The sequence below is a fragment of the Sus scrofa genome, chromosome 7, assembly GCF_054392235.1.
Source record: "Sus scrofa isolate SSC_HxYL_T2T_F1_AM1 chromosome 7, Sscrofa_HxYL_maternal_Yorkshire_Landrace_v2.0, whole genome shotgun sequence".
Classification (NCBI taxonomy): Eukaryota; Metazoa; Chordata; class Mammalia; order Artiodactyla; family Suidae; genus Sus; species Sus scrofa.
Window position 1 is genome coordinate 38,372,927 of NC_139389.1, and position 276,334 is coordinate 38,649,260.

The window sequence follows — 276,334 nt, forward strand, 5'->3', positions numbered from 1 at the left end:
ACCTCATGGTTCCTAGTCAAATTCGTTAACCACTGCGCCACGACGGGAACTCCTGCTGTTTACCTTTTTTTTTTTTTTTTTTAACAGCTGCACCTGCGGGCATTTGGAAGTTTCTGGGCTAGGATAGAATCAGAGCTGCAGCTAAGACCTCTGCCACAGCCACAGAAACCCCAGATCCGAGCCACATCTGTGACCTACACTGCTGCTGGAGGCAACACTGGATCCTTAAACACTAAGAAAGGTCAGGGATCCAAAGGACAGTATATCAGGTTCTTAACCCTGAGCCACAGTGGGAACTCCTGGTGTTCATCTTTGTGTATGTGTGTGTGTGTGTGTGTGTTTACATTTTTAACATGTTCAGCAATTGATGACAATGTCCCATAAACTGGGTTTTGCTGACCTTCTGGTCTTTGACATTTAGATACCTCCAGCAATCTTTGATAACTCCATTTTCTGTCTCTCTCTCTCACACACTCACACACCTGTTCTGCTTGGATTGAACTAAATCAGATTTTACAACTGTCTTTGATCTGGGCATGTACATCTGTGATGTGTACAACTGCAGCAGAATATTGTGGTTTTATTTATTTTAATTAACTAATGAATTAATTTTCATTTATTTTAATGCTTTTCAGATGGTTAGGTCATAAAAACTTTTTCAAACAACGTAATGAGTAGTTTGGGCAAAGGGAGGATTTTCTCATTTGGATGGACACCCAGTGACCTAAAGCACATTTTCTTCAGAGGTGTTCAAATAGCAGACACATCAAGGTGACCTGCAGGGCAGGGGCGGGGAGGCGCTGGGCAGGTGTCTACACTGACCCTGAAAAGGCTGAGCTAGGACCCCGAACATGCCCCTCCCGTGGCTACTGACCCAGGAATCTAGCTAGACCCCTTCCGAGGAGACGAAGCTACAATTTCAGAAGAACCACGCATTTGGGGATGAATTGGATTGAACTTCCTCGGTGCCCGCAGAACCCGTTGCTCCCTGTCCCCTCACAGCCCCTGCCTCATTCTGTCCCTTCTAATATCACAGGCCTCACAACTCCGGAATTAGATTTCTGTTCTGGAAACTTCCTCCCGGCAGAAGGAAGGGTGGAGTGGAAGGAGCCGGCCTAGACACAGGCCCAAACCTTTTGGGGCTCCCTACGCCCTTCAGGATAGCCTTCCAACGCCCTTCCTACAAGGCAGAGGCCACAGGTCCAGCCACTCCCCAACCGCCCCTTTCCAGGCCCCGCCGGGAGGGAGTGGAGGGGACGCGAGGCTCCGCCCACAAGAGAGCGCTCGACGCCGCGGCGGCCATCTTGGACCCGGGCGGCCCGCCCCACTCCCGCCCTCCTCAGCGCGGTCGCGCGGTAACTGACCGCCGGGCTGATGGGCGCCCCCCCATCCCCCAGCGCGAGGACGGGCTGGAGACTAACCGCTCCAGCCCCCACCTCTCCGGCCTGACCTCGAGCCAGTATCCTGGCGGCAAGGGCCAGCTCCCCACCCTTCCCATCTGATGACTCTGGGCAGGTACCTCAGTTTCCTTATCTGTAAAGTGGGAGTTTGAGGGCCCCCGCCGATCACCAGCCGCAAGGCCTGCTGGTTGGGCATGTGTGATCAGTTCTCGGCAGAAAGCCCGGCACGTAGTGTGTCCCATAAATGTTGTCTAGAACTTTAACGGCAGCAGATTGTGGGGTGGCGCTGGGGGTCCTGTGGCCACCACGGCTGCAGGGCCCTCTCCCTGGAACTGCTAGGACTCCGAAAACTTGGGTGGAGGGCCCAGGAGACTGGCAAGACGCCACCAGGGGTCAGGGGAGTGAAAGAGAAGCCCGAGTGCTTTAGGCCTTCCATGTGACCGTTCTGGAAGGGTGTCAGAAAACAGAGTGCCCCGGGCTGGAAAGACTTTGTCGATTTTGGAACATCTAAACGCCCCCATGCTTGTTATTTTTATCCCCCTGGCTCAGTCCCCACAGGGACTCCCGTGCAGCACAGAACTAGAATGAAAAGCCCTGTGTGTGAGCTGTGGGGGACACTGTCCCAGCAGGAGACAAGCGTGACTGGTGGTCCCCTGAAGCGAGGAGGAAGTCAGGCCAGGCCTGTGGGGGTCCCCAGGCAGGTGCAGCCCCTCCATGGGCTCTGCTGCCAGAGCCTAGCAGTTTGGAGACCCATGACTTCTGTGGGGGTGGGAAACTTGCCTGGAACCCAAAGAGATGAGGGGAGTGACTGAGAAGAGGCCAGAGAAGAGGAGAGGGGCCTTCTGGGGGGCTGGAGAAGCTTGCCCAGCCCTCCAGGGGATCCTGGAGGCCCAAGATGAGACTTTATTCTCACTAAACCAGGTGAGAGCCAGCCATGCCCAGGTTCCCCCAAGCCAGTCTGACTGGAGAGAGGGGTAGCCCAGGAGACAAATGATCAAACGGGAGTGGGGGGGTTGCAGTTTATTTTCAGATACACTCAGAGGGTGGGCAGTGGCCAGCCCTCTCCAACTGCACCCCCTCCCTGCATTTAGTATAATCAAGAACTCCTTCCCCGCCACCTCCAAACCCCTGCAGTGCAAGGTAGACAGCCTGCTCCCCACGCCAGGGGCTTAAGCAGGTGTGCAGTGTGGCAGGTGGAGATTGGGGGTCGAGTTCAAGTTCACAGTTCCTCTAGCCACACCCCCGATTACACAGTGCCCTGGCCACAAGGGAGGGTCCCAACCCCAGGGTTCCTAGTGGTGTTCACAGCCCTCAAGATGAGCTCCCTACCCCTTTCCCTGATAGTAACAAACCTAAACCCTGCAGTCTGAGCAAGGCCCGTCCTCAGGACTGCAGCACCCAAGACCCCTGCCTGCTTTAGCTGGGGTGATGGGGACGGGGTAACTTCATTTGTAGTGAATGGGGTGGGAGCAAGTAGGAACAGGTGAGGATAGGGGACGGGGAGGACCTCAAGAGGCAGGCTTGGCAGGAGCTGATGGAGGACTTCAGACAGCTCTGGTCTGCACCCCCGCCCCAGAATCCCTGAGTCCAACTGCAGTGGCAATGTGGGGTGGGGGGGTGGGGGGGAGAGGGGAAGTCCAGCAGCACCTCCCCGCCCCCCACCCTCCACCAGTCCTGTTCCCAGAGAATATGATGTTCAGGAAGGGCCTGGGCTCCAGGCCCAGCTCTCAAGCTCTGACCTTCCCAAAGGGCTGAATCCTGGGGCAGAGCTGCTGCCGCCCCCCCACCCCCCCAGCCATCCTAGCCTTGGGCAGAGTGCTGGGGATGGGCTGTCCTCCCAAGGGTATCAGGAAAAGCTAAAACTCCTTGGGGAGAAGTGGCTCCTGGCCTATCCCCCAAGTTATCAATCTCTCCACGCCCAGCAGATGGGCTAGGGGAGGGGTCACAGCCCCTCTGAGAGGGGCCCATTAGCACCACACAATGATGGGGCACCCCTGCAGCCTGACCGACTCCTTCATGGGGGCCTCCAATGCTGGGGTGCCCACTTGCTAAAGCTCCTGTACTCTTGCGGGGGGACCCCTGCAGGGGAGGAGGGGAGGGGAGAAGGCTGGGCCAAAGTCCATAAAGGGGTCTCAGGACCCCAAAGGGCCCCTCTGGGAGTCATGACCTGAAGAATCTGCGTACCACAAACTGGCCCAGCAAAACCACAGCCAGAACTAGCAGCACGTTCCGGATGGGGCCGTTTCCCAAATCCAGGGCTGCCACCTGCCAGGAGAGATAGAGTGGTCAGAGGGGGGTGGGCAGCAGGGCGGGGCTGGGACTGGGGCTGGGGTGGCTTCAACACCCAGACACTCACCCAGCCACCCCTCTGCGCAATCCACCGGGCGATGCAGTGATGCAGCATGAAGTCGGCCACAAAGCGGGTCACCTGGCCTAGGAAGCCGGTCAGGCCCCTCTGGTAGACGTACAGGGCCAGGCGGTAGCCAAAGCCCAGAAGAGCCACCACTCGGCCCCAGTTGATGCCACTCTCGAACAGGCTGCAGGCAGAGCATGGATACAATCAGCGGGGACCCCCAGAAAGCCCTCCGGCCTGCTTCCCCTCTCACCCCTGGGACCTCATCCCCTCCCCCGGCTGGAAAGCAGAACGGCTGAGCCTGACCTCGATTTGGGAAGAGCCTGTGTCTCTGTGGGAGGAGGAAGCTCAGAGGGCAGGTGAGCAGATGCTGCTGTTGGGGTGCAGCTCCGGGGTTGGGGACATGGAGGGCACAGAGCACAGGGCAGAGCGAGCGGACAGAGGCCGCAGGGAGATTACCTGTGGGCGTTGCTGTGGCCTGGCAGCCCGAGGGACAGCAGAGAGAAAGGATAGAAGAGGAGTTAGGACAGGTCCCAGACTCACAGCAGAGTGGGTGGTGGCTTCTGAGGACACGGGCAGGATGTGTCAGCTCTGAGCACTAATTCTGCAGCTGTTGCCTACTCCTGCCTTCTCTCAGCCTTAAATCTACCTGAGATGAACCTCCTTACCCCAGATGCTAATAACAGCTAATGCCTTTGAGTGTAGACACTCTTCTCAGAAGAGTCCCCCTATCTTATGGACCAGAAAACTACAGGCTAGAAAGTTGCCCAAAGCCAGTAGATGGCACAGCCAAGATGTGATGCAGGCAGTTGGTCCCTTTAGCCACTGCAGATGGCTTGTCCAATGCCAGAGGACAGCATCTGGACACCATTTCTAGGACTAGCAACCTTACCATCTTTTCTTTTTTGGCTTTTTAGAGCCGCACATGGGCATATGGGATTTCCCAGGCTAGGGGTCAAATTGGAGCTGCAGCTGCTGGCCTACACCACTGCTACAGCAACACCAGATCTGAGCCATATCTGCGGCCTACACCACAGCTCACGGCAACACTGGGTCCTTAACCCACTGAGCAAGGCCAGGGATCGAACCTGCGTCCTCATGGATACTAGACGGGTTCGTTACTGCTGAGCCACGACGGGAACTCCAATCTTACCATCTTTGGTATGTCATGGGTCCAAATCAGAAGGACAGCTATGTCCTTCTGGGGAGCTTTGGGGACAGTCCCACCCAAGCCCTCTACAGTCCTGACCTAAGCAGAGCTCACAGGCTGTGAGCTCAAGGGCTGTGACCTTATGCACCAAAGATCAGGCATCTGGGCCCAGACCACACGTGAGTGAGCAGACAGGACAGTGAGCACATATCCTGACAACAAGGAGCGGGTATGCCCCCAGGGGCAGGGCCCAGTGTGTTGGTGATGGCTCTGGCTCGGCAGGGGTGGTGGCCAGAGCTACCTGGAGGCGATCTTGGTGAAGTACTCATAGGCGTTTTCCGCTGTCGGCTGCAGGTGCTGCAGCATGGCCTGGAATTCCGAGTCGTATCGCCGGTTGATGTCATCCCCAATGATGGCGAGCTGGCGGCCTACCTGCCCCATGGTGCTGGAGGAAGGTGAGGCAGCAGGTGAGCTGGCTGGCAGACAGGCAGTCCCAGGCCCTGGGCTCACGGCAAAGGGCTTCTGCCCAAGATGCCTCTGGCCCTGTGCACCCTGGCCTGCTGAGGCCCTGATGGGGTTCTCAGACAGGGAGCCAAGGGCCAGGGACAAGGTCTGAGACGGATGGGGCTGCAAGCCCAGATGAGAAAGGTGCAGCAGTGGGAGAAAGGAAGACCCCCGCCAACCCCCCAGGTCGCTCAGCTCCCAGGGCTGCGTTTGAGCCTCGACCTCTCTAGAGGTGTCCCTGAGGGCCCAGGGGCTGCTGCTCACCTGCTAGGTTCTAGGGGCAGGGTGACCATCTCTGGGTCGGTGGGCGCAGCTGCCCCCTCGGCCTCCTGCTCCTGCTGATGGCGGTGAAAAACGTAGCTGCGGAAAACCTCCTCCGTGTCCCGGGCCACCTGCTCCTCTGAGGATCAAAGCCAAAGCTAGAGTCAGGGAGGGATGCTTTGGGGACGGTTGGTTCACTCTGCCTGTGGACAGAAGTGTCCCCGAGTGGTCTCTAGTTAACCTCTAGAGCTCACGCTGGCCTTTTACTCCTCACAGCCTTGTGCGGTGGGCGATCCCCAGTTTACAGATAGGGAACCCCAAGTGTTTAGGTAACTGGACGAGGTCACACAGCTGGAGCCAGCAGTGCAGCCAGGATGTTACCCCAGCCAACAGGGTCCCTCACTCACGGCTTAGGGAACATGGAGAACAAATGTGAGACTCTAGCCCAGAAATGTCTCATTGGGCAGCAGTGGCAGGGCTGGGACTGAGCCCAGAGTCCAGAGGATGGCCTGTGGTGGGTGGCCCTTGGGCAGAGGGAGGAGGGGCGGCCACCTGATCTCCTCCCGGAGTGGGACAGTCCCTATCCCTGTGAGGGCTGACTTGGTGAGGAGTTCAGCTTAATTTCTCCCACTGCCCCCTCTACCCACTGCCCTGGTGGCACTGGGCCCTCCTGCTCACTCCCTGGCCCTTTCCAGCTGCCATTGCCCCCACCCCACCCCGCCCCTGGGCTTAACCTGGTGTGCACTTGGCTTCTGAGCCCACGGGCAACTGCGCTGGGTGGGAGATGCTTTGCAGCGTATCCCAGGTGAGTATTCAGGGGCAGGCGAGCCTGCTTTAAGTCCTGCCTGGCCTCTCCATCCTCACACATGGCCCTGGCGGTTATGGGATGGGTGAGAGGCAGCAAGATCCTTACCTGATGTGGACGAGGGGTCGGGCTCTCCACAGCCCTGCCTGGGGGGGCCTGGGCCTTGGCCGGACGCCATCTCTCAGGTCCTGGGGAGGGGTGAGAGAGCAGAGATGGGGTCAGAGCTGCCCAGAGGGAGGGCCCACTTCCGGAAGGCCCCCCTGCCCTAAGCACTTGCTGAGTATTTTCCTGGCAGTTCTTCAAGGGAGGCGGGGTTGGGAAAGGCCAGCGGCCAAGATTCCCACCCCGGGGTCAGCCCCGGGAGGGGTGGGTCTCTGGTCGTGTTTCACCCCACTCCTGGGCCCGTGAGGTGAATTTCAGAGGCTGAGGTTCCTTCTGCTGCTCCCTCCCCAGCACACGCCTACGGCAGACTTGCCACCTTCCAGCCAGTGACCCATGAAGGCCAGCCCTGCAGGTCCCACTTCCCCTTGGCCAGTCAGAACACACCTGTTTTCCATGTCAGGCCTGTGAGCCGCAAACCCTCCTGAGTGCCTGTGGTAAACTTCCAGCACGTACAGAGGAGTCCTCCCCAGGGTGCCGGACACAGAGCAAATTGACCTAGCCACAGGGTAAGCACGGTCATACCCACTTTCCAGGTGGGAAGAATGAGGCACAGAGAAGTCAGTGCCAAGGCCACGTGCTAGTCCAGGAGTCCGGTTGGTTGTCTGAGCTTCCAGGAGCCCATCCTCCACTCAACACTCGTTTCGGAACCCCCTGAGCAAGGCCAGGGATCGAACCCGTGTCCTGACGGATAGTAGTCGGGTTCATTAACCGCTAAACCATGACGGGAACTCCTCGGATTTATTTCCCAGTTTATGGACCTCAGAGAGTGTCCTTTCCAAGGCAGCTTCCCCGTTTGCCTGTGCTCTTCCCACTCCCTTCTCACGGGGAGTTGAGAAAACTACATGCACCCCTTGCCCTTGGGTCTCCAGCCCCTACTCTCCTTTTTCACCCAGTTCTGGCTGCTGCCTGGGCTGCTCTGTAAACCCTCTGCAGAGGGAGTATTTCCTGGACATGAGCTGTTTCACTTTCAGTTTGCACCCCTTCACTTCCCTCCACCCCAAAGCTGCCTCCATCACCCAGGCAGAGGTCCCTCCTCCCGCCCCAGGGAGGCCCCTCCCTACCCTGGGCCAGCTCCCTGGGAGGACCAGTCAGTGCACCCTCCCCGCCCACCCCTCCCTCTCAGGCCTGGGGCTACTTTCGAAAGCAGCAGAAAGAAGGGTGGGGACGGTCCGGACCACCTGTGCCTCCCCTCCTCCACCCAGTGCCACCTGGGGAAGACCGACCTTGGCCTGGCATGCACCCATCCCAGCAGCCTCCTCCTGAACAAGGTGCCCTTCTGGCTCCCTTGGTGCCCCCAGGACTGCAGGGCTGGAGGATGCTGACAGCACCCCTGCCACCCTCGGGCTCAGAGCTGGGGAGAAGTTGGCGCCTCAGAGCAGCCCCAAGGCCCCAGGCCTTGCTGATCTGGGTCTACCCCTGCCCCCTCCAAGCACCTGACTTCCTGGTACTCTGAGTTCCCCACTTGTGGGGTCTGCCCAGGGGAGGAGGGTGGCCAGGATGCTTCCCCAGGGGAGGTGCCTGACTCTAGACCGCTCTTAGGTCTCCTGGGGCAGCAGGGAGGCTGTAAGTTCTCCCCGTGCCCTTGACCTTGGCTCTGACCTCCCCCCCCATCCCCCAGACTGCTAAAGAGCCTGGTTCTTTGACACCCGATTCTCGGGCCCCTAGGGCCAGGGTGAGAGGGGAAGCTGCCTGAGGGGTGGCCAGAGGGAGCCCCGGGTGGATCAGGCCCCGAACAGGGCTCGGTGGAGTCCCGGGGGTTGGGGGGAGCCTGAGGCCTTCCCCCCCCAGCCCCCTGCCTCCCTCACCTACCCCCGGCCCGGAGCTCCCAGGCGTGGGGAGCACAGGCGGGACCCTCCCGGCTTACCTGCCCAGACCCTGGCCCAGGCCTGGGTTGGCTCAGCAGGGCGGAGGCCGGTGATCCCAGTGGCCAGTGGCCACTCCCAGGGTAAGGTACCCAGGCTCGGCCTCCAGAGACGGGCGCCAGTGAGTTCCTGGTGTCAGGATGCAGCCTGGGCTGGTCCCAGCGCGGCCTTCGGGACCCGCGAGGCTTTGGCGATCATAGAGGTGCCGGCGGCTCCCGCTCCAATCAGCTCCCTCTAGAGGAAGTTGCTCTGCGGCCGCCGGATGCAGCCGCTGAAGCCTGCAGCACGGGGCTGGGGCTGGGCTCAGGGCGGAGAGCGCGGCTCCCACCCCTGCCGAGTGTCCCCACCCACGGCTTTTCCCACCCGGGTTCCCTGTCCTCCTCCTTGATCTTGCCCCACTTCTGTCCGTCGGTATCAGCAAGAAAGCCAGGCTGGTGAGGTTTGTGAAGCCCTGCTGTGTGCTGGGCACTTTATTTTTTTATTTTTTTTTATTTTTTTTTCGTCTTTTTGCTATTTCTTGGGCCGCTCCCACGGCATATGGAGGTTCCCAGGCTAGGGGTCCAATCGGAGCTGTAGCCACTGGCCTAGGACAGAGCCACAGCAACACGGGATCCAAGCCGCGTCTGCAACCTACACCACAGGTCACGGCAATGCCGGATCCTTAACCTACTGAGCAAGGGCAGGGATCAAACCCACAACCTCATGGTTCCTAGTCGGATTCGTTAACCACTGCGCCACGACGGGAACTCCAGTGCTGGGCACTTTAAACCATCCTCACTGAACAGTCTCAACCACCCTTGGAAGTAGGTGCGGTGACCACATCCATTTTACAGATGAACGAACTGGGACTCGGCTGCTTTAAGGAACCTCCGCCAAGGTCACTGAGCGGGGTTTATAATCAGACATGTAAGTGCCATGGGCATAATAAGATGAAATTGAGATTCCACGGAGTTCCCATTGTGGCTCAGCAGGTTAAGAACCCGACTAGTATCCATGAGTATGTGGGTTTGATCCCTGGCCTTGCTCAGTGGGCTAAGGATCCTGCATTGCTGGGGCTGTGGCATAGGCCAGCAGCTGCAGCTCCGATTCAACCCCTAGCCTGGGAACCTCCATGTGCCACAGGTACGGCCCTAAAAAAAAAAAAAAAAAAAAAAAAAGATTGAAGTTCCACGTACAGTTGAGGCCTGTGTACCAAGCTCCTCGATGGCTGCAGAGGTAGAAACCCTGCAGGTGATAGGCAGGTAGACGTGGACATGCAGAGGGCCGATGAGACTGGTTGTGAAGGGAGGGGTGGGAGGACACACACTCCCACCCTCCTGGACCAGCAGCCACAGCCAGAGGAGGACAGGCTGTGGGGAGAGCTGTGTGCCCCATTCTCAGAGTTGGGGTCCCCACCTCTGCGTCTCCTGGAGCCTCGCCAACCCCCACCCTCGGGGTGCTGCATTGACACCCCCACCCCCACCCCCGGGCACACTCTGCCCCCACCCCCAACCCGCCTTCGCCTTCTAGAACTCTGGGAAGTTTCCAACCCCCTCTGTTCTTAAGCAGTTGGTCCCAGTAGCTGCTGCGGCCCTTCCCTCTTGAGTCAGGTCCCCTTCAGGATGGAGGCCCCAGCCCCAACCCCTCGGGCCCATAATCTGGGCCGCTCGTCCATGTTCCGCCTTTTCCGTAGCCTGGTGGGGGGCAAGGGCAGCCCAGAGAGCTCAGACCAGGCCCTGGTGGGGGGTCAGCCGTGCCCCTTGCAAGAGCAGGACGCCACCCCCCTGATGACTGGCTGTCACGGAGCAGCGGGGCAGAAGGAATCCTGGCCACCTGCCTCGCTGCCCTGTACCCTCGCTGTGGCCCTGCCACGAACTAGTCCCTCGGGGCTGGAGCTAGGGGATGCGGGGGCCCAGACCCCCACCCCTGTGCAGGTCCTGAGGGTGGTGGCCCGGGGTGTAGAAGTAAGGTCAGATCCACGCAGAGGAGGCCAGGAGGCGCTGGGCAGCCTGTCTGAGATGGACGAAAGGGAAGAGGAGGAGGTGGCAGGCGCGGCCTTGGGGGACACGGGGACCTCAGACAGGTGAGAGGTGGGCTCTGGGCAGCAGGGACCTGGGAGCCTCCTGGAAGGCAGAAGGGAGGGTGTGGGCCTGAGCTGGGAGGGTCCGAATGGGAGAAGGACTGGAGAGGTGGGGGTGGGGAAGCAGACTGGGTCCTCCACCAGTGAGGGCTTGGGGATGGAGGTCCCCAAAGGACAGGAGGACAGGCCGGGCCCTGGGAAGGGTGTGTGTAGGGTGAGCAGGGTCCCAGTGCTCCCCAGCTCCTTTATGGGCCCCCTTCCCTGTCTCCCCTCCCCCTTCTTCTGGTTTCCAAGTTCACTTGGACTTGGCGCCCCTCCCTTTACTTTGGGGGAGCATCGTCATCTCTCTGATGGACCCCAGAGGGCTGTGCAGGAGGGGGGAGTAGGCTAAGTGGGGCCTGTGGGAGAACCTTGGGGTGGGGGGTTAGGGGGGCTTCCACCGCATCTCTGGGCTGCACCTGCCACTTCCACCTGACTGTGCTTTGGGATCAGGGGCCGCTTTGCCCAAGCCTTGGAGGTGGATCAAGGATGCCTGCAGAGGGCTGCGGGGCCACTGGAGGTCAGCCCCAAGGCCTTGGCCAGAGAGGAGGAGGAGTGTCTGCTTGACGGTGAGTGTGGCGGCCACAGGCAGGGGAGGTACCAGACATGGACAGAATTGACTCCTCTGGGCACAGGGCCCAGAAGGGCAGGAGCAATCTGAGGGAAGGCCAGAGGAAGGCGGCCTGGGTCTGAGTCCCAGCGCCACTAGGCCAAGCTGTGTGATGGCAGCAAGTCGCTCAGCTTTTCTGTGCCTCAGTTTCCTCATCTGTAAAATGGGACTAGAACTGCTTATTTCAGCAGGCAGCTGCAAGGATCAAATGAGAAGTTCTCTGAGAAGCGCCCAGAACTGTGCCTGGCACACAGCAGGTGTTTGCTTAAGAAAATAGGGAAACCACACCCTCAGCTCAGCCCTCCTCATCCCTCTGTGACCTGGGCCAGGCCTGGGCTGCCTCTCACTTCTGTCCACGTGTCAGTGACCACCACCCCTCCACAGGAGAACTCAGGCTGGCCTCCTCGAAGGTGGGGGCAACGCCATGGAGCCGCCTCCTCAGCTTGTACAAGCAGCTTCAGAAGTCAGCCATGACCAAGGTCTGTGCAGCTGGCTAGGGTGGGGGTGGGGGACCTTCTGAGAGCTGCCATCCTGCCTGCTTTCTGTTTAAGGTCAGGGTGGGGGTGGGGGTGGAGCTGGACTTGGGGACCCCCTCCTCACCTGCTCAGCCCCTGGCACACCCTCAGTTTCCTCTCAAGGAAGGCTCGCCCCAGGAGGACAAAGACATGGAGGAGGAAATGGAGGACGAGGACAGTTCCTTCAAGCTCTGTGTCCCAGGCATCGTCACCCTCCCGTCGCCGCTGCGTAAGGCTTTTAGATCGTCAGATACAGTAGGCAAGAGTGGTGCCCCCAGCCCATCCAAACAGCTCCCAGACGGCCCTCTGTGGCCGCGGCTCGTGGGTGCGATACCGGTTCCTACCACCAGGTGGTAGCAGAGGACCTAAGATGACCACCGGGGCCGGGGGACAGGTGTGCAGCGTCTGGAGGTCCACCTAGGGCTGCCTGGGGTCCTCCTCTCTCAGGGTTTGGGTAGGGAGTGGTGGGGAGTGGGATGGGTTGTGACTAGGGCTGTGGCTCTTTGAGCACCACACTTCCCCAGCTGGGAATCCTGACTCCAGTAGCCACCTCTGTCCGTGGTTCTCTCATCATGCATGCACTGCTGTGACAGTGCCCCAGAAGGCCCCCTGTCCCATTGCAGCGCCCTTGCTGATTATAGCCAGTACTGTGGGCCGGACTCTATTCCAAGCACTCTCCATGAAGTAATGTATTTTAACTTTTAGGTAGGTCCTGTTATGGTCTTCACTTCACTGTAAGGAAAATGGGGTACAGAGAGGCTAAGTAGCTTGTCCAAGAACACACAGCTAGTAAGTGGCAGAGCTGACACAGGAACCCAGGCAGTTTGGGTTGTTCCAGATACATGCTCCCGAATCAGTGGCTGGAAGGGTTGTGGGGGCAGGTGGACAGATGTTACCCACACACCCGGGGAGGCAAGGAAAGAGACTCATGCAGCCAGAGGGAGCCATGGGAAGTGAGTTTCCTGGGGCAGGCAGGGCAGTGGGAAAGTGGAGGTCTGGCTGGAGATGAGGGAGCTGGAGCCATGTCCTCTTCCTTCCCCCACTCCTACCTGCCCCATGCTGAGCTCTCTGCTCTCAGGTTTTGTGGAGTCAGAGTTAAAGAAGCTTCTGGTAGTACAGCGGGAGTCCCGCCTCTGGAAGACAGACAGCCCCGAGGGCTGGGAGCTGCTGGCCCAGCCAGAAGTCACTCTGGAGGAGGCGGGCATTGTGGACAGCCAGGTATTTGGCCCCTCGGAGCCCACAGCCCGCTGAGGGCCCTGGGGAAGTGGGCAGGAGGCCTCCCACCTCCTCAGGCCTCTGGACTGGTTCCTTCTGGGTGGCCCTGGCATGCACAGCTCTCCATCAGTCACTCACTTGGCCTGGGGTCCACGGGTCTGCTTTTAAAGCTTCCCTGCCACCCACTGGCTGTGTGGCCTGTTCCCTCAGCTCCACAATGGGCTTTGTCCAGGTGTCTTCGTGGCTTTCCTGCGCATCTGTCTTAATGTTGCTCTTCTGTTTTCTGTCCGGTTGACGCCTGTGCCCATGCCTGCGAATACACGCAGGTGCTTGGGAGTTCCCCACTGGGTCACCCCAAGGACCTTTCAGCCCACCCTCCTTGACACTGGCCCATCCCAGCTTCTGTTGATGAAAAATGCCTCCGTGTCCTTTGGTAAAATTTCTATTCGTTCTTCAGCTCATCCTATCGTTCAGCGGGCTTTGGCCCCTGCCAGTCTGTGTAGTTCACAAAGGAAGGGGCAAAGTCTTTAGCCAAGTCCCTGCTCTGGCACCAACTTGCCCTGTGACTTCGTTTCTTTCCTTTTTTTTTTTTTTTTAATGGCCGCACCCACGGCATATGGAGGTTCCCAGGCTAGGGGTCCAGTCGGAACTGTAGCCACTAGCCTATGCCACAGCCACAGCCACAGCAACTCGGGATCTGAGCCATGTCTGGGATCCCAGCTCACGGCAATGCCAGATCCTTAACCCACTGAGCGAGGCCAGGGATGGAACCCGAATCCTCATGAATACTAGTCAGGTTCATTACCTCTGAGCCATGACAGGAACTTCCTGTGGTTTGGTTTCTTTACCGGAAAAGGGGATTGTTGGAGGATCAGAAGAGCTGAAGAATGACTGGCAACCTCAAGGACACTCCAGGGTTAGGGGTCACATCCACCCTCTGGGGGTTGCGCACATCAGAAATACTTGCCTACCAGGCACCGGCAGGCAGCCCTCCCATCATCTGCCTGCCGTGTCACAGGGTGGCCACCTCACCCTAAAGCCACGCAGGTTGTGGCTTGGCAGGACTCCTGCTTTTGCCTCTTCCTGCCAAAGGGATCTCTCCCCCCTCCCCCCTCCAAAACAGCCCCCCGACCCCCAGCTGACCTGTCTAGGGCCTCCAGTCCTGGGGTAGCCTGAGAAGCCCTGAGGACCCCCAGGGAGTTTCTGGGTGGCAGGTGGGAGCCAGGTGCAGTCCTGGCTTGGGGACAGAGCAGCCTCAAGAATGTCTTCCTCCTGTGGGTGTTTCGAGGGTCTGGCCTCATCAGCACCTCCACTCTCTCCTTATCTGCCCCCAGGGACACCAAGTGGAGGGGGAAGGAAGCCACCTCCCAGCCTTTGGGGAATGCTGGGGACCTGGGGGCAGGATGCTGAGGCAGCGGAAGCAGCACCCCAGGCTGGAGGGCAGGGTGCGGAGCCCCCTTGGTGCGGCTTCCAGGACAGAGGTGAGGGAGGGGACCCCAGGCTGGAGGGAGAAGGGCACCTCTGTCCCCTGCGGGGGAAGCGGTGCAGGGCAGGTGGGCCCGCAGGGCAGGGACGGGCCACTGTGGGCACCTGGGGAAGGGCCTGGGGAGGTGGCCTTGGGGCGCTTGTCTTGGGGAAGTTGGGAAGGATCTGGAGGCTGAGCTGGGAGGGGGAGCCCAGGGAGGCCAAGGCATCTTCCTTCCTGGCTCTGCCCCCAGCACCTGCTCCTGGACGAGATGGACGAGATGGAAAACTGGCTTCCAGAGTGAAGCTGGGGCTGCCGTGCCTGCCCTACCCCAAACCGCTGCCCTGGGGAATGTCGCCCCTCCTCACAGGGCTGGTCAGAGAGCCCTGGGGCCAAGGGGTCTTAAGATACATGGTGTTCCTGTGTCTGCAGGGTGGGCCTGCACAGCATACTCTCCCCACCTATCAGACCCAGGCCTGGGATGTTCAAATAAAACTGTTTGACTTTGGCCTCCTTGGCTGCCTGTCTGGGCCCCGCCCCCACCCACAACCTGGGGACAAGCTCAGTTCCTGCAGGGTCTCCATCGAGTCTAGTGGCCCAGGTTTGGTGCACCTGGCCTGGGGGCGGGGAGCCTTGCGGCCACAAGACCTGCCCCTCCTGCCTAAGTTCCTCAGAGGGAGGATCCGGGAATTCTCCTTACAGGAAGTCCCTGCCCAGCCAGTACAGGGACAAAGCCAGGAAAGCAGCCCTGGGGCCATGGGAACCTGCCTCAGGCTGGGCTGGGGGCAGGTGAGGGGTCCCTGCCAGGCGCAGTGCCAGGCACCTCTGGGGATCTGGGTGGAGGCATCTGGAGGGCCCAGGTCTGCCCAGGCCCAGAAGCAACCTGGCTTTGTTGGGATCCAGTGGGAGGGTGGGCCCTGCCCAGCTTAGACACCTGGAGGTCCTGCTGGCTCCTGGTAGGACCCTGGTGCCTTTGGTCCCCCGCTGGTCCAGGCCCTGAGTCTCCACACACGTGCGAGAGCTCGCATCGCCTGCCCGACTCCTATCAGCACAACTGCTGTGCACAGAAGCTGGCCTGGCTTCCCCGTGGGGCCCCCTCTGGGTCTAGCCCTTGGCCTGTGGCAGAGCTGAAGTTCAGTGTCAGAGCAGGCAGCCACTCTGAATTATTACTGTGATTGGTCCCAACAGCTCTCGGGTGGGCGGATGGCCTTGCTTGGGGTTGGGGGAGGGAACTCCAGCAACCTGGCCTCCTGCCGCAGCCCTGCCCAGCCTAGTGAGGATGGGGGGTCCCGGCCAGCCGCTGGGGCGGGGGGTGGGGGGAGACCTGGAGAAGGTAGTGATTCACAAGTGGGCTGGGGCTTCTTTTTCTCCTGGGCTTCCCGGTCAACCCCCACCCCTGGAATCCTTGACTCAGGCTCTGAGGTGGAGCTGGTGGAAGGGCCCATCTGGACTGTCCCCTGAGTCAGCCGGGAGCAGCCTTGTGACCATATGACTCACCTGTGCCCTGATTACTTCCTCCCAGAGTCTCAGCTGTTGGGAAGGGGGAGCTGTGGAGGGAGGCCTGTGGGCTCCCTGGTTGCGCATAGACTCCTCTCTGCCTTCCCCCTTCCTAATGGACCCCCAGACCCGCTGCCAGCCACACCTGGGCTGGAGGGGGTCTCCGGGCCGCCCCCTGCCCCGTTGCCTCCTGGGTGGGGCCAGCCAGCAGCTCCTGGGCACCAGCAGGCAGCAAGTGAGCCACTTGGCCGCTCAGAGAGAGCATCTCATCCTCGGACCCCACAAGGTTGGGGCTACCGGGGGTGAGGGGAACTGCTCCTCTCTGCTCCTCTTCCCTTGCTGTCGAGGGAAGCTCATGGCTCCTCCTTGTCCCCCCCACCCCCTATTCCTACAAAACTAGGGGTAGGAAGGTCCAAGGCTGGGGGGCGATGACAGCTGGCTCCTGGACAGCTTTCTGTGGGCCTGGCCTGAAGCTCACAAGTGGCGAAGGCGGGGTGAGGTGGCCCAGGGGGAGGGGAGGCCCAGGGGCAGGGGCAGAGTGCTGGGCGCAGGCTCGCTGCCCACACGGAGACGTGCCGGGTGTTCCTGCAAGGTTTTGAGGGGACCCTGCAGATGCATCTGTGGGTCTGATCTATGACGGGGCAGGGTTTAGAGTTGTCTCCTCCTCCCCTCCAGCTGTGGCTCAAATACTTATTAATCACCTACTCCATCCTGTTCTAGGCCCGGGGAACAGAGCAGGGAACAACATACAAAACCTTCATGGTTCTGAGCATTTGTTACTGCTGCTGTCGCAGACCTGGAGGGACAGGTACTATGAGGAAAAAGGTGAGCCTGAGTCAGGGGTGCTGCTTCAGAAAGATGGGATGAGAAAGGACTCTCTGAGGAGGTCAGGAATTGAGTCAGGAGCTGTGGGGATGTTGGGGAAGGGCTTTCCAGCAGAGGGAACAGCAAGGGCAGATGCCCTGAGGCAGAGCAGGCCTGGGGTGTTTGAGGCACCAGGAGATTGTGGCAGAGCAGAGCCAGGGGGAGGAGGAGTAATAGGGGTGCGATCCGGAGGGAGGGAGATCATGGTCTTTGCTGATCTCGTTTTGGGGGGTTATTTTATCAGACTGAGGAGTGACCTGATGTGGTTTACATTTTAAAGTCTCCCTTGGGAGTCCCCTCTCTGGTACAGCGGGTTAAGAACCTGACTGCGGTGGCTCCGGTTGCTGCAGAGGCATGGATTCAATCCTCAGCCAGGTGCAATGGGTTAAGGATCCAGTGTTGCCACAGTTGCACTCAGATTCAGTCCCTGGCCTAGAACTTCCATATGCCATGGGTGCGGCCATTAAAAAATAATAATAAAAATGTGAGGAGTTCCCATTGTGGCTCAGTGGTTAACGAATCCAACTAGGAACCATGAGGTTTCAGGTTTGGTCCCTGGCCTCCCTCAGTGGGTTAAAGGATCCAGCGTTGCCGTGAGCTATGGTGTAGGTCCAAGACGTGGCTCAGATCCTGGGTGGCTGTGGCTGTGGCTGTGGTGTAGGCCGGCGGCTACAGCTCTGATTAGACCCCTAGCCCGGGAACCTCCATATGCCATGTGTGTGGCCCTCAAAAGACAATAAGTTAAGAAAAAATAAAAGAGCTTCCATTGTGGTGCAGTGGAAATGAATCAGACTAGGAACCATGAGGTTGCAGGTTCAATCCCTGGCCTAGCTCAGTGGCTTAAGGATCTGGCGTTGCCATGAGTTGTGGTGTAGGTCACAGATGCAGCTCAGATCATGTGTTGCTGTGGCTGTGGTGTAGGCCCGCAGCTGTAGCTCTGATTCAACCCCTAGCCTGGGAACCTCCATATGCGGCAGGTGCAGCCCTAAAAAAAGCAAAAATAAAATAAAATGAAAATAAAATAAAAATAGGAGTTCCTGCTGTATCTCAGTGGGTTAAGGTCATGATATCTGTATGAGGATGCAGCCTTGCTGCAAGCAGCAGTGTAGATCACAGATGCAGCTCGGATCTGGTGCTTCTGTGGCTGCGGCATAGACCTCAGCTGCAGCTCTGATTAGACCCCTCACCCAGGAACTTCCACGTGTTGCAGGTTCAGCCTTAAAAAGAAAAAAAAAAAATTTTGTCTCCCTTGGGAGCTCCCTGGTGGCATATTAGGTTAAAGATCTGACATTGTCACTGCAGCAGCTTGGACCACTGCTGTGGCAGGGTTTGATCCCTGGCCTGGGAACTTCTGCATGCTATGGGCGCAACCAAAAAAAAAGTGAAAAATAAAAGTCTCCCTAGGCTTTTGAGTGGGGAAGAGACTGCAGGAGACTGCAGGAGGCTGTGGGGTCCTGCTCTTCGGCCTCACTGGTTGCTGTTATTATTACGAAGGGGGTTTGAGGGTTGGGTGGGGGGTTCTTTACCACTAGAGATCGGCCCCTGGACCCGCAGTGGTCTACCAATCCTCACCCGGAGCCCAGAAGGGTGGGGAAGGTGAACCTCGGGCCTGGAGTCTGGGAGGGCCTGAGGGTCTCCATGACTTCAGCTGAGGAGCGCTTGGCACAGGCAGGGCCTCTGTGTACAGATCGCGGCAAACACGTCCTGGCCAGGACAGCCCCGCCACCCCCACCACCTGAGGGTGGCCGCAGTCTGCCGAGATGAGCACGTGGGCGAATCCCCAAACCTTAGGGTGTTTCCAACTTAGCGCGGAAGGCTTGGGTTGAATCTGTCAGGAGACCGAGGGTGCCTGAATCTACAGTGGGGGGCGTGGAGTAAGAGCAGAGCCCTGCAGGGACACTCAGAGCCCTGTGTCGCTCTGACATAGGTGGGGAGAGCACAGAGGAAGGAGCCAGGAATTTCATGGGAGGAATCCGGAAGGCTTCCAGGAGGCGGCACCATTTGTGACTTTGGCTTGCAGGAGATGGAGGAATTTGACAGGTGATGTAAGGGGAGAGGGCACGCCTGCCGGCGCGGGGTGGGGGGGAGCACTCCGTGGTTCCGGGCAAGTGTCCAGCCTGCACCAGGTCCCCACTAGCCACTTCTGACCCGGCCAGAAACATCGCAGACGGCCCTCTCCTCGGTCTCCTCGCTCAGCCCGCCCGTGTGTGTTCAGTCTTTGGCTCCCCGCGGCCCATCCTCTTACACCTGCACTCTCCGCGCCTTTGCTGGGGCCCAAATCACAGCCTCTCCGAGTGGCCGCACCTCCTCCCGCTCTCCTCCCGCCCCTGCCTCCAGCACGGCTCGACCCTGGAGCCCCCTCTTCTGCTGTCCTCACAGCGCGGGCTCTGGGACTAAGGATGCACACGTCGTCCTGCTTGCCCCGACCACGGGCCGACACGCCTTGAAGGCAGGCCCTGGGGGCGGTGTCCGGCTGGCACAGGGGGGGCTCAGCACCAGGTGCTGGGGGGGAGGGGCTCAGGGGCGGAGCTGCGGAGCGTGGGGAGGCGGGGCCTTGTTGTGTACGGCGGCCCACGCCCACCTGCGGGCTCTTCACCTATCCTGAGGGCCTTGGGCGGGGGCGCTTGGGGCTGTAACGCTGGGGGAGGGGTCTGGTGAAATCCCTGGACCTGGGAGGTGGGGGGGCGGGGCCAATTAGGCGTCTGTCCCCCTCGTCATCGCGAGGGTATGTGAGCCCCGGCTGGGGCGGGCCGCAGACGGGAGTGGAGAGGATCCTGGGGCAGTGGTTCTCAGCGGCTCTGTCTGCCAGGAGATGTGATGTCTGGAGATTGTGGTTTGTGACCGGGGTGGGGGTGGGGGGGTGGATTCTTCTAGCGTCTAGGGGTAGAGACCTCTCTAGGATCAGTCCTTATCTTTATTAAAGGTTATTGGGCAGTTCCCACTGTGGTGCAACGGCATAGACCGTGTCTCTGCAGCGCCAGGACACAGGTTCAATCCCCTGCTGGCAACAGTAGGTTAAGTATCCGGTATTGCAGCTTAGGTTGCAACTGCGGCTTGGATCTGATCCCTGGCCAGGTTAACGCCATATGATGCAGGGCAGCCAAAATAGAAAAAAAAAAAATCTTTGGGAGGATTAAATGAGTTAATATATGTTCAGTGTTCAGAAAAGTGATACGGAGTTCCCGTCGTGGCGCAGTGGTTAACGAATCCAACTAGGAACCATGAGGTTTCGGGTTCGATCCCTGGCCTTGCTCAGTGGGTTAACAATCCGGCGTTGCCGTGAGCTGTGGTGTAGGTTGTAGACGCGGCTCCGATCCCGCGTTGCTGTGGCTCTGGCGTAGGCCGGTGGCTACAGCTCCGATTAGACCCCTAGCCTGGGCACTTCCATATGCCACGGGAGCGGCCCAAGAAATGGCAAAAAGACAAAAAAAAAAAAAAAAAAAAAAAGAGAACTTGTCCGGGGAGCCAACACCGCCAACCCAGCCGTGCCTTTCCATGAGTCCAGCCCCCAGGCAGCAGCTGACAGCCATTCTGGGACAGACCCCCAGTAAGAGCCTCCTAGCCGGGCCCTCCTGAATTCCTGACCCACGAGATCCTGAGCAAAATGAAATGGCCCTTGTTTTGCTCAACTAGATTTTTGATAAAATTTGTTTCTTTTTTTTCTTTTTAGGGCCACATATGGAGGTTCCCAGGCTAGGAGCTGAATCGGAGCTGCAGCTGCTGGCCTACACCACAGCCGCAGAAACACAGGATCTAGCCTTTTCTGTGACCTACACCACAGCTCACAGCAATCCTGGATCCTTAACCCACTGAGTGAGGCCAGGGCTCGAACTTGAATCCTCATGGATACTAGTCAGGTTTGAAACCACCTGAGCCACAAAGAGAATTCTTTTTTTTTGGCCATGCCCCTGGCATGTGGAAGTTTGCAGGCTAGGGACTGAACCCATGCCACAGCAGTGACAATGCTGATCCCTAACCAGCTGAGTAACCAGGGAACTTCAGTTCCCTCTTTTAGGGTCATTTGGAGATTAAAAGAGCAGATGGAGACAGAAGTGTTAGAAACTGCTAATTCTTATTGGCCGTCAGTGGGAACAGTGTGCGCTCTGGGTGTGGTCCCGACTGCAGGTCTGAACAGGTCCTGGAGGCAGCCTCCCAGCTCCCACTTGCAACTCAGGCCCTGAGGGCAGGAAGCTGAAGGAATTTCATTAGTCTGGAACCCCTGAATTTGGATTTTCACTCAGGCAGCGTGCCATATTCCTCTTTTAAAGAACCCTTCCACCTCTGGCACCCAATCCCTGAACCTTCCAGCCCCAACAGCCAGGAAGTCCTCCCTGCTGTCTCTCCTCTTCCCCTCTTGCTGTGCATTTTGTCTGTGGGGATGAAGGGGGAGCTAATGAATGGTGGTGCTGGAATCCAGGCAGGTGCAGCCTGCATGTGGACCCCAGGCTGTGCTGCCCAGAGGGAAGCTGTCCTAGGCACAGAGGCCCTGCACCCCCCAGGATTGAGGGAGCCGGGCCAGGCCCCTCAGGAAGGTGGGAAGGCACTAGGTGGCAGCTGGAGGTGGAAGCAGGAGGCACAAGCTACAGTGGGGGGTCCCAGAGGCACCACTGGGGCAGGGTGTGTGAGGAAAAAGGGGCAGCCCTCTGCCGGGCCTCAGTCCTGAGGAACAAGCCCTGCCACGTTTCCTGTCTGTGACCCTTCTGCAGCGGGAGGCCTAAGCCACACTCTTGGATTTTTACTCAGCTTGCCTGACCTCAAGTCCTACTGCTGTGGCTTATTAGCCATGTGACATCGAGCAGGTCCCTTCATCTCCCCAAGCTTTCTTTATCTGCAGAGGGAGACAGATGCCTAGCTACATGAGCTGCAAGGTCTGCTGGAGGCTGGTTTTCCTACCCAACCATCTTCGCCTCAGCGCCCTGAGTCTCTGGTCTGTCAATGGGGCCAGGACTGAGGGCCGACCAAGCGCAGATGTGGCCACAGCGCCACCTAGGGGCGGGCACCCTGCGGGCGGTGGTATCACTACCTGCTCCCTTTGCCTTGGGGGCCTCTTCTCTGCTCCTCCAGCCCACCTGGGAGTGGTGATGATTGCCAAGAGAGTGCAGAGTGACTGCTAGGCCAGTCCCAGGCTGTGTCTGCTGAGGTTCAGCTTGGTCCAACTCTCGTCTGTCCGGTCTGCTGGGGGGCAGGGGTGGGAACCACAGTGACCCCATCCTGCCTGTATGGGACCCAGCACCCCGCACAGATTCAGTCAGTGTCTGTCAGGGGGCCTGCTGCAGCCCTCCTTGCTGGATGCTAGCCCTGAAGGCCCAAGGGTGGCTTGTTCTCTGAAGACCAGGAGGTCCCCTTCCGGAGGGGCCTGCCCAGCCTCCAGGGCCCAGGCCCGAGGGTTCTCACAGCAACTGGGCTGCCTTGGGAGGCTCTGGTGTCCTGGTGGGAGTGGGGACTGTGCCTGTCTCTTCCTGTGGGTCAGGAGCTCCCTGGGGTAGGGGGAAGAAGGGGCTGATCTCAGCCTTGGAACCCCACCCCCCAGCTCCCCATCTGGCCAGCAGCCTCCCCCACTGCCCCAGGACAAGGGCCCCAGTGTCTGCTCAGCTCCTGGGCAAACAGCAGGCCTTTCTCTCCCTTTCCCCTCCCAGAGCAGAGCGCCTTGACCGTGACCCCTCCCTGCCCCTCTGGGAAGGGCCTGGCACACCCCTCGCTGCAGGACCTCCTCCTTCTGAAAGATCCAGAAACAAAGGCTGGCAAACCCGGTGTAGGAGTGGGTCCTGTCCGGTGTATGAACCCCTACATTTCAGCCATTCTGAGCTGTGGCAGGGCAGCCCAGGCAAGGGCCAGCTCGCCAGGCCTGCGTCCTGCCAGGGTGGGTGTGGGGTATGGCTGGAGGCCAGGGCCCAGTGCAGGTGGACTTGACGGCATCCTGTTCTCTCCTGCCGGACAACGCGCTCCTGCCTGGCCCTGGCCCGGGGATGAGGGGAGGGTTCTCATACTGGTCTCCTTTCTCAGCAGGGTCCTGGCTGAGTCCCTCCTCCAAGCCCACCTCCCTTGCTGGCAGGTGAGGTGCAGAGGCCTGTCCACCTTCTCTCCCAGCGCAGGGACACCTCCAGTCTGGAGAGACAGAGTTATCAGAAGCCTCCCTTTGTTTCGGGGCGCCTGCTGGGGTCCTGACCTGAGCATCAGGATAGGAGCAATTGCAACTGCACAGGCTGAATGGGACCTCTGTCACACCCTCTGCTGTAACCTCTACTCTCCTCAACTCTGACTCAGCCCTGTGGCGGAGGGCACATGTAGCCCAGCCAGCTCCCCAGCACTTCCTCCTCCGGCCGGTGGGTGTCAAGGCTACTCAGTAGCTGATTATTCTATCAGGGAGGGACTGCTTTGTGGAAACCTCACTAAAATCTTGGTCCTCAGAAATATCCCCTCCTTGGTCATCTCAGCAACCAAAATTCCACTATTAGATTCTCATTTCTTTAGATCTATAAGCACTTTATTGAGAACCCTGAGGACTATGCAAACAAAGACAGTTAAAGAATATTTGCTGCTTGAAGAGTTCCCATCACGACTCAGTGGTTAACAAACCGACTAGTATCCATGAGGACACGGGTTCCACCCCTGGTCTCACTCAATGGGTTAAAGATCCAGAGTTGCCATGAGCTGTGGTGTAGGTCACAGACCCGGCTCGGATCCTGCATTGCTGTGGCTGTGGTGTAGACCAGCAGCTACAGCTCTGATTCGACCCTTAGCCTGGGAACTTCCATGTGCTGCGGGTGCGGCCCTAAAAAGACAAAAAACAAACAAACAAAAAAGGAATATTTGCTGCTTGAGCTATAATGTTTTACAAAGTAGTTATATGCTGGATCATCTCCCCTCACCCCTCCAGATCCACTGTCCACTCTTCCCTGCTCGGCGGTGTCCCGGGAAGCTGACCTCTATGGCCTGAATTACCCAGACTCCCTTATCCTCTGAGCCAGTGGGAGGCGCTGGGAAGAGACTGGAGGGCAGGAGAGAGAGGTTGGGTGTTCCGCTGGCTCCCTTTCAGGCCTGGAAGGTAGCATAGCAGCTCTCTGCAGTTCCCAGCTCTAGGGCGCTGCACCGCCCCTGCCTGGGGCCCTAACCCTGCCCTCAGCTCCTCAGGTCCATCCCCTCATCAGCTCCCGTTAAGCACCACCCTCCCCTCCCCTCGGACAGGTACTGCCAGGTGCCCCTCAGGGTCTCTCCAGCGCAGCCGTCGGTTCTTACTTCGCACCGGGAACCCGGAGGTCCAGAGAGGTGGGCGGCGGGCTTCTCGCAGAGCTGGCAGGGGGGCGGGGGGCGGGGCTGGTGGTCCCGCCCCTTTTCTGCTTCCCACCGAGTGTGAGGGTGCCTGGGGAGGGGGTCATGCATGTCAGCCTCAGGGCAAAGGAGGAGGAGAAACTTCAGCCCCCGGGCGGGGCGGGGGGCTTCTCCGAAGTTAGCAGTGGCGGGGGTGGGGGGATCACTCTTTCTTCTGTGACCAATGGCAGTGGGGCAGTAGGTGCTTTGATCCCTTTCTTCACAGGCCAGGACCACGTGTTGGAGTTAACTGGCTGCGTTCCTACCCTGTTTCCTCTTCTGTCCCTTGCATGTGCTAAGTGGTCAGCAAATGTCTGCACTAAATAGATAGGGCATTGATGCCCGGGAGAAGGGGCGGGGGAGGGGCAGGTGGACAGAGCTCGTTCTGTCTCCCGTCGGGCTCCCTTGGGGGGGCGGGGGCACGTATGTGAGTGTGAGTGAGGGCTGGAGGGGCCAGCAGCCTTGGCTGTGGCTAAGCGGTTACTGTGGGCTGGGTGCCCGCCCCGGGCAGCTTATGGCATGGGGAAGGAATTCTGCGGGAGCCCCAGCGGGCAGTGGGTGGGGTGCCTGAGTGACCGGGCTGGGTGGCTGCTGCACTGAGTCAGCCCTTCTGGCCGCCCCCGCCCGGCCCCACCCCACCCCACTGTGAGGGGCAGAGGAAGCCGGGGAGAGCTCCCTGTTATCTGCCCAGACCACAAGATGGCACAGCTAGTTGGGGGGGGGGCAGCGTTCCTGCCCCTCCCAGTCAGAGCCAGGGAGGGCCAGAACTAGCTTACCGAGCAGTCAGGCCAAGGCTGAAATCTGGAAAGTGGCATGACCTCTGTCCACAGGAAGGACCCTGAGGCCCAGAGAGGCTTGTGCCTCTGCAATTCCTAGAAAGTTGACAGTGCACCTGGCCTGTGACAGAGTAATTCCTCTTTCCGAATTCACACTCTGGAGCAGTTTCTCAGCCTTTGGGCAGGTATCCTCAGGCACACACTGTGACCCAGAATACACACACCACACACTCAGGACATGCACACCTTTCACCCTAAAAGTGACCCCCATGACATGTGATGCATGTTATTATCTAATCAATTTGGAGCTTTTTTTGTTTTTTGTTTTTTAGGGCTGGAGGTGCAGCATATGGAAGTTCCCAGGCTCCCTAGTCAAATTGGAGCTGCAGGTGCCAGCCTGTGCCACAGCCATAGCCACGCTGGATCCTAGCAGCATCTGCAACCTACACCAGAGCTTGTGGCAATGCCAGATCCTTAACCCACTGAGCAGGGCCAGGGATGGAATCCGCCTCCTCACGGATACTAGTTGGGTTCGTTTCTGCTGAGCCACAATGAGAACTCCAAGTTGGAGTTTTTAAAAATTATTTGTCTGGTCTTTTTAGGGCCGCACCTGCAGCATACAGAGCTTCCCAGGCAAAGGTTGAATAGGAGCTCTAGCTGCTGGCCTACACCACAGTCACAGCAACACCAGATCCAAGCTGCATCTGCAACCTACACCATAGCTCACTGCAACACTGGATCCTTAACCCACCGAGGGAAGCCAGGGATGGAATCTGAGTCCTCATGGATGCTAGTCAGATTCGTTTCCTCTGAACTTGGGCGTTCCCATCGCTGTGGCTGTGAGGTAGGCTGGCGGCTGTAGCTCCAATTGGACCCCTAGCCTGGGAACTTCCATGTACCATGGGTGCGGCCCTAAAAAGCAAATGAATAAATAATAAATAAACAAAAATGCTGAGCTTGGAGTTCCCAGCTATGGTGCAACAGGATTGGAGGTATCTCTGGAGCGCTGGGACACAGATTCGATCCCTGGCACAACTTAGTGGGTTAAGGATCTGGCGTTGCCACAGCTGCAGCATAGGTCACAACTGCAGCTCGGATCTGATCTGTAGCCTGGGAACTCCATGTGCTGAGGCGCAGGCAAAAAAGAAAAAAATGCTGGTCTTGGAGTTCCCTGGTGGCTCAGTGGATTAAGGATCCACACTGTCACTGCTGTGGCTCAGGTTGCTGCTGTGGCACAGGTTTGACTCCAGGCCTGAGAACTCCTGTATGCCGCCCCCAAAAGTGCTGATCTTTACCCACTAAATTTATTTCAGGATCCACGAATACATCTGAGTTCATACTTTGAACAACATTGTCCTAGAGACATTCCTGTGTCTGCACAAGGAGACAAGAATGTTCACTGCAGCATTGCTGTAACAGCCAAGACCTAGACAGGGCTTTCATGGTTGCTGAGAAGACAGATAAATAAATTGTGATGTGGTCAGGAAGTGGACTGTCACAGCTCTACTCGCACCAAAGGATACAAGCGCTGGGTGATACTGTGGTGTAAAAGGTAGAACCCTGCAGGGTGCTGACATACTTGTTTATGCATATGGCTGTGCGGTTCAAGCATAAAACCCGCAGGAAACCATACCCCCCAAATCAGGTCGGTGGTTATCTCTGGAGGGAGGGGGAGGGGAGTGCAGCTGGGGAGGAGTGCGTGCGGTGCATAAGGAGCTTCAATTGAAATTTGTTTTCATTTTTTAACTGAATGTTCAAGATTTAATTAAAAATGTATATTGGAATCAAGTTTTGCAAAATATTAAGATCTGACAAAATTGGAGGAAAGGTGCAGGACACTCACTATATTTCTTATGTATTATTTTAAATTTAACATTTCTTTTTTTGCTTTTTTTTGTATTTTTGTCTTATGGGGGGGGTCACATCTGAGGCATATGGAGGTTTCCAGCCTAAGGGTCCAGTGGGAGCTGTAGCTGACAGCCTGTGCCAGAGCCACAGCTATGTGGGATCTGAGCCTTGTCTGCGACCTACACCACAGCTCACGGCAACGCCAGATCCTTAACCCACTGAACGAGGCCAGGGATCGAACCCACAACTTCATGGTTCCTAGTTGGATTTGTTTCCACCGCACCACCACAGGAACTCCCCTAACATTATTTCTTAAAATTTTTCATACTACTTTAAAGATTGCTGCTCCAGGACATCAGAGAAGGAGACTTTATTCTACCCCTGGGAATAGAAAAAGGGGGGTGGGGGGGGATCCCGAGCCTAGGTACAGAGGTGGGGAAGTGAGACTGAACACGCTGTCCTTTTTTTTTTTTTTTCCCCTTTTTTAACCTCCCTGTGGTATATGGAAGTTCCCAGGCTAGTGGTTGAATCCAAGCTGGAGCTGCCTCCTTACGTCACAGCCACAGCAAAGTGAGATCTGAGCCACGTCTGTGACCTACACCACAACTCAGGGCAACGGTGGATCCTTAACCCACTGAGCAAGGCCAGGGATCGAACCCGAATTCTCGTGGACACTGTTGGGTTCTTAGCCGGCTGAGCCACAATGGGAATTCCACTCAGAATGTTCTAATCTGAAGGTCGAGGGACAGCCAGCAGCATGTGCTTTGGAGATGGGCCCGACCTCCTCCACCTCCTGGCTGTAAGACCTTGGCTGAGTTATGGAACCATCTTGAGTCCCAGGGGAGGAAGGCTGTGGACCCCTGAATGTGCCTGTGCCAAGGATGGCACATGTCCAGGCTATAGTACAGACACTGACAGGGTGTTTCCAGCCCACTGTCTTTATCATCTCTGTCTGGGGAAGGGGAGAAGGCAGTTGGGCTGAGGCTGGTGGCTTGATTGGAGCCTGGTGCCCAGCAGAGGCCTGGCACAGAGTGGGTCCTTAATAAATGCTTATGGAACGAACGCAGAGGTTTCCCTTCCCTCTGCAGGAAACACCATGGAGGCCTGACCTCTGGGAGCAAGTGAAGCTGTTCAAGTGGCTGGCTTTTCCCAGTTGGGCTCCAGGGGTGGAGAGCTGAGGCTTCAAGGGCAGTGTGAGGCAGTGGAGAGAGAGCCAGGCTGGCAGTCAGGGGCTGGGGGTTGAGGACTGGCCTTCTGGCCCCAGTTGCCCTGAACCTGCTGCCTGACCCTGAGGTCAGCTCTTTTTGGCAGAGTGGCCTGGACGAGGTTTTTCCAAGTGCAATTTGCAACCCATTTGGTACATTTAACAGAACAATTTAGTGGTTCACAATCAGTATTAACAAAACAAAACGAAACATAACACAAATAGAACAGAAAAATATCGGAGTGCAATCACGGGTCATAAGGGTAAGTATTGTTTGTGAAACTATTGTTTGGCTTATATATAGAGAAGGTGGGACTGGCCCGATGTAAAATTTATTTGCTACGGTGCCTCCTGGTGCAAAGATTGTAAAACATTGAGCTCAGCAATGGAGTTCAGAGGTGGCCTCCTCTCCCTCGAGGATTCTGGGGGTCTTTGTGGACGAACCACACTCCAGGGGCTCCTCTCCCTCCCGTGGGTCAGCAGCTGTCTCTGCTCTATGCCTCACCCCTCTCGGGTCTTTCTTTTCCTGCTTCAGTCCTCAGTCCCTACTCCCTTTCTCCCAGGGACCAGCCCCCCTTCCCATGAAGTCAGGGTGGGGGTGGGGGGCGTCGGAGGGATTGAATGGGGGTGGCAGTGGGCACTCTATCCCAGATGCTAAACTAAAAGGACTGGTAAGCAAACACCCGGGAACAGAACATAAAGTGGGCGAGCCCGGCCGTGCGCTGGAGGGCAGGACTTGGTGAGCAAGAGCTTGGCTGAGACACCGCAGCGGGTCACTCCCAGGGGGCCGGCACCGGCCTTGGCAAGGTTGGCGCTCGTGTGTGCTATTAACTAGGAAGGTACTTTCACTCCTGCCACCTCCCCCCTTGGAAAAAAAAAAAAAGGAAAGAAAGACAGAAGGAGCCAAGAGTTCCGGAGCCAACTCCTGGAGAGGGAGCGGCTGAACTGATTCGGAAGCTGGATCTCTTTGTACACAGGAATGCGGAGAGAAAAAACAAAACCCACCCCATTGCTTCACTTCCCCTCCGAGCCCGAGCACTTTCTATTGTGCAATGAAAAGGCTTTTCACGTTGAGAAAAATGAATCCCAATTTGCGCTGCGAAGTAATGAGCGCGCCTCTCCGCTCGAGACGGCTCTCAGCTGGGCGCGGAGACGGCGCAGTGGCCGGAGGGCGACCGCGGCCGGGGCGCTTCGGAACACAGCCCCCGCGCGCGGCTCGTGGTGGAGTCCCCCTTCCCCGGGCGGCGGCGCCGACTCTCAGCGACCCGCGGGCCGACGCGGAGAGTGTGGAAGCTTCGAGGGCGGAGAGCCCCCGCTACAGCTGGGCCTCCCGGGGATGGCGGGTTGGCGAGTCCGGCCGGACACTCGCCAGAGCTGGGACTCTGTCCCGGGAACCCTCGGAGTCTCGCGGGGCGGGCGGCCCGGCCCGGGACCCGCCAGGGGCGCTGGAGGCGGGCGGGCGCACGTGGGTGCCGGCGGGCGGGCCGCGGCGGGGTGCGGGGGGCGGGGTGTGGCTTCCCCGCCTCCCGGGCGAGATTTGCATGTGTGTGTGGCGGCCCCAGACTTCCTGCTCTTTTACGCCGCAGGTACGCGCGGGCCGGCCGGCCGGGCTGGCGGGCGGCGGTGCGCCGAGACGCGGGCACCTCCTCCCCCGGACACCAGCACCGGCTCCCGGGCCGTGCCGCGCCGCCTTCCGCCCCGCGGGCTGCTAGTCCGCCCCGGCCGCGCTGAGCGCCCGGCTCCGAGTTGGGGGCGCGCCGCTCTCGGCCTCCTTGGTCCTCTCGGCCCTCTGCCCCAAGCCTGGCCGCGCGCCCCTGGGCGCCCCTACCGCCTCGGCTCCCCGGAGGGCCGCAGCCATGAGCGAGATGTCCAGTTTCCTCCACATCGGGGACATCGTTTCCCTGTACGCCGAGGGTTCCGTCAATGGCTTCATCAGCACTTTGGGGTGAGTGAGCCGAGTTCAAGGGGGTGCGGGCGGGGAGGGGGCGAGTGGGCTCCCATGCCAGTTGCGTGCGTCCTGCCGCCTCCCTCCGACGGAGGACCTGGGCGTCCCCAACCTCCAGGAGCTGGGGAACGGCTCGCCTCCTTTTAGAGAAAGGAAGTGAGATATTTGCCCAGGTAGGAGTCGGGCGCCCTGCCGGAGCTGGCGGGAGGCGCCCTCTCCGCGAAGCCGCCACTCTCGCGCGCTCGCCTTTCTTCAGAAGGGGCGGGGACGCCGAAACTTCCTCTGCAGGTGGTCCCAGTGCGGGGGGCAGGTGGGTGGCTGGGGCTTCAGCTGAGGAAAGGCATCCGGGCCTGGACGTGACCAGCTCCGGGGTGGGGCGGAGCTGCGGGGGTGGGCGGCTCACCCCGGAGCCCTCTAGTTATAGACCCGTCGCACCTTTGAGGGGACGCAGTTTTTCCTCCCAGGATTTCCCCGTCCTGCCCCCGCCCCCCGCCGCCGCCCCCCGCGCGCCAGGGGTATCTTCCCAGCCCTTCTCTTCCAGACGTCCCAGGTCCCCACGCTGCCACCTCCCCCGCCCGGTCAATTTCCTGCGCAGCTCATCTGGCGCCCCTGGGTCCCTGGTCCCCCGGATCTCTGGAGCACTTTACAAACATTAATTAATTCTGGCCGCCACCCCCCAGGGTCTGGATAAGCAAAGAATCAGCTCAAGTCCCAGGAGAGGGCCAGGCCTGAAGCAGGCACAGGGCCGGGAAACAACTAGAGAGAATGGTTTATCTTCAAGAGGAGCAGTTGAGTGAATGGCTGCGGATGGGAGCTTGTGTGGTTTCTCCCCATCTTCAGCCAGGCCTCAGGGCACCGCCTGCTCCTTTGTCACATTTTCAGTCTGGGACTTGTATTGAATCGTCTCATCTTCCCCACCACACCCAGCCAAGTTTTTAGGATAAACCCATCCCCTTCTGCTGCTCCTACTGGGGATGCAACCAGCTACAAGGAGCCTCGTACAAGGAGGGGGATGGCCTTGGCGCCCTCAGCCCTGGGGTGGCTCCCCAAGCCCAGAGGTGGTGGGGGGTCACCTGGCTCCCTCCCTTGGTGGCTTGTTGGGAGTTTAGCTTTAGGCGGGTAAGGAAGGGAATCCACTAAGATGGATGGTGGATGGGCCGGGCCCACAGGGGCTTCTCACTGGCAATTCCAGCCTAGCTTGCTCCCCTTATCTCTGCACCCTCCGGGCGCTTGGTGCTGGTGGGGCCTCCCCAGCCCCGGGGAGCTGACTTCTGCCTGCCTGCTTTCCCAGAGGAAGGGGGTGAGCCACATCTGGCCAGGTTCTGTGCCCCCCCCATCCCCCAGGGAACCGGCTGTTGCATGAGGGGAGGCACAGAGAAGGAGCAGAGAGTACAGGGCTGTGGGGGGCATGGAGGCTGGTGGTGGAAGCCCCCCTCCTTGGGTCTGAACAGTGCTGGGGCTTTGGGGAATAATCAGCTTCTCTGTTGCCCAGTGCTTGGCTCAGGCCTGAGCCCATAGTGGGGGCTTTTTAAGCATCTGATAGGTCTGACCCAATCAAGGGAAACATTCCGCCTCCCATACAGGCTGCCCCCCCCAAGAATTCCCTTCTGTTACTTCCTAGCAGCTCTGTCCCGCCTTGGCCTTCCTGCCCCAGGAGGGAAGGCCACTTCCGCTGACCAGTTTGATCGGGGGCAGGGCCCAGTGACCTCTGAGAGGCCTTCTGCCCCTGGTGTCCTTCCCTGGGCAGACACCTCCAGCAGCTCCCAACCTTCCTGACACCCCCCCACCCCGAAATCTTTGCTCTTTCTTTCCCACCTCCCCCTCCACACCTGGACACCCGTGGGGGGGGCGCTGGGGGGCACTATATATACTACCGGAATTCCTGGAACCTACCCCAGGCTCTTGCTCTCTGTCTCTTTACCTTTTTTTTTTTTTTTTTTTTTGTCTTATTGCCATTTCTTGGGACGCTCCCGCAGCATATGGAGGTTCCCAGGCTGGGGGTCTAATCGGAGCTGCAGCCACGGGCCAACACCAGAGCCACAGCAACGTGGGATCCGAGCCGTGTCTGTGATCTACACCACAGCTCATGGCAACGCCGGATCGTTAACCCACTGAGCAAGGCCAGGGACCGAACCCGCAACCTCATGGTTCCCAGTCGGATTAGTTAACCACTGCGCCACGATGGGAACTCCTGTCTCTTTACCTTTGCTCCTGTGTTGCCCCCCTGCCCTTCAGCCAGTCTACACCTGGGTAAAACCAACCTACCTCTAAGACCTAGTGCCAGTGGCCTCTTGTGAGATCCAGCCCCCCCCCGGCAGAATTAACCCCTTTCCCCCCTGTGCTTCTGGCTGCTTTCTACAAGTCCCTCTCTTGTGTTACTGGTATTGTTTTCCAGTTAGTTGGAGGGTTTTTTTAGGGGCATCTAATGCTGGGCACTTGGCCAGGGTTAACTAACTAATGGCACCATCCGTCCACTCAGGCACTGTAGTGGGCCCGGGGTGAATATGGGAGCCGTGGTTCCCCCTTCTTCAGAAATTGAGTCAATGAGAGAATGATTTCTAAACACTAAGTCATCCGCTGCTCAAAGTGTAGTCCTTGGTCCTCGGTGTCACAGTGAAGCTTGTTACAGAACATACAAAGTCTCGGAGCTCCCTGGTGGCTCAGTGGGTTAAGGATCTGGCATTGTCGCTGCTGTGGCTCATGTCACTGTTGTCATGTGGGTTCGATCCCTGGCCCGGGAAGTTCTGCATGATTTATGCACAGCCTAAAAGAAAAGAAAATACAGAATCTCAGACCCTTGCCTGTCCTACTGAGTCAGAATCTGCACTTTGATCCCCAGGGGATTTGATGCCTTAAAGAGAAGCCTTGCTCTAAGTGATTCCCTCTCTGCTCTGTCCTCGCTGGCATCTTTCTGCCTCCATCCTCAACTCTGGCCCCTTCACCTTCCCCTGGCTGTTGGTTCCGTGTCTGCGGACCCTGCAGGCTGACTGGACCGAGTTCCCAGGACCCGCCCAGTGGTGGTGTCCAAGAGGTGCCCAGTCAGGGCTGCAGGAAGTGAATTTGACAGTGGGCGGTGGGGCTGGCTCAGCTGGGAGGGGAGGGGGGCGCTGGTAGGGGAGGGGGTCTGGGGCAGCCTTGAGGTTTCAGCCAGGCCCTGCAGAGCCAAGTGGAGGAGGCCAATTAGAGCCGCCTGGATAGTCAGAGCTGCCAGGGAAGATTGCACATTAACTCTGGTTGGGAGCACGGGAGGGGTCTGGGGAGTGGATCCTGGAGCAGGTGGAGACCTTGGCTGGGAAGGGAAGGCAGGCCTACGCCTGTTCCTGGCAGGAGAGGAGGCCAGGGACACTGCCCGGTCCCTCACCTGGGTGGGAGAAGCAGGGGCAGGGTGGCAGTAGGAGGCGAAGGATTTACTACAGCTCCGGCCAGTGGCTGCTGGAAACTGGCCCTGAGTGTGTGGGGCGGGCCCCTCAGGGTCACACCTGGTTCCTTGAAGGTGTCGTTTGCGTGCCCAGAGGGGTGACCCCCAGACCACCAGGAGGAGCTGGGGTATGCAGGTGACCTGGGTCTTGCAGGGGATCTCCCAAGACTGTGAGATGGCCTGTGCCCACACATGGCTGGGCCTCGGAGCACCACCTGGGGGCACTCAGGGCCTCTGGACTGGTGTTACCCAGGGCTGGGTGATTGCAGGGAGTAGGGTCAGAAGGCTCCCCCCCTTGCCTTGGGGTTCCCTGTCCATCTCCCAGCCTGATCTGCTTCCCCAGGAGGGGGGCACTAGAGGTCAGGACCTTTGGCTTGGGAGCACCCCAGGGCATGGCTGTCCTGCTCTGTTACCAACTGGGTAGGTGGTATAGACAAGGCCTACCTTCTCAGAGTGTGTTTCCTCAGCCTGGCTGTCCTCTGATTTGCACCGAGAATTCCCCTACGGGTCTTTAAAAAAATTAAAAAAAAATTCCAGCTCCCACATCCCATGTCAAACCAACTATCGGCATTTCTAGGGCTGGAGTCTGAGGGTTGGGTTTTTAAGCTCCCTAGTGATTTTATTTCATTTTATTTTGTTTTTATTTTTGCAGCCCTTTGGTAGTTCCTGGGCTAGGGTTTGAATCAAAGCTGCAGCAGAGGCCTGCTCCACAGCCATAGCAATGCAGGATCTGAGCCTCATCTGTGACCTATGCTGGATGTAACCCACTGAGTGAGGCCAAGGACTGACCCTCATCTTCACAGAGACAATGTCAGGTCCTTAACCCTCTGAGCCACAATAGGAACTCCTCCTCAGTGATTTTATTTATTTATTTATTTGTCTTTTTCTTTTTTTTTTTGTTTTATTGCCATTTCTTGGGCTGCTTCCGCAGCATATGGAGGTTCCCAGGCTAGGGGTCTAATCAGAGCTGTAGCCACCGGCCTACACCAGAGCCACAGCAACGTGGGATCCAAGCCGTGTCTGCGACCTACACCACAGCTCACGGCAACGCCAGATCCTTAACCCACTGAGCAAGGCCAGGGATCGAACCCGCAACCTCATGGTCCCTAGTCGGATTCGTTAACCACTGCGCCACGACGGGAACTCCTCCCCAGTGATTTTAATGTGTACCTGAGGTGGGGATCCCTTGTGAGAGCCCTCCCAGGCTAATGGGCTGGAAGGAAGCCTACCTGTTGGGTTTACCTGCCCCTTGGTCCAAAGAGCCCCTTTCCAAGCCTTTGTCAGACTTCATTAAGTCACTTAACAAACATTTAATGAGCACCTACTATGTGCCAGGCACTGTTCTAGTCATTGGGGTATCAGTAGTAGTCAAGACAGAGTCCAGCCTATTTCTAGTTTGTTCGGTGGAGAGCTAGAAGGGGTCTGTAAGGGCTCTTTGAGCCTCAAGTCTCAGAGACACATGTTGTTTCAGGAGGAGGTGCTGCCCCTCCTGTGCAGACCCCATTCCCCAAGGATTTCAGACCTGCCCTTGGCTTTCATTTAATCATGATTTCATTGGAATAAGATGTTGGGCTTCCGCTTGTGCTATGCCCCAAGGCAGGGTCTCAGCCTCTGCTAGGCCAATCAATATATCTCATTTTTTTGAAAATCCACATTTTTTCCTGACTGGAAAATAATATAAACGCCATGGAGAAAACTTGAAAACTAAAATAAAAAATTATCTGGGAGTTCCCGTCGTGGAAGCGAATCTGACTAGCATCCATGAGGATGCAGGTTCGATCTCTGGCCTTGCTGAGGATCTGCTGTTGTCGTGAGCTGTGGTATAGGTTGCAGACGCAGCTCAGATCTGGCCTTGCTGTGGCTGTGGTGTAGGACAGTGGCTGCAGCTCTGATTTGACCCCTACCCTGGGAACTTCCATATGCCACAGGTGCAGCCCTAAAAAAAAAAAAGGATCTGGCATTGTCATTGCTGTGGTACAGGTCACTGCTGTGGCTTGGGTTTGATCTCTGGTCTGGGTACTTCCACATGCCACGTGTGCAGCCAGAAAAGAAAATAGCATATCTGTAATACCACTGTGTATTGACATTCTCTATTTGGGCTTTTTAGCCTTTAATGCACACAGGTTAACTGTTACATAGTGTGTGTATCCTGTCCTTTTCCGGGGTACATTAAGCTTTCCCACACCTGCCAGCTCAGCACCCCCGGTGTGGTGCTCTGGTGTCTGCACTCAGCCTGACTCTAAGCTTTCGCCGTTATAAACAGTCTGCACTCAACACCCTCGTCCGTACATGTCCTAACGCTTGTCCAGCGAGCCTCTCAGGATAAATTCCCAGAAGTGCAATCTGAGATCAAAGGGAAGGCGCATCTGTGACCTCACCAGCTCTAAGGAGGTAGAAGGGGGGGACCCTGCGCCCCAGCCCAGCCAGGGGTGCGGGAGGAAGACCCGCCCCACCCTCTAGGTTGGGCGCGGTGGCCGCCACTGGCGCCAAGGGGAGGGGCAGAAGCGAGACAGAGGGGCTGCCTGAGGCAGGAATCTGCCCCAAGGTGGAACCCAGGCCGGCGAGTCCTGGGCTCTGCCCTACATTCCTGACCCCACGTCCCAGGGGGGCGGGTGGGGCAGAGGCTTGGGGTGGGGTGGCGGAGGGCTGATGTGGGGCCTTGCGGGTGGGGTCACAGCAGCTTTCTGCTCTCAACTTAGCAGGGAGGCTTCTGACTTTCACATACCCATACTTCACACCCCTGTAGAGCTGGGGGGGCTCCTTCCTGGAAGTGGGGGCCGAGAGAGGAGGGATGGAGGCCCCGGGGGGAGGGGAGGAGAGGGGAGCTCAGCTCTCCAGGAGTTCATCACAGACTCTGTGAGCTCCAAGCGCCCCAAGCAGGTGACGGTGGTCACTCCCAGGAGTGGCAGCTGTCCCCGGCATCGGTACCTGCAATGGGGACTCCTGGCTAGCAGGGCTAAACAGCTTGCCAGGGCTCACATGGGAGGGGTGCGCCACCAGAGAAAGGGCTGCAGGGCTTTCCTTGGGGACTGGGGGGCAGAAGTGAGGCTGAACATCGTGGGCACAGTGCGCCCAGGGAGCTGGGTGGGAGCGCACAGCAGAGGCGTTTCCACTTGGGGACACAGACCCCTTGCAGGGCGGGTGCGTGGGGAGTAAAATGATGACAGTGCTGTGTAAAGGTCTGTACTTTTTTGGCTGGCAGGTGGGCAGAGCCAGGAGTGACAGTGAACGCAAATCCTGGCCGGGCAGCTGCAGGTGCTTGAGGCAGACACCTGTGCGGATTTGGTTCGCAAATCCCTCTCCCGCCACTCACTGAGCCAGCACCCCTTCCTCTAGCCCCCAGGAGGGTCGTAGCCTAGAAAGGGGAGACAGGGTCTGAGTCTAGACGTGGGTGACAGGTTGACATAGGTCACGGGAGGGGGCACTAAGTCTGTGTCTCGAAGCTGTTGGCAACGCAGACTGCAGCGCATTTACCACTCTGGCCCATGCTGTCTTTGACCCCTTACCATGAGGCGGAGGCACAAATATAATTTATGAAAAGGAGCGAGGACCATTTTAGATTACCATATATCACCACCTAGACTTGATCATTGTTTACATTTTGCTACATTTACTGATTATTTTTTGTTGAAGTATTCATTTTTTCAGCCACACATGCAGAAGTTCCTGGGCCAGGGATCAAACATGCACCACAGCAGTGACCAGAGCCACAGCAATGACACTGCCGGATCATTAACCCATTGAGCTGCCAGGGAACTCCTTTTTTCTTTCTTTCTTTTTTTTAAATTTTTTTTATTTTTAAGGCTCCACCCGAGGCACATGGAAGTTGATCAGAGCCGCAGCTGCTAGCCTACACCACAGCCACAGCCACGCCAGATCTTTTTTTTTTTTTTTTTTGGTCTTTTTGCTATTTCTTGGGCTGCTCCCACGGCATATGAGGCTAGGGGTCGAATCGGAGCTGCAGCCACCAGCCTACGGCCAGAGCCACAGCAACGCGGGATCCGAGCCGCGTCTGCAACCTACACCACAGCTCACGGCAACGCCGGATCGTTAACCCACTGAGAAGGGCAGGGACCGAACCGCAACCTCATGGTCCCTAGTCGGATTCGTTAACCACTGCGCCACGATGGGAACTCCAGCCACGCCAGATCTGATTCACATCTGCAACATACACCACAGCTCACGGCAACGCTGTATCCTTAACCCACTGAGCAAGGCCAGGGATGGAACCCACATCCTCATGGGCACTATGTTGGGCTCTTTACCAGCTGAACCACAACGGGAACTCCTTCCTGAAGTATTTTATGTTAAATTCCATACATTGCATGTTTTCACCTCTAAATACTTCATTTTACATCTCTAAGGGAGTTCCTTCGTGGCCTAGCGGGTTAAGGACCCAGTGTTGTCACTACTGTGGCGCTGTGTGTTTGATCCCCGGCCCAAGAACATCCGCATGATGAAGGCATGAGCACATGCACATGCGCGTGCGCACACACACACACATACGCACGCACACACACCTCTCTAAGAAATAGGCTATGTTCCTGTGTAACTACAGTTATCACACCCCTTAGTAATTTCCTAATAGCGTCCAGTGCCCAATCTGTAGTCAAATACACCCCATTGTTCTCAGTCTGTCCTTGACCACTGGTTTCTTTAAATCACGATCCAGTCAAGGTTCACGTGTTCCACCGGATTCTTATGCCTCCTGCATCTCCTTTGCTCTCAAGCAGTGCCCGTCCCCACCTCTTTCTTTCCCTCCCTGATAAGCACGGAGCCCTGGAGACGGTCTCACTTCCTGGAGGCGGCAGGGCTGCGCCTAGATTGCTCTGCGGTGGTTTCACAGGGGTCTGGAGCCGGGCGGGCTGGGACTCCTGCAGCCTCAGCTGCTCTGTCAGGTTGGACAGGCCGAGAGCCAGGCCCCAGACGGAGAGCAGGAGGGAGGCCTGGGCCGGGCCAGGCCCGTGTGGGAGGCAAAAGTGAGCTGAGTGCCCAGGGTTGCCCCTCTTCTCGGCCTCTTCTCAGCTTCTCCTCCAGCCTCTCCTGTCCCTGTCCCTCTTCTTGGCCTCACAGACACGCCTTCCTGAGTGCCCAGCAGCTCAGCCGAGACTCAGAGTCCACCCATCCTGAAAGCCAGGAATGTGGGCCTGCGGGGTGTGTCGGGGAGCCGTGTCGGGGAGCCTGAAGGCTTGCTCCCAAAGGCTTGCTCACCGCCGGCCAGGGGCCTTTCTTTCTCTCAGGCCAAGTTTCGGCACTTTTGCTGCCTCCATTCGTCACTGGAGAGACTCTCGGGTCCCCTGAGTGTTCGGCTTACCGCCCTTTCTAGACTTAAGCTCTCTGAAAGGATGAGCCATGCTTGTTTCAAATCCCATGTGCCGGTCCCTTTTGTGGCTCAGGGTGGATCCTGGTGAAGAGAGACATGAAGAGGTCAAGTCAATGGACGTTTTTGCAGGGATGCAGAAGTGAATTTTGTTTCTCCAAGGAGCCAGGATCCCCTCCGGTGAACCTGGGTTTCTCCCCATACCCCAGTGGAATGTGACTTTGGGTATTTGGGGAGGAGATGAAGGCTGCCACCCGCCACCCGCCACCCGCCGATCCCAGTGTTCTTACGGTGCCTGCTTTGGGAGCGGCCTTCCATAGGTTTGGCCTAGATCTGTGGGGTGGTGGCGGTGCCCTGGGCTGGGGGTCAGGAGATCTGGGGTCTGGAACTGGCCGGCCATTCCTTTATCTTGTGTGACTGGAGCTCAATCAGTTCCCCCTGCACGCCTCTCTTTTGCAGGCTAGATGCGGGGGGTGGGGGCGTCCAGGGACCCAGCCTGGTTCCTCCTCCCTTGGCCACTCTCAGAGGTGCCCGCGTGGGTTCAGGCTCCTCTGACAGTCACTTGCCCCACTTGTGACTCCCTCCTTCCTCCTCCTTATCTAATCTTTCCAGACGGCACTGATCCGCCCCACTGCCTTTCTGTGGCTCCCACCGGATCTCAAAGTCCACCCTGGGCAGAACGGGGCCAGCCAGGTCCCTGGATGCGTCTGCCTCCCCCTCTTCCCTCAGACCAAGGTCCTGGGATGCAGACCCCACAGGCATTTCAGGGTCCACACTCTCCTCTGCATCTTTCTAGAGCAGAGGGTCCAGGGAGGCCCACCCACATTTTGCCTGCCAGACCCTCCCCACCTCTTGCCCTCATGCCCAGGGGCCTGCATGGTGAGAAGTGGCGGGGGGGGGGGCAGCTTGCCTGGCTCAGGACATGGCTTCTGTACTCACGGCATTCATTGTGGTGGCATGAGCGTCTAGAGGCTGGGGACCACACCCAGCACGTAATCCCTTCTCAGTATGTGCATGGAACTGAGGTGGTACCAAGCCCAGGGGTTCTTCAACTCTGTGACCCTCACCCTGGACTAAGAATGGAATGAGGTATCAGATGTGAAAACGAGTTATCACTTCGCGTGTTCCACACACTGGCGGGTTTCTCTAAGGTGATCTTGGGTGGGCTGCCACAGGGGCCTGGGCACTGCCTTGAAGAGGAGGTGCGACTGGGTGGGGGGGCTTCTGCGTGTGCGGAGGCATGGAGGTGGGTCAGCGGGAAGAGGGGGCTGGCAGAGCCTGGGAGCATGCCCTTCCTGGGACCTTGGGTGGAGGGGCGGAGGTGGGGTGGCCCTTGAAGCTACTGGGCACCTGATCCCAGGAGAGCCCGGCTCTGGTTACAGCGCCAGGTGTGCATCCTAAGCCGGACACCTGTAACCAGGAGAGTATCATCAACACAGATGCCCCTGCCATGGGGAGGGTGCCGACCGCCCAGGACGTGGGTGCCTCCCGGTGGGGAGGGGTCCCCCACCGCGGCCGCCCTTCCGGCGGGGGAGGAAAGCCTCGCGCCCGCCTCCCGCCGCCCCCGCGCGCGCCTGGCACGGGGCCCGCGTCCCGGCAGCGGCTGGCAGCAGGAGGCAGGCCGGGGCGAGGCCGCGCTCGCATTCCCTCGCGGCGCGGCTGGGGCGACGGCCACACGCGCGGGGAGGCCAGTTTCGCTGGGTGGCGGGGATGGTGGCGGCAGGGCAGGGGCGGGGCCGGGGCTCGGCGGGCCGGGGGCGGGGTTTCAGGAGGTGGGAGGGCGCTCGGCGACCCCTGCACCGCTCCAGGCGACCCCTGCACCGCTCCAGGGACAGAAGTCCGGGTCGCGCCCTCTGAGGCGCCCACCCACCACTCCGCCCCGTATCCTGGCGGTGGAACTCCAGGATCTCCCCGCAGCCCATCTGATAAGGGCTTTCCCGCTTATCTGTTAATGGCTTCATGGGACACCCCTCCCTTCACCTCCCGCCTGATAGCACCTTCTTGGGATGCCTAAGTCCTAAGGAGTAGATGCAGAGGAATGGAGGGGAGGCTTTTGCGAGCGCTTGGGGACACCGTGGGACTCTAAAACAGCCTGCGGAGCCTTGATGGAGCACCAGACAGGACATGAAAAGATGGGGCTGACGGGATGCCCTCCCTTAGAGGTTGCAGGGGGCATACAGGATGTTCCTGGGCCTTGTTAAATTTACTCCTCCAGGACCCACATTTGGAGGGTGGGAGGGTGTGGACCACTGGAGCCAGAGCCAGGAGGAAGCTCTGAAAGTCCCATCTTCCTGACCTTGTTTTCCTGACACCTTCCGGGAGCCCCCTGCCTTCTTACTGTCCACGTGGCTTGCTTCTCTGTGCTGGTTCCTCACACAGGCCGTTGCTGTCCCCTCTTGGCTGAGGTCTGGGATGTTTCCCTTCCCAGCCTTGCTTGACATTCTCCTTCTGGAGGCCACACTCTGTCCTGAACGAGTCTGCCCCCTTCTCTGAGTGGCCTCAGCTCGTCCTCCCCAAATGTGCCCTATTCTGTAAACCACAGGCTCCGGGGAGGGGCTGAGTTGGAGACATCAGGGCCTCAGAGGCTGTGCCAGGTTGGGTGGGAACTGGACGTCTACAAAATGACCAGGCAGATTTGTGCCAGGAGGATTAGGGAAAGCACGCCAGGCATTCAAATGTGCATGTCTTTTTCCTGCACGTGTGACCCGGACAAGGAGTCCCCAGGAGAAGGCTGGAGAGGGGTCTGGAGTGAGGATGGGTTTTTCCTTGGACAGGGAGTAGCCAAGATGGCCTCTGCAGAGCCTTGTGCACTGGTCAGGGTGGGGCTGCAGGGCCTACCCTGCCTCTCTTCAACTGCACCTGCTTCCGTGATGCTCTGTCTGTCTAGTGCCCCCAGCAGGGTCAGGTCCCAGGTCCCTAGCCAAAACTTACCCATCCTCTGTCCCCTCCCCTCCAGGGCTTTGCCAGGAGACAACCAGCTAATTTCATTCACGAATGTCTTACAGGGAATTCTATGAATTCTGCAGGGCTCTGTACAACTGCTGCCTCTTCTTTCACACCTTCTCTGATTGGCTAAGCTCTGACCTTTCCCTTCCCTGGACAAGATCCATACTTGGTACCATCAGTTGGCACCAGTGCATATTCCTTATATCATTAACTCTTCTGAGTATTGTGACTTGTCTTCCCAATGACATTTTAAACTCTCCGAAGCGAGGCGGGGACCTTATCTTTGGCTTCTCTGTACTTCCCTCAGCTGCCGGTAAAATGATTGATTGAGTCAATATGTATTTCATGTGTGCCTGCTCTGTGCCAGGGAGATGGTCCAGATGCTAGGGATGCAGGAGGAAGCAAGGCAGACACATCCCTGTCCTCCTGGGGCTTCCATCTCAGGCTGTGGGGGTGGGGATAAAAGAAACTGGCAAAATCCATAGCAGCCGGGTGGTGTGAACAGTGAGGCAGGGAGGGGAGGGTGATGAGTGTGTTAAAGAGCAGTTTACAGTTTTAAAAAGAGTGAGGAGGGTGTCCAAGGGGTGGGTCCTTTGAACTGAGATTGAAGGAGGCGAGGGAGGGAGCCTGGAGGTGTGCGGGGCAGAGAGAGTTCCAGGCAGAGGGAGGAAGCAGAGTCAAATCTCCTGGAAGGTTTGAGGAGCCAGGAAGGGGGGCTCCGGGCTGGAGCTGAGTGGGCGAGGGGCCAGGGAGGAGCTGAGGTCTGGGAGCAGAGGAGGTGGCTCCTCTGGGGTCTTTCAGGCCATTGTGAGTTCTCGGCTTGGTTCTGGAGGGTACTGAGCAGGGCACTGCCCTGATTTGACTTACCTTTTATTTTTTTTAAATTAATTATTATTATTTTTTGTCTTTTTATCTTTTTAGGGCTGCACCCGCGGCATATGGAGGTTCCCATGCTAGGGGTCCAATTGGAGCTCTCGCCGCCAGCCTACTCCAGAGCCACAGCAACTCGGGATCAGAGCCGTGTCTTCGACCTACAGCACAGCTCACGGCAATGCCGGATCCTTAACCCACTGAGCAAGGCCAGGGATCGAACCCGAAACCTCATGGTTCCTAGTCGGATTCATTAACCGCTGAGCCATGACGGGGACTCTTGACTTACCTTTTAAAGGGACCCCTCTGCTGCTGTGTGGGACAGGCTGTAGGGGGATGAGAGGGGATGTCAGCTGTGAGGAGGCGATTCCATCAGGTGGGGGGGCTGCTGAGTGGGGTTGGACCGGCGGTGGCAGCATGATGAAAAGAAGTCTGATTCTGCATGTATTTTAAAGATCAAGCTCATGGGGTTTCCTCACAGATTGGGGTTGAGGGTGAGTGGAGGAGAGGACCGAGCATTGGTCCAAGGTTTGGGGCTGAAACCACTGAAAGGGTGGAGTTGCCATCAGCTGTGGTGGGAGGCCTTCAGGAAGGGCACATGCAGGGCGGAGCGGGTGCTCGGTTCAGAGCAAGCCTGTGGCACTCGACGTGGAGCTGTGGAGGGGGCGGTTGGATCTGAACCCGTGTTTGTGGCCTAGATGACCCGGGGCCTGAGTGCAGGTGGTCAAGAGGAGAGGGCCGAGGACTGGGCTGGAGGCTGGGGAGGGGGAGGGGACCGAGTAGGTCCTCACAACCAGCGCCCCCCCCCCACCATCACTGTCACTGTGAGGTCCCCACAGCCTGGCCTCAGAGCTCAGCTCTGCCACTTGCTGGCCGTGTGTGCCTCTCTGTACTCTGGTTTCCCTGCCTGCAGCACGGACATAATAACAAAGGAGATTTAGAAAATTAGATGACATGTGGAGTTCCCGTCGTGGCTCAGCAGTTAGCGAATCTGACTAGCATCCATGAGGACATAGGCCTCGCTCAGTGGGTTAAGGATCTGGTGTCGCTGTGAGGTGTGGTGTAGGCTGGCAGCTGTAGCTCTGATTCCAACCTCATAGTTCCTAGTTGGATTCGTTAACCCCTGTGCCACGACGGGAATTCCTGCAACTCTGATTTGACCACTAGCCTGGGAACATCCATTTGCTGCAGGCGTGACCCTAAAAAGAAAAAGAAAAACCCAGGATCCTATCCTCAAGGAACTTTCCATATAGACCTGGCAAGTAGTTGCAGTAAAAGAGGTGTGGCAGCAGGAGAGGCCAGGACCAAGGGCTTCAGGAACACGGGGGAGGGAGGGCATGGCCTGGCAGGGCTCCCCAGAGCAGGAGGGGCTGAGGGTGGAAGAATGAAGGGAGGTCTGGGAGGCCCAAGGCTTGGAGGGGATCCAGGGGGTTCTGGGCACGGAGGACAGTGAAACTGCTCAGACCACCTCTGTGGAGATGAGAGCTCGAGGGACCTTGGGATTGACTGGAGGTTTAGCATGGCTGGGACAAGGAAGTTGCGAGGCCACCTACGGAGTGGGTGAGGTCAGATCACAAGAGGCCTTGTTAGCCACTCCAAGGAGGGGAGGAGCAGAAGGAGGATTTGGAATTAGCTCTGTGACTTGGGGCACTTTATTTCATGTTCAAACCCAGTTTCCTCCTCTGTGAGATGTGTGCATGACTAGCCCCTTGTGGGGAAGTTGATGAGAATTCAGAGGCAGCAGCTGTGAAGGGCTGAGATGGAACTGGCCTCTGAAAGGGGGGGTCATTGTCATCCCTTTGGCTGGGGTGGCTTTGCAGATGGTTAAGTGCAGGGACAGATGGGTGGGTGGGTGGATGTTCTCCCAGGACTTAGGAATAACCCCAGTCTTGGCTCTGAGGGAGGAGTTTCAGGCCCAAGTGTGATCAGGAGTTCCCGTCGTGGCTTAGCAGGCTAAGAAGCCGACTAGTATCCACAAGGATGTGGGTTCAGTGGGTTAAGGATCCAGCATTGCCGCAAGCTCAGATCTGGCGTGGCGTGGCTGTGACCCCCAGGCCTGGGAACTTCCATGTGGGCAGGTGCGGCCATGAAAAGAAAAAAGCCAAACCAAACCAAGGGTGGCCACAGAGGAGGGTGTGAGATGGGCCTGGCTGAGGTCGGGAAGGGCAGGCTCTATGTCCTGTCTTTGAGACCTGGAGGCCTGTCCCCCTGGTTCGGTGTCACATGAGCTTCTCTCCTCCATCGTCCATCTCTGGTCTCTCCCGGCTTCTGTTTCTTACCCTTTTATCTTTCTGACGCTACTATCTTTTTCTGTCTCTCTTGATCTCTCCCTGTTTCTGTCCCTCTGTCCCTTCTCCGTCCTCCGTCGCCCACTGCCCTTCAGGTCTGGGAGGGTCTTGGGGTGACGACAGGAGTTACAGCTGCAGTGTGTGACAGCCCAGACTGGCAGCAGACCCTGCAGGGCTGACCCAGCTATGGCTGGGGGTGGGGACCGGTCGAAGAGGGGCTGGAGGGAGGGTGGGGGAAGGGGCTGGGGGGGCTGGTTTGTCTGTTTTTCTTGGGGGCTCCCCTGGGCTCACCTTGCCGTTAAGAGCGGGGCAGGGGGAGGGAGGGTTTGCTGGTTTCTTTGGAGGCCCCCTCTGGTGCCCTGGAGTCCTCTGCCCCGAGGGAGGGGTCCCTGGGGGTGCCTGGGGAGGTGGTCTCTTCTCTTCCACTGACCCAGCTCCGCGTCCCCTAGGTTGGTGGATGACCGCTGTGTGGTGGAGCCCGCGGCCGGGGACCTGGACAACCCTCCTAAGAAGTTCCGAGGTGAGACCCCCGCTACCCCCCACCCCAGGCTGCCGTGTTCCGGGACCCAGGGGGCAGGTTGGACGCGCTGCCGTCTGTGGAGAACCCCCACCCCCAACCCCCGGCCCCGTGGGCTTGCTCGATGCCATCCTGCCCTGCTGGCTGGCCTCTCCCTTCATTTCCTGGGGACCACACCCCACTTCTCGGGGGCACACCCACTTCTGGCCAGCTGTTCTCCCCCAACCCCCTGCCACCCACAGGGCTCTCTGTGTCTGGACGACTGGGTGTCCTCTGAGGGATGGGGGGAAAAGAGACTTCCTAGGTGTTCAGAGGCCCTTCTCTGTGTCACCATCTCCCCACGGGATGGTGAGGTCCCCAGTCCCTTCTCCTGGCCCCCGTGCTATCCTCAGCCCTGGGCCGTGTGCATGAGTCCTGCCTTTGGGGACCTTGTGGTGCTGGACCGGGCTCTGCTGTGTGACCCTGGGCAGGCACCCTCCCCCTCTGTGTCCTCTATGGTCAGCAGCCCCACCCGCAGGCCTGGGGGCCCTCATGAGAATGAGGTGACACCCTGCTGTCACTGTGGTGTCACTGTGATTACCTGGGAGGCTGTGGCAGACAAGCAGGCACTCCTGGGCGTGCTGGGCAGGGTGGGAGCAGGCGGGAACACGCTGGCTGTGCACCCAGTCTGCCCTGGGGGAGGCCAGCCGGATTGTCCTGGAGACAGATGCTGGGAGGGCCGGGCGCTGCCCCTCCGTGGGGGAGTGGAGGACAAATGCGGGGGCCTCGCAGCCCGTGGGGGCCAGGTCCACTGTTCTGCTTCTGCTTCTATCACAGGCTTCTGCAGGGGTGTTGCCTGGGGGTCTTAGGTCCGGACGCGCCTAGAGAAGGGGCCCTGCGTCCGGCCCTGTGCTGTCCTCATGGCCAGACACCCTCTGTCCTGAGACCCTGTGTCCTGTGTCTTGAGACCCCTGTGTCCTGTGTCCTGAGACCCTGTGTCCTGTGTCCTGAGACCCCCGTGTCCTGTGACGCCCGTGTCCTGTGTCCTGAGAACCCCGTGTCCTGTGTCCTGAGACCCCTGTGTCCTGTGTCCTGAGACCCTTGTGTCCTGTGTCCTGAGACCCCTGTGTCCTGCACTGTCTGGCCATGTCGCCTCTCCCCTCATTCCTCCCTGGCTTCTCCCCCAGTCCCTCTGCTGTTCTTCACATTTGTGGGCCACACTCTCGCTAAACGTGGGGATCTCGGGGTGCTCATGTGGGCCCCCTGCTTAGAGGCGCGGCTCTGACTGGCCTGCGCTGGGGGCCTGAACGTGGGGGTGGCAGCGGTGGGGACTGGGGCCTTCCTGGGCCAGAAATAGGGGGGCTTTGAGGCTGCAGGGGGGCAGGTTTCCCTGTGCCAGGGAGCCCATCCCGTCTTGGGAAGCACTCAGAGGGGCCAGGGTGGTGAGGGGCCGGGTCAGGCTGTGCCAGGGCGAGGACTGGGGGTGAAAGGTGTGTCGCGGTGTGTGCAGCCAGCCGCGTAGCCTGATAGGTGGTGACAAGTGGAGGGTGTGGCGGGAAGATTAGCCCTAGAGTTCCGGCAGACAGTTTGGGGCCAAGTGTTGACAACAAAAAAGCCACTGAGCAGAACAAATGCTCCTTTGACGCCTTGTTCCCCCCCCCAGTCTGTTCCTTCCCGCTCCTTTCTTTTCCTCTTTATGTTCCCGAAGCCGAGAGCAGGGCCCATCCCAGATCCGAGCTGCCCTGGGGTCCCCTTGGCCCCGGGGTTGCAGGGGCTCAGTGGCTCCCTGCCCTCCAGCCCCATCGGGGCTGCGGGGTCTTGGTGAGGCAGGTGTGGCCCCTCTGGACCCCATCTGGGCCTCTTTGGATCTGAGACAAGGGCCAGAGCCTGGTCTCCGTGCGGCCCCACAGCTGCCGGGCACAAGGCGGAGCGTGAGAACTTGGGACGGGAGACGCGGACTCCAGCCTCTTGAGTTTTGAGACCGAAGCCCGGAGACGAGAAGGCGGAGCTTGGTCTCCAGCCCCGGAGGCCGGCTCTCAGGGCTCCCCGTTTCTCCTGCCAACAGCCTGGAGGGAGGTCCCGGTGAGGCTGTGGGGACCATGGCAGGCCTTTCAGAAGTTGTTGAGAGGTCATCAGAGACGACTGTGGCCTGAGGGCACCCTGGGGTGGGCCCAGCCATCCCTGGGAACCCCCAGCTGCTCCAATCGTGGAGGCCCCCAGGCTGGGCTGGCAAAGCCAGGGAAGCCCCCGGCCTGCCTCCGTCAGCCTCTGATGAGCTCCCAGTTTGTGGTTTCATCTCCCACCACCTTCCGAGGCCCTCCCAAGCCCCAGCACGTTCAGGGAATTCTTTCCAGTGTTTGCTGGGCCCTGGGAGGCCCAGGCTGCTGGGGCCCCAGTGGGTAGGGCGCCCTGCGCCAGCCCTGCCTCCCTGCTCTCGCTTTGCTGAAGACGTCTTGGTTTATGGCTGCTCCGAGTCCTGCTCACCTGGCCCGGCCTGACCTGGGCAGGTCCCCTCCCACAAGCCCGTTTTCTCCTCCATGTTGGGTGCAAAGACTCAGCTCAGAAGCCCCGGCCCTGCAGTCGACCTCAGGGCAGCTCAGTGCTCACACCCCAGCTGCAGCGACCCCGTGAAATGTGAGGTCTCACTCACCCACCCAGGGGGATGAGGAGAGGCCTCTCCTGCTTACACACTGGGTGCCCCCAGTCTTGTGCCTCTGCTCTACTTATCTACCTGCCGAGCCTGGTTTATTGTTACTTTGACTATTATTAAGACCCATTTCAACTGTACAAGAGTAAAGAGAAAAATAGGGAGTTCCCATTATGGCGCAGAGGAAATGAATCCGACTAGGAACCGTGACGTTGCGGGTTCGATCCCTGGCCTTGTTCAGTGGGTTAAGGATCCGGCGTTGCCATGAGCTGTGGTGTGGGTCGAAGATGCAGCTTGGATCTGGTGTTGCCATGGCTGTGGCGTAGGCCGGCAGCTGTAGCCCTGATTGGACCCCTAGCCTAGGGACCTCCATATGCCGCGGGTGCAGCCCTAGAAAGTTTAAAAAAAAAAAAAAAAAAGAGTAAAGAGAAGAATAACACACACTCATGGACCCACTACTGAGCTCTCTCAAGTCCTTTTTGCTGTGTTTCTTCAGGTCCTTTTTTTTTAATGTCTATACCTTCAGTATATGGAGTTTCTCAGGCCAGGGGTCAAATCTGAGCCACAGCTGTGGCAATGCTGGATCCTTAACCCACTGTGCCACAGCGGGAACTCCAAGGTTTTGTCATTTTAATTTTTTAAATTAAAAAATTAAAAAATTTAAAAAAAATTATAGTTGATTGGAGTTCCCGTCATGACACAATGGTTAACGAATCTGACTAGGAACCATGAGGTTTCAGGTTCGACCCCTGGCTTTGCTCAGTGGGTTAAGGATCCGGCGTTGCTGTGAGCTGTGGTGTAGGTCACATATGCGGCTCAGATACCGTGTTGCTGTGGCTCTGGTGTAGGCCGGTGGCTACAGCTCTGATTGGACCCTTAGCTTGGGAACCTCCATATGCCGTGGGAGCGGCCTTAGAAAAGGCAAAAAGACAAAAAAAAAAAAAGAGAGATCGCATCTTATGTTTGTGCCAAAGCCACCCTCGCCCCCTATGTCTTCGCCTTGACCCCTCTCCGTTTCCCCCTCCCCAGAGGCAGACACACTCAGAAATTGCATGTCTTTCAGGGACCTGTTCTTATGCTTTTGTTGTTCATACATAGAGCTATTTCCAGGATTTACATAGAGTTTTCTTTTCCATTTTTCAATCGTGTATTTTGAGGGTAGCCTTTGAAACAGATCTTTCTGCACTTTTTTCATTCTGCACTGTTTTTGAGATTTCTCTGTATCAACATGCATGGCTATAGTGGCTGTTGTTCATCTATTTAATTGCTACGTAATATTCCGCTGGGTCAGTAAACCGCAAGCCTTGGATTGGTTCCCCTATTGACGGATGTTTAGCTCATTTGCAGTTTTTGGCAATTGTGTGTGATGCCAGGGTCACCTCTACAGGTATGTCTCCCTGGGCTCGAGGCCAAGGGTTTCTTGGGTGTGTTCCGAAGTGGGGGTGCCCAGGAGGGGGCTCCTCTGCCTTGGTTGGAGGGCCTTGCTGCCTCCGCGGGGGCTGTGCAGTTCCCCCTACCTCAGCCCCAGCAGGCTGTGGCTGCACACACCCCGTGCACCTTGCTGCACCCCATTCTGGCCATACTTGTTTTGTCCCGCTTCAGTGTTGCCCAGCCTGCTGGGTGTGAAATGGCACCTCGCTGAGCTTTTAATTTGCATTCCTCTGACTCTTAGTGAGAGGGAGCCTCTTCTGTGTTTCTTGGCCACGTACAATTTTGTTCTTAATCTTCTCTTTCCCCCTTTTATTTTAATTTTATTATTACTATATATTTTTTAGGGCCACACCCACAGCATATGGAGATTCTCAGGCTAGGGGTCAAATTGGAACTGCAGCTGCCGACCTACACTACAGCCACAGCAATGCAGGATCCGAGCCGCGTCTGCGACCTACACTGCAGCTTATGGCAACGCTGGATCGTTGACCCACTGAGCGAGGCCAAAGATCAAACCCACAACCTCATGGTTCCTAGTTGGATTCGTTTCTGCTGCGCCACAACAGGAACGCCGATTTCCCCCTTTTATAAAAAGTAATGCAAATACTCCCTAGACTGTAGTTTTAAGCATTTATAAAATATTTATTTTGGGGGGGAGTTCCCTGGTGCCAAAGTCGGTTGAGGATCTGGCATTGTCATTGCAGTGGCCCCTGTCGATGCCATGGCTCGGGTTTGATCCTGGGTCCAGGAACTCACACATGCCAAGGGTGCGGCAATAAAAACCCCAAACAAAACCACCCTCCCCCATAAAACTGAATAAGCTTTGCATTCTCTTCTGTAACCATGGTGGAGTCTTTGGTGTTCTATAAGGTAAATGTTGAGAAAGATTAAAAACAGGTGTTTACATGACTTACACAGAGCTTATGAATAATCGTGGCACGTAGCCTTATCCTCTGTGTTCTAGGCTCGTCTCAAATCTATGTGGTGCTGGAGTTCCCATTGTGGCACAGCAGAAAAGAATCCTACTAGGAACCATGAGGTTGTGGGTTTGATCCCTGGCCTCACTCAGTGGGTTAAGGATCTGGTGTTGCTGTGAGCTGTGGTGTAGGTTGCAAATGTGGCGTTACTGTGGCTGTGGTGTAGGTCAGCCGCTGTAGCTCCGATTTGACCCCTAGCCTGGGAACCTCCATATGCTGCGAGTGGGGCCGTAAAAAGTAAAAAAAAAAAAAAAAAAAAAAAAAAAAATCAACTCTGCTGGTGCCTTTCAATCCTGGAATCATTTGGGATCTGGGTTGGGGGTACCTCTAAAAATGCATATCCCGGAGTTCCCGTCGTGGCGCAGTGGTTAACGAATCCGACTAGGAACCAAGAGGTTGCGGGTTCGGTCCCTGCCCTTGCTCAGTGGGTTAACGCTCCGGCATTGCCGTGAGCTGTGGTGTAGGTTGCAGAAGCGGCTCGGATCCCGCGTTGCTGTGGCTCTGTCCTAGGCCAGTGGCTACAGCTCTGATTTGACCCCTAGCCTGGGAGCCTCCATATGCCGTGGGAGCGGCCCAAGGAAATAGCAAAAAAAAAAAAAAATGCATATCCCAGGATCTCACCCTACCACCTAGGTCTAGGGGGACTTGAGAGTTTGTATTTTTAAAGTCCCCCCAAGCCGGGTTGATTCTATGAAGCGGTGGTTGTTGGAGTATTGTATACCTTAGTCATTTTGGAAGAACATCAGTTTATTTATTTATTTAATTTTTGGCAGCACCCACAGTATGTGGAAGTTCCCAGGCCAGGGATCGAACCCAAGGGGCAGTTGCAGCCTGAGCCATAGCTGGGGCAACTCTGGATCCTTAACCCGCTGCACCACGTAGGAACTTCCCAAATGGCTTCTTAAATGAATATCCTCAGAGTTCCTGTCGTGGCGCAGCAGAAATGAATCCGACTAGTAACCGTGAGGGTGCTGGTTCGATCCCTGGCCTTGCCCAGTGGGTTAAGGATCCAATGTTGCCATGAGCTGTGGTGTAGTTCGCAGACTAGGCTCGGATCCTGTGTTGCTGTGGCTGTGGCTGTGGCCAGCTGCTGCAGCTCCAGTTTGACCCCGAGCCTGGGAATCTCCATATGCCGCAGGTATGGCCCTAAAACGCAACCCCCCCCAAAAAAAAAAAAACCAGAGAAAAGAATATCTTCTTGTTTGAGCCTCACAGCCCTGTGTCCCCTTGCCCACAGGTACCTGCCCCCCTAGCACACAGTCCTTACTGTAGGAAAGGCCCCAGACCCAGACTTTTCTCTTGGCCTTTGGTGCTGCTGCTTCTGTGTGGACCAGATCTCCTGGTTGCCCTTGTGCCCTGTAGTTTGGTGGGAAGGAAAGTACTGACCCTTCCTGGGGTTTGGACAGGGCTACCTTTGGGCAAAGAGCACAGCAGAGTAAAAGTGTGAGGTGGGTAGCAAACATTTCGGAGAGCTCAAATCACTTATTCATTCAACAAGCATTTTTTGGCTGTATTATGGCCAAGGCTGTGAGAGAGCATCTACATAAGAGAACAAGACAAAATTGTCACATTCCAGGTAGCAAGTTTCAAAGAAAGATATAGAGGAATCAGGAGCAGGGAGGGATCTCTGCTGGCTTCATCCCTCTGCCAGGGTGCTCTGTGCCTCAGGGCAGTGTGCTGTGTTCAGACACAGCCTCAGACCCTGGTGGGCTGGGAAGTCCTTTTAATGGGGCTCAACCATCCTTCAGAGAATTGGATAGAATATCATTAGAATGCATCTCCTGTTAAATACATTCAATGAGTTTTGAATTTGAAACTTTTTACATTTATTTATTTTTATTGAAGTGTAGTTGATTTACAGCCTTGTGTCAGTTTCTGCTGTACAGCATAGTGACCCAGTCATAGATATATATACTGTATTCCCTTTCTCATATTATTTAACATCCTGGTCTGTCCCAAGAGACTGGATATAGTTCCCTGTGCTGTGCAGCAGGATCTCATTGCTTGTCCATTCTAAATGGAATAGTTTGCATTTACTAACCTCAAACTCCCCATCCATCCCACTCCCCCCCACCCTTGGCAATTGCAAATCTGTTTTCTACCTACGTCTGTAAATCTTTTTTTTTTTTTTTTTTTTTTTTTTTTTTTTTGGTCTTTTGTCTTTTTAGGGCCATACCCTTGGCATATGGAGGTTCCCAGGCTAGGGGTCCAGTTGGAGCTGTGGCTGCCAGCCTACGCCACAGCCACAACAATGCCAGATCCGAGCTGCATCTGCAACCTCCACCACAGCTTGTGGCAATGCCGGATCCTCAATCCACTGAATGAGGCAAGGAATTGAACCCGCAACCTTATGTTTCCTAGTCGGATTTGCTTCTGCTGCGCCATGATGGGAACTCCCTCTATGTCTGTGAATCTGTTTCTGTTCTGTAGATAGGTTCATTTGTGCCACATTTTAGATTCCACATATAAGTGATGTCGTATGGTATTTGTCTTTCTCTTTCTGTGAAGCTTTTTATTTCTAGAAATTTTATTTGTTTCTTTTTCATTCTGCTGTGTCATATTTTGTTGTTTCTTGTTCTCTGTAGGGATCCTCAAGCTTTTCTTTTATTGGTTTAACCAGAATAGGCCCATCTTACAGATGATGTGTGTGTCTGACGTCTCTTCATGTGTGTTTCTGGTGTGTGTCTTGTGGGTTTGTTCTCTCTCATGGCCCCTGGTTCCCAGGATTCCTGGTTACCTGACTGTGTATGCGTCACTGCATGTAAACATTTGGTCTGAGTGGTTGTGGACGAGGAGGAAGGTACCTTCCTTCAGAGAGGCTGTGCGTATCTCATTCCCAGATTCCTGGGGGCACCGCGTCCATGACTGCCAAGCCAAGCTCGAGTTTGGGGTTTCTGGCACCATCCAGGGGACTCCTATCTGGCTCTGATTCCTGGAAGGAGCCGTCCTCTGGGTTCAGCCTATACCTGGGAGTTGTGGCCCTTTGGGGTCCAAGCTCATTGAGGGAAGGTTTCCTGTTACATGTCCCACCTTCCCTGTCTGGGCTGGGATGTCTGCCCCTTTACCTGGTGAGGCGTCAAAATCAAATGTCATGTTTTCTGGACTCAGCAAATACCCAAGGACAAAAGTCTCTTGGGTGTGTTCCTATATCTCCCTGACCTCCTTTTAGTTCTGGCTGGACAGTTCCTCACTGTCTTGCCAGTTCTTTAAGAAGTCTTGGAATTCCCGTTGTGGCTCAGTGATTAACGAACCTGATAAGGATCCATGAGGACGTGGGTTCGATCCCTGCCCTTGCTCAGTGGGTTGAGGATCCGGCATTGCCATGAGCTGTGGTGTAGGTTGCAGACGCAGCTCGGATCCTGTGTTGCTGTGGCTCTGGTGTAGGCTGGCAGCTACAGCTCTGATCGGACCCCTAGCCTGGGAACCTTCATATGCAGCGAGTGTGGCCTTAAAAAGACAAAAGACCAGAAAAAAAAAAAAAAAAAGTCTTACAATAATATACATTTGAAAATTCCGGTTGCTCTTATTGTTTTCTGGTCAGGCTGGTTCAGAGCAGATCCCAACGATGGCTCTCAGTCTGTCATGCCCAGAGTCTGCTCAGCCCCCAGGGAGAGGAGGTCCCCATGGTGTTTCAGGGTAGCGGTGACCCTGGGTGTATTTTCTAGGGGACTCAGGCCAGAAGGGTGTGGGACCCCCTGCTCTCAGGCACCCTGGGGCAGCATCCGTCTCCCCTCCTTTTATCCTCTCTGGGTTGGGCGAGGGGCAGGGGGAGCAGCTTGCTCAGGACCCCAGGGCCTGTGAATTTCTGGTTTTGCTGTCCTCCCTGCTCTGGGCCCACTCAGAGCTGGTGTCCCTCCTGGCTCAGGTTGCCGGGCCCGGGAGGCGGCCGGCCCACATGACCACTGCATCTCGTGCCTCTCTCGCCCTTCCTGCCACTTGTAATGAGGCATTACCCCTGATCCCTCTTCTCCCTCCCTTCAAGGCTAAATTCTGGCCCCACCTGATCACACACCGGAGGCTCTTTTCTAGATTGGTGTGTTCGCCTGCCAGACACTGGCTAAGCCCCGGGCTATGGGCTGGGGACACAGCAGTGAGCTCCGGGCTCAGCTCTGCCTGCCTGCCCTCAGAGTCTGGTGGGCGCGGTTAAAATATAAGCAGACCAGCCTGTCAGAATCAGGACCCCTTTAATGTTATACAGTGGAATTCAAAAATAATACAACCTGGAGTTCCCTAGTGGCTCAGCAGTTTAAGGAGCCAGCATTGTCAGTGCTGCAGCTCAGGTTTGATCCCTGGCCTGGGAGCTTCTGCATGTCTTGGGAGCAGCCAAAAAAAAAAAAAAAAAAAAATCTATTAATCTCCATATTTTATTTATTTATCTATTTATTTATTTGCCTTTTAGGGCCACACCCACGGCATATGGAGGTTCCCAGGCTAGGGTCGAATTGGAGCTACAGCTGCCAGCCTACACCACAGCCACAGCAACGCCAGATCCTTAACCCACTGAGGCCAGGGATTGAACCTGCAACCTCATGGTTCCTAGTCGGATTCGTTTCTGCTGCGCCACAATGGGAACTCCTATTCATCTCCATATTTATCTATAATAAAGTAAGAGGGGGATGTTCAGGGGAGGGAGTGAGGCCAATATAATGCCATAAGCATGTCAGAAAGAGAAATAAAAGAAAAGCAATTTATTGTTATTTTTTCTGCTGCGTCTGCAGCATGTAATAGCTCCTGGGCTCCTGGGCCAGGGATGGAGTCTGTGCCACAGCAGTGATCAGAACCACAGCTGTAACAGTGCTGGATCCTTCACATGCAAGGGCACTGGGGAAGTCCCAGGAAGGCAATTTATAACAAAAGTCTTATGTAGCTTCTGGAGGTAAATGTTGGGCACAACTGGCAGATGTGAGGGAGCAGTCAGAGCTTGCCTCTGACTCATGGACTCGGCGGCCGCGAGTGATGCGTTTCTCTGAAACAGCAAAAATCTCCTTGTGAGGCTGGAACAAGACAAAGGGCAACACAGATTCCCTCAGTTTATATGGGAGTTGCATTCCCGGGAAAGTTGGCATTTGCTAAAACAACGCAAACAAGGCTGTGTGTCTGCGCTGCTCAGCCCAAGCACTGCTGGCGGCTGTCCTGCTGAGCCAGCGGCAGGCTGTTTGTGTCAGGAGCAGGTGACCAGGGACCCGGTCCTGCCTGCTGGATGCTGGCTGTGATTTCAGTTGTTGGGACAACCTAAATCCACCCCCCCAATTTCCAAACACCCCCTGGTTTGGCCCTATCCACCCTCCTGCCGGGAACCAGTGGCCTCTAACAAGTTAGTGAGAGTGACGTGGTGACCAGGGGGAGCCCTGAGGGGTCTGGCTTGGCCTAAAGAAGCAGAAGGAGTTCCTGGAGGGCGGACACCCCGGTCTTGAAGGTTGAGCAGAGCCCCATAAAGACACATTCTCTCCAGCAAGCGAGCTGTTGCTGCCGAGGGGACGCCCACCCACGCTGGTGGTGCCAGACTGGGCCGGGAGGGGCAGCAGCTCCATCTGCTTAGGGAGGGGTGTGTGGCCTTTCTTCCCCTTCAGGGAGGGTCTGTTCTCTGGAAACTTTGACTCCCTCAGTTTCCCTTCCCGATGACCAGGGTCTCTGCCTGCTGTGGGCTTTGCAGAACCCAGTGGTGCCCCCTGCATGGCATAGCCTTCCTTTAAGAGGACAGAGGAGGGGACCTGTGGGGGCGGGGGGGCATCTCTGTGATCTGTTCCCCGGGGGTCCCTCCCAGGTTCCCCGCACAACCATCTTCCTCTTGTGCTCCTGCTGCAGGGGCATCGCCAATCTGGAGCCATGGCCCTTCGGCCTGGGAGGGTCTTAGAGGAACCCTGTGCCCCCCTGGGATCCCTCCCCTGATGGGGAGCTCACCACCTCACAGCAGGGCCCTGCTATGATCAGACAGACCCAATCCCTGTGCCAGCGTTTCGCTGGGCCCGCCACACTTGAAATAGGATTTTCCATCTCATGTCGCCTTTCCATACATAGAAAAATCTGGTGCTCTTTCTAGTGTCTGGGCTTGTGGAAATCAGTAATGTTTTGTCTGCTTCCGAAAAGAGGAATCAAGCATTAGAGACCTGTTTGTGGAATTCTAATGGGCCCCTCCTGAGGGTCCCTAGACGCAGAGCCCGTGCCAGAGAATTACTGAGGAGGGTTCCAGGAGGAGCACGAAGGCAGGAAGGAGCTGGTTTCAGGGACTAGAAGCTCAGCCTGATGCCCCAGGGTCACTGCAGACTGTCCCCTCCGCCCCTGTCACCACCTGATGCAGGAGGGATGAGGATGCCCCTTCCCAGGCATCTGGAGGCGAGGTGGAGGTTGGCCAGAGGGGGACACTGCTGTGAGTGGACACAGGCAGGCATGGGGGGAGCGGCCAGGAGCCTCTGATAAATCTCCCAGGGGAGCCTCTGATAAATCTTCTCAGACCTGCCCCGGGGTCTCCCTTCTCCGTAGGATGTGCTGCCTCCCCTCCTCCCCGCCGTGGGGTGTGGGGAGGGCTGGGAGGGCCAGTGGGATTGCGGGCAGGGCTGCAGGTCGGCCTGAACCCGTGTCTCTCTCCTTTTGCCCACCCCCCGCCCCCAGACTGCCTGTTCAAGGTCTGCCCCATGAACCGCTACTCGGCTCAGAAGCAGTACTGGAAGGCCAAGCAGACCAAGCAGGACAAGGAGAAGATCGCCGACGTGGTGCTGCTGCAGAAGTTACAGGTGTGTGTGCAGGGCCCCCGCATGCGTAAGCGCACAGGGCCGCCGCTCATCGGAGCTGCTGGGGGCCCAGGACTTTTTAAAGCCCGCTGTGCCGGAGAGCGGTGTGTGTCGCCGAGAATGAGGTGAGGGGCAGGAGCCTGCTCTTCCGGCGGCCCACACCTCCCTTTGGCCCCTTCGTGCCAGTTAGTGGCTGGCACGGCCCTGTACCAGGCAGGGCACATGGCTCTGTGAGTGGGAGGGGAGGCTGCACTTCAGCCCCGACCTGGGCCTTCAGCTGGACCCCATGGTGCAGGGCACAACCTGCACAGCTGTACATGGAGTTGCTGTGGCTCCTGGACACAGCAGCTCCAGGGACCCGACTTGAGAACTCATCTTAACCTCTCCCCTCATCTTATAGAGTTGGAGCCTGGGGCCCTGGAGGGAGCTTGGCTGTTGTGGGCGTCCTGTGAGTTTGTAGCGGGGCCTGGGTGGCCGCTAGGTCTCTGCTACCTTTGTGTGTGGTGTCAGAGCCTGCTGGCTGCTCACAGGCCTCGCAGTTCAGACCTTGGGTGGTTCTTTCTGGACAGAGCCCAGGGCCCCAAGCCCAGTCTCCGTGAAAGGGAGGGTGGGAGGCCTGGCTGTGGTCAGTGACTTTGCAGCCCGCTTCTGAGACCCTCCCTGGGGCCGGGGGCCCCGCCCCCATCTGGCAGACCTTGCTTTCCTGAGGGGGTGGCTGTGACTTGGGGAGGGCTGTGAGTTGGACGGGAAAGGAGCTGGGTGGGGGCTGCGGAGCTCTGTTATAAATCATCTCTTGTGCTGGGCTGGGGGCCGTCACAGACCGAGGCCGAACTGTGGGTCTGGACCGGGCGTAGGGCATTTGCACGCGCACAGACACTCAGAACCACACATGGTCACCCAGCCGTACACGGTAGGTCTGTGGAAAGTCACGTGGTCCGTGCCAAGGCTCCCCATCAGCCACCCTGGCTCCAGCCTCAGGCATGAGGCCGGATAATAGGACTAAGCTGTTGAAAGGGGCAGAGAGCCAGTCTGATGGAGGCAACAGAGCCCCCCCCTCCAGGAATGGCCAGTCTGATGGAGGCCGTGTCTGTCCTCAGGCAGCTTCCAGTCTAATGGGTCGGAAGAGCCTAACAAGGTGTCCTTGCTGGGATGCAACCAAGTCCCGGAGGCACCAGAGGTGGCTCCCTCTGAGTTGGATGTGGCCAGTCAGGGAAGGCTCCCTGGAAGCAGTGGGCTGGGGGCACAGTTTGGGGAGGAAGGGTCAGAGATGCGTGGGGTGGAGGAGGAAGAGGAGGAAATGGAGTCTGGTGAGAAGGGGTCCTGAGGTGTTGGGGTCTAGGGGGCTCATGGCCTGCAGACATGCCCCTCCCCCTCTAGGGAAGGTGGGGAACAGGGGGGAGGGGTTGAGATCCCCAGGCTGTGAGCTGTACGGCCTTGGCTGCCCCTCTGCGCTCAGCTTCATTCTGCCATCAGTAGTGGGAGCACTGGACTAGAAAGCCTCTGGGGTCTTCTGGGGGCAGTGCCAGGATGTCTGTGTGTGTGTGTGTGTGTGTGTGTGTGTGTGTGTGTGTGTGTGTGTGTGTGTAGGGGTGGGCTGTGTCCCACCAGGAGCGGGCTTCTGGGCCCGCCCTTCACCCTTGTGTGTCTGTGCAGCACGCGGCCCAGATGGAGCAGAAGCAGAACGACACGGAGAACAAGAAGGTGCATGGGGACGTCGTGAAGTACGGCAGTGTGATCCAGGTGAGCTGGGATCCAGGTGAGGTGTGATCTGGGTGAGCTGGGATCCAGGTGAGACAGCAGGGAGGGGGTGCCATGGGGGAGGGGTGCCAGCTGCCAGGGCACCACCCAACCCAGGCCTGTCTCTGTGACTGCGTGTCTGCCCGTTGCTATGTGGCCTGGGTAGCCGTGCCCACGGCTGTGTGGTCATCTGCACAGATTCTGGAGCCAGGAGGTCCGGGTTCGAGTCTTGGTTCTGTGGCCTGGGCGAGTTACTTTATTCCCCGAGCCTCTGTGTGTGCCCCTCTGCAGAATGAGGCAGGGACAGTGCTTCGCCCTCGGTTGTTCTAAGGCCGCGTGACGCACTGCACGGAAGCTCCTCTGTGTGATCCCACAGGTGTGTGACTGGGTGTGTGGTTGTGCGCGTGGCTGTGTCTCTACGTGTTCGTATCTGTGTGTCTCACACAGTATGTGTGTCAGGCTCTGACCAAGAGTCCAGGCTGCCTCCCAGGGCCTCTCCTCTGACGGGCCAGCCTCCTGGGGTGACTCTGTCCCGCCTGCCCCCCCAGCTCCTGCACATGAAGAGCAACAAGTACTTGACCGTGAACAAGCGGCTGCCGGCCCTGCTGGAGAAGAACGCCATGAGGGTGACGCTGGACGCCACGGGCAATGAGGGCTCCTGGCTCTTCATCCAGCCCTTCTGGAAGCTTCGGAGCAATGGGGACAATGTGAGGACAGGGCTGGGTTGGGCCTGCTGGAAGGTGCAGGCCGCAGCTGCAGGGGGGCTTCTCCAGGCTCTTCGATATGGAGGTTCCTTTCTTAGGGGGTGGACTGACCAGAGAGAAGCCGGGGTCCCAGCTCACCCCCCTCACCCTGCTCCCCTGTCCCCATAGGTGGTCGTGGGGGACAAGGTGATCCTGAACCCCGTCAACGCTGGGCAGCCTCTGCACGCCAGCAATTACGAGCTCAGTGACAATGCCGGCTGCAAGGAGGTGAGTGGGGTGGGGCTGACCCGGGGCCGGGACTGGGACCTCTGCTGCAGCGCATGCACCTGCACCTGGACGAATGTCTGCTGAGCAGCAGGTGCAGGGAAACGCTAAGGGACAAAAGGGACCACGCATGCGCAGTTGGGGCAAATCATGGACGATAAGGTACAAAAAGGCCGCAAACCAGCTGCCACATCTGCGGTGCTGGGAGCAAAAGCTGGGAACTGCACCACTGAGGGGGTAGGCAGGCCACCTAAGCCCCGCCCGCTGACCCACCCCCACGCTATTTAAGGGACTAGAGCCGGACCCCCTCAAGGAGCAAGCGGGGGTACCTGTTACTTGTTCTTGCTCCTCCTGCTGCAGCAAAACCCAGTAAAGCCTCACCTGAATTCCTCCTCTGGCCCCTTGTCAGCTTCCTTTGATTAAAGCAAGGACCCGGGTGGGTGACAGGGCCAGCCCTGCAGCAGAGGGGCATTCCCCCCCTACCCTCGGGGCCCCTTCCTCCAGTCCTGTCTATCCCCTGGAGGCCTGGGCCTCACCACTCCCCTCTGTCTCCAGCGGCTGTTCCCATGCTGCAGCCCGCAGCTTGGCAGCCCCAGGGCAGCTGGGCTGGGGCCGAGGGGCCCGGTTGGGAGAACACCCCTCTCCTTGTGCTTTGACGGGGGCTTGGTTGGCCTCTCCTCACCCCCTATAGGGCTGGGGGTCTGCCCAGCATGATGGGCCTCTCCCCACCTCTCCAGGTCAACTCTGTGAACTGCAACACCAGCTGGAAGATCAACCTGTTTATGCAGTTCCGAGACCACCTGGAGGAGGTGTTGAAAGGGGTAAGGACCAGGCACCTGCCCCCTTGCGGCCCTGCTGCCACCTTCCCAGCTCCACTCCCTGTGGGGCCCTGTCTGGCCCTGTGCCCCCTCCAGTTTCCCCCCACCCCACCCCCCAGGAGACACAGGTGGGTTGCCCCTTCTCTTGTCTCAGCCTCACAGCCCCCTACCCGCTCCTGGCTGGTCTCACTTGGCTCTCCTGCTAAGGGGGTGTCAGTGGGCTGGGGGTCCCCGTCCCCACCTTGGGGTGGGGGCAATCCTTTGAGCACCCTGCCCCTCCCCACCGCCTGCTCCATGGTTCCAGGCCAGGCCCCCTTCCCTTTGCCCTGTGCCCTCCTGGGCAAGGCTGCTGAGTCAGGGCCTGTGTCTGGAGGGGAGGGGACGGGCCCGTGGGGGACAGCGCCGAGGGAGACTCCATGGTGGAGGCTTTGCAGGGACTGGAGCGGGAGTGGAAGGAGGGCTGGAGAGACCGGGGGAGACCCCGAGAACCAGGCGTGGATGAGAGAGGGGTTCAGAGGCCCTTCAGGTGGGGCTGTAGGGTTCGGAACCAGCCGGTTGGGGTGCAGGCAGTGTATGGAGCGCAGACATGGGGAAGAAAAGGGTAGGCTCCTCCGCTGGAGAAATTGGCAGGTACGTGGCTGGGGTGCCTGTTAGAGGGACAGACAAGCCTTAAGGAGGTGGTTCCCCCCCTGCACCCCGCCACCCCCAATGCACTGGCCTCCCTTGCTCGGAAGCCTGCCGAGGCACCTTTGCCCCCGGGCCCCAGCCAGGCTGCTCTGATGTTCCCACCCTCCTCCTCCCTCCCCTAAGCCTGTTCATCATCCACACATTGGCCAAGGCCCAGCCCTTGTGCCACCTCCTCCCAGAAGCCTTCCCTGATTGCCCATTCCAGCCTCATTTCTGTGTCGTGCTTAGAAAATGTAGCATCAAAAAAAAAAAAAAAAAAAAAAAGTAGCATCACTGGTTCCAGAACGCCCCGTGCTGCTGCTCCGAGACGTTTCTGTGGATCTGTCCTGGCTCCCGGGTCAGACTCCAGGCAACTCACAAGTGAGACTGAAGCTTAGATCCACCCCCTTTGCGCTGTGGCCCATCACTGCCGGACAGGAGAGTCAGTAGCTCAGCCGTAGGACCTGCCCCACTCGGTGTGAACTCACTCGCTCACTCCCTCACTGCTGCGGTCACTCCACAGACGGTGACCGAGTACCTGGTGTGTCTGGTGCCGGGAAGACAGATCAGGCTGTTATCTGATAATAAGAGACGCGGCAGCCGGGGGCAGCCCGCCGTGGGAGGGAGTGGGGGCTCTGGGGCACATCCCTTGGCAGGACACGTAGCTTTCCCTGTGCCTGAGTTTCTCCGCCTGTTGATGGGGAGAACGGGAAGTGCATGCGGGGGGCTGGTAGGAGGATTAGGTGAAACAGCCCATGCGGGTGCTTGCTGCGGTAAGTGCACAGTGCTACCCCCTTATACACAGGAGAGTCCTTAGTGTTCCCATTGTACAGAAGGGGAAACGGAGGCTCTGAGGGGTTGAGGGACTTCTCTAAGGTCACGCTGCTTTTTTTTTTTTTTTTTTGTCTTTTTGCTATTTCTTTGGGCCGCTCCCGCGGCATATGGAGGTTCCCAGGCTAGGGGTCGAATCGGAGCTGTAGCCACTGGCCTACGCCAGAGCCACAGCAACACGGGATCCGAGCCGCGTCTGCAACCTACACCACAGCTCAAGGCAATGCCGGATCGTTAACCCACTGAGCAAGGGCAGGGACCGAACCCGCAACCTCATGGTTCCTAGTCGGATTCGTTAACCACTGCGCCACGACAGGAACTCCTCACGCTGCTTTTAAGAGCAGAGCCAGGATCCAGACCTAGTCTCAGTGTCTAAAGCTACACCAGTGACCAGGCCAAGGTGCCTGTCCTCCAGCTGCCCCAGTCCAGTGGGGAGCAACAGAAATGGGCCTCATTTACTGACACTGAGGCAGGAAGGGGCCCAGGAGGGGTGCAGCGTGGCCTGGGGAGACACTGTACCCCTTCGCGGCGGGGGTGATGTGAGAATGGCCTTAAGAGTTCGGGTGAGGGAGTTCCCATCGTGGCGCAACGGAAACGAATCTGACTAGGAACCATGAGGTGGCGGGTTCGATCCCTGGCCTTGCTCAGTGGCTTAAGGATCCGGCATTGCCGTAAGCTGTGGTGTAGGCCGAAGACGTGGCTCGGATCCTGCGTTGCTGTGGCTCTGGCATAGGCCGGCGGCTTTAGCTCCGATTAGACCCCTAGCCTGGGAACTTCCATATGCTGCAAGTGCAGCCCTCAAAAGACAAAAGACCAAAAAAAAAAAAAAAAAAAAAGAGTTCGGGTGAGGTTTCTAGAAGGACAGCATGGGGAGGGAGGCAATGAAGGCAGATTTGGACGTGGGCAGGCTGGTGGGGGGGGGGGCTGCGGACAGAGAGCCTGGCTGACGGCCCAGCGCTGGCTGCCCTCAGGAGTGTCCCTGCCCGCCCTGAGCCCTCGCCCTGCCGCCCGCAGGGGGATGTGGTGCGGCTCTTCCACGCGGAGCAGGAGAAGTTCCTGACTTGTGACGAGTACAGAGGCAAGCTGCAGGTGTTCCTGCGCACCACGCTGCGCCAGTCCGCCACCTCGGCCACCAGCTCCAACGCCCTCTGGGAGGTGGAGGTCAGGCCCTGCTCCCCCCCCAGACCTGCCCTCTGGTCCAGCCCTGTGCGCCCCGGGGGGGCGAGGTCCGCCCGGGCCCAGCCCCTCCGCAGAGCCTCACCCCTGCCCCCCTCAGGTGGTCCACCACGACCCCTGCCGTGGAGGAGCCGGCCACTGGAACGGCCTGTACCGCTTCAAGCACCTGGCCACTGGCAACTACCTGGCTGCTGAGGTGAGTGGGGGCAGAGGGCATCCTGGGAGCTCAGGCGCTGGGAGCTGGCGCACGAGGGGCTGGCCCACAGCTGCACAGGGACATTTGCCAACCTTCACGCGTGCATTGACTCAACACGTGTTTCAAATACATGCGTGACTGTGAACACGTGTCATTGCTGTGATCCTCCCAGGCCAGCAGCACTATGCCCAGCCCTCGTGGAACTTAGATTCCGCATCCGCATCCATGTCTGTCTGCGATGCACAGGGTGTGTGTGTGTGTGTGTGTGTGTGTGATGCACAGGGTGTTGTGTGTGTGTGTGTGTCTGTGGGTCTGTGTGTCTATGTAGAGGGGCCCTGGAGGGCAGGGCCTGGGCTTGTTGGCACCTGCAGGAGCACCATGAGTTTGGGGGCTGATGTGGGCACCCTTGGAGGCGGGGGGTGGCTGCCTGTCCTAACCCAGGGTCCTATGTGGACACTGTTTTGGGGTGGGAGTCATGGGGTAGAGCTGGGTGTCCGACAGCACCCCCATCTGGTGTCTCTGTCTAGGAAAACCCCAGCTACAAGGGTGACGCCTCTGACGCCAAGGCGGCAGGAACGGTGAGGCCCTAAGGAGGTTTGCGGCCTGGGGGGCAGTGACCAGGGGGGCAGTGACCAGACTCCACCCTGGGGTGGGCGGCGCAGGGGACGTGGAACCGAGAGGTGGGCTGGAAGGAGAGGAGGGAAGGGCTCCTGCCTGAGCTGGGGTCCTCACCCCAGGGGGCCCAGGGCCGCACGGGCCGCCGGAACGCTGGGGAGAAGATCAAGTACCGCCTGGTGGCCGTGCCGCACGGCAACGACATCGCCTCCCTCTTCGAGCTGGACCCCACCACGCTGCAGAAAACCGACTCCTTCGTGCCCCGGTGGGTAGGCAGCACGCGCCGGGGGACTGGCCGGGTGCCCAGGCTGGGCCATCCTGTCCTGACTCTTGTGCCCACCACTCCTCCATCCCCAGCTCCTTTGGCCTCAGGACTGCATGACCCCCCCCCTCCGCTTCTAGGGAATCCAGCTGTGAGGCTGGTGGCAGCTCACCCCCCCCAAAGGCTTGCCACGTGCCCAGCCTGGGTCCCACACCCTGGGTGCCGCCCTGTGCCAGCTGTCTGTCTACAAGCCTTCTCTGCAGTGTTTACAGCCAGTCGGCCTGGGGCTCAGGCACAGGCTGCACAACAGCTTGTCCGGGGTACACCGGGTGTGGGGGCTGGGCTCCCTGACCTTTAGGGCCCCCTAACCCTGAGATCCTAGGACGTAACATCGAGAAACTTCCCGTGTCACTAAGCAGCTGTCTGACCTCAGGCAGCGGACTCAGTCACTTTGCCTGACTTCCTCACCTATAAAGTGAGAATATCAAGTGACCCATCACCAGGGCTGATGGGAGAATTAACTGAGTCCCTAAAGGCCCCCAGTCTCCTGCCAAGAAGTCTTGGGGCAGAGGTCTTGGGATGTTGAGATTGTTTCTTAATCAAAGACATGAGTATTTCCTCTTTGAATTGGGGGCTGTTGGCACTAAATGGGATGCATAGTTTAAAGAGCCTCATTTGTGCAAGTGAATTTTGGTCCCAAGCTTGCAGACCAGCCTGGGTTTTTGGAGCACTTGGCTTTGGCGAGAGCGGGGGAGGCGCGTGGGCTGGGAGAGCACAGCAGGTAGCAGGGGCCTGGGGCCGGCGTGCTGGACTTTCTTCCCTGGCTCGGGCTCCTCACCTGGGCAGACTGGGGCCCCATCCCACTGCCGCTGGGTGTGGAGTCAGGCGGAGGATGGGAAGCCACTGGGGTAGAGCAGCAGACGCTGGCCGCGCTCTGTGGCGCACTCCCTGGACTCCGTCCCGCCCTCCTGCAGAAACTCATACGTCCGGCTGCGGCACCTCTGCACCAACACGTGGATCCAGAGCACCAATGTGCCCATCGATGTGGAGGAGGAGCGGCCCATCCGGCTCATGGTGCGGGCCCTTGCGGATGCGGGCTGGGGTCGGGCCAAGCTGGTCCCTGGGTGCCCCGCTGACCTCTGTCCCTGCAGCTGGGCACCTGCCCCACCAAGGAGGACAAGGAGGCCTTTGCCATCGTGTCGGTCCCTGTGTCCGAGATCCGAGACCTGGACTTTGCCAATGATGCCAGCTCCATGCTGGCCAGCGCCGTGGAGAAACTCAACGAAGGCTTCATCAGCCAGAATGACCGCAGGTGGGCCTCAGGGCAGGGTGCGTGAGGTTTCCTGAGAGGTCTGGTCCTCCTGGGGTCCTCCTGGGGTCCTCATGTCATAGACAAAGGAGTCAGAAGGCAGAAGCCAGGCAGCCAAGTGGGGGCAGGGGAGACGGGGGGGGGGCGCTGGTCACTGCAGGGCCCTGGCTAAGCCTCATCGCTCACGGACTCCAAAGACTAACCCTGTCACAGAGCCATTGTTACCCTGTTTTACTGATGATGGGACTAAGGCTCAGAGAGGTTAAGAGACTTGCCTAAGGTCACACAGCTCGTAAGTGGCAGTCAGGGTGGAAGTGCTGAGCCCTGCTGGTCCTTTCCAGATCTGAGTACCCTGACACTCTGTCTGGGGGGCACTTCGGAATCCAGGGTGGGTGGGCAAGGGGTGCGTTTGCAGAGCAGTTCGGGGTGAAGCTGGGGAGAGGAACTGAAGGCCGACGGGGGGGTTCTGCTGGGGCACGGGGGCTGGTGGGTGGGGAAAGCCCTCTGGCTGCCATGGGGGCATGTGACAGGGGTTGGGGTGGGGGGGCAGGCTCCTCACACTCGTCATCCTTGGTGTCCCTTCCGGAAGGTTTGTCATCCAGCTGCTGGAGGACCTGGTGTTCTTCGTCAGCGATGTCCCCAACAATGGGCAGAACGTGCTGGACATCATGGTCACCAAGCCCAACCGGGAGCGGCAGAAGCTGATGAGGGAGCAGAACATCCTCAAACAGGTGCCTGCGCATGAGGAGGCGGCGGGGACCAAGCGGCAGCGCCTTTTCTGTCTCCAGCTGGTCTCCAGCTGTGCTCTCCCTGCTGTTTCTCATCACCTCTTTTTTTTTTTCCCCCTCTGGCCACAGCATGCAGTGGCTAGATGTGGGATCTCAGTTCCCAGACCAGGGACTGAACCTGGGCTGCAGTGGTGCAACAATTAGACCACTAGGGAAGTCCCTCTCATCACTTTTTTCTTCCTTTCTTTCTTTCTTTCTTTGGGCCTCACCCATGACATATGGAGATTCCCAGGCGAGGGGTCGAATGGGAGCTGTAGCTGCTGGCCTACGCCAGAGCCACAGCAACTCGGGATCCAAGCTGCACCTGCGACCTACACCACAGCTCACGGCAACACTGGATCCCTAACCCACTGAGCAAGGCCAGGAATCGAACCTGCAACCTCACGGTTCCTAGTCGGATTCGTTTCCGCTGCACCACAACGGGAACTCCGCAAAATGTCTTTTGAAAGCTTGTTCATTTTTGGAACCAGGATCCAACTAAGATTTCCTCCATTTCCTTTGATTCTGGCTCTTTGGTCTCTTTTCTGACACAGTTTTTCGCCCACACTCAGTTCCCATGTTAAGCTTCTTTTTGGACAAGGCGGGCCCGTGTCTGGCCAGACCCCTGAGCTGTGGTGACTCTCTGCTCAGGATCCCAGCTGGGACTGGAATTCACAGTGGGCAGGGGAGTGAGGGCTGGCACTGGGGCTGCTGGTGGGTGGACTGGGGTCGTGGTCTTGCTTGGAATCGGGGCGGGGGGGTCATTTGGGGGCTTAGGATTCCTGGGATCATCAGGGCACGGGCAGGTCTGGGGATCTCACCTGACTCTGGCTGCTCCCCCAGATCTTTGGCATTCTGAAGGCCCCCTTCCGCGACAAGGGGGGCGAGGGCCCCCTGGTGCGGCTGGAGGAGCTGTCGGACCAGAAGAACGCCCCCTACCAGCACATGTTCCGCCTGTGCTACCGCGTGCTGCGCCATTCCCAGGAGGACTACCGCAAGAACCAGGTGCGCCCGGGGCCCCATTGCCGTCCTGCCACCATCCTGCCAGCCTCACAGGCACAGTGGGCGCCATCTTTACAGGGGCCTTGTGCTGGGCTGAACGCGCTGACCTTGGTGTTGAAATTCTTAAATTTTTTTTTTTTTTTTTTTTTTTGGTCTTTTTTTAGGGCCGCACCCAAGGCATATGGCGGTTCCCAGGCTAGGGGTCTGATCAGAGCCACAGTTGCCGGCCTGCACCACAGCTACAGCCACGCCAGATCCGAGCCGCATCTGCGACCTACACCGCCGGTCATGGCAACGCCGGATCCTTAACCCACTGAGCGAGGCTAGGGGTCGAACCAACAACCTCATGATTCTTTAGTCGGATTTATTAACCACTGCGCCACGATGGGAACTCCCTGAAATTTTTAATTTATTTATTTTTTTTGCCTTTTTGCCATTTCTTGGGCCTCCTGCGGCATATGGAGGTTTCCAGGCTAGGGGTCTAATCGGAGCTGTAGCCGCTGGTCTACATCACAGCCACAGCAACGCGGGATCTGAGCCACATCTGTGACCTACACCACAGCTCACGGCAACACCGGATCCTTAACCCACTGAGCAAGGCCAGGGATTGAACCCGCAACCTCATGGTTCCTAGTCGGATTTGTCAACCACTGAGCCACGATGGGAACTCCTGAAATTTTTAATTTTTGAACAAGAGTCCTGCTATTTCCTTTTCACTGGGCCCCTCAAATCACGCAGCTGGTCCTGTCAAACCGCCAGGGTCCCTCTCTCTGGGAGGGTCGCTCTGGCAGGGAGATGGGATGGGTTAAATAACCGTGTTTATAAGCCCAGACCTCGGCCCCGGGCTGGCCTCCTCCCCGAGACCCCTTCCTTTCCTAGGGTCAGGGTGCCCTGCTGGTGTTGGGTCCCTGTCTCAGGGTCTGGGCTCCCGGTGACCCCCAGCCTGTCTGCCCCACCAGGAGCACATCGCCAAGCAGTTTGGGATGATGCAGTCCCAGATTGGCTACGACATCCTGGCCGAAGACACCATCACCGCCCTGCTGCACAACAACCGCAAGCTCCTGGAGAAGCACATCACCAAGACCGAGGTGGAGACCTTCGTGAGCCTCGTGCGGAAGAACCGGGAGCCCAGGTGGGCTTGCTGCCCCCGCCCCCAGCATCCAGCGCCACCCCTCCTCTCCCTCCCCCTCCCTTGTCCCCTGCTGCTGCCGCCCCAGTGCTGGTCGCTAAAGGTTGACATCCTTCTTCACTTGTTGGTAAACTGCCACCTCTCCGAGTCCCACGCCCAAGTTTGGCCCAATCTAGCATCCGTGGGGGTTGGCTCCTGGTACAGCGGGAGGCCCTGGACCCTCTGCAGTAGCAGAGGCAGTGCCTGCCATGAACCAGTTACAAATTTTGAATATCACTTCTGTCTTGTGCCTTTTTTTTTTTTTTTTGTCTTTCGTCTTTTTAGGGCCGCACTCTCGGCATGTGGAGGTTCCCAGGCTAGGGGTCTACTTGGAATTGTAGCTGCTGGCCTACACCACAGCTCACGGCAATGCTGGATCCTTAACCCACTGAGGGAGGCCAGGGATCGAACCTGCAACCTCATAGTTCCTAGTCGGATTCATTTCCGCTGTGCCACAACGGAAACTCTTTTTTTTTTTTTTTTTTTTTTTGTCTTGTCTCCTCATGCCTTCTTTACTCTGACCCCCTGGACATCTGTCTAGCCCGAGGGTGATGCCCGAGGGTGATGCCCATGGGTCGTCCTCCCCACCAGGGCAGCTGGGAGTCTGTACCCCCATCTCCAAGGTTTGGGGAGGGTGCAGGTGCTGCCAGCTGAGGAAGGAGGAGGGTGGGCTTGGTCCCCCACTGGGGGCCGCCTCTGAGCCCCTCCTCCCAGCCCTGCTGTCGCCACCCCAGGTTCCTGGACTACCTCTCTGACCTTTGTGTGTCCAACCACGTCGCCATCCCGGTCACCCAGGAGCTTATCTGCAAGTGTGTGCTGGATCCCAAGAACAGCGACATTCTCATCCAGACCGAGTGAGCCCTCTGCACGGTCCCACCCACAGCTGGGCCTCTGCCCAGGGTTCCTCCTGCCCAGCTTCCCAGCCTCCTTGGAGCTGGGGCCCCCAGCCAGGTTCAAGGTGGAAGTGGCACCCCCTCTCTCTGCAGTCATGTGCCCATTGCTGTGTGCCCAGCACTGTGTGCCCAGCACTGGGTGCAGAACTGTGTGGGGGAGGGGATGATCCAAGGCCCCCGCCCTCCAGAGGCTCCTGGTCTCTTTGGGGTCATTAGCTGGGTCTCTCGTGGAGGGTGGCAGGGGGTGGGCAGCCAGGGAGCCTGGCACTCAGCCCACTGGGGGAGGGGAGGTCTGTGTGGCAGGGCATGCCCGAGGAGGGTGCCTCCCTGTGATGGGTGCCTGGTCCGCAGGCTCCGGCCCGTGAAGGAGATGGCGCAGTCCCATGAGTACCTGAGTATCGAGTACTCGGAGGAGGAAGTGTGGCTCACGTGGACTGACAAAAACAATGAGCACCACGAGAAGAGTGTGAGGCAGCTGGCCCAGGAGGCGCGCGCCGGCAATGCACACGATGAGAATGTGCTCAGCTACTACAGGTGCGCCCCTGGGCTGCGCCCTGCATCCTCCGGGGGCTCTGCCCCGCCCTGCTCCACCCCGGGTCCTCCAGGACCCCGCCCTGCCCCGGGACGAGCTGTGGCAGCTGCAAGGGGGCTCCTGCCTCCACCATCGGGGTGACTGGGCGGCCTGAGGCCAGGCTCAGCGCAGTGACCAGGCCCGAACGAAGCCCACACCTGTCTCCACACATGCGTAATTGACCAGTCAGAATGCCAGCCCTTGTCTGACGCCATCTCCCAGGCACTGGTCCAAACACTTCATGCCAGCGGTTATTTCAGCCTCACAACAAGCTGTGAAGTAGAGACTACCCATCATTGCCCTCATTGTGAGGTTAGGGAGACAGGCACAGAGACGTCAAGGAACTTGCCAAGATGACACAGCCCTAAGTGCGGAGCAGGGCACAATGTGGAGCAGAACAAGGCTTCCTGCATGCAGTCCTCACTGCTGAGGCTCTTGCATCCGGGTCTCACTCTCCCCTCCTCTTGCCCTCAACCCCTCCCCCCAGCCTCCCTTCCTCTTACCCAGCTCTCCCCCCACCCTGCCAGCCTTCCCTCTACCGCCCTGGCTGAGCCAGAGCGCATCTTCCTCCTTAGCGAGGAGGGGAGACTTGCCGTCACTCAGAAGCCCAGACTCTGTCCTATCCTGGTCTCACTCAGAATTATGCCCCTTCTGTTTCAGTGGCCAGTGCATGGTTTAACCCAAGTCCCTTTGCCACTTTCTCAAGTCCATGACAGGCCTGGGCTGTGCCAGCATCCCTCGAGAGCCCACCTGCAGTGTCCTCACGGTCCTCCCTGCCCTGCAGGTACCAACTGAAGCTCTTTGCCCGCATGTGCCTGGACCGGCAGTACCTGGCCATCGACGAGATCTCCCAGCAGCTGGGCGTGGACTTGATCTTCCTGTGCATGGCCGACGAGATGCTGCCCTTCGACCTGCGTGCCTCCTTCTGCCACCTGATGCTGCACGTGCACGTGGACCGCGATCCCCAGGAGCTGGTCACGCCGGTCAAGTTCGCCCGCCTCTGGACGGAGATCCCCACGGCCATCACCATCAAGGAGTGAGACGGGTGGAGGAGGGTGGGCCCGGGATGGCTGGCGGGTCGGGTCTCAGGGGTCCTCACGCCTCATCGCCTCCCTCCGCCCCCAGCTATGACTCCAACCTCAATGCCTCCCGAGACGACAAGAAGAACAAGTTCGCCAGCACCATGGAGTTCGTGGAGGACTACCTCAACAACGTGGTCAGCGAGGCCGTGCCCTTCGCCAACGAGGAGAAGAACAAGCTCACCTTCGAGGTGGGCTGGGCTCTGCGGGCCTGGCTCGCGCCCCCTGGGAGTGGCCGCCGTGTCCCTAAGCTCGCTTCCCAAAGTGCCCCGCCAGTGCAGGGAGACCGCACAGACCTCGGGGACTCCTGGGAGGGGGGCTGCCTGCCCTGGTGCACTCGCCCCATCGGCCTGGGGCTGGGTCACAGGACCCCAGCAGAAGCCGCCCTCCACGTCCTGCATTTCTGCCTTATCCTCCCCACAGTGGCCTCCTCTGCAGGCCTCTTTCTCAGTAACCCCCTGGGGCCAGACTTCTCTTGGCCATGCAGCCCCGGCATCCGCCAGCCTTTGCGGAGGAGTCAGCCCCTGGTTCCACCCATTGGTTCCCCGAGCTGGCCCCGCCCACCACGCTTTGGCCCCGCCCGCACTCACTTCGGCCCCGCCCCCTTTCTGCAGGTGGTCAGCCTGGCGCACAATCTCATCTACTTTGGCTTCTACAGCTTCAGCGAGCTGCTGCGGCTCACGCGCACGCTGCTGGGCATCATCGACTGCGTGCAGGGCCCCCCGGCCATGTTGCAGGCCTACGAGGACTCAGGTGGTGAGGCCTTGCCCCGCCAGCTGTCTGCCACCCATCCCAGCATTCCTCGATCTCCTCTTAGCACCAGAAGTCCTTGCCATCAACCCTCCTGTTCAGCTGCCCCCTGGCTCTGCTGCAGGACCCTGTCCCTCCCGTCTGGGCTAGACCAGAGAGGCCCCTGCCCAGGCGCTGTGCAGACCCTGGGGTCTGGGCAGATGGCTTTCCAATACAACTTGGTGGCACGCACGCATTCTAAACGCAACGTGCAAAGAGACCGGCCCCTGGCTTCTAGTGCTCTCCACATTGTGGCCCCAGCCCCCGTGGTCTGTAGCAGCTCTCACCATTTCCCACACGAGAACTCTCTCATCTCCCCACGCCATTCCCCTTTGCCCCGGCCCTTCCTTCTCTTTCCAGATTTGGCTGGGTTAGCCCTGCCCCTTCCTTAGCGTGGCTTTGCCCTGCAGCTGATGGAGATGCATCAGACCGGTGCCCCTGCCGTGCACCGTCTGTGACCTGCTTCTGCTCCCCGCTCCGCAGGCAAGAACGTGCGGCGGTCCATCCAGGGCGTGGGGCACATGATGTCCACCATGGTGCTGAACCGCAAGCAGTCTGTCTTTGGTGGCCCCAGCCTGCCTGCGGGGGCCGGTGCCCCCGAGGCCCTGGACAGAAGCAAGTTCGAGGAGAATGAAGACATCGTGGTGATGGAGACCAAGCTGAAGATCCTGGAGATCTTGCAGGTGGTCGGCCAAGGACGTGGCGGTGGTGGGGCAGGAGAGCCGGGGGCAGGTGGGCGCTCTTCTGGGAGGTGGGGGAGGTGAGCCCCTGCAGCTCACAGCATCTGGTCCTGGGGGCTCCACCGTGATTCTCCGAGTGCAGGCTCTGAGGAGCAGCGGCCTCACCTGGGAAGTTAGGCATGCAGGTTCCCGGGCCCCTGTGAGACAAGGCTCAGAAACGCTGGAGGCGGGCCTGCGGTCTGCGCTGTGACAAGCCCGCCCAGTGATTCCGGTGTGCGCCAAAGTCGAGCTCTGTCCCTTCACTGTACAGATGAGGACAGGGAGAGAGGGGAGGGGACTGTCCTGTGGCCCCACAGGTTTTGAAGCTGGACTAGAGACTCGAGAGCCCATTTCCTGGTGGGCTGGATGCAGTCATCCTTCTGGGTGTCTTCTGGGCCTGAGACCCCACTCCCCTCCCCCCGCTCCGCCACACTTGGGGAAGGGGCTTAGCATCCCGAGGAGGGATAAATGGGGATAGGGGCCCTGCTTTTGCTGTGCTGCCACCAGAGGACAGAGGGTATTGCAGTGACTTCCTTGGGGGCCCAGTCTGGGCAGAGCCGGACTCATTCTGGGGGCCAGGGCTTCCAGATCTGAGTTCTGGGTGTGACCAGAGGCTCCATGCCCCATGAGGAGAGAGGATGGATGCTGGGGAGGGTGTTTGCAACCCTGTGTCCTCATGCCACCCCTCAGGGGCCTCTCCTGCTCCCACCTGCCCATGCTCCCTGGTCCCCCTGCTCCCGGGAGCCCAGGTGTGTTTGCCGAGGGACAGGAGGGCCGGGCTCGGCCTCTGAACTGGGGAGCTTCCTTCCCGTCCCTGTGAGGCTCCAGCCTGGGGAGGGGCACTGAGGGGCTGGGAGGGGGTCTCTGCCTCACTGAGGAGGGGAGCCATCCCCCATCCCTGGTGCTGGGGGCGTGGGGGCCCTGGACCACCCTGGGGGTCAGAATCTTGATTGTTTCTGTTGCCACGTCCCATGACATCCCGAACACCTGTGCCGAGCCCCCCGAGTGCTGAGGTAGCTGCTCACCCCTCCTGGAGCCGGACTGGCCTCCTAACCTCAGAGGGGTCCTCACCCCGCCCTCTCCCCCTGTCCAGTTCATCCTCAACGTCCGCCTGGACTACCGCATCTCCTACCTGCTGTCCGTCTTCAAGAAGGAGTTCGTGGAGGTGTTTCCCATGCAGGACAGCGGGGCCGACGGCACAGCCCCTGCCTTCGACTCCACCAGTGAGCGTCCGTCCACCTCCCCTCACCCGCCTTCAGGCTGAGGCTGGGGTGTCCAGCAGCGGGCTGCAGCCTGCGATACCTCAGGCAGCTCCCAGCCCTGCCCGGCGCCCGGGCTGCAAGGGCCTTTCCTCTCCCGTGCCCCAGTGAGGGGGTGGGCAGGACTGGTCCCTCCTTCTCCTCCATGGGGAAACCGAGGCCCATAGCTGGGCAGAGATTTGCCCAAGGTCATGGGCTATCAGAGGCTGAGCTCCCTCAGCCCAGAACCCTGCTCAGCCCAGCAGGGCTGTGGGGCTGCTGCCGTCCCTGTCCTGGTTGGCTCCACCTCCACCAGCCCAGAGGGACTGCCACCCAGCTAATGTGGGGAAGGGGTGGCTTGGGTGTTCCCTGTCCCCAGCATCTTGCCTGTGCGTGGACCTGCCTCATCTGCCCGATTTGCTCCCTACAGCTGCCAACATGAACCTGGATCGCATTGGGGAGCAGGCAGAGGCCATGTTTGGAGTGGGGTGAGGCCAGGGTTGAGGCGAGCAATGGTGGGTGGGTCTGGGTGGGTGAGGCCGACGTCGGCTTGAGACCCCCGTGGGTGGCCCCTTCCTTCTGGGTCAGTCCCCCTGTGGACCGTTCCCCGGCTCTGGGGCAGGGGACCCCAGCTTTGTGCTCTGATTCTTCCTGGCCTGCCCGGCCCCAGTGTTGTCCTGGTCACTCTGTCTCCACTCAGGGCAGCTGGACTGTTTGTGTATCAGGACTTGGGCCAGGGAGCTGGGGGTTGTCCCTGGGTCCCACAGCAGGAAGGGCAGCCTGTTGTACAGAGCGGGCTGGAGTGGGGGTCGCAGTTGAGAGTCAGGGGCTCTTAACCATTTTTGTGCCATGCCCATGGCGTCTGGTGGAGTCTTGGGATACCTTCTCAGAATGGCATTTTTAGATTTTTTTTTTTTTTGTCTCTTTCAGGGTCATACCTGCAGCATATGGAGGTCCCCAGGCTAGGGGTTGAACCAGAGTTCTAGCCGCTGGCCTACACCACAGCCACAGCAATGCAGGATTCGAGTCTGCTTGCGACCTACACCACAGCTCACAGCAATGCCAGATCCTTAACCTACTGAGCGAGGCCAGGGATCGAACCCGCGTCCTCATGGATGCTAGTCAGATTCGTTTCTGCTAAGCCACGACTGGAACTCCAGAATGGCGTTTTTAAATTCATAAAATAATGCACATAAAAATTACAAAGGAAACCAATGGCATGGAGATGCAGTTATCAAAATATTGAGGAAAACAAACTTGAAGTGATAGTTACAGATGTGCCTCTTTATTAACGCATTAAATAACAAGCAGAGCCGGGGGTGTAATTAGTGCCGGTGCTTCCAAGTAGTGAGGAGTGTAAACCATAGGCTGCGATTTCTGGAACAGCTCTGAGGTGATGGGAAAACATCTGCGATTTTTCTGGGTGCCCAAGTCAAAGGTACCATGAATTTTTTCTCACCGAAGGGCACGCTGCATTTCGGTGAGAGGTTGGTAAAAATAAAGTGGCGTGTTCCCCACCTGTGTTGGGGCCCGGCCTCTATCCTGGGGCCCCCGGGGAAGAGTCCCAGCTTCAGGTGCCTGGCCAAGGGGAGGCCCGCGGGGGTCACGTGGGGGCCCCGGGCGGGCCGGGGTCTGAGCGCAGCCGCTCCCTGCAGGAAGACAAGCAGCATGCTGGAGGTGGACGACGAGGGCGGCCGTGCCTTCCTGCGCGTGCTCATCCACCTCACCATGCACGACTATGCGCCGCTGGTCTCGGGGGCCCTGCAGCTGCTCTTCAAGCACTTCAGCCAGCGCCAGGAGGCCATGCACACCTTCAAGCAGGTGCTGCCTCCGCCCTCCAGGGGGTGGGGGGAGGGCCCCGGGGCCCCGGTGGGCGGCTGTGCCGCCGCGCACTAGGCCAGGGCTGCTCACCCCCTGGGGACAGCTTGAGATATGTTCCTGGGGGTTCGGCCTCACTGAGGTCCTTAAACTGGGAGCCACGCCTTGGCCACCTTTATCTCTTGTCAGCCTGGCTCAAGGGCTATTGCTTTTTTTCTTTTTGTCTTTTGTGTTTTGAGGGCCGCACCCATGGCATATGGAGGTTCCCAGGCTAGGGGTCCAATTGGAGCTACAGCTGCTGGCTTATGCCACAGCCACAGCAATGTGGGATCCGAGCCGTGTCTGCCACCTACACCACAGCTCACGGCAACGCCGGATCCTTAACCCACTGAGCGAGGCCAGGGATTGAACCTGCAACCTCATGGTTCCTAGTCGGGTTTATTAACTACTGAGCCATGATGGGAACTCCGACGATTATTTTTTTTTTTTTGGCTTTTTAGGGCCGCACTCGAGGTATATGGAGGTTCCCAGACTAGGGGTCAAATCGGAGCTGTAGCTGCCAGCCTACAGCACAGCCATAGCAACTCGGGATCCGAGTCGTGTCTGTGACCTACACCATAGTTCACGGCAATGCCAGATCCTTAACGCACTGAGCAAGGCCAGGGATTGAACCCATGTCCTCGTGGATACTAGTCAAATTCATTTCCACTGAGCCACAACAGAAACTCCAGCCTCTTATGATGCGCACAGCACTTTACAGATTGCAAACTGTATCTCGTGCACCTTTGCTCAGGGCTTTGAATCAGGCCTGGCATGCAGTCAGCCCTCACTAAGGGGGCCGTAGTCTGGATGGTTCCCTGCCATGCTGGACGGGCATTTAGCGAGGGCAGCTGTGTACCGGACACCGAGCATTGACTTGAGTTCATGGAATTCTCCAAGCAGCCCCGCCAACGAGGCTTCTACCCTCATTCCCATTTTACAGATGGGAGAAACTAAGGCCCTGGGGAGCCCTCCTCCCCAACCCCTGAGCCAGAGTGGGTAAGGTGAAGATAGAGTCAGGGTTCAAGTTGCTCCTCTAGCCAGCATTTGGCGAGGACAGCATGCTTTGCCCTGCCCTGTTCAGGACCCGAGCAAACAAATGACAGGCCATAGCAGCATGTGACGTGCGGGTCAGTGAGTCAGTGAAAGCAGGTGACGAGGCAGCTCTCGACCAGGGGTGCAGGGAAGGCTGTGGCCATCCGGGAAGGCTTCCTGGAGGCAGCAGACTTAGAGCAGAGCCATAAACCCCAGTAGGGTTTGGCTCGGTGGAGAGGAACAGTGGCGGTGTGTAGGTACCAGCAGCAGAGGCCATCTCACCGGGCGGCCCGGCGTCCCCCTCCAGGTGCAGCTGCTGATCTCGGCCCAGGACGTGGAGAACTACAAGGTGATCAAGTCGGAGCTGGACCGGCTGCGGACCATGGTGGAGAAGTCGGAGTTGTGGGTGGACAAGAAGGGCAGCGGCAAGGGAGAGGAAGTGGAGGCGGGGGCCGCCAAGGACAAGAAGGAGGTGAGCGGGTGCAGGGCTGCGGCCGGGCGTCCTGCGGGGCTTGGGCCCTGCTGACTGCCCCCCTGTGCCCACAGCGGCCCACGGACGAGGAGGGCTTTCTGCAGCCGCCAGGGGAGAGGAGCAGCGAGAACTACCAGATCGTTAAGGGCGTGAGTGGCTGGCTCTCGGGGGTGGGTCCAAGGCCATCTGCCCTGGAGGCCCCTGCGGTCTCCTCCTCCTCCTCCTCCCGCTCTGCTGGCCTGTGAGACATCTTCCAGCTTTCGCTGAGCGTTAAACACAACTCTGCCAAGGTCCAGATGGAATTATTTTAAAGCTGAAGGAATTTGATGAAATTCCATTTCAAAGTCATATTGTTCTATGGACTTTTATGGGTGGGATCGGCTTTCCGTGCTTCCTGGCCTTATTGCGGCGATGATCAGATTCAGTGGCCATTCCCCCTCTCGGCCTCTGCCCCCCGAGTGGCTGGCTGAGCAGTGGGGTGGGCCAAGGGGAAGCTTGAGGAAGTGGGGGGGGCAGGGGTGCTCTGGGCTCATCCTCCCCACCCCCAGATCCTGGAGCGGCTGAACAAGATGTGCGGTGTCGGGGAGCAGATGAGGAAGAAACAGCAACGGCTGCTCAAGAACATGGATGCCCACAAGGTCATGCTGGACTTGCTGCAGATCCCCTACGACAAGGTAACCCTTGACCTCTGACTCCCGGGGAAGCTGCACCCTGAACCCTGACCTGATCTGTCCCAGCCTCACCCGAACCTTTTACACTGGCTGCCCCAGATATCTTGACCCTTTTGTCTCGATGCTCTGTGACCTTGAACTGACTCCAGCCTAACCCTGATTCTTGACCGTGACCCTAGCTTCCGTTTCCCTCTCTGGTCTGATCCTCATAATCTCAGCTTCAATTGAACCTCTGACCCTCAGCCTTTTTAGCCTGACTCCTGCTGAGCTGAATCGGACCCCAGCCTCTCCTTGACGCTCGGTCCTTATCTCCACCCCTGACTTTGATTCTTCACCCTAACTGCCCCTGACCTCTTACCGGGACTGTCTCCGAGCCCACCCGGGCCCCTAACCAAGCACAACCTCGTCTCAGCCATCTACCGCTCCCTTTGACCTTGATCTCGACATGCCCGAGCTTCTCCCCGCCTCTTGACCTGACCCTTTCGCCATGCTCCCCAGCTCCAGCCGCATCTCAACCTCTGACCCTCCGGCGCTAGCGCATTTCCGCACCCTGACCCGCCCCCACCCATCTGAGCTGTGGCCCCAGCACCTCCCCCTCCTCTCTGCGTCCAGGGCGACGCCAAGATGATGGAGATCCTGCGCTACACACACCAGTTCCTGCAGAAGTTCTGTGCTGGGAACCCGGGCAACCAGGCCCTGCTGCACAAGCACCTGCACCTTTTCCTCACGCCGGGGGTGAGGGCGCAGGGCGGGGCTTGGCAGGCGGGGCAGGGGCGGGGCTTGGCAGGCGGGGCAGGGGCGGGGCCGAGCCGGCGACCCCTCCCTGACCAACTTCGTGCTTGCCTGCAGCTGCTGGAGGCAGAGACCATGCAGCACATCTTCCTGAACAACTACCAGCTGTGCTCCGAGATCGGCGAGCCCGTGTTGCAGCACTTCGTGCACCTGCTGGCCACCCACGGGCGCCACGTGCAGTACCTGGACTTCCTGCACACGGTCATCAAGGCCGAGGGCAAGTACGTCAAGAAGTGCCAGGACATGATCATGACCGAGGTGAGGGCGGCCGCGGGGTGCTCGGGCACAGACTGACGGGACCCTGAGGTGCTGGCTTGCAGAGGGTCACGGGGGCAGGTCTAGTAGAACACAGGCTGCAACCTGACAGAACTTAGGCGCCTAGTAGAACTCGGATAATAGACCTGAAAGAATTTGAACACGCATTCCTTCCCGTATCATTTATTATTCTTTATTTACAAATCACGAGGCACCTGCTACGGGCCAGGGACCATATATCCCTGAGGGGAAATCCTTCAAGTGTCAGCTCAGACACTTGAAGGATGACAGGGGGCAGGGTGACAGGGATCACGCCCTTGTGGGCATTGCAAAGGCCCCAGAGTCGTGCCCATAGTCGATACTCAGTGAACAAGCGAGCGAGAACGGCCGGGTCTAAATCTGGAATAGCCGGCGAGTTCTCATCGTGGTGCCTCTGAGACAAGCTCAAGTGGGATTTCTCTCTAAGGAGAGGACAGGGAACTTTCTGGGTCCTGGGTTAGATGTTCCTGATGACGGAGGCCCTGAGACATGGGCCTGTGGCCCTAAGGGCCCGGGAACCCCAAACAGAGTTCCAGTCTGTCCCCGGGAAGTGCAGGAGAGGGACGGGGCCCCAGGCCTGCGGGGCTGAGGAGGTGTGACATGTGACCCCCTCTCGCCCTCAGCTGACCAATGCAGGGGATGACGTGGTTGTGTTCTACAATGACAAGGCCTCGCTGGCCCACCTGCTGGACATGATGAAGGCCGCCCGGGACGGCGTGGAGGACCACAGCCCCCTCATGTACCACATCTCCCTGGTGGACCTGCTGGCCGCCTGCGCCGAGGGCAAGAATGTCTACACTGAGATCAAGTGCACGTCCCTGCTGCCCCTGGAGGACGTGGTGTCTGTGGTGACCCACGAGGACTGTATCACCGAGGTGGGGACCCCAGGGCCCTGGAGGGTGGGGAGAGCCGCGGGGGTGAAGGGGCGGGATAGAGCCAGGCCAGGCAGCCCCTCGGCCCTGCGGAGAGGCTGGGGGCGGGGGGCGAGTGGATGGCGGGGAGGTGGCGGAGGAGCAAGGGGCAGGTGGGGAGGGATCTGCCCCCCCTGACCCCCCACCTGCTTGCCCAGGTGAAAATGGCCTACGTGAACTTTGTGAACCACTGCTACGTGGACACGGAGGTGGAGATGAAGGAGATCTACACCAGCAACCACATCTGGACGCTCTTTGAGAGCTTCACCCTGGACATGGCTCGGGTCCGGCTGTTTGGCCTGGGCCTGTGGGCGGATGGCAGGGGCCTTCCGGGGGCTGGGGGTGGAGCCCAGGCATCTGTCTCTCTTACTCCAGGTCTGCAGCAAGCGTGAGAAGCGCCTGGCTGACCCTACCCTGGAGAAGTACGTGCTGACGGTTGTGCTGGACACCATCAACGCCTTCTTCAGCTCCCCGTTCTCCGAGAACAGCACCTCCCTGCAGGTGAGCCCCCACTGCCGCTTTTGTGCAGGGAAGGGGGGAGTCAGAATATCCGTGTATATGCATACTTGCCGTGGTGCCTGATGATACAGCAGAAAGATCTGCACATGTACTAGTTATCAACACTGTGTAACGAATTGCCCCCAAATCTAGCATTTATTATTTCACAGTTTCTGTGGGTCAAGAATTACAGTGGGGGCTGTACCATAGAACAGGAATGCCTAAATTGACTTGGTGTGATGGGTCCCAAGGTGGCAGGGGACACCTGCCAGCCCAGGTGTGATGCCAACAGCAGAGAGGAGCAGAGGTCAGGATAGTCTTTGCCCTTGGCTTGTTGGTCATGGGTCCCTAGAACCATAAGAGGTAGACGGTCTCCAGAGCCTTGTCTGCAGAGGCAGAGATGCTCTTGACTGGTGAACTTGCATCACTGAGAGTCACTGAGAGTCACAGCCCCTCAATCAGTCCCCAGATTCCCGGACTTGAGCGGGGTCACTGTCCCAGAGCCCCTTGAACAAGGAGACCCAGGTTCCCTTGAGGAGGGGCCTGCTGCACTGGCTGATTCTTGGGCACTGGAAGGACACGTAGGAATCCAGGGCTGCCCCTAGGCTGAGGGACTGCGGGTGGAGAGGGGATAGAGGGCCAAAATCTCTAGGTCCTGCGTTTCTGGCAAGGATTAGCTTATTTTGACACATGTGTTTGCGCCCCAGGAAGCCTTTGGTTCTGTGGGACTCTGGTGACTGGTATCAGCTTTTCCCACCTCCCATCTGCCCCAGGGCAGAGCACGGGAGCACAGGGGTGATGGAGTCAAGGCTGGAGGCAAGACTTCTTAAAGTATTCCTTTTTAGACCCTTTGGGTTTTTGAACCTTGTAAATAAATATGTCCCCTTTTCGCAACATTAATTTATTTAAATATTTTTTAAAGGAAGAAAAGGGTGAGCTGTAGGGCTTTAAGTCCCAGGCCTGGACCTTAGGGAGTTCTCACAGGGTTGGTGTATACAGTTGGGCAGGTTGTGCACTGCTGAAAGGAAAAGGGGTGCCTTTTCCAACTGGCACAAAGATACATGGTAGCAACTGGAGGCCCCATCCCTGTGCCTGTGCCCGTGCTCAGGGGGCCCGGTGACCGGGCCTAGTGCTGCGCGAGGTGGAGGGTGGGTCAGGCTGTAGCCGCTGGCGCGCTGCCTCTTGCAGACACACCAGACGATCGTGGTGCAGCTGCTGCAGTCCACCACGCGGCTGCTCGAGTGTCCATGGCTGCAGCAGCAGCACAAGGGCTCCGTGGAGGCCTGCATCCGAACCCTCGCCATGGTGGGTGAGTGTGGGGCTCCGGCCAGCCCGCCCACCTCTCCCCTCCCACCGCTATGCCTAAGCCCACCTGTCAGCTACTCCTAGGTGCTTCTCAGGAAGTCCTTCCTGGTGTCTAACTGGCATCTTGGCAATTGAGAGAAGCCGTCAGTTCCCTGGAGGGGTGCTGGCTGACATCCCCAACCAGAGTTCCCTGTGCTTGCAGAGGGGCTCAGGCAGGGGGGAAGTGGTAGATTTTGGGGGGAGTTAGCAAAGGGGAGAGAGGAGGGGGGGGTCAGAATGAGCCAGGGTGGACTTGAAGAGGCAGAAACTCCCTCTTTTTACCCAGAAAAGGGAACAGGGCACCTTCATCCAAATGGGGGCCAGGCCAGGGCCCCTAGTTCACCCTGTCCCCCACTGACTGGCTCGCTCCTCACTGGCACCCCATCCGCTCCCCCAGCCAAGGGCCGGGCCATCTTGCTGCCCATGGACCTGGATGCCCACATCAGCTCGCTGCTCAGCAGTGGTGCCAGCTGTGCCGCCGCTGCCCAGCGGAGTGCTTCCAGCTACAAGGCGGCCACTCGGGCCTTCCCCCGTGTCACTCCCACCGCCAACCAGTGGGATTACAAGAACATCATCGAGAAGCTGCAGGTGGGTGTGGGGCTGCCGGGCTCTGTGGGAAGGGCCTCTTCTCGGCCCAGAAGGGGCCATCAGCTCATCTCCTCCCCGGGGCTGCTGGGGGCAGGGGACCATTCCAGGGTTGGTGCCGCGAAGGGTAGGGACACCCCTCATTCCCGACAGCACCTCGTCTTTAGATGACACACTTCTGTTCGCCGTCTCCTGGGCCGGCAGAGGGGGTGCTGGGTTACTATCCCTGTGTGACAGAAGATGGAAGCCCAGAGAGGGCAAGGGGTTTGCCTGAGGTCACACAGAGCCAGAGGAGCAGCTGGGAGAAGAGCCAGGGTATGCGGCTCCCAGCCAGGGGCGCCGAGCAGACAGGCATTGTGCTCTGGGCGGCTTTGGGGCCTGGGGCTCCTCAGATGGGCGCAGGCCACTCCATGGGGCCCTTTGGTGTCGGGGTCGGGGAATGGCCATCATGCCCTGGTCACTCCTGGGCCTGGGCGGCCTGCCCCTCGCCCAGCGGTGACCTGCCCTGCCCCCCCAGGACATCATCACGGCCCTGGAGGAGCGGCTGAAGCCCCTGGTGCAGGCCGAGCTGTCTGTGCTGGTGGATGTCCTGCACTGGCCCGAGCTGCTCTTCCTGGAGGGCAGTGAGGCCTACCAGCGCTGCGAGAGTGGGGGCTTCCTGTCCAAGTGAGTGTGGTGCTGGCCTGGGACGGGGAAGGACCCCGGGTGGCAGAGGTGGCCTAGGGGACGGCCCATGGGGTCAGAGGACCGGGGTTGGGCCGCCCCGAGCATGTGCCTCCTCCCGCGGCCAGGCTGATCCAGCACACCAAGGACCTGATGGAGTCGGAGGAGAAGCTGTGTGTCAAGGTGCTGAGGACGCTGCAGCAAATGCTTCTTAAGAAGACCAAGTACGGGGACCGGGTGAGTGCCAGGCGGCTGGACGCCAGATGGGCTGAGCGTAAACGGGAAACGTGGCATTACGGGCCTCTCTCCCTTCCTGCAGGGCAACCAGCTGCGCAAGATGCTGCTGCAGAACTACCTCCAGAACCGGAAGTCCAGCACGCGGGGTGACCTGCCGGACCCTATGGGCACTGGTCAGCACCATGTCTCCCACCGAGCCTCCCAGTAGCCCCTTCGCCCTGGGCCCTCCTTTCCCCTCCCCCCCCAGCTCCCCCTTAAGTGAGCTCCCCCGCTCCAGGCTTGGACCAAGACTGGTCAGTGATCGCGGCCACCCAGTGCCGGCTGGACAAGGAGGGGGCCACCAAGCTGGTGTGCGACCTCATCACCAGCACCAAGAATGAGAAGATCTTCCAGGAGAGCATTGGCCTGGCCATCCGCCTGCTGGACGGCGGCAACACAGAGATCCAGGTGTGGAGGGGGCGGTGTGCCAGGTCTCTGAGGCCACGGGGCTGGGCCATGGACCTGGGTGTGGCGGCCAGGGCAAGGCCAGCTCCCCAGAGCAGCTCTGCACCTGGGATCTCCCGGTGTCACGTGGCTCTTTTCTCTCCACGCACACCTGCCCTGCTCCAGCCGGGCCTGAGTCCGTCTCCCACCATCCTGCCCCGGTTATGTCCACTGCCCTTGCCTCTCAGCTCTGTCCAGGCCTCCTTCCCTCTTCTCCGTCCTCCCCAGGCTTTGCCTGCTTTCTCCAAAAGCCCCCTGATTATTTCATCCCTGTTCTTTCATTCCCTTATTTGTGGCTCTAATAAGCCTGCATGGAGCACCCTCTTTGTGCCTGGCACTGTTCTAGGTGCCTGGTGTTCAGCAGTGAACAAAAGAAATCCACGCTCTGGGTCCTTATATCCTAGTGGGGACGACAGTCGGTGACTGCAGTCCCAGGTCACATGGAAGAGCGTGTTGGACGGTGCTAATTCAGTCCTGGGGCTTGGGGAGCGCTGGGCCAGCGCCTCTTACACGGACAGACCGCGAAGGCCCTGCGCGGGGATGTTTGAATGAGGCTTGGGAGCGGGCAGGGGGCTGGGCGCATGCGCAGAGCAGGCCGCAAAAGGCTGCAAAGTGGGGTGGTTGACGCGGCTGGAGGGGCGGAGCGGGGAAGTGGGGAAGAAAGGGCGCGACAGGGTTTTGAGCCGCGGAGGCATGGTAGACTTCAGAGAGGGCCTCTGGCTGCTGTGAAGGTGCAGACTAAGCCCAAGGGCAGGTGTCCAAGGCGGTTAGGGAGCTGCTGGCGGCCTCCAGCACCACCCTTACAGTCCCGCCTCATGGGCCTCCGATGATCCTGACCCCGCCCCCCCCAGCCTTGATCACAGAGCGCAGGGCTGTTTCCCCCACCTCGTCTGCTTGGGCCCATCGGCGCCCCATCCCAGCCCTTCATAGCATGGAGCCCCAGGGGCTCCCTAGAGCTTGCTTAGAACCAGGCCCAGTGCTGAGGCTGCTCGGTCTCTCTGTCCACCCACAGAAATCCTTCTACAACCTGATGACCAGCGACAAGAAGTCAGAGCGCTTCTTCAAGGTGCTGCATGACCGCATGAAGCGGGCGCAGCAGGAGACCAAGTCCACCGTGGCGGTCAATATGAGCGAACTGGGCAGTCAGCCCCGCGAGGATCGGGAGCCGGCCGACCCTGCCGCCAAAGGTCTGGCGCAGAGGGTGCAGGGTGAGGGGGGTCAGGGGGCGCAGGGATGAGGGCAAGGTGTTTGGACGGGGGACTCAGGGTGGGAACCTAGGAAGGGGATCTGGTGGTTCCCAGCATTACCGGGCTTTGCCCGCAGGCCGCGTGGCCTCCTTCTCCGTGCCAGGCTCCTCGTCCCGCTATTCGCTGGGCCCCAGCCTGCGGCGCGGGCATGAGGTGGGCGAGCGCGTGCAGAGCAACGAGATGGGTTCGTCGGTGCTCATCATGCAGCCCATCCTGCGCTTCCTGCAGCTGCTGTGCGAGAACCACAACCGGGACCTGCAGGTGAGCGCCGGCCCCGCCCTGCAGCCCGGCCCCTCCCCCCCACCTCCCGCCTCGGCCCCGCTCCTGCTCCAGCCCCGCCCCCTGTGCTCTGCAGAACTTTCTGCGCTGCCAGAACAACAAGACCAACTACAACCTGGTGTGTGAGACGCTGCAGTTCCTGGATATCATGTGCGGCAGCACCACGGGCGGCCTGGGGCTGCTGGGGCTCTACATCAACGAGGACAACGTGGGCCTCGTCATCCAGACCCTGGAGACCCTCACCGAGTACTGCCAGGGCCCCTGCCACGAGAACCAGGTGAGCGGCCAGGGCGCGGCGTGGAGGCAGGGGAGGGCGGGGCGGGCCGGCAGAGGAGAGGCCGGCCTCTGAGTCCCTACCACTGCCTCCCGCCAGACCTGCATCGTGACGCACGAGTCCAACGGCATAGACATCATCACTGCGCTGATTCTCAACGACATCAGCCCCCTGTGCAAGTATCGGATGGATCTGGTGCTGCAACTCAAGGTGGGCTGGCGGTAGCCCGCGTGCGCATGCGCGGGCGTGCTTGTGCAGTTGTGCTGGAAGTGCACGAGTGTGTAGTGGTGTGGATGATGGGTGATGTTGGCGTTTTGTGTGTGTGCCCTGGGTGTCACATACGCAGCCATGTGTTATGTGTGTACTGTGTGCGTGTTTCTGTGTACACATGAGTGCATGTGTGAGCAGATGTGCTGGATGGACACTTGCTCTGGAAGCAGAGGGTTCCTGGGGTTTATCCTAGAAGGTACACGTGTCTGGGTGTGGGGGCAGGCTCCCTGCAGGTGGGCTGGTAGGCAGGGCTTTTTCAGCAAGCCCTAGGGGTCAGCGGGGAATGAGAAGAAATTACAGTGTAGTCAGTGGAGGGGTCTTCAGACTGTGGCCTGTGGCTGCCTCCCGCCCCACAGGACAACGCCTCCAAGCTGCTCCTGGCCCTGATGGAGAGCCGGCATGACAGTGAAAACGCCGAGCGCATCCTCATCAGCCTGCGGCCCCAGGAGCTGGTGAGGCTGGGAGGGCGGTTGCGCTGGGAGGCAGACCCAGTGGGGTGTGAGGGGATGGGGCTCAGGGCCCAGCGCGCCCTGTGCTCCAGGAGAGGGCATTCGAGCAGGCCCTGCCCGCCAGGTGGACGTCATCAAGAAGGCCTACCTGCAGGAGGAGGAGCGTGAGAACTCAGACGTGAGCCCACGTGAAGTGGGCCACAACATCTACATCCTGGCTCTGCAGGTACCTGTTCCACCCTGGGGCCCCGCCCTGGCGGTCTGACCCCACCAGCCCCTGTGCCCCCTTGACTGTGCTGCCCTCCCACGCAGCTCTCCAGGCACAACAAACAACTGCAGCACCTGCTGAAGCCCGTGAAGCGCATCCAAGAGGAGGAAGCTGAGGGCATCTCTTCCATGGTGAGGCCCAGAGGATGGGGCTGGGGGTGGGGCTTAGGCCTAGGGGCGGGGCTTGGAGGGACATCGGGTGGGACGGTATCTGAGGGTGAGGCTAGGAATTAAGGGCGAGACTGAGACGTCAGAGCCTGGCTGGAATCTGAGATGAATGAAGAACGGATAGAATTGGGGCGGGGGGTGGGGGCGGAGCTCAGGGTCCGTGGGAGCCAGACTGGTGGCCTGGACTTAGGAGTGGGAGCAAGGCTGCAGTGGGGGGTCTGCGGCGGGTCTAGAAACCTTGCAGGACCTCTGGCCGCACCTGGGCAGGACCATGGAGGGTGCTGACTGTTCTGTAGGCTTGTCCCCCCTTTGGGGTTGCGGCTAGTCTGGCTGGGGAGGGGCGGTCACTCACTGGGGTTGTAGTTCAGAGCTGGGCTCAGACCTGGCAGGTGGGGGCTGCTGGATCTGATCTCGGCACCGCCCCATCCCCAGCTCAGCCTCAACAACAAGCAGCTGTCACAGATGCTCAAGCCCTCGGCGCCGGCCCAGGAGGAGGAGGAGGATCCCCTGGCCTATTACGAGAACCACACGTCTCAGATAGAGGTGGAGCCCGGGGCAGCTGGGGCGGTGGGCGAGGGCTTGGTCTCCAGTGCCTCGACTCGGGGGTGACCCTCACCTGCCCTTGTCCAGATCGTGCGGCAGGACCGCAGCATGGAGCAGATCGTGTTCCCGGTGCCCGCCATCTGCCAGTTCCTGACAGAGGAGACCAAGCACCGGCTCTTCACCACCACCGAGCAGGACGAGCAGGGCAGCAAAGTGAGCGATTTCTTCGACCAGTCCTCTTTCCTGCACAACGAGATGGAGTGGCAGCGCAAGCTCCGCAGTGAGGACCCCTGCCCGTGCGTGGGAGGGCGGGGCTCTTCCCAGCTGCCCCTGGGGCTCTGTGCCTGCGGGAGAGGGCCTGCCCCCGCCCCGCCCCCGGCCCCGCCCCGCGTATTGGCCCCGCCCCCGCCCCAGGGGGGCGCCCATCAAGTTTTCCTCCTGAAGTGGGGCCTGAGCTTACGCGCGGCCAGCGGGCAGACGGTGTTAATCAGGGTCCCCTCCTTTCACACCACCTCCCCAGGCATGCCGCTCATCTACTGGTTCTCCCGCCGCATGACCCTGTGGGGAAGCATCTCCTTCAACCTGGCGGTTTTTATCAACATCATCATTGCTTTCTTCTACCCCTATGTGGAGGGCGCCTCCACAGGTGAGGACGCAGGGCTGGCCGGCAGGGCCTTGAGCCTTCCCTGCCCCTTCGGCCAGGCTGTGAGGGCATGCAGAGGGGGGAGAAGCACCCTTGCACTGCCCCTGCGTTCTGCACCTCATCCTGGGGAGACACGGGTAGTCCAGTGGGACAGCAGGGTCCTTTACCTGGGGATCCAGCACACACGCTTGCAAGCCAGGGACCAGTTATGGTAGCAGCAGCTGCAGAGGGTCTCCTGCAACGGGCCCACAGGTGCAGGCCTGATGGATGGGGCCTAAAGCCAGGTGCCCAGAAACTTCTGGGAAAGCTCTCATACCTTTGGGGCTCCTTGGGGTCTGCTGGGCCGTGCCGCCCTCAATGCTGCTCCGGCCCCCAGGTGTGCTGGGCTCCCCACTCATCTCGCTGCTGTTCTGGATCCTCATCTGCTTCTCCATTGCTGCCCTGTTCACCAAGCGCTACAGCGTCCGCCCCCTCATCGTGGCGCTCATCTTGCGCTCCATCTACTACCTGGGCATCGGGCCCACGCTCAACATCCTGGGCGCCCTCAATGTGAGTGCCTGAGACCCCTGTCCCCTCCAGGCTGGTCTGCTCTGTCCCATCCCCCTCGTTGCAGTGTTGGGGGTCCCGGGTTCATTATAGACCCGAGGTTGGCACTACTCTGTCTCCTTGGCCCCCTGGACACCTGGGGCAGCGGGCACACAGAGCTGCAGAGCATCAGTTTCAGGGCTGCTGCCTACACAGCATGGGTTGTGTGCTGCCTGAGGGCCCATAGAAGACACCAGAGCTTTGTGGCTGACAGTTTTCTGCAGGTGGAAATCAGGTGCCTGGGGCGAGTGGGCGGCACCTTTTCCTAGCTCACTCAGTCGCTGTAGAGGGCGGGCTTCTGACACATCCTCCTCTACTGCACCTCCCTTTCCTCGAGTGGGGACCCGGGGGCTTCTCTTCTGGTCCCAATAAGGAGCCCAGATGCAACCCGAAGGCTGGATGCATTTTCATGATTGCTCTGCCTGCCAGGCTGAGCGTGGCCAGCTCAGATCCATCCCACTGAAGATCCAGCCTCAGGAGTTGCTGTTGTGGCTCGGCGGGTTAAGAACCTGACTAGTATCCATGAGGATGTGGGTTTTCTCCCTGGCCTTGCTCAGTGGGTTAAGCATCCGCCTTGAGCTACGGTGTAGCTTGCACTTGTGGCTCTGATCTGGCGTTGCTGTGGCATAGGCCGGCAGCTGTAGCTCTGATTTGACCCCTAGCCCAGGAACTTCCATATGCCGCACCTGCGGCCCTAAAAAGAAAAGAAAAACCCCCAGCCTTTGCTCTGGTCGCCGGCTGGGCACAGCCACAGGGGTGGAGGTTCAGGGTGGACAGGAGGGACTGACCCCAGGTCCTGCACTTACCCACAGCTGACCAACAAGATCGTGTTTGTGGTGAGCTTCGTGGGCAACCGTGGCACCTTCATCAGGGGCTATAAGGCCATGGTCATGGACGTGGAGTTCCTCTACCATGTGGGCTACATCCTGACCAGCGTCCTGGGCCTCTTTGCCCATGAGCTCTTCTACAGCATCCTGGTGAGGCCCTGCCAGGGCGGTCTGGGTGGGTGTGGGGCGGTGGGGCCTCCTGCCATGGTTCACAGTTCCCCGGCACCAGGCCTCTTGCTGTGGGCTGGGAGGGATGGCTTTCTAGGCTCTCTTCCACTGGACCCCTGCCTGGCCTCGGGGGCTCTGATGGCTGCTCCTGGAGCCAGGCCGCCTGGACTTGCATCCCACCGTGGCCCCTGCTAGTGTGTGACTTTCAGCAGGTTTCTTAACTGCCTGTGCCTCAGTTTCCCCATCTATACAACAGGGATCATTAACAGCACCTCTCTTCTAGAATAATTGTGAGGGTGGAGTGAGCTAAGGCACAGAAAGCACGCAGCAGATGCACCATACAACTAGCCATTTTCTTACCACTGTGTGGCATTTGCTGCCCATCCCACCTTCACACTCTCCCTGGGTCCCCCTCTCCCTTTCCTGGGCCTGAGAAACCCGGGTTCCTTGGAGACTGCTGGCCTGGCTGCACCTGCCTGAGCATGGAGCCCCCTGGGGGAGGCTGGGGAACCCCTGGGAGGTAGGCAGCCCTGGGTCCAGTGGTGTCCCCAGCCCTCACCCATCTCTGCCCTGCAGCTCTTTGACCTCATCTACCGCGAGGAGACGCTGTTCAATGTCATCAAGAGCGTGACTCGAAACGGCCGCTCCATCCTGCTGACGGCCCTGCTGGCACTCATCCTGGTCTACCTCTTCTCCATCGTCGGCTTCCTCTTCCTCAAGGACGACTTCATCCTTGAGGTCGACCGGCTGCCAGGCAACCACTCCAGAGGTCTGGGGGCGCCTCTCCTGGGGCGGGGGGTGCGGGATGAGGCCAGGGCCTGGGAGCTCTTGCCCACCACGCCCACTGCAATTTCTCCTCTGGGTCTGGGGTGGGTGGTCCAGCTCACACCCGTCTGCCTCCCTCTTCCTGGGACAGACCAGGGCTGGGAGAGCCCGGGGTGGCTCTGGCTTGCGGACCATGGCTCACATTAGACTCGGTATTTGTGGGGCTGCCCGTGTCCCTGGTGGGGTGCAGATCTCCCTCCCCGCCCTTGAACACAAGCCTGTGGAGCAGCTGCATCAAGACCCTTCCCTGTAGTGGGTGGAGTAGGGAGGCTCGAGGCTCAGGGTGGGCTTCCTGGAGGGTATGAGGCTGGGGACAGAACCAGGGGAACCTCCTGGTGACCTTGTCCCTGTTCCCTCCAGCCAGCCCCCTGGGGATGCCACATGGAGCTGCCACATTTGTGGACACGTGCAGTGGGAACAACATGGACTGTGTCTCCAGGGTCTCAGTGCCCCAGGTCCTGGAAGGTGCGGGCGGTGTGTCTCTGGGGTCTCGGTGCAGTGGGAGGAGGGGTAAGTGGTCCAGCCTGGGGATGAGCATGCACTCTGCTTGTAGAGGACGAGGAGCAGGCCAGCACGGAACGGGCCTGTGACACTCTGCTCATGTGCATTGTCACCGTCATGAACCATGGGCTGCGCAATGGTGGTGGCGTAGGCGACATTCTCCGAAAGCCCTCAAAAGATGTGAGTGTGCCCCCACCCCAGTAGCCCTCTCTGTTCAGGGCAGCAGCTGTGAGGGCTCCGCCCTCAGGTCACAGCCAAGTAGAGCGTCTTGGCCTCCCATCCTCAGGGTGGTGGGTCCCTGAATGTTTGCACCCCTTTTCCCGCTCAGTCTTGTGCTGTTACGGTGTAGCTGAGCTGTCCCTGCCCTTCCAGCTCGGGCACCCCCACCAGCTCACTAAGGAAAAGCCTTGGCCCCCAGTCTCCCCGGGGTAGGGAAGGTGTGAGTCAGCGGTGGGTCCCTGGCCACACCCGCTTCATCCTCAAGGCAGAGCTCCAGCCTGAGGGCCAGGGTGCTCAGCTGGCTCATGAGGAGGCCTCGGGGTTTGGCTGGGCAGCCCAGCATCCCAGGTCAGTGTGTCCCCACTCTCATGGGGTGAAGCCACTTCCTGGCCAACAGAAGTTTCTAGGGGCATCCTGAGGGCAGGCAGAGGAGTTCAAAGCTGCTCCTCCCCTAACAGGCCAGCCTGGCTCCCACGCCAGACTCCCAGGGGCTGCATCCCAGCCACTGAGTCCCACCCGCACCCAGGCCTCGGGTCGCGCCTCTCACTCTGCCATCCCCAGGGTGCTGGGCGTCAGGGGCCACCTCCTTCTGTGGAGCTGGGCTCCGAGCCCCCACCCGACCGACCCAGCCTTGCTGCTTCCCCCGCAGGAGTCGCTCTTCCCGGCCCGAGTGGTCTACGACCTCCTGTTCTTCTTCATTGTCATCATCATCGTGCTGAACCTCATCTTTGGGGTGATCATCGACACCTTTGCCGACCTGCGCAGTGAGAAGCAAAAGAAGGAGGAGGTTCTCAAGACTACGTGCTTCATCTGTGGTGAGGCCACGCTCCTGCCCACAGGCCTTCCTGGGTCCCTGTGGCCCCTGGGAGCCTGTCCTGGGCTGATGGCTCAGCGGCACTTGGCCCGGAGCTGGGGAGAGCTGGACCCTGCCGGAACGTGGAGTCCTAGGTGGAGGCGGGAAAGGCCTCAGGGACTGGCCTTTAAACTCTGGGTTTCAGACGAGGACCTAAGCCTGGTCCATGGCCTTGACCCTGTGGTCTGGGTACAGAGCTTTTCTCCATGTGAAGTGCTGTCCCTCAGTCACTGGAGGCCCAGGGGCAGGTCGCCTGGAGGCCCCTTCTCTGTGCTTCCTGCCCCCTGGGCTCCCATAGGCCTCGCTGCTGGGTGGGAGCTCTGTGTCTAAGTGGCTGCTGTTTTAAGTAGAAGTGACCTAGCCAGGTGCATGTTTCCCCAGAGCTGCAGTGGCCCTGGGTCACCCTCACCTCTGCCCCCTCAGGTCTGGAGAGGGACAAGTTTGACAACAAGACGGTGTCCTTTGAGGAACACATCAAGTTTGAGCACAACATGTGGAACTACCTGTACTTCATCGTGCTGGTCCGCGTGAAGAATAAGACTGACTACACAGGGCCCGAGAGCTACGTGGCCCAGATGATTAAGGTGTGCCCTGCGGGAGGCGGGGGGCGGCGGACACCCGCCGAGAGCTGGCAGGAGAAGGGTAGCTGGAGCCAGCTCCCTGCACACCTCTGGGTGGGCTCTGGTGTCTTGAAAGAGCCCATGTGAGCCCGCTCACCTGAGGGGCCCGAGAGCATGTGTGGGGTGGGGTCCCAGGGCCTGCAGACGCCTGACATATAGGCCACCTGCTCATGGCCACTGCTCTGTGGCCCCCATCTTAGGGGCCTCTCCAGCTGGGCCAGAGGGTGCCTGGAAGAACTTGAAACCATCAGACTTAGGAGAAATCAAACGTAACTGTTCCATTTAGTAGCGAAGGGGGTGAAGGCAGAGGCTAGTCAGGCCTGGTGGCATCGAGGGTATAGGAAGTAGTCCCATCAGCTGTAGCACATCTTCAAAAGACTGCACTACAGATGAACTGCAGCCTGAAAGGGAAGACCTGTTTGGTGGGAAAAAGGGAGCAGGGTTCTAGTCTCTTTTAAGTCTGTATTTGGACTGATTATCTGTTGGGTCTGAAAAATTCAGTTTGCAGCAGGAACCAGAAAGCTGCTGGGTTCCCCCTCCCCCCCACCGGCGTGTTCTCTGCCTGGCTCATCTTCCTGGGGTGCGGGGCGTGGGTGTGGGGTGTGGGGCAGGCAGGAGGAAGGAAGGAAGGAAGGAAGGAAGGAAGGGTCTCGCAGGGCGTTGTAAGAGTAAACAGATGGTGCGGGTACCAAAGGAGGCTCCAGGCTAAGGCAATCAGCCTGCCTTGGGCAGGGGCTTCACTGCCAGCTCCCCCGGGGCCCAGGGAGGACCCTGGACGACTCAGATTTCCCCATGACACGTTCCTGCAGAGTCATCTGGCCGAGGGTGTGGCAGCAGACTCCCCCATACAACCGCGTCTCTCACGAGGCCGTCCCAGGCTGGGCCCATGCTTGCTCAGCCCATGGAGATGTTTTTCAGAACAAGAACCTGGACTGGTTCCCCCGGATGAGGGCCATGTCGCTGGTGAGCAATGAGGGCGAGGGGGAGCAGAATGAGATCCGGATTCTTCAGGACAAACTCAACTCCACCATGAAGCTGGTGTCCCACCTCACCACCCAGCTCAACGAGCTCAAGGAGCAGGTGCGCCCCAGCCTCTGCTGCCCCGATGGGCAGCCCCAGGCTGGCTCTGGTCACACCCAGCCTGCCAAGGGGGAGGTGGGGGCGGTCCAGCTCCTGTAGCGGGTGGGTGGGGAGACCGGGGCCTCTTTCCGAGTCTCCGATGCCCCCCTGCCCCATGTGGCAGTGATTAGAGGCAGTGATTAGAGTCGGGCAGGCGCTGCTTCCCCAGCTGCACCATGTCAGGGTTGTGACTCACAAATTGAGGACCAGGGCTCAGGGCTGACATTCATCTGCAGCCTGGGGCGGTGGGGAGGGGGTGCCCAGCGTCCTGACCCGACCTGACTTGACTTGCCGGCATCTGTCGACCTCAGATGACAGAGCAGCGGAAACGCAGGCAGCGCCTGGGCTTCGTGGACGTCCAGAACTGCATGAGCCGCTGAGAGGCCACAGCGTCAAAGGCCCGCAGACCCCGGAGACCCGTGCCTGGGAACTCGGCCCTTCCCTGTGGAGAGGGCCCTGCCAGCCGCCAGCCTCTCCAGGCTGGGTGTCCACCCCACCCCTAGCTCCCACTCTGCCAGAACCCCTCCAAGTCAGCCCAGCCCTGACTGCCTGGAGGGGGCACCACAGCTGCCAGTCCTGCCCCAGACTGAGCCCGTAGAGCAGACCTGACGGGGACTCAGCTCACCTACCTGAGCTCACCTGTGTGCCTTACTTGGAGGAGGCGAGTCCCCTTGAAGGAGGGCTGCTTATCCTTTTGCTTTTTAGGGTCACAGGCGTGGCCTATGGAAGTTCCGAAGGAGGGCTGCTTATCCTTTTGCTTTTTAGGGTCACAGGCGTGGCCTATGGAAGTTCCCAGGCTAGGGGTCCAATTGGAGCTACAGCTGACAACCTACACCACGCTCAGCTCAGCTCACAGCAATGCCGGATTCCTGGCCCACTGGGTGAGGCCAGGGATTGAACCCGCATCCTCATGGTTACTAGTCGGTGTTCGTTAACCGCTGAGCTATGGTGGCCACTCCCCTGCTTGAGCTCTAAAGCAGTAACTATATCCCCCTGGTGGGTGATTAGGAGGTGGCCTCCTTATCCCAAGCACTACATGTTGGCTGCTGCCTCCTCTGGAGCAGCCGCAGTGATGCTGTTACTAGTGAATTTAGGGCTTTGTTATTTAACTTATTCAAGGGCCAAATGGCTCCTTCAGTGCCTCAGACCTGCTGTAGACAGTGTGCAGACCCTGCTGAGTCCACACCCCCCCCCTCCCAGGGGACCGGTGACCCAAGGATGGAGAAACGTACTCCCAGAACCTGCCCCTTTCCGGGTCTCCCGGGGAGTCATGCCCAGGTAACAGGGCTGGGCCATGTTAAGAGCGGCTTGTTTCTTCTCCTTTCAGTGTAATGTTTTATAAATCCTTTGGCCCAAGAACTAAAGTGGATTGCCATAAATTAATGAATAAACCCAGGCCTTTGGAGGGGGGCTGTCTCCTGTACACCTGGGTGTGGGAGGGGGGTGAGCATGTGCCGCCTGGCCTCACTGGGGCTCCTGGGAGATGCAGAGCCATGTCCTACTTCCTGGACAGAACTACTACATTTTATTTAATGCATCCCTGAACATACTGAGCTGTCAGGGACCAATGAGGTGAAGACCTGACTCCCAGCTCTTCCCAACAAAGGGTGCTGGTGCCCTGCCTTTCTCAGCTCTGTTCCTGACAAGAAGCCTCAGTAGGGAGTACAGATGGCCCCCAGTAAGGGCTAAGGTTCTGGGGCACAGTGAGGTGACCCTGTGTCCTTGCCTCCTGCAGAATTGGGGTGCAGAAGCCTGACCAAGGCCGTCTTGGCTTTGCCCCATCCCTTTGACCAGCCTGGAACATGACTCTTCTGCAAGGTCAGGGCAGAGGACCGGCTTGTTCTGAGTCAGTGGGAAAGGGCGCCAGGCAGGCTTTCCCATCCTTCTGTTTGCACAGGATGCCCTCTCCGCTATTTTTGGCTCTTTCCCAGGAGCTCCTGCAACAAAAGGAGCCTGAGAATCTTGTCTGGAGCCAGCCAGACCCCTGCTGGCAGGTGGGGTCCTGTGGCCTCAGGAAGCACCTGGCCCAGAGGCCGTGTCACCTTCCCTTCTCAGGCCCAGGCGAGCCCCACTTCCTATCCCTGGGGAGCCCCTAGCCGCAGCAGGCAGGGCGTGTGTTCAGCCCGCTCCCTTCTCAAAAGGCCAGGCTTTCTTTAGAGCAAAGGCTTCCTTTCTGTGAGGCCAGAGATGGGGGATTGGGGCGTTTTATTGAGGATGGCAGCAAACAAGACTTCGCGCTCAGGTACGCGGGCGCGACAAGGCGCGGGCCCAGGCCTTGTGTTTCTCCTCGGGATTCCTGGGGGCAAACCTCTCCTGCAGTTTCTTCCACACGCCTTTATCCATCTCCTTGAACTCATCCAAGGTATCTGCAAAGGGGAGACAGCAGACCAGGGTCTAAAATGGCTACATGGGTTGGCCCTCAGGACATCTGTTTCCACACAAGCAAGCCCTGGTTTTCAGTGTGTCCCCAAGAAAGCGGAATGGTGCTGCCACTTCCAGTCAGCACAACAGGTGGGAACAGGGAGTCCCCACAAATCAGGACTGCACCAGGCGCTGTGTCCTTATAGGGGCCCCTGCTCGCATCTGAGCAGTGTTCCACATCCAAGCAGCCCCTTCCACCCAGCTTCAAGTGATCACAAAGATGGTGCTGCAGCGTCAGCCACGAGGCCCACACAGCCTTATCTCCATTTTTCAGAGGTGGAAACAGGCAGAGTGGGGTTAAGGAACTTGACAGGTCACATGGCAAGGAAGTGGTGAGGCTGGGATTGGAACCCGTGTTGGGAGTGGAGCAAGCCCCAGGGGAGGCAAAGACCTGGGCCTCTCAAGCAAATCAGCTGACCTCTAACTCTCCAGCTCCTCCTTTGTAAAGTGGAAATAAAAACACCTGCCTCCAAAGGTGAACCTTTTAAAGGAAATAATAGGGAGTTCCCATTGTGGCGCAGTGGAAATGAATCCAACTAGGAACCATGAGGTTGAGGGTTTGATCCCTGGCCTCACTCAGTGGGTTAAGGATCCAGTGTTGCCATGAGCTGTGGTGTAGGTTGCAGACATGGCTTGGACCCTGCGTTGCTGTGGTTCTGGTGTAGGCTGGCAGCTGTAGCTCCGATTTGACCCCTAGCCTGGGAAACCCTCCATATTCAGTGGGTACAGCCCTAAAAAGCAAAAAAAAAAAAAAAAAAAAAAACGAAATAATGGGAATAACATGGCTGGCACTGGCCTGTGCTCAAGAAAAGGAAAAGGTAGGTCTCCTCACAGTGAAGGCAGCAGGTGCCCTGCCAGCCAGTGGGCCCCGTTTAAACGCAGGTCTGCACCACCCTCCCCCCAAAATCAAGGACTGAGGTGGAGGTCCTCAGTCTGAGACCCAATAATACCATGTGGGGCTGACAGGCCACTGCAGCTGCATCTCCCCACTCGCACCCCCGACCCCCTGCCCTTCCCCCACCCAGCAGTGACAACTAAAATGGTCTCTAGACCAGGCCACACACCGGCCCCCAGCTGAGAAGCACTGGTCTAAAGTCTCTTGGGCCTAAAGTTCTATGATACCTAATTTCACATAACACCAAACTCCATAGCCTGGATTTCCAGTTGTTAATGAAAGTTCTGGAGCAAACAGTTTTTCTAAACAAAAAGGTCACTACACTATTAGCATCCATCACCAGTGGGCTCACAACCTCAGCCGTGAGCCCAGCATCCACCAGAGGACTTCCCCGAAGTCCAGGTGCCCTCATGGGGCACGCAATGGGACACTGAGGGGTCCCTGTCCACGGACAGGCCATTGAGCACCCCCTAGGATTGCCATGACCCCAAGTCAAGGTGGATACACCGGGACCCAGACTTGCCGGCCCTCAAACCCTCACTGCAAACACTGTGAGGGGCGTTCCTGCCCCGTCAGAGACGTTCGGGAAGCTCACTCCATGGTCCCCACGAAGCCCTGCAGCGTGCTGGGCAAATGTGACCCGTTCCCTTCCTGGGGCTGAACCCTTAGCCAGGACAAGCTGCTGCCCATGCCCACTGGGGTGGGAGGGGGGATGTCCTACCTCTCCCTCCTTTGCTGCGGCCCCTTCTCCCCCCAACTCAGGATTCCAGGGTTAACTGAGGGCGGAGGCTCAGCTTCTGGAAACTCTTTCCATTCTAATTCAAGTTCGAACCTGGCTCAAAGCCTCACAATGACACTGCATCTATGCTGGTAATTAAGTGGGCCAGGGACTTGGGGATACACTTATTTGTGTGTGTGTGTGAGAGAGAGAGAGTGAGAGTGTTTGTGTTTACTTTTTAATTGCCAAAAAGGTAATTCTTGCCTGGCCAAAGTATCTTTACCCCAGTTTTCCACAGTGCTGTGACAAAAACCAGGATCAGAGTTGATAGACAATAGCAGATTGTCAGGAGGTTAAGCAGGTTGTTCAGGAGGTTAAGAGTTCTCTGGAAGCCTACATCCTCAAAACTTAGTTGCTAAAGGCTGCCAGAGGAACAGGAAAGAGAAATTTCTAGAGTATCAGAGGCAATGTTTCAGGGCCATGTCCTCCCAGAAAAGATTAGCCTATTTTTACATATGGTGTCCTTGGCAATAAAAATAGTAAATTTCCCCCTGTCGCCACCCCTATGTCCCCTGCAGCGACAATGCAGATGGGGAAGTGAGGAGGGGATGAGCTATGCAGGGTGTTTCTTTTCTTGTTAACCAGAGTCAATGACTCCAAAACACACCTAGTTAAAGCCCTATCTAACCCACAGACCAAGTCCCCTGGGTCAGATAACTCTTAGGCGGATATCCCCATACACGTTTATTGAATGGCTTCTTGTTTTAATTAAAACCCTCATTGTTTATAAAGCCCCCTTAGGACCATAAAAATACAATTATTTTCCTTCCATCCTGATTTCAACTACTTCCATTTGGCAAATACATATTCCCCTGCTCCCTGCTGCCCAGCCTTGAATTTGAAAGCTCTCAAGACGGATTTTCTTTTTTTAAACAATGTCCTTGACTGTCTCCATATTCTATAGCCAAAAAGCATGAGCCCTGGAGCTCCAGAACTTCCTCTGGGCCGTTCCACAGACTTGCCATCAGCAAACTGCTTATTAGGCAACCCCCTTGGGCTCATCTGCAAGCCAAGCAGAGGGCAGCCGCGCTTCCGTACCTGTGGACAGGATCAGCTTGTACTCTTCCAGGGACAGCCCACTGAAGCTGGTGTCTCTGGGGCGAGGGTACTGGTCAAGGCAGGGCGGGGAAGAAGAGATGGAGAAGAGATTAGTTGTGCAGCAGAATTCGAGGCCGGAGGACCGGGAGAGAAGCTGTGTTTGACCGCACTTCACCCCCCATGAGCGCCCAGGGTGAGGCTGCAGGTGAAACAGCGCCACCTGGAGGCCAGGCTTGGCCTCGGCAGGACCAGCATCACCTGGAGGGTGAGCCGGGCTTGCACACGGGCCCTTGAACCCTCTCAGAAAGCAGCTGTGGTTCAGAGGCTTGGGTGGGCCCACGATCCTGCACTAACCAGCTCCCAAAGGTGCCCTACTGCTGCTCTCACTTTGAGGTGCGACGGTTTGGAAGGAATCCCTTTTTCGTGCAGGTGAGGCTTCCGGCCATGTATGTTGGTGCAGTGACTGAGCACATTTTTCAAGAGTGGGTAAAAAACACTAAACAGAATTTGACAGCAACCCTGTCAGGGCAGAGGAGAAGCCCAGCTTGGTCTACAGGACTTTGCAAGCCACCCCACTTTGTCGCAGAGTGTGCGGAAGACCAGTTCCCTCAGAGGGGATGGGAGCACACATGGAGAGCAACAGCTGTCAGAGTGGGGTGTTGAAGCACACACTGGCAGAGAATACACATGCTTTTATTCAAAATTATAAGCAGCTTTCATTTAGGTGAACTGAAAGCCTCTACCAGGTGCCTTTGTTGGCTTGGCTGAAATTAATGGTAACATATCAAAGGGGCAAAACCGTAACTCTTTACAACACATGGCCTAATCAAACTACACACATTCTCATTGGCAGTCTGGTCAGAGGCTGGGATACAAAAGGCTGGCCCACTCACCTTGTGTTTGTAATAGTTTGAATGGAGCCGAGCTAAGCTCTCGTACATCTGATCACAGGCCTCGGGCTCTGCAATCTGAAAAACAAAGCAGCCCCAGGAAAGTGAGCAGCCATTCCTGCCAGCCCCAGCCCACCTTGATCCCCAGGGAAGGGCCCACTGAGTAAGGCTTTCACAGGTACAGGCCTGCAGTGATAGCTCTGTCCCTTGGGGAGCGATGACAATCACTTTTCTGGAGTACACGCCCCACCTCAGCACCCCCCACCCCACCTGCAAAAACACCTGGCAACAAACATTTGCCAAGCACCTGGACCTCTGGGCCAGCATGCCACCGCAGCAGGAGGTGGGGTGGGGTGATGCGAGGTGGCAAATGTCAGAGGAGGGGGCCGTGCACTCAAGCGGTTGGTGGATGTTGGGAGGGAGGCTATGCTGGGTTCTAAAGGATACACAGGAGCTGGGGCGCTGAGGAGAGAGTGAGAGGGCCTTCCTGGTGGAGGGGTTGGGGTGCCCTCTAGGCCTTGGACCCGAGCATCAGGCTGGCAGACTGAACATGCAGGTAAAAGAGTCTGAAGCAGGGAAAAAGAAAGTTTTTTTTTTTTTTTGTCTTTTTAGTGCCACACCCTCAGCATATGGAGGTTCCCAGGCTAGGGGTCTACTGGAGCTGTTGCCGCCGGCCTATGCCAGAGTCACAGCAATGCCAGATCCGAGCCATATCTGCGACCTACACCATAGCTCATGGCAACACCAGATCCTTAACTCACTGAGCAAGGCCAGGGATCGAACCTGCAACCTCATGGTTCCTAGTTGGATTCGTTTCCGCTGCGCCACGACAGGAACTCCCAAGAAAGAGCTTTTTAAGTTAAACCTTTAATATGAAATGCATGAAAAAAAAGATTCTTTTATGAAAGGCAAAATCACCTGAGCTTTCATCTGTGCTAAATGGGAAGCTGCTGAAATTTTACAAGAAAAGGAACATGGAGAAAGCTTTGTCTGAGGATGAGACAGTGAAGGGAGGTGAACCAAGGGGTGGGTCCGGTTGGGTCCTGCCAGGAAGGACAAGGCCCAGAGCCCGGAAGCCTCCCACTGGAAAGGGGGGAGAACTACCTGCTGCAAATTCCAGGGAAGGCCCAGCCACAAGCAGGTACAGGTGCTCTTCCCCTTCCATACTCTTCTGTCCTTGCTATTATTTAGCTATAGTTCCTTCAGTATTCTGCCAAGAATTTGGAAAGCTCCCCAGAACGAAACTTTCTCTTTAGTGTTTCCCCAGGATTCAAATGAAGGGTTTTTCCAACCTAAAGCCTTTCTCCAAGAAGGCAGAGCATAAGTAAATCAGTAGTTAAGTGTTTTAACAAGGCAGCGCTGCTTCCACCTCCATGTGTGCATCAAATGAAGTCCCCATTTTACTCAAAACAGATGATCCTGTCCCTGGGTCCAGGCCACCCATCATGAGGACACCCAGGCAGCACATCAGAAGAGAAGGGCGATGGGCTACAAGGAAGCCAGCATTTTTGAATAACCATCAAAGGCATTACTTGAGTGGACTGGGGCTAAGGGCCGACAAGGAAGGATGGAGGGAAACTGTGAGGCTGGTGACTGAGCGCTGACTCCCTGCGGGCGGCACCTTGGGGGAGAGCCTAGCTGGAACAGAACTGGGCAGCACGCTCCCGGGAGGAAAGCACTTTGAACGTTCTGTCTTCAGCGGAGCACGCAGAACTAACCAGATGACAGACAAACAGAAGGCACAAGATACAAGAGAAAGAGAAATAGCAGCCAAATTTTCAGAAATCAAGAGATTAGCAAGATAACTGTGCTCCATCTTCTGCCTGCTCTCCTCACACCTGCACAGACTTGTTCACTTTTATGTTTAAAAAAGCACCTATGTGGACCCGGCCCGAGACTAAGCAGGTCTGTGGGCCTGGGGGAGATGTGGAGCCAAACTGCCTGATTTGGGCCCCATCATCTGTCAGCGATGGGCCATCAGGCAAATCAGCCCACCCTACTCCACCCCACCCCTGACACTTCAAATAATTTGCCACATTTCCTTTACCCTTCTCTATGTCTTTACATACTTATTTTTCTTCTGATCCCTTTGAGAGGAAATCAGGCACAATAGGTCCCTAACAGGTCAGTGTGCTTCCTGAGAATAAGGGCATCTTCTTACATAAGCACAGATCAGTCATCAGGTTCAGGACACTCGGCCTTGACACTTCCATCCAGTCCATCGTCAGTTGTCTTGGTCAGAACCTTGGGGCCGGGGGCCCTACTACACTACCTCCCAGGTCCCTTCCTCCTCGCACCTGTGAGAGGTCCCCGCCTTCCTATCTTTCTCGAATTGACATTTCTGAGGTACACTCGCCAACTTAACTTTTCCTGTAAAAGAGAAGATAATAATAGTCCCTATTTCTGGAGTTCCCGTCGTGGCGCAGTGGAAACGAATCTGACTAGGAACCATGAGGTTGCGGGTTCAATCTCTGGGCTTGTTCAGTGGGTTAAGGATCTGGTGTTGCTGTGGCTGTGGTGGAGGCCGGCAGCTGTAGCTCCGATCAGACACCTAGCCTGGAACCTCCATATGCCGCAAGTGCGGCCCTAAAAAGACAAAAAGATCAAAAAAAAAAAAAAGTCCTTATTTCTGAGGGGTGTGAGGATAAACAAGGTAACATGTGGACTGCTCTGAACTGGGGCTGGACCTGGTGAGGGATGTGGCAGGCAAACACCCATGGGAAACACAGCCTTTGCTGCACCCCACAAGGGGAAAGAGACTTCAGGACAATCCAGGTGGCGACAGGGGACCCTGCCTGGGGCCACGCAGGGTTGGGGGAGGCCACCAGAAGGAAGTGGGGGCCCCAGGCCCAGGATGGCAGTGAGGATACAGCAGGGATCAGTGCACTGGCAGAGGTGATGGGGGGACGGGAGATGGCCAAGCTTCACTCGGACCTGGCCTGGCCCCCGGCCCCCAGCATTCCATGATCAGTCAGCGGGGGCCGCACACCGCCCCCCGACACTGCCCTTCCCTTCCTACCATACCTACCTTTCTAAGCAGGCTCCCGAGAAAGGCATTCACACGCTGACTCCCCCCAGCACCCTCCTGGACCCTTATTAAACCTGCACCCCCAAAGTCCTGCCCCTAGGAGCCCCTCCTGCTTCTCCCCAAATTCACCAGGGGTGCAGCCGCCACCCGCTGCACCCTCTGGGCAGGCAGGGGGTCCTCTTCTTCCCCAGCCCTTCTTGCCTCTGTAGGCAGCAGGGGACAGGTCACCATACAGAGCACTGCTCAAAAGCCAGAATGACCCTCTGGCCTCCTGTACTACTCCTCTCAGGATTAGAGAGACAGCCTCCCAGATACTTGACAGATGCCTGGAGCTCAATGACAATCCGGGAGGAACCAAACACCTAAGTGCCTATACATCATCAATCACCAAAAACTGACCCTGTCAGCTGATTTCCCATCTGGGGTCAGGAGGCTGTACAGGCAGCTTGGTGGAGGTTATGGGAGTCTGAGGTGTGTCAACCTTCAGCCACGGCATCACTACCTAAGAAGAGATGGAGCTGGGGCCAGTTCTTGGTCCCTGGTCACCCCAACCCAACTTGGCAGTTAGAAAGTGGTCTCGGAGTTTCCATCGTGGCTCAGCAGAAACCAATCTGATTAGCTTCCAAGAGGACACAGGTTTGATCCCTGGCCTTGCCCAGTGGGTTAAGGATCTGGTGTCCTGAGCTGTGGTGAAGGTCACAGATGTGGCTTGGATCCTGCGTTGCTGTAGCTGCGGCACAGGCCAGCAGCTACAGCTCCAATTCAACCCCTAGCCTGAGAACTTCCATATGCTGCGAGTGCGGCCCTAAAAAGACCAAAAAACAAACAAACAAACAAACAAAGTGGTCTTATTTACTGCTTGAAAGTGCATCAACAGAGACACCTATCTAATTCCAGAAGCTTCACCCTGGCCCACATCCCACTTTGTTCAGACTCCAGCACATATGCATTCCTGAATGTTGAAACACATTTTTCCTGATGAAGTGTACTATGCACTATTAGAGATAGTCTAACATACAAGCTTTAAATTACCTGGTTTCACATTCACACCTAATGAGATTACAGACATTTTAGGACTAATAGCAGCGCTGGGTTTGAAAAAGGCAGCAGTGGGATATTATGAAAAATTCAGCTCTGCTCCCTAAATGTGAATAAAATAGATGTTCAACTGACAAAGTGTCCTTTACGGCTCAATTTTTGCTCCTTTTGCATTTCCCCTGCTCGGTCGTCAGTAAATTTCTCTTTACCATATTAAATTTTTATACATACAAATCTATATCACAGCTGCAGGCACTGATTTCGATTTTCCAAATTGAATTTTGGGTGGTGATAGCAAATGGTACATCGGCCCCTATTCTAGTCACACAAAGGGACGTATGAGCACTTTTGGCAAAGGGTGTCACAAACTGCTTTGTTAATTAAGGTAGAGTTGGATCTGGTCCAGGAAAATCTACGAAAGGTTTTATGACTTGGTAATGAACTTCTGGGGCTTCTACTCCAACAATGGGGAGCAGACCCTGCCCCTGACAGGGCTGTGACAACCACAGAGCACAGAGGAGGTCTTGCTCAAAATCCAGTGCAGGCTCTGGTCACCACACCACCAGCCACACACCCCCTTCAAGGGGACAACGGCCAACACACCCTGAGGAAAGATGTGGCAGCATCCCTACCAAAAATAGCCCTTGCACCCAAAATATCAGACACAGGGAGGGTCCCACATAGAAACTGCTTTCCAAGAACACAGTAGCTAACTGTTTCTCCTAAAGCCACAGAGTCAGAGAAATATAAGTAAAATGAAAAAGCAGAGGAACTACTCCCAATTAAAGAACAAGAGAGGAGTTCCCATGGTGGCGGAGTGGTTAACGAATCCAACTAGGAACCATGAGGTTGCGGGTTCGATCCCTGGCCTCACTCAGTGGGTTAATGATCCGGTGTTGCCATGAGCTGTGGTGTAGGTCGCAGACATGGCTTGGATCCCGCGTTGCTGTTGCTCTGGCATAGGCCGGTGGCTACAGCTCTGATTTGACCCCTAGCCTGGGAACCTCCATATGCCGCGGGAGTGGCCCAAGAAATGTCAAAAAAGACAAAAAAAAAAAAAAAAAAAAGAGAGAGAATTCCCCTGAAAGGCCAATGAACAGACCTCTTCAGTCTAATAGCACTAAATTCAAACAGAGGGAATAAAAATCCTGAAGGAATTAAGACTATTGATAGAAATGCAGATCACTGGAACAAGGGGCTGGAAACTATAAAGAGGAGTCAATCAAAATCAGACAACTCAACTGCTAAGATGAAAACTGAGCTAAAGGGAACAAACACAAACTATTTAATGCAGAGGAGCAAATAAGTGATCTGCAAGATCACCCAATCAGAACGGCAGACAGAAAAACAAATGGGAAAAAAAAATGAGAGCAACATCTAAGACCTATGGGATAAGATAAAGTGGGACAATCTATGCATAATAGAGATTCCAGAAGGAGAAGAAAGAGAAAAGGGAATCAAAAAGAAAACTTCCCAAACCTAAAGGAAACAGATATCCACATACAAGAAGCACAGAGGGTCCCAAACAAGATGAACCTCAACCCTACACTAAGACATAGAATTAAAATGGCTGAAGTCAGGAGTTCCCATTGTGGCACAGTGGAAACAAATCTGACTAGTATCCATGAGGCTGCAGGTTCCATCCCTGGCCTTTCACAGTGGGTCGGGGATCTGGTGTTGCTGTGAGCTGTGGTGTAGGTTGCAAATGCAGCTCAGATCCCGCATTGCTGTGGCTGTGGTGTAGGCCAGCAGCTGTAGCTCCAATTTGACCCCTAGCCTGGGAACTTCTATATGCCATGAGTGTGGCCCTAAAAAGCAATAAATAAATAATTAAATAAATAAGTAAGTAAAATGGCAAAAGTTAAAAGAGGGGATTCTAAAGGTATCAAGAAAAAAACAGAGTTACTTACAAGGGAACCCCTATAAGGCTGGCTATCAACTCATTTCTCTATAGAAATATTGCTGGCCAGGAGTTCCTGTGACGGCACAGCAGAAACAAGTATGACTAGGAACCATAAGGTTGTGGGTTTGATCCTTTGCCTCACTCAGTGGGTTAAGGATCCAGTGTTGCCATGAGCAGTGGTGTAGATCACAGATGTGGCTTGGATCTGGCATTGCTGTGGCTGTGGTGCAGGCCAGCAGTTGTAGCTCCAATTAGACCCCTAGCCTGGGAACCTCCATATGCCATGAGTGCGGCCCTAAAAAGCAAAGCAAAAAAAAAAAAAAAAAAAAAAAAAAAAAAAAAAAAAAAAAAAAAGTTCCTGGCCAAAGGCCATGGTAAAACATATTTAAAGTCCTAAAAGGAAAAAATCTGCAACCTAGGATACTCTACCCAGCAAGATTACCATTTAAAATATTAGAGAGATGAACTTTCTCAGACAAGCAAAAATTAAAGAATATAGCAATACTAGACCTATCCTAAAAGAAGTATTGAAAGGTCTTTTCTAATAGAAAAGAAGCAGGGATCTATAGGAAAGAGAAAATCATAACAGGAAAAGCAGATATATAAAAGGATTATAAATCACATAAATAAATCAGAACATATTTTTTTAAAAAAACCCAAAACATGCTATGAAAATGACTGTAACTACAATAAACAGCAAAAGGATAAAGATGAAAATGTAAAACAGGATATCAAAATCATAAAACATAGGGGAGGTGAATCAAAAAAATGTAGATTTTTAAGAATGTGTTTAAAGAGTTCTCTTGTGGTGCAGAAGGTTAAGGACCTGGCACTGTCACTGCAGTGGCTTGGGTTGCTGCTGTGGCATGGGTTCAATCCCTGGGCTGGGAACTTCCACATGTCGCAAATGTGGCCAAAAAAAAAAAAAAAGAATATGTTTGAACTTATGTGACTACTAGTCTAAAGCAAGTAGGCACAGTAATGGGTTAATATACTTGAAAACTAGGATAACCACAAATCAAAAACATACAACAGATTCACAAAAACCAAAAAGAAGAAAACTCAAGCATAATACAAATGAAAACCATTAAAACACAAAAGAAAAAATAAAAAGAAAGGAACAAAGAAGAAAAATAAAACTGGAGTTCCCATTGTAGTTCAGTGGGTTAAGGACCCAACGTAGTCTCCGTGAGGATGTGGGTTCTACCCCTGGCCTTGCTCAGTAGGTTAAGGATCTGACATTGCTGCAAGCTGCAGCATAAGTCACAGATGCAACTTGGATCCTGCATTGCTGTGGCTATGGTGTGGGCTGGCAGCTGCAGCTCTGATTTGACCCCTAATCCAGGAACTTCCATATGTCGCAGGTATGCCCATAAAAAGAAAAAAAAAAAAAAAAAATATATATATACACACACATATATATATAAAATCAACTAGAAGACCAGATTTAAAATGGCAATAGGAGTTCCCGTCGTGGCGCAGTGGAAACGAATCTGACTAGGAACCATGAGGTTGCGGGTTTGATCCCTGGCCTTGCTCAGTGGGTTAACGATCTGGCATTGCTGTGAGCTGTGGTGTAGGTTACAGACACGGCTCGGATCCCATGTTGCTGTGGCTCTGGTGTAGGCTGGCAGCTACAGCTCCGATTACACCCCTAGCCTGGGAACCTCCATATGCCGCGGGGGCGGCCCAAGAAATGGCAAAAAGACCAAAAAAAAAAAAAAAAAAAAAGGCAATAAATACATACCTATCAATAATTACCTTAAATTTCAATGGACTAAATACTCTGATCAAAAGACACAGAGTGGCAGATTGGATAATAAAACAAGAGCCTATGAAAGGCTGCCTACAAAAGACTCACTTTAGGGAGAAGGACACAGATTAAATATGAGGGAATGGAAAAAGACATTTCGTGCAAATAGAAATGAAAAGAAAGCAGAGGTTGCAATACTCATTTCAGACAAAACAGACCTTAAAACAAAGGCCACAGAGAAAGATACTATATAGATGTTCCCTGGTGGTCTAGAGTTTAAGGATTTAGTGTTGTCATTGCTGTGGCTGGGTTAGATCCCTGACCCTAGAACTTCTGCATGCCACAAATGTGTCCAAAGAAAAATACAAAGGATGGTATATAACGATAAAAAGATCAATACGAGAAGAGGATATTATGCTTGTTAACATACATGTACCCAATATAGAAGCATATGAATACAAAAAACAAATCCTAACAGACATAAAGGGAGAAATTGACAGGAACACAATAACGTAGGAGATTTTTTCTTTTTTTTTGGTCTTTTTGCCTTTTCTAGGGCCACTCCCGCAGCACATGTAGGTTCCCAGCCTTGGGGTCAAATTGGAGCTGTAGCCACTGACCTACACCAGAGCCACAGCAATGTGGGATCCGAGCCGTGTCTGTGACCTACACCACAGCTCACAGTAACGCCGGATCATTAACCCACCAAGCAAGGCCAGGGATTGAACCTGCAACCTCATGGTTCCTAGTCAGATTCGTTAACCACTGCGCCATGACGGGAACTCCAACAGTAGATTTTAACACTTCACTGATGTCAATGGACAGCTCTTCTAGACAGAAAATCAGTGAGACAGCAGAGATCCTAAATGATACAGAACAGTTAGACCTAACTGATATTTTCAGGATGCTACATCCAAAAAAATCAGAATACACATCTGTTTCAAGTACACATGGAACAGTCTCTAGAGTGGGTCACGTACAAAACAAGCCTCAACAAATGTAAGAGGATGGAAATTATTTCAAGCATCTTTTCTAACTACAAAGCCATGAAACTACAGATCAACCACAGAAAGAAAAACAAGAGAAAAAGATTACATGGAGCCAAAACCTATTACTAAAATACCAATGGGGCCCAGTAGAGGGTTGATCTCCAGAGTTTCTATAGAGCAGAGGCAGCAGATGGTGGCCTGCAGGCCTGTTAGTGAGGCAGCACACTTTTTTTTTTTTTTTTTTTTTTGGGTCTGTCCACACAGGATTGCCAAAACGATGTTTTATTATTAAATTCGTTGTGAACAGCTTCCACTTTGTGAGGCTGCAAGGAGAGGTCCGCAATCTGGAAGAGGCTCTCACCCAACCATGTCGGCACTATGATGTTGGACTTAAGAGCATCCAGAACTGAAAAATGATGAGAATTGTAAGACATGTATCCAAGAACATGGAATTACTTTAGAAAATTGTTTCAGGGGAGACGGGATTAAGATGATGGAACAGAAGGACTGGAGCTCAACTTCTCTCATAAAAACAACAAAATTACAACCAAATGCTGAACAAACTTCAACCAAATAAATGGACTGGAGACTTTCAAAAAGATATCCTACTCCAGAAAACAAAGAGGAGGCCACATCAAAAAGTGGGAGGGGTGATCACGCAATGTAAACAACCTCATACCTCCGGGGTGGGAAGCCCACAGACTGGAAAGTAATTGTTATCACAAAGAGTCACCTACAGGAGTGAGAGTTCTGAGGCCCACATCAAGTCTCCACGTCTGGGATCTGGCACTGGGAGAAAGAGCCCCCAGAGCATCTGGCACTGAAGGCCAGTGGGGCTTGTGTGCAGGAGCTCCATGGAACTAGGGGAAACGGAGACCCCATTCTTAAATGGTACACACAGACTTTCATGTACACTGGGTCCCAGGGCAAAGCAGAGGCTCCATAGGAATCTGGGTCAGACCTGACTGTGGTTCTTGGAGGATCTCCTGGGAAAACAGGGGGTGAATGTGGCTTGTTGTGGGGGGAGGACATTGGAGGCAGAGCTCTTGGGAATATTCATCAGTGTGTGTTTCTCTGGAGGTGGCCATTTTGGGAAAATATGACCCCATCCATCAGTGCTGAGGAACCCCAGGCCAAACAATAATCCAGGTGGGATCACAGCCCCACCCATTGGTAAACAGGCTGCCTAAAGACACCCCCCCACACACACAGCCGCCTATAATCTCACCCAGAGACAAAGCCCTACCCACCAGAGGGATAGGAATCAGCCCCACCTACCAGTGGGCAGGCACCAGTCCCTCCCATCAGGACTTACAGCAAGCCCCCATATCAACTTCAGCCACAAGGGGGGCAGGCATCAGAAGTAAGAGAGGCTACAACTCTATTAATAGTCTGCAAAAAGGACACCACACCAAAAACCTATAAAAATGAAAAGTCATAGAACTATAACTCAGATAAGGGAGACAGAAAACCCCCCAGAAAAACAACTAAGTGATCTGGAGATTATCAGCCTCCAGGAAAAAGACTTTAGATTGATGATGCTGAAGATGGAAATAAATTGGAGGCAAAGATTGATAATTTACAGGAAACGTTGAGCAAACAAATACAAGATTTAAAACTTAAGCAAGCAGAGATGCAAAATACAATAACTGAAATAAAAAAATTCATTAGAAGCAACCAACAGCAGAATATAGGAGGCAGAAGAACGAATAAGCAAGGTGGAGGACAGACTAGCGGGAATCACTGATGCAGAACAAAAAAGAGAAAAAAAGATGAAAAGAAATGAAGAGAGTCTTAGAGAACTCTGGATGATGTTAAACACACCAACATCCGTATTATAGGGGTACCAGAAGGAGAAGAGAAAAAGGGACAGAAAAAACATTCAAAGAGATAATAGCTGAAAATTTCCCTAATATGGGAAAGGAAGCACTCACTCATATCTGGGAAGAAGCACTATGAGTACCATATAAAATAAACCCAAGGAGGAACACCTCAGACACATATTAATCAAACTGATCAAAATTAAAAACAAAGAGAAAATATTGAAAGCAGCTAGGGAAAAAAAACAAATAACATACAAGGGAACCCTGATAAGGTTATTGGCAGATTTTTCAGCAGAAACTCTGCAGGCCAGAAGGGAGTGTCACAGTATTAAGTTAATGTCATGAAAGGAAAAAACCTCCAACCAAGATTACTTTACCCAGCAAGGCTCTCATTCAGATTTGAGGGAGAAATCAAAAGCTTTATCTGTAAAGATAAGCAAAAGCTAGGAGAATTCAGCAACACTAAACCAGCTTTACAACAAATACTAAAGGAACTTCTCTAGGCAGAAAAGAAAAGGCCACAACTAGAAACAAAAGTACCTCAAATGACAAGGCTCACCAGTAAAGGCATATATATAGTAAAGGTAGGAAATCATTCACACACAATTATGTTACTAAAATCAGAAATCAGAGTTCCCGTCGTGGCTCAATGGTTAACAAATCCAACTAGGAACCATGAGGTTGCGAGTTCAATCCCTGGCCTTGCTCAGTGGGTTAAGGATCTGGCGTTGCTGTGAGCTGTGGTGTAGGTCACAGATGTGGCTTGGATCCTGTGTTGCTGTGGCTGTGGTGTAGGCTAGCAGCTACAGCTCTGATTGGACCCCTAGCCTGGGAACCTCCATATGCCATGCATGCAACTCTAAAAAAAAAGACAAAAAAAAAAAATTGTGTGAAGAGGAAGGTACAAATTTAGGACACTGGAGATGCACTTGAAATTAAGAGACCAACAACTTAAAACAATCTCATATATATATATAGACTCCTATATCAAAACTTCAGGGCAACTGCAAACTAAAAATCTACAATTGATACACAAACAAATAAGAAATATCAACTCAAATACAACACTGAAGATAGTCATCAAACCACAAGAGAAGAGAACAAGAGAAGAAGGGAAGAAAAAGAGCAACAAAAACAAATCCAAAACAGTTAATAAAATGGCAATAAAAACATACATATCAATAATTACCTTAAATGTTAACGGACTAAATGCCCCAACCAAAAGACACAGGCTGAACGGATACAAAAACAAGATCCATATATATGTGGTCTTTAAGAGACCCACTTCAGTTCTAGGGACACATACAAATTGAAAGTGAGAGGATGGAAGAAAATATTCCATGCAAATGGGGATCAAAGGAAAGCTGGAGTAGCAATACTCCTATCAGACAAAATAGACCTTAAAATGAAGAATATTTTAAAAGGCAAGGAAGGACATTACATAATGATCAAAGGATCAATACAAGAAGATGTAACAATTGTAAATATATATGCATCCAACATAGGATCACAATATATAAGGCAATTGCTAACAACCTTAAAAAGAGAAATTGACAATAACACAGTAAGAGTGGGGGACTTTCACACCCCACTTACAGCAATGGACAGTTCATCCAGACAGAAAATCAATAAGGAAACACAGGCCCTGAATGAAGCATTAGACCAGATGGACTTAAATAGATATTTGTTGGACATTCCATTCAAAAGCATCGGAATACAAATTCTTCTCAAGTGCACACGGAACATTCCCTAACATTGATCACATGCTGGGCTACAAATCAAGCTTTGGTAACTTTAAGAAAATTGAAATCATATCAAGCATCTTTTCCAACCACAATGCTATAAGACTGGAAATCAACAACAGGAAAAAACTGCAAAAAGCACAAACAAGTGGAGACTAAACAACATGCTACTACACAACCAATGGATCACTGAAGAAATCAAAGAGAAAATTAAAAAATACCAAGAGGCAAATGACAACAAAGATACAACACTCCAAAACCTATGGGATACAGCAAAAGCAGTTCTAAGAGGGAAGTTGATAGCAATACAAGCCCACCTCAGGAAACAAGAAGAAGCTCAAATAAACAACCTAACTTTAGTTAAAGCAGCTAGAAAGAGAACAGATAAGACCTAAAGTTAGTAGAAGGAAAGAAATCATAAGATCAGAGCAGAAATCAATGAAATAGAAATGAAGAAAACCACAGAAAAAAAATCAATGAAACTAAAAGCTGGTTCTTTGAAAAGACCAACAAAACTGATAAACTCTTAGCCAGGCTCATCAAGAAAAAGACAGAACTCAAATCGATAAAATTAGAAATGAAAAAGAAGTTACAATAGACATCACAGAAATACAAAGAATCATAAGAGACTACTCATGCAACTATATGCCAATAAAATGGAAAACCTACAAGAAATGGACAAATTCTTAGAAAAGTACAATCTTCCAAGACTAAACCAAGACGAAATAGAAAAGATGAACAGACCAATCACAAGTACTGAAATTGAAACAGTAATTAAAAAAACTTCTGGGGAGTTCCTGTCGTGGCACAGTGGTTAATGAATCCGACTAGGAACCATGAGGTAGCGGGTTCGATCCCTGGCCTTGCTCGGTGGGTTGAGGACCTGGTGTTGCTGTGGGCTGTGGAGTGGGTCACAGACGTGGCTCAGATTCCGTGTTGCTGTGGCTCTGGCGTAGGCCGGTGGCTACAGCTCTGACTAGACCCCTAGCCTGGGAACCTCCATATGCCACGGGAGCAGTTCAAGTAAAGGCAAAAGGACCAAAAAAATAAATAAATAAAAAATAAAAAATAAAAAAACTTCTGCGTCATGGCGCAGTGGTTAATGAATCCGACTAAGAACCATGAGGTTGCAGGTTCGATCCCTGCCCTTGCTCAGTGGGTTAAGGATCTGGCATTGCCGCGAGCTGCGGTGCAGGTTGCGGACGCGGCTTGGATTCCATGTTGCTGTGGCTCTGGTGTAGGCCTGTGGCTACAGCTCCGATTCGACCCCTAGCCTGGGAACCTCCATATGCCACGGGAGCAGCCCTAAAAAAAGGCAAAAAGACAAAAAAAAAACCAAAAAAAAAAACAAAGATGACACAGATGGAAAGACATACCATGCTCGTGGATTGGTAGAGTCAATATTATAAAAATGACTATCTCACCCAAGGCAATCTACAGATTCAATGCAATCCCTATCAAATTACCAAGGACATTTTTCACAGAACTAGAACAAAATATTTTAAAGTTTGTTTGGGAGCACAAAAGACCCAGAATAGCAAAAGCCATCCTGAGAAAGAAAAATGGAGCTGGAGGAATCAGGCTCCTTGGCTTCAGACTATACTACAAAACTACAGTCATCAAAACTGTATGGTACCGGCACAAAGGCAGAAATACAGATCAGTGAAAGAGGATAGAAAGCCCAGAATTAAACCCACACACCTACAGTCAACTAATCTATGACAAAGGAGGCAAGAATATACAATGGAGAAAAGACAGCCCCTACAATAAGTGGTGCTGGGAAAACTGGACAGCCGCATGTAAAAGAATGAAATTAAAACACTTCCTAACACCATACACAAAAATAAACAAAAAGTGGATTAAAGACCTAAATATAAGACCAGATACTATACAAGTCTTAGAGGAAAACAGGCCAAACACTTTCTGACATAATCCACAGCAACATCTTCTCAGATCTACCTCCTAGAGTAATGACTATAAAAACAAACAAATGGGACTTAATTAAACTTAAAAGTTTCTGCAAAGCAAAGGACACTCTAAACAAAACAAAAAGACAATCCACAGAATGGAAGAAAATATTTGCAAATGACACGACCGACAAGCAGGATTGACCTCCAAAATTTATAAACACATTCTTCAGATCAATACCAAAAAAATGACCAACCCATCAAAAAATGGGCATAAGATCTAAACAGACAATTCTCAAAAGAAGACATACAAATGGCCAAAAAACATATAAAAAGATGTTCAACATCACTCATTATCAGAGAAATGCAAATCAAAACCACTATGAGGTACCACCTTACACCAGCCAGAATGGCCATCAGCAAAAAGTCTACAAACAATAAGTGCTGGAGAGGGTGTGGAGAAAAGGGAACCCTATTACACTGTTGATGGGAATGTAAATTGGTGCAACCACTGTGGAAAACAGTGTGGACATTCCTCAGAAAACTGAAAATAGAAGTACCATTTGATCCAGCAATCCCACTCCTGGGCATCTATCCAGAGAAAACCATGACTCAAAAAGACACATGTATTCTGATGTTCACTGCAGCACTATATACAATAGCCAAGACATGGAAACAACCTAAGTGCCCATTGACAGAGGAGTGGATAAAGAAGATGTGGAACATATACACAATGGAATATCAGTCAGCCATTAAAAGGAAAGAAATAACAGCATTTGCAGCAACATGGATGGACCTAGAAATTACCATGCTAAGTAAAGTCAGTCAGACAATGAGACACCAACATCAAATGCTATCACTTACATGTGGAATCTAAAAAAACAGCACAGGAGTTCCCGTCGTGGCACAGTGGTTAACAAATCCAACTAGGAACCACGAAGTTGCAGGTTCAATCCCTGGCCTTGCTCAGTGGGTTAAGGATCTGGTGTTGCCGTAAGCTGTGGTGAGGGTCGCAGACACAGCTCGGATCCCATGTTGCTGTGGCTCTGGCGTAGGCCTGTGGCTACAGCTCTGCTTAGACTCCTAGCCTGGGAACCTCCAAATGCCTTGGGAGCGGCTCAAGAAAAGGCAAAAAGACAAAGAAAAATAAATAAATAAATAAAATAAAAAAAAGGCACAATGAACTTCTTTGCAGAACAGATACTGACTCAAAGACTTTGAAAAGTTTATGATTTGCAAATGAGACAGGTTGGGAGGAGGGGGGATACACTGAGGGTTTGGGATGGAAATGCTATAAAATTTGGTTATGATGATTGTTATACAATCAAGTAATAAAATTTTTAAAAACCCTGTAATAAAATTAAAAAACAAACAAACAAACAAACCCAGTGGGTCAATGATGAAATCACAGAGAATTAAAAAATACCTTGGAGTTCCCGTCGTGGCACAGTGGTTAACGAATCCGACTAGGAATCATGAGGTTGCGGGTTCAGTCCCTGTCCTTGCTCAGTGGGTTAATGATCCGGCGTTGCTGTGTCTCTGGCATAGGCCGGTGGCTACAGCTCCGATATGACCCCTAACCTTGGAACCTCCATATGCCGTGGGAGCGGCCCAAAGAAATAGCAAAAAAAATAAAAAAATAAAAAAATAAAAATAAAAAATATCTTGAGGAGTTTCCCTCGTGGATCGGTGGTTAACAAATCCGACTAGGAACCATGAGGTTGCGGGTTCGATCCCCGGCCTTGCTCAGTGGGTTAAAGATCCGGCGTTGCTGTGAGCTGTGGTGTAGGTCGCAGACACAGCTCAGATCCTGCATTGCTGTGGCTGTGGTGTAGGCCAGTGGCTATAGCTCCGATTAGACCCCTAGTGTGGGAACCTCCATATGCTGCGGGAGTGGCCCTAGAAAAGGTAAAACGACAAAAAAAAAAAAAAAAAAAAGGAGTTCCCATCATGGAACAGCGGAAACTAATTCGACTAGGAATCATGAGGTTGCGGGTTTGATCCCTGGCTTCACTCAGTGGGTTAAGGATCCAGTGCTGCCGTGAGCTGTGGTATAGGTTGCAGATGAGGCTCAGATCTGGCGTTGCTGTGACTGTGGTGTAGGCCAGTGTCTGCAGCTCCGATTAGACCCCTAGCATGGGAACCTCCATACGCTGCGAGTGCAGCCCTCAAAAGACGAAAACAAAAACAAAACCTCCCTACAAAGTACAGGACCAGACGGTTTCACTGGAGAATTCTACCAAACATATAAAGAAGAGCTTATACTAATTTCTCTCAAACTCTTCCAAAAAAGACTGAAGAGGAAAGAACACTCTCAAATACATTCTATGGAGCCACCATCATCCTGATAAACAAAACCAAAGACACTAGCAAAAAAGAAAATTACAGGCCAATATCTTTGAAGGGTATGGATGCAAAAACCCTCAACAAAATACTAGCAAACAGTATTTAACACATAAAAAGGGTCATAGACCATTATCAGACTGGATTCATCCCGGTGTCACAAGGGTGGTTCAACATTCGCAAATCAATCAACATTACGTACCACACCAATGAAAGAAAAGACAAAACCCACATAATTATCTCAACAGATACAGAAAAAGCATTTGATAATATCCAACATTCACGCATGATAAAAATTCTCACCAAAGAACTATAGAGGGAACATATCTCAACATAATAAAAGCTATTTATGGAGTTATTGTTGTGGCTCAGAGAGTTAAGGATCCGGCATTGCTGCAAGCTGCAGCAAAGGTCACAGATTTGGCTTGTTCTGGTGTTGCTATCGCTGTGGCATAGGCTGCAAGTGCAGCTCTGATTCTACCCCTAGCCTGAGAACTTCCATATGCTGCAGGTACAGCCGTAAAAAGAAAAATAAAGCTATTTATGACAAGCTCACAGACAACATAATACTCAAGAGTGAAAAGCTGAAAGCCTTCCAGCTAAAATCTGGAACAAGACAAGGATGCCCACTCTCTTCACTTTTCTGCCCCTCCCCCCATTCTCACCACTTCTATTCAACATAGTATTGGAAGTCCTAGCCACAGCAATCAGATAAGAAAAAAAAAATAAAAGGCGTCCAAATTAGAAGAGGTACAACTGTCATTTTATAGAGATGATATTGTACCCTACATATAAAACCCAAGAGACTCAACACAAAAACTATCAGAACTGATAAACAAATTCTGCCAGGTAGCAGGAGATAAGGTTAACATACAGAAATGCATTGCATTTCTCTACACTAACAATGAAATATTAGGAAGAGAAACTAAAAAAACCCCCCAAAACCAACCAAACAAAAAAACCCTATAAAAATCCTGTCAGGAGTTCCTGTCGTGGCTCAGTGGAAACGAATCCGACTAGGAACCATGAGGTTGTGGGTTCAATCCCTGCCTCACTCAGTAGGTTAAGGATTTGGCATTGATGTGAGCTGTGGTGTAGATCACAGACACAGTTCAGATGCTGTGCTGCTGTGGCTATGGTGTAGTTTGGCAGCTGTAGCTCTGATTTGACCACTAGCCTGGGAATCTCCATGTGCCATGGGTGTGACCCTAAAAAGCAAAAAAAAAAAAAAAAAAAACTTTTTTTTAAATAAAATCATGGGGGAGTTCCTGTTGTAGTTCAGTGGTTAACGAATGCGACTAGGAACCACGGGGTTGCGGGTCCGATCCCTGGCCTTGCTCAGTGGGTTAAGGATCTGGCGTTGCCATGAGCTGTGGTATAGGTTGCAGACGTGGCTTGGATCCCATGTTGCTGTGGCTCTGGCACAGGCCAGTGGCTACAGCTCCGATTAGACCCCTAGCCTGGGAATCTCCATATGCCACAGGAGCGGCCCTAGAAAAGGCAAAAAGACAAAGAAAAATAAATAAATAAAAATAAAAAAATAAAATCATGGGAAAAAACAAACAAACAAACCAAACCTAGGAACAATCTGACCAAGGAGGCAAAAGACTTGTATGATGAAAACCACTGAAAATGTAAATCACTGATAAAAGAAACTGATTATTCAAAGAAATGGAAAAATATCTCAAACTCTTGCATTGGAAGAATTAATACTGTTAAAATGGCCACACTGGAGTTCCCACTGTGGTACAATGGGTTAAGATTCTGACTGCAAGAGTTACCCATTGTGGCCCAGTGGGTTATGAACCTGATTAGCATGCAGGAGGATGCAGGTTCAATCCCTGGCCTCAGTGGGTTAAGGATCCATCGTTGCCATGAGCTGTGGTGTAAGTTGCAGTTGTAGCTCAGCCTGTGTTGCTGTGGCTGTGGTGCAGACCAGCAGCAGTAGCTCTGATTCCACCCCTGGCCTGGAACTTCCATATGCTGCAGGTACAGCCCGAAAAAGAAAAAGAAAAAGAAAAAAAAGAATCCGACTGTGGTGACTTGGTCGCTACAAAGGTACAGGTTCAATCCCTGGTGTGGTACAATGGCTTAAAGGATCTGGTGTTACTGCAGCGTAGTTCACAGCTGTGGCTCAGATTCAGTCCCTGGCCTGGGAACTTCCACATGCCACAGGTGTGGCCATAAAAATAAAAATGAAATTAAATGACTATAAAGCAATCTAGGATTGAATGTTATCCCTATCAAATTACTCATGACATTTTTCACAAAACTAGAACAAGTAATCCTAAAATTTATATGGAGCCAGTAAAGACTCAGAATTGCCAAAGCAATCCTGAGGAAAAAGAAACAAAGCTGTAGGCATAACCCTCCCAGACTTCAGACAATACTACAAAGCTATAGTAATCAAAATGACATGGTACTGGCACAAAAGCAGACATATGGATCAAAGGAACAGAGAGCCCAGAAATAAACCCACACACCTAAGATCAATTAATCTTCAACAAAAGAGGCAAGAATATAAAATGGACAAATTCTTTTCAGCAAGTGGTGCTGCTGGGAAAGCTGGAGAGCCCCATGCAAATCAGTGAAGTTAGGACACTCCCTCAGATCACATACAAAAAATAAACTCAAGGCTTAAAGACTTAAATATAAGGCATGACACTATAAAACTCCTAGAACATTCTCTAATATAAATCACAGCAATGTTTTCAGCATTTTTTTTTTTTTTGCTTTTTAGGGCTATACCCTCAGCATATGGAGATTCCCAGGCTGGGTGTCAAATTGGAGCTGCAGCTGCAGGCCTATGCCATAGCCACAGTGACAAAGGACCCAAGCTGCATCTGCAAACTACACCACAGCTCACGGCAATGCCAGATCCTTAACCCACTGAGGCCAGGGATTGAACCTGCAACCTCATGGTTCCTAGTCGGATTCATTTCTGCTGCACCATAATGGGAACTCCAGCATTGTTTTCTTAAGTTTCTCCCAAGGCAAAAGAAATAAAAGGGGAAAAAAACCCACTAAAACAAAAAAAGAAATCATACCTAATCAAACTTAGAAGTTTTGCACAGCAAAGGAAACCATAAACAAAATGAAAAGACAACCTATGGACTAGGAGAGGGAAAAAAAAAACCAACACCAATTTCGCGGCTCAGCAGTCAACAAACCCAACTAGTATCTATGAGGACGCGGGTTTGATCCCTGGACTTGCTAAGTGGGTTAAGGATCTGGTGTTGCTATGAGCTGTGGTGCAGTTGGCAGACACAGCTCGGATCCTGTGCTGCTGTGGCTGTGCCTTACAGGAGAAGCACCTGCATTTTAAACATGCCTGGAAAACCAGTCTGAACATGATCTCAATGCCCTGTAGCTCCACCCGGGGCTGGGGAGATTGGGACACCTGCAGCCCTCAGAGCTGAATATCCCCACAGTTGCTGTGCAGTGGGCTCAATATCACAACTAAAAATAGCATTATCTGTCTGCAGGCCTTTCCTTCAACACTTGACTTCAGAGGACCTACACACAGAGCTGTTATGCTGAGATGGCATCACTACTGCCCACAGGTGCCAGGCTGCTAAGGAGCAGCTCAGCCACACGGAGGCCACACAGAGGCTTGCTGCAGACCAGGCTTGGCCAGGTGACCCGGAAAACAGAATTACATCAAACCTTTCAAGACTCCTCTGAGGAGTGAAGCATCAGCTACATTACTGCCAACCCCAGACGAAGTTCAACTCCTTCCAAACAGGGGCGACATTACTTAAACCTGGATATTTAACACAAGGGTGAGTGAGCCTCTTTCCTGGGTGGCAGCATCTCCAAGATGCTCCCCAGAGCCGTGCCCCATGCCAGGTAAGTTGGTTCAGCCAGGGACCTCTCAAGAAGCTGCCTGTGCGCCTAACGATCTCATTACAAGGGCTTGCTCCTTCCTCAATACTTAAGCCAACAATTACAGTTGTTTAGCCTTCCCCCACGTTGTGATCCTTTCATTAAGCTCTCAGTGCTGCAGGGAAGACATGTTCCCAAAAGGAAGCTGAACTGAAAGGGCGAACTTCCCAACCTGCACAGCAGGCTAGAGGAGAAGGGGATGTCAAGAGTGTTCCTGCCTCCCACCCCTGCCTCCTGGTGGGCTGGGGGGGCACCTGTGAGGGAGTTGGTGCCAGCAGTCCTTGCTCCACTCCGGCACAGGTCTCAAAGATTCACCTGCTTGCTAGTGTTCTGGCTTTTCTGGCCGGTATCCTACCGAGGCCGGTCTTCTTCCCGTCTGCACTGGGAGCAGTGCCTGGGCTACAGAGAAGCAGGTGGGTACTCACAGGGATTCTTTGCCAAAACTGACCCTGGTCCAGAAAGGTTGGAGCAGGAAATGAGGGGAAGGGAGTGGCTTGAAGTTCATGGACAAGAGGCCTTCCTAACAAGAAGTAAGTCAATCAGGCAGGAAGGAGGCAGTGCCAGGCCAGGCAGCTGGGTCTGTGTCTCGCCAGCCTTGCCACCTAACTCCCAGGGAACCCACGTACATTGTTTCACTTTTCTCATTTTGTTTCTTGGTCTGTAAGATGGGAACTGTGAGATGACCTCACTCAGCTGGACTGAGGACTGAACTAAATGAGACCAGGCAAGCATGCTGTGTGGTGCACGTTCAGTGCTACTGTGGCAGGAAGCCCAAGGCCGAAGACTGCCTGCCTCTCTCTCCTGGAACGAGGTGCGGGGCAGAGCTGCCCCCTCCAGGCCTGTCTTCCTGACAAGTGGCACAACCATGGGAGCTGCACACCCATCAGCCGACCAGGTCTACTGCCTGCTGGTGGCTGCCAGCCTAGCAAAGAACCTACCAGAGCGACCTTTCTCTCTCAGTCCGGGGGTGTGAGGGGAAGTAATTGACAGGACTGCCCTCAATTCCAGCAAGGGACTATTCCTCCTAAAGATCACCACAAGCATTCACTGAGGCCAGGCACCTTCTCAGGTGATATCAGGATGAGGTACCAGGAGGTCCTGAGTCATGTGTCTGCTGCCATCATGACGCCCTGGCTCACTCCACCAGGGCACATTCATCAGCCACTGTGGAACCATCACTGAGCGGTGACTTGCACCTGCAGCCATGACTCAAATCTGTGTGGGCCTCTGACTCATCGGAGCCATTTCCCCAGGTGATGACAAAGGATGGCAACTCCAAAGAGAACACTCTGCCCTCCTTTCCTGGCCCCTCGCCCCTCTCTCACTAACAGTCTAGTTGGGGAAGGTCACACCCTCACTGCTTCTCTGCTGCCTGGTCCCCCGCCCTCCAAATTCCCTCAGAGTAAGTCCCGTGAGCTCCCTGGTGATCAGGACCAGGTTCTGCCCCTCATCTGCAGTTCCCGCAGTTCCCCAGTGAGTAAGCCTGCAAATTCATTCTCACCACTCAGGACACAGAAATATCCCCTTCTCACTCTTTGCAACTTCTCTCCATCTAGTTCTGCTACACCTGCAACTATATTCAAATGATTTTTGTCTCATGAGCCACCACCAATCATTTATGTAACCATCCATTCATTTACTGAGTGTCTTTTATGTGTGAGGAACTATGTGAGACACTATGGGGAGAAAGATAAAAATGGAACAACCTCTATTTTCAGGAAGCTCGCACCAGAAATACATAGGGAGCACAGCCCTAGAAGGCTTATGGGATTCACAGGATTGGGACTAGCTATGATTCTTGCCTGCAAAATCTTTATCCTTTGGGCCAGTGAAGAGCACTGTAAGAAGTGTGAGGCCTCAGTGTGGTGTCACACACCCCCACACCCTCCCCAGCCCTAGTCAGACACTCCATCCATCCCAACACCCACCCAGTGCTTGTCCCCATGATGCCACTGGGCATGTTCTTGCTCTACTAGGTGGGCTGGCTTGGCTCCGTGTAGCTAAGTTGCAAAAGACCATGTTCCTACTTTGACAGCTGTGGCCAAATTTTGCAAAAGTCACTTCCTCAGACTGTGTATGTGTGTATATGCTATCTCATAGGCCTGACCTCTCACCCGAGCCCCAGGCTCAAATATCCTACTGTCTACTTGACATTTCCACTCAGAGGTAACAGCACTCTGCATCTCAAGTTCAACACGTCTAACACCAAACACAAGATGTTCTTCCCACATCCCACCTGTTCCTCATCTAGTCTTTCTCATCTCAGTTAATGGCACCACCTTCCACCCAGATGCTCAGGCCAAAACAATCTAGGTGTGACCCTTGGTTCACCTTTCCTTCTATCCTGCATCCAATGTATCAGGGAAACCTGTGGCCGCAACCTTCCACGGCAACCTCAATCCAGCCACTTCCCTCTCCTGGGCTGCCTTCTGCATCCACACCACCATTTCTTGCCTGGGCTGCCAGAGTAACCTCTTCTCCAGCTGACTGCTTCTATTCTTGCCCCCCTATAATCCATTCACTACTACAACCAGAGTGATCTTTAAAAAAAGTAAATTAGGTCACATCGGCCCCGACTAAACCTTCCCAGCTCAATGGTCTTATGATAAAATCCACCTTCTAATCAGAGCCTGTCTTTAAGACCCTATCATGGAGTCTTAGGGTCTTTTACGAGGCAACTGAATATGACTAGCACCCATGAGGACGAAGGTTTGCTCCCTGGCCTCACTCAGTAGGTTAAGGATCCGGCGTTGCCATGAGCTGTGGTGGAGGTGGCAGACGCGGCTCGGACCTGGCGTTGCTGTGGCTGTGGTGTTGGCCAGCAGCTGTAGCTCTGATTCGACCCTTAGTCTGGGAACCTCCATATGCCACAGGTGCGGCCCTCAAAACACAAAAGCCGAAAAAAAAAAAACCACAAAAACGCAGGTCTACTCAAACGCAGGGGCCTGGGGTGAGGACAGGGCTTTGGCTATCGGTCACCACACAGCACTGTGAGGTACGGTAGTGTCAGGGGAGGAACAGACTGCCACAGGTACTGCGCCTAGAATCATGGAGAGCTTTTAAAAATACTGAGGCCAAGGCCTGCCCCACACTCTGATTCGAGTAGGTCGAACGACCCAGGTCTCCAGATTTTTAAAAGCGTCCTAGAACTCCGAGGGGTACGTTGTTAAGAGCACGGAGCCGTCCACGCGCACGTGTGGCCGAGGGAACGGCGCGCGCATGCGCCGGGCCCGCCACCGGCCCGCCCTGCCTTGTCCTGCCCCCCTACCCCCCACGCCTTCCCGCCGCAGGCGGTCCCCACACTGTGTCACCTGGGTGTTCTCTCCCTCCCGAAAGGCCTGCGCTACCCGCTGCCGCAGATAAGCGCCCAAGTCCCGGCCCCGTTTGGTCTCGTCCAGCGGCCATTCCTCACAGAGCCTGAGAAAACGCCGGTAGCGGCTGGCCGCCATCTTGGGCCCCGCGTGTCCCCGCCCCCGAGGGAGGAGTTGGCGCAGACGGAAGGCGTTTGCGCACTAAGGACCTCTGGCTTTCCGAGGAGCTGGCGCGGGAGGGAGGAGGGAAGAGGGAGGAGGGAGGGAGCATGCGCTCCTTCACCGCGCTCGCCGCATTCCGGGTGGGGGCGCTGCTCGCTTGCCCTGCGAGCCGAGCTAATTCAGTTCTTGTCCTTCTGGAACCAGCCGGTCTTCCAGGGGCAAGTCAGGCGTGGAGTACCCCCAGGGACGGCTTTGCTTCTCTTTTTCAATGAATGCACAAGCTCCAGACTAAAAATCCTCCTCTGAGACCTCTGCTGATTTGCATAAACGGATACATTTGCATGTAAATACAGGTTGTTATTCGATGAAGATATGTTTGAACTTAATATCCTAGCACACGTGGTTTGCAGCATCCCCCCCCCCCGCCGCCGCCCGCGCCCCTTTCCCGAAGCCCCGGTACCTATCAGTACCACGATTGGTGCTCTGCCACAATTCCTTCTTTAGTGCTCCTCGCTCCTGTCCCTGTGTCCCCAGCCCCTGTTAGTATCACTTCTGAGCTCCCCCTCCCCAAGCCGTCCACTTGTCTGTTTGAGTTGATGCAGCCTGGAAAAAAACTTGTTTTACCAAGCTTGCTCTTATACAGTTCCAGCTGCATCCTGATTTTTCTTTTCTTAAACAAACAAACCCCAAAAACTCTACCTTCCGGATTTTCCTTGAGGAAAGCCTCATCCTCCTTTTGCGTCTTTACTGTCCTGTCTTTAGACAGGACCATCCCATGCACACAGCGCTTGGCTTCCCCCAGATCTCTTCCTTCTCTCCACCCGTCTACTTTGTATGTTTCCAGGAGACTCCTGCCCTGAGTCAGGGAGTGAATTCAGAACCAAATACAATGTTAGAAGTGACAAGGGCTTTAATGGAAGTGTTAAAGAATACTAGGCGTTTGGAGAAAGAAATAGTCCTTCTAGCTGTTGAGATTGGGGGAATGGGGAAGATCAGGGATTGCTTCTGAAGGAGATGGCATTTGTGCTGGGCCTTGAGGATGGTTAAGCTTTGAAAGTGGGCTTGGGAGAGGGACTTTGAGCAGCAAGAGCCAGGCTTGGGGCACGACTGGGAGAGAGAGGAAGTGGGGGGACAGAGATCAGTGGGTGGTTTTAGCAGGGAATAGCTCTGAACTGTCTGAAGTCCTTAAGGGTAAAGACCTATGAATGGGAACACCTGGGGACACAGGGATGTGTGATGCCTGCTTGAGGGGAGTTGGGGGGTTGGAAAATGAGGCACTCAAGACCCCCTCCCACGGCATTCTCCACCCACCAGTACCTCTCCCTGTACCACTCTCACCATTTGCAGTATTTGTAATGTACACTGAATCTGTTTTACTTTAACCTTTGTATTCTGTTGCTTTTGCTGCAAGAATGTTGCCTAGAGCCTGAAATGTACAGGAGAGCTGTTTCTCAAGGCTCTAACCTTTAAAGGTATAGCACCACTTTCCCACTCGTATGGAGATTAAAAAGTTGCAGAACAGAGAGTTGTCTTGGAGGTTTATGGGAACATTGTGAGCAGACACTTGTGGACATCTGTAAGAACAAAAGATTCTGGCACCAAGAAGTTTGCAGCACCCAACCACATCCCTTCCTGTTTCAGTACAAAAGAAGCCAGAATTCTAACTTGGGGAAGGTTGTTCTTTGGGACACTAGTCCGCCATCTTCTCAGTCTGCTGGCTTTCAGAGTAAAGTGGCTGGTCTTTGCCCCAGCAACTCATGTTTTGATTTATTGGCTGGTTGTGCAAGAGCAGTACCAGCTTGGACTTTATTTATTTATTTATTTTATTTCAGACGTGGGCAGGCCTGTTCTAGGGCTGCATCCATGGCATGTGGAGGTTCCCAGGCTAGGGGTTTAATCGGAGCTGCAGCCCCCAGCCTGCACCACAGCCACAGCAACGCCAGATCCGAGCTGCATCTGCGACCCACACCACAGCTCACGGCAATGCCGGATCCTTTAACCCACTGAGCAAGGCCAGGGATCCAACCCGCAACCTCATGGTTCCTAGTCGAATTCATTAACCACTGCACCACGACGGGAACTCCTCAATAACATATCTATAACCACACAGTTTTGATGATACCCAAAGGGCAAGAATTTATTTGCTATCAATATCAAGCACCAGGCACCTAGGGCTGACTGTGGTGGGTGCCCTGAGGCCTTCTCATTCTGCCTGAGGCCACACCACAGCTGTGGCTTGGAAGAGCACCTGGCTGGTCGCCAGCTGTGCTGGGAGGGTTTTCACCCCACTGAGGAACAAGCACAGTGAGAGTTTGAGAACTGCTGGAGCAGGGGAAGCCACAACCAGGGTCTCCTTTTCTTTCTTTTTTTTTTTTTTGCTTTTTAGGGCCGCACATGGGGCATATAGAAGTTCCCAGGCTAGAGATCGAATTGGAGTGGCAGCTGCCGGCCACAGCCACAGCCACAGCCACAGCCACATAGGATCCAAGCCACGTCCGAGACCTACACCACAGCTTGTGGCAACGCCGGAGCTTTAACCCACTGGGCAAGGCCAGGAATCAAACCTGCATCCTCATGGGTACTAGGTGGGTTTGTTACCGCTGCGCCACAATGGGAACTCCCAGGGTCTCCTTCTAAGGCTCTCCTTCCCCAGCACAGCCTTTTCCTGATCAACCTACATACCTCCCTTCCCCCCCACTACAGACTTGCATGGCTTGGTGGTCCAAGAGTGAGGTTTTGGAAGCTGATAGAGCTGGGTTGGCAGATGAACTTGCTCATTCATACATTCATTCATCTAAGACTATCTGTAGACTTTGTGCCCCTCCCCCCACAAAAATGTGAAGCTCCTCATTAACACATTATTAAAGATTTCGAGATAACAACAGCAGGGCATTAACCCAGGTGGGTGGGTGGGCGGTGGCTTCAGATCACACTCCCATGAAGCCAGCCCTGAGCTCCTCGAATGTGTTGGACAAAACAGATGAGGCCCTGATCCCATGGGTTTTACATTTAAGTGGGAGGAGAGGACAACCAAGTAAACATCGATAACAATAATAATACTAGTGCTTTCTATCTATTCTATCACCTCATAAATGAACAAGATCATTTCAGACGTGGGAAGTGCCCAAGGAGGGATCAGGGTACTGTGTCCACAGTGATGGGGTGGGGGGTGGAGTTTGGGTGACCTGGAGGGGCTTGTGTTTTCCAGAGACCTGGGTCACTCAAGGGCAAAAGCGACTTCCAAGGGCCTTCGGGGCAGCCTTCGGGTGGGTGGAGGGGCTATGAAATCACACTCTACCTTAAGAGGAGGATGATAATGATAAATGAGCACGTACTGAGTATTTGCTGTGCGCCCAGCCCTGTTCTAAATGCCTTCGTCTTGACTCATTTAGTCCTCACAGTGGCTCTCAGAGTCAAGTACCTCTACTGCCCCATTCGACAGAGGTGGAAACTGAGGCCCAGAAATGGCAAGACGGGCCAAGGTCCTCGGCGGGTATGTGGCAGAGACTGGACTTGAACCCTGGCTGACTGATTCCACTCGCACCTCCATCAGATGTCTCTCCAGGCCTCCTTGCAGCATTTTGTCATGAGCTGTGCGTGGCATAGTTCCCACGGGGTTCTTGGGCCTCTCCGGCCTTGTTTCACCTTTTCACCCCGCCCCCATCCATGCCTGTGGGTGGCTGGATCCAGAGTCTGGACTCACTGGCTTGTCCGTCACCCGGCGCCATTCTGGGCACATTAATAGGCACTGCCTGGAACGTGGCTTGGCAGTGCCAGTCCCTCAGGGAGTTGATGACCATTTTAACACCCACCTGCTGGCTGTCACTCATCCCACACTGAATGCAGCCTCCCCAGGCTCCTTGAAAACCCCCAGCAGGGCTGGGCCTCCCAATCTATTTAGAATGGGTATTTGGGCTTTATGGAGCCCTGCTGGCTCTTTATAGAAACGAGGCACCATCGGGGGAGGAGGGAGGGAGGGACCTCAGCTTCGGTTTTTCAAGTTATAATGATCCCAGTAATTGAGACACTGAATTGCACATTTAAATCGCTGGAAAGTAAAAATATCGTTTTGTAATGCTGGTGTTAATAATGTAAACATTAAAAACGAATTAAATACTTAGCTGTATTGTGGGGCACGATTGCCTGATTTTTCTTCTCTCGGTGTATTCAACTGGGGGAAGTGGTTGGCTGCAGCACCCAGAGCACCCAGCTCGGTTACCCTGAAGAGCGGGCCTGGACTCGTGCCAGAGGACCTTGTCCCTTGATGGCCCTGTATAAAGGTCAGCCGTAAGGGTCACGGTGGCAGCACATTGCTGCTTTTTCCTGCAGGTGAGCTTTTTTTTCAAGATACGTTAGCGTTTGAGGTGTCCTGGGCTGGGCTCTTAAATGGCAGCCTCAGAGACCCTAACCCCTCCTGCCATCGGCCTCAGGGACCTGCCATCCCACCTTCGCTCTGCTCTCCAGTCAGTGTCATCTCAGAGAGGCCTTCCCTGACTCCATCTAGAGCAGCAGCCTCGTCACTTTTGGTCCCCCTTTGCCTCAAAGCACAGTCGCTAATGGACCGCAGGCCCTGTGAACAGCATTCTCTCACCTAAGGGATCCGAAGACAAAGGGCATCGGCCCAGCCGTCCACATCTGGTGGCTTGAGGTCCAGAGGAGAAAGGTGAAGGGCAGGGCAGGGGCAGGTTGGTTTCTGGATTTCTGTCTTTGATGAGCTCTAAAACTTGCTGATCCATCTGGGGGCAGCTGAGTGACAGAGGAGGGGCTGTGAGCAATGCAGGGTGGCGAGGACCCAGCCCGGGTGCCAGTCAGCTTGCCTGGCTGCCACCCCACCTGGTGATGTCCCAGAAGTGCTTTTCTCTCTCCCTCCGCCCCCGCTCCCTCCCCTCGAATCCTTGGCACTCAGGCTTTCATTTCAGTTCTTTCCCTCATCTTCTGTTTTATGTGTTTGGCCACGGAGGATGCAGATTTAAATCAAAAGTCAGAAGTTTAGATCATTTTGAAGAGCCACTGATGAGTGGTCCTGTCTCGCTGTTTGTTTTATCGGGCTGCTCTCTGCCCTCACCCGCGTGGTCTGAAAGGCTCTGTGGGGCTGGGAAGAGTGATGGGGCTGCCAGGGTGCTGCCCAGAGGCCAGGGCTTCCTGATGACATTGCATTATGGAAAAGCTGTAATAAGACTCTGCTTTCTAGCTTCCTCTTCAATCACACAGGGGACACCAGAGGGACAGAGGTGGGGCCTGCTGACTGTCTCCCAGGCTGCCCTTGTCCCCGAACTCCTGACCAGCAGGGAGGCCAGGAGTGGTGGTGCCCACATCACCTGTCTTGAAGACCAAGTCATGGTCCCCATAGGACAGAGAAGGAAACTGAGGCCGGGGAGACGCTTAGCAAATCTGGGCATACTCACTGCATGAGAACTCGGCTGGGGGAAGAATCTGGGTCAGAGTCCACAGCTCTGGCACTGCCAGTCCCCTGCCGTCCCCTCACGGCCCCCTCCCCCACTTGTTCTTTTTGTCTTTCTCGCTCCTTAAATCAGGTCTCCATCTGATGTGAGGATTATGAAAAAAGATGTTATGATAGAGAGAGGCTAGGTTTTCACCCAACCCTCTTCCTCTTTCTTTCTTTCTTTTTTTTTTCTTTTTTTGGTCTTTTTGTCTTTTAGGGCCACAGCTGCAGCATATGGAGGTTCCCAGGCTAGGGTTCCAATTGGAACTGTAGCCACTGGCCTTCGCCAGAGCCACAGCAACGCAGGCTCTGAGCCGCGTCTGCGACCTACACCACAGCTCATGGCAACGCTGGATCCTTAACCCACTGAGCGAGGCCAGGGATAGAAACCACGTCCTCATGGATGCTAGTAGTTTTGCTAAGCACTGAGCCATGATGGGAACTTCTAACCCTCTTCCTCTTTCTTTCATCTTTTTTTTTTTTTTTTTTTTCAGTCTTTTTAAGGCTGCAGCCACGGCATATGGAGGTTCCCAGGCTAGGGGCTGAGTGGGAACTTCAGCTGCCGGGCTACACCACAGCCATAGCAACACCGGATCCTTAACCCACAAGCGAGGCCAGGGATCAAACCTGCACCCTCATAGATACTAGTCAGATTCGTTTCCACTGAGCCATGATAAAACTCCCTCTTCCTCTTTCTGCACACATAGCTGAACTGTATTTCAGCCCTGGCATCTGAAAAGGGTCACAGGTTCTTGCCCAGGAATGGGAGTGTGCCTTCTTGGCAAGGTCTGGATTTTAGGACCATAGTTGAAGATGATGGTGTCACAGGAATGGAGGAGCCTGGGTCCCTGGATGGCTGTGTGGAGCCGAGGCTCTCTGCCACCCAAAGGGGACTGGAAAATTAAACTACTGATATGTGGGGATTGTTTGCAAACAGCCCACACTGCTTAACACCTATGTGTTGTGTTTCTCACTTCAAAAAAGAAGAGTGGATTTCCTGTCGTGGGTCAGCGGTAAGGAGCCGGACTAGTATCCATGAGGATGCGGGTCTGATCCCTGGCCTCAATCAGTGGGTTAAGGATCTGGCGTTGCTGTGAGCTGTGGTGTAGGATCTGGCATTTCTGTGGCTGTGGTGTAGGCTGGCAGCTGTAGCTATGATTCTGCCCCTAGCATGGGAGCCTCGATATGTCTTGGCTGTGGTCCTAAAAAGACAAAAAAAAAAAAAAAAAAAAAAAAAAAAAAAAAAAAAGAAGAAGAAGAAGGTGAAAGCTCTCCATCTGGATGAGTGAGGCCAGCAAGAGGCTCCAGGCAGGAGCAAGGAGAGGTGGAAAGTTCAGAGGCCCTTTCTAAGTTCTCACACTCTGGGCTTTCTCCGTGTCCATGTAAATCTCCCTTGGCCCAGCACACTGTCCTCCTGTGGCCAACAGAGCGCTTGCTGTGCCCTGAGCAGAAAGCTTGACCCTAGTTCCTGAGGTTGCTGAACCTTTCCAGGAATACCTGCCCTTGTTATCACCTTTCAGACCCACCTCCCTTTCAAGGCACAGCTCACCCCACGTGGCGTGAGTCCCCACGACCTCTGATCTCCTATGTAGCGCTCTGCATGGCTGTGCAAACAGCGCTGCCCCCTGGTGAAGACCCAGCATGAGTTCATACGGGGCCTTTACTCCCTCCCTGAGTCTAAGGGTCTCAGGGTGACACCACGATCCTCCCACTTCCCTCAGTACCACACTGCACATGCTAGGCTCTCGGAAAATATCTGTTGGATGGAGGGATGGAAGGAAGGAAGAGCGGATTAATGAACCACAAATGAATGAATGAGCTCCTGGGCCAGATGACCAAGGATCTCCACCGCTGGGGCTCTCTCTTTTTCTCTTCTCTTCATTTCTACTCCCAGCCACTAAAGCCCCCTCTGAATGGGTTGGTCCTTCCAGGACTCGTAGGCCTGCCGGACCTCTTGCTGCTGCTGCTAGGCCCCACCAGGGCTGCCACCTCGTCTCACTCCTCTCAGCTTGCAGGGACCCCATGCAGGCTTACCTCTTCCAGTACTTGCCCAGACAGCTCTGCTCTCAACAGCCCATTCAGCCTTGTCATGGGACTGATCCTCTGTGCCCCGCAGATGAATCCGTTGCATCGCCCCGTGCTGGCCTGTTGTGTTGTTCATGCCTCCTCAGCTAGAGTTTGAGCTCCCAAGAGCTGGGTCTCCCATAGCCAAGGGGTGAGCAGGGGGGCCTCTGTGCGGGGCCAGATGCACTGGCTGACTCAGCTCCTCCCCTCTGTAAGGAAACGGAGATTGGGAAGCAAAGACAGACACACCCACCGCCTTCTCTCCTCTCCCTCTGCCCAGATCAGCAGTAATTGGGTGGATTCCTTCAGCCAAGTTGCTGAATCTGCAAAGGCTTGCACGAGGTTCCAGGCCACTGTTACTCTTCTGAGTCCAGTGGTCAGGTAAGAACAGTCTAAAACAGTAGCCAACCTTGTCCCTGGCAGCCAGCTGCCCCTTTGTGGATGACATCTTCAGGGGGAGCTGGGAATGGGGGCTGGTGTGCAGATGAGGAGGAAGGTCCTCTGTGAAGGGCACCGTGGCATAAAGGGGCAGCCCAGAGGCAGGTGTCACAGGGCAGGACGATGGAGCTCACGGCAGAAGCCAGCGCAGCACAGTTGGCAGTGGAGGTGGGTGGCTGGACCGGGAAGCCTTCGTGTCTGGCTGGCATTCCCACCTCATACTCAAGCAGGTCCCACAGCACCGGAGCCTGAGAGTGGGGACAGGAATCAGAGGCGAAGCCAGGAGCTTTGGCCTTGGATGACGTGGTACCAGGTTTTCCAGCAAGGAGGTGGCCCAGGAAAGGCAGTACTTAGGGCTCTACTTTGTCAGCAAATACTTCTTTCTGGCTGATTTCTTTTTGCCATCCAGGAGGCTTTGACGCAGTTTTCCCACCACGGATGCAGAGCATGCAAATCAATCACATCTTTATCTTGGCTAAACATCATTAGGCAAGTTAACTTGCTTTGAAATCCATATAACATATCCTAAAATTAAACAAAAAATTTTTTGTAATCATCCAGGCCATGCTTTGTTTCTATTGGTGTGGATTTTGGAAAGTCGATGATAATTAGCTATGAGAATACAAATATTATTTCTCTTCTTCTTTTTTTTTTTCTTTTTGCTGAGCCTGAGGCATGCAGAAGTCCCCAGGCCAGGGATCAAACCCCAGCCACAACAGTGACCCAAATCTCAGCCGTGACAATGCTGGGTTCTTAACCTGCTAAGCCACCAGGAACCCCTCAAACATTATTTCATTTGCATTGTATAAGGACCACTTACTTCTCAGGTCTGGTGCCTGCCTTGTGATACATGCAGACGCTTTATTAGCTACTATTCCCCCCTCCCCCCGGCTTCCCCAAAAGATTGCAGGAAACCAGTGAACTGTTCTTGCTGTTAAACCCTAGTTACCCATAAATTGGAAATACCATACAGTGCAATGATCAGAATGAACAAACAGAAAGGGTAATAAGGCACGCCAAATAATCACTGGTGACCTCAGCAATTTTATTAACAAATTTATTTCCCTAATTGGGTAACGTATCTCAGTGCTTGACTCAAGGGCATTGTAATAGGTTTCCACACTGCAGAAGGAATTAATTAGAACCGTTGGCTCTTGGTTCTGTATTTACGCTTGTCCACCCATCTTGTAAACATTGCGCCTGATTGCCTCGGTCCTCCAGGCTCCTCTCGCCTGACTCCCCTCGCCTGACTCCCCCCCCCCCCAATAAATAAATAGAAAGCGGAGAACATTTCGCATCCTCCTCATGCACAGTCTGGTGCCACTGGAAGCTACATTTCGTGGTCAGAGTCTGGCAGAATCATCACTTGGCACAGGACCTGCCTCTTCAGGGGCAGAAATGGAGAAGCTGGGGTCTGGGTTTGCCAGTGCTGTGTCTGGGCTTGTCCTTGTCCACTCAGAGCCCAGGGACAGAGCTGGTGTCGCCTTCTGAGGAAGGTAAGGGACATCCGTCAGCTGTCTGCCCTGGGGGCGGGCAGCCCCCCCACCTGCCCCCGCCAGCAGAAAAGCCATGAACTGCGGATGGCTTCCTTCAGGCTCCTTCGGGTTGTTTTTTGCCTCACAGCTTGTGGGGACTGCTGCAGGACACCACGGAAGCATCTTTAAATGCAAGAACTCTAGAATCTCCCTGTAACGCTGGCCTCTAGCACCGGGCGCTCCCTCCCTGTCCCCCGGAAGGGCACCGTTTCACACACCGTCCACCCTGCTGTGTCTGCATTGGGGCGAGACGCCGGGCTACGTGGAGTTACCTCCAGAGCTGGTTTCTTAGCAGCTGTCAGCACAGCCTGCCGTGTATAGAGATGATCTTTGAACGTAGATATAATTATTACAGGGACATCTCAGCTACCAAGAGGTCCCTTTTGAGAGCTGTATTCCCAGAAATTCTCAATGGACTGGACACGTCTCATGCGCCCTCCTGAATATCCCGCAGGATCTGGATGAGGTTTTCCAGGCCAAAGATATAGCCGAGATCTGGCCCATCGTAGGTGGCTCGTTCATTCCAGGAGCCTTTGTATGTTGTATGAGCGAAGTCGATCATGCGGACGTCGACCTTGGCGAGGGTGTCACTGCTGCTGGGGGCGGCCTCCTGCCCATCATAGGTGATGAGAAGGGAGCTGGAGTAGAACCTGTAGGAACTCTGGCTCCTGATGACAGAGAGGAGGGCTTGGAGCTGGTGCTGCATGGGCTCCAGCAGCTCCGTCCGCAGGCGGGTCCCGTCATGCAGGAACTGACAGAGAGCTTGTCGGAAGCCCTCCACCGACAGCTTCCTTCCATAGTACTTGTCTTTGCAGAGGAAGTGCTTCTTATCAGCTTGATAAACCTTACATTGAAAAAAGATCAAGAATGTGAAGAATTGCAAACTTAAAAATTTTTTTTTGTCTCTCTCTTTTTTTTTTTTTAATTATAGGGCTGGACCCTCGGCATATGGAAGTTCCCAGGCTAGGGATTGAATTGGAGCTGCAGCTGCTGGCCTACACCACAGCCACAGCAATACCTGATCTGAGCCACTTCTGCAACCTACACCACAGCTCCCGGCAACACCGGATCCTTAACCCACTAAGCAAGGCCAGGGATCGAATCTGCATCCTCATGGATACTAGTTGGTTTTGTTACCACTGAGCCACAATGGGAACTCCAAACTCCAAAACATTTTTTTTTTTTTTTGGTCTTTTTGACTTTTCTAGGGCCGCACCCGCGGCATATGAAGGTTCCCAGGCTAGGGGTCTAATCAGATCTGTAGCCACCGGCCTATGCCAGAGCCACAGCAACACAATCCGAGCTGCGTCTGCAACCTACACCACAGCTTATGGCAATGCCAGATCCTTAACCCACTAAGCAAGGCCAGGGATCGAACCCACAACCTCATGGTTCCTAGTCGGATTCATTAACCACTGAGCCATGATGGGAACTCCTTCAAAACATTTTTAATTGCATCTGCTACAGTGGCAGCATCGTGAGCTAACATAATCTAGAGAGGTTTCTGGAAAGCAGGGCAAAGATGGCTGCAATGCATGGCAATATGATCTTTGTCTGAGCAGCTGTGCAAGCCTTTGACAGGGGAAAATGTTTGGATCTCCTCTGTGAATTTCCAGAGTCAGCCTCCCAATCACAATTTAAACCCTGGGAGTTCCCATCATGGCTCAGCAGAAATGAATCTGACTAGTATCCATGAGGATATAGGTTTGATCCCTGGCCTCACTCAGTGGGTTAAGGATCCTATATGGACTGTGACAGGCCAGCGGCTACTGCTCTGATTCCACCCCTAGCCTGGCAACCTCCATATGCCGTGGGTATGGCCCTAAAAAGATATTTAAAAAAAAAACCCAAAAAAACAATTAAAACCCTGGCTTCTGGCCCTCTTCAATGCAAATATTAGCAAACCCAAGCGAGAAAGCTTTAGTAGGAATCTGAAATCACAGCCAATGGCCTTGGAAACCCAACTAGATTCAGTTTTCTCCTCCAGAGTTCACAAAATCCTTCCTCTGCAGATTCTAAGGAAACCGTAATAGCTCCGGAGGCAGAGTGGGGTGAGCTGTTTGAAGATAAAAAGACAGGCTAGGAGTTCCTGTTGTGGCTCAGTGGTTAACGAATCTGACTAGCATCCATGAGGATGCAGGTTCGATCCCTGGCCTTGCTCAGTGGGTTAAGGATCCTGTGTTGCTGTGAGCTGTGGTGTAGGCTGCAGATGCGGTTTGGATCTGGCATTGCTGTGGCTGTGGTGTAGGCTGCAGATGCGGTTTGGATCTGGCATTGCTGTGGCTGTGGTGTAGGCTGGCAGCTGTAGCTCTGATTTGACCTCTAGCATGGGAACCTCCATATGCTGCAAATGCGGCCCTAAAAAGAAAAAAAAAAAAAAAAAGACAGGCTAGACCAGATGTGGATGTTTTCAGGCAGCCAATGCAGTCAGTGGAACTGGATGGAGCAGGGAGATTAAAAGCCTCTCTGTGGGGCTGGGGCTCACCTCCTTGGCACCAGCTCCTCCTCCCCTCCAGTCGTGTCTTGACCGCCAGAAGGGAGCAGATAGCGGAGAGATGCTGAGCGAGGGGCAGTGGCAACCACTCCCATCCCATGGAGATGGCACAGGCAGCAGCAGAGGCTGCAGTGGCTGGCCTGGCTGGAGGGGTACTTGGCACACCTCTGCCTGGCACACCTGGAAAGGGCTGCCTGCACTTGGCCAAGACAGCTTCTTGGGTCTTCCCTGCCTTCAGAATACATGGTATGTTTACGGAGAACCAGAGTTGCTATTGCCATTGGAGGGCTGGAGATCAGCTGCTGTATTAGCCATCATAGACACGCGACAGCCACCACTTTCTACACAAATCAGATCGATTTCAGAAGGTTCAAGGTCCAGAGAGAGATTCCATTTACACGCCGCTCTCTTGGGGCCAGTGTTCTGAGCCTTCTCAGGGACATCTGTGCCACAAATTTATAGACTCAACTTCCAGCGTCAAGGGGGGGCAGTTTCAATTAAGGAATGTTTACCACCAAATCGGTGTCTGGTTGTCTTTGAGTGGATGGGCTCTGAGAGCGAGTGGGTGGATCTCCTGCTGTTCTCACTGCCCCAGCCCTGAGCCACAGCAGGGCAGCCAAGTTGGAGTGTGGGGCCTGGGCGATGAGTTAACCATCCCTTTGCTTTGTTAACCAGAACAGGGAGTGAGAAGGAGCAGAAAAGGCATAGGAAGAAGAGGGAACAGCTGGTAAGGATTCAGAGTGCAGAAGCCTCATGGCGTCTGAGAAGGAGGGCAGCCAGCTGCCAAGTCCAGGAGGTCAAGAGCTCCACGGAGCTTGGAGCAGCGTCCCCCATTCCCGCCCAGCCCTGCTCACACACTGTCATCAGCGGTCTGCGCGCAACATGGGCGGGACCCGTGCAGCCACTGTGGGAAGTTCCAGCTGCCAGAGACCCCAAGACCAGTTAAAACATGCTGGCGTTTTGACTCCACCATCCTGAAAGGTTCTCTTTAAACAACCCATTGTGTCCTAGACCAGGATGTGCGTCTCCTCGGAGAAAGAGGGGCCCGGCCCCCCTGCATGCAGTCTACCTATGCTGCCTGCCTGCACTGCCTACCTGCACACTGCCTAACTGCGCTGCCCACCTGCACTGCCTACCTGCACACTGCCTACCTGTGCTGCCTACCTGCGCACTGCCTGCCTGTGCTGCCTACATGCGCACTGCCCACCTACATGCCACGTACCTTCACCACCTACCTGCATGCCGCAGATGCGCAGGCCCAGGCGAGCTGAGGTGCTCTGCGCACACTTCTTCGCGTGGCGGGCCTTCTTCTCCTCCGATGCATCGTCCCCGTGCTGCCGGGTTCCCATCTTCAAGTCCAGGATGCAAGGATGCTTGTATTGCGACACGATGTTCTCCAGCAACAAGAACCCTGGTTGCTCTACGTTAAGGAAGCCCCCAGGGACAGAGGGCCACTGCCCCTCAGGAAAAGCCTCCCTTCACCCCTTGCTCCACTCCTGTTTCTTTTTCTTTCTTTCTTTCTTTCTTTCTTTTTTTTTTTTTTTTGTTTTTTTAGGACCGCACCCGCAGCATATGGAGGTTCCCAGGCTAGGGGTCAAATTGAAGCTACAGCTGCCGGCTTACGCCACAGCCACAGCAACACGGCATCCAAGCTGTGTCTGCGACCTACAACACAGCTCATGGCAATGCTGGATCCTTAACCCACTGAGCAAGGCCAGGGATCAAACCCATGTTACTAGTCAGATTCGTTTCCACTGAGCCACAACAGGAACTCCCCACTTCTGTTTCTTTTACTGCAGACCAGCCTGTCATCGCTACTAAGCATGCAAGGCATTAACTTTGCCGGCCGCTTCAATAAGTCCATTTATTTAGGGGCCTTTGTGAGTATGTGAGCTTCTTTTCCTTTCCCTTTTTGCTCTGAGGTTGAAATCTAAATGCAGGCGTGAAATCTGTGGCAGGCCATGCCCAATTTACATTTTATGGCAGAAAATCATAAGGCTAAAACCTCGAGTCACTGAAGGGGCCAATACCTTTTGGAAGAAGTGGGTTGATGTTGGCTTCGGCAATGAGTTGCAGGAATATTAATTTCAGAGGAATAATTATCCTGCAAAATCTTCTTAGGGATTAGGGTTGCAGATGTGTCTTAGTAAATACTGCAAAGCCAGTCTCCAGTTTGCAGGAAGGAGCCCAGGGTTGACAAAAGGGGTGTTTCAAGCCTGAATTTGCTCACAGAGTCTGGGGGTGGGGGTGGGGGTGGGGGTGGGAGGAGGGCTTCCCCAGGGGTCTATCCCCAAGGACACCTCCCTAAGAAAGGGGCCACATGCGCTTCTCACCCATCAGCTCCGCGACAGCCACACGGAGAATCGGGAGGGATGCGGGGACTCACCCAGCCTTTGAGCCCCTCTGCTCCCACTGCCCCCCAGCGAAGCAGAGACCCCGGCCCAGCCCATCCTCCCTGCTCAAGGGGCAGAGATATGACCAGTGGCCAAAGAGGGGCTGTGTGCCCAGCTTTACCCCTGTCTGCCTTCCTCAGCCCCTGTTTTTTCTTTTGGAGAGAGATCTGGTTTCTTCTAGGTCCCATCTGAGGACTTGCACCTCCTGCCATCACATCAGTCTCTGCCCTGCCGCTCCCCCCACCCTGTGTGTATCCCCCCACCCCCAGCCCTGCAAGTGTCTCCCTCCCAGCCGCTGCCCCCAGCTCCTCCCTGGGCCCTGTATGTGTCCCTACCCCCACCCCTGCCCCCACCCAGCCCTGTGTTTCCCGCCACCCATCCCTCCCCTGGCCCTGTGTGTATCTCCCTGTCCTGCCTTGTGTGGCTGGCGGGGCACACGATGGGCAAGGATACGGTGCCGCTGGTTCTCGGGGTACTCGGCGCACAGGCGGCTCAGGTGGGCCTGGTGGCAGTGCAGGCCCCAGGGGTTAAAGCCTCTCTTCTCGGCCTGGCTCCCGTCGGCATCTCCCAGCAGAGGGGAGACCTGGGCCTTGAGGTGGAGCTCGGACCTCAGGAGCGCCGTGGCCGGGCTGTGGGCGAGGGGAGCACATGCAGTCAAGGGCCCCCGTGGTTGGAAGTGGGAGGACAACTTGGAAACCCTGTGTAGGTCCCAGTCTGTGCGTGGACCATGGTTGGAAGTTGACCCACTGGGCCCTCCTGGGCTGGACCCTGACAAGGACGGTCCCTGGCTTCTCCCCAGAAGCCCTGCGGGGCCTCAGATTGCCTTTCCTACCAGCTAAGGCCTGGGCCAGCAGGTCAGGCCAAGCCGCAGGCCTTGAGGAGGTCTCTGTGGGCACCAGCATAACTCACAGAGCGTGTCACCTCCTCTGGTGGCTGAGGCGGCTGAAATTCACTTGCAAGTGATCCAGGTCATTTCCTCCCCCAGGAGGTAGCCACCCCGCCTGGGGTCAGAAGGCTGGGGGCTGAGGCGGCTGCCCGGCATCCTCAGCATCAGGATGAGAACCTCAGACCCCGGTCCACCCTCTCCTGTCCCTGAATCCTGTGAGGTGGCCGCCAAGCCGTGAGGCTTCATTCCATCCCACCCCCAACTCCCGCCTCTCCGTGCTCCTTGGGATCACGTGCTTTTGCTTCCCGTAAAAGTTTAAAAATCCCCAGGGGTGCTTTTCGTCTGAGAAAGTTCAGCTAAGAGGGTCAGAGGTTTCAGAGGCCTCACCGGGACCTCAGTGCCCTGAGCCGCCCGTGTCCCCAGCATCCCCCGCCCGCCGCCCCGCCCCCTGTGCCTGCGGTGACCTCTCTCCTCGTCCTGCCTCGACCGCTGAGGAAGAGGATTCCAGGGAGACTTTAGCCACACTTTTCCTTTCTGTCAACTATTCTGCGCATTTCCCCCCAGAGACCCTGGCTGCTCTCAGGGAAACAGGTATTTAATTAAACAAATAGACACTGGGAGTCTGCTCTGTGTAGGACCTGGTCTGTGCATCAGCTTCCGAGATGAAAGGCATTGAAAGTCTCCCTCTAGAAGTGGCGGCAAAGACACGCTTTCCTTTCTTTGGTCACCTTGGCTATTCAAGACAGAGCCCTCATCTGAATTTCTCATTTTCTTGGGTTCTGGCCCTAATGGGGAGCTGTTGGCCTTGGCACGGGGGAGCAGGGCTGGCCCTGCGAGAATCGAGCTGCCCTGCCTCAGCCACCCCGCCAAGTGGCCTCACCTGTCCTTGACTGCGTGGGCTGGCTGGGTGTGCTCCCACTGGGCGACGGGGAGGCCGCCGCCGCCGCCACAGGTCTGCTGGAGAGTCTGCCATATTGCCACCGCTGTTGATTCCTCCGTGACCTTGAGGGGACCCCGGTTCTCCTTCAGCGGGTTGGCGACCAGGCTGAGCCGGCCGCGGCTGTCCTTCTGCAGGTGCACGGTGATGGTGCCTGTGGAGCACAGGGTGGGGGAGCAGATGGCGTTTACCCCAGTGCCCGTGGTGCCACCGGTGACATCCTGTTGAACTGCAGTTTCATGGCACTGGTCAGCCTCCCCCCCACTCCTCTCAAGGACGCGCTCTGGAGCTGCTTGAGCCCGATCCTGATTGGGATGAACCCAGAGCCATGAGGCCTGCAGAAGGTGGCCTTGGGCCCATGTCCACACAGCCTCTGCATGGACACCTTGCTCTGCCCCTTCATGCTTTAAGCAAAGCAGCCACGCACATCGGGTCCTTGCACTCCCGTTCCCCGTACATGGTCACACCTCGCGGTCACACCGCAGGCCCCCACCTGGGCCCAGCCTTGGGCATCCAAGCTGGTCCTCCCCAAACAGGGCCCCACCTCTGAGTGGCCCTGAGTGAAGCCGGGGGCCCCGCCCCCCATGTCTCCTGCTGCCTTTGTCACCCTTCCTCTCCCCCGTTTATCTGTGTCTGGCCAGCTTCTCCCGGCGCTCAGGTGGCCCCTCATTCACCCTCCCGCCTCCCTGGCTTTCGCACGGCTGCCTGGTCCCTTTGGTCAGACGCACAGCCTGTGACAATCACTGACAGGATGTGGTCTTTGATAGAAAACAGGAGAAGAGCGCGATGTCTGACTTGCGGAACCTCTTAGGCGCAGAGTCAGTAATCAAGGCGTGGCCCCCACTCCAGCTGCTGCTGGCAAGTGCAGGATGCGCTCGCCAGGCTCCTCCTGGGGCACACTGGCCGACCCGGGGCCTTGGCTCTGGCCCACACGCGAGCAGCCTGCGGTCACCCCTTTGGGCACATGCTCTGGTGGCAGGGCCCGAGCCTCTCTCCAAGGATTGGCATCCCACCAGTGCCAGCCTCGCTTGACGTCTGATGGTAAGACGCGCATGGCCGGGGCCCGGGAGCGGTCACACAAATGGCCTCTGGAGCCCCTGACCCCCCACTCTTCCTGTGGCTGGTGCCCTGAGGACCCTCTGTGCTCCTCCCACTAGCCCACTCCCCACCCTTCTCCACCCTGCTGTGGGCCTGGGGCTGATGCTAAGCAGTGCGTCAATGGCTTCCTTGCACAGTTTTCCAGCGGGTTTGGCCAGTGAGGGACAGGAGTGCGGGGGACAGGTGGGGCCTTTAGCCCAAGGTCCCTGCCGGCTGAGCTTGCTGCTGCCTGGGCCGAGTTTGTCATCGGCCTCCCACTTGCTGGGCTGTTCTGCCATCACCTCACCTTGGCCTTTCAGGCCTGGGGGTGGTGACAGCTGGTCCCCGGCTGTGTCCCCATCCCCACTGTTCCCCTAATCCCATGAGCACGTCTGCAACACGTGCAGAATTTAGAAATTCTGTTTGCCCCCCTTTGCATGTGCTGCTCATTTTCCACTGGGACCCGAGAAGGAGGGGTGCCTGTGATCTCATTCTCCCCAAGCTTATGTCCTCCCTGGGGTCACTTGGTCACCTTCTCAGCTTCAGTGTTCATTTCTGCTGAACAAGCCATCAAGGCACCTGACTCCCTGCCTGTGTCCCTGCCCGGCCCCTGGTGGCTCAGAGCAGACACTGATTTTTAGAGCTGCTCCAACATTCAGCAGGTGGCTATTCAATCACCCGTCTCCCTGGGCCAGGCCTGGCACCTCAGTTTCCCTGCGACCTAAAGCTCAGCCCGAGAGTTCCCTCCAGCTCCCACAGCCTCTGCTTTTCCTCAGCCCCAGGGTCCTGTGAAGGAATCATGACGCGGCGATAACAGGCGTGAACCTGGCGCCTGCTCTCCACCTGGACACCAGTACGTGGCCCCAGCCCTGGCATCCCAGAGCCGTGCTGCTCCTGAGAGCAGGGGCTGGGCGGCCGGTGGGGGAGACAAGCACAGTGGTGATAACCACTGCCTGCTCTTTTACGCCCACGATGTGCAGGCGTAGCGTGATTTTGTTCTGCGCTGAGTTAGGCAGAGCCGGCAAGGCGCCTGACTGTGGTCTCCCAGGGGCAGGGGGATTGAATAACTTGCCCAGGTCACACACTCGGAAGGGGAGGGGCTCTGGAAGGCCATGCTCCTGGGACATGGGAGCTCGGGACTTAATTCAGAGTTGTCCCCCTGTGTTCGCCTGTGTTCAGAGGAGGCACATTCCTGCTGCGTCACAGCATAGTCACACTTGTTCTGGTCACTCTGTTCCGAGCAAATGAACAGAGAGGCTTCAATGCCACTACCTTGTGAGAGAGCCATCAGTGCGAGGGCCAGAGCCCCGAGCAGCCCAAGGACATGATGTACCGTCTCCAGCCTGGATGCCTGGTGGGAGGGTCTCTGTACTGGGTCCAGGAAGGGGGCCTGACCTGGGAACTGCCCCAGACCCCAGCACCCACCCCTCCATGTGAAGAAGGTGGCCTCTGTGCTTGTCCTTGGGAGCTTGGAGCCTCCTGGCTGCCCGGGAGCCAGGGAGGAGGCTGGCCAAGGGCAAGGCCGTTCTGATCTTGTAAAGTTCAATCCACCATCTGGCGGCCCCTGGCCTCTCCCACTTGTGAGGCCCTGGTGACAGGCCTCCAGAAACCACAGTCCCGCAGAGCCCTGCTCCCAGGAGGCCTCCTGGGAGAGAAAGGTGACCTTCCCACCTCTCCAGGCTCCAGCTCTTGTCTGATCTCCTCAGTTCTAGAGTCTAAATAGATGGAGGCAAAGAGGTACAACAGTCTAAAACCAACAAACTCCCAAAGTCATGTCTATTTGTCATATTGTTGGAGCCACCAGCCAGACTCCTTGTCCCTGCCTTCCTGCTCTGTCACCCTGTGGGCCTCTACCTGGCCCTAGGTCTCCATCTCTCCTCCATTCTCTCTTGCATCCCTTGGCCCCACCCCACCCACCCTCTGGAACCTGGGACCCCAGCACACAGTCTCCAGTGGCCTGCCCTTAGTCTCCAGCAGTGGCCTGTCAGTGGGGTCCACAGCCCCTGGGACTGGTCCCAGCCTGGCCCCAGCCTGCCTGTGTGTCTCTAGGGACTGGGTCTCAGAGGCCCACAGGCTGCCAACCCTCTGCTGCCCCTGCCGGGCCAGGAGAGTGGGCAACCCAGCCAGAGCCCCCCCCACCCCCCGCACCTGCTCACCACGCTGCCCCCAGGGCCTAGATCTGCAGCCTCACAGCTGAGCAGACAGGATGCTCATGGCCACAGATCATAGGCCGGAGCACATCAACTCTTTCCATTTGGCCGAGCAGCTTCTGGGAACGTCTTGTCATGGATTTATTTTTAAGCTCATGAGAGCATGTATTCGCTGCCGCCTGTAACATGAACCTGGCTCAGCCATGAACCAGCTGGGCTTGGAGAAAGTCCTCGCTCACCCACAGGCGACGGGCAGTGTGGGAGGCAGAGGGGCACAGCCGCAAGACGCTGTCGTGCCTGAGGAGCCTAGTAAAAGCTCCGGGGAACAGGGAGGTCCCCTGGGGCGCCAATGGCCCCACCCAATGTGCCGATGCCATGACAGGGCCAGGTGGGCAGGAGGCAGACAAGCTGTTCCCGACAGGAAGCAAAGGGAGCCCCTGGGGCAGCTTCCTGGACATTGGAGTCCCCTGACCTGAGATCACCAGCTGAGTGACCCTCCCTCATTGGGCTGAACACCCCCAGGCTCTGGCATCTGAGGAGTCGGGTCACTGGTGGGGCCAGCCTGGAGGGCTGAGAGCCTGACCTTGGAGATCTGAGTCCTGGGTCTGCTTCATGGGCTGTGTGGCCTGAGGAAGCCGGGCAACCTCTCTGTGCCTTTGTTTCCTTACCTGCGGGATGGGGATCATAGGAGTCCCTTCCTCCGAGGGTTGCCCCAGAAATGGCTTATGCTGTGTTTGGCACCAAGTGAATATGAAGGGTTGGCCAAAGTTACTTTCCTTCGCCGGTGAAACGCGAAGCCTGCGCAGCCTGAGGCCCTTTGAAAGACCCTTTCCCATCCTAACCCTAACCCCTCAGCTTCCTGCCCCAGGCACCTGAGTGTGAAGGTCTCAGTTCTGGGCCTTTCTTAGTGTTTCTCCAGACATGCATTCCCTCGGTGGTGCCTGGACACTGGCACCATGTGGGCGGTGTTCTGGCAGGTGAGGGAAGCCGCATTCCTTGTGTTTGGGGGTCACACCAGCCCCAGGGCTCAGCTCTGCCCAACCTCCACCCTCAGTCAGCTGCATGGTCTCATCAGAGGATGTCCTGTGGGTCCCTGACCCAGTACCTCCTAGGCCCTGTGGCAGAGACTAGAGTATCCCTGCCCCCACCCTTGGCGCGAGGATCAGGGTAACCTACCAAGTTGGCAGGGCCCAGGGTGGGTGGAACTGAGATGGGCCCACGCTGAGAGGGGAGCAGGGCAGAGGGGGGTCCCTGACAGCAGTCCAGACCCTGAGCGGTGCCATCCTAGCCCCACCAGAGAATGGCGTGAGCAGACAGGGAGCAAGGGCCCAGGAAGGTGTCCCGAGATGGGTCAGCCCCTCTCACTTCCCTGTCTGTGACTGCCCAGGCCGATGGTCTCAGCTCTAGAGCTGAGCCGAATCAGCATGAAAAGCTGCAGGCAGGAGGTCACCCTACCTGAGACCTGCCACCCCTTTGCAGGCTTGAGTTCAGTTGTGAAGGGACAGGCGTTAAGTCCAGTGGGAATTCTAACAAGATGGGTAGTGACCCATACCTGATGGGCAACTCCAGCCTGAGGCCCCCGAGGGCCCCAGGGGAGGCCTGCACAGGCGACACGCCAGCCATGCACCCTTGTCTCTCTGGTCTTAGCTCAGACTCTGAGGAGGGCCCGACCATGACTGGAGCAGGGCCCTGGGCTCCAGGCCTTTGCCCCATTGGTAAGTCTCAGTCTGGAGCAAGCTCGGTACAGATTCCTGGGCCCTGAATCCAGGGATTCTGATTTCTAGGTCTGGAATGGAGCCTGGGAACCTGCACTTACAAGTGCGGGCACACACACACATGCACGCACACACAAGCACCAGTGATTCTGGTAAGTTCGTTGATCCCAGATCATGCTTTGAGAAACGCAGATGTACGTAGGCCCATCTTTCCCAGCTACCTCCATCACTGAGGTGCAGTAAGTTTTTTGGGTTTTTTTTTGTCTTTTTAGGGTTGTACCCATGGCATGTGGAAGATCCCAAACTAGGGGTTGAATTGGAGCTGCAGCTGCTGGCCTACACCACAGCAACAGCAACACAGCATCTGGCTGTGTCTGCAACACAGCTCATGACAATGCTGGATCCTTAACCCACTGAGCGAGGCCAGGGATGGAACCCACATCCTCATGGATACTAGTCAGGTACTTTACCACTGAACCACAATGGGAACTCCAAATGCAGATAAGTTTTTAATGGACTTATTTGGATGTTATCACCTTCAATACAAATCCTTAGATAATGAGAGGGCAGGAGTTTGCCGTTACAAGGTCTAAAATCCTCTAAAGGCATTTTTTTCTGAGTATGTATCCCTTTGCAGGGTGGTCAGCTGGCAGGGTCCTGCCCTGAAGTGCATTTACCAAAAGTTGGGTGTGGACAAGATAGCCTGCTGCGTGGATGCTGGCCAGCTGCCCCCATCCAGAAGCCCGCAAACAGCAGCCTTGCACCCAGCCTCCTCTCCCAGAACCCACCTTGTGCTCAGATTCGGAACACATACCGCTCATGCACCATGTCCCCAGCCACACCAGGAAGGCAGCCGTGCCCGGCTTTGCCTCTGGATGAGGGTGAGAATTCTGGTTTCCCGAACACATCGGGTCCCAGCTCCCCCGTGCCCTATTCTAGACCTGAGGCTCCAGCCACCCACCTGTCCTGCGTTCATCAACCTCAGTTACAGAACTCAGCCATGGCCTCCCTCCCCAAGCACAGACCAGAGTGCCTCATTGGTCTCACTCTCAGTTCCCCAAAGCCTGACAGCCTGAGCAGGTCTGTAAGGACCCTGGATGGCCTCACGCTCCAAGCCTGGAGGCTTCAGAGTTCAGAGAAACAGCGAAGGCCAGCCAGGCTGTGGGAGAGGGCAGGTCTCCATGGCAACCGTAAATGCACTTGGGTGCTTGAGGAAGAGGCAGGTGCATCCGGACCAGCCTGGCCCAGAGCGGGAGCGCCGAGCGACCCTCACCTTTGTACTGCGGGGTGAAGCGCTTCATGGCCAGTGGCAAGGACTCGTAGAACCTCTGCTCCCGGGAGATGAGGGGCTTGCACACGGTATGCTCGTCATACGTCATCACGCTCAGGTGGCCCCCGACCTGGTGCAGGAAGGGCTCCAGGGCCACGCCCACCCTGGCGTCCCCCGCGTCCACACTGTCCTGCACAACCATGCCTCAGCACCAGGATGGGGCGCCCTGCAGATCCACAAGAGGGTGGCTTGAGGTCGAGGTAGCGGTTTCCGGGCCGAAGGGGGCAGTCAGCAGCCCTTCAACTTCTCCTTAGCCTGTACCGCTGGCATAACAGTGTCGTCCTGGCTGAGGGCTCTCGGCAGGGGGAGCCCTGGAAGCAGAGGGGGAAGGGAACTGAGGTGAGGGAGATGGTGTGCTGGTGTGCTGGGTCTCCCCCACACAAGACTGTAAATAGGCATCGATTACTTCTGGAATAATCTGTTACAAGCAACTGGTAACAGGAACGCCTCTGGGGAGCAAAGCTGAGAGGGAGATGTTTCACTAAATAACACACATTTCACTGTTTTGTACCTTTTGAATTTAAATACCAAAACATTTTAAAAAGAAAAGAAAAGAACATCCACAACTCCAAGGCTCCAGAGTGCAGCGAGTATGTCTGAATTTTTCATGTCATCCCCCCACCCCACCCCCATCACCTGCCTTGTCTTGGGAACTTTGATCTCAGCCCCAAGCAGAAGAGAGCAGAGACCCTGCTGTCGGGGACTCGCCAACCTGCCAGGGCTGGAGGGGCACAGGAGCACTCCGTGTCTACAAGCATGCCTATAGGCTGGGCACCATCATGGCTCCACAACATAATGGCTGTGTGACATGGGGAAGTTATGAAACCTCTCTGGGCCTCTGTTTCCCCATCTGCAGAATGGGATAATAATAACACCCATCTCATGGAGTTAGGGACAGAACTGAGAAAGCCCACAAAAAGCCCATGAAAACGTTCGCCGGGCACCCAGAGCGACGTGCTTAATACATGTGATCGATCCTAATTATTTCCAGCATGACTGCCGTGGCGGTTAGAGGTTCCTACCAGCCGTGGGAAGGCTGGCCGCTCACCAATGAGGAAAGCGCCCACCTGGGGCCAGGAGCACAGGCAGAAGTGAAGCGGGCTCCTTGTCTCTCGGCCTGGTCCCCCAGCCCCTGTGCGCCCTTCACCCTCCCTAGGGGTCGACGTGCTGGACCTCAAGCCAATGCTCGATCTCTGGGCTGGAAGCACGGCCCCTAAAGATGTCCTGACTTTGTCTCCCGAGAGCACCAAGGAGACACCATGAGAGAGGCTCTTCTGGCCGTATTCATCCTATTCGAGAGGACATTTCCGCAGCGGTGACCATCACCACGGAGTTATTAATACTCTCTCCTTTGCTGGACTCCTGGCCGAGGATGCAGCCAGGCTGGGCAGCACTGGGCATGATTAACCTCTATCGACCTTTACTCCCCGCTGTGGGCATGGCTGGCTGACTGCACGCACAGCAGGGCCCATCAAGTTGCTCAGGAGTCCGGCTCAGAGAACACCGCCACCCAGCAGGACCTCCAGCACAGGTGGTGACGAAAGCCTCAGCCTGGCCCATTTGTTCCCCTCCACGGCGTCTCTCCCGAATGGGCTATGGCTTGGCCGGCACAGGGCACCCCTTTGGAAGGGAAAGGGGGGGCGTCTTCTGCCCGGGTTGTGCATTTGCTTTGTTGGATGCATGGCTGGAGCTTCACGGGGCAGGGCCCTGGGGTGGGGAGGGAGCTGTGCCTGAGTGCAGCCCAGGTCTTTCCCAGCCCTGCTCTGAGAGCACAGAAATGAGCCCTCCCTGGGATCGGCCCCCAGCAGCTGAGAAGTTGGAAAGTATCCAGATGTGAAGGAAATCGGACTCGGCCCAGGGTTGGCTTGATTTCTTCTGTCTGGTTATCAGATAAGATCGCACAGTTGCTTGGCAAACCCAGTCCTACTTGCAAACTTGGCCGAGACATGAAGGAGGGAGGAGGAGAAGGGCCCGGCAGCCCAACACCTCTCCTCTCACCAGACTCGTCTGTGGCCTTTGCCAGCTGACCTGTCCCCAGGGAGAGGGGCAGGGGCGCTTCTGGTAAGCAGAGAGACAGCCAGGTTGTAAAGTTCATTTATAGCCTCTCCTGGAGGAGCCGAGGCCCCGGCCCTCGTGTGCTGATCAGGCTTGCCTCCACCTTTGCAATCCCAGCTCAGCGGGCATGTCTAGGCGGTGTCCCCAGCAGGCCCTGGGCTGTGGTGCTAGGCAGTCCCTGCCCTTCTTTCCCCACACCTCTCCAAGAGATGTCACCTCACAGTGGTGGCTGGGAGGAAATAATCAAGTAGATGGGAACAAACACCAGCCAGGCAATGTTCCTGGTGCCCGACATCAATTAACCCACTTAAGCCGCAAAATTCCCCCCTAAGGCAATTAGTGCTATCAACCCCATTCTACAGATGAGGAAAATGAGGCACAGAGAGGTTAAGTAACTTGTCTGTGTGCACCCAGCTACTGGGGGAGAATGGGGATTCGAGCCCAGAGCACGCTTAACTGCCACGCTGCTGTTCATCTACCTTCAGAGGCAGGTAATGGAGCCCCAAGGAGGGTGGGCCTTGGCCAAAGCCAACTGCAGCCCCCGGCTGTGCAGGGACAGGATCTGGATCTTCTGTCCCCCAAGCCTGGCTTCTCCTCCCAGATGCCCCCGGCCTGCCCTCCCCCACCTGAGGACAGGAAGTCTGTGTCCTCGTGGTGGGTGGGGTCCATCCTTCTGCAAAAAACAATGGGGGCGGTGGGGGGGGGGGTCAGGGAGGCTCCCCAGAGCCGGGGCTTGGTATCGACCTGCTTGGGACGTTCTGGCATGGGTGTCATCAGACCTGAGAGTCACTGCCATTCCCAGCACCGCCCCCCTCCCGCCCCTCATCCCGCCCCTCACCCCCAGGGTCAGAGATTCTCAGAAGCCCTGGCCAAACCTTCTCCAGGCGGATTTGCCAGAAGACCCAGGCCTCCAAGAAGCCCATGCACAGCAACTCAAACTGCCCTCAACAGACTGGGCTGCCTGGCAGGGGGTGGGCAGTCTGCTGGGTGACAAGTCTGTACTCTTTAGAAAGCTGGGCTTGAAGCTGGGCAGACTTAGGCCCTTCCACTCGAAGGTCATCTTAGGCTGTGGGTGTCTGAGGGTCCTCCAGCTGCCGTGGGGTCTGAGGTTCTGACGCGGGGTGTGAAAAGGGACGGAGAGAGGCCGAAGGGCGTGGCTTCAGCCCCCAGGACGCCTGCTGCGCAGGGCAGGTGAGTTTTGCTGCTCTCCAGAGGCCCCTGGTGGCTTCCCCTTGGCATCGAGGCTGACCTTGGATGCGCAAGGAGGCTGAGGTTTTCTGTCTTCATGGGGTTGAGCTAGAGGTCTACCTTCATCCCACCCTCTGCAAGTCCCAGACGGATAATTCAGGTGGATGGACTTTTCTCAGCTCAGAACTTCCTTTTGCCACGTGCAGGCTTTTCCGTCATGGGCCTGGGCCTTGGCCCTGTTCTGTGTCCCCAGAGCACTGGGCAGGGAGTCAGGTGCTGAAGCCCCTGGGGTCACCTGGGTAGCTGTCTGAGTCTTGGTCTACTGCCACGGCCACAGCCTTGTCCTGATGCTCAGATGATAAGATACACAGCCCTCCGTTGTGGAGGCAGCTTCCCCAGTGCCTCTAGTGCTCGGGCCCCCTTTGGTGCTTTGAAGGGACACACATGTCCATCCCTCCGCCCTCCCCCTCCCCCAGTGCCTCTGCTGCCCCATGGCACACCTCCTGTCCAGCATCCTTTCCCAGTGCCCCTTGGGAAGGGAGGAACAAGAGGCAGAATGAAGTGGGGGAGAGAAGGAGGAGGGTGTTCCCCCCCAGCCAGAAGAGCTCAGTTTAGAGCCCCCTCCCCCAGGAACAGCAGACAGGAGGCTCCAGGTCCCTGTGTCCTCTTGGCCTGTCACTGGGCCTTGTCCTGAAAGAAATACCTCTGGGCCTCAGTCCAGGAGACTCAAGCACTGATTTCTCTGATGGGGCCCAGCCTCGAGCCGGCTGTTCAAGGAGGCCCTGGACCATTTGCCTGCATGCAGTCCTGCGGGGCCCGAGTGAAGCCGCACCTGGTTGCCAGACACCCCCTGGTCTGAAGGGAAGGTCACAGGCAGCAGGGCCTGTGGTTGCGTTTGGCTTCCAGACTGGGGACAGGCGACAAAGCCAGTGATGCCAGGCACATGACAGATGCCCCCCTCAAGCGGAGGTGGATGGGGCATCGTGGCCGTCACTGCCCGTTGGCGCACTTTGCTTCCTCTTCCTGAGAGCCTTGGTGTATGGAACCCTTTTCCCACGGGCTCAACCCAAGTTCATGGACAATTACAGAAGAAGGTGCCTCCCCGCCTTCAGGGCAGACGGCAGGCGAAACCACAGATCAGCCTGGTAAGGGCTCAGCTTGGACCCAGTGAGCCGTGAACTCTGTCTTCATCAAAGGCTGTCAGAACCGTCTACCTGGAACTCCCTGGCTGACTATGGTTGTTGCTATGACTGTTCACAAATATTCTGTTTTTTTCCTGTGGAAACACAGTATGACTGCACTCCCCCTGCCCTTTGAGGGTGAGGGTGAGTGTGGCCCCGTGATTTGCTTTGGTTGATATAATGGGGGTGATGTAACAGCAGGTTGCTTCCGGTGGGAGCTTTCAGAGAGCAGCTCCGTGGTTCTCTTTTCCTGGCCCCGGGGATCTTGGAAGGGCAGCCGCTTCCTGAGTGACTGTGCATGTTGGGCGTGCAGCATGACAGAGAGATCTGGGCTACATCAGGCTTCTGAGACTTGGGGGTGGCTTGTTATGCAGCACGACCTAGTCCTTTCTGACTAATTCACCGACTCACAGCCAGATGCCCAGTGGGGCCCTGAGGTTGAAAGCCACCTCAGGCCCTCAAATATTTCACTGTACACAGATAACATCGTCTGTGATAAAAGCCACTCCTATTAAGCAGCTACTGTGGACGCCTGCTTTACCGTCCTCACCTCTGCTTCTCAAAAGAGTAACTTTGAGATGGAGAAAAGCTGAAGAGCTTTCCCAGGACAAGCGCTAGTGAGCACTGGCCCTGGGCTGCAGCCCAGGGAGTCTGTCTCATCCTAAAGCCCAAGCCTGTCATGTCTCATCAGGGATGGGCAGCCGCTTGGGCCCCCGCTGGTAGCCCTGAGACTGAGTGGGGGCCAGGGTCCTGTCTGAGGACCCTCTGTGCTGCCTCAGCTGGGGGCTTCTGGGGGCTTGCCCTTGGCTGAGGACGATACCGCCAGGCGCTGGGCAGTGCGGCGTTCCACTGGGGTTCCACCAGGCGCTGGGCAGTGCGGAGTCACCGCCGTGGGTGGAGGGCTCTGCCTGGACCCCTTGAGACCCCACCCAAAGCCAGAGCACAAGCGTTTTAGCTGCAGACCAGCAAAGCCATACCCGTGAAGCCCAGCGATTTCTCAAGTGGTGCGAATGCTCTGCTGAGGACCTACATACAGATTCGCTGAAAGGCCTTACTGAGTTCCTAGCATTTTTATCATCATCTCTTTTCTCAATCAACAGATACTAAACGTATAATGAGTATCGCAGGGGGACTCGTAGGGAACAAATTATGCTGAAAAATGAGTTCTAGTTGAAAAGCTTAGAGATACTGCTGTGGCCTCCATGGGGGTGGGGAGGGGGGGTCCAGGAAGGGTGGGAGATGGGGGAGGTGGACAGAGTGAGGCTCGGCCTGGGGGAGCTTCAGGAAGGCCTCTTTGCGGGGGGTGTGTGGGGAGCCATTGGGAAGGGCAAGGACAGGCTGGGAGCCCCCGAGAGCTGGGCTGCGTGGGGGGTTGAGGTGGGTGTGGAGGAGGCCAGGCTTCCCGCTCTGTCTGGGCAGGAGGGGTTGCCTGCCATGATTATCGCCCGAGGTGTGGAAGACTTGGGGCCACATCCCAGTAAATCTGAGGGGAGGGGTGTGTTCGGGGAGGAGATAATTAAGAAACAGCTTGTAGCAAAAGAAGACTGCAATCTAAACGATGTCGGGCTGCAGATTCAGAAGCGGAGCCGCTTACAGCCCTGCCCTCTTGCCTCTGAGGCCCCAGAGTGCATTCCACAGGCCGCGTGAGCCAGAGATTTGGTACCAGCACCACTCAACGTCTCTGTGACGCCCAAGGGAGCATTTTTTAATCTATTAGAGATGAGAAGACCCGAAAACCATTTAAAACCTCCTCGGTTATAATAGGCAGGAGAATTTTGGAGTTTCTCGCCTGGCAGAGGGTTGTGCATCATCTGAGAAAGCACAAGATGATTTTCTGGGGCAGGGGGAGGAATCAAGTCTTAAAATCCATTCCGTAAATGACCTGAGGGCCGTGAGATGGCAAGCCCTCTGTCTGCGTGGTCCCCAGCCTGGCGGGATTGGTAACGAACGCCGGGGGACAGCTCATGTCACCTCCCGAGCCGTGGCTGATGGATGTGGTTTTGGAGAGCATCTGTTTCCCAGGAAGGCCTGATCTCCAGAATCACTGAGCAATACTTCACATCCCTGACTTATTTCTGAGCTGATCTTATCCTTTGAGGAAAGATTTTTTTCCCTTCTCCTTTTCTCTTAACATTTAAAATCTCCCAACGTTCCTCCAGCCTGAGGACCAAATGCGATTTTAATACAGCGATTATTAGTTTAGAAGCCCTTCAACCCCTGACAAATGTCCTTAGCAGCGCCAGCAATGTTCCAAGCTTGCTGTCAGGGCGGGAGATGCATGGGGCAAAGATGCCTCAAGAGGCTGAGAGCCACTGGGAGGGCTGCAGGGGGGAGGGCAGGGCTGGAAGGACTGCTCTCTTCCCTACCACTGACATCTGCCGACCTCAGGACAGCACCTGGGGTCCCGGACTGGGGCATAGAGGGAACTGCTCCCACAGCCCCTCCCACGCCCGAGTCTGCTCAGGCCCTCACCCCCTGAAAGCCATGCCCAGGGTCTTGAAAAGGGTGAACATCCAGACCTCTGACGCTTTCCTCTCGCTTTCCCACCTTTCTCTCACGACAGCACCAGCCACCTGCCTTAGGAGCTAATGGTTAGTGTGGCATCTTTATGACTCTAAGAAGCAGCTCTTTAAGGTCAAAACACAATCGTGAGGTCTGGGGGGGGTGTGTGAGTGTGTGAGTGCGAGTGTGTGGCCACTGTTCCTCAGGCCCCAGAGCTAACCGGCCATCAGAGGGTGAGCCTGTCCCCAGCAGAGGGCAGCAGCAGACGGGCCATAGCCGTGGGAAGAGCAGGCACTCCAGCTATGAGCCCCTTGGCCGGGTGACCACGGGCTGCGTTCCCCGCCACCTTGGGTTTGCCAGGCTGTCCTCAGTCAGCCCAGAAGTGTCCCCGCCCTTCCCGGTCGGCTGCTTCCAAAGGTCTCAGAAGTTCCCATCAAGGTGGATGTCCCCCCCTCCCCCACCCCCGCCCTGCTTTCTCTGCAGGTTGTAGGGTGGGGGGAGCTTCCTGACATGGGTGAGGTGCATTCTGAGGAGACTCACAGGGAAGGGACCCCAAACCCAGGGCTTGCCAAGGAGGTGGGCCGTGGGCGCTGGAGAGAGTCTGAGCGGGTGTGGGAGTGGCCTTCAGCCTCCATGGGTCCTCCCAGAGCCCCGCAGATCCACCCCTCTGATCCAGCTGGGCCCCCGACCCCACCAGCTCCTGAACTGGTGAGGCCCGATGCCCATAAAGTTGACGGGTGTGGCAGCCCCGGGGAGAGTTTTGTTCTGCTCAGAGCGGGAGAAGGCTGTGGGCCGTGGTGGGCAGAGCTCTGGGAGACCCTGGCCACGGCCATCTGCAGAAGAGGGATTGGCTTTGGGGGAGCAGGGGCGCAGGGGCTGGGAGGCCTAGCCTGGCCCAGCTCCCTGCCCCTCCCCTCCCAGCCTCAGTAACTGCCCTGGACTGGGAGCTGCTGACCTGGCCGTGTTCCCCTGTCCTTTCAGTTCAGCAAGTCACTGTGGTGGGAACCCAGGTGGGAGGGTGGGAGTTGGCAGAGACGTTTGCAGATGGAAAGAGACTCAGGAGTTAAATGGAGTGACTCCTCGTTTGGATCCTGCTCTAAACGAAACATCGAAACCCATTTAGGGGCCATTGGGGAGCAACGATTATAGGAAGTGGACATTCTTAGGGGGCTGCTAACTTCGTCAGCAGGATAAGGCATGCGGGTCACATAAGAATCTGAACTGAGGTGTTTCGAGGGGAATGCAGTGATGTCCATAAATGCCTTCGAAATGCCTTAGCCGCAGGGCACCCAGTGGAGCACACACGGCAAAACTCCATCAACGGTGTAAACCCAGATGCAGGATAAACGAATGTTCATTCTGTCATTCCCTCTATTTTTTCTGTAAGCTTAAAAGTCTTCTTAGTAATAAAGGCTAAAAAAATACCTGGTAGCTTTTAAACACTCTAGAAACCTGAACCTGAATCTCGGGGGAGGGGCCCCTGTGGATGTTCTTAAGGCCCCCAGAGAGCCTGAGGACCTGGTGGGCTCAAGTTCAGGTGTCAGGTTCACCGGTGGGCGGGTGAGGGGAGGCCCCTAAAGATTCTGCCACTGCCTGGGGTGGTGACATATCACTTCCGCCCCACCCCTAGGGGGCGCCCAAGCCCAGGCCACTGCGCTGCCTGTAGGTGCTGACGTCACCTCAGTACTGGGGCCCCACGGTGTGGGGGGGTGCTGAGACAGGACATGCTGTTCCAGGGGCCTGGGGTACTGCCCATTGCTCCTGGGCCAGCTGCCCCTGTGAAGGGTTAAACCCGGAGAGGATGGGGTCCTGCCCCCAGGACCTCCGGCTCACCCCAGCCCTCCCATCCCACACAGAGACTGCGGGACGTCTAGGAAGGGGACAGTGGGAGTGACTCCAGTGGAAGGGGAACAGGAGCAAAGGACACAATTCCGACGCTGCTGAACGCACCAACCCCTCTCCCGACGCAGACACACCTCCACAGAGCAGCACGCCAGTGGCGGGCCCTGGATGGAGAAGAGGCCCATCCCCTGGGTCCCCGGTGCTACGAACAGGCCCTGGGACCATAAGGCCTCCACCCCCCATCAAAGCCCCCCCTCAACCCTTCCCCGAGGCAGCACTCACCAGAGCCTCACTCCTGGTGGGACGTGGGGAGTGGCCGTAGAAGAGAGGGGTTCCCTGGAAAGTGATTGTTTTCAGTGCTCGCTCTGTGGTTTTGGGCAAGGTTCTTCCCAGAGGCCAGCGTGGAGGGTTGCCGTCCACCGTGGCACTGGTAGAGGGGCTGCCCGGACTCAGGTTTGTCCAGAGGGCTGGGCTACGGAGGCCTGGGGGGGGGAGGTCAGCTGACCCTCAGCTGGCTGGCCGGCCAGTTGTCAGCAGGTGCTGGGCTGCTCTGGGGGCAGGGCCAGAGCTCCCAGGAGGGGGTGGGGAGGGAGAGGAGGGAGCCGTTCTGGATGGATGGGTGTCTGGATGGACGTCAGGCCCCGAGGGCCAGTTGCACCCCCCCTTCCTCAGGAGAGCCTGAGGGCAGGGGACACAATCCCCCTGGTCTCCCTGCCCCCACCCTCGCTGCCGGTTTGCCCCAGGCAGTGGCTGCTAGAGAGAAGTGTCATTGCAAGATAGTCAATCAACAATCAACTTGAGGACAATCAAGTTTTTGCAGGCCCTTGTGTGTGCTTCATCCTCTGCTGGGCTGACCAGGAATCTGCCAGAACAGGGCCTGTTGTGTTTGTGGGGTTACAGTCCAGCCTCTGACTCTGGGCCCCATCCCCCATGTTCTTGCTCTCTCAGGGGCTCGAACCCCCACCCCCTGGTCTAACAGGGCCCGGACCTGTCCTACAGCACCCGGAGAACCACTGCCCTCCCCCCATCTCCACGCCCCCGTGGAGCCCTCACTGCGGGCTGTCTGCCTCTCACGACTCACTCAACCAAGCAGGTGAGCCCGGTGGTGACACAGGGGACCTGGGACATGGGGCAGGACGAGAACCCCGGGCTCCCGGCCCTCATCCTGGCCATCCCCTGGCCACTGTCCACTCAGTGCTCTCTGCACCCACTTTGGGGCTCTGGGGGCTACGGCCCACCCATCCGGTGCCTCTTCCTGGACACCGACCTCCTTTCCAATGCCACCGTGAGTCCTCCCCAGAGTCCTCCCCACTGGACAGGGTGAGCCCCGCGGGCATGACCGGGATTCCTGGGGAATGAGGCCTGGGCTAAGGCAGAGGGAGGGGCCGGGGCCCGCGGATCACATTTCACATGGGAAAGCAATGGTCAGTCTGCCGGGCGAGCCTTGGCCTGCCAGTCCCTCACCGTCCCATATGCTGGGCTCCAGTTACGGGGCCTTGGCAAAGGGGCTGTGACTCCCTTCCCCCCGCCACTCCCCCACTCCCCTCTCCCTCCAGCCTGGACTCACATCCCTGTTCTGGGAACCTTGGAGCCACCACAGGCCGAGTGGGGGTCCCTTGGGGCACCAAGGGGACGGGACCTCCTGCCCAGAGGGCCGGGCCTGGCAGACCCTGGGATCATTCCCATACTTGCTTTCTGCGTGTATTTTGCTATAAAGAGCTGGATTCCATACTGACTTTTTTTTTGGGGGGGTGTACCCTTGGCATGTGCATATTCCTGGGCCAGGGGTCAAACCCACGCCACGGCACTGACCTGAGCTATAGTAGCGACAACATTGGATCCTTAAGCTGCTGAATCACCAGGGGACTCCCATACTGACTTCCTCTTCACTCATTTACCCAACAACATTTCCCAGCCCCTGGTGTGTCATCTAAGACCCACAGCAGTAAACAAAGCACCGGTGATCTGCGGCTTTCCATTACGCAACCGGAGAGGCTGCTCTATTTCTGTTTTCTGACTGTGGCCAAGTTCTCTCCGTTGTCATTTTCCTGAAGCTTGGCTTCGGATGCCTGCGGCTATGCCTCTTTCCGCAGCCACGGCAGGGACCCACCTCTGCCCCACGACCACTCCCGACCGCCCTCTGGACCTGGCTCCTGTCTCTCCTCCGGGAAATCCGCCCTGATCAGCGGTCGGGCTCTGTGCACCAAACATTCCAGACCGGCTCTTAGAGGCCACTGTTTAGAGGCAGGAAATGCCAGGGCCACATAAGCACACTCCAAAGATCTGAGACCCTCCCCCAAGGCGGAGGGCTGGGCTGGTCCCTCCCTGGCCTGCTCTCCCATCATCTGCCCCACCACAGCCTCGACTGATATTTGAGGACCCACCCCACCCCCACACTGCTGCCTTCCACCTGCACGTGCTGTGGATTTCACGGCAAACTGGTCCCCTTTCCTCCATCTCCATGGCCACCACCGGCTGCCTCCCGCACGAGGATGACATCAGTAGCTCCGGGTGCTGTCCTCACCTCCCCTCACACTCCTGCAGTCCTTTCTCCCCAGACTGATAACGCCCTTTCGATGCCGGCTCAAGCGTCACCTCTGCCAGGAAGCCCACCCTGACCTCCCTGACAGAGTCCGCCCCAGTGCCTTTCTTTAGAAACACTTCTCCCAGAAATGGTTGCGATTTTCCTTGTGATGGTTTGCTCCTGCGTGTTTCCCTTCCTTGAGGACAGTGACTTGGCTCGTTTTCCTTAACATTCTGTCCCCAGCACATAGCACAGCGCAAGCCTCCCAGTACCTGTTTGATGAATGAATGCGTGAGTGGATGATTGCGTGAACAGGTCCTGGGTCTCTGCTTCCCCTCCCAGCCTCTCCATCTTGCTTTCACAGCAGAGGGAGTGTGGGGTCAGGAGCCTTCGGTGGCCCCGGGCATGGCCTTGACCTGGTCACTGTGACATCCTTCCTTGGCTCTCTCTCCGCCCCCCGCGGCCCCGCCACTGCCCCCATGACCCAGTTTTCCGACTCTAGTGATGACAACAACCCTTGGTGTTCCAGGACGTGTCATCACCCCTTTCCCACAGAATAAACATCGAGGCAGCCTTGGACGCAGCTGACCAGCCCAGGTTCCAGCCAGAGCTTCCGCCCGCTCCTCCCTGAGCTAGGCCCCCTCCCGTGGCACCCCAGCCTGGCTTACAGGCCTCCCCTTCCTGCTCTTCCCCACCCTGGCCACGTGGGGGCCCCCAAGTCAAGGGGCAGACGCTGCCACCCCCTTCCCCTGTATTGGAAGGGGTCCCATTTTATAGCTTGAGGCCGAGGCTCAGGGCAGGATCCCTGTACAGTCTTTGCACCTCCCCCCTCCCCCAGCCAGCTGCTATGGCCTCTGTTTTCTTGGCCCGCTTGCTTGCTTGCTTGCTTTTATGTGGAGGTTCCCAGGCCAGGGATTGAATCTTTTAACCCACTGTGCCGGGCCGGGGATTGAACCTGAGCCTCTGCAGTGACCTGAGCCGCTGCTGTTGGATTCTTCTTTTTTTTTTTTCCTTTTTTGGCCACCCTGAGGCATATGGAGTTCCAGGGCCAGGGATCAGATCTGAGCTTCGGCTGTGACTTACACCTGCTGGATCCTTAACCCACTGTGCCGGGCCAGGGATTGAACCTGTGTCCCAATGCTCCAGAGATGCTGCTGATCCTGTTGTGCCACAGCGGGAACTCCTGTTGTTGGATTCTTAACCCACGGTGATGTGACTTTGGACATGTGTCTTAATGTCACTGAGCCTCAGCTTCCTCATCCATGAAGCGGGAATCATTTTCTTCGGGTTACTGTGACGTTTCCAAAACATAGCAAGTGAAAAAGGTTTAGCAAGTTCTGAATATTGGCTGTGATTCTAATTATAAATGCCAGCGGGTCCTTGTGAATGGGCCTCAGCTGGGGAGGGGAGGCACAGCGGCCTTTCCAACCCTGAGTTCAGGTTCACGGCCTGACATGGTGACAGGGGACAGTGGCCCAGAGCATTTGACCCTGGGACTGTCTCTACACTGCAGGACACGTAGGTACCACAGAGGCCATTACAAGGTGCTCTGGGAGATGAAGGAGGGGGAGGTTAATCTGCTGGCCACGGGGAGGCACCTTGAGCTTGGCAGAGAAGAGCATGGCATTTCCAGAAGCCTCCAGAGCAGCTGGGGGCGGTGATGGAGAAAGGACACTTCATCTCCCCGCTTTGAGGGCGGTTCCAGGGACTGTGTGTGAAGCCAGGACTGACGTTTCTGGCGAGGACAACCCTGTCCAGCTCACACAGACTTTCTGTCATTTCATAGACGAGGAGCCAGAGGCCTGCAGAGGAGGTGGCTTCCGGGGATGTGCAGCTGGGGACCCGCAGCTGGGGGAATAGAGCAAGGCAGGAGCCAGATGTGCCAACTTTCAGGCCGGGGTTGACTTTCAGGTGTTGGTGGTGGGAGCCGGGGGGAAGGGGGACACTTACTTGGGGAACGGGGACGCGCCAGGTGATGGCCTGGGGCTCTCAGGAAAGGCTGGGCCGCACCTGGGAAGAGAGATGGGCAGGGAAGGCGGGAGGGAGGGGGTTGTGGCTGCTGCATGTTATTTATGGCTATTTCTCTGCAGGTCCTTCAGGGCCGAGAAGGTAATTGAATGAGTGAGCGTGAGTAAACGCGGGCGATCATTTAATTGTGGCAGAAAATGAAGTTGGTTGCAGCTGGGGGCCGCCAGCCCATTACCATCAGCCCTGGTTTCTGCTGAGCTGGGCAAGCTGGGCTGGAGCGACCATCCATCCTTGGCCTGCCCCCACCCTGTCCCCCGGTGGTCATCCCCAGGCCAGCCAGGCCAAGCCTGGAGGCTGCTACAGACAGGGAGGGGTCAGGAAAACCCACAAAGGCAGGAGGTATGCTTAGGGCCTGGCAGCAGGAGCTGGGCTTCAATTCATGTTTGGGAAGTTCCCGTTGTGGCTCAGAGGGCTAGAGAACCCGACTAGCATCCATGAGGACATGGATTCGAACCCTGGCCTTACTCGGTGGGTTAAGGATCTGATGTTGCCATGAGCTGTGGTGTAGGTCGCAGACACAGCTCGGATCTTTCATTGCTGTGGCTGTGGTGTAGGCCGGCAGCTGCACCTCTGATTCCACCCCTAGCCTGGGAACTTCCGTATGCTGCAGGTGTGGCCCTAAAAAGACAAAAAAACAAAAACCCGTGATATTTGGAACAGCATTGTCGGAGGTTGCAGACAAGGAGCTCACCCTCTCCTGAGAACATCAAAATCACAACTAACTGCTGAACAACCACTGATCAAAAGAGACCCTACATCCAAAGAAAAAGGAGAAAACCACAACCAGACTGTAGGAGGGGCACTCTTACCGTATAACTAAATCCCATACCCCCAGGGTGGTCCACCCACAGAGTGGAAAACAACGCTGGCAGAGGGTATCCCACAGGAGTGAGCGCTCCCGAACCCCACGCCAGGTTCTCCAGCCTGGGGGTCTGGGGGTCTGGGGATCTGGCTATGGGAGGAGGGGCCCCTGGAGCATTTGGTGTTGAGCGCCAGCAGGGCTTGAATGCAGGAGCTCCCTGGGACTGGGGGAACGGGGACTGCGCTTTCTGAGACTCGCACAGGCTTTCATGTGTGCTGGGTCCCAGGGCAAAGCAGAGACTCCCATAGGAATCCAGGCCAGACCTGCCTGTGGGGCTTGGAGGGTCTCTGGGGAAGCAGGGTGTGGCTGTGACTCACAGAAGGGCAGATGCTGGTGCCAGAGGCGTAAGGTTACCATTTTGGCACCAAGACCTGGTCCCACCCAAGAGCCTGTGGGCTCCAGGGCTGGGCTGCCTCAGGCCAAACAACACACAGGGAGGGAACACAGGCTTAAAGTCTTCCTGAGACCACAGCCACCTCTAGAGGCAGCCCTCAGGCACCGGCTCTGCCCCCCAGAGGAACAAGACCCAGGCCTGCCCCAGTGGGCAGGCATTGGCCCCTCCTACCAGGAGCCCAAACGAGCCTCTGGACCCGCCCCACACACCAGGGGACAGACAGCAGACAATCCCACAGCCTGCAGAACCATGTCCCCAGACACATCTCAGAACCCGCCCCTGGGTGACAAGCCAGGAGGCCCCTGTGGGGACACAGAGGACAGCCCCCACAGGGGCCACTCCTCCAAGGTCAAGGAATGTGACCACCAACCTCATACATAAGAAAACAAGGGGCAATTTGGACAAACGAGACGGCAGAGGAGTTTCTTCCAGACAAAGATCAAGATAAAACTCCGGAAGAACAGCTAGGTGACAAGAGGGGGCAATGCACCCGAGAAAGAGTTCAGGGCACTGATTGCAGAGATGATCCAGGATCCGGAGAAGAGGGCGGGTGCCCAGAGTGAGAAGTTACAAGACGTTTTCAATAAAGGGAAAAGATAAAGAAAAACCAAACGAGGGGAGATTAGTGCTGCACGGAACAGCAGCGCCCCCGGACACACACACAGCCCTTGCAAAGGGCCAGGCACTGTTCCAGCCACCAACGTGCATCAGCACTGGTGGGTCCTCCAGGAACCCTGCAAGGGAGGTGCTGTCATTACTGAGATTTCACAGGTGAAGGGGCTGCCTCCTGCCCTTGCACTGGGCTGAGAAGCTCTGAGATTCTGGGCCCGATGGGGCTGAAGCAGCAATCAGGCGGGATGGAGGGAGGCTGCGAGGCCTCATCCTCACCTCCTGCTCTATTTCAGCCTCACTGGCCACCCACCACCTGCCCCTCTTGGCGAGACCTGGGTGGAAGCCTGACCCCAAGACTGAAGCCGGAGGAACCTGGGCCACCTCCCTGTAAATCTCTGGGCCTTGGCCACTGTTCCCCTGGGGTCCTTTCCCGGAAGCAAAGGAAATTAGACCTGAACTCTAACAGGCCGGGCACAGGCCTTCACCTCTGCGTGGAGGGCACCCCATTCTCTGTGCCCCTTGCCTCCTCACGACCCCAGCCAGGCTGCAATCTGGACCTCCGCGTGGGCAGAGTGCTGCTCCTCCCTGCCCCCCCCTCCCCCCCCCGCCGCTGCCCGGCTTCTGCCGGAGTTTGGCTGCCCAGGGAGCCTGGTCCAGCCACTCTCTCACCTCCTCCCAGGCCTTCTCTGCCCTCCCTGTTGCTGCAGGTGACACATGTTGGCTGCACCTGCGGCACATGGAGGTTCCCAGACTAGGGGTCGGATGGGAGCTGCAGCTGCCGGCCTACGCTGCAGCCACAGCCACACAGGATCTAGCCTGTGTCTGCAACCTACACGGCGGCTCACAGCAACGAGGGTCCTTAACCCACTGGGCAAAGTCAGGGATCAAATCCACATCCTCATGGCTGCTAGTTGGGTTCTTAACCTGCTGAGCCATGATGGGAGCGGTGCATTCTGAGTTCTGATGCGGGTGCTTCTATCTTCCTCCTCCCTCCATCCTGTATCCTTCCTCTGACTGGGCTGGATGTCTTTTGAGGGTAGAAGTCGGTCCCTTTGCCTTCATCCATTCGTTCGTCCAGGCGGTGCCTGCCACGTACCAGGCATCGTGCTGGGCCTTAGGGGGTTTACACGGACCCATCAGAGAAGCCTCCCAGTTAATCCACAGGGTGGCCTGAACCCTGCGTCCACAGTTCCCACGAAATGAGACCAAAGGGGTGAAAAAGAGGGAGCTCAAGGACACAGAGAAAGAGCCAGGAGGAGGCTGTAAGTGAGAGAATCAGCTTTGGGAGGCGGAAAGGGATAGGAGGATGGCAGTGACACCCCAGCTTTCTCCTCCTTGGGGAGTGCCCACAGTCAAGGGATTCGCGAGGAGTCAGGCGGAAGGCTCTGGAACCGTGAGGTCTGTACACCTGAGGCAGGAGGGTGGGCTGGATGCTGAGGAGCCCCGAGACCTCATCCCCTCCCTGCATCAACCTCTCCAGGGCTGGCCGTGTCCTGCTTCTAGATCCGGGCACTGGACGGGGCGCTGCCTGCCGGGTGGAGGCTCCCACAGACAGAGCGGGGAAGAGAGGGTGCTGGAGGCCCGTGTCTCAGTGGCAAGCCCAGAAGAAGGGGGGGTCCCTTTCGCAGGCAGCCCACCTGGTCTCAAGCCACTCAGCTGTGGGGGAAGGTGAGGCGCACAGCCCAGCAGCAGATGGAAGGAGGGAGAGGGATTTCGTTAGCTGCCCACCAGCCGTCCACCAGGAAGGCGTCCAGTCTGATTCGCAGGTGGCCTGAGTCAGAGCTCTTAGAGGATGACCTCTGCCCAGATGAGGACGTGAACCAAGGAAGAGAATGACACCCCACCTGCCACGCAGGGAATCCAGTGCTGGAGGCTGGCGGAGGGGGCCTAGGACCTCAAGGCCCTCTAGGACGGGTGCGGTGACCAGAGGTGTGTGAGCATCCCAAGAGGAGTCTGGGGGTGGATTGATGACAGGTGCCCGGAAACCTCAAGGAACACACTAAAAGCATCAAAAGGCAAACGGATGCACTTCGGGAAACGAAATGGTATTTTTTCTTTTCTTCTCTCTCTCTCTCTCTTTTTTTTTTTTTTTTTTGGCTTTTTATGGCCACATCTGTGGCATATAGCTGTTCCCAGGCTAGGGGTCAAATCAGAGCCTCAGCTGCTGGCCTGTGCCACAGCCACAGCACCACAGGATCTGAGCTGCGTTTGTGACCTACGCCACAGCTCTCAGCCACGTCAGATCCTTAACCCACTCAGCGGGGCCAGGGATTGAACCCGAATCCTCACAGACACTATATCAGGTTCTTAACCTGCTGAGCCACAACGGGAACTCCAGGAAATGAAAAGTTTTATCGGAGAGAAAATGTAATCCTGAGACACTGTGCGGCTCAGAGTAACAGTTACATGTTGGATGGTGACGTGAACATGTGATGCTGACTTATTAAAATCTGAAATGTAAGTGTGTGTGGGAGGGTGGGCGATGGAGTAGTTAGATCTTAAAGGGTGGTGAAATTCTATTTTTTTTAACTTTTTTTTTTTTTTTTTTTTTTAATTTTTAGGGCCACACTGCAGCATATGAAGGTTCCCAGAGTAGGGGTCGTATCCGAGCTGTAGCCACTGGCCTACACCACAGCCACAGTAATGCTGGATTCAGGCCATGTCTGTAAACACCACAGCTCACAGCAACGCTGCATCCTTAACGCACTGAGCAAGGCCGGGGATGGAACCTGCGTCCTCATGGATGCTAGTTAGATTCATTTCTGTTGAGCCGTGACGGGAACTCCTGAAATTCTAATCGATAGGAAGAAATCAATAGATAAAACCTAAGACAGAAGAGTCACGAATTAGCAGTATATGCACGTGGTGTAGAAATGAGGCAGTGAGAAGAAGAAATTGGCCAATGGAGGAGGAAGAGGTTGGCCTGGGTGCGGGACAGGGGTAGCTTCTTCATCAGCTATGAAATACTCTTCGATTTCGTTGTTGCTGGTGGTGGTCTTTTGTCTTTTTAGGGCCGCAGCAGTGGCATGTGGAGGTTCCCAGGCTTGGGGACAAATCGGAGCTACAGCTGCCGGCCTAAGCCACAGCCACAGCAACTCCAGATCTGAGCCACCTCTGCGACCTACAGCACAGCTCACGGCAACGCCGGATCCTTAACCCATTGATCGAGGCCAGGGATCAAACCCACAACCTCATGGTTCCTAGTCGGATTCGTTTCCACTGGACCACGACAGCAACTCCTATTTGATCTTTAAAATTATGTCCACGTGTTAGTTTATAAAAATTAAATTGACTTCATTACTATTTCTGTTTGTTGTTATTTTTGGCTGTGCCCATGGCACATGGAGATTCCCCGGCCTGGGATTGAACCCATACATGCCGCAGCAGTGCAAGGCTAGATCCTTAACTCATGGAGCCATCAGGGAACTCCTAAGGTGACTTTAAAAGGAGGGGAGGAGTTCCCGTCGTGGCTCGGTGGTTAACGAATCCGACTAGTATCCATGAGGATGTGGGTTCTATCCCTGGCCTTGCTCAGTGGGTTAAGGATCCGGCATTGCCGTGAGCTGTGGTGTAGGTCGCAGATGTGGCTTGGATCCCGAGTTGCTGTGGCTCTGGTGTAGGCTGACAGCAATGGCTCCAATTCGACCCCCAGCCTGGGAACCTCCATATGCTGTGGGAGCGGCCCAGGAAATGGCAATAAGACGAAAAAATAAAAATAAAAATAAAATAAAAAATAAATAAAAGGAGGGGAAAGTGTTTTGGTACATTTTAAAGAGATAAAAGAAGGAAAGGAAAGGAAGAGGCCCCAAGCACAGCAGCCCAATGCACCAAGGCGGGGCCCCCTTGAGGTCTGGAGCCCACAGAGGAGTAACTGTGGTAGGTGGATTGGTGCGGGCGGGTGGGGTTGCGGGCGCAGAGGGCCAGCCTGGGGGAGGCAGACGTGAACCGAGAACCTGTCCTTACTCAGGGGTGAATCGTTCCACGTCTCAGATGTCACAAGCGCAGCTTCCTGAAAAAGTCACTGGTTGCAAGCACTGACCCTAATCCAAAGCAACTCCCTCTAGGAGGAGGTGGCTCAGCATAGCCACCCTGGAGAGGTGCTGGGAGGGGACGGTGGAGACTGGTCCACCCTGCCATCTGGATGTCTTGTCACGTGCAGGAGCTGGAGGGGAGCATGGGCCAGGGTGGCATGTTTGCCTGAATCGTTTCTCACATGTGGTCTTGTACATATCACCCCGCGGATGTGCACATGCGCGTGTGCAACTGGTGTCTTTGGGTGCAGGGCTGGCTCTGTGGCCAGGGAAGTAAATCCTGAGAACCCTTCCTCCCACCACCCATGGTTTTCTTCTCCAGGGTGCTATGCATTCTCTCTCTCTTTCCTTTGACAAACCTACTCATAGGTGAGGCTCTTATGGGTTTGCATTTTTAAAAAGGACAAAGTGTTTAGCTAAAGGAATTAATTTTTAGTGGTGGAATTTCAGGCCTTTTCCTCCTTGGAGAGGATTTATTTGTTTTGGCTCTGGTTTGATTTTGTCAGGAAGATTTCCTGTGTCCCTGGAGCCACCCTGAAGCCCCAGGTTCCCTCTTGGACCTGCGGGACTGGTAACTCTCCCCACCTGTTACCAGTGTTTCCTGGAGTGGTGGTACGAGTGGGGTCCATCCGTTTCCTCTGGCTCCACACGGGCCCCAGTCAGGGAGGCTCAGCCCTCTGCTCCTCTGCTCCCACCTTCCGTGCCCCTTTCCCTCCTGCCTGTCCTGGCACAGCCTCCCCAGAGGGAGGTGGGGCACTTGGGGGCCAGGAGGGATGTGCAGCCCCAGGTCCAAGCTGGGCAGAGGGTACTCCGGCCACATGAAACTGCTGACAGCTGGGATGCGGGGCCCTGGCTCCTCTGCCTCAGTCTGGGTGGCAGCTGCCTTCCCTGAGAGGGAGGCCTGAGGGGCAGTGAAGGAAGGGACCCCTCGCCCACCCTCAGCCCCACTGCCCAGAGGGGACTTGGTGAACCTGAGCGCTTGCTCCCGGCACCCCTCCCTCCTGCTGTGCTGCTGACCCCTGCTGGCCATCCACGCACACCCGTGGCACACCGTGAGGAGGCCTCCCCTCCCTGCACGGGGCGTCTGCCACAGGGCTTGTACACTCTCCGGGCTGGGGAGCTCATCCCTTCAGGCAGCAGCCTGCTCCAGCGGAGAGGCTTCTGCTTCCAGGACAAGTTCTTTGTCCCAGCGGAGAGGCTTCTGCTTCCAGGACAAGTTCTTTGTCATCAGCTGCAGTCTGTGCCTTGGTTAGCTCCAGCTGTTCATCCGGAGTCGCATGTTTTCACCGTCATCCTCATGATCCACACTGTATCCAGGCCGGCATGCTGCACCTGCTGTTTAATCTTTTCGGCGCCTGTGAGGTTGGTGGCAGTGCCACGCCCTTTACACAGGTGGGAAACCTGAGGTCCAGAGCATGTCACAGTCAGGAAGTCACAGAACCTGGGCTTCAAATCCAGGGATGTGCCAATCTCACCCCGCCACCCACTTGCCCCCACCCCCAGGCTTGTTCTTACTTCTCCACCAGGCCCTGCCACCCTGCCGAAGCTCACACCTTCTCCCCCAGCAGCTGGATTAACTCTTCCTCCAGGAAGCCCTCCTGAGATAGCCAAAGTGCCCCAGATTCTGCTAAGGTCCTGCAGTGCACACTCCCCTTCCCCCAAAGAACAGGGAGTGGGGACGGGGCAGGAGGGGCCTCCTGGATCCCAGCATCCCCTGGAGCACCAGGCCACCTTCAGGGTGAGAAGCCGAGGGTATGTGTGGTAGGGGATGCAGGGTGGCTCCAGTGTCCAGGGTTCTGGGATCTCTCTTGTTCTGCGATGATGTCTGGTCACACTCCATGGCCACAGCATCCCCAGCCGTGCTGCCACCTTGGGCTCCTTCTGTTTCTCTGTCTGACTAGCGAGACCCCAGGCAGCAGCACTACTTTCAGAAGGGTTCCCATAGGTGAAAACCTCTGTCAAGCTTCAACCAGGAGCGTGCCTAGTGCCACACCATCTCAGTGTAGACAAGACCTCCAAACCCATCTAGTCCCACCCCTTTATTCCGTAGCACCTCTGCTGAGTGCTCATGCAGCCTCTGCGGAGATACTTCCAGTGATGGGGAGCTCATTATCTACCAAGGCAGCCTGGGATTCAAAATCGTGGGGCCCTTCCTCTGCCACAGAGCCAGTGTGTGTCTCCTTGAGGCCTTTGCTCACAAGGCCCAGACCTGCCCCTCAGGGGTCATCAGAAATGGCCTAACCATCCGGCGTTGCCGTGAGCTGTGGTGTAGGTTGCAGGCGCGGCTTAGATCCTATGTTGCTGCGGCTCTGGCGTAGGCTGGCGGCTACGGCTCCGATTCGACCCTTAGCCTGGGAACCTCCACATGCTGCGGGAGCGGCCCAAGAAATGGCAAAAAGACAAAAAAAAAAAAAAAAAAAGACAAAAAAAAAAAAAAAGAAAGAAAGAAAAAAAAAAAAAAGAAATGGCCTAACCCTTTCTCAACAGCGACCATTCCCTGTTGAGTTTCCTCCCAGCCAAAGCTGAGAGAGGGGGTCAGTAAGAGACACCCCAGAGAAACTGGGAGGTGCCTGCCAGCTAGGGAAGAGGCATCTCGCTCCCAGTCCTCAGCGGAGCTGCCGAAGTTCTGAGGCCGCCCGGCAGCTTTAGGGTGGAGAGAGGTCTGGCAGGGACTGACCTGTGTCTGCCCCCTCCCCACCTCCTCCTTGGGGGGTTCTCAGAAGCCCAGGCCTGACTCTTGCTGGGATGTGTTTAAAGGGAGACGTGTTTAAAGGGAGACGCTGCCTGGCGGTGTCTTGGACATAGGGAAGGAGGGACAGATGTGAGGCCTGATGGCAGGTGGAAGGCAGTGGGCTTGAACTGCCTGAAAGGTCCCTGCCCCACAGGATGGCCTGACCACAGGCTTCAGATGCAGGTGCCCCCGCCAACCTCCTCAAGCCTGGGTGCTACACCTTGACTGATACAGCCACAGACCAACTTCCCCATTGCTTCTCATAGAACTGAGCATCATCCCTGAACCCCCACCCCTCGCTGGAGCTCAGCCCCGGGCCCCTCCCCACACTCAGGTCTGTGCCGCCGAGTGCAGGCATTTCATTTCCTTCCTCCCGAGAGCCGCTGTTCCTCCGCGCGTGGAGACGGGGCACAAATAAATAAATAAAAACGAAATAAACACGTTTGTCCCTGTTCAGTTTCATCTCGTTAGATCCACCCCATCGCTCCGGGCTGTCAGCTTCTTTTTAGATCCCAGCTCTGTCATCTGGTGTATTTGCCATCATCCTCCCCACCCCCACCTGTGTGGGCATCTGCAAATCTGATAAAGTACATGGAGTGTGTTTGTCTCAGACAAAGCCCTGTCCCCCCACCGGAGCATAGGCAAACGCATGTGTTCACACATACACACACACACACACACACACACACACACACCCCTTGGGGCTTGTCAGCCCCGTCTAGCTGCCTTCAAGCTCTTGGTGGGAACCCCGGTCACCTGTCCCACACAGAGGGCCTGACACCCAGCATCACTGGCTGTGCAGTGTCCCTGTGGGGATGGGATGCACCGGGACGTCTGTGCCTCCTCACCTCCTCTGGCCACACCCTGCCCATCTCTTCCACCAAGGCTGACTGCCGGACTGGGTCTCGGCTCTCCTGGGAGCTGCCTGGCTCTCCTACCCACACTGATCATGCAGGACGCCACACCTGAACCTCATCCTCTCGGCTGCAGCTACAGCAGCGGCGGTGGCTGCGGGGGGAGGCAGCGGGCTGGGGGAGGCTCCTCCTTCGAGGCGCCTGCTGTGCACCGTCTCTCTGATCCTTCTCTTCAGGGGACCCCAGACCTTGTCTTTGCAGTAATTGCTTAGCAGGGGTAGCCAGCTCAGAAAGATCCAGATCCTCACCGCAGAGCTTGCTGATTCTGCTTCAGCAGAACAAAAAAATCCCAGAGCCTAGATAGGGCCTGCAGAGCCTTCTAGTCCATTCCCCGCCCCAGACACAGCTGGAGTACAGAGGTTTCAGGCGGGTCCCTCCTCCCCTAGGGGAATGCCAGCCACAGGTAGGTGGCAGAGTTAGTCACCTGTGTCTGTCAGCTGCTGAGAGTAACAAACACTTCCGTCTCCCTGATGGCTTACGCTAACATATGGAGTTTTCTGGCTTACACCGTTACTCTGCAGGCCCGCTAGGGTTCTGGTCCCAGACGTCATGGCTCTGGGACCCGGCTGCAGCGCCCACTGAGGCATCGTACCACGCGGAGGAGAAGCAGCAGATGCTGTGGGCACCTCTGCTCCCAGCATCACAGTCCCTTCTACCCGCAGTCACTGGCTGAAGCAAGGCACGTGGCTGTGTCCACTCCTCTAAGAGGGAAGTGGCAGGAACAATGGCAAAGGGCCTCAGGGGCTCCCTCACATCCAAGCAGTTCCTGTTACACCACAGCCCTAGGGTGCTGACCCAGAGTCCTCCCACTCTCCTCCTGGCATAGTCGCTCCGCAGTGCATCGCTACCCCACCCTGTCCCCTGAGCCTGCTCCCACTTCCCAGGTTCAGATTCCAGTAGCCTTGGGCTCCACCCCCAGTGACTGGTCACAAGATGGCCCTTTGGTCTCTCCTGCCCTGGGATGTCCTTGGGGGTGGGGACAGCCAGGTGGGCCTGGGGGAGCGCACCGAGAGCACGATGCCAGCCTGCTGCTGGGACCTGCTCCCATGAGCCAGTGCCAGAGACGTGCGCCCCGGTTGGTGGGAGCTGGGTGCCTGCCCCTCCCAGCTGAGCCGTGCTGAGCAACACCTCCAGGGATCTCCCTACGCTCCCTGTTGTTTATCACTAGTAACAGGCCATCCAAACTTCGTGGTTTTGTGCGATAAAATTTTATCGAACCATACCCAAACGTGACCTGCATGTGAAACTGCTAAGACCAGAGTTCCCGTCATGGCTCAGCAGAAACGAATCTGACTGGCATCCACAAGGATGCAGGTTTGATCTTTGGTTTTGCTCAGTGTGTTAAGGACCCAGCGTTTGCTGTGAACTGTGGTATAGGTTGCAGATACGGCTCGGACCACACGCTGCGGGTCCTGCAGCTGTAGCTCTGATTCAACCCACAGCCTGAGAAGCTCCAAATGCCGCGGGTGCAGCCCTAAAAAGACAGAAACATGTAAAAATAAAAACAAATGAAAAATAAAACTGATAAGACCTGAATAAGGGCTGTGCCTGAGTTGGTAGGATGGTGTCAAGGTCAGTTTCGTGGTTCTGACAACGTCCGTGGTTACGTGGGGTCACTGGAGGGGCTGGGTGAAGCCTGCGTGAGAAATCTCTGTCCTTTGCCTCTTTCTCTGAGTCTTAAACTATTTTGAAGGAAAAAGGCATAACAACAACCCGGATTTAGTGGCTTAAGGCAACACTCTGCGTTTACTCCTGATGCCACCATGTGGGCACAGCTGGGTGGGGACTTGTACGAATCGCCTCACGCACAAGCCAGGTGAGCCGGCTGGGATGCTGGAACAGCTGGGCTGGCGGGCCCCCATTTGCCCTGGGTCTAGTCTCCGCACATGTCTTTCCAGAAGGGCAGCACCTTGACACGAAGGCTCCGGGCCACCAGGGAGAAAGCGGGAGCGACGAGACATCTAGCCCAAACTGGCCAGTGTCCTCCAGGCCACATTCTATCAGTCAAAGCAGACCAGGGCCAGCCCAGACTCAAGAAGGAAGAAATACCACTTGGATGCTTGTTCTCTGAGTCCACCATGGAATGTACTTCCACTTGATGGAGGATCTTCCACTTGATGGAGGCAGTGGCAGAGAACTTGTGGCATCTTGACCTTGAGGCTGACACAATGTGTCCGAAGCCTCCGAATTTGCCCCTGGGGTCTAGTCCAACCTCCTCACGTGGGATGTGGGGCTGGGGGCTGGGGGCTGGGGGCTGTAGTAGGGAGGGGGAAGCCACACAGAGAGAGTCATGGATTTGGGGCAGGGGTCAGCCCACCTCGCCCAGGGGAGCCCCGGCTCCACACAGGGTCCTCTCACCAGCCTGGCACCACTGCCTGGGATTCTGTTCTGCACTGGCTGGTGTTTGCAATTAGAAAGTTCAGCGGCCCTTCCAGTGCGCTTAAATTAGTCCCCATGAAAACGAAATCATTTCATTTGCAGAGAAGGGCTTAATTGCAAGGGGAACGAGGCGAAGGGAATTCTGTTGCCTGTTTTCATTGAAGCAAATTACTGTACTTTCCCCCGTCTCCTCACTAAACAGAAGCAGCTCGGAAATCGGGCTCTAATCACCATGAACCCTCTCCCATCCGTCTTCCCAGTGCCTGCTCTGCTCTCCCCGCTCCTGAGGCCCTGCTCCTGATCGGTCTGTCCATTCAACTGGCCCGCCTGGGGTCTCACCTTGCCCCTGCACTGCTGAGAGCCTCACCCATGATGTCAAAGGGGCCTCCGCCAGGGCCTGGGCCCCACTCTTGGTGGAAGGGGACATCTCGTCGTCTTACCTGAAACCTGGCCCAAGGCCCTACTTGCTAAGGATGCAGAGAAGCCCCATTTCCCATGGAGGGCACCCCTGTCAGTGTCCCCCCACAAAGCCCAGGGCTGGTCTGCTTGCTCTCTAGCAGAGGGGGAGGGCCTGGCCCCCAGCCCATCTTCACCATGCTGACTTCTGTCCTGTGTTGCTGTGGGCTGGCAGGTCCTCGGGGTTCTGTGGGGTGTGCCCCAGGAGGGAGTCCGGCAAACAGACCCGTTCCTGTCCGGAGAAGCACCTTCCCCACCTGCTTCTCTGCCTGAGGGCCCCCCGCCCCCGCCCCGGCTCTGAGTGTCCAACCGACTCCCTCTGTGCCCAGTGACTCCCAAGGAGGGGATGTGGACCCTTCAGGGAGCAGATAACAGGCTGGTACCTGCAGGGGGAAGTGAGACACGTGGCACATCTGGTGTTAGGAGAGAAACAGAGGAGGGGCTGGGCCCCAGGGGCTGTGCAGGGTGGGGTGCAGCTCCAAGGCCCCACAGGGATGGTGGTCGGAGAGAGTGAGCGCCTAGAGATCGTGGTGGGGGAACAGCAGAATAGGTGGAGCAGCAAGAGCCGAGGCTCAGAGGCAGGAGAGGGCCTGGCCTGAGTAGTGGGGTAGGGGCAGCAGGACAAATCTAAGAGAGGCTTCCCTTCCTTTCTTTGGAGAAGGGAAGAGAGCGGGCCTCTAAGCCTGGCCCCATGTCTCTCCCAACCTCCCCACCTCGAGAAGGGATGAGAGCAGCGCCTGCAGTAAGGTTGGCATGAGGAGTCGGTGGGCAGCTTGGTGTGCCAGCCGTGCTGCTATCCTGTGTTGCCTAGTTGTGTCATGTCTTTCTTAGTGACTTCCTCTGCTCCAGGCACAAGCTGACCAGCCCAAGGTCCGGGAGGATAAGGGTCCTGGTCCGAGGAGGCTGGTCCCACCTCCACCACCTGGAAGCATGGCAGCAGGTGGCCTGGCCCCCTCAGCCCTCTGCCTCCCTGAGACCCCCTGTCCAGATTCTCCTCTTCTCTCTGGAGTGTTCTCTGGGGACGGAGCACAGACACTGGCCTGGCTGCTCCAGGAGGCTCTTCTGGGAGAACTGGGCTCACCTCCTGCATGGCCGCTCCGCTGTCCTTCCCTTTGTGTGAGGCGACAGGATAATGGATTTGAGTCCACACAGCTGCCTCAACGAAAGGATTTTTTTTCAGGGCTCAAAGTCAACGGTGTGTTAATTAAGGAGGAACAGCTGCTACAGCAATTCTTCGGATAAGTTGGTGACAAATGGCTGTTTGCCTTTTTCCTGAGCAGAGGCTCTGGAAGGTGGTCTGGAGCCCCCTAGGTGGGCATCCATGCCTAGATTTGTGGGGTACGCCCTCCGCCAGCCCTCAAGCTTCTTTCCTGGTGCCATGGAGTCCAAGGGGGCCGTTGTCACTGAGGAAAGACAGGGTTGGCCCGGGGAGCCCTGGAAGGGACTGGGGAGTCAGTGTAAACTTCTCAACAACATGCCGCTGCAAGATACCCTCAGGCCCCCCTGGAGAAAATCCCACCCCCGGCACTGCTTCTTGTGATGTAAGGGCCACCTGAAGGGGGCTCGGCCCTTCAAAGCTGAGGCCACAGAGCTGAGCGGCCGCCCACAGCCCTGCGCCAGCGCCACTGCAAAGGAAAGTGTGGCTGGCAGGGGCCTTTTGTTATTTCCTTTATTTTGATCTCCAGCCCGCTCTCCAAACAGCTTCATAGAAATAGAGCCTTGCGTTTGCTCCCTTTCCAGCTTAAGACAAAACGCGGCAGCAGGAAAATCTTTCACTGAAAACCAGAAAAGATGGGCTTGGTTTTGCTGGGTCATTTCTGGGCCCTTGACCATCAACTTAACCACCAAGTTCGCAGATGACAGAGGTTGGCAGGAAGGTGCCCGTCACCGCCCCAAGGGTGGGACCTGCGCGGATGGGGTTGGCAGGCGGTGGAGTGGCCACAGCTCAGAGGCCCAGAAGGGAGAGGAGGTGCCACCCTCAGCTTGCTGCAATGCTCCGGGGAGAGTGTGCTGGTGGAGTGGCAGGACCCCACGGCACTCCCAGCACTCCCCCACGGGTGGGGGATGCCCTGGTGTTTCCCAGGGCCCGGGCCCAGAGGAGACAAGTTGGCTGCCATCAACCTCCAGCCTCCTTAGGGGACACCACCAGCTGCAAGAAACCCCATCCAACCTGGCTGCTGCCACCTCCCACTGCCAGGGCCGGGCACCTCAAGGTAGGCAGAAACGCAGAAATGGACTGGAGGAGAAACGCTCCCTCTCAGGGACCAGGTGCACCCTGTGAGCTCACCAAGCACGGTGGGGTCCTCACCCCGTGACCCTCTTCTCCGCTCACCGACCTCTCCGGGCCAGTGCCGAGCAACTCCGCACATTGCCTTTCTTTACACGTTGCTTTGGGGCAAGAGGGGAAGAACCAGACAAGAAACACATCCATTTTTAATAAATAGTTTATTTATCCAGCAGTTTCAACCCTGATACGGGGCCTGCAGTCTCTTCCTCTTCGGCTGGAGCCTGATTAGGAGACTGCTGCTTTGCCACGGGGCTGGCGCTTGGATTGCAGCCCCGCCGATCACCCGGACATCAGAGGAAATGAGAGAGTATTGCTCAAATGAAGGACACTGGAGCTTTATTAAGGAAACAAAAAATACCGATAAGACCAGAAGGGGTGGGTAAAGCCTTTGGAGGCAGCTGTTCTGTCTCCTCGGCCGGCTCCTCTTCTGCCTGCTGTGGACGAGCACGCGGGGCGCCACTGCTGGAGGCTCTTCGCACTAACAAGGCCCCGTGGCTATATCTGGAGGCCCTGCGCCCAGCCCCCTCACGGCAGCAGTGCTGTGCTGAAGTTCTCGTCCACCTGCCAGGGTGGGGGCTGTGGTGGCGGGAACAGGGTGGTCTTTGCCCACAGCAAGCGCCAGGTCCCGGGGTCCTGGACACTGCCTCCCACCAGGTGCCCAGCAGCAGCCATGGCCCTCCCCCCTGCTCTGGGCTGGGCCCACTCCTGGTTCCACCCGGAGGCCACACCAGCTGCTGACCTCCTGGCCCGAGGCCTGTGGGCCTGGCCAGCTCTCCCTCAGCACCCGTCCTGGTTTCTAGCACCTCCCCTCTGGGGTCAGGGGCCCGATTAGCTGGAGGACAGGCCTCCCTCCCCTGGAGCTCCGACACCCCCGAAGGCACATAACCAAGCTGCTCCCCCCCAGCTGCCTGGCCCGCAACCCGGCCCACCTGCTGCCTGGCGCCCACCCAGCTGCACACTTGCTCTCAGGGTCTCATGGCTATCGTGCTTTATCTTTTCATAACACACAAACCCTTCAACCCTTCTTCCCTTCTCTGCCAGCAAAACAGGGCAGAGCACCTCCACCCTGCCCTCCAAGGAGCCGCACGTTCCCCTGAGGTCAGCTCTGAGAGTCTCACGGAGCCTCTGCAGGCAGGGTCAGGAGGCGGGGGAACGTCAAGGCAAGTGTGAACGCAGCACTGGCAGGACAGCGGCCCCTCACGCCCCTGGGGGACTGGCCTAGGTCAGGCTGAAGAGGAACAGGCCCCCACACAGGGCCTATCGCTCCGAGTCAGAGAAGGCGGAGGGCTTGGTCCACCGCCACACCAGCATGTCTTCCCCGGCCACTCGGTGGGACTCTGTCTGGATCCGGGATTCGTTGGAGGCCAGGAACTCCACGGCCCGGTCCCAGATCCGCTTCATGCGTCTCCTGCAACAAGGGGGGGGGCTCAGCAGGTGAGCGTGCCCTTGGCTGCCATGCCCAGTGCTGCCAGCGCAGGCCAGCTGTCTTCAGATGCCCTTGTACAAAGGGGGGACAAAGCTGCAAGACTCCACCCAGAATTATGTGCTGGAGGAAAGCCGGCAGGTGCTGACAGCACTGCTGCAGAGGAGAAAATTTCGCAGATTCTCAACCATCTCTGCTCCAAAGATGTCCAAGGAAAGGAGCCAAGGGGCAAGGTGTCCAGGGGAGGGGCTGAGCTTCCTGACTCTTGCTGGGACCTGCGGCCGCAGCCCTGGCAGGTGACCCCCCCCCTCAGTGCTAGCTGCACTTTGATGCCTCGTGTGGGCCAATTAAGGAGCGGCCCCTGGCTGCTGAGTGCAGGCTGTATGGCACCTTGGGGAGAGACCAGGTGCCCGCCCGACTGACCGTGGGCCACAGTGCTGGAGCTGCTCCTGCAACCAGGGCCACCAGCTGGGCCCTCGCAGTGCCCAGAGTCCCTGCTCCACCAGTGCAGGCAGGTACCCCCTCCCCCGGCCAGCCCCTCCCCCTCCAGACTGGACAGGACGATTCCAGGGCCGTGGGGGAGGTCTGCTTTGACATCACCCCTTTGGTGTGCCCTGCCTATCTGCTCGCAGAGGGAACCAGTGTGTGTGAGTGGGACGGGGCTCAGCAGGGGGTGGGCACACAAACTGGGAAGCTCCCCAGAGGGCCTGTGAGTCAGGAGAAGGGGTGTTGCAGCTTCCTTCCTGGGGGGGCAGTCCTGTCACCAACCAACCCTCATGGCTGCTTCCACTTGGTCGGTCCGGCCAAGGCCACACCCGCCCCGTCCTCGGGGGGAGGCAGCCAGCGTGCGTGGGGGCCCTCCAGGTGCCCACACAGGGCTGACAGAGCCGCTTCGTCCGCTAAACCACCTGGGTGGGCCAGGAAGAGAATCTGAAGACCAAGAGGCAACTGGCCCGAGCCCCTGGGGCTTCCCGATGGGGTAGAGACCCTGCAGGTACTGGCCAGGCTGCGCTGCCACTTCCTGCTCTGGTTTAGGCGACTCTGCTCTGCCTATAGTTTTAGCCAAGTGAGACGGCTCCTTTTGAGGACTCCCAAGCTTGATGCCAACTCAGTGAGGTGAGGCCCCTCCCCTGACACCCTGTCCCCTTCCCGCCTGATAGCACACAGGTGCCCCTGTAACTTGTCTCCACCCCACCCCCCAGAACTGAGGCTCCGGCAGGCAGGGTTTCTGCTCCCTCCTTTCCCCTTTGCTCCGTGCCCAGTGTGGTGCCACCTGCAGCAGCTGCATAAACATTTGTGGGCAAGTGAGCGCATGACAGCCCTTCACCACAGCCCCTGCGACGCAGGATCATCTCTGCTTTCCGGCTCACTCAGGTTGCCACCCATAGTCACATGATGACCAGTCCTGGCAGGTCCAGCAATCATGCAGGAATGTGAATCCACCATGTGGCCTCCCCGAGAGCTGGGGGCCAGCAGGGAGCACACGCCCCACACTGCCCAGGGACTGGGGGAAGCCGGAAGTCATCAAGCCCCTTGCCATTCAAAAGGGGCCCTTAAATGCTCTGCTTCCAGCTCCTCCGGCTGGCAGCCAGGGTGACTTAGCACAGAGCATGGCACCGGAACACAGAAAGGATACCAGCCGCGGTTCTCTGAACACATTCCTTAAGCTCCCTGTGCCTCAGTTTCCTCGTCTATGAAATGAGTACCACTGGTCTCCCTCCCAGGGGCCTGCTGAGAACGAAGGGAGCCAGTCTGCCTCTGTGGTGGAATCAGAGCCGCTCATGGCAGGCTCTCAGCGCGAGCGCTCAGCATCACTGGGCCAGAGACCAAGGTGAGGCCTGGGCTGACATCGCTGTGGGCCCTGCTGGCCACTGCCTGGGACTCCCCAACTGCACCCCCACCCGGTTTTGCTAGGAATCCATCCAGCATCTTGCCACATGGAAGGTGGACCTGGAATCGTGCATGACAATGGCCAGCCGGCGCCCTGGAAGCGGACCCCATGCATTGCCGTGAAACTGTGTCTCCCAACAGGAGCACGCATGCGCGTACGGGAACTGGAAGGTGATGCCTGCGGTAAGGGGGGTTTCTGACTGTGGGTCATGGTTAAAAATGTTTGAAAAACATTCTTCTCCAGCATGCCAGTCACAGATTCAAGAACAGATGAGGCAGCGCGGCCTCAGAGAGCATGTCGCTGGCAGCTTCCGGTAACAAGAGCAACAGGAAGCCCATCTTCCCTGCTGGCAGCAACCAGGCAGGCCGCCCCAGCAGTCTTGTGACCATGAGGAACTCCAGCAGCCGACAGCGTCCAGGGAGGAGGGTCCCAGGGCCATGGCTCCCGAGGCCTGGCTGCCCTGTGCCTGGACGTCTGCTCATGGAAACCCATCAGGCTCTTCCCGGCCGCCTGCCTGGGAAGGAGGGAGCCCAGGGCAGGCTGCCCGAGGCCTCGGCACCCACAGGGGCTTCTGCACCTGCCCCACACCCACCCCAGCCCCCCAGGACTCACCGGCTCTGCGGGGGGATGAGGGTGTCGCGCACATGCAGAATGCCCACGTACGGGTAGCGCTCCATGTCCTGCTCCCAGTCCACGTAGTGGTCCTGCACCACGTCTGCGGGACAGAGGCAGGCTTAGGGCTGGGCCCACAGGGGGCCGGCAGCCCTCTTGGTGGGGGCCACGCACCTATAATCTTCTTCACCATCTCGTACATGGCCTGCTCCTCCTCTTCCAGCTTCCGCCACCGGTACCTCAGGAAGATCAGCAGCCCCCACAGAAAGGCCAGGCCTGCGGGGGGACGAGGCACCTTGAGTCCCTGTTGCCCTGCCCTCAGGCACCCACGGCCTCAGGAGGGCAGGCCCTGGGCCTGAGGGTGCTCTGAGCACCTGGTGCACGTTAGGCCCAGGGCTGGCAAGTGGGAAACGGGGCACAGAGATGCCCAAGGAGGTCAGGCTAGGAAGCAACCCGAGGCATCCAGGTCTCGGCCCGGGCTTCCCGTCCTCCACCGTTGCACAGACATACATACGGCCTTGTGTTCTGAGGTGCTGCCCACCTCCCGGGTGCGGGACTGTGCTTCCACCTGGGTGTCTCTGCAGAGCTGACCTTTCCGCGCTCAGACACCGAGGTCTCTGCTCAGAGCAGCCCCCAAGGAGCCTCCCTGCGGCTCAGCCCTGGGCTGAGAGCTGCTGACCTCGTTGAGGGAGTAACACAGGCCGATCTCCTGCCGTGTCTCCCTGGGGAGTGGCTGCACCCCGGGGTCCCAGAAAGGAGAGGCTGACGGTCCCCTGCCCTGAATCAAGAACACTCTCTAGTCACCTTCACGTTCCAGCCACCGAGTCTCCAGGGGCAGAGGTGACCCGGGCCGAGGCTGACCTGCTCAGCTCCTGTCTCACCAGACAGACCTCAGGCTCAGGGGCAGAGACGAACCCACAGGCTCGGGCTCCGGGCTGGGCTCACGCCCAGGGGTGCTGCTGAGCCGGCCCGATGAGGGTAAGCGGCAGGGCTGAGAAGGGGCACCAGGACTTACACCAGAAGAAGATGAGCACGTGGGTGGCGGCGGTGAGCAGGGCTCGGCTCAGGCGGCAGGCGACCCCCATTCGGGGCCGGGCAGACTCCAGGCAAACCACCTTGTCCACTGTCGTCACCAGCTCAGATGGGTCCTCCCCTTTCAACCTGGAACAGGACGCAGGGCTATAAAACCGCCCCAGAGCTCTGAGGAGCCAGGGTGGGGTGTGGTGGGGTGGGTGGGGGGTGCTCTGGGGGCCTTCACCTGCTTATGAAACAGACTGGGTAGCCTGGCTGCACTCCTTCCAGAAACTTCCCACCTTGGCTACTTAGAGAGAAAAAAGCTTTAAAGACAGCAGCAGGCTCCAACCCCTGCTGCTAAAGTGACGTCCCCTCTGTTGGGTCTTTGACAGCCCCTCTCAGCGTGTGGAAGATTAAACTGTAAATTGCATTCCCACCTCCCAGCAGAGAGAAATGGAAATGTTTGCTGACTCGCTTTGCAAGAAGTGAAGCCAAGTCTGGGCGGGTGTGCTTCTCCCCAGCGACCAGGAGGCACGGGAGCTGTTTAAGTGCAGAGACCACGGGGCGCCACGAGGCTCAACCACCGCCAGGCTCCCGGGGGCCAGGCCCCGGCCCTGCTCTGGACGGCACAGCGACGCTGGGGCTCAAAGCAAACCGTCTCAACTGCTCACGCTCCACTTCTCGCGCCGGCCGTGGGGGCTGGGCTCAGCGCCGCAGGCTGTCCTCCCCAGCATGACAAGGCATTGTCACGTCATTGGTCCTCTGTGTTAGCGGCCTAGGCGCACGCGGCTGAGAAACTGAGTTCTCTGCCTTTCCTAAGTCACAGGAAAACTGCTCATCCACTCAGGGACGCTTTTTTTTTAAGCCCATGGATTTTAATCATGCCAGGCATCTAGTTACCAAGCTTTAGGCTGAGCTGCCCGAGGGGCTTCTGCTGCACGTGCCGCTGATGGAATTAGTCATTTGGGGGATCAGAGGGGAAGAGAACAAAACCCTAGTATGCACTGGCATGTCGGCGGCTGTAACTGGAGCAGAGACCCCAACAAGCCCCAAGGCGAGGGAAGGCGGACGAGGGTGTCTCTCCAGCAGGGGACCCTCAGTGCCCCCCATGCCGGGGCCTTTCAGGAGGGTGGCCCGCTCGCTCTCTGCTAACACAGAGAAACGGCAGCTGCCTGGCTGGAATACAGTCCAGTCTTCCCCTCCGCGATCTCCGTGCGGAGGGAAACCAACGTACAGACTCATTTCATCTACACAAGGAAGGTGGCAGCGAGGGAAGGACGTGCAGGAAAACGCCTCCACCAGCAAGTCGGCGGGGCGGGTTGAGTGCCCAGGGTACAGCTGAGTTAGCTGGCCACCCAGCGGTCAGCCTGGCCCCGGATCCTGTCCGGTCCTGGAGCTGCTCTTGCCACTGCCCCAGCCCTGTGTCCCCCGACCGGTGGGGCTGGACAGCTGGAGGTGGGATCGGGCGGCGCCCACACTCACCAGATGCCCACATCCTTGTTGCTGCTCAGGATCCAGGTCAGCGCGGCTTCGAACTTGGCAGAGGAGCTGCTGGTCACGTTCTGGGGGGGAGAGGGAAGAGGGGAGTGGGCTCACTCCACCTCTGGGCCAGAGGAGCCCCTCCACGCCCCCAGCTCTGCTCCATCAAGAGCACAGCAAGCCGGCAGGAGGACCGGGGGCTGGCGAGAGGGTGGTAAAGGTTGCAACCAGGAGCAGGCTTGGGGCAACAGTGCAGGTCTGAGACGGCCAAGCGAGGGGACTTTTCTCAGGGACTGATGTGCTGGGCCAGGGAGCTGGCCGCTCATCTTGAAGAAGACAAGAGGCATGGGAGTGGGGTCTTGGGCCAGTTCCCCCCACCCATCTCAGTCTCCTCTTCTGTGACATGAAAACTAGACGAGGTGATTTCTTAGGCTTCTTCCAGTTCTAAATGTCCCTAATTCTACCCTCTCAAGGCCACACGCAAAACCCGATGGACTCCAAGCAACCCAGATGGTAATCCTGAGGGAAGAGAATGGGCAGGATAAATGTCTTTTTGTTTTTTCTTTTTGGCCTCACCCATGGCACGTGGAAGTCCCCAGGCTGGGGATGGAACCTGTGCCACAGCAGTGACCTGAGCTATTGTGGCTCAGTGGTTAACGAACCCGACTGATATCCAGGAGGATGAGGGTTCAACCCCTGGCCCTGCTCAGCGGCTAGCATTGCAGTGAGCTGTGGTATAAATTACAGAAGAGACTCAGATCTGACGTTGCTGTGGCTGTGGTGCTGGCTGGTATCTGTAGCTCCGATTCGACCCCTAGCCTGGGAACCTCCATATGCTGTGGGTGAGGCCCTAAAAAAGACCAAAAAACAAAACAAAAAAAAGTGCTGAGATGGGAGAAAAGTGAGCTGGAGGAACAGGCCCCAGGGTACTTACAGGAGGGGTGCAGGCAGGGCCCACAGCAGTGCCAGGAGCACCACCCGGCTCTGAATGGCTCACCTTGGATCCTGTCACTGTCACTTAACTTCAGGTGGCCTAACACTCCACTGAATTAAAAAAAACTTTTTTTCTTTAAAAAGGGAAAGCAAACAAGCCAGAAGCAAACACAAATGAAAAAAGAAAAAAGAAAAAAATCCCGCAGGGCTTGGAAGATCAACAGACAGGCCTGGGACCTCCAGGAAGGGCGGCCTGGCCCACTTACTGCTATGTACTCCTGGGCTTCCGTTACAGGGATGCATTTGCTTTTCAGCTTCTCTGGATTTCCACACTCAAAATTACCTAGGAGGGAAAACACACATTCAAACACAAAGAGGAGGTGGAGAAAATTTACCCTGAAACCAACTGAAAACTGCAGCAAGGATCAAGCCATCAGCTTTGATGGGGAGCATGTGGCCCAGTGGCCCTGGCTTCTGTGGGCATCTTCGCTCTGCAGCAAGATCAAAAGCCACTTAGCTTGGATCGATTCCAGATCATTAAAACCTGACCTGCAAAGCAGTGTGGCGATTTGCATTAAATGACTAAAAAGCTGCCCAATACCAAGGTCTGTTTGCAATTGATCCCTAAAAGGATCAGACAGGCGGCTTTGGGAGGCGCTGGGACGGCACTATAAATAAACACAGCCCGGAGGGAAGGCAGGCCGCAGGCCCACTGCACTGCAGGACTCTGGGCTCTGGGACCAGGCGGGTGACCAGGAACGCCAGACCCTGGAGGAAGGGGTGTCTGTGTCTTGGGCAGTGGGGTGTGTACCAAAGCTCCCTTCTGCTCACCCTGGGCACTGGCTCCCACCCAGGGTGGAGCGGGGAGCCTCTCCCTAGTCCTGCCCAGGCTCCAGGCCCGGCCAAAGGGCCACCTTCTCTGAAAGGCCCCCAGCTGCGGGGGCCTCTTATTTAGCCAAGTTGCTCTGGACTTGGTGACCTGCCTGGCCCTGGGCTCTTAATTGCCCACTGGATTCACCTGCCCGGCGCGGCCTCACCACCAGACCCCTAGGAAGCAGGACAGTGCAGGGCTGGGCCACGACAAGACCCTTAACCTTCATACACAGCCCGACGGCCCTCGACCTGGCATGGCCTGGCGCCTGTGGGTGACCAGTCTGTAGGTCAACAAAGCTTTAAAATGATTCAGCATAAATGACACAGCACCACTCAAATTGCCACCACATTTGCTTTCCTAGCACCTGGTTCCCTGCTCCTGCTCAAATGCCTACCCTGGCCCTCAATGCCTGCAGGATGGAGCTGATGGTCCAGAATCCTGGCCGGCCAGGGTGGACTCAACCGCCCTTTCCAAACCCCACTTCCTCTCTCCTTATCCGAGTGGTCACCTGCTTCCAACTCCGACCCTGTGATTTCTGCCTCTACGGCCCTGCCCTTCCCCTGACAAAGGCACAACCAGTCCCACCTGGGCTTCCAGGCCTTCGCGGACGCCACCTCCCCGAGACGCTTTCCTGACCGCTCCAGCTAAAGGGTGTCGTGCCTCCCAGAGCTTCTGGCCTCTTGGTTCTCCCCCAGCGGCATTTTCTATCACCAGGGGTCAGGGGAACAGATGGCCTGTCCCTTCTCCTAGACCTTGCGCAGCCTGTGGGCACGACCCTGGGCTGAGTCAACTTGTGTCCTGCAAAGGTCAGCATGGCGGCCCCACCACAGCTGACATCCAGCAGGAGGTGGGTAGAGGGCCTGCGTGCTTGCAGCCTGCCCCAGCCTGGCTGGTCAGAAGCCTGAAGACCAGGCTCTTTGGGGGCATAAAACGGAACCACACATGGAGTGGGATGGAGAAATGTCACCTAGCATCCACAGGTTAGGAGGAGAGCTGCTCAGCTTTATCCCCTGGGGGTCTTCCTGAAAGCCAGACGCTGGGGAGCTCCCACTGTGATGCAGTGTGTTAAGAATCCTGCATTGCAGCAGTGTGGCTCAGAGTCAATCCCTGGCCCAGAAACTTCCATATGCTGCAGGTGTGACCCATAAAGAAAAAAATAAATCAGACTTTGATTCAATAGGTTTGGGGTGGGACCTGAGATTCTGCAGTTCCAATAAGCTTCCAGGTGACCCTGGTTCTGCTGGTCCTTGACCACAACTGAGCCACAAAGGTTTAGGACACCCCCTTAGGCCAGAAATTACATGCTAAGCCCCTAGGCCACAGAAAGATGCCCATGATGACAGTGATGCTGTGAGCCCCAACTCTTGTCTCCTCCTCCGAGCTCACAGGTGCCTCCCTGAGCACCCTGGCCTCCCACCAGTCAGCAGCGGGGGGAGCAGAGCCGGGGCCCACAAGCTCGGCCCTGAGGGCTGAGGTCCACGCAACCTTGACTTCCTAGCAACAACCTCAGATAGGGCTGGCCCCGTGGGTGACGGGCACCTCTCAAACATCCCTTAGACTGAGTGCTCCCTCTGATTCTTGTGCCCAGTAAGCCTAACCCTGGCCTGAGCACTGAGTTCTCATCTGTGGCATCAGTGATGCTGAGCCTTCTGGAGGCCAGTGTCGGGGAGGATGCAGCCTAAGGCAGCTGCCGTCTCTGGCCTCAAGGAACACATATACCAAATAAACCAGTGGGGTCCTCCAGCTGGAGTTTGCAGGGGTGTTTATGAGGGTGCTAAGAATGCCCTCCTCTAGAAAATAGCACTTGACTTTCAATTGGTTAAGACAAGATATCCCAAGATCACTGGGTCAAAGGGGGAGATGGAGGCCCTGAGACATCAGGGTGGTGCAACATCCCACAGCCAGATGGAGACACCGGGGCCCTGGAGCACTGGACAGGCCTGACTGCTCAGGTCACCACTCAGCTCCGGCCACCTGCACGAGCCTCTCTGCCCGCACCGGCCTCTCCACCCAGCCTGGGCATCCATCTGGGGCCACGAAGCCCACAGTCTGGAAGACTCAGACTCCGAGAGGATCTGAGGCCTGGCCCTGCCAATGCAACGTGCACCCCCAAAGCGTGAGTGAGCAGCACATCTGCTGAAGGGCCTATGCAGGGGCCAGGACCCCTGGGTCCTTAAAGACCCCAAGGCACTCTGCCCACGTGCAAGGTTAAAAAAGGCTGTGTGAATGAGAAACAGGAAGGCGGGACCTGGCTTGTAGGGGTGCTCCAGGAGAGAGCTGGCCACCCGGCCTCGACTACGGCCGTTCCCAGGGTATGTCAGGTACACTCACCGGCTTGGGTGGCCAGGAAGTTGTAGAGTTCGTGCAGCAGCTCCAGCAAGGCCGCCTTCTGTTTGGCCTGACAGAACTGAAAAGGCAGAGGACAGGCGGTCAGCAAGGCGGGGCGGGGGTGGGAGGGCATCTGCTTTCACGTCCTCAGCTGCACAGTCCAGTTCTAAGCAGTAAGGCAGACCTCATACTTTAAGCCACAACTTTCGCAACGGTGGGCCCGGGACAGGGGCCATGAATACCGGTTAACTGACTGAGAAGGACACCAAAAAGCAGAGGCAGGCTGAAGCAGACACGGTGATGAAGGGCCCGCCAGCCTGCAGGCCCCCGGGCCCCTGCCCCATGGCTCCTGCTGGAGAAGGGCTGTGAATCAGAGGCCACGCGGCTGGGGGCAAACGTGGAGCCCTGCTTCCTCGGAGGGGAGAGCTGACGCTGTCTGGTGCAGTCCTGTGTCCCCGCGGGCTACTCCTGCCCACTCTTGGGGACCCATGGGCCTGTCTACACTCTACTTATGCATGGTCTGCTTTGTGAATTATCTTCTGCAAATGTTTAATCTCCGACTGGATTCCCCTAGAAATGGAAAGTTTCAAGGAAATTTTTTTTTTTTTTTTTTTGTCTTTTTGCCATTTCTTGGGCCACTTCCGCGGCATATGGAGGTTCCCAGGCTGGGGGTCGAATTGGACCTGTAGCCACCGGCCTACACTAGAGCCACAGCAACTCGGGATCCAAGCCACATCTGCAACCTACACCACAGCTCACGGCAATGCCGGATCCTTAACCCACTGAGAAAGGCCAGGGATCGAACCCGCAACCTCATGGTTCCTAGTCGGATTCGTTAACCACTGCGCCACGACGGGAACTCCCTCAAGGAAATCTTGAAACTGCAGGGAGAAAATGTCATCTGTTGAGAAAATCTGTGTATCTTCTGCTCCAGCACCTGGAGCAGACGTGACGCCATTTTGCTTGCCTCACTTGATTTGTAACATTTGGAAAAGGCCGGGTGCCATGCTGAGCTGTCTGTACATGCGCGGGCACTGAACCCTCACAAAACCCTCACTGCACCCGCACCCCAACCTCTCAAGCGAGGAGCCTGAGGTTTAGAAACCTTACATGCGCCACCAAGATCCCACACTCCTTAGTGGAAAGCCACACAGAGGCCGGCCAGTGGACTCCCAACCTGCCCTCTACCCTTGAGGCCTCTCTGGGCGGTCATGGGGCAGAGCCCTGCACCAAAGTCCAGGGTCTCGACTCTAGACCAGGCTCTGCCCCTACAAAGGAGCCAAAGTCGCTTTCCTTCTAGGGCTTGTTGGTTGCCCTGATCTGATTTGGTTTCAAACAGTCTCGGAGGCAAGACTTGTCCCCTCATGTCACCTGAAGACCCTAAAGCCTCTACCAGGTATGAAACAATGTAACGCACACGACTATAAATGTTCCGAAACAACTCACCTGCCTACTAGTGAGTCAGAAACCCCAACTTTTTTTTTTTTTTTTTTTTTTTTTTTTTTTTTTGCTTTTTAGGGCCACACTTGCAGCGTATGGAAGTTCCCAGGCTAGAGGTCAAATTGAAGCTACAGCTGCCGGCCTATACCACAGCCACAGCAATGCCAGATCCGAGCCGAGTCTGCGAACCACACCACAGCTCACGGCAATGCCAGATCCCCCACTCACTGAGTGAGGCCAGGGATCGAACTTACGTCCTCATGGATACTAGTCAGATTTGTTCCTGATGCACCACAATGGGAACACCCCAACAATTTTTAAAGAATGTTTGACGATATGGGAAAAGGTGACAATTGCGTGCTAACTGCAGCTAAACATACAGAGGTCCCGATTCCACAGACACAGCGAGAGGAGATGGGAGGGAAACATTCCCCACATGATAATGGCTCTTATCTCCAAGCAGCAGAATCATGGGTGATTTTTGTCACATTTTCAGAACTTGCTACATTAAACAGCTCTCATTGTCACCACCATGAAAAAAGTGGTAGCAATTACTAAGGTTCCAAAGTCACAGGTGTTTAGGCAAAGCAGGGCTGATTCCAGGACAGAAGGGACTGGACGAGGAGACAGCCTGACTAAGACAACGGCACCCACTCCCGGGCTGTCCCCGAGGTGTTGGCAGCACTGAGCCGGAAAGAACCAAGAGTCACAGACGGCGGAGAAGGGGAAGGACCCGTATATTCGAACTCAAATGCCCTCTGGTGAGCTTGAGCGGCACAAAGAACGAACATCACCAAAGTCAAGAAGCACCTCCCCACTGCCTGTTCCTGTGTCCGCCCTCCCTGAAGGCCAAGGTGCCCCTGGAACCTCGGCTCAGCACCAGAGCTCAGCCTGGCGGCTGATGGGCGCCTGCAGTGGCCCAGACTCCGCTGAGCCGGGCTCTGAGGTTATAAGCATGCAGACGGCGCGCTGAGCGGGGTGCCCGTCGCGCTGTCGCTAGCGGGACACGAGCACGTCCAGCAAGGGGAGGGCCACGGGCCAATCTGTCCTGCGGTCCTGGGCCGGCGACACTAAGACGTGTGGGAGACCAAGAAACAGAAAGCACACAGCCCGTCTCTAAATAAAAGAAACCAGAAGAGTCTTACAGAAGAGTTTCATTTTTTTTTTTCCTGTTTTGGTTTTCGGTCTTCAAAAATTCTATTTTCCCCTCCTGGCCATGCTTCTGGGCCTCTTCCTTCAATCATCGACTGCAGTTTTTTTGAGAAGGCAGCTAATACTTACCCTGAACCTGTTTTTACAAAACAGTAGGGAAGCCAAGATATCTGGTGGATGCACGCAATAAATACATGTAATAAAAACACCCCCAAATATGACACAGCAGAAGCCAAAGAGAAATAAAACTGGCTGTCTGCATCAGGACGGCCCCTGGTTACGTGGGTAAGAGTCCATGCATGGGCCTGGGAATAACCTCAAGTGGCTTCTCTCCAGCCCCTGGTGACCTGCACACTTAGACCACTAAGTCACGCCCTCTGGCAGCACAAGACTCCTCCTGGTAGGATTTACGACCTGAAAATTTACTGCCTCGTATCTTCCCCACACTGCCACCTGTCCCAGCATCCCAGCTTCTCGCTAATGCTGTTTTCATGACTCATAAATGGATGGGACTGCTCACCTTCCCAAATATTATTTGTAGGGAACATTAAAGCTTCATAAAACAAATCTATAGACTAAGAGGGCTAACTCCACTTCAGATGTGTTTAAAACAAGCCCCGGATGACGTTTCAAATCAGAACAGTATTTTCAGAGCCACAGACATCGACCGGAGATTGCGCAATTGAGACCCCGGTCTCCTGACCTTAAAAAGCTGCGAGCCTTTCTCTGGAAGCCAGGGGGCTTGAGAGGTTCTTCAACCACAACCTACAGCATCCAACTCAGTTCCCCATCGGCTCAGGCAGATCAAAGTCCTTAGTACCGTGATTGATGGGAGAGCTCCGGTAACAAGCCCGGGGCTGGAGCTCAGGAGCTCAATCCTCTCCGTTTCAAGTGCTCCTTCACTGCCACAATTGAGTCTGACACAAACATCACAGAACATGATGCCATTCTGGTACATTACAGGCAGCTCTCCTGAAAATGATCCCATTATGATCTCTTTCTGGGCCAGTTTACCTCCTGATGGAAGCCAACATCTTTGGGAGGAATAATGAAAGCTAGAGAAACACAAACTCACCTCATCTGTTTTTCTCTCACAGTCCACTGGCAATAATTTCACTGCGACCAAGAAGAGAAGCACAGAGGAAATTAAAAGTGTGTGGATTGTGAGAAAGGATACAAAAAGGGACCACTCTCAAAATTCAGGGAAAGTAAAACATGAGCAATATAACGATGGGGATTAGAAAGATGTCTTTTAAGTAAGGTATTTAAAAAACACAGGCACTAAAATGTAAGGAGGTTGAAGCCCTGGATTAGAATTAGGATGTCTGTGTCCTAATCCCAGGAGTAAAACAGCAAAGGGACCTCAGGCAACGACTCACTTAACCCACCACTCTGAACCTCTGACTCGTCATCGTAACGTGGGCTCACTAAAGCCTTCCTTGCTTCACTCAGACTCAGCCTCACACAAGACAACATTCATGATGGTTCTAGATGTTGTGAACAATGTTACGTTACACAGGCATCGATACCATCATGGGAGAAGTCAGGGCAGAGCCCAGTGTTCACCCAGGAGCTGTGTCTTAGAGCCTCTCGGCAGTGAGGCCATAGCCTGCTTTCCGACATCACCAGCGTACAGTGAGCACTGAAACACGCCTGGGTCTGTCTAATTCCTCCAGCAGGTGGATAAACTGCTCTCAGTCAAGAAATTATTGGGATGTGGGCACAAGTCTGGGACCCCTGCGTCCGCAGACCTACTCATCCATCCAAATATCCACCTGCTGCAACAGCAAAGACAATTTAGCATTTCCCTGCATTTTGGCTGCTCCTGCCAGGCAGGCAAAGAGGGGGCCTGGGCTCAAGGCTGGGAACGGTATTAGTCATGTTCATTCTCTACAAAGACTTGGTGAACTACAGAATCACTTTATGCTCAAATTTGTAAAGAAATCACTTCTATGCTGTTTCTTATTCAACTAGAGCCCGGAATTATGGGAGAAGCAAATTTCCCTTTTAGGAAACACACAAATCCTAAACTATTGGTTAGCATAGAGTACCCCACAGCTTTCTTATTGGTGTGTCTTATCCAGTAAGTGTGGACAGAGGCATGGCTGGGAACACCCTTGAGATGCAGGACTCTCTTTTGGCACACTCCATGAGGGCGCTGCAAACAATGACAGATGCCACCGTGTACATCACTGTAAACTCTTTCAAAGGTTCTTCCACACCTGTCTCATGGGCAGGGCTAGAATAACCTCCTTTTGGCAAATGAGTCCTGTGGTCCAAAGAAGTAGAGCGTGCAGCCTTTCTGGTGCTGCAAAGTGGGGTCCCCAACCAGATCTATCCCTGAGTAGTGACACGTAAGGTGCCTTCCAATGGGCGCTGATGTGTGAATGAGCAAGAAAACAGAAGGGATCAAAGAACTAAGCAGGGACGGGTGGATCTGTTAGAGGGATGTGTTAGAGGGTTGGCTCTGGAGAGGGAAAAGGAAAAGTGACTCCAGAAAGGGTGCTTCCAGCACGTGGTTGAAAGGGAGATTAGTAGGCAGAGCTGGGACAGAAAATGCGAACAGGAGAAAGGTGACAGAAATGACTGCGGATCCAGGGATCCTGGTCACTCCTCCCACGGCTGGAGGAAGGAGAGCCACAGTCTGGAGGTTAACAGGCATCTGACAGGTGTGGGGTGTGCGGCCTGGCGCTGAGGACGGGTCGTCCCGGGGGGCACGCGCGCGACCAGGGCCCTCCCCTGCGCCGGCCAGGGACGTACTGCTGTCTCGCGCCTCCTGCGGCGCCGAGGGCTGGCCCATCTTCACCCAGAGGATGCCCAGAAAGGCGAGCAGCAGCCCCAGGCTGGCCCAGAGCAGCAGCCGCGACAGCCAGCGCTCCAGCCGCCGCCCCACCTCGGGCCGGGCCCGCGCCGCGCCCGTGGGACTCGCTCTCGTCGGTCGCAGGCCCGGGCGCGGGTCGGGGCTGAAGAGGGCGGAGGACGGCCGCGCCGTTGTCGGGGCCGAGGCCCACCAGCGGCGGACTCCGTGGCCCGGGCTCGGCGCCGCCCTATCGGGCGTCCGGGAGTCCTCGTCCTCCTCCGAGCTGCCCCGGGCCGAAGCGCGGCGTCTGAGCGGCGCAGGGCGGGAGGAGTAGGCGAGGCCGCGGCTCCCGGACCAGGAGGGCGGGGAGACCCCGAGGTCGCCATAGGCCCCGGAAGGCGCGTAGGCCGAGCCCGAGGCCGGTGAGGAGAGCCAGGGCTCCGACCGAAGGGAGGCGGCGGCCGGGCGGGCGCGCAGCGGCGCCTCTTCGCGCAGCCGGGCCTCCTCGCGCAGCCGCTCCTCGCCGCGCAGCCGGGCCTCCTCCCGCAGCCGCTCCTCGCCGCGCAGCCGGGCCTCCTCCCGCAGCCGCTCCTCGCCCCGCGCCCGGGCCTCCTCCCGCAGCCGCTCCTCGCCGCGCAGCCGGGCCTCGCCCCGCAGGCGGCGCAGCTTGTTGCGGTAGACGTCCCGGGTGGTGTCGGTGATGGGTCCCGGCTGGAAGCCCAGGGCCTGTAGCTCCCGCCGCAGCTCCAGGTCCGACAGGCCGGCCATGGCCAGGACACCGCCCCCTGCCCGGCCCCGGCGCTCACAGCACCGCACCCGGAACTGTTCCCGCCGGCGGCCGCGGCGGAGCGGGCGGGGCCCCGCGCCATGATGGGAAGGGCGGTGTTTCCGCCATGTTTGGAAGGTCTGCGCCTGCCCAGTGGGCCGTCCATGACGCGACCAGACCCCGCCTCCGAGACGCCATGTTGAGAAGGTCTGCGCCTGCCTAATTGGCGAACCGGGAAGGGGAGGCCAGACTCCGCCTCTAAGGTCGCCATGTTGGGGAGGTCTGAGTGTTTGGAAGGGTTTTGTTTTTGTTTTCCTCTTTTATTCCTCACTTTGCCCAGTCCTTCTCCTCTGTAAGACCAAGTGATCTTTATCTCTGAATCCTCCGTCCCTTGCGCAGTCCCTTTCCATAGTACTTATTGAGTAATAAGTCACGTTGTTTTAACGGATGAATTACTTGATGCAGAGAGTGGCTTGCAAAATCCCTTGCTCCGGTTGTCTGGGGACCAGCGCGCTCAGGGAGGGGTTCTGGGTCGGGGAGTGGACCCCAGCTGTGCTCACGCCTCGCAAAGCCCCGGCGTTGCGGGCCCCGCCCTCAGCCAGGGACGTCCCATCGTGGGCAGAGGAGCAGTGTGCCCCTGGGAGGAGGCCGCGTGGCCAGCGGTGGGGTTTTCAAAGGAGAGAAGTGTAGAGTTAAGAGTTCTCGCTCCCAGCTGCACCATTAGACGTGCGTTCGTATCCAGTTGACATTTCCAGCCTCCAGGAGGCAAGGATGAGGAGAGGTGATATGTTCTCGGAACGTGGCTGGCACGTGTGCCCGGGTGTTTACACTTGACACTGGTGCCGCGTGGAGCCTGCGCTGTGTGCTTCCCGAGGCTCTCGGCAGAGAAGCCGCTGCAGCTGCGGGAGTCATGGGGCGTGATGACAAATGGAATAAGGCTATGTGTCGTGGGCTTCCTTCTGCCTCCGCATTCCTCATCGCATTCCTCATCGACTGCCTTTCTCAAACACTTACTGTCGGCCTCAAGGGTTCCATTCCATTTCTACCTCCAGTGCAGGTCGCTCCTTCCCGCAATCTCCCCGCCTCCCCTACCGTCCCTTTGAACCCGTCCTGGGCAAGGTCTCTGCCAGCGTTTGCATTCCCGCCCCTTGCTCTATCGGCGCATTTATCACTGGCCACCTTGCGGGTAAAATTACAGCCTGGGCTTGGTCAGCCTCCCGAGGTAGCCTCCCCATCACCCCTGACTTAGCTGCTCCCATGTGGTGCGATTTCTCTCACCAAGTGTTGTTTTCTTTTTCTCTGCCAGTGTTTGCACGGAATGCCATGAATTTGATATAGTGATTGCCTAACACATATACCACATAATAGTATTTTATTTCTTTCTGAAGCACTGTTTGCATGACAAATGGGTTGGTAACATTTGTGCAACTCCTTGCAGCTGTGCAGTTCAATATATAAAGAATGAGCCTTTCAGCATCAATACCGGCCCTGTGAATTCTAAGAGGGCTTGAAACTGATGCTTAAACAGACTTCACCTTGCAGCATTTGGCAGAGTTATGGTCTATTTCAATGCAGTGGGTTTGGGGCGATTTAAAAACATACTGAATAGAACCCACCCCCAGGGGTCCCCAGTGTGGGTTTTGTCAGTCTTCCTTGGGTTTGGGGGTCTGGGCTGCTGTACACACCAAGCCCCAAGTGACCCCCCAGCCTTCCCCCAGCCCCACCCAGCCCTGTTGTTGTGGCTCCAGCCTAGAACCCATCCAGTGCAGTGCTCCCCCCACCCCACCCCAGGTGGCCCACCTCTGCCTTCATGGTGGCAGTGACTAGGCAGTCCTTGGCCTTGTCTGGCTGGGTGCCGGTGTAATGCACCACCACTCGCTACTTCCCTTCTTCCCCCTCTGAAGAGAAGCCTCATGATCAGACTGAAAAAAGCAGAAAAAACTCTCAGGAGTCCAGGGTCTTCCCAGGTCTCCGGTCTCTTTTCTCCAGAACTCCCTGCTGTTAGGTTTGCTGAGGGAGGAACGTGCAAGGCCAAGTTAGCAAAGCAAGAGAGATTTATTAAGGCATCAGAGGGGGACGGGGCTGAGCTCAAGATGGCACCAGCCCCGACTGTGAGGAGATGCTAGGCTTGTAAAGGAACTGTGGCTGGTGTTCCTAGCAGGGAACTTGTGGCAGGATCAACAAAGAAAGAGGGGAAGGTCAAGGGAGGGGGCAGGGGCGCCCATGACAGAGGGCGGTTAATCCTTGTAGGTGGCTAAGCTTGGCAGGCAGTTGTTTTCCGCAGGCCATTGTTTCCTGCTGCCCAACTTGAGAGGGTGCAGCTCTTATGCTGGGCTGCACCCATGTCTGAAGCAGGTCTCCATGCTGAACCGCCACATTGGTGGGGGGGTGTGTCTCGGTTCTCCTGGGAACCCATCACCCACTCTGCCCACCCTCCCAGAATTGATGACCCTTCAGCGCCTGCGTCAACACTCTGCGCCCTCAAGGCACTGTTACCCACTCTAGGGGTTTTTTTGTTTGTTTTTTTTCTTTTTAGGGCCGCATGCATGGCATATGGAGGTTCCCAGGCTAAGGGTGTAATCGGAACTGTAGCCACTGGCCTACGCCAGAGCCACAGCAACGCAGGATCCAAGTCATGTCTGCAACCTACACCACAGTTCATGGCAACGCCGGATCCTTAACCCACTGAGCAAGGCCAGGGATCGAACCCGAGTCCTCATGGATGCTAGCTGGGTTCATTTACCACTGGGCCACGATGGGAACTCCCCGCTTTAGTGTTGATGCCGCCCACTTTCCTCCAGGCGACTGTCCCCTCCAAACTGCATCTGGGTGCTTCTTTGCCTCCATGGCCCGAGCTGTGTCTGGAGTTGCCACGAGGCCCCTTCTCACCTTCTTGGATCTGCCTCTCTGTGCCTCCGGTGCAGCGCCAGAGCTCGGCCCACTGGGGATGGGAATGTGTATTTCAAAGAGCAAAGGTGACAGCCATCCTGAGTGCCCTCCTTTCTCATCACTTTGTTGTGTTTTTTGTTTTTTAAGGTGAGCAGCTCAGGTTGTGGTTGGTTTTCCTGATTAAAGGCAAATGAGGGAAAACAAGCTCCAGTGTCTAACTCTACTTCGTAACCACATCCACACTTAGCAGAGCAGAGGAGCCGCGTGGAGGACACTTCAGATTCCCTGGGGGTTTGCCTGGCCAGCCGCCGGCCTGCTAGCCTCTCTCCATCTTGGCAGAACCTGATAATAATAACAGCCATAAATCTTTTAGTGGGTTCCTTTTTCCTTCTCCTCCTGTGAAAAGCCCCACACACATTTATCAGATCCTTAAAAGCACCCCGGGACCAACCGCAGACTCGTCCTTGATCCACCTTGTCCCAGATATTCTGGGCTCCCTGGGAACACATGGTGGGTGGTCCCAGCAAGGTGGGAGAGGGGACCATGTGGGTGCCATTTCCGGCTTGGATTCCACCCAGTGTCTTGTTGCCACATCTGAGTGCCCCTGGAAGGGGAGGGTGACCCCTTTATCTCTCTAGGTCAAAGAAATGGCAAAGGGAGTCACAGAAAGTGTCAGAGCTGGTTTAATGGACACTGATGCCACTTGCTTTTTTCATAATCGGCTGCAAATTAAACAAACTCTGTTTTGGCCACTTTCAAAACTCGATATCTGTGGGTAAGTTTTCCTTTAGAGGCGTGGAATTCATTCCCTATGTCAATAACAAATTGTGTATGAAGGAAAATGTAATGCTTTCAGAACATTTTCTTTTGGGCTTTGTCCATGATTAGATTATACTAAATTACAGAGTACAGATATCAGGCAATTACTCTTTGCTTTTAACTATTCAATTTCATGGCAAATCCATGTAGCTCAGTAATTATAAAATCACACCGACGTGGTTACCGAGAAAGTACCTCCTCGTTTCCATCTTGTGAAGCTGGGCTCGGGTCGCCCTGTAATCACCCGTGGTCCTAAGTGTGAAAGTACATTCCAGATGAGAATGAATAATCTCTAACGCTCCGTAATCACCAGGGACCTGGAGGGTTTCTTGCAGATGCTGCTGGATAGACCTCACCGAGATGTGAGGAGGCGCGCCCCACTGGTTCCTCTGGGCACTGTCCTGTCTTCCGATCCTGGCTGCGTCCTGGTCAAGTCATCCTCTAGCTTTTACCAAGAATGTGTCTCTCTGTTCTATTTTGTGAAAACGTAGTTGTTTTCGCCTGGCTCAGCTCAGGACTTCCCCAGCCTCCCCCCAGTTTTAATTTCTTACAGGGCTGTGTGTGTCCTGGAAGTAATCAAGTCCACTGTCCTGGTGCTTGTTGAAAAAAAAAAAAATGATTTGAGCCGATGGGGAAAAATCGAGCAGTGGCAGGAGGGGGAAAACTAGAGAAGAAAGGCAGCGACCCCTCTGAACAGGCGGCGGGGCAGTGTACACAGAGAAGCAGGTGGTGGCCGGGTTCCAGGTGTGACTCCACACGCGGAAGCACATCAGAGGCCACCAGCTGAGGGTCAGGGGCAACCCCGATGCAGCCCTGAGCTTTGAACGGACACGGCCCTCCTGCTCCGCAGGTGCTGAGCCAATTCCCACTTAAAAGGATGTGGCCCGTTCAGGGTGAAACCTCCTGGGCAGGTGTCTCATTTCTCTCCTGGCACCGCCTGCAGCACGGCTCTACCGCCCCCAGGATCTTAAGGAAAATTCCTGAGGGTGCCGGGGCGCTGCCCCAGAAGCGTGCGCCCCCTGCCGGTAATGGGGGAAGGTGGTGTCACTGTCGTGGCTGATCCGCGCAGATGGTGGGAAAAAAATGCGAAATCTGTTTTCCACGGGGACAGAGACAGCGAGCGTTTTGTTTTTCTGTTTCTTGGAATGCGTTACGGATAACGGAGTGAAGTGGCTTGGAGGGACTCAGGGGTGAGGAGGCGTCCTGTGTCTGTTTCCTCCAATCGCCGCTTTACGGAGACCCCAGGGGTCTTTCACTCTATGCCCCCGACCCTCGCCCTGCAGCAGGCCCCCTCGCATGTGTCGGCAGCATTTCCTGGGAACCAGCAGCTGTGCTTGGGTTGATCCATTGATCTGTACGTGCTGTGGAAATTGTGCGAACATGCAGTGTGCACCGTCAGGGTTCCCTTAAGGTTCCTTGGGAGGCATGAAGAGGACCCCAAATGAGGGTCCTTTTTTTTTTTTTTTTTTTTGTCTTTTGTCTTTGTTGTTGTTGTTATTGTTGCTATTTCTTGGGCCGCTCCCGCAGCATATGGAGCTTCCCAGGCTAGGGGTGGAATTGGAACTGCAGCTGCCGGTCTACACCACAGCCACAGCAACGCGGTATCCGAGCTGTGTCTGCAACCTACACCACAGCTCAGGGCAACACCGGATCGTTAACCCACTGAGCAAGGGCAGGGACCGAACCCGCAACCTCATGGTTCCTAGTCGGATTCGTTAACCACTGCGCCACGACGGGAACTCCTTCTTTCTTTCTTTTTCTTTTTTTTTTTCTTTTTTTTGTCTTTTGTCTTTTTTGTTGTTGTTGTTGTTATTGTTGGAGGGTCCTTTTTTAAGGGCCGCACCCATGGCATATAGAAGTTCCCAGGCTAGGGGTCAAATCGGAGCTGTAGTGGCTGGCCTACACCATAGCCACAGCAATGTGGGATCAGAGCCACGTCTGCCACCTACATCCACAGCTCACTGCAATGCTGGAACCTTAACCCAATGAGCAGGGCCAGGGATCAAACCTGCAACTTCATGGAGGCTAGTCAAGATTCGTTTCACCTGAGCCATGACAGGAACTCCACGAGGGTCCTTTTTAAGTGTCAGTAGTTGTCTTGTTCCCACTGTTATCCACAGCTGAGTCCTGGGAGTGGCTGGGATGGGTGGGGCACTGCAGCTAAGCGACAGTAACCGGTGGATGGAAGGAGCCCTGGTTCCTGTTAAGGCCCCCATTTAGAAATAAATGAGTGTTCATTAACGTAAAATTAAATTAGAATGAAATTTCCCATCCCGTTTTGTTGAGAAGGCAGAAATAAGTGGGTTGGCTGTGTGATTTTGCTGCAGATGCTGGAGACTGTAGTCACAAGGTGATGATAATAATAACAGTAATTTGCTTTTTGTTGGTGCCCCCTTCCGTCCCCAGATCTCAAGGCAGATGTTAACTCCTTGCTTTTGCAAAGGCTCATTGAGGTTAAAGGGCTAGCTGCACATTCCTCAGCAAGGCGCTGAGCGCAGAGGCCTTAAAACGCTCTGGTCCATTAGGCCTCAAGATCGTCAGTAAACGGAAAAGGGACCAGGATTCAGGAGACCTGAATTCCAGTGCTTGCTCTGCCCCTGACTCGGCGCGTGGGCAGAAAATGCCATCTCTCCAGGCCTCCGTTTCCTCACCCATGATGGACGCGCTGGCGCACGTCTTCCGATTTGTGGTTTCAATGAATATTTGAACACAGGACTTACAAAAGGCACACCCTTGGTAATTTTGCACCATTTATGGCCAAGCTTCCTCTGAGCTTTATTATTTTCCCCTTTATGGCTTGACCTGAATCTGAACTTTGGAAATTAATATATTAAATAAAAGAGTCGTTTCTGCCTATTTCACGCTTTATTTGCTGGGGGAGGGGGGCTGAGGGCTGTTTGGGAGAGGGTGTTTTCCTTCCAAGCCCAGCGGATTTCTAGGCCCTCCCTGCGTGGGAGGGGGGTCCGAGCTGTGTCCTCCTTCTCCCCCAGCGGCCTGTTACTTGGCGGCTGGAGAAAAGCAAAGGAAGTTTGTAGCCCAGAGATGTCCTGAACGCGCCCAGGGGCCTGAGGCAGGAGGGCATCTGGGAGGGGGTGGTCTTCCTGGGCTTTCTCTGTAGCCCAAAGCTGGTGGTTTAACCTCCCAGCTCCTCCCCCTCCAACACTGCCTCCCCTCTCTTCCCTTCTCCCCCTCCCGGGATTGTGGGGGGTGGGGTGGGGGGTAGAGGCAGTGAGAAGGAATTAGTGGCTCTTAGTCAGTTAAGACCCGGCTTTGCACAAGTAACACAGGCAGACCTTGAACTTGGCAAGGCCAAGTGGAGCTCAGGACTTGGACGTGCAGAATAGGTGGAGGGAGGGGATGCAGGCTGTCGTGAGAGGGAAGGAACTGGCTCTGCAGTGGGGAGGGTTGGGGGTTACTGCCACCTGTTGTGGCTCTCAGCCAGAAAGGTCCCTAAGCACCAGCAGCCCTGCAATTAGGTTCCCCTCAGAGATGGGGTAGGGTGGGGGCGCTCGTGGGAGGAAAACCAATCACAGCCCCCTGTGGCTGCGCTGCTGGCATATGAAAGCGGCGGTGGGCGGAGGACGGCCCTACTTACCATTCTGGTTCTGGGTGGACTGCGGCGCCTGGCCCAGCAGCCCTTCCAGGGTGGCCCGGTACTTTTCCAGCTGCCTGGAGTCCATCCTGATTCCAATGTCCACAGGCGCGAGCAGCTGTGAAATAAAGCAGAGTTAACAAGGAGGGGGAGAGTCAACCCCCGGGGCGACACGCAGGTGGGGGGGGGGGACACCGCGGGGAGCCAGGCCATCAGGGCTTCCCTCCTCCCCATCCTTGGGGATCCTCTGGGAATTCTCGCTTTTACCCCCTAATTCTAACCAGGGCCTGGATCCTGGAAGTGGCTGAGACCAGTGGGGACACAGCCAACCTCCCCTGGTGGGGATACAGGGCAGCAGGGCTTTCCTTTGAGGAGGACACTGCCGCCACCCCAGCCCCCCCGAAATAATAGTAGCCAGCACCAAGGAGCCCGACTGGGTGGTGGGTGGCCTTCTAAATGCTTTCCATAGCTTAAGCCTCTCAGTAACCTGTGATGTTGAGGCTCTTAGTGTGCCCATTTTGCAGATGAGGAAATGGAGGACAAAGAGGTGGAGTAATAATTCACTCTAGACCAGAGGGAGAAGCCAGTACATTCGGGGGCCTGGAGGGACCTGGAGGTGATGCTACTCCCTCCCTACCACCTGCCCCCAGCTTCCTGGCTCAGTGGTCTTGCTGCATAAGCCAGACAGCCCTGACTCGGAGGAGCCCCAGGCCCACTCCCCTCTTCCCACTGGGCTGGCTGGGGCGAGAAATGGGCTCTGGATGCCTGAAGGACCCCCTGGCCCTGCCTGTGCCGGTCCCTTGCTGTGTGATCTGCTTCCTCACTTTAAAATGAGGAAAAAAGAGGGGGTTCTCCTTGTGACTCAGCTAGTTAAGAACTTGACTAGTATCCATGAAGATGCGGGTTCCATCCCTGGCCTCGCTCAATGGGTTAAGGATCTGGTATTGCTGTGAGCTGTGGTGTAGGTCACAGATGTGGCTCGGATTGGCCTTGCTGTGGCTGTGGTATAGACCGGCAGCTGCAGTTCCAATTCCACCCCTAGCCTGGGAAGCTCCATATGCCATAGGTGAGGCCCTTAAAAAAAAAAAAAAAAAAAAAATGATGACCTGCCTGCATCTTATTTCCCTCCGGAGCACCTATAGCTCCTGGACACTGCTCTATGCTGTTCTGCTTGCTGGTCGGCCCTATTTGTGGTCTGTGTCTGACCCTCCCAGTAGCTTGTTTCTGGTCCCATGGAGTGTGACTTCCTCGAGGGCAGAGGACATCTCTGTTCTGTTCCGCCTCTATCCCCAGTGCCTGGAACTGTGGGCACAGCGCGGTTCAGTAGATGCTCCCCACCCACACAATTAAAGAGCCGCACCAGACAAGCTCAAGGCTGTCCCCAGACCTGACAGTCTGTGCCCCGACCTGGGCACTGAGGCCCTGGGCCCCGGGTCTGGACGCCGCAGCTCTGCTGGGCACTCCCGTCGTCACTCCCAGAGCAGCCTGGCCTCCCGCCTCCATTCGTGCAGCCCAGATTTTTCCAGTCAGGTCAGGTGACCTTCCCTCTGTGAAGCCCTAAAGGCCTCTGGACATCCAGCCTGGCCCCCCAGGCCCTGTGGCCGCTTGCCCTCATTCAGCAGCCCTGGGCCTGGTGGGCCTCAGACCCACCAGACCCTGGGCAGGGCCTCTGCACTCACTGTTCCTTCTCACGGGTGTCCTTGCTTCGGCTCTTGGCATGGGTGGCATCTCTGGACCCTTCAGGTTTCAAGTCAAATGTCCCCTCCTCTGAGAGACCTCCCCACCCCCAGCCAAAGCAGTGCCCCAGCCCCACTGCTGACTCCCCACCACACCTCCTTATCTGGCATCTAAAATGGTTGATCGTTTGGAGTTCCCATCGTGGCGCAGTGGTTAACAAATCTGACTAGGAACCATGAGGTTGCGGGTTCGGTCCCTGCCCTTGCTCAGTGGGTTAACGATCCGGTGTTGCCCTGAGCTGTGGTGTAGGTTGCAGACACAGCTCGGATACCGTGTTGCTGTGGCTCTGGTGTAGGCCGGCAGCTACAGCTCCGATTTGACCCCTAGCCTGGGAACCTCCATATGCCTCGGGAGCGGCCCCAGAAAAGGCAAAAAGACAAAAAAATAAAATAAAATGGTTGATCGTCTCATCATTGGTGTCTGTCTCTGCCTCCTAGATAGACCTTGTGGCCTGCATGTCTGGTTGACAGAACATCCTCTGGTGGCCCAGGGAACGCCCCCCCTCAGTTCTTTGCGTTGTCCCCCTGTCTGCTCACCTTGATAACCACCCTTTCTTCTTCCTTCGTGGGCTCCGAGGGGTCCAGAGGGCCGAGCTCCTCCGACGCCTGCTGGACACTCAGGGATTTCTTTTGCCCTTTATTCCGCTCCTTTTCCTAGGGTTCCAAGCACAAAACTGTACAAATCCTGCCCTCCCCCACCGCCCCATGGCCCCTTGATGTTTCTGCCCAGAGCACTAAGTGGCCCAAGCCCCTCATGGGCAGAAAGAACCCCCTCTCCCAGGTGCCTCCCACACAGGGCATCTCGGATGCCTGAGGCCTCGGCCGTGTGGCCGTGTCCCTCCGGTTTGCCCGCCAGCGAGTCAGCTCGAGGAGGAATCAGCTCTTCGACAGTTCAAACATTACACCCCTGATCGTTACTGTTAATTAAATTAAAATGCCGAAAATAATGGCTGCCCCTCCTGCATATTAAGTGTGAAAATGTGTTTTTCTTAGCAAAGAGCCTATAAAAAAAGGTGGCAAGACAGCCTCGCCTGCGAGGGTGCCGTAGGGGGTCCGGGAAGCCCGAGTCCCTGGGATGTGATTTATAAGTGGCGAGACGGGGAGCTGATTTATGCAGGAAGGACTTGCAACTTCTTCGTGGAAACCCCAGTGTCTGGGAGTTACGAGGAGCAAAGCCATAGCGCAGGTCACAGTGGTGTCCTTGCATTGTCATTTCACTGTGTGTTTGGCCGAGTTGGACTGCGTCTGTCCAGCCCCACATCTCGCCAGGCATCCCGCTGGCCAGGTCCCCAGGCACCGAGGCCAGGCACACCCGTTCCTCCAGTTTCTTTGACAGCCTCACTCTGGGCCTGCCCTGATGCACGGTGCTTCTGGAACAGCTGGTCATCCATCTAGTCATCTTTTCTGCTAGAGGAAGTCAAGTGGTGGAGAAAGGGAGGTTTCGGGGTCCGCCGTCTCCCCCATCCCTTTGCACGCCTGCCCCCGATGAGGAGAAACAGGGTCCAGCCCTGCCTCTGCAGAGGATGCCGTGGAGACCACCCCAGACAGAGCGTGTAGCTGGGGCTGCACCACAGGGCCACGTGACCTCCCGATTCGCTTGTGTTCCCCTAGCGGGGCCTCAGTCCTGGACATGTGGGACATGGAGGTCCCATTCTACATCCACTTAATGAGACACAAAGGTGGTGTCGACCCTCAGAGCCCCAGACATCCAAAGTCACAGGCGCAGGCAGGCAGGTCCAGCAGTGCAGGGTTCCTTAGGCCCCGCTGTCTGAGTTCCATTGAGCTGCCCTGTTTTCTTCTGGGCTCGAAAGAGAAGGAGGCTTTGGCCACCCCTCCTGGAAAGGCAGCTTCCTCCCGTTCTGGACACCTGCTCCCACCTGTTCCTCTGTCCTTCCCTCTCAAGCCCCAGCTCAGTCCCCCGCTTCCCCATCAGCTTCCAAACCCACGCCAGCCCACGCCGACCCTCCTCCCCTGCACTCAGCACTTACCAGTCAGCGGCACTTACTGGGCAATTAATCATGTCCTGCCTTGTGACAGCACCCTTTACTTCTCTACTGCTAGTGAATTTTTCCTGCGTTTGTGTCTTGGCTCCCAGGACGGCCCCTCGAAGATGGGAGGCTCTCAAATTTCCTTGCATGCCTGGCCTGTCACTCAGGGTGGCCCTTGCTGCTGCAGAGGTGCTCCACAAATACTATTGGTTTGTAAATTGAAAATCTCTGGAGTTCCCATCATGGCTCAGCGGTAACAAACCTGACTAGTGTCCATGAGGATGTGGGTTCGATCCCTGGCCTTGCTCAGTGAGTTAAGGATCTGGCATTGCTGTGAGCTGTGGTGTAGGCCGGTAGCTGTAGCTCTGATTCGACCCTTGGCCTGGGAACCTCCGTATGCCACAGGTATGGACCTAAAAAGCAAAAGCAAGAAAGAAAGAAAATCTCAGTCTCTGAAGGATGGGCAGGGGTGGGGAAAGATGTCGCCCCCGGAGCCACTGACACCTTTGCTTTGTGGTGCTAGGCAAGCATTGGAGGTGGCTGGGGACATGGCTGGAGTCTGGGATTGTTGCCGTCTGGGTCCTCCGTGATCACTCAGTGTCACTGGCAGAGCTGATTGAATGTGGGTTTTGTTGAAGGGCCGCTGTGCCTCAGAGAGACTAACGCCACTTTGGTGCTGGGCAGGGCTGTGTCACCTCAGGTGGCTGGGAGCCTCTTACCTGCATCCTCTGAAGTTCCCCGTAGGTAAAGATGGGAACAAAGGCTTCCGTGTGGGAGGCCAGCATGGCAGCTGCGTGCACCACCAGCAGGACGACCACAGCCTTGCGGGACACCATCCTGGAGCTGGACACTGACAAAGGGCACCTGTCACCAGGTGCAGGGTGCAGTGACAGACTGCTGCATCAGAGGCTGGTGCCCTCAGCTCTGGCCCACGCCCCACATGCAGCTGTGTGACCTTGAACCATCTGCTTAGCCTTTCTGGAACTGGGCCTGGTGAGGGGCTGGACTGGGTGAGCACAGGGCTGCCTCTGCCCAAAGCGCCGACACTGGGAGAGATGCCTTCCAGTGGCCACGCTGTCTCTTTGTGGCTGGAGCGGTCTTCTGCGGTGAGCTGGGGTAATGAAGCAGGAGGGACCTCATGTCTCAGAGAAAAAACCTTAGATTATCAGCAGAGCTAAGCCCCAGGGTCCAGAGGGCCCTGCTTGCGCCTGAGCCAATTAGGGTGTGGAGAGGCCTGGACCCAGGACCACCTGATTCTGTGGGAGCCCCAGAGAGGAAGGGGTGCAGACCTCTGCTCACATGGAGATAGAGCCAGATGGGAAACTTCAGCTTGAGCAGCATCTAAGGGCAGAGCGCAGTGCCCACCCTCTGGGTCGGCACTGGCTCTGGACCAATCCCTTCCTTGGCTCAAGCAAGTGGAGCTGCCTGTGGGCCAACACCCGGAAACAATCTTCTCCCTGTGACAACCACCCTCCTCCGAACCAGTGCCAATGCCAGCGCGAGCACAAGACCCCGCAGCCTGGAAGTGAGTCTGTCTGGAATGGCCAGGAAGAAAGAGGGCTCCCCAAGACCGAGACCGCCAGGGGACAGGTGGGTGTGGTGACAACAGGGGTGCAGAGACTTGAGAAAGGAGGCCCACTGGGCCAACGCTGGGCGGGTTCAGGAAGGGGCATGGCCTGCTGGGTGGCACCTGACCTGTTGGGAGAGGGTGTGGTCTGCTGGTGGAGGGGCGCGGCCTGCAAGGTGCCATCCGTGGTTGACTCCTTAAGGCTAGTCCCTGGGGTCCCTTTCCAAGTCCTCTCCCACACGATTCTCACGCCCGCCTGGGAGCAAGAGTGATCCAGGGAGGGGAGGACACCTAGGGAGGTGAAGGGACCCATTCGAGGGCAGTGGGGGCTGGAGGTCTGGCCTTCTGAAACCTAGTGCCTGTCCTAATACCCACTGCATGTGGCCTCTGCCCACAGAAGTTGGAGAAGGCTTTGCAGGGGCGGCCCTGCTGAATGCATTCTGGGCACCATGCTCCTGTGCAGGGTGGACGGCAGAGCTCGGGGCCAGGCCCCCTGAGCAGGGAGGAGGGGCCGGGGCCACCTCTGCTGCAGCGGGGGTGAGGGATTGCAGAGGCAGCCTGGCTTCTATTGAGAGGCGAGGGTCCTGCCACAGGCTGGCAGAGCCCACTTGGACCCTCCCTCTGGAGAGAAACTTCCAAGGCCGTGGGCTTGCGTCCTGCTTCTCAGCTGGATTCTGTCCCCAGCCCTCTGCCTGGCATCCCCTCTGCTGAGCAGGACCCTCTCTCGGCGTCTTGCTCCCCCGCTTCGTCTCTCCATAGCGCTAACATTCCACAAGCAAGAACCTTCAAGCTCTGACAGCCAAAGCCTCCCTACTGTTGCGTACAAATTCCCAGGACGGCAGAAAGGACCACCCCCAGTGAAGACCACCTCTCAGAGCCCCGGAGGGAACAGAGCTTGGAGGGGGGGGTCCGAGTCACTGTTCCTCCTACCCTCTCCCCAGCTCCCTCCCAGGGGAGATGGATGGGTCACACTGATGGCATCCCCTTTCCTTCACAGAGATGCCATAGTTCCCTTTTCATTCTGCTGTTCACCTTAACTCACTCCATAAGAATCTACAAAAATTTTGGGAGTTCCTGTCATGGCGCAGTGGTTAATGAATCTGACTAGGAACCATGAGGTTTCAGGTTTGATCCCTGGCCTTGCTCAGTGGGCTAAGGATCTGGCGTTGCCGTGAGCTGTGGTGTAGGTTGCAGACGTGGCTCGGATCCTGCATTGCTGTGGCTATGGCGTAGGCCAGTGGCTACAGCTCCGATTAGATCCCTAGCCTGGGAATCTCCATATACCATGGGAGCGGCCCTAGAAAAGGCAAAAAGACCAAAAAAAAAAAAAAAAGAATCTGTAAAAACTTTGAATAAAAAAAGGCAAAAATCCAATTGCTGCTCATTTTCTTGATCCAACTGAAACAGATAGCATTAATGGCTTGAACCTAGCCAGAACCCAGATGGGGACTTGAACACATGAGCCGGGACTTGAACCCAGCCTAAACCCAGATTAGGACTTAAACCCACAGTTTTTAAATTGGAATTACTTACCCGGTGTCTGGACTAACTGAACTTCAGTTTTTCTTTCTTATTTTTTTTTTTTTTTTGTCTTTTGGAAGTTTCCAGGCTTGGGGTTGAATGGGAGCTACAGCTGCCAGCCTACACCGCAGCCACAGTAATACCAGATCCAAGCCAAGTCTGCAACCTACAACACAGGTCATGGCAACATCAGACCCTTAACCCAATGAGCAACACCAGGGATTGAACCTGAGTCCTCATGGATACTAGTTGGGTTCGTTAACTGCTGAGCCATGACGGGAACTCGAGCTTCAGTTTCTTTATGCCTTTGCGCAGAAGGAATTCAGCGAGAGGCAAAGTGGTAGGCAAGAAATAGATTTATTAAGCTAGGACGCTGGAGTTCCCACTGTGGTGCAGCAAAAACGAATCCGACTAGGAACCATGAGGTTGCGGTTTTGATCCCTGGTCTCGCTCAGTGGGTTAAGGATCCGGCATTGCAGTGAGTTGTGGTGTACATCTCAGACGTGGCTCGGATCCTGCGTTGCTGTGGCTGTGATGTAGGCTGACGGCTGTAGCTCCGATTGGACCCCTAGCCTGGGAAACTCCATGTGCCGTGGGTGTGGCCCTAAAAACAAACAAAAGACCAAAAAAAAAAAAAAAAGATAGGACTGTCATGAGAGATGCAAGTGAGCAGGAAAGGAGGCTCTGCCCCAGGATCCGGTGGCTACAGTTTTATCACCCAAGGGGAGTAGGGGTTGGAAAAGACCACCTCTTCCTTTCCGGGAGTGGTAGCTCCTCCTCAGTATCCAGTGAGAGAGTATTTGACCCTATAAAGTCAAACGAGGACTGTCATGGTGCTTATTTAAATCATCGGAAGGGTGGTCCTTAAACTCCTGCCCTTGGTCTGAACCTGAATGCAGGCCCATCCCACCCCCCACCCGATGACCTGAGGCATATCTCCTGCCTCCACTGGTCAAGCAAGCCTTTCTTTCTTTCTTTCTTTCTTTTTTATTTTTTTTTTCTCTTCTTTTTAGGGCCTCATTCATGGCATATGGAGGTTCCTGGGCTTGGGGTCAAATCAGAGCTACAGCTGCTGGCCTTTGCCAGAGCCACAGCAACACCAGATCCGAACCACATCTGCAACCTACACCACAGCTCATGGCAATGCCGGATCATTAACCCACTGAGTGAGGCCAGAGATCAAACCCTCAATATCATGGTTCCTAGTCGGATTCGTTTCCACTGCACCACGATGGGACTCCTCTGATGGCTTTCTTGAGCAATGATTAACTTAGAGTGCTCTCCCAAAGTCCCCTAGGTTTCCCTCGCTATCTATGGTTCCTTCCTGGGACTCCTACGACTACCTGTGTAACTATCCTACTCTATCCCTATTACAAGTGGCAGTTGGCATGTCACCCACATTCGCTTGTGTTCCAGGAGCTCAGAGCCGGAGAGAGCGCTTCTCATCACTGGTGAGGGGCTGACTTTCCTCCTCCACCACTGAGGAAGGGGCTTCAGGGCTCAGCTCTGGCTGAGGGGGCACCAGGCTCCCTCCACCACCCCAGTAACCCCCAGCCCTGCCAGCCTTGCCAGGCCAGGCCATTTCCTCGGGGATCCAGCCATTCCCCCTTAACTTCCCAGAGCCAGGAGTCCACAGCGATCGGGTGGCCCTGTGTGCACGCCGGGCTCTGGCTTGGGTTCCTGGTGTGCAGTTGATGGCACCCCCCCCCCCAGGTTGCTTGTATTTTGCCGGGATTTGCACTCCCTGCTCCTCTCTCAGCCAGCCAGGCTTGGGCAGCCCTGCTCCCACCCACTTTGTGCAGCTTTGACCCATATCCTGGAAACCAGCTTGGGGCGCTCAGGCTGAAGCCCAGGTGGGTATCGGAAGGTGGCGGAGCGCCAAGGGACTGGGTCAGCTCTGGGCTGGGCTGACTTGGCTCGTTCCCGTGCTGACCGCCTCCCCTGCCCACCTCCCTGGCTACTCACAGTGGGCGCGTGTGTGTCTCTGCCTGTCCGCTTGTGTCGGGCTGGGCTGACGGGCCCTTATATACTGCCTGTCCGCCCTTTGGGGCCCATTAACCTTTGGGGGCTCTGGGTGGGGAACCTGCATTCTTGGAGCTCGTGGAAACAACGGCAGGGCCTGCCACGCCTTGGCCTTCTGGGCCTTTCCTGGAAGGCCCCTCCTCGGGTGACAGTCAGGGTCTGGAAGAGGCCAGCCGCCGCCCGGACGGCACTCTCCTGTCCACTCAGAGCTCAACTGCCCCTCAGGGGACATTTTAACGAAAGCCCTTCCTTTCTTGGTTACTTAAACATATCATGTTGTGGGGCTTCTCTGGGCCACTCTGGTGACCAGAGTCTCTGTCGCCTGTCAGAGTGCTGAGTTAGGATGACAACTTGTTTTCAGCCTTTCCCCTGAAGCCCCTCATGAAAGAAATGGTGCTAGAGTGTGTGACAGGCTTTCACTGGATTAATGAAAGGAAAATGATGGTCCAGACCCAGGGCCACAAAGGACCAGCATCCCGGTGGAAGGCCAGGGCAGGTGTAAGGTGTCTGGACAAAGGGTTTGTAGCCTAAATGGGGGGAAAGGGACACGTAGCCAGGAACCCTTTTGTGGCAATCGCATAATGTAAGCGGTAACTTTAAAGATTCAAAGCGGGGAGAGGCAAAAGTATTCTGGAGTCAGACGGGCAGCTGCTGCTGGGACACAGGGGCCCCTCTGGCACCCGGCAGGGAACGCTTGATGCCTGTGTCCTAATTAAACAGCAGCAACCCCATGAGGTTGGTGCTCTTATTTCCCCATTTTACAGATAAGGAAATTGAGAAGTTCTCTCGTGGCTCAGTGTGTTAAGGATCTGGCGTTGTCACCGCTGTGGCTATAGCTGTGGCCAGGGTTTGATCCCTGGAGCGGGAACTTCAGCATGCATGCTGCAGGCATGGCCAAAAAAAAAAAAAAAGAAGAAAAAAATAGAAGCCGAAGCACAATGAAATCCCTTCTCTGTCCCCACTGCAAGGTCTCTTCATGCAAGGGTAAGGCTGGACCCAGTCAGGTGTGGCAGAGGGTGGGATGGGGGGCTTCTGGGATGCAGGGCTCACACAGGTGCAGGGGATGGCAGGACGGGGGTGTCACCAGAGGTCCATTGTGTGGTTGGGAGAGGGCCGGTCTTGGGCCTGAATGTAGGGCCCTTAGAAACCAAGCAGAAAGATTTAGAATCGATGCAGGAGGAAGTCAGGGGTCCTCCTGGTGTCTTGAAGGGGACAGGACAAATGTGTCATGATGGAAGATCCCTCAGCGTTCAGGTGCAGATGTTGCAGCAGGGAGAGGCCAGGCTGGGAGACCAGCGCGGAGGTGGCTGGCAGACTGGTGTGGAGGCCCAAGGGTCTGAGGGGATAGCGGCCTTTCCTCAGGTGAACAGCGGCCTTTAGTGCCTTCCAGAGAGGCTGCCCCATGCATCCAGAAGGGGCCGCTTCTCATCAAGGAACCCCTGCCCTGTCATCCTTCCATCAGCTCTGGCTTCGCCCTCTGAGAGAAACAAACATTTGCAGGGCTTCAAAGCCGGTCCAGACAGCCTCTCCAGGCCCCATGCAGCAAGGCTTCCCATCAGCCTGTGTTCCAGTCCTGGGTTAGAAGTCAGCATGCTGGACTGGTGACAGGCTTGTGCACTGGGCCTCTGGTGTCTGAGATTTATCGCAGAGGAATTGGAGACCAAGATGCCAGGGCTTGGAACTAAATTGCCATTTCTTAACCTTGGCCTGAATGAAGGCTCTCTGCCCACACATCAAGAAGAGCTCTTAAGACAAGGTCAGAGACATGGTGGGGGCAGGGCAGTGCAAGGGCTGTGAAGGTCCCTGCTGGCTTCCAGGCTCAGCGAAGCTCCTGGGAGGCTCTGTCCGCCCCATGGGCCCCTCTGGTGGGACGTTTCAGCCGCTGAATCGCCAATGCCTCCACCTTGGGGCTGATATGGGTCAAATCCAGCGCCATCTATTTTTTATACAGACTGTGAGCTGAGTGACTTTCACATTTTTAATAATTTAAAAAAAATCAAAAGAAGAATAATATTAAGTGACAGGTGAATTTATATGAAATTCACATTACCATGTCCATAAATAAAGTCTTATTGGAAAAACAGCCATATTCATTCATTTGCTTATTGTCTATGGCTGCTCTGGGCTATAACCGCAGGGCTGAATAGTTGTGACAGATGCATTAGGCCCATAAGACCAAAAACATTTATTGTCTAGACCTTACAGAAAAGTTTGCAGACCCCTGACGTCGATAGTGTCCGGAGTGGGAAAGGTGTTTGGTATGTAATAAATAACAGTCAGGCATCACACAGATGGGCTTCACCAGATCTCACCACAGCCCAATGAGGATAAGCGGCTATTATCCCACTCTACAGCTGGGCAAACTGAGGTGAAACAGCTGGCCCAATGTCACACAGCTATTGAAATGGCAGGACCAGTAGCGAACTCAGGAGTCTGGCTTCAGGATCCATGGGACTTTCTTGCTTCTCAGTGTTTGACGAGTGAGCACACGACTGTTTACAGCTGAGGTAGGCCCGTTGCCGAGGCCGGGTGCAAATTCTCCAAACCTGCAGCTCTCTTCCTAAGCCAGTGACTAACTGGGACACACATAGGTGCTTCTTGCGTGTTCCGAGGTCTGGAGAGGCCAGACTGGGCCCCGGGCAGGAGTGAGACTGGGGGGCCAGCCCGACCGCCAAGCATGTGGGCAATGAGAAGCCGTCCCGTATCATCTCCATGCCAGGGCTCTGCCGGGCTGGTCTGGGCTCTGGTCCAGAGGCGTCTTCAGGACTCTGTCTGAGAAATGATTAGGAACCTAAGGACCAGAGACAGGCCTGCGGTGAAAGATGGGGAGAAGGGAAGTGCTGGAAACGGTAAATAACCCAGGATCAATTTTCTGGGCGTAAATAGCATTATCCTGAATCGCTCCTGTGATCCAGCACTTCTGATCCAGGCAATTTGCAGTGTTCCAGTGTGATGGCTGCGGTTTGGCATGGAAGGAAGGCAGTCAGAGTTTGCAGGGCGATTCCTTGTCACGCAGAGGGGCTGCAGGCTAATGGGGGGCCTGGGCGCCAGGTCTGCTATAGGGCCATGCGTGGGGCTGGAGCTGCAAGGATGAAGGGGCCTCTCCTTCAAGCAACTCTGGGCTGCAGACCTTGTGGGTTGGCCCTTTAGGAACTGGCGCCGCAGGAACATGCCTTCCCTCCCCCGCTGTCAGGTGCCTTGACCTGCATGTGTATCTTCCACTGTCACGGTTGGTGCTTCAGGATCGGAGACGGGGCCGGATAACAAGCTGGATAACGACTACTTTGTCTTCATCATGCGCACCGCCTCTCCCTCCAAATGCTCAATTAGCGGCTGTTTCTCCTGCTAGAAACTGGACAAAAATAAAAGGAAGGCATGACCTGATGTTCTCCATTGGCCAAATGGGAGTTTCCCCGGATGTGCAGTGGCTAAGGCGGAGCAGAGGCGTAAACACCTAACCAAGTCAGGGAAGGAAGCTGGCAAAACCCAGAGGAAATGACTCAAACGGCACGTGGGCACTTGTTTGCCCCATTCCCCCGTGTTGGGCAGAGGTACCAGCAGCTTCGCTCTCCTCTCCTCCTGACCTTGAAAATGCCGTTTGCTGGGTATGGACACAACATCTTCACTAATGGCCTGGAACAGGGAGGCAACGGCAAGTTAATTAAATTTGCCGATGGCGCTAAATTGGGCAGTGTGGCACACGTCAGGACAAACAGAGACCTGATGCGGGAGGTTAGACCTAGGGCTGCAAAGGGGCAGGTCAGCTGCTGGACCTGTGTCACCAAGGACTCGGGATGGAGGATGTGGTGGCAGGGAGGGGTGGCAGAGAAGGAGAGCTGCCACCCAGAGGCCCTGGGGGAGGCGAGGGGCTCCACCTCTGTCTTCCCTCAAAGAGGCAGAGGATGGCGTCTCGAGGGTGACAGGGTTCAGATGAGCAGACACAGCCGAGGGACTGGTGGGAGTGCCAAAGCTTAGGGCCTAAGAATGAAGAAGAAAAGCTTTCAAGAGGTCGGCTTGCCCAGAACGCTGGTAAGGATTACACGTGCGCTGCTCACCTCATGCCAGGGCCAAGGAGAGGCAAAGAAGCCGCTTCTCAGCGGCGGGGGACGTGGGGAGGGGCAGGGGTGGCTGTCACTTCCCCTTCAGGTCCAAGCCCTTGGTGTCTCTCTTGGAGCTGAAGGTGGGCAACTGGGCTCATGAGCAAAACTCCTAGCTGGTGACCGTGGCATTTAAAACTAGGGCAGGCAAAGCACCGGGAGATGTATTTTAGGCAACAACCGTGCCCTGGCCCTGGGGACACAGGCTTTGGTGACCTGTGGGGATATTTTTGTTCTTTCCCTGCTATGGCTCAGGGTCCTTTTCCAGAACTCACAAATGACTCGTTGAGAAATGATGCACAGCAGACACCACTGTACCCCAGGAACGCTTGGCAGAGAAATAGTGCCCGTGGCGAGGAAAACAGACATGCAGAGGGTCCACCCAGAATTAACTTCCAAAGTGTTGAGCTTCCTGTCGGGCTATTCCACTGGCTACCTGAGCCAACATTCCTGGGTCTCTGGTTTCCCGTGGCGTCCATTCCTCGCGCGCCAATAACCTGGACCCAGAGTGATCCGATAAAATGCTATCCTGTTCGGCTCAGCCTCAAGGACTATTGACAGTGTGCAGGCAACCTGGGGACTCAGCTGAGTTTCCCAATAGCATCCCGCCCTCCTCCTGTCAATACATCCCCAGGTGGTTAACAAACTCTTAGAAACGGCCCAGTCACCCCCCGCTTCTGGGCTGCCGTTCTATTTATGGGGTTTATCATGAAAGCTGCTGCTATAAAACTTCGAGGAGAAGAGGTCACATAACTTTTCTTCCAGGCACAGGAAGTGGGGGCTGATGTCACCGAAACTTGGCCTCTGTCCCCTGGTGCCGAACAGAAAGGGGGAGACAGAGTTTGGGGTGAAGGAGAAAAACATAGCTTTTATGGCTTTGCCAGGCAAAAGAAGCCACAGCAGCTAATGCCTGAAAGACTGTGCCTTCCATTGGGAAGAATTGCGGGGAGTTTTATAGTAAGAAGGAAAAAAACACAGGTTTTCAGGTAGGAGTCAGGATTGGGGCAGACATGCATTCTTCTTTCTTTGGGGGAATCTTAGTCATCAAAGCCGAGGTCAGGAAATCTCGGGCTGATGGTGATGGTGGGCTTCAGGGTTACTGCCTAGAAGAACAGTACTTGCAAAAAGGGCGTATTGATCCGAGATGAGAACAAACTAGCAAAGTTCCCGAAGAACATCATGTGCTAATGATTTTTAACCCACAGGCAATTGTGCTCAGGGTGCCTAATCTGTAGCTTACGGGTGATTGTGTTTACGGTGCAATGAAGCCAGGGAGAAGGACAAGGAAGGACTCTAAGCTGTCCAACTTGATTCATTTCTAAAAGAAGCATAAGGAATATAACTTTTCTCCGAGGTGTATAAGGTGCCTATATTATTATGTGTGTCTCCCTCGGATCCTGCCCCGAGGCTGCGCTATTGTCCTTGACGGCTCTTCCCTGGCTCTGCTTCCCCTCCCTTTCCTGATCAGCAACTGTCGGAACCTGCCTCTTGGAGCTCTGGGAAGGTCATGGAGGCTGAATGAGGCCCATTTCCTAAAAACGAGAAATGGGGGACACAGAAAGGCTTTTGTGCCCAGGAGCCCCACGGGGTCCTGCTGGGTTTCACTAAGAGCTGGGCCTGTGACCAGGATGGGGGTGGGATCTGTTCCTTCTGTGAATGGAGCTGGTGACACTGGGTATCCTTTTAATTGAATTTTAACTGTCTGTATTTTTATTTTCACGGAGATGACGGATGTGTGTGAAGAGAAAGCAGATGGTCTTGCCAGTGGTGCGTTCATCTTAAGGAAAGCTTGGCCTCCCGCAGCCCCAGAGGCTCCTTTCTCTTCAACTCCCGCCCCCCCAGCCCCTCTGGGGCAGGCGGCTCCCAGCACCCCTCTCCCTGGAGGGAGGGCGAGAGGAGCTAGAATAAGGCGCTGGGAAGAGCTGACACATTTGAATAGATGATTAGGGAAGTCTGGGGTTGGGAAATGTTGTGCTTTCTCATTTAAGAAGGAGAGGAGTCTTGGGAGAGGTTTCACGCCATGTGGCTGGGAGCCAAAGCCCTTTCAAGTGTCAGCCTCATCCAGGGCAGATTCAGGTAAAAGGCGCTGGCTGTCCCATCCTTTTCTCTTCCACTGCATCAGTGAACCTCCGTCGCTGACTTCCCCACATCTGCTGGGCTGACAGTTTTTGGCTTCGGGGGCCGCCAATGGCTGCTAATGGGAACAGCAGGCCACACGCAGCCTCTGCCGTTGACAGCTGTGGCAGTCGTGCAGGCCTCCCTCCCACCGGCCCACTCTGGAGTGAGTGGCAGGGACGGGGAAGGCTTTCTGGGGCCCACTCCAGGGCTGGGTGGCTGGGGGTGGGGGGAGGTCTGGGCAAGAATGGGGGGCAGTGGAGGAGGGTGAGTTCCCCCAGGAATTCTGGGGGCTTTGTTTGCTGTGAAAGGTCTGGTGCTCGGGAGCCATGCACAGCTCCAGCCCGTTCATGGAGACCTAGTCTGCAACCACAATAAGATGGTCCTTGTGGGACTTCAAGGCCCCTTCAAGGAGATGGACCTCAAAGCCATTGGCCGAGACAAGAATGACCAGACCCTTATCATTGCCCCACCTGCCTCGTTGTAATGCGCACCCCCCCACGCTGAGCAACCTGTTCTACTCCTCCTTTCTGCCTGCCCCCCCCACTAGGAAAGGCACGTGGCCCACTCCTCACCCCACCCCCATAGGGGCCTTAGATGCCTCCAACTAACCAGCAAGTGTATTTTGAGGCCCCCCTTCCCCCAACCAGTCAGCAGGTCAGCAGGTGTATCCTGAGACCTCTCCTCTCCCTCGGCTACAAAAACAGCCACGTCCATGCGCCTGGAGTCAGCTTTCCCTGACCATCAGGAAGTCGTCTCTCTGTGCTAGCAGCCAGTGCCTCTTATCTCAATAAACTCTTCTTTCTCTTCACCTCGCTATGCTGGAAAATCCTCTTTCCAGCCCTCGTGCGTGGACCATGACCGTTCTCAGACCCTGAACTCTTGTGGTCTACCGGGTATCACACCTAAGTGGACAATGTGCCAGATGGGGAAGGTCCTAAAATCCCAGGCAGGGCAGGAAGATAAGACAGAGGCATGACCTTGTGTTCACACCACAGGATCCAGGATGGGGACAAGATGAATTTGGAAAGAGTGGTTTATACAGTGGCAGCCTTGGCTCCTCTCACCTAGACTTAAGACAAGAAAGAGCTGCCCAGGAGTTCCCTGATAGCACAGTGTGTTAAGGACCTGGCCTTGTCACTACTGTGGCTTGGGGTTGCTACTATGGCAAGTGTTTGATCCCCGCCTGGGAACTTCTGTATGCCATGGGTGCAGGCAAAAAAAGAAAGAAAGAAAAAAGAAAAAAAAGAGCTGTCCGGACTAGCCCTGAAGAGGGGTAATTAGAGCTCACCCCTACCACCCCTCAGCACCCACCCCTCTTTTTTCCTTTTCCACTTCTTAGAATATTATTTTCCTTCAAAGATCAACCAAGTTATTGGGAAGCTGCAGCCCCCAAACACAGCAGGACTTTGGGGAAACACCCCCAGGTCTCAGGCAAGACCCAATCACAGAGATAACTCATTTAATCATTATTCACCCTGGGCCCGTCTCACGAATGTTGGGCTGTCAGAACTGAATTTCACCCCAAAGAAAAGCTATCCTCAGAGAAGATTTGCAGTTGTTCTTTGCAAAAAGGAGAGAAAAAAGAGGGAGTTTGTTTAAAATAGACACGAGTAAGCTCCCGAGGGACAGGAGGCATAAATTGCAAGAAGAGCTCCTATCAAACTTGAATCCTCCTGGTTTAGGATTTTACTGAGGAGGCTGGAAAGTGAAAGGGCCCTGAGCAGCCCCACTCACTTGCAAGTCACATCAAGGCAGCCGGCCTGTGACAGGAAGATTACCTGCAGGAGGGCTTTATTTGATGTGAAAAGGGTTAACGTCATCTTAGCAGATTAGAACTTCTCTGGGTTTCTTTGGGGTGAAAAGCAAATTCAGAGCTTTTACATGAAGGGATGTGCATGAGCCCTTTTTAGATACAGGAAACCAAAGGGAGGAAATGGCCAGGTTTGCTTTGTGTTTTAACACCCAGGCTCATGAGGATGGTGGATCTTATTATTCTCAGTTTAGGGAGGGACTTGCTGAGCTGTGGGGAGGTAGGTAATGAGAGACAAGGGTGGGACCTCGGGATAAAGCGTCAACCAAAGCACTGGGTGCAGGCACTGGTGGCATAACCGGTGTGTCCCTGCAGAAGCGTCAGCTGAGGTTGAGAAAGACAGGTGAACAGCCAGGAATCAAGGCTGAACACTGTGAGAGGAGAGTAAGTGCTGGAGGGCTCTAGGGGAGAGGACCTCTTTCGGGCCAGTCATCAGGGCGGGCTCCAGGCAGGTGGCATGGTGGTGGGTGAGCAGACTTGGGTTACTTGGTGGGAGGACGTGTGAGAGCCTCAGAAACCTCCACCCACAGCCACGTTTTTCTCCCTCTCTCTCTTTCTCTTTCCTTGTTGCCATATCCGTCTGTCCTTAGCAGCCCCTCCACCCTCTCCAGAGACTGAGGACACATTTCAGGCCAGCCGTGTTATTGGATTTTAAATGATGCTATGGCTTTTTAATTCTTGCTTTAATTGCCTTTCCATGCGGGGCACTGAGGATGGTTGATTACTAGGCATCTGGGCCCGGCGGTGACATTCCTTATCCGATGTCCCTTAGAGCTGCAGCAGAAAAGACGTGCTCTGGGTGCCTCAAGAATGGAGTTTTCTTAGGCCCAGCACCACCCCCTCTCCACCCTCCAACCTGCGGGCACCCGGTGGTGGTGCAGGGCTGGGGCGCTGTCCGTGGTGCTGACGGCTCTGGCCTCTCCCTTTAACCAGGCTCCCTGGCCACCCCAGGGCACTCCTTCAAGCAGCTTTGGAACTTGGAGGGCTGCATAATTCAAACAAATGGACTTGGACATATTTCCCTTTTCCCCTAAGGGTAGAAAAACATTCCCTGCTGCGCCTCCGGGATGATTACCTCTTGTTCAAGGGTACTCAGCAGCAAAGTGGGGTTGGGTGGCCCTGCCGGGAGCTGGGAGGAGATTTGCAAGGATGGGGGCAGGAGTGTGGCAGCCTTCCTGCTATGTGTGTGTGTGTGGGGGGGCACTTTTAGCTCTCAAGGGAGTGCAGCCCTGAAGAGGAGAGCCAGCCTGGCAGCCATGCCCAGTCCTCCTCTCGGCCTCTGGCCTTTCAGGCCCATATGGGGCATCCAGTCTGTCCCTTTATCATTTTCCTTAATGTTCATGACAACAGGCTCAGCACTGTGCCAAGGAGAAGGTCTCGCTTGGTCACAGCTGCTTAGTGAGGCCAGGCTCCCACAGCCCCACACACGCAGATGCTGCGTGGGGACGAGACAGCTCATTAGCGGATTAAACATTCCTGGTGTGGTGGTAACTGCGTGGGGTGGGCAGCCCGCCTTTCCCTCCAACTCACAAGCTGCTGCCAGAGGTCCTGCATGTCTACCTCAGGCCTGGGTCCAGCTCAGGTTCATGGGAGGGGTACCCTGGAGGTTCCCGGGCACAGGGGGTGGAGGCTGCTCCATTTCCCTGGCTCTGCTCTGGGTTGCTGCTCTCTTGGCCTAGCATCCTTCATTCCCTCCCTCACACCCCATCTCACAGCCTAGGGTCAAGTAGCTGCCTGTGATGGGCCCCCCTCCATAAATGTCACAATCTCTCTCCTTTTCTTTCTCTGAGGACTTGATCCATGTGGACTCCTCCTGTGTCTAGTAGATCCAAGGTCACACCAGGGGGCTAAGTGTCCAGTGCTCTGGACACCGGAATGCACTCTGCTTTCTTGCAGCCTGAACTCTCGCTGGGGCAGAGGAGGGCAGGAAGGCTGCTTCCCATCACAATCTCACCCACACCACTGGACAACTCTGTGACACCGGCTGGGTGGCTACGCTTTTTTTTTTTTTTTTTTTTTTTTTGTCTTTTCTAGGGCCGCACCCGCAGGTTAGGGGTCTAATTGGAGCTGTAGTCAATTTCTAGGGCCTATGCCACAGCCACAGCAATGCCAGATCCAAGCCGGGTCTTTGACCTACACCACAGCTCACAGCAACGCCGGATCCTTAACCCACTGAGCGAGGCCAGGGATCGAACCTGCAACCTCATGGATACTAGTCAGATTAATTTCCGCTGAGCCACGACAGCAAGCAACTCCTGTCCTGTTGGTTCTTCATGTAGGCTTCATTAATGGTATGAGTGACTAAATCACTGACCCCTGAGGATCGAACGCCATCTCCAGCCACCAGCCCCCCTCACTGGAAGGGGAGTTGGGAAGAGCTGAAAGTTCCAACCCTCCCATTGTATGGTTGGTTCCCCCGGCAACCAGCCCCAAATGTGGCTTCATTAACATACACTCAGGTGGGTTGAGAGTGGCTTGTTATGAATAACAAGACTGCTTTCACCTTTCTGGCGCTAGAGCTTTTGAGGAACAGGACAAAAGACCAAATATTATAAGAAACAATGCTCCCCTTGCTCTTCTCACCTAAGAAATTCCAAGGGTTTCAGGAGCTCTGTGCCAGAAGTGGGGGTGGGATGGGGAGGGAACCTAACGTAGATTTCTCATGATAAATCAACATCATACTTCCATCAGAGAGCGCTCTTCTGAGTGGAGGTGTGTAGGGGCTTGAACCCAGTGCGGCGGTGGGAGGGGCAGAGAAGAGCTTCCCCACTCTGCCTAGGCTGGAGGGGTAACCAGGGCCCAGGGCAGGGCCACAGGGGAGTGAATTCAGGAGGCTGCAGAGTCGGGGAGGAGGCTGCAGAGTCGGGGAGGAGGCTGCAGAGTGGGGGCGCTGACGGCAAGCTTCCCAGATGGCCCGGCCTGTATCGCCCCCCCTCACCCCCCACTGTCACTGTCAGCGCGGGTGTGACAGGCTCCACCCGGCAGTCCCACTTTCATCTCCGGCATTTCAATTCGCTGATTTAACATTTCCCCGGAACACAGGGCTGGTTTTCTTCCCCCTCTTGATTTCCTAGGGTTTGTCTCTTCATTGTTTTTCTTCTTAAAAGAACAAAGCCAAAGACAAGCACCTGTCTTTTATGCTCCTGGCTGAAATGCTGCAGCTGTTGGTGAAGAGGTGGGAGGGGGCGGAAGGAGGAGAAGGGACAAGGAGGGACCTGATTCCTGTTCCCGCTGAGGGTGGGCCCTGCCTCTGGGAGAAGATGCCAGGCCTGGGGGAGGGTGCAGCTGGCGCCTGAGGGTGCGCCCTTCCAGGGGAGGCCCTAGGTGGCCCTGACAACACACGGGCTCAGGAGATGTGCTGGATCGGGTCACGCACCACAGCTGACTGGAGCATGGCCTGGGCACCCTCACTCCTCACACCCATCCAGCAGGGGGTGCAAGAGGTCTGTGGTGCGGCCTAGACCATCGGGTACTGCTCTTCTGTGAGGAGTAGCCCTGAGAAAGACTGCAGAGGAGGAAAGAGCTAGACTGTGCTCTAGAAACTGACAGGTCAGCTTGGTGTGGAGTGAATCCCAGTAGGGAGGTGGTGAGGGGTGGATAAGCTGGGCATGAGGAGGAAGCAGGAGCTGGATCATGCAGTGCCTGAAGGCCACCTGTTGATATTAATTATGCTCTGGCTGCCCAGCATCCACCCTCCTTCTCATTTGGGGGCAGAGAGAGGGAAGTCAGAGGGCCAGATTCTCTCTGTTGTGATTGGGATATGGTACTTGACCAGGTTTGGCCAACTGCTCCTTCATTCCCTGGACTTTGAGTTTCTTTCTTTCTTTCTTTCTTTCTTTCTTTCTTTCTTTCTTTCTTTCTTTCTTTCTTTCTTTTTTTTTTTTTGTCTTTTGCCTTTTCTAGGACCGCTCCCATGGCATATGGAGGTTCCCAGGCTAGGGGTCCAATCGGAGCTGTAGCTGCCGGCCTACACCACAGCCACAGCAGGATCTGAGCCGTGTCTGCAACCTACACCATGGCTCACGGCAAAGCTGGATCCTTAACCCACTGAACAAGGCTAGGGATCGAACATGCAACCTCATGTTTCCTAGTCGGATTGGTTAACCACTGAGCCACGACGGGAACTTTGTGGACTTTGAGTTTCAAGAGGCCAAAGACGGGAGGAAAGTCAGGCTCTGCCTGGGCGGTGATGGGGGCTGTGGTGTCCAGCAGCCTTGGGCATGTTCTGTCCTAGCTCTTCCTGCCGAAAGATGACGCTTCTTGCCTGTTTTCCAAACCTAGAGTCTCCTGCCATCAATTCTGAGGGCCCAGATGTCTGCCTGCAGAACTTTTTCTTAAGGTAGCAGAAACAGGTGGGACTCTACGTGGATAAACACATGCTGATTAGCCCTGGGCGGGAGCCTGGATTGAAATGGGATGCCCTAGAGGGGTTTTAGGCAGGGGATGATGGGACCTGCATTTTGTTTTAAAAAGACCATTCTGGGTGCTGAGCAGAGAGTAGGTTGTGAGGAAATAAAAAAAGAGACACAGACATCAGTGGGAGGCTGCAGGCTGGGTGGGAGATGACGGGGCGACGGAAACCAAGGGTTCAAATCTATATTCACAATCAGATTTGTGAGAGAGAGCAAAGACATGGCAAAAAGAATCAAGGATAGGGTTTAGTGTTGCGACTGAGTGCTGTGTGGACGGTGGCGGCACTGACGGAGCTGGAAGAACACTGAGTGAGGGGAGAAGGGTTGGAATTCATAGTTCTGAAACAGGAAGGAAGGGGGCAGGGCACAACCTTTAGAAGAAAGACATAGTGGGAGTTCCTGTCATGGCTCAGTGGTAATGAGCTGGACCAGTATCCATGAGGACATGGGTTCAATCCCTGGTTTTGCTCAGTGGGTTAAGGATCCGGCGTTGCCGTGAGCTGTGGTGTAGGTTGCAGACGCGGCTCAGATCTAGTGTTGCTGTGGCTGTGGTGTAGGCCGGCAGCTGCAGCTCCTATTCAACCCCTAGCCTGGGAACCTCCATATGCCGTGGGTGCAGCCCTAAAAAGACAAAGATAAATAAACAGCAAGAGAATGGCTAAAGGGGTGAAGAGAATCAGTAAGGGTGAGAGCAAGAAGCAATATTCTGAAGCAGAAAGAGGCTCTGCCATTTGCTCAGAGGTAAGCTGTTACTAAGCACTTACAGTGGAGACATGGAGCCGGATGGGCCCTGCCTTGCAGGAGGTCACAGCAGAGGGTGGGCTGGACAAAGTCCAGGGGACAGTGAGGACTAAGGTTGGTGGGCCTGCAGTGGTAAGCGGTCTCCTGGAGGGCTCCCTGGAGGAGGTGGCGTTTAGCTGCAGACTGGAGAGTAGGTGCTTAGAAATGGCTTCTCACAGGGCCTGAGGGAGGTGGGGCATGGTTAGTGGGTGAGGAGAGTGGCTGGGGATGAGACCCTATTCTGGACAGAAGAGGAGGAAGCTACGTCCCCCCAGCCACCCCGTGTCTGGACCTGGGTCCCCTCCTGGTGGGTCTGCTCCTGCGAGGGGTGGGGGCGCCCATGGCTTGCCCTGTCTCCCAGCTGTTTACTAGCACAAAAATGCTGCCCAGTGCAATGGAACATGTTTATGGAGCTCTCGAATGGGGATCCTGACCCACTTCTCCCCTGTGAGGTTGGGGTGGTTGGGGTGGGGACCAAGAGACACAATTACAATCAAGGGAGAGGAAGACAGGAAGGCCGCGGCTGCCTGACTTTTCAAGTATAAGGATCCATGTTCAACATAAACAATTTCCAACAGCTCTGAACGCGGACTGGGCAATGAAAGAATTGCCATTAAGTGTGATGACAGTATTTTGACTGTGTTTAAAAATGAAGGGTCCTTATCTTCAAGAGCTATACAGTGAAATATTGACAGCTGAAATGGTATGATGGTGGGGATCTCCCTCAAAATAACGGGGGGAGGATGCTGGGGGCGCAGACACAAAGACTGGCCAGGAGTTGACTATGGCTGGGGACCTGGGCCTTCATTACACAGTCCCCTGCACTTCTGTGTATTTTATTATTATTATTATTATTATTATTTTTTGTCTTTAATCTTTTTAGGGCCGCACCCAAGGCATATGGAGGTTCCCAGGCTAGGGGTTGAATTGGAGCTGTAGCTGCCGACCCACACCACAGCCACAGCAACTCAGGATCTGAGCCGCATCTGTGACCTACAGCACAGCTCACAGCAATGCTGGATCCTTAACCCACTGAGCGAGGCCAGGGATCGAACCCTCGTCCTCATGGAGACTAGTCGGGTTTGTTAACCACTGAGCCGCGACGGGAACGCCACTTCTGTGTATTTTAGCAATTCTCCATAGTGCAGCAGTTAAAAGAAGAAAACTCAGCAGCACCACTTTGTTTGCAAACAAAGACTTTCAGCTACACCTTTTGTTACCTGTCACCGTGCAGGAAATTCATGATGACAAAATCCACTTTGGATTCAGGGACATTTTGGATGCAGTGGGGTTCCATTAATTGCAATAGCAGCAAAACAGTGCAAGTGTGGGGGACAGGAGGGTCACTGTCGACAGGATGCAGGGAACTTTGACACCATCAGAAAGCTTCTTGGGGGCTGGGCTGTGCAGGCTGAAGATGGCCCTGGGGGTATGGAGGGTGGTGAGGGCAGCGGCCCCAGCCAGGCCTGGGAGGTGGAGGAAACCCAGGCGCCTTGGGAGATGCAGAGGGAGGACCTGCCATGTGTGGTTATGGCACTGGGTGGTGGGGGGTGGTCTCATCTGCACCTTGGGACCCAGTTCCACCTGCTGCATCACATTAGGCAGGTGAGAAGTTTCTTGAAGGTCCAGGGACAGGGAGGGAGGCTCTCGGGGGTCCTGCCAGAATGGGGCTCAGGGCGCCTGTGGGGCTGAGATGGGGTCAGCCCGTTCTCTGCCCGCCTGCCCCTCTCCCCTGATGGAGCTGCCCCTTCCTCAGCAGGTCGGGGGGGGGGGTCCCCTCGCCCGCTGCCTGGTCAGGGGTGTTCTTCACCTGTCCACCCTCCGTGTCTCCCCTTCCTCCTTCCAGGGCCTCGTTCTCTCATCAAAGGCAGCTGCTGAGATTCCCTGGGAAGTTCCCCAGGGGTGTTTAAAAGGGAGGAGGGTGAGGCTTAACTCTCAGGAATGACCCCAGGGAGGAGGGAGGAGGAAGGGGAAGGGAAGGGGGGGAGACAGGCAGGAGGGGGAGGGGAAAGAAGGCTAAGACCTTGGGGGTGGGGGTAGGGGGCAAGGGGGTATGGAGGTGGGGGGTGTGGAGATGGGGGGGTGGCGGTAGGGGATATGGGGTTGGGGGTGGAGTGTGGGGGTGTGGAGGTGGGAGGCGGGGGTAGGAGGTGTGAGGGTGTGGGGTAAGGGGGTGTGGAGATGGGGGGTGGGGGTAGGGGCTATAGAGGTGTGGGGTGTGGGGGTGTGGGGGTGTGGAGTGGAGGTGTGGGGGGTGTGGGGTGTGGGGGGTGTGGGGTGTGGGGGTGTGGGGGTGGGGGGTGGAGTGTGGGGTGTGGGTGTGAGGTGGGGGGTGGGGTGTGGAGTGTGGGGTGTGGAGTGGGGTAGGGGGTATGAGAGTGTGGTGTTGGGAGTGGGGGGTGAGGCAGGGTTGGTGAGAGAAAGAGGGTTGGAGAGTGTGGCTTCGGGGAGAGGAGGGTTTGGTACAGAGGGAGGCAGGAATCTGAGGAGGTGGCAGTGTCTCCTATGCCCACTCAGACCTGGACGGGTCCCCAGGGTGGGGTTAATCCTGATTCGGGGTGACTCCGGCTGCAGGCACGCCTGCATCCCACCTCTGCTGCCACAGCAGCCTGCGTCTACCTGAGGCCGAGGGATCGATCTGGGCGCCTGGTGCCTGTCTGCTGTCGCTTCTACTCAGGTCCCCCTGCCAGCTGCGGAGGTGAGGCCTATGGCACACGGCTGGCGGCGGGCCCTTCTCCCCCTTCCCCACACATCTGGCAGCTTGTGGCTAAAGCTCTGGAGGGAGATGAGAAGTGGCGAGAAGGAGGGCCGGGAGCTGGAGCTGAAGGGGTTTCTGGGTGCCTGGCACCAGGTCTGCAGAGCCTCCGGCTCTGGGCTGAGTCAGCACTTCTGGCCAGTCCTCAGCATCCCACAGGTCCCACACAGGAGTCCCACGCGGGTTGGGAGATTTCCCCAGGTGGCCGGCCTGACCACCTCCCCAGGGGAAAAAGGCCTGGATAGGGATCCTGCAGGGCCACTAGCTGAAGTTCTGACCTGGGGCCAGCTCTCCAGCAGGGAGGCTGCAGTCCTTGCCAGAGAGGGGCCCAGGGTGAAGGGACGGGAGTCAGTGCTCCCTCGGGTGCAGGGCTGTGCTGGGGCCTCTCCTGAGCCTTGGCTCTAACAGACCTGCTGGCCCTGAGCTCCTGCCAAGGCTTCTGCCCTTGCCCCTGCCCATCCAAATCCACCCTCAGCTCCGGGAAGCTCTCCCTGAAAGCACCAGCCCGTTCTGTGCTCCTCTGTGATGACAGCCGTGCTGGGCGCCCAGTCCTGTCCCGGGACCCGGAGAGCGAGGGGTATCAGGGCTGAGCCCTTAACTATACATGTTTGGCAAAGGAATATTCTGGAGCAGGTCTCCACCATCCCCCACTGGATTGGTGGAGCAGTTGGCGTTGGGGAAACAGGGCAGGGTCACAGGACACAGCCAAGGCGCCCACACGGCCCCATGTCTAAGCTGGAACCTCAGTGTATCTGTTCCTCCACCTCCCCCTTCCTTCTGGAAGCCCGGCTCACTGTGCCCGCACCCCACTGTCCCCTGGCCCAGGATGCCATCACCCGCTCTGGTCCCAGCCTCTCTTCTCCGCCTCCTCTCATCCAATCCACCTGCACAGTCTCCAAACGGACCTTCTGAGAGGGGCTTGGCGGGTTGCTGTAGAATCACAGCCACTTACTTTGCAGACATCCGCCCCTGCTACCCGCTTTTTCTGGCCTCCAGCGCCTGCAGTCCCCCACCCCAGAGGCCTCCTGGCATCACAGGCTTTTGGTTCAATTCCCTAAAAATGCAGGTACCAGTTTCTTCAGGCTCTGCTCATGCTGTTCCCCTTGGCTGGGGTCCTCCAAGGCTGAGCGAAAACACTGCCTTCTCTGGCAGCGTTCCCTGACACTTCAAGTGAAACTAACTGCCACCTGTGCTCCCACTGTACTTGTCACCCCCGTGAGGGAGGACCCGCCTTTCCGGTAGCGCTGTTCCATCTGTCCCAAGTACGGCTCTTCTGTGTCCAGACCATGGGATTCTGGGTCTTATACTTTAAGATTTCACCCTGTACACAATAGGCACATAATAAATGCTCGTTAGGTTGAATAGATAACTGCCATTTGCATCACGCCTTTCTGTGGATCAAGGCAAAGAGCTCCATATATCCACTCTGCGGAAAGCAGAGGATGAAACAAACATTTCTTTAGCACCTACTGTGTGCCAGGCATTATTCACCATAGAGCAGTGAAGAAAACAGGCAAAACCAGTTTTGCCTAATAGAGTTTACATTCTAGGCCAGAGAAACAGATAATAAATAAAGAAAGAACCATGCAGAGAGAGTGTCAGGGAGAAGCCTCAGAGCGGAAGTGGGCTGGGTGGGAGGGGCTCTCAGAGCAGAGCCAGGAGAAGGGAGGTTCTAGATATTTCTCATCTGAGGTCAAGGATGAGGAGCCAGGCTCTGAGGGTGAGGGTGAGTGCCAGGCTCTGCCCTTAGGGGCTTCTGGTGTATTAGAGAATGGTTCCCTTTAGGTGCTGGCTTCATGCAGGTTGGAAAGGCAGGAGTCAGGGGGCTGGTGGCCTCAGACTGGGCTTCCTGGAGGAGGTAGCATCTGGGTGGGCCTTGAAGGATGAGTACACTCACGATTGCATAGGAGGGAGAGGGCACCCCAGGCTGGGTACAGCGGGGGCCAAGATGGGGCAGGGGCTGCCCGACCCTTGCAGCCCCTTTGCAGGAGAGACCCCCTTCCACCCAAACCCTGCCCCCAGCCACCAATGCCTTAGCACCCCTCCCACCAGATGGGATTTACAGGCTGCGAGATGGGTGTGGGGTTTACATCCATCCCGCAGCTCATCATGGGCCTACAGGCAAGTCTGGGCCGCAGGGCCGTGGGTGAAATACCGCCCAGAGAAGGCAGCTTGTGGTGAGCTGAGCCTGATGAAGGCAGCCAGCCTACGACTTAACCATCCTGATGGGCTGTATGCTCCCAGTGGTTGACATTTTTGCTGCGTTGCTTGAAAAAGCAGTCACAGCACCTCCCCCGGTCATTTTTCTACTTTTTCCTCATACATGAAAAGGCAGACGTTTCCCAGAAGGGCTGCAGCTAGAATCTCATTTCTCGCTAATGCCTGAGAGCCTCGGATGAGCCCCGAGATCCTGGGCCCCGGCACCCCTCCCCTCCCCCCAGCCCCTCATTCCCGGCCCCTCTGGTGCCCTTGCCCAGCTGTGACTCTGGCTAAGTCCCTTTGTTGTCAAGGTTCCCAGGCCAGGCTCAGACTCACCCAGCCCCCACCGCCTGGGGCCTGGCCCGGCCACCATCAGGAGGGAGGTAACTGGGTCCAGCCGGCTCACACCAGGCTGTGGTTTCCACTCCGTTCTCCCCCCTCAGTCCTCCCCCTGCCTGTCCCCACGTGCTTCCCTCCCCTCCCCCCCCCCCGCCCTTCCTTCTCTCCCACTTTGGACATCATAGGTGCTCAGGGCCTATGGCTGCTCTTCACATCGCACAGAGGCGCTGGATGTGTCTATGTTGCAGTGTCCACCTAGGAAGCCACAGGTCTGGCCAGACCAGACCCTTGCTCTGTGGACTGGCAGCATTGGTGCCCCCTTGAAACCACAGCCTGATGTGAGCCAGGACCTGGTTACCTCCCTCCTGACAGTGGCCGGGCCAGGCCCCAGGCAGTGGGAGCAGGGTGAGTCTGAGCGCAGCCCGGGAGCCGCGCAGGACACCAGGCAGGGGCCGAGAGCTCCGGTCCTGCTCTGCACGGCCTCTCAGGAACCGCCCAGCCTGTCTCAGGCCTCCCGTCTGGGGTTCTGGGAGGAGATCCTGGGGGAGAGGGCGTGTCTCCGGGGATGCCCTGGCAGGCCGCTCCCAGCCCCTGTGCTGGGGTCCAAGGCCCTCATCAGACAGGAGGAGACAGCTCCCATGGGGGAAGGCCACTCTCTGTCTCTGGAGGGGCAGTTAACCAGGATGTAAACAGCACCCCTACCAGGAGGTAAGTTGCCTAGAGACCCCCCCCCCCAAACACACACACATCCTGCGGCCTCCCCGACTTTCTCCCAGGTGGCAGGTTAACTGCAGCCGGAAGCCCGCTGCTCCTCCTCTCAGGGCACATGATAGGCGAGTCTGATCTCCCTCCCTTGGGATCAGGGCTGGGCTTGACCCAAGGAGATGCGGAGGCATGTTCCCGGGCTTGACGCTTGATCACAAGGCGCCTCCAGCTTGGCATCCCGGACACCTGCTCTTGTTACCCAGCTGCTGTGTCGTGAGAGGCCCCGAGAGAGGCCTGAGCGAAAAGGAATTGAGACCTGGGGCCAGTCGGCCAGGCTAAGCTGTCAGCCCCGTGGGCACACACTTGCTCTGATAAGCCATCCTGTAAGTGGCTCCAGCCGCCTGGCCGATGGCACATGCAACAGGCGAGCCCTCCCTGTTGAGCCCTGCCAAGCTGCAGACGTGTGGGCAAAATACAAGACTGTGGTGATTTTGAGCCACCAAGTATTGGGGGTGGTTTGTTATGTAGCAACAGAAAACTGGAACACCCCTGAATCCAGACTGTCAGCAAACGCTGTCAGCTCTGCCTTCTAAATATACCCAAGCCAGCCTCCCTCACCGCTTGCTGGGAGGACTGCAACAGCCTCTAGTGGCTCTCCCTGCCTCTGACCCCTTGCCCCCTACAGTCTATTCTCCTGCTAAAACCGAAGTCAGATCCCACCCTCTGCTCAGACCTCCATGGGTTCCCCAGGTCTCAGAGTGGAAGGCAGGGCCCTTCCATGGTCCATGGAGCCTGGCGGGATTGATGCCGCTCACCGCCCTGCCCTCGCCTCCTCTTGCTGTCCCCTGGGCCCCTTCCACTCTGTCACTGGTCCTCTGGTGAGTTCTGGACCATCGTAACTGCACTCCTGCCTCAGGGCCTTTGCACCTACTGCCTGCTGAGCCTGAAGCTCACTGCTTATAGATCCCCTCCTGGCTACTCCCTCATGTCATTCAGGCGCTAGTCAAGTCTTTTCAGATGGGCTTCCCTGACCCCACACAGAGCAGCTTTGCTCTCCCCCTCCCACCCCACCCTGCTGGACCTTTCTCCACAGCACTGAGCACTCACACTCTATGTTTATTCTCTCTCTCCCCAACTAGAGACAATATCTCTACCATACAATTCTTTTTTTTTTCTTTTTTTTCTTTTTAGGGCCCCACCTGTGGCATACAGAAGTCCCTGGGCCAGGGTTTGAACTGGCGCTGCAGCTGCAGGCCTATGCCACAGCAACTCAGGATCTTTAACCCACTAAGTGAGGATAGGGATCGAACTCGAGTCTTCATGGATACCAGCCAGGTTCTTAACCCACTGAGCCACAAGGGGAACTCCAACATACACTTCTTTTTTTAATTTGTATTTTATTTAAAAATTTTTAAATTTATTCATTTTATCTTTTTTTTTTTTTTGTCTTTTGTCTTTTGTTGTTGTTGTTGCTATTTCTTGGGCCGCTCCCGCGGCATATGGAGGTTCCCAGGCTAGGGGTTGAATCGGAGCTGCAGCCACCGGCCTACGGCCAGAGCCACAGCAACGCGGGATCCGAGCCGCGTCTGCAACCTACACCACAGCTCACGGCAACGCCGGATCGTTAACCCACTGAGCAAGGGCAGGGACCGAACCCGCAACCTCATGGTTTCTAGTCAGATTCATTAACCACTGAGCCACGATGGGAACTCCCAACATACACTTCTTGAGAGCAGGGATTTGTGCCTGTCTGCTCGAATCCCCGGCATCCAATTTAGCGTCTGGTGTGCCGAGTGCTCAGTTAATGTGAGTGGAAGGGAGGAAGATGGGAGGGCTGGCCTGGGCTGGTGGGGAGCCCTCCTGCCTTGCACCTGGGAACTGCACTTCCCAGAGCCCTTTGCCATGGGCTTCTGGCTCTGGTTAGAGGGCGAGGAGGGAGCAGCCACTAGCCAGTGGGCCTCCAGCCTCTGAAGCACCTGGCATCCCCTTTGGGCCTCACTCATACCTGCCTCACCCCTGGAATGGCTTCCTCCTGTCTCTGCTGCATGCTGAAATTTCACCTGTCAAGGCTTGGGTCTCAATGTCACCCATCGGCCACCCTCTTCCCCAGGTGTCTGCTCCAGGGGCCATGTGGGACTTCACCAGGCAGGAAGGCTGGTCCCCAGGAGCCTGCCTCAGGGGTCTCCTGGCCACGGGTGGCCTGGAATGTGCTCCTCTGCCCTCAGTGCCCCCCCGCTCCTGGCCTTTCCTACTGTGTGGCATTTGCTTTCCTCATCCCCAGGCTTTTAACATCTGGTCCCCCGCAGGGCTGATCCTCTTACCTGGTAACAGTGCCAGGCCTGTCACTACTTTAAAAGGCCTCAGTTTTAACAGAGAGCCCCAAGCCCTCCTCCCCAGTGACTGCACCCGAATCTGCCTCTGACATCCTCCCAGCTGTGGCAGCGGAACCTGCTTCCAGCCACTTTTATTTAGGCTTCAGAAGGAGGATGGTGGCCGCCGGCAGATGAGGTCTGCGGGGCCCTGGAAGCAAACCTCAGCCCCACGTCGCTAAAAATACTTTTCTGTTTGGCTCCAGAACCTGGTTCTGCTCTTCATCTGCCTGCAGGAGGCCTTGCGAGGGCCTAGATTCTGAAGTTATGCCATGAAAAGCTGATGCGGGAGGGGCCACAGGCTGCCCAGCTCCAGTCCCCTCCCCTCCCCCGCCCCCAGTGCTGCAAAGCTAAGACTGTGTTGATTAGCAAGGTGACCGTCATGTAGGTGCCACGGAAGGGAAACTGCTGCTCATTAGACCAGGATAAGCTGTCGATTGTTAGACACATCGGGTTCAGGGATATTAAAATGTGCGAACAAATGTGCATCTTGGACGAGACACAGCCCCAGTCTGGATGGAGCTTGGGCAGAGACCCTTCCTCCTCAAGCTCCTACTCTGGCTCACATCTTTCCTGGAAAGGAAGGGATGGAAGGTTGGTGTGAATCTTAAGGCCTTCAGCCCTGTTCCAGCCAGGGCCATGTTTAAGAGGGGATGCGATGGGGGTGCCAGAACACAGGGCCCCTCCAGCCAAGGTTGTGTGTGTGTGTGAGAGGGGATGAGGTGGGGGTGCCAGAACACGGGACGGGGAAGTGTGGGAGGGGGTCAGCAGAAGGTGGCAAGCAATCTGCTGCCCACAGAGCCTGCTGAATAGTTAAGTCACAAGCCCAGAGCAACACTGGTGGCCTCGGCCCGTCCCACTGACCCGAGTCACGGTGGACTAGCAGGTGGGAGGGCACTGTCCCCACCACTCCCTGTGTTCAGAGGGGATCTCGGTCCCAGGAGGGGAGGGCGCCGGGGGAGCCTGGGCCTCTGCTTTCTGAGAGGGAGACAGAAGCCTGAGACCTCCAGCTGTGCACCCAGTGCAGGGAGATGGGGTGACGTGGGGGCACTGACAAGGCCTATGGCAGGAGGGACTGGAGTGAGACCTACAACAGGAAGGGGTGTCTGGTCCATTGCAGACTATGGTGGCCGCTGCGGTGCCGCCCACACCCCCTGCACGTGCTGGTTCTCCCAGCGGTGGGAGTGGGGGCTGGCAGCTGACAGCTCCAGTGATGCCCTCCTCCTTGTGAGTGTTCTTGGCTGAGAGGAACCTCCCCCCTCAAGGTCACCCCATTTTCTGGAGGCAGCCTGCGCCCAGTGGCTGGTAACGGGACAGAGTAAGGGACAGTCCCCCAGCGTATGCAGGACCACCTGCAGGGCCATGCCCCCTCCACAGGTCCCAGGAGTGGCTGAGGGTGTTGTGACCGCATGGTAGCCCAGCTCCTCACTCTGCCAGGTCCTGCCTCCTTCACCCCCCTGGGGGCTGCTCCCAGGAAACCTACACACAAATCCCATCAGAGCCGGCTTCACAGGCCCCCTGACCTGTCACAGAGATTCCGAGGGTTCCAGAGTTCCACTCTGAGGCTGGGGGTGACCCAGACACCCTCCGGTCCTCTGAGCAGGGGGGAGCTCCAGGAGACTCTCTGAGAGCCTCTGCCAGCTCCACTCCATCCCCTCAAGACCTTCCTGAAGGAGAGGCAACAGATGCATAGACCACGGCAGGGGCGGTGGGGCTCAGGGACACCTGGCAGGTGGCATGGCTGCCGGCGGGAATGGAGGGTGTGTGAGCGTGGCTGGGGTAGTGCAGGCCCCCCCACCTATGTGTGCAAGAGAGCACATGTGAGCTGTGTACAAAGCCCAGCTGGCCAGTGTGCACGGCTGAATGTGACTGCATGTCTGGGTACATGTATGTAAACGCATGTGTGCATACATGCGTGTGCTTATGCGTGGCATACAAGCTTGTGGTTAGAAGCGTGCCTGGTTGAATCTGTGCAAATAGGCATGAGTGTCTGCAAACGAGCCCGCACGTCTGTCAGCACGCCCGTGTGTGGGAACAGACAACTCACAGAGGCCACTCATTCTGTGTGTCATCTCGCTCACCAGCCCCAGGCTCTCCCTCGCCTCAGATCCTCTGCCTGAGCTGTTCCAAGACCAGCTTCTTCTCCTCAGGTCTCAGCCTCCTCTGGGAAGCCTTCCTTGTGAAGCCAACAGAAGTTCAGGCTACCTTGACTTGCTGTGGGCTGTTCCCACCAAAATGATTTACTTGTAGGCTTGCTGTCTCTATTTGCCTGTGTCCCCCCTCAGAAAGGGCAGGGCTGCACCTCCATCAGCGGACTGGGAGGCTCCCAACCATGGGAACTGCCTCCCTCATCAGGTCAGGATCTCCCCAAAGATGCAGCTCAATTCTGTCTCCCAGGAGGAACTCAATAAGCCTCACTGAGGAGTTCCCACTGAGGTGCAGGGAATTAAGGACTTCATGTTGCCACAGCTGTGGCTTGGATTCAATCCCTCCAGGAACTTCTATGTGTCGTGGGTGCAGACAAAGGGAAAAAGAAAGAAAGGGGGAAAAAAGCCCCCCCTGATAATTCCCTAAAAGAAGACAGAGGGCTGGAGGCCACACCCCTGTGCCAAGCCCAGCCCCTTCCAGGGTGACCTGGGTGGGATGACCTGGGTGGGTGGTCCAGCAGAATGAGCTGTGGGTTGGACGCTGGGACATCTGAGTTCCAGTCTTGATTCATGGTGACTTAGGCAAACATTTGCTTTCCCGGGTCCAGGTACCTCATTTGGAGTTGAGAGGTTGGACAGTTGGCCCCAGAGCACCTCAAGGGCCTGCCCCTTGCCATCGCAGCTCTGGTGACGTCAGGGCCTCCTGTTATTTCCCCTGACCCTCCCCCATCCCCATTTTAACCGTGTCAGTTGACCAGCTGCCAGCAGCACCTTCCGCCTCAGCCACGTGGAGGGAACAAGGTGGGTCGGGGCCACGCATCGTGGGTTATTACATTGAATAAGCTGACAAAAGCCATCAGAAGATATATTGTTTAACAGGAGATTAAAAACCAATGAAAGCAGCTGGGGTTCTGACCCTGAGTCTCTGCGCTTTTAATTTAATTTCTTTGGCCACTCAAATCACAACATTCTAAAATGATAAAAGTAGCTGTGTTTGCTCAAGGGTTTTATCATTAATTGATTTGGCTGAAGTTTTTCCATAAGCCACATCTTTTGGAACATGCTTTTCATCTGAAGCCTCTAGCCTCAGTGAGAAGGAGAGGGTCACAACCCTTGGGGGCAGGGGTGGGTGTGGAGGGTCACCTGGGCCAGTGCCTAATCCCAGCTCAGTGGACCCAGGTCCTGCGCAGAGGCCCAGCACCAGGAGCAGCCTTCTTCCCAACCTCTATCTCCAGGGTCAGAGCCTGTGGGTCTCCCCCGGCCCTGGGCCAGCCAGAGTCTGGTGAGTACACTGTAGAAGGCTGGCAACCCTGGGCTATGGGGCAGGCTTCTGGTCCAGTCTCTTTCCCCAAGTCAATGCAATTCAGTGGAGGTCGGAAGTCCACTCAGGCGCCACTTCCCTAAAGACCTTCCCCTCCCCTGTCCCTCCATGTCCCACCTCCACCGGGACCCTTTCCCAGGAGGGGCCAGCACTGACCTGTTTCCAGCAGCGCTCCAGGCCAGGCCTTTCTGCTGGTAGCCAGTCAGGGCTTTTTGGGTGCTTTGAAAACTTCGTGGAAGAGAGATGTTTGTAAGATTAAACAATGACACTAAATGTTGGAGTTCCTGGTGGCCTAGTGGTTAAGGATTCGTTGTTGTCACTGCTGTGGCTCGGGCTTCATCCTAGACCTGGGAACATCTGTGTGTTACCGGTGCAGCCAAAAAACAAAAACAAGAAAACAATGATAGTAAGTGTTAAATTTCTGATGATACACAGTAACACATACACCTACTGTAGAAAACTTTAAAAACGCAGACCAGTCTCACATGTTAGTGAGAGCCCTTTGGGGTGCACGTGCTGGCGCCAATCGGACTGTTCCGTGCAGAGAGGGTCGCTGCGTTAGTGTGTGGTGTTAGACATGTCTGGCAGGCCCCTCCGCACCTCACTGTTTCTTTTCTCCTCCGAGTGGGGCTCCAAGGTCCCACACTCCTCATCTGGCAGGAGGCCTCGCATTCTCACAGCTGCAAGATGGAGCGAAGGGACAGGCGTTCTCCCCCAGCCTCAGGGATGGAAAGGCCAGGGAAGGGCTCTGAATGGCCTGGCTTGGGTCACATGCCTAAAGCTGGCCCAATCATTGCACGGGATCAAGTAAGAGGGAGGCAGTTCCCATTGGCCCATCTGGCGCGGTGGGAAGGTGAAAACAGAGGGCGGGGCAGGGCCACCTCCGCTAGTCAAGCGTCCTATTATTACTACAAAGTGTATACAAAGCACTTGGTAAACTACTGTGAACACTGGGGTGTTGTTCATGCTAAAGTATTTTCTGTTCAAAAGGCAAACACCTCAGTAGAACAGGCGAAGGCATTTAGCAGAGCAGGAAATGGAACCAGATATGTCCGGACCGACCGTGGACAGCAGTATAAACTGGGAAGTGCGCACGAAAACCACGGCGAGGTAGTTTCCTTCCCGCTGGATTGATAGAAATAAAAACGTCTCTCCTTCAAGGATGTGGGAAACCGGAACTCCACCTGCTCTTGGTACCACGACTCAGGAGCGCACTTAGCAGCCTTGTAAAGACAAGCCTGCACCCTCTCAGCTGCTGCACCTGAGACCCTTGAGACAGTCTCGTGTGTGTGTATTTGAGTGTGCGTGTGCGCAAGGAGGCGTAAGGGCTGTGGAATCTTATGGGAAACAATATTGTCAATAATCTCCGTGTTTATTAACCAGAGAAAGGATAAAAGTGTGGGATACTCAATTCTCGGCAGCAGTTAAAATTAATGTTACACGTTGTTAAGATGGATTAAGTGCACAAACATATTGTTCTTTGGGGGAAAAAGCAGGTTTCTGAGTCTCGTGCTATTTATTAATGTGTAAAAACATGTGCAAATATTATCTATTATTTATGGATACATCCTTAAAATCATGCATGGGAATGTTACCAACTAAGGGGGCTGTATAAGGAACTAGGAAGGGTACACAAAGGATTTCAACTGTATTTGAACCCTTACTTCTTCTTTTTTTTTTTTTTTTTGGTCTTTTTTTGTCTTTTCTAGGGCCACTTTTGTGGCATACGGAGGTTCCCAGGCTGGGGGTCTAATCAGAGCTGTAGCTGCCAGCCTATGCCTGAGCCACAGCAACCGTGGGATCCAAGCCACGTCTGCCACCTACACCACAGCTTGAGGCAACGCGGGATCCTGAATCCACTGATCGAGGCCAGGGATCAAACCCTCAACCTCATGATTCCTAGTCGGATTCGTTAACCACTGAGCCATAACGGGAACTCGGGAACCCTTCTTTTAAAATGATCTAAAGCAAAATAAAAATAAAATGGGATCATTCTGTTTATATATATATAAATATATATGTGTGTGGTTTTGTGTCTATATTTACATTTGCAATATTCTGCTGTTCACTTAATATTTTATAATGAGCATGAGAACATGGTTTTTAATGGTCGCGTAAGGGATGTGTCATAATTTATGAAGTCGTATTCTGTGGTTACCTGTACAGGTTTTTTCCTATTTCTTTTCCTACTGCAGTAACTGTCCTTATACAAATCATTTCCTTAAGGCAGAAAGCTGGGTCAAAGATTTGAGCTATTTTTAAGGCTCTTGATACTATTGGTGAGAGTGTTAGCCAGAACTTTGGGTTGCAAGTGACAGGCCGGTTCAAACTGGCTTAAGTGGGAAGGAACATGTGTTGGCTTATGTTGCTGAAAAGACCAGGGAAGGAAGGTGAGTCTGAGGGCTCTGCCTACCTCCTACATCTCTCTCTGTCCCTCATGTCTGCTTTCCTCGGAATCAGCTTCACTGCAGGCAAGCCTCTCCTCATGGCACAGGATGGCCCCTAGCATCTATAGGCTCACAGCCTAGTTTCCTAGGGCTGCTGGGACAAAGTACAATAGACATAGTGGTTTTAAACAGCAGAAATGCAATATTTTTGAAACCAAGGTGTTGGCAGGGCTCTGCTCCCTCCCTCTGGGGCTCCAGGAAAGAATCTGTTCCTTGCTGCCTCACCTTCTGTTGACAATTGGCATTTCTTGGCTTATGGCCGCATCTCTCTCTGCTAGGTTTTCACATGCCTTCTTCTCCCCATGTTTAATCTCCTCTCTGTATGTGTCTAATTTCTTTTATAAGGATACTTGTGATGGCATTTAGGGCACACCTGGATAATCTAGGATAAGCTTTTCCTCTCAAGACCTGTCACTTAATCTGTTTTTTGGGTGGGAGGCTGTACGTATGGCATATGGAGGTTCCCAGGCTAGGGGTTGAATCAGAGCTGCAGCTGCCGGCCTACACCACAGCCACAGCCATGCTGGATCCTTAACCCACTGAGTGAGGCCAGGGATTGAATCCACATCCTCATGGATACTAGTCTTCGTCATCCGCTGAGCCACAACGGAAACTCCCCCTTCACTTAATCTTATCTTTTGGCATCTTAGGTCATAGTCACTCTTTCCGCATATAAGGTAATATTTACAGGTTCTGGGTATTACAAAGTAAATATCTTTGGGAGGGAGGCACTTTTTCAACCCACCGTTCCATCTTTATGGCTCAGGATCCCAGAGGACCTGCTCAGGCAGAATCCCAGTGGAAGGCTCTCATTGGCCAGCTAGACACTACCTCCCTCCTTGTTCCTTCAGTGTTTGGGGTCAGGCCACAGGTGGCCTCATGTGGCGGATCTCATGTCAAAACGTCCATCTCTACTTTGTGGTAACCCCCATCCTGACCTTGGCTGTTGCCCGTTCAGCAGCCGGCAGGATAGCTGTTGTCTCAGGAAGGGACGGATGACTCAGCATAAAGGGACCAGCAGTCCCCGCCTGGCTTTAGAGTTTGAAATCGCAGATTCCAAAGGGAAATGGGGAGTCCTGTGGTGGCTCAGTGGTAACAAAGCCGGCTTGGATCTATGAGGACGTGGGTTCGATCCCTGGCCTTGGTCAGTGGGTTAAGAATCCAGCATTGCCGTGAGCTGTGGTGTAGGTCACAGATGAGGCTTGGATCCCGCGTTGCTGTGGCTGTGGTGTAGGCAGGCAGCTGCAGCTCTGATTTGACCCCTAGCCTGGGAACCTCCATATGCCACGAATGTGGTCCTAAAAAGAAAAGAAAAAAAAAAAAAAAAAAGGAAATGGAAACCACGGTGGGACAACTCAGGAGATGGGGACAGGTAGGTGACATAGAACAGGATCCCACTCTCTTCCCCCCACCCCCACGCACAGTGTCGCCTGGACTAGGACGTGGGGGAGAAGCAGAGGGAGATCAAGCAGGGCATAGATGGCTTGCACCGCCCCCGTCCCCCAAAAAATGAGTACTGAAGGCACACTTGAGTGACCTTCAGTGTGGCTCAGTCTGCTACCCAATTGCACTGCTCAGACTCCCAGTGCCAACTCCCTCCAATCTCATTGGCTTAGCTCATCTATTTCATCCAGGCCTGGAGTCAAGGTCAGTGGCTGCCTATGAGGAGACAGCCTTTGGCTCTGGTGCCCACCTGTGGTCTCAGCAGCCATGGCCAGGAGCTGAGTCACATGGGGGGCATGAGTGCCTCCCCTGGAGGCCTGACTGGGGCTGCAGTTGGGGGCGCAGCAGACACACCTAGTCTGGGAACATGTGACTTCCTTCAGAGATGGCACACCTCTGTGCGTTAGGGGGTTCTGTGGTTCTGTCACCTCACTGGTCCATGACACAGCCTCTGCCGTGTCACCTCCAGGATCTAGGAGTCTTGCCAGATAGAACATTATTTGCTTTTGAATTTTTCCATCTTGCGGGAGACAATTGCTTTGTTTCAGGATTCCGGGTGCTCCAGCAGCAAATTTCAGTTTCTTAAAATGCCAGGCACATTGGGGGCTATCGTGGAGTATGCTGTGCCTCAGTTTCCCAATTTGTAAGTGGATACACCTTTGGGGAGGCGCACGTGACACTCCTCAGCTTCAAAATGCTACAAAGCCTGAAGCAGACCCTGGAAATGTCAACCTGGGGAGGAATGGTGACCCCAGGCCCCTCCCCTGTCCCCCCCCATGCCTGGCCCCCAGCCTGGGTCCCCACTCCCCTCAGACCCAAGGTGGCGCCCTGCACCCGGGCAGGCACAGCCAGGTGCTGACGGAGCCTTTCGCTGTGATGGATGGCCTGCTGGCTGGAGCCACAGTTCCAATTTGCTCCCCATTTGGACAGGTGCTTTACCCACAATTCAACTTGTCAGGGTCACAAATCACTCTGTGCAATCAGACCAAGGGGGGGCAGGAAGGAGGCAGGGGACAGGGGCTCCTGGGAGAGGGGCCTCTGGTCGGGGTGCCCATGGTGGGAGCTTGGCTCCCTCAAGCCCAGCCATCCCCAGCTCCAGATGACCCACTCTGCCTTCAGTGCCACCTCGCAGCCCTGTCCCGTTTCCCCCCGAGGTGTCCCCTTTTCCCCCAGAAGTGAGAACAAGGAACACCGTGCTTATGGTCCTACTGCCAAACTGTCCTTTGCCCAGCTCAACCACACGGGCTCCCTGATGCTTCAGAATCTCCAGGCCTGTCTGCTGCCTTCTGCCCCCTCTATGGGACAGAGCCTCTCTACCTCAGGCCATCAGGAGAGTTAGGGCTGTTCATTCATTATCTCATCCATTCATCCTGGAAACACTGATGGAGCATTCGCTGTGGCACAATGGTGAGCAGCACTGTGAGCCCTCAGTCCTTAGAGGGCAGATGCTAATTGAATGGAGACCACAGCTGAGGAGGTCATGGAGCTGGTGGTTGGCCAGGTCACAGCCTCTCTCCACTCCTTTCCTTTAAAGCTCTGCTTCGGCTCACCTCCTCCAGGAAGCCTTCCCTGATTACCCACCCATATATCCCATTAATGGGCCCTACAGGATGGGTCTCTGGATTTAAGACCTGCTGGTGGTGTCTTGTCTCTCTGTTAAGTCTCCGAGGGTGAAGACTCCCCCCGTATAGGAATCTACCTCCCCAAGCAGGGTCTGGACATCAGCAGTGCCTTCTCAGGACCCAGCTTGGATGCTTCCTCCTCCAGGATGCCTTCCCTGGCAGGTGTCGTGGGCATGGAGCCCTTCCTTTGGCCCCACCACACCCTGGGCTCAGAGGCCATTGGAGCTCCCCCGCCTCCCCCCGCTGCCACAGGTACCTCTGGGTATCAGCTATAGTCTGTGAATCCAAAGATCTCTCTTGCAGTTCTGCTCCCACCCTGGCCTCCAACCTCCCCCTGCCTCTGCCCTCTGCTAATGATGATGTAGAGGCGGAGAGAGCAGGCTTTGATCTACTGCAGCTGCCTCCCTCCGTGATGGATGTCCCCGCCTCCCACATCACTTTCCCGGCCTGGTCAGTGTTCCTGGACTCATCTTGCCCAAGGAGCGGGTGCTGCCGTGCTTGGAATAAACTGAGAAGGTGACTCTCCCTGTGTCCTAGCCCAGCCAAGTCCTGGGGGGGGGGGCGCAGGTGGTCAGGGAGTCAGGTGCCACTGACCACAGGGCTGCGTGACCTCTCTTAGAATGGGTGGAGGGGCCAGAACTTGCAGGGGTGAAGCAGAGAGAGGCATGAATGCTGGAAAGTTGCCCCCAGCCCTGGGGGTCTGGGAGGCTGGTGGGCCGTCACCCATCGCTGGGGGGCCAGAACATCCCCCCAGCGAAACCCTATAGACAGAGCAGGGCCATTATCAACGACTCCCATGTATGAGCCTTTGCTTTTTCTTTTTTTTCTTTTTTTGTCATTTTAAGGGCTGCACCCTTGGCATATGGAAGTTCCCAGGCTAGGGGTCCAATTGGAGCTGTAGCTGCCAGCCTACACCACAGCCACAGCAACGCCAGATCTGAGCCGTGTCTGCGACCTACACCACAGCTCACGGCAACACCGGATCCTTAACCCACTGAATGAGGCCAGGGATCAAACCCACAACCTCATGATTCCTAGTCGGATTTTTTTCCACTGATCCAAGATGGGAACGCCATGAGCCTCTGCTTTAAACAAAAAACAAACTGGGGACAATGGTTCTTTGGGAGAGGAACTCACTCTGGGATCCTCAGCGGTGTGCTTTCCTCTTGAATTCCAACAAGGATGTTTCTGCCAGGCATTGATTTATGCTCCCAACCTTTCAGGCACTCATGGCTCCTATAAAGGGAGGACTGCACACATCAGAGGCGGTTGTGGAGCTGCTGCCGGGGGAAACGGCTCAGGAGTTCCTGTCATGGCTCAGCGGTAACGAACTAGACTATTATCTATGAGGACATGGGTTTGATCCCTGGCCTCACTCGGTGGGTTAACGATCTGGCGTTGCCATGAGCTGTGGTGTAGATTGCAGATGCGGCTTGGATCTGACATTGCTGTGGCTGTGGCGTAGGCCAGCAGCTGCATCTCTGATTCAACCCCTAGCCTGGGAACTTCCATATGCCAAGGGTGCGGCCCTAAAAATAAATGAAAATAAAAGGAAGGCTCCATTGCCCTAAGGATTCAAGGTAATAATCATATCTTAGTGTAGACGCTTAAGAGATTCATGGTAAAGCAAAAGGGGAATTTATTGGAAAGGGGCTGAGTGTCTCCCTCCACCCCCACCCCCTGGGCAGGAGTGCAGCGTGAGGGCCAGGAACCAGGACGGAACAGTCCACATGCCACCCTTCATCTCTGCTTCTCTCCACACATCTGCTTCCTCTGTCTTCCTCTGCAGCCCATGTGTGTGGTTTCCAGGGGCTGGACGTGCTCCCCCACGGCCACTGGACACCCAAGTTCCTGTTATCGCATCCCCACTGTGCTCCTGACTGAGAGGTGTGCCAATCCCTGGTGGAGAGAGCCAGCTAAGTGTCTGCTCCTGCCCAATCACCTGTGGCCAGGGTCCCCAGGCCATGGCCCTTCCGTGGCAGGAGTGGTCCCCAGCTCCCATGACACAGGGACAAGGGCTGAGCAGATGCCCAGGGGTATGTCCCATAACACAGCAGTGCCTACAAGCAGGGATGTAACTCAGTAAGTGCTGCTGGTTCAATTGTGCAAATTCTGTGTCTCTCTTGCTGAGAAGGAAGTGGAGTTGAGCAGTAACAAGGGCTGCTGTCCATCTGGAAGGGCTCTGCTTACACCCCTCAAGCTTCGATGTGCAGAAAGTCACCCAGACATAGGACATGGGAAATGTTAACTCCCCCAAAAAAGGATAATTCAGACTATATTCAAGAAAACTGTTCATCAAAAGATATTATTGAGGAGTGGTTTAGTGGGTTAAGGACTTGACATTGTCTCTGTGAGGATGCAGGTTCGATCCCTGGTCTTGCTCAGTGGGTTAAGGACCTGGTGTTGCCATGAGCTGTGGCATAGGTCACAGATGTGGCTCGGATCTGGTGTTGCTGCGGCTGTGGTGTAGATTGCAAATGCAGGTTTGATTCAACCCCCTAGCCTGGGAACCTCCATTCTTTTTAGGTGTGGCCCTAAAAAGAAAAATAAAAATCATCGCACGTAAAAGGCAAGACACCAAGCTGAAGCTAAAGGAGATATTTAAAATATACATATCCAGTAAAGGACTGGGATCCTGAATATATATAGACCTGCTATAAATTGATAAGGAAAAGACAGACAATCTGATTTAAAAATTGGCAAAAAATCTGAAAAGGCACTTCTCCAAAGAGGATGCCCAAATGGCCAATAAACATAAGAAACTGTGCTCAACATCATTAGTCATCAGGGAAATGCCAGCTGAAGCATAAAACCATCCCACTACACACCCACGAGCATGGCTCAGATGAGGAGAGACGTGTACCAATGTCAGGGAGGACGGGGAGCAAGTCTAACTTGGTGCAGCTCCTTTGGACAAGCTTTCTCGTGTCTGTTGAACCTGCACACAAGCAAACCTCATGGTGCAATGTTCCACGCGTGGATATGTAGCCTTCGGAAATGCACACAAATGTCCACAGAGATTCGCGTCATAGAATTTTCATAGCAATCCCCCTTTAGTCTCCTAAGGCGAGAAACAAGCCGATGCTCACTGACAGTAGCACGCAGACAAATTGGGGCACCATCCTAGGCTGGAATGCTACTCACAGCAGTAAATAAACCTCCACTGCACCGAGCAATGTGAACGAACCTTGCAAACAACGCTGTGCAGGAAAACCCAGCCTTGAGTATCTGTAGAATTCCATACATGGGAATTTCAAAAGCAGGGTCTAAGCTGCTAGAGGTCAGGGCGGAGGCACTCTCTGAGGAGACTGGTGGGAAGGGGGCAGACGGGGGTGGGGGTGCTATTACTGTTCTATTTATTGATCTGGTGTAGATTAAATGTTCAATCTGTGAGACTGCACTGAGTAGTTTACCTATGACTTGTACGCTTGTCTGTTTCTGCATCCACTACTAACATGTACGAAAAAAACCTGGAGGGCTTGTGTTAATTGTAGATTCTGATGAGCCATTTCTGGGGAGTCTGATTCTTCTCTCCCGGGGGAGACCTGGGAACCCGCATTCCGGCGGACTCCTTGGGTGGCGCTGGTGCAGGTTGAGTCTGAGCGGTAGACTGGAAGCCTGGCCGGTCCGCCCTGGGAGGATGAAGTGAAGCGTGGCCCTTCTTGGCAGCCTGCTTGGCTGACCGAGGTGCTGGGGGAAAGTTCTGGGGTGTGAGCAGAAGGTGGTGATGGGGGGGTGGAAGGAGCCAGAGAGCCTGAAAACCCCAGGGAGCGGCTCTGGGTGAAAAGACAGTGACTCTCAGGTGGGGCCTGGGTCCCCGGAGGGCTCCATTCCATGTCTCAGTGAAGCAGCTCTCTGGGCTTCAGTTTGCCTTGTGCAACGTGGGGAAGCAAACGTTTTACCGCCTCAGAGGTGGGGTCTAGTTTGAGTTCAGTTCTGGTCCTGCCTTGGAATAACTGTGTGGCCTTGGGCCAGGTTCCTGCCCTCTCTGGGCTTTGGGTTGTGCACCCATAAAACAAAGTGTGGGATTGTGTCTCCCTCCCTGTTCACAGGGCCATCTGAGACCCCTCCCCAGGTGCCTCTTGGAGGGTGCTGCTGCTGACAGCGCTGGCCAGGAATGCTCAGGGTCAGGTTCATGCCTGTGTCCTCCCCAGCCCCGCCCTTTCAGCCAACCCTGTTCTCCACGAGGGCACAGCTGGGCTCCTCCATCTTTGTCCCCAGGTCCTTACACTGTGGCAGGCACAGTCAATGTTGAAGTGAAACCTCTCTGGGACTCCCGCCCTGACATGCCATGTCCTGGCACCTTCAATTCTGGGACTGGTTCGAGGACACACACGTCCCCAGGGGAAAGGGGATCCAAGGAGGCTCCCCGGCTGGAGCCAGACAGGCAGGCAGGCAGGTGGGCAGGCACATGCAGGGACGTTTCTGGCCAGCTCTGCCGAGTTCACTTATAGGCTGAGTTATTAACTTGTGGCTTGGGCAGGGCAGCCGTGGCTCCGGCCGCCCCTTGGAGCCAGTGGGACAGCCACGCTAATTGAAGGCTTAATTAATTTTCCCAGTGGAGGCTGCAGCCGGTGTCTTCTTCTGCCATCTGCCTGTTTGTCTTCTCCTGGCGGGATCATCTTCTGCTGGCCGGGAGGACACTGCCGCACCCCTCCGCCTGCCCCGTCTGGGCCCTGAGCGCAGCCTAGGTCTCACTTGGGGGCTCCTTCCTCTGTCCTTTTGCCTCCTGGGCCCCGGGGTCGGCCTCTAGAGTGGCTCCAAGTTTGGGGCATTCCCACACAGACCTGGGGCCTTGACGATGGCATTTGAGTGCTCCACCCAGGGTTCCAGGCCTCCCCGAGGCTGCAGGGTATCAGTTGTCACAGCCCAGCTTGTGTGAACAAGGCAGCCCTCGGACCAGACTCCAGATCTGAGTGTATCATTAGGGGTGTCCCTGTGGCGGGTTGTCAATATCTGGTCTCGGGTGCTGGTCATCCCTGCACCTTCCGGGCTGCCTGCTACCCCCACCCCCACCAGGAACTCCAGAGCCTCAGGGTCCTGGCTCCAGGCTCAACACTGCTGCTCAGGCTGTGTGACCTTAGTCAAGTCACCTAACCTCTCTGAACCTCGCACCATCCACCCCAGGGCAGGGGTAGAGATGGACCCAGGCCCCCAACATGTAAGTGCTAGGCGGGGCAATGCCCACCATTCTGGCCCCTCCCCTAGACCCCAAGGTGAGGGAGGAGAGCGGGCTGGGTGCCCACTCCTTCCTCCCCAGCACCTGGCAGCTAATAACAAGTGCATGTTACTTGGACTTGCTGAGCCGTGGCAGAGCCTGTCAACCTCTTAAAGCCATTCTTGGAGGAGCAGGTCCTGGGGCTCCTCTGACAGCCAAGACAGGTGGAGGGCCTAGATTTCTGGCCTTGATTTCAAGGTCCGTGGTGCATCACGCTACCCGCATTCCCTGTTCCCCCTTCTGCACGAGGGTGTTGACCCGCCCCCACCTGGAAGGATGGGTGTGCAGGCTGCTGCGGGGTCAGCTCCCCCTTCCTTGTCTGGAAGCTTCTGAACTGTTTCCAGCTGCTGGGTGTTTTGATATTGTCACTGAGAATGGTGGCTCTGAGTCCACTCTCCAGGCCAGCACCCTCCCCGCTGCAGCCGAGAAACATCAGGATCCAGATGCCTCCCTGCCTCCCCACAGTGCCCTGCTGGATGGAGACAGCCCAGGTGGGGCCCTGCCCCTCTGCCTTGGAGCCCGTGACGGCTGGTGCCGGGGCGCCCTGCAACCTGCGGCCAGCCGCTCTGGCTGGGGGGTGGAACTCCCAGGGACCCCTTGCAGCCTCCCGCTTGGTGCTCTGTTTGCTGGCCCCTGCCAGCCCCTGTCCATGTGGTATCTCCTTCTGCTTCCAAGACTGGGCCTGATGGTCCAAAATGGTCTCGCCCTTGCCCGGAAGGTATGGCCACCAAGCCTTCCACAAAAAGCCTCCAAACATAGAGGTGAATGTGTGGTGGGTGCCGCCTGAGGGCTCTGGGGTCAGACTGGCTGGGTGTGAGCCCCCGCACGGCTCCTCAGAGCTGGGGCTTGGGGGCCTCAGTGTCCTCATCTGTAAATTGGAAGGACTAAGAGAGACGAGCTGCGGGAGTTGCTGTGAGGGCTTCAGGTGAAAATGCGGGTAAGGGGAGCCCCAGGCACAGCCAGTTTTCATTTTTATTTTTTAGCAGCCCTGAGAGTGGGGAAGAACAGCATGGAATTTGAAGTCAGACCAATCTGGGCTCAGCTGGCACTAATTATCCACTTCGCCTACTTGCTTCCCTCTGCTGCCCTTGACCCCTGACCCAGAATCTGAGCCCAGCCTCACCTGATCCTCTCTTGCCACTAGGCCTCCACCCAAGTCCCTGCTTGGTCCCTGCACCCTGCCACCCTTGTGATTCTTGGCTGCCCCACCCCCGATGGCGGCTGTCCGCAACCCCACTTGGCCTCCCTCCTTCCCCAGGCCAGTCTGCCTGGGCTGCTCTGAAATCAGAGGAGGTAACAGCGAGAAAGCTCTTTGCAGACGACAGAAGGCTCCGGACGTGTTGAGCAGTTAAGGTGCTGCCTGCATTTGACCCAAGGAGCCAAGGGAATACGCCTGCCGTCCCCGCAGAGCCCAGCAGAAGCAGAGTGTCCTTGGCCCACCACCGCCTTCAGAGCTGGGCTGCCTGGAGGCCACTCCCAGCCAGCACTCTTGCCTCTCCATCCTAAATGCCATTTCCCCCCCATCGAAATGCCATTTCCCCTGTCTGGGCCCGAGCCACTGCCTACCGTCTGAGGCGGCTGGAAATTTCTCAAATGTCGCTTTGATTTATGGCTCTAGTTAATTCTCCAGGAGGCCCGTGAGATGCCCTGAGCTCTGGAGCCTCAATGGGATAAATCATTTAACAGGTGGTTAAATATTCTTTAAGGTCTGAGGAGCACAGGCAGGGTATAGATTGGGGGGGTGGTGTCAGGCTGGGGGGGACTTGGTAAATTTCTAACCGGAAAAAGAAAACTCTGGGGTCATTTCAGAACCCACGGGAGACATGCATCCTAGGCCGTGGCTGACGGCAGTACCCATGGACCCAGGAGGCTGGGGCACCCAGGCGTAGGAGGCTGGGGCACCCAGGCGTTGGAGGCTGTGCGGAGCCAGGGGACAGAGGCAGCCAGCTGTATGCTCCAGGCATGCCTATCAGACCTCCAGGTACAGAATTTGAAGTCAGACCAATCTGGGCTCAGCCGGCGTTAATTATCCACTTCACCTACTTCCCTCTGTTGCCCTTGACCCCTGACCCAGAATCCGAACCTAGCCTCCCCTGATCCTCTCTTGCCACCAGGCTTCCACCCAAGTACCTACTGGGAGGTACCCACAGACCCCCAGAAACTTCCCTGTCTCTCGGGAAGCACTGCCACAGCCTGGCCTCGCTGCTCCCACCTTGCCCCACACTGGACATAGCAGCCGAGCCATCTTGCCAAACCAAAGTCGGACTAGACTGAGCCACAGTGCTGCTCTAACCCCTGCAGGAGGTCCGGTATTCACTCCAGGTCCCATGGCCACTGTGGCTCCTCTCCTGCTTCCTCCCCCCCACCCCCCGCAACCCCCCATCACTGTTGTCGCTCTGACCCAGCCACACCCACCTCACTCCACCCCTGCCTCTGAAGGTGCTGCTCTCTCTCTCTGGAACCTTCTCCCCCAGGGTCCCCTGGCTGGGTGCCTTCAAGTCACCTTCTCGGGAGGCCCTCCTTGCATCCTGGGTCACCCTATCTCCATCCCCAACTCGCCTGCTTTGTGTCCCCAATGCTGCTCACCCTCTCACCTGTGCTTTCTCCTTGTCCATGTCTCCCCCGAGGCTCCAGGAGGGCAGGGTGACCAAGTCACTCCCCTTGCTGAGATGGCATGGCCCTGGCTGTCCCAGCACTAGACCAACCTGGCACAGAGGAGGTGTTCCGGACACACACGTACCTGGCTGATTGCATGGCTCTCTCTAGGTTTATCGCAATCTCACCCGAGCTTGTCCCCTTCCTCTTGGACTTTGAATTAAAGAGTCTCTGGGGTCAGACAAACCTGGGTTCAGGTCCCAGTTCTGCCACTCACTAGGTGCGTGACATTATGCAACGCAGAGGAGATGCCCGTGATGGAACTCACAGACACAGGCTTCAAGGCCTCACAGGGGTGAGGAAACTGAGGCACAGGGCAGACGAGCCCTAGGCTGGGGCTGGGGCTGAGTTGGTGTGGGAGGCGGCCGCAAGCTCAGGCACTCTGACCTCCGCTGGTGCCCTGGCCCCACTGCTGGGCGTGATCATCCCCTGCTGCTCTCCGCATTATGTTACCTCTCCCTCCTCTCCCCTCCTTGTGACCAGAATCATCTCCAGTCTTTAAGGCCATGGTGACAGTTAGAGGGACGCTTGCAAGGCAAAATCTTCTCACTCTCCACAGAGTTTCTGGATGGAAAGCAGGCTGGGCCCCATGGCCAGGTCCGTGGTATAGCGATAGGGGCCGGGCAGATTAGCCAGATGGCTCAGCTCATTTACAAACACAAGACAGGAAGGGTTGTGCGGTGGGCTCCGTAGGTTGGCTCGAGGGGTCGCCCGCCCCTTCTCTTCTCTGCTTTTCTTTTGCGCTAAGTGCCTGGAAAGTTACAATCTGCATTTCCCAGATGTCTCTAGGTTCCGGTTAAGATCAAGATTCTCCCATCAGATGAGCTCACACAAGGCTGGTTTGGAACCAAATAACAGGGGAGTGATGGCGGGCCAGGTCTCCGAGGCTTCTGTGCTCTGGGGTGCTGCCATTTGCCATGACTGTCCTGGCACCCACCTTGATGCCTACGCTGCCAGGGCTCATTGGACACCGTGTTGTCACAGTGGCCCGGCTCTGTCTCCCATCAGAGGAGGCCACTCAAAGTCAAGACTTGGCTCGGAGTCTCAGAGTCCCCAACCCTTAAGTGACATAGGGCTGGGGACATGGTGACGCTTGGAGAAGGTTAGCTGAAAATATGAGCAGTGATGGTTCCCTGACCCAAAGGCCCCCGGGACCAAACTGATGACTCAGGGCTCCCAAGAGGAGATCCCTGGCTCTCATAAAGCCGGCAACAAACAAAGACCCCCAAGGCCACGGGCTGCCTCAAGACAGGTGAGGATGGGCACACACCCGGAGGGCGCAGCTTTGTGGCCAGAGGAGTTTGGGCAAGTTCCGAAGGAAGGAAGACACCTCCTCCTTCAGCCTGCCTCCCTCCTCACTCCCGTGTCCCCTCCTGATGGCCAGTGGGTGCAGAGCCTCAGAGGCCGTCCGCTGGTGGCCGGTACTTAGTAATGGGGGAGGGGTGCGAGGCTCTGCGGATGCTGGTGTTTGTTTTAATGCTTTCTCCACGCGCAACCCATCCCTAGCATATAATTTTCATTATGTGATATCAACATTTAGCTTCAGCAATGGAAATGTCAACTTTAATTATTTTCAAGGAGTCTTGATGGCTCTGGGAATAAATCAATATAAATAATGTTTTCATAAACTCTGAATCATGCGCCTAATAGCTTTATATCTATAATTTTAATATTCAAAACAATTTTTCTTTGTGTTGTAGCAATTAATTGTTGCCAACTGCTCATTTTTTGTTCCTCACTGCTGTCAGCCCAGAGCCGGGGGCGGGGGGTGACATATTGGCACAGGGGCCATGTCCCCCAGCCTCAGCCAGTTCCCAGCCCTACCGTCCAAATAGTCACGCTCAGTGTAAAGTCTTTTCCCAGAAAACCATCCCCTTTCCTCTGAGCCCCTTTCATTTACTTACCCTGCTGGCCCACCATCTCCAAGAGGTCTGTCTGGCCATCACGCCTAGTGGGGATGTGTCCCGTGTCTGCACACAGGTGGCACTCACTGGTCCCCTATGGCTCCTGGCCTGACTGGGGAGCAGGTGGGGCAGTGCTGCAAGCTTGGGACTTGTCCAAGGTGTGCCACCACCAGCTGCGTGACTCTGGACAGCTGACAGGTGGCAGTGCCAAGGGGTCATCTATCAGGCAGTGCTCTTATTTGCAGGGCGCAGAGAATGACACTGGCGGATGTGAGCAGAAAGGGAATTTATTAAATAAAGGACGCCAGAAGGCTGAGACTCTGCAAGGACATTGACCCGGAACAGCATCCGAAATTCAGCTGCAGAGCTGGCGCACAGGGGTGGCACGGTTCCCCTGGAGGCCCAGCCCCTGCGGAATGCACAGCAGTCAGGCCTGGATGCTGGGGAGCTGCTGGGTGCTCCTGGAAGAATAGCTGGCCTTGGCAACCAGGATGGCCAGGCCGCCACTGTCACCGAATGGAGGCTTTTCCCGCCCCAGCCTCCCACTCAAGGCCTGGGGTGCTGTGGGCCTCTGGTGGGCCTGGGCTGCTAACACAGTCACGCTGCAACGGAGTATGGAAAAGTGGGGATCAGGTCTGCTGCATTTCTGTAAAAGGCGGCAGGCTTTCCGCTTAATTGGGGGAGAGGGGCCCCGGGCATAGGAAGGGGGTTGAGAGGCTGGGCAGCTGAGGAGTCGGCAAACCACCCAGGCATGTGCTGGCAGAAGCCTCTCCACCCCCCCAGCTGCTTAGCTTGATGTTGACACTTTCTCAGGAAGGAGCTACACACACACAGCCGCGTGGGCCTCCCCCCAAGCCAATTTCTGCCCCGAGCTTTCAGTTACCATTTACCTTCCCGTGGCGACTGCTCTACAGGTAGATGCCCTGGTGGATCCCACATGAGGCTCCAGTCCCCGGGACAGTTATATTTCTCTGTGTCCCAGGCACCCCCTCCTCCGCGGACGGCATCTGAAAGGTGCTACAGGGGTGAGGTGGGAGGAGAGAACAGGGTCCAAAGCCTGGAGCTGGGGCCCCCTCCCCCATCAACCCCTCATTCCCGTGCTTGGGGGCCCCTCCAGAATGCTGCGGGCCCTTGGCCTCATAACACCGCTCCGCCCCTCTCCACCGCTGCCCCTGCTTTCAAGCCTGTACAGCGCTCCGCTCCTCCACCTCCCTGGCCCAGTGACGCCGCCAAGGGTCTGGAGCCCTTTGTTCCTCCCCTGAGAGGGGTCCATGGTCCCCGGGGTCCTCCCCGAAGGTCCCGGGTGCTTCAGCCCAGGATCTGTGCTGATTCAGCTCCACCCCACAGCTGCCCAGACCCCGCAATGGGCACCTGGCTGGCACACCCTCCCCTGTGCAGAGCTGAGCTCGGGGGTCTGGGGCCTGGCTGGCTCTTGTCGGCTACAGGGGCCACAGACCAGGTTCTGGACCCGGGCCCAGACCTGAGCCCCCCTTCCGGCCCTTCCCTCTGGCCTCCACTTCCCCCTCCAACCCCACCCCAAGTCCTAAGGGCAGCTTTTTTTGTCCAAGTCATCCCAGCTGGTCAGGAAAAGGGTGTCAGAAGGGAGCCCTGGCCCTGAGCTGCTCAGTCAGGGGCTCCTTCTCAGAGATGCAGCCACCATGCCCTGTCTCTGAAGACCCTACTGTCCTGACAAACCACCTTCCTAACGATGGCCAGCAAATGGCTTTTCCTCTCTTGCCACCTCCTTCCTGAAACCATCTTCTCCGTCTGCTCGGTGCTCATGGCACAGGGCCCTGCATGGCTGCTCTGCAGTGGTCCCGGGGCCACCATCGCCTTGGTGACGGCGCTAAGTCACTACTGCCCAGAGGGCCTGAGCCTCCGTATCTGTAAAATGAGGGGACACGGACCCCACCATCTCCGGGACTCCTTGCAGCTAAGAACCTGCTCCTGTGCCGAGGTCGGCCAAGGGCAGAGAGTAATAAATCCACCGAGACAGGAAGCGGCGAGTCTGAAGGGCGCTACTTCTGTCTTTTCTGGGACCAACACCATCATCTGCCTTCAAAGAAGGGAGGGGCCAGGCCAACTGAAGCCTCGGCCTGGAACCCGGGGATCCGGATCCACCCCCCATACACAACCCCCGGGGAGAAGGGAAGGGGGTGCTCTGTGTCCAGGTACCCTGTTGGGAGAGGCCCAGGGGTTGCTCAGAGGTGAGTCTGTCCCATGTAGTCCTGCGCAAGGGGCCCAGCCCTACCTTCTGGGGGCAGGCGGGGGTTCTGCTGGTCCTTGTCATGTGATGGGAGCAGGGCTTCCGGGGGCTCCCTGTAGAAGAACTAACTACTGCCAAAGGGCCAGGGCAGCTGCAGGAAAGGGACCACAAGCCCACAGTGGAACCCCAAGCTTGGCCCCACAGGAGGGGCAGGGTGGGGGGTAAGCCTGGAAGAAAGGCAGCCACGTCTCCACGGCCCCACAGGGCTCTCTCCTCATCCTTGTAGGGAGAGTCTCCAATGAGCACATGGGTAGCACCCCGGAGGTAAAGAGGACCCCCACTTTTGGCCATAGGGGTCAAAGGCTGGGGTTCTGGCCCGAAACTGGCTAAAACCACCACTCAACTAGGGAGATGGGGCCCACAGGGAAGGGGGCCTCCACACACACAGGTCACCATGCTTTGTACTATGTGACCCCCCGGGACAGGGCCAGGGCTGAGCATGAGGCCAAGGCAGCCCCTTTCCTGGGTGGTGATTGGTTCTGAGGACCGAGTAGGTAAGAGTCGGAGATATGCCGGGTGCCTACAGGGCTGTGTCTGCTCCCCAGCCCATGTCCCCAGCAAACCTCTCCAGGAGGCCAGCCACCCCTTGACCCCCAAGAGTCCCTCTCCCAGGGGGCCCTCCCTCCTTCCAGCGGCCAGTTTCTGCAAGGCCGCCTGTGCCAGGCTCTCAGAGCAAGAGCAGCAGAACTAGGGAGGCCCTTAGAATGGAGAGGGGGCCGAGGGTCAACCAAGGGTTGGGCCAGGGCTTGGGGCTTGCCCTGTGGTGCCTGCACCTCCAGTCAAGTCAGGGGTGCCCTGAAAGCAGAGATGATCTCGCAGGGCTCCAGGCTGATGATCATTAGCAGCTTCAAACTGTTTAACATAATCTGCATCATCTTGCCAGGCTTCACATCAGCCCAGGTAGGTAGTTTATCTCCATTTTACAGCTGAGGAACTAGGCTTGACGAGGTCAAGGACCTTTGAGAGCAGAAGCGCTAACATCCCAATGGCAGGCAGTGGGCTGACAGTTGAGAAATAAGGAGACTCTGGACGCTCCCACCCATCCACTTTTCTCAAGACCTTCCGCAGGTCTCTGACCCCCCTCACCCCACTCCCCAACCAAATCCGAGAGGAACCGTTTGATCGGACTCCTTGGCTACGCCGCCCTCCAAAGGGGTCCTGGACGGCTCCCTGGGCCACTCAAGCCAAGGTGTGGTCTGTGCGGAGGGGGAGCCGCAGTCATTACGGCCCAAGCCCACCCCCACCCCACCCCCGCCCCGCCGTTCTTTCATCCTCACTCCGTGCAGTCAACTCATTTTCTGCACAGAATGAAGATAAATCACTTCGCTCCGGAAAACTGCATTTAGCATCTCATTCTCATTGTGAGGCCGGGAAGTTTTCATCGACAGAGCGTTCGCGGTGCAGATGGCTCGCCATCTGCCGCATTCCCTCACGCTCTCACCTTATAAGCAGATTCTGTCAGGTTCTAGGGGTAAAAGCTTAATTAACAAGTGGTGTGTACAATTATGTACTTAATTATCTACGGCTTTTATTTCTTTGTTTTTTCTCGTTTTTCAAAAGTTTGGTAACAATTACCGGCAACTGTTCCCCCTGCAGTTTCTGCACCTCTTTTTTTCCCCACGTGGAGAGGGGCAGGGCGGTAACAGAAGAGCTTCCTCTTTCCTCCCTGGTCCCCTGCTCGGGACATGCCCGCGCAGCATGGCCCACTCCAGACTGGGTGACCGGAAGCTCTGGGAGGTGGGCTGGGCGCCTGTGTTTCTAGAACAGTTCCTGTGGTGCTGAGCTGCAGCCCAGGCTGCAGGCTTCCCTCCTTGGCCAGTGGTCAGGGTCTTTCTCCATCTTGCCCCGTCAGCCAATCCTGGCACAGTGGGTGTGGCTATACGAGGGCGGGGCGGGGCAGGGAGGTGGGTAAGAAGAACAGGGTGCTGGGGGCGGGGGCGTGGGGGGGATGACCAGGGACACTGCTGCCTCAGGGTAAGGACAGAGGCAGCTTTGGGGATCTGAGCACAGAAAAGCAAGACGACTTTGAGTGGAAACACAGAAAGTAGCAAATCAGAGGGAATTTGGTAGGCTCAAGCCAGACCCATGGATGGATGCTTACAAAGAAGTGAGTGGATTCCACTGCAGCATTTCCACCTGCAGGCCCGCGTGACCTGAGGGCCAGGAGGCCGCGTCTCCAGGCCCACATCTCCCGCATGCTTCAGAAGCAAACTTGTCAGGGGCGTTCTGTTTCAGCGTACCTCTGTCGGGGTTGGAAACTCAGTCATCACACGTGGTGAGAAAGAAGCCCCAGAGGTGACCAGAGGTTCCCCAGCGCCCTCCCCACCACTCCCAGCCCAGAGCTAAGGCCAGGCACAGTCTGGGGAAGCCCGGGGAGGGGACGCAGCAGGAAGGGAGATGCAAGGGCAGAAGAATTGCAGAATCAGGAGACCAGGGCTTCCCTTTCTCCCTCCACATTGGTGGAGAAACCTGACGGATGCTGCCCTGACATGATGACAGAGGCCACGGCCAGCACCCTGCCTGGGTGTCCACTTCCTTGTCCATGTCGAGTGCCGGGGCAGGAGGAGCTCTCAGGACAATGCCAGATCCCCCTGCCATAGGCCCTGGGCTCTGTAGACACCCCTCTCCTGCCTCTTAGAGAAGTGAGCGACAGGCTCTGCGGGGGTGGCGGGGGGAAGGGACGGTGGAGATGGGGCTGAGCCTGGGAGAGGGGCTCCCTGAGCCACCACTTTGCCTCGCCCAGGGTTCCTTCTGAAGAGGACCGCCTGGCCCCAGAGAGGGCGCACCTGGCCAGTCCCAGCCCCTCGAGGCAAGTCAGCTTGAGGTGAGGCCAGGGGTGGAGAGAGGACACGGGGCGAAGGGGTTCTGCTTCCCAGAAGGTTGATCTAGAAAGGGTTCAGAGCACAAGGGGCGGGGGGGGGGGGGCGGTGGGGGGTGCAGGATTAGCAGGGGTGGGGGGATTAGCCATGGGACTTTGGGACATGAAGCTGAAAAGAATCATTGGGGAAACAGAGAGCTGAGGCAGTGGTGGGGGAGGGGAGCCAGGTGTGGGCAGCAGTCCTGAGGGGAGAAGGGACTTCTGTCTGCCCCCCCACACCCCCCGGCCAGGGTCCCTCACTGCCTCCTGTGCATCTGTGGTGCCCTCCTACCCTGACCAACCTTCCCCTGCAACCTCCGTCAGCTGCGGGAGGCCTTGACAAGGAAAGCCGGTCGGGACAGAGGCAGGTGGACGCCCTTTATGGAAACCGGGGCCAGGAGACCAGGGCAGCATGTCCTCTGGGGACAGGTAAGTGGTGGTAGTTGATCCCAGCCGAGACCCAGCAGGAGAATGAAAGATAATTACGAGGTTCAGCCTCCCCACTGGGGAGGAGGGGACAGAATCAGGCGGGGGAGTGGGGTGGCTGAGAACCCCACTCCCACACACGCACGATGACACTTCTGGAGACTTTTGCTGTCCAAGGAAACATGGCTCTCTGCCTGACAGCACTCCAGCGGGGGCTTTTCACCCATCAGAGAAAAAGCTCTTCAGATACGTGGCTGCCGAGGCTGGGACGATGGGCTTTTGGGGGGACTTCCCCCGGGTAACTTTCAACCATGGATACAGCTTCTTCTGTCCCCAGACCCCAGACCCCTGGTCTGGTTTTCTCCAGGAAGGAGAGGTTGCCACAGACTAAAGGCCTCCCTTCCCCATCAGGAAGGGGACCCCCCACCTCCACCTGCACCCCTGGCCACAGCTCAGGGCTACCTGGGTCAGGTGGCATGTCCCCCTCTCCTGTGCTGAGCCAATCCTCAGATGCTCAAGGGGACCAGACTCTGCACGGGGTGCTGTGCGTACCTCCAGCGGGCAGGGCACAGCCAGCGAGGTCAGAATGGAGCCCCAGTGGGGGACAGTCCTGTAGTGCAGCTCAGCCTCTGCCAGGTGGGGAGGGGTTTGGGGACCCCGCTCCCACTCCCGCTGCTCCTGAGGTGACCGTGCTCCCAGCGGGGACACCACACCAGTTGCAGGGGTGCGGAGCAGGGGCGAGAGCCCATTTCTTGCTCCCTCTTGTGGGTGCTTATCATTTCTGGAAGGCGAGTGCAGAGAAAAAGAGAACAAGCCAGGTGTTCAGGCACAGAGAAGAAAATTTATTAAAGGGAAAGGAGAGGGTGACTGACCCGTGAAAAAAAGCCAGTCCCCTGCCCTTCTGGTGGGTCCTTCTTATACTCTGCGGATGGGAAATTGGATCCCCTGAAGTGGGAGGGTGAGTGTATCTTTCGCCTGCAGCTGGACTCTGGTGGTCACATAGTCGTGAGCAAGTCGGAGATGTGTGGTGTCGCACGGTAGGCTGGTCTCAGGCACCAGCGATGAGGTCAGGATGTCGCTTGAGCAAGATGGTTAGTCTCGCAGGTCACTGTGCCTTCATTTTATGTGCGAGGTCAGCACAAGGAGCCATTTGACACTGAGTTCCCAGGTAGGCCTTCACAGGTTCTATCTCTGCTCCCTCAGCCTCCCCGGTGGCCCCTGCCACGTCCCCACCTCACCCCCAGCCCCGAAGGCCAGTGCGCCCTCCCTCATCCAGCCTCCCCCAGGCCTGCCGTGGCTCCCTCCTGGGTGGTTCCCCACTCTGGGCTCTCTCAGCCCTGCCTGCCCCTCTCCGCACTGCTGGCCCCCAGCACCCACCCCCGCCGCCGCCCCCCAGAGGAGTTTCGTTGCTAATGCAACATCAGGGCAGGCGAAGGAAGAGGGGCTGTGGGGAGAGCCTCCCACCATCTCTACATCAGTAGGTCACGTGCGTGCTGCCCCTTTCCCATGCGGGCTGTCCCCACCTGCCATGGGGTCCAGCTCCATGAAGCACCTTGTGAAGCCTTGCCGGCCTCCCAAGCCCAAACTCACACTGGTTCACACATTCGGCTCCCAGGCCAGGGTGGGCACTCCCTCTCCAGGCTCCTCCAACGCTACCGTCCCCACTGGGCTCTCTGCTGAGGGTTTCTAGACAGACCCCACCTTTGCTGAGCCCACTCGTGGACCCCCCTCCTCCTCCTGCTGCTCTGAGCCAGGGCAGGCTTCCCTCTCCCTGTGTTCTCAGCCTGCGGCCCCTCCTTGTCAGCAGAACACTGTCTTCCCAAGAAATCGCATCCTGTGCTCTCATTTTAAATTGTTTTTAAGCCTGACCTCTGCAGAAATCTTAGTCCTCTTCACCGCTATGGTGATGTCTTTCACGTCTAATAAGGGCTTCCCTTGCTGATGATGAGCGTGGGATGGGGTGAGGGTGCGAGAGGCTCGGATGGGTCCTGGGCCAGGCCTGGGAAGGAGGGGCTGGGGACCTGGGTCCCCAATCAGGGATTGGGGACCTGGGTCTCAGGGTAGAGGCAGGGTCGGGGAGGTTGGGGGGGATCTGGAAAGGGATGGCTCGCTTCCCTGGGGACCTGGGTCTCAGGGTAGAGGCAGGGTCGGGGAGGTTGGGGGGGATCTGGAAAGGGATGGCTCGCTTCCCTGCCACCTTGCTGATCAGATGCACTGCCCTCAGGTTTCTAACTGCTTCACACCAGACCCACTGGTGCAAGCAGCTGTTCAGAGAAATTAACACCCCGATTTTGGGGCTTGCCATGGTGCCAGGAGGAAGACCTGCCTCCCAGGCGACTGGACCAGGTTACCGGGAGGACATTCCACCTGGAGAAGGGGGTCAGTGTGGGAGATGTGCCTGATGGATGCCAGTGTGTCTCGGGGAGCCTAGCCGGTTTTACAAGGCCAGGGGTGGAGGCCACAGGGGGGCAGACGGTGAGTGCAAGGGTCCGGCAGGGGACCCAGCTCTCAGTCATGGAAGCGCACAGCATCAGCCCTTGGCTCTGGCAGAGAGGCAAGGCAGTCTAGGTAAAGTCTGGTTTCCTTCTGAGGCTGCCCGCTTGGGGCCTGAGGGGGCCTCTGTGGATGATTTGGATGATTCTGACAAGATGACTCTTTTTTTTTGGTCTTTTTCTAAGCCCACACCTGCGGCATATGGAGATTCCCAGGCTAGGGGTCTAATCAGAGCTGTAGCTGCCAGCCTACGCCACGGCCACAGCAATGCAGGATCCGAGCCTCATCTGTGACCTACAGCACAGCTCACGGCAGTGTGGGATCCTTAACCCACTGAGCAAGGCCAGGGATCGAACCCACAACCTCATGGTTCCTAGTTGGATTCGCTAGCCACTGAGCCACGATGGGGACTCCAAGATGGCTCTTTATGGAGTTGTCTGACCCCTGGTGTCTTACAGCCGAGAATGTCAGAGCCAAAGAGGAGACTCTGGGGAAGGTCTGGCCTCCAGCCCTGGAGGGAACCAGGGCTTGGATGCAAGAAATAACTGCTCACACTCAGCTGTGGCAGGGCTGGACAAGGCTGGGCCCTGCCTCTTTCCCGCCTCACTGACATGAGGACATGCATCTCTCGAGGTACAGTCGCTCAGGTCTTGCTGGGCTGCATGCAGCAGCGTGCCCAGCCACCAGAAGTCACATTAATGCTACACATAATGACCAAGGAAAGTCTCACTCTGTCCCACCTGAGGCCAGCTGGTGTCCCCTTGAGCAGAAAGACGGGGGCCAGGAGAGCAGGGCTCTGGAGCTGGAAAGAGCCAAAGAAAGGAAATGTTTCAAGGGAACAAAAAGACAAAGACCAAGAAGCAGCTCCCTTTCCTTCGCTCTGCCCTCAGCCTGAATGTCGCCTTTGGTTCAGCGTCTGTTTGGGATTTTTGTGCAAAAATGAGAGCTTTTCCAGGAGGAGTCCAGATTCCACAAGATGGAGGTCAGGAGGCCCCCCCAGGTCCGGAGGGGGCTCTGTGGGCTGGGACGGCGCATCTTGTCTAGACCCCTGGAGGACCTGCTCCATGGACCAGCGGCTTTTGAGCTGAGCAGGGGCTGAGGGCAGACCTGCACCCTCTAGGCCACGCCTGGCTACATACCTCACAGGTCCTGGGGCGGGGGTGGCAGGTGTAGCAACAAGGAATCCGGGCTTACGCTTCCTCCCTTGGCATTTTACAGATTTGAAAGCACTTTCCTTTATTATGTGAAGCCTCTTCACCTTGGTGATGAGAGGAGATAAAAAGCCCCCCCCCCCATGCAGATGGGGAGAATGATGTGTCAGCTAGGTTCCGGGGTGGGACAAAGCCCTCCCCCCTTCCCTGAGGACAGCCACAGCCTACACAAATCTCCAATCCGATTGCAGAGTCAGCTCTCCCCACCCCGCCCTGCCCCAGATGTGAGGCAGCTGTCCCTGAGGGCCCCCAGACTGAGCAATGAGCAGGGATCAATACATCAATAGAAACGTCAGGCCAAACGCAAACAGAGGGAGGTTGGGGGAAGTGCAGGGCCAGGCGGGTCTGGGAGGAAAAGGGCCAGACGCCTGTTGTGAAAGAGCTGAGCTCTGTCCAGTGGGGACCTCACCTGCATGGTCACCAGAGAGAGAAAGACTATGAATTCAGGCTAATTAGGGACTTGCCCCCAGTTAGGACCCAGCCTCCATTCTGGGTCTGGGGACAAGGGCCTGCAGAGCGGGGTCCCTGCAGCGGGCTCTCCCACCTCAGCTCACAGCTGCGCGTCGGGCGTCTTAGCCCTACACCCTTCTCGGGGCCAGTGCTGTCTTGTGTCCCTTACCAGATTGTAAGCTCTGCGAGGGCTGGGAGCCCCCAGGGCCACACTGGGCCTTTGTGCCACAAGCACCGGGTGCACAGCCGAGGCCCCGCCCTCTGGCTGACTCGGAGCAGCCCAGCCAGGCAGCGGGCAACCAGGAAGGAACAAGGCTGACCCCCTGGCTTTGAGCAGAGAACAGGAGGCCCTCCGGAGAGGCCGGCGGTCCACGAGGTGAGTGATGGGAACCACCTGCGGCTTGGAGCGGCTATGGTCCATTTCCAAAGGCACCCGCTCCTGTCTGCAGAACATCAAGGGACGGAGAGGAACAAGCCGCTTGTAAGGATGCCAGATAACCAGACTGCAGGAAACTCCAGGGAGTTCATTTCTGGGCTCAGCCACAGAAACCCGTCCTTCCCCTTGGAGAGTTTGGAAAAAAATGTCCAGAACAGGGAAAAACGGTCTGGGGGGTTCTTTCCCCTGTGGGGGTGGGTGATTGTGTGGGGGATTTTCTCCCTCCCGCATCCTCGGATTTTGTTTTCCAAAAGGAAGCAAGAGGAAGCTGACAGGCCCTGTGAGCACTGCAGGGTTTGTTAAACACGACAGGGCTCTTCCAGAGGGGTCACCACACTGCTGATTTTCAGGGCTCTGGGAAGTTGCCCTGGTCCCTAAATGCCTTGAGTAAAATCACTTTAAAACGTGCTTCCTATGTAACTGTTAGGCTGCGTATGTCAACCCACTCAAGGAACAGAAGTTTCGTAAGGGAGGGGGTGTTGTGGCTTGGGGGAGAGGAAAGAAGTCATTCTTGGAGACGAGCTGGTTGGGGGTGGGACCTCCAACAGTTCAGCAGGAGGGGCCCTTGGGTGTCTGCAGAGCAAGAGGGGACTCCTGGCCAGGACCCTGGTGGTGGCACCCCCTCCTCTGGAGAATAACTTTGGAAGTTCTGTGCTCTGGGCTGACAAAGAATTGTCCCCTTAAGTATTACCTGATTCAAGGATTTACTGTGTTAAAAAAAAGGGGGGGGACCAGCCAGGTGGAAGAAACTGGGGTTCTTGGAATGGATTAGGACGTTATCACAGGAGACAGGGTTAGGGCGGCTGCTGCCAAGCCTGGTCCCCAAACGGTCTTCGGGAACTCCGGGACAGGCTCAGCCAGAGCCGTGGGCCCCTGAGGAGGCTGGGGGTCCTTGCCGACCCCCGTTCTTAAGAATGAGGGGGGAACAGGACCGTCTGAGCTTCGAGTAGACAAGCAGTGGGGAGAGCGGGCTTGGAGCTGACAGGCTCGCCCTCCTCTGTGGGATCGTGGGGGAAGGAGGTGTAGGGGTGGCCTTGGGGGGTATTCTGGGTCAGTGACCCTCAGATTCTCCACGTTGGCCTGAGGTGGACTCGCCTTTGCTTCCCCTCAGCTTTAGGCTTGCTTTGGTGGGAGGACCCACACAACAACATGCAGGCTCCTGATGTGGCAGGGGTACGGCAACAGTGACGCCTGGGGACTGATGGTGGCTGGGACAGGCCTGGTGCTGACCCATTTGCTCAGCCAAGGATAGTTCCAGCCCCTGCGGCTCACGGGCTGGGAGGTTTACCAAGTCCCATCACAGCCTCGACCTCCCTAGAGCTTCCCAAGGGTACTTCGCCGTGGGTAAGGCGGGGTTGGTGGTGGAAGCAGCGTTAATGCTCCCTGCCACCCCCCTGCCAGTTCTCCTCTTTGGCCTTGGGCTCCCACCCTCCCACCTACAAACGGATGGTCCAGTGGGGAGCCTCCAAGTCACCCCACGGAAGAGTCACTGGGATGTGAGCAGCCCGTTGCTTCCTCTGCTCTTGGCGCCTCCCAAGCCCACCTGATAGGATGTGGCCAGGACACGTATCACTACACGGGACAAAAGGCATGCCACAGAAAAGTCACCCCACAGAAGAGCAGCATACAGAAGATTCACCCCACTAAAGAGTCACCCCACAGAAGAACACTGCACAGAAGGTTCACCCCACTAAAGAGTCACCCCACAGAAGAACACTGCACAGAAGGTTCACCCTACTGGAGAGTCACTGGGATGTGAGCAGCCCGCTGCTCCCTCTGCTCTAGGCACCTCCCAAGCCCACCTGGAAGGATGTGGCCGGGACAGGTATCAATAGTCCCTACATGGGACAAGCGGCCCGTCCCCCTCTTCAGAACACGTGGAACAACTCGCAACTGGCAGTGAGTGGGGGAAGGGCAGTCCGAGCTCCCTGGGGTACGTGGCTGGCCCTTGCAGGGACCCAACTGAGCGCCTAGGAGCAGGAACAGCCCGGAGCTCCACAAGGGCAGTGGCATGTAGGTAACCCAGATCCGTGGGCTGGGGGCAGGGCAGCCTGGAGGATCAGACCTTGGCGAGGTTTGCTGACCAACTTCTGGGGCCGCCCCACTTCCCCACAAGGCTCTGGGGCTCTGGGTGGGGCGGGGGAGTTGGAAGCGGAGACGAGCCTGCACTTAGATCTTGAACTCCCAATTTTCTGTTTCTGGCAAGGAGAGTGGGGTGGGTTTGAAAAGGAATTTTGATCTTGAACTTTTGCCACTGACTAGCTGTGTGACCTTGAGTTGGTCCCTTCACGTCTTCAGGGAAAGGCCCTCCCGGAGCTGCTGTAAGGCCCGTCAGGTGCCCTGCAAGGAAAGCAGCCTTTAGTATGAAGATATTGAGGCCCCAGGAGCTGGGGGAGAGGGGCAGGTGCCTCGTAGCAAGGGTTGGATGATGTGGGGGAGGGGCAGGGCTTTCCAAAATGTGGGGGCTGCCAGGGTGGTGGGGGGGGAGGGCTCAGCATGCTTAAAGGGCCACAGAGCAGAGGGCAATGAACCCTCACTGGCTGCTCAGCTTCCCCTGATGTTTTTACTGCACGTCATAAATTATCATCCCATTTTATTCTCGTTTTATAGCCTCTTCCAGGCAGTTTCTGGCAATTTCCTCTCTTCTCTGGGCCAACTGGGTCCGCAATGGTTTCCTGGGCTTTATTTTTCTCTGTTGACATCTCAGAGTCCTGGCAAGTGGCCCAGCAGCTGGGGGGCTTCTCTGCCACCCGTTCGGTTGGAGCCCATGGCTGAGGGGTGACACCAAAGTCAGGATGCCCCCTGCCTGGCCTGGGGCAGCTCCCTGGAGCTCAGATTCTACGTGTTGGCTGGGCTCATCAAGCCTGCTTCTGGAAACTGCTGGGCCTCACTCCAGCAGCCGTCTGACTATGGCAGACTCTGTGGTGGACTTGCTTCCCCTCAGTGGCCGGCCGGCCCTTCGGCAGTTAGAGGAAGGTGCTAGGAAGGTCTCCACCACCCTTCCCACTACCAGCGTCCAGTGGCTCTGCCTGGTGGGAAGCTGGGGTGGGAGCCGGGGGAAGGTGGGGAGGGTGCTGACTTTGCACTTGACTTTGTATAGCCAGTCCCAATTCTATGACGGGTTAGGGACCCCAGGCAAGTCCCTTCCTCTCTCTGGGCACCAGTCTTCCACAATGGCCCCTCTTTGTAGTCCAGGGGACAAAGCAGATGCCTTCTCGTGCTCCTTCCAGCGCTGCTGGGCTGGGAGTAGGGAGAGGTTACTGCGCACGCGCAGACCGTCCAAGCAGGTGTTTGCCAAGTGACAGATTCACACGACGAATTAACGTACTGTGAACTGGAGATTGGCACTTGCCATCGGGCTCTACATGGATTAAATCATGAGCCCTGCAGCTGCCAACCCGCAGCAGCCTCTGAGCGGAGGGTGGAGACCAGGAGTGAAGGCCCTCCTGTGCTCTGGGAAAATTGAGATCAGGACTTCAAATCGATGTTTTTAGGAGAAGTTTTTGTGAGCCCAATTCATGCATCTACTCATATCTAGAAAAACACTAAACTCCTTCATGGCGATGGATATCCGTGACTCGTAGTGACCTTCATGAGATCAGCAGCAAACTTGTGTAAATGTGTGGATGGCCGCACGCGCCTCCCCGTTCACCTTTATCACACGTATCCTGGCAGTCCGGTTTTCCTCTTTGGGGCGCTATTTCAGAGCTGTCTGAAAAAACCTACACCCAGGCTGCAGGTAAGTAGACAAAACAAAGGCTGTCACGGTCATCCGAATGCAGCCACCTCCAGGGGTGAGCGCTGGGCCCTGAGGGCTGTGAACACTCAGGATCCTGGCCCCAGAGCTGAGCTGCGTTTCAAAGGAATGGTGTCCAGGAGCCCAGACCTCTTTTGCTCCCACTACCTTCCCTTTATTGCAAACCCTCCTCTGTATGCTAGCTCCCCGCTCCCCGCCTCAGAGCGGTTGGTTTCTCAGGGCTACCTGAGTTGCTGTCTCTGGGCTTAAGTCTTAATTTTGCCCCCAATAAAACTTAAACTCTCAAGTTGTGCATTTTTTGTTGTTGTTGACAGGGCGACTGTGAAACCAGGGACCCTGAGGAGACTTCTCTCCTTCACCTGAACTCTACGAGGAGATGGAGCCTGGGTGCCAGGAGAGACCCCTGTGCCCGTCCCTCTCCTCCGGGAGCCAAGACGAATGTGGGTGAGCCTCTCCTGGATCTCGGCTCTCCCGTGTTGGTTGATGATCCTGAGTTTTATTTGGCCGGGTGTAATGGGTACCTGCCCCCTCAGGGGAAAGATACTGGGGGTGCTGGTTGAAAGATACCGGGGGATACCCCCAAGCAGAGATGCTGGGAGGACGCTGGCCAGGGACACCTCCTCAGTGGAGAATACTGGGGGGAGAGAATACCCCTTGGCGGAGATGCTGGGGGGGTGTGTGTGTTCAGTTGAAAAGATACTGGGGACCATACCTCGACAGTGGAGACACTGGGGGCTCCTTTGAAAGACACTGAGGTTTGTTCAGTTGAAAGAGACTGAGTGGTCTGGGCTGAATGTTTAGGTTAAGAGGCTGACCTGATGCTTTTCCTCAGTTCAGCTGCATTAATGGAATTTGTGGGGATAAAGGTTAAGATATTACATGAGAGCATTTGCTCGAAAGAAAAGGGACAAGACTCCCCCAAGGGGGTTACGGTTTTCTCAAGTGACTGAGAAATGTAACAACGGGAGGGTGGAGGCTGAATCCTCGCGCCCTACAGGGGTCCCACAGGGAGAGCCACACATTTGTTAAAACTCGCTCTATCAGGGACATGTATAGGAACTGGCGATTTGAGCAGCCATGGTGTCCCAGATGCCACTGGGAGACCTGAGACCCGATAAGAGGGGGCTGAAGCAACTCTGGGCAAAACCTAGAGGCATTAAGCTCTCAAGCAGCACACTGGCCCACCACTCAAATGTCATAAGCAGACTTAGCCCCAACAAACTCAGCTGAGGTCTCTTAAACAAACAAATAAAAACACGAAGGGTATCAGGAAGCCAGCCTCCAACTAACACCTCAGCCAGGTTTGCAAGTACCTACTTAGTTGGGTATTAAAGAAAAAATTTTGCCCTGAAAATAGCCAAAAAGGACTCTTTTTATTGCATATGCAGTTGTGAGAGAGAGCTAGCTTAAAAGAGAGGAAAAAATCCTTTCAAAATTCTAACCTGAGGGAACTAGGAGACCCTGCTTCCTGTCCCTGAGCCTTGAGACCAGGCTCTCAGGAAGGCTTATCTTATCCAGACCGTCTCTAATTCCTGAGACTGGGAAAAAAAAAAAAAAAAAATGGGGAAAGAAGTCTTTAAAAAAACGTATTCCAATTGTTTTTTTAAACTAGTTGAATTTTGTGACATCTGAATCATGACTATGCCTGGAAAATCAATCTATGAGATCTCTGGTTGTGTTGGTCTATGTGGTTGCATGTGCATTACATACGTCTTAACTTTGGGGTGGTATTATCAAAAATAAATTGCAGGGAGTTCCCGTCCTGGCTCAGCAGTTAACAAACCCAACTAGCACCCCTGAGGACGTGGGTTCAATCCCTGGCCTCGCTCAGTGGGTTAAGGATCCGGCATTGCTGTGAGCTGTGGTGTAGGTCGCAGCTGTGGTTCAGGCGCAGGCTAGTGGCTACAACTCTAACTGGACCACTAGCTTGGAACCTCCATATGCCTTGGGTGTGGCCCTAAAAAGACAACATAAAAAAAAATTTTTTCAAGAATAAAAAAAATAAATTGTAAATGAGTTCTACTTAATTGACTTAAAGGAAATTAAGAGTTTATATAAATTCTTGAAAATACAGAAGGTAATGGGCCAGAATTTTAGATTCACTGTGAACTGGGAAATATTCGGTAGCAAATTAATATCTAATATTAAAGTTTCTTGATATGTCTTTAGGGTCATCAACATTAAGTATAACAACTTTATTGAACTTGGGTTTATAGAAGTTAAATAAGCTCTTATTATATCTGTTGCAAAATTACCAGCAAAAAATAAATAAATTTGTACGATGAAATCTTTATAAGGAAATTAAATCCAAGTGAGATAAGAGGTTTTGGGTGAAATTTTAAGAATAATTGTATCTTAAAATGTCTACTTGAGAATAACCTCTCCAGATGTTAGTAATGTGAAACTTTAGAGGTGTGCTAAATTGTTAAATGATAAAAATATTTGGAGTTCCCGTCGTGGTGCAGTGGACACAAATCCGACTAGGAATCATGAGGTTGCAGCTTCAATCCCTGGCCTCGCTCAGGGGGTTAAGGATCTGGCATTGCTGTGAGCTGTGGTGTAGGTTGCAGACGCAGTTTGGATCTGGCGTTGTTGTGGCTGTGGTGTAGGCTGGCAGCTACAGCTCCGATTAGACCCCTAGCTTGGGAACCTCCATGTGTCGTGGGCTCAGCCCTAAAAAAAGCAAACAAAAAATTGAAATTGAAATTAAAGTTCTTTTAACTTCTGCTAACTTTGGGATCTTCAGAAGACCACTGAGGCATCTCAAAGGAAAAAAAAAAGTTAAATTTGCTAGGATATTTGGTATGTTAAAATACAGGGAAAACATTATAGAATGAGTGAGAAGTGGTTTCTCGGGGCTACCTTGGATGCTGTCTCCTGGGCTTAAATCCTAATTTTGCCCCAAATAAAACCTAACTCTTAACGTTCAGGTTGTGCATTTTTTTAAGTTGACAGTACTGTCAGGGTCACACACACGAGTACTGTTCTCAGTAAAATGCTGGCTTTTCAACAGAAGGAGCGGATTAGGGAAGATTTGAAGGATGCTCATGAGCCTTTGATAGAACATTCTTATTGAGCTTTTGGTATCCTGATTAAAGGGGAAAGCCCAGCAGCAGCAAAGTTGTCATTATTGCAATGGAAGAGAATTTTTGTTCCATATAATTCTTAGTAAATTGTCAATGACCATTTTCTGACCCATTTCTATGGTGCGACTTTATCATGCTATGATTTTATGGGTACGAAGCGGTAAAAGATAAAGCGGCACATGCCGAGTCTGTGGACAGGAGGCCACAATAGGGAGCAGCATTGCCGGATCCACAGTGGGTAGGTAGGGGGCCTGGGGGGGGGGCGGACAAGACTGGCTTTTACACAGGCCAAACAAAAGAGGGGGCCAGCCACCCACTCCAAAATACTCCAAAGAGAGTAATCGAGGACATGGCACCAGAGAGAGGCCGGATGGCAAGAGGCAGGGAGCGTGGAGGCACAGAAGGGGAGGCCAGCCCTCTCTGGGCCTTCGTTTCCGCATCTGTACCCAACGGACGGGTGCTGCGCCTCACCCCGTGGTTGGGCCCAAAGTGGAGAGGAGGGGAGAGGGGAGGGGGCCTCAGAAGGGCAGCACCTGCCAGGGCAGCACCTCAGCTCAGAGGGAACCCCTGACGGTGGGCGGTTTCATTCCACCTGCCCTCAACCTTGTGGATGAGCGGGATAAACTGAAAAATGCTGAAACCCTGCTCTCTGGATTTTGTTTATAAAAATAACTGTCCTCCCACCCCCACCCCCCAAAAAAAACCCCGCAAAAAACTAGGCACAGTTTCCAAGGTGAGTCCCAGGGCTGGAGAGGCCTCTGCTCCACTCTTCGGCCAGTCCAGGGCCAGGGCAGTTCTCAGGGCAGCGTGCAGCGTCTGTTCAACTAAACACATATTCATTTTTCCGGTGTGGGCTGCAAGATCACATACCAACGTGCACCCCTTATGATTACTAAGGTGTAATCGTGTGTGTGTGTGTGTGTGTGTGTGTTTAACATTAGGGGACAATAGAAAGAATAAGCTTTTCATTTTCTTTATTTTAGTTTTGTGTTTTTGCTTTTTAAGGCCGCACCCACAGCATATGGAGGTTCCCAGGCTAGGGGTCCAATTGGAGCTGCAGGTGCCGCCCTACACCATAGCCACAGCAACGCGGGATCTGAGCCTCTTCTGCAACCTACACCACAGCTCAAGGCAATGCCAGATCCTTAACCCACTGAGCAAGGCCAGGGATCGAACCCACAACCTCATGGTTCCTAGTTGGATTCCTTAACTGCTGAGCCACAATGGGAACTCCAAGGAGGTAATGTTCTTAATGGCCACCCTAGGCCAGGCTGCAGTTAGGGAGTCGGCTCGGGTGGTTCCACTGCGGGCTGAATGTAGGGTTGGAGCCAGCCCAGGTGTGCAGCTCCTAGGCAGATGGCAGCCTGGGCTGGGCCGGGTGCTGGGAGAGAGATGGGCATATGTCTTGGCAAATTCTTGCCCCAGTCAGCCCCGATTCAGGAGGTGTTTCCTGTGGCTGGTTGGGTTGTGGCTCCAGGTGTGTCGACTTGTGGTAAAACACTGCTTCTGAGGTCTGGACCTCCGCTTCCAGCTGCCCACCTGGATTCAACCCTCCAGGGTCGGCAGGGAATGATGGACCATCATCTCAGACATTTGACGGGACCTGATACAACCTGCTTTCACATGTAGGGCTTGTCACCCACTCTGAGCGCACACACACTTCCTATGAGACAATGCTAACTAGAGTTATTAAGTAGCTTGAAAGCCAGCCAGCCCCATTTCCTGAGAACTCTGGAAGGAAGTTTTGAGGTCTGTGAGATTTAATTCCCTTAGCCAACAGAGGATCTGAGAGAATCCCTTTTAAATGACTGGAAAAAATAAAAACTGAGATCTGGAAAAATGAGCTGGCAAATATACCATTCAAGGCAAATTAAATGTGTTAAATAAAATTTAACTAGTGTGGCAGGCACTGAGCTGAGGGGCTCTGGGAATGGAAAGCAGGATGGAGGCACCAGCTCCTGAGGGGCGAACAGCCCAGTTGGGGTGTCCGTCAGACTGGGTGCAAATTCATGTGACAAATCAGAAGCAGGAGAGATGAAATGTCACGCCTTCAGGCCCCTGCTCCTTATGTGCTCAGACTCGCTCCCTTCCCTCCTTCGTTCCCACTGGCGCCCAGACCACTTTGCACAACTCTGCTTCCAGATTCCTCCCAGGTGCCGTGCCACGAGGCGGAACACCCCGTATCTGCTTCCCTTCCTCCGACCCACATTTCCTCCTGTACGCAGCGAGGCCCAAGGCTTCAGGGGCTCCCGTTTTGAGAGGATCTGGCTCCACTCAAGACCAGCTGCTGCAGGGCCGGCTTCCTGCTCCCCACTTCCCTGCTGTGTTAAGAGCTTCTTAGCTGCAGAGAAAGAAAGGAGTTGACCAAAATAGAAACATTCAGAAGTGACAAGATACAGGCTCTTCAAAGATGCCAGAAGTTCTGGTCCCTGGCTTATAGGTTCTGATTCCCTTCTGGAAGCACCATCCAAGTTCTGTCCTCTGCTTTGAAGGCCAAGGGTGTACCTGCCCAAAAAACAAGGCTGCTGCTCTACAGAGGCTCTCCTGACCTTGTCCAGCCAGGAGGCCAGTGGGCAGCCTTGGACGGGACCACCATGGTGAACAGTAAATGCTCCCTGAATGCCGAAGCCCTGCCTCTCCATCCCTCCCCGGCAAGCCTGGACATCCAGCACTGATGCTGGTTAGCCGTCCCACAAGGAGCCAGCCCCGGTCCATCAGTACCAAGGTTTCCAAGGACACTCCATTTGGGGAGGTGACATAATGGAGAGCCTGTGTTCTGGTGACTTGAAACTGGCTTTTCTGAGGCAAGAATCTGGGAGGCTCTGAATTTCCTCTCTCACATCCCAGTCTTTCTTCTCTAGCTCCCCACCGCAGCCTGGTTCACACATGCACACGTGAGCACACGCACAGAGTAGAGCACAGCTGGGAGCCCCTTCTACCTGCACCTGCAGTCACTGCCACGTCCACCCGAGACAATCTGTAGTTCCTTCTGAGAAGTCCTGCCCTGGGACTTCTGATGTGGGGGGACCACCTGAACCTAATTGCTACAGGCAGGCCCTGGGGAAGCCTCGCTGCCTTTCCGTCGCTCAGTAGCTCCCCCTTCAGACTATCACAATACACGTCGGCATTTTTCTTTTTTGCTAACTTTTGCTAAAGTCCAAGTTCTAATTAAAAAACAACAGGTTTTTCCTTTCTTCCTTCCTTTCGCCCTCTCTTCCTCCCCTCCCTCCCTCTCTCCCTCCCCTCCCTCCCTTCCTCCCTTTCTCCTTCCCCTTTGGAGGTGAGCTCCCTTGCAATTTACCTTGACTTTCTGTGAGAGTAATAATTGTTGAAGATGATTGGGGGGCAGGGCAGGGAGGGGGTTACTGCAAGTAGATGGATTGGGGTCGTCAATGAAAATGTAGGCGGTTATAAACTTTCTATTTTAATGGATTTACACGAACACAGACTGTATAATTTCAGAGTCACATTTGCTGGCCTCAAGGACTAGCCAAATCGCTTTACATTTTGTAAAAGGTCTTCAGTTACTATCTGGACCAGAACAAGGAGGGAAAGGCAGTCGCCCGCTTCCTGGGGGCGGCCAGGGCTGGTGGAGGAACTCTGAGGCCTGCGTTTTTCTTGAGAAAGCGAAGATCCTTTGTGTTGAAGGCGGATGGGAGGAGGGGGAGGTTCAGAGAGGAGAGGGCCTGGGCAGGGCTTTCCGTCTAAGGCTGAGGCGAAAACAGGAGGCCTCGTAGACCCTACTCCCACCGCTCTCCTGCTCAAGCAAGGGCCTTGGCACCGCCCATTCCTTCGAAACCCGAAGCCTCTGCTCCCCGTCCCCCGCAGCCCCCAAGAGGTCTCTGACTCTAGGGATAAATCTGGTGGATCAAGATATCTGGATTACTTGGGACCTTCCACAGCGACCCTCAATCGCTTCAATTCAGCTCAATCTGAGGTCCTGGAGATAGTGCAAAAAATGCGCAGTTCTCCAAAGCTCAGGGAGGAGAGCGCGGTCTGGCAGCTGGACAGGATATTTGAAATCAAGGGCGCCTCGGGAAACCCTCTACATTGGCCCACGAGTCCAGAGAGGCGGAGGTCCGCAGACCCACCCCTGGAAGCCTTAGGAGTCTCTGGGCAGGTGGCCGGCTGCTGGGAGACGGGTGGGCTTGGGCGCGGGGCGGGGCGGGGCGCTGCCGGCTCCACCCCCGGGGCGGGGCGCTCCGGGCGGTGCCGGCCGTTGGAAGCGGGCAGGGGCGGGGCGGGCAGGGGCGGGGCGGGAGGGCGGCCCCCTCCCCGCCCCGCTCCGCGCCGCGTCCCCGCGCAGAGGCCTCGGGGTAACTGCTGTCCCCAACGTCTTCCTCAGTCCTGCCGCGCGGTGGAGTCACGTAGACCCCCTCCCCTCGAGCTCCCTTGAGCAGAAGGGTCCGAGGGTGGCCAGGTGCTGGAGGAAGCAGGAGTCGGGGCGGTGGGGGGGCGCCGTCCTGGAGGCCGGGGAACCGGGAGAGGGGCCCCTTAACCTCTCGGTTCCCACCTCCCTTGGCACAGAGGGAGAGAGTGTCGGCTGCCGGTCGCGTCGCCCGTTTGTGCCCCGGCAGTGCTGCAGCTGCCAGGAGCCTCTGTGCTTGGTCGTGTCGGGTCCCAAAACAGGCGAAGGGTGCCGCAGAGACTTGGGCTTAAAGACGGGGCTTCCGGGCTTCTGAGTGTAGGGGAGGCGTTCAGGGCACCAAGTTTGATGGAGTGTGTTGGGGTGAAGGCCATTCACCCCAAGGTACAGGATTTGGGCTCCCAATGGAAAGCAAGCAACTGCGCCCCCCCCACCCCCGCCACCACCACCACAAACGGTCCTAATACTGGGGTGGAGGAACTCTGGAGAAGATATCTGCTAACTTCATCTCTTTAAAGTGACCCTTACAAGTCAGTGTAGCCCAGCCTGCAGCCTGGTTGCTCTGCAGTGAGCTTGCCAGGACTGCCTCTTCAGGGGCAACCCTGGGCATCTTGAAGTCATGCCTGCACGGACTGGGGCGGGACTGAGGGGCGGAGACGCAGAGCGGGCAGTGGGGCGGGGCGCAGCCTGCTGCACACTCTTACAGAGCAGAAGTCAATGGCAGCTCCAGCAGATAGGCCCTGGAGGTGGGAACCCGGCCAACTCCGGGGTTATTAAAGGAGGGTGGGCGGGGCGTCATGGTGTAAAAGGGTGAGCAGAGCATGAAGGGAAGAGGCCGAGGTGGCCCAGGTCCAGCACCAGCCACATCATCAGCTTTTGCTGGAAGTCCTCGGTTGCCTTCTGGAGATATTTCCTGGCCGTGGAATCTTGTTTGTCAGTGAAAGAGAGAAGAGGGGACGTATAGGGCCTAAAACAGGCCCCCTGTTAAGAGCTTTGGAGAAAGAACTTTCTTGCACAGATTAAGCCAGGGTATGGGAAAATCTTTGAGGCTGACCCTGAATTACAAAGGATCTGGGTATCCAGGCCCTGAATCCAGCAGGCTCGAGTGTTGACGGTTTTTCCGTCATGGGCATCTGGAAAGGGACTCTTTCCATCTCCGCATTCTCTCTTCTGGGTAGATGCCAGAGGTGATGAACTGTTTCGTGACAGCCCCCCAGGGAGAAATGAGGGGTGTGGAGGTGGCCTTGGAGCAGGCTTCCTTTCTCTGGTTCTGGGCAGATCACAGGCGTCAGGCAAGGATTCAGGTTAGCTGTGGTTCAAGACTTTGCCTGTATGGCTATGTGGATGTGTACAAAGTCACCGAGATGATGCTATCCTCGTATTGTTACGGCAGACACGCAGCAGCCCTGCGCTGCAGCGTTATCAGCTCTGGCGACAGCCCTGTGGCTGTAGTGTACCAGCTCCAGCAGCTCTGTGGCTGCAGTGGATCAGCTCTTTTACCGGGCGAGAAACCAAGCGAGCACTCAGAGAGTGGGAGAACTCAGGTTTATTACGCCGGCGGGCTCAGAGGAGAGCGCTCTCCAGAGTCTGAGCCTAGAAGAAGGGTTTCACAAGGCTTTTATGGGCTACGTCTTCTGGGTCCATGCTTGGCTAACTAGGCAAGGTAGTAGATGCGGAAACAAATTTACAGAAGCAGATGTGTGGGGGAGGGGTGGTTGGGACAGTTGGCTAGACTTTGCTTAGTCATCATGGCCGGGGTCTCTCCTTTCTACATTTTTATTGGGACATTTTCTCCTACAGTATGTTCATCTGATTTTCCAGCCCGAGGCAGCCTCCCTTTGGGTCTCATTCGCCTCTGGGCCACCACAGCCCCAGCGCTGAGCTGTCACGTGTTTGGCATTGGCAATGCACATACCATATGGTGACGGCCTGAAGCGCAGGCACATTTATAAGATCCACACCAGCAGGTGGGGCGGCACCAGAGACTGACTGAAATCACGTCGAGTGTGTGCAAAGGAGATCCATTTCAGCTTTAACTACTGGGGAATTGAGCCCGAGCAGGCCTCATCTGCTCACACTTGTCGATGTTAGGTGTGCCTTCTGGGAATGTTAAGAGCCAGTAGGAGGTTACTTTATGGCTGAGCCACAAAGCGTTTCTGGGTGGACCCTGGGTTACCTATGAATCATGGCAGTGAATCCCTCTTCCTCCTCCCTACCAAACACATGGAGACTCCACATCCTTGCCTGTTTGGGCAGCTGGAGATAACTTCCTACAGACAGGAGCTTGGGAAGCCCTGGGCTGGCCTGCCTGCCTGCCTGGCTGGCCCACGGAGCTGAAAGGAAAATGTCTTTGAGGTGGGTGACAAGTGGTCCTGATACTCGGCGCAATGTCAGAGTCAGGAAGAAAGGGATGGCCCTGTACCCTTGCTGGTGACTTGAGCCTTAGTTTCCCTGCACTGTGCTCTCCGGAGTTGCCCCCTCACCAGCTGCAGCCTGCCAGGCCCCCTTTTCTGCGTGGTCCTGTTTTCACTGGCTCTGGCAGAAGCTTTGGTCCCCAAAGCCCAGGAAACAGAGCCCCTCTGGCCTCAGAACACCCCCAAAAGGCCCCCCGACAGCTTGCTGCTCCAGAAACATAGGGACTCATGTGCTGTGAGGGCTTTCAAGGCTCCGGGCAGGGGGAGGTTCTGGATGTGGATCAGGGCTGCAGGCACCGGTGTCACCACAAGCCACACAGAAGGATTGTTGCCGAAATTCAGCCAATGTGCCAGTGCCAAGTTGAAATGCAGAGACAGAGTTTGGGGTAAAGGAGAAAAAAAATAGCTTTATTGCTTTGCCAGGCAAAGGGGGGCCACAGCAGCCTAATGCCTTAAAGACTGTGCCCCCCTTGGAAAGGGCTAGGAGGTGGTTTTATAGTTTGGGGAGTGGAATAAGGATCAGGGGAGAGGCAAGCTTGGATTATTTCTCAAAGCTGGTGTTTAGGGGCCCCAGGACTGGTTCTGGTGGTGGTCCTCCTCCTGGAAGGAAGAATGCTTCGTCAGGGAGCTCTTCCATTTGTTGGGGTTTTAGTTCAAAGTATTGTTATGTATATTCCTTGAGGAGGAACCAGGACCTGCCCCAGGGCTGCACTATTGTCTCTTGACGGCTCCTCCCTGGTCTCTGCATCCCCTCCCTTCCCTGATGAGCAACTGCCCTTTTGGAACTCAGGGAAGGTCGTGGAGACTGAGGCTTATTCCCTATGAACAAGCGATGGGGGACAGAGAAAGGCTTGTGTGCCCAGGACCCCCACAGGGCACTAGCTTGGTTATAGGATCGTGTTGTTCTGAACGCTTTGCAGACCCCCTTCCGAGGCTGACTCCCTCACCTGCTCTGCAGAGTTCACTGTGGACACATGGGGGCTCAAGAGGCCACCCCTGGCACAGTGTTGCACTAGCCCTCAGGGCCAGACCCCCGCTGTGACACCCACTCTGCCCAGAGAGCCCCCCAACCCCAGGATGAGCGCACTCCCAAGAGCAAGCGTAAGCCTTCAAAACCTGAACTGTGTGAGAATTCTGGACAGTAGCCCCTATGAGGTCTGTACTGGGGGCTGGGAACAGAAGCTTAGCTCCCAGGGACCCAGGCAGGTGGCAGGTGACTAGCAAATACAAGGCAAGGCCAGTGGGGACTCTCTGGTATCTGAGGTCAGGCCTGGTTTCTTCCAGACTTTAGCCAGAGGCAGCAGCTCTGCCTGGGACTCCAGGAATGCAAGTCCCCTTTTGGGGCCACACAGCCAAGTACATGATGACTGACTCTGTCCCGGAGCTTCAGGGCAGACAGGACCTGGGGTTGGCTCCTTGAAATGGAGCACTCCTGCTTGCGTGGTCCTTGTGCGTCCTCTGTGCCCAAGACCCTCCTTGGCCCCACATCTCCTGTTACTACAGAGTTGTCCGCCTTCCCTGGATCCGTGTCTCCAATTATTTACAGTGGGGTCGACAGATGAACTGGAGCCACAAACACAGGACAGTGAGAAAGTCACCTAAAAAAAGTGGTCCTGAGACAGTAATGCCCCCCCTGGGGTGGGAGGGGCCAGGCAGAAGCAAAGCCAACCTTCTCTGTCCCCTCCCCCCAGGCCTCCCAAGTAAAGGGGGACCCACAGGAGACCCACCTAAGCCTGCAGAACCGTGGACTAGAACCATTGGAGAATTCTGGACCATGGCTCTGGGTGGGGTTAGTGCTGGGGAGATAGAAAGATACGTAATTGGGTAAGAGGCTCACCTTGGCTATGATTTACCTGCTTCCCCTCCCCACCCCCACCCTGTTGCTGCAGACCCCCTGAGGCCAGAGGGCAGCTGCTGGCAGACAGAATTGGGCTGTGGTCAACGTGGGGATCCCTGTGGACTCCCAGAATGCCTCAGTTTCTCACCTTCCAGGGCCAGTTCCAGATCCAGGGTGGCCCCAAGGTCAGGGAAGAGGAGGCCACTGGGGCAGAAAAATGCCAGGTGCATGCTTGACTTCCTCCTGGGCTGTAAAGTGGAAGGCAAGACCTGGCCTGTTTGGATCCCTTATGGCCTGCAATGGCCTAAGAATATTTTCAGCAGCCCCCAGCACTCAGCAGGTGTGCCTTGGAGTTTTTTTGTGGATGTGGGCAGGGAGGGGGGGAGCACTGCCTGCTTTCCCACTGCTCCAGGTAGAAAAGCCCTGGGGGAGAACACAGATGGAGACTGACTGAGGCTCTCAGGTTATTTCTTGGTCCCAGGCATGTTTCTTGGTTTTTTGTTTTTGTTTTGCTTTTTAAGGCCTCACCATATGGAAATTCCCAAGCTAGAGGAGTCTAGTCAGAGGTACAGCTGCTGGCCTACACCACAGCTCATAGCAATGCCGGATCCTTAACCCACAGAGCAAGGCCAGGGATCACACCTGCAACCTTACGGACACTAATCGGACTCGTTTCCGCTGCACCACAAAAGGAACTCCCCCAGGCACGTTTTAATGGCCTGGCCTGGGAAAGCCTGGCATGACCACGCCCAGATCTCATGGTTTAGTCCAACGCAGGGCTGAGGTGTGTGTCTTCCAGGTGGAGAGGGAAAAACTGGTAACAATTCTTTCTTCAAACGAAATTTTACGAGTCACAGTAGGAGACACCTTGGCGGGATGGGTGGGGGCAGGGAGCAGGCTCGGGTACCTGGGAATGTCGTGGCCCAGGCCCGTGGGAGCAGGGCCCAGGGCAGCAGGCTATGCTCCAATTTGGTTTGTAGTAAATATGTAAAACCTGTGAAAATAAATTGATTAGCAAAGGCTCTCCATCCAACACTCTTTAAATGCTCACATCTGTTCCCAATAAATAAATCACATACTAGATAGTCATTAGAAGGCTTGGAAGGGGGATGGCGGCTTTCACAGTGCACTGAGATGCCTTTTGCCCAGAAATGCACGCTAAAACCCACACCCAGATGTGCAGGAGAAAGTGCTGCCTCCCTTAGACATAGGCTGTGTATGTCTCCAACAGGCAGGCGGTGTGACAGTGGCCTCCCACCCCCACCCCAGAAACACCCCTGAAGACAGCCCCTCAGCACAGCTGGCCATGGCCCACGGCCACGAGGGTGTGTCCACGGATCCCTGCAGCTATAAGGGGTGGAGGGCAGCCCCTCCCACCCACTGAGTCCTGGACATGCCTGCACCCCCGCCCCCAGTCATGGGGCCTGGGAAAATTCTGCATCCTGAAGGCAGCCTGGAGTCTTGCCTGGGCCCCCAAAGAAACACGCACACCCCTCTGATGATGGGCAGAGGTCAGGGGTCAGTGATGGGGAGATCTTAGGCCAACGCAGAGGAGTGGCTCTCCTCCCCCCTTGGTTTTCTGGGGGGTTCAAGCTCCTTGCCTCCTTTTCTCAGCAGTTTCCTATGGAGTTTCAGCTTCTTTAGCAGATCGTCATTTCTTTCAGCTTCAGACAGTTTCTGCGGAGGCCTTGTATTTATGCTCCCGGACAGAGCGGGGCAGGGGTAGGGGGGCAGGGAGGGCTGTCACCTCTGGGCCTTGCAGCCTGGTTCCTGTGTCCATGGGGCAGGAGGGTGGTGTCCCCACCCGGCCCAGTCTGGGCCAGGGAGAAGCAAGTTCATCCTGTCTTCTCTGAGTGAATAGTTTGCGGCTCCCCAAGCCCTGCTGGGAACCAAGAAGCTGCGCAGAAAAAGTACTTTACACCCTCTGGTGTCTGCTCTCCATCAAATATTGGAAGAATTTCTTAAAGGCTGGAGTGGAGACGCTGCTGGGGACTGTCTGGGCTCTCGAGGGGCTGCTGCACCTTCCTTCAGGCAGGAGAGGGTTCCCAAGGTTCTGTGGGTGAACCCAGGTCTCCGCCAGCACTTCGGCCCCTTTTGACCCTAAGCGGCCACGTGGCCTGCTTGGGGAAGCACAAGGCCCTGACAGCGGGCCGGAGAGCGCTGGGGGAGCCACGTGGCTGCCCAGGGCGGGAGTCCAGGAATCAGCCACCTGTCCTTTCCTCCCTGAATTAACTGGGCGTTCAGCTCCTGAAAGTGTCAATCTCCTGAAGGGCTGGGCTCCACTCTTTGTTTCGGAATCTCTCAGGGCTGTTACCGCAGTGGGCAGTGCCAGCTCCCTGGAGGTCCTTGCAATGGAAAGGGACTGGGCTCTTAGTCCACTTTCAGAACCAAAATCCAGAAAGGAGACAGTGGCCTTTGACCCCCGAGGCAAGTTTTAGTGGTTGGTAATCAGTGTGGACAGCACAAGGATGAAGCCAGGCTGTGGCACGGTGGGCTGATCTTTATCTGGAGGGCTGCTGTAGAAGGGGTGGCAGAATTTGAAGTCCTCGAACCATGGGCCTCAGGCTGCAGACAAGGGGTTGTGGGGGGGGGCAGGCAGGGGGGCCTGGGCCTTGGCATTTCTTATGTGAGCTGGGCGTGGGTTGTCGAGGCAACAAATATGGGATTGACCAAGTGCTGTGAAAAGGAGAGTGTCACCTAATGTCGTTCAAAATTCAGTGGGGGCGGGGAGGGCTGACCGCCCGGTGAGGGAGGCAGGGCACCCCTCCTAGGGAGGCAAAGAGGGCGGCCCCTGGCGGGAGGTCATTTGGCTTCTTTAGGCAGAGAATGGGTGGTTCTTGGGTGAAAGGCTAAGAGGTCTATGGGGTGGGGCTCTGAACCCTACACCCCCTGCTCTGTTGTTTAGGGTGGTGCCTGTGGAAGCTTCTGAGTTGCCAGTGGTCAGACCAGCATTTGGAGAGATTTAAGTTAGAGGGAGGATGGGGCCGGTGGCCAATGGCCACGTTAAGTGGTTTTCTTTTCTCTGCAGGGATCAGCATTTCTTCACCTCTCTTGAGAGGTGCCCAGATTCCAAGAGCAGAAAATATCAGTGAATGAAAAAAACAGAGACCGTCCTGTTGCTCCCAGTGAGAAAGCATTGCCTGGAACAGATCCCCAAGAGCTGGGCTTTGCAGAACCAAAGAGTAGACTGATTGGTCAAAAGTCAAGCCCCCCTCCCACCCTTGCTGCATGCAGCCCAGTGGCTTCTCCCCCTAGTGACTTGTAGGAAGGTTTGAGGTCTAGCCAAGGGAACGCGTTGCTTGTGCAAAGGCAGAGTATAGGGATGGAACCAGGAGAGTCACTGAAAGGCAGGGCGGAGGCCTCTGTTTTCTGCTTCTTCATCAGTGTATCCTGAATCCCAGGTCCAGCGGTCTGGGAGGGCAAAGCAGGGGGAACGGGTGTTTTTCTGTTATTTCCTGTGGCTAGAAATGGAGGCTAGGTCAAGAGCAGGAATCTCACACACACACACACACACACTGGCTGCCTCTGTACTCCAAGGCTTCTGGAGCCTTCGGCCGGGGTCAGACTCTCCTCTTTTCTGAGGTCCCTGGAATGTGCCTTTCCCCCTCCTCTGGCCCTGCCTCTGTTCCAACCTGGAGAGCTCTTGGCCCATCCGCTTCATCTGCTCAAAGCCTGCCCATCATTCAGATCTCAGATCTGTTGGGGACATGGCTCGGATCATCAGGGTT

The 276,334-nt window shown here is 56.0% G+C and overlaps 7 protein-coding genes and 3 long non-coding RNA genes across 30 annotated transcripts; 5 read left to right on the plus strand and 5 right to left on the minus strand.

Annotated features, from left to right (window-relative positions):
- Positions 1–572: 572 nt before the first annotated feature.
- BAK1 (BCL2 antagonist/killer 1) lies at positions 573–8,743 on the minus strand. 4 transcript variants are annotated; one of them, XM_021098603.2, is made up of 7 exons: positions 8,500–8,743; positions 6,582–6,661; positions 5,672–5,807; positions 5,205–5,348; positions 4,213–4,231; positions 3,757–3,937; positions 573–3,665 (listed from the first exon to the last, which is right to left on the minus strand). In XM_021098603.2, exons 2-7 carry the CDS (start codon positions 6,649–6,651, stop codon positions 3,415–3,417), a joined length of 801 nt encoding a protein of 266 aa, XP_020954262.1. In that variant the 5' UTR covers positions 6,652–6,661; positions 8,500–8,743; the 3' UTR covers positions 573–3,414. The 4 variants fall into 4 exon arrangements, with proteins under 4 accessions (XP_020954262.1, XP_020954263.1, XP_001928182.1 ...); XM_021098604.2 differs by lacking the exon at positions 8,500–8,743 and adding an exon at positions 7,020–7,157; XM_001928147.5 differs by lacking the exon at positions 4,213–4,231.
- On the plus strand, positions 1,333–14,912 carry GGNBP1 (gametogenetin binding protein 1). Of its 5 annotated transcripts, none has more exons than NM_001444950.1 (8): positions 1,333–1,515; positions 3,937–4,112; positions 5,258–5,370; positions 11,590–11,684; positions 11,832–11,949; positions 12,799–12,938; positions 14,270–14,416; positions 14,654–14,912. In NM_001444950.1, exons 3-8 carry the CDS (start codon positions 5,268–5,270, stop codon positions 14,702–14,704), a joined length of 654 nt encoding a protein of 217 aa, NP_001431879.1. In that variant the 5' UTR covers positions 1,333–1,515; positions 3,937–4,112; positions 5,258–5,267; the 3' UTR covers positions 14,705–14,912. The 5 variants fall into 5 exon arrangements, with proteins under 5 accessions (NP_001431879.1, NP_001431880.1, XP_084822479.1 ...); NM_001444951.1 differs by having other exon boundaries at positions 5,258–5,358; XM_084966353.1 differs by lacking the exons at positions 1,333–1,515; positions 3,937–4,112; positions 5,258–5,370 and adding exons at positions 7,036–9,018; positions 9,596–10,559; positions 11,049–11,164 and having other exon boundaries at positions 14,654–14,910.
- A 1,703-nt stretch (positions 14,913–16,615) lies between these two features.
- On the plus strand, positions 16,616–26,633 carry LOC146401504 (uncharacterized). The gene is made up of 5 exons (XR_014810060.1): positions 16,616–16,722; positions 18,689–18,801; positions 22,768–23,084; positions 23,947–24,027; positions 26,159–26,633. It is a non-coding gene; the product is annotated as an uncharacterized LOC146401504 (long non-coding RNA).
- A 2,825-nt stretch (positions 26,634–29,458) lies between these two features.
- ITPR3 (inositol 1,4,5-trisphosphate receptor type 3) lies at positions 29,459–94,871 on the plus strand. Of its 10 annotated transcripts, none has more exons than XR_014809916.1 (59): positions 29,459–29,842; positions 45,134–45,204; positions 56,845–56,966; positions 58,617–58,703; positions 59,249–59,407; positions 59,573–59,671; positions 60,406–60,489; positions 62,998–63,144; positions 63,260–63,355; positions 63,883–63,933; positions 64,093–64,235; positions 65,207–65,306; positions 65,384–65,544; positions 66,131–66,272; positions 67,152–67,313; positions 68,270–68,442; positions 69,213–69,332; positions 69,723–69,905; positions 70,727–70,978; positions 71,068–71,212; positions 71,636–71,777; positions 72,294–72,493; positions 73,623–73,752; positions 74,198–74,255; positions 75,423–75,588; positions 76,967–77,131; positions 77,206–77,280; positions 77,680–77,805; positions 78,415–78,537; positions 78,652–78,852; positions 79,512–79,763; positions 79,958–80,083; positions 80,175–80,300; positions 81,486–81,606; positions 82,039–82,229; positions 82,744–82,892; positions 83,018–83,126; positions 83,209–83,299; positions 83,404–83,573; positions 84,622–84,796; positions 84,933–85,117; positions 85,212–85,412; positions 85,509–85,619; positions 86,036–86,131; positions 86,253–86,354; positions 86,441–86,527; positions 86,996–87,106; positions 87,194–87,386; positions 87,627–87,752; positions 88,126–88,298; positions 89,147–89,311; positions 89,906–90,098; positions 90,515–90,619; positions 90,708–90,835; positions 91,524–91,689; positions 92,151–92,311; positions 93,266–93,427; positions 93,778–94,179; positions 94,240–94,871. XR_014809916.1 is itself a non-coding variant. In XM_003128345.6 (58 exons), the coding sequence occupies exons 1-58, from the start codon at positions 29,754–29,756 to the stop codon at positions 93,844–93,846; spliced, it is 8,016 nt and encodes a 2,671-aa protein (XP_003128393.1). In that variant the 5' UTR covers positions 29,459–29,753; the 3' UTR covers positions 93,847–94,871. The 10 variants fall into 10 exon arrangements, 2 of the variants coding, with proteins under 2 accessions (XP_003128393.1, XP_013833248.1); XR_014809915.1 differs by having other exon boundaries at positions 93,778–94,147; positions 94,207–94,871; XR_014809917.1 differs by having other exon boundaries at positions 71,636–71,774; positions 93,778–94,147; positions 94,207–94,871.
- Positions 94,872–95,654: 783 nt separating this feature from the next.
- Positions 95,655–123,364, minus strand: UQCC2 (ubiquinol-cytochrome c reductase complex assembly factor 2). 2 transcript variants are annotated; one of them, NM_001243451.1, is made up of 4 exons: positions 123,211–123,364; positions 99,492–99,566; positions 98,599–98,668; positions 95,655–95,832 (listed from the first exon to the last, which is right to left on the minus strand). In NM_001243451.1, the coding sequence occupies exons 1-4, from the start codon at positions 123,346–123,348 to the stop codon at positions 95,705–95,707; spliced, it is 411 nt and encodes a 136-aa protein (NP_001230380.1). In that variant the 5' UTR covers positions 123,349–123,364; the 3' UTR covers positions 95,655–95,704. The 2 variants fall into 2 exon arrangements, with proteins under 2 accessions (NP_001230380.1, XP_084822331.1); XM_084966205.1 differs by lacking the exon at positions 123,211–123,364 and adding an exon at positions 101,966–105,791 and having other exon boundaries at positions 99,492–100,288.
- Positions 123,365–132,360: 8,996 nt separating this feature from the next.
- Positions 132,361–157,544, minus strand: IP6K3 (inositol hexakisphosphate kinase 3). Of its 3 annotated transcripts, none has more exons than XM_084967957.1 (6): positions 157,399–157,544; positions 145,778–146,145; positions 139,506–139,716; positions 138,193–138,368; positions 136,582–136,757; positions 132,361–133,696 (listed from the first exon to the last, which is right to left on the minus strand). In XM_084967957.1, the coding sequence occupies exons 2-6, from the start codon at positions 145,974–145,976 to the stop codon at positions 133,280–133,282; spliced, it is 1,179 nt and encodes a 392-aa protein (XP_084824083.1). In that variant the 5' UTR covers positions 145,977–146,145; positions 157,399–157,544; the 3' UTR covers positions 132,361–133,279. The 3 variants fall into 3 exon arrangements, with proteins under 3 accessions (XP_084824083.1, XP_020954264.1, XP_001925794.2); XM_021098605.2 differs by lacking the exon at positions 157,399–157,544 and adding an exon at positions 154,885–155,053 and having other exon boundaries at positions 145,778–146,000; XM_001925759.6 differs by lacking the exon at positions 157,399–157,544 and adding an exon at positions 154,885–155,053.
- A 16,419-nt stretch (positions 157,545–173,963) lies between these two features.
- LEMD2 (LEM domain nuclear envelope protein 2) lies at positions 173,964–190,590 on the minus strand. 2 transcript variants are annotated; one of them, XM_005665892.4, is made up of 9 exons: positions 189,727–190,590; positions 188,042–188,082; positions 184,378–184,453; positions 181,439–181,515; positions 180,243–180,322; positions 178,762–178,907; positions 177,921–178,022; positions 177,747–177,849; positions 173,964–175,228 (listed from the first exon to the last, which is right to left on the minus strand). In XM_005665892.4, the coding sequence occupies exons 1-9, from the start codon at positions 190,532–190,534 to the stop codon at positions 175,078–175,080; spliced, it is 1,584 nt and encodes a 527-aa protein (XP_005665949.1). In that variant the 5' UTR covers positions 190,535–190,590; the 3' UTR covers positions 173,964–175,077. The 2 variants fall into 2 exon arrangements, with proteins under 2 accessions (XP_005665949.1, XP_084823076.1); XM_084966950.1 differs by lacking the exon at positions 177,921–178,022.
- Positions 190,591–197,091: 6,501 nt separating this feature from the next.
- On the minus strand, positions 197,092–206,633 carry MLN (motilin). Its single transcript, NM_214235.1, is given in 5 exon segments — positions 197,092–197,248; positions 197,836–197,950; positions 200,106–200,222; positions 202,276–202,406; positions 206,610–206,633. Coding segments are annotated over 4 exon segments (360 nt in total). The 5' UTR covers positions 202,393–202,406; positions 206,610–206,633; the 3' UTR covers positions 197,092–197,237.
- Positions 206,634–256,584: 49,951 nt separating this feature from the next.
- LOC146401505 (uncharacterized) lies at positions 256,585–263,830 on the plus strand. The gene is made up of 2 exons (XR_014809192.1): positions 256,585–257,086; positions 261,218–263,830. It is a non-coding gene; the product is annotated as an uncharacterized LOC146401505 (long non-coding RNA).
- A 4,461-nt stretch (positions 263,831–268,291) lies between these two features.
- Positions 268,292–274,810, plus strand: LOC146401506 (uncharacterized). Its single transcript, XR_014809193.1, has 2 exons — positions 268,292–272,407; positions 272,461–274,810. It is a non-coding gene; the product is annotated as an uncharacterized LOC146401506 (long non-coding RNA).
- The last annotated feature ends 1,524 nt before the right edge of the window (positions 274,811–276,334 follow it).

Excerpts from the sequence above, each read along its gene's own strand:
- BAK1 (XM_021098603.2), bottom strand. The coding sequence starts at position 6,651 with ATGGCGTCCGGCCAAGGCCCAGGCCCCCCCAGGCAGGGCTGTGGAGAG. Across the intron at positions 5,349-5,671 it reads CTGCCCCTAGAACCTAGCAG|CACCATGGGGCAGGTAGGCC; the intron begins GTGAGCAGCAGC and ends ACCTTCCTCCAG. Across the intron at positions 3,666-3,756 it reads TTGCGCAGAGGGGTGGCTGG|GTGGCAGCCCTGGATTTGGG; the intron begins GTGAGTGTCTGG and ends CTCTCCTGGCAG.
- GGNBP1 (XM_084966353.1), top strand. The coding sequence starts at position 10,099 with ATGGAGGCCCCAGCCCCAACCCCTCGGGCCCATAATCTGGGCCGCTCG. Across the intron at positions 10,560-11,048 it reads GACACGGGGACCTCAGACAG|GGGCCGCTTTGCCCAAGCCT; the intron begins GTGAGAGGTGGG and ends CTTTGGGATCAG. Across the intron at positions 14,417-14,653 it reads GTGCGGCTTCCAGGACAGAG|CACCTGCTCCTGGACGAGAT; the intron begins GTGAGGGAGGGG and ends CTCTGCCCCCAG.
- ITPR3 (XM_003128345.6), top strand. The coding sequence starts at position 29,754 with ATGAGCGAGATGTCCAGTTTCCTCCACATCGGGGACATCGTTTCCCTG. Across the intron at positions 29,843-45,133 it reads GGCTTCATCAGCACTTTGGG|GTTGGTGGATGACCGCTGTG; the intron begins GTGAGTGAGCCG and ends CGCGTCCCCTAG. Across the intron at positions 74,256-75,422 it reads GAGGCCATGTTTGGAGTGGG|GAAGACAAGCAGCATGCTGG; the intron begins GTGAGGCCAGGG and ends CGCTCCCTGCAG.
- UQCC2 (XM_084966205.1), bottom strand. The coding sequence starts at position 99,815 with ATGCTGGCCCAGAGGTCCAGGTGCTTGGCAAATGTTTGTTGCCAGGTG. Across the intron at positions 98,669-99,491 it reads CAAACTATTACAAACACAAG|TACCCTCGCCCCAGAGACAC; the intron begins GTGAGTGGGCCA and ends TGCCTTGACCAG. Across the intron at positions 95,833-98,598 it reads CAAGCTGATCCTGTCCACAG|ATACCTTGGATGAGTTCAAG; the intron begins GTACGGAAGCGC and ends TCCCCTTTGCAG.
- IP6K3 (XM_084967957.1), bottom strand. The coding sequence starts at position 145,976 with ATGGTTGTGCAGGACAGTGTGGACGCGGGGGACGCCAGGGTGGGCGTG. Across the intron at positions 139,717-145,777 it reads CTTCACCCCGCAGTACAAAG|GCACCATCACCGTGCACCTG; the intron begins GTGAGGGTCGCT and ends TGTGCTCCACAG. Across the intron at positions 138,369-139,505 it reads GCCCACGCAGTCAAGGACAG|CCCGGCCACGGCGCTCCTGA; the intron begins GTGAGGCCACTT and ends CCTCGCCCACAG.
- LEMD2 (XM_005665892.4), bottom strand. The coding sequence starts at position 190,534 with ATGGCCGGCCTGTCGGACCTGGAGCTGCGGCGGGAGCTACAGGCCCTG. Across the intron at positions 181,516-184,377 it reads CTTCCTGGCCACCCAAGCCG|GTAATTTTGAGTGTGGAAAT; the intron begins GTGAGTGTACCT and ends TTTCCCTCCTAG. Across the intron at positions 178,023-178,761 it reads CGTGCTCATCTTCTTCTGGT|GCCTGGCCTTTCTGTGGGGG; the intron begins GTAAGTCCTGGT and ends GTCCCCCCGCAG.